Source organism: Carassius carassius, chromosome 6 (genome assembly GCF_963082965.1).
Source record: "Carassius carassius chromosome 6, fCarCar2.1, whole genome shotgun sequence".
NCBI classification, from domain to species: Eukaryota; Metazoa; Chordata; class Actinopteri; order Cypriniformes; family Cyprinidae; genus Carassius; species Carassius carassius.
The window spans coordinates 28,514,563-28,802,920 of record NC_081760.1 but is presented as its reverse complement, the minus strand read 5'-3'; the positions used below and the strand labels follow the sequence as shown (position 1 = coordinate 28,802,920).

Sequence of the window (288,358 nt, the reverse complement as noted above, 5' to 3'; positions counted from 1 at the left end):
GACAGGCTCCAGAAAGAGGCCCCAGAGACAGCTTACACTGCAGTGTCTCTGTCTGCTGCACTGATCAGAGAGTAGCTCAACTGTAAGAGACTATCTGCACCCAGATCTGAGACACCTCCATATAAAAATACACAGAAGATAGGGTGTCATATTTAACAGACATAGAATGTTTCTGAATTTGCCGTTTAGCCTGATAATGCACCAACATGTTCAACACTATGGAGAAATTTCAGTTTCATTTTGCAATTTCAGGCAACTGTGGGAAGATTATTACCCCTAAGGTTTCCTTTTCTTTTTTTTATTCATTTCAAATTATTTGTTTAGAAAAGCCCATTCATGAAAATATTCCAAATGTATTTTTTTTTAATACATAAGATTAATAACAAATAAAAAACATCTCTCCTCAATGATTTAAGCTATCATTCATGCCCATATACCTCATTGTTACAGTCCTTAAAGGAGTGTTCACACCACTTTTCGTTCAGTTGACTTCCATTTATATGCATGCAAATGCAGGAAATAGGACATGAAAGATCGGGCAAATTTTGTTGCGTTCCATAGTTCAAGTTTGATTAATTCTGAATTGAGAATTTGTATATGTGACCAATAAAAGATCAGTACATCACGGTGTGGCCTCTTAGCTGAATTAAAAGAATGCAAACTAAAGTGGAGAAGATGGTAAAGATGTGTAAAAATCTGTAAAGATGTGTAAAAATCAGTTTGTGTTGGAAAAGAAAGGAAAGGTTTTTAATTAGCCTTTCAGATTTTTGTATTCATTATGTTGTTGTGAGATTCACCAAGTTGTAATTTCATATAAAACAGCAGCGGCTGAGGGCATGTCACTAACAAAGCAAATATCACTGATTGGCCAGTTTTCTTGGTCTGAACATGAATTGTTATTATTATTATTGTGAAACAATGGCTGAACCATTTATAATAAACACTGCAATATTCCATTAAAAAAAAAAAAAAAAAAAAAAATTACACAGACTCCGAAAGTCTGAATCATGTCTAAATCGTATCTAAACCTGATCATTAAGACACAGAGCCACACACATCAGGTGAACATGCAGATACATTTAAAGAGTTAAATTGAAGTGCACCAGCTACCCACTTCTGCTTGTCATTTCACATCAGACCCACCTGCCCCTTTCCAGTAGTCTCTTCAATTCACATCGCTGCTGTGCCTTTAGCAACGGTTGAGATGCTTTAAGGGCCCTTTAATAGTCAGCAATAATTGCAGCATGTCAACTTGCTTCAGGGAACGAACTAAATAAATAAGATGAAGAAATAAAAGCTTGTGTACTTGCTGCAGAACAGGCGGTCAGAGGCAGTGTGTTTTTTAATGAATATAGACCGAATGCTGAAATATTAATTTAGTGTGAGGTGGAATGGTCTCTGCTAAATGGTTGTGTTCGAACTTTGGAGGCTTAACCTCTCTCTCAAGCTTCTCAGTTCTTGAGGCACTGCAGCCTCACTGTCAGGTCATCAAACCTGAGGACAACAACGTATCATAAGAAACAGACAGTGAACTCTCACTTTGCGGCTGTTTGGAATAGCATATCACAATACTATTTCTGTAATATATGCTGTGGTATATTGTGTTTTTTATAGTGTTTCTGTTTCATTTTTTATAATATTTTAATCATATTAATTTATTTAACCACCCATCAATTCAGTCTCCAAACTGTCTGTCCAGTGTAGGGTCACAGGTTCTATGCTGGAGCCTATCCCAGAGTTTCGGGCCATAGGCAGTGTCAGTGAAACACCCTGGAGTGTTTCCCGTACAACGATGTAACTCGCCGATTAACCACCATAGTACGATGTACTGTTATGGATATTAATTAGCCACTACTTTTTCCCATACATGGTCGCATCTCCGGCGTTTGAACCACAATGGTTCAACAATATAGGGCCATTGTTAAAGACATCACATTGGTTTCCTTGGACATTTATGCACATTCGCACTCTTCAAAAACGGCGCTTATTGAGAACAAGCTAAAATACATATATTTAAATATGTACTGTGTATATATATATATATATATATATATATATATATATATATATATGGAATATGTAGATTTTATTGCATGTTAGCTTGCTTATTGTGCCTAAGAGCATAATTTAAGTTCACATGTCTTACTAACAAGTAACTATGCTTCTAACTACAGGTGGAGAGCTGTAGTTAGGAGTTTGCAACATTTGCGAATGTTTGTTTGAACTATGGTTCCAGAACACAGAAACAGAATTGTTGAAGTATAATTTTTGTAATCATGATTATAAAAAAAAAATAAAGAATAAATAATGAAAAGTTAACTAATTAAATCTGGTATTAATTTAAAAAGTGTTATTTAAAATGCAGTGTCATTTGTATGGCTAAAAGTAGCCTGAGTAACATTTGGATATTTTTTGCATAACATTTACACATGGCTGGGAGCAGGTGCAAATTTTTTTCATACTAGCTAACATTTGGAAAATACAAACACTGAAAATTTACATCGGAACAGATTCATGAACAATTTGCACAAAATTCGTTCTGCTTAGCTTATGTTTCATGATTCAAACATAAAGTTACTAAATGTAGCATACTATAGTTAAATATGCATAACATGGTTTTACATACAATTACAAAATAGTAAGCAGTATCCAGTGTGTTGGCTCACAGCAGCAAGGTCATTGGCTTGAGTCCTGGCTGAGCTAAGTGGTCTTTCTGTAACTCTCAGAAAAACAGATACAAAAGATATCTAGGAGCCTTGTTGGTGTGAGGAGCTCTATGTGCAGCATGTAGGAAGGTGTAGCTAACAGAGTAGGCTGATGTTTGGTATGTATAAGATTCTAGGTTGTTTGTGTTTGAATGTTTGGGATTTCAAAAAAGTGGTTGTTGCAAGTGTAGCCCTTTAACAACAACAACAGAAGAATAAAAGAGAGATTTACCGTGGAAGCTTGAGGCTTTTAGCAATGCATAATTCATCGCAATCAGTTGACCAAAATCTACAATAGAGATTATAGATATCCCACTGTGTTTCAGTGCTAACTATAAAGCCATAACCACTCACTCTCTCTCCTGCTCTGTGGGTCTAAATCATTAATGTTCTCCATTACGGGCTGCACACAATGGACACGTCCTCAAACACCTTCAGACACACAAACAGACACCACCGGATACTGATGGGTGGAAACCACAACTTCCAGCCAAATGAAAGTGTGGGGAGAAGTGGATATATGTGGTTCGTTATGTGTGTGTGTGTGTGTGTGTGTGTGTGTGTGTGTGTGTGTGTGTGTGTGTTTGTGTGCGTGAGAGAGAGAGAGAGAGAGAGAGGAATGCAGAGAAGGCAAACTCAGAGGACAATATGATGGGCTCAGTGAAGACTCAAATGTATCAATAAATGTATTTATTGTAATTAAAAAGAATTCATTTATGTGTGCACATCATTTTGGGCCATTAACATGCTAACATGGTAATAAAACGCTATTGAAATCAAATGCGAGTGGTATGCAGAGTTGCTGCTCATGCAGAGTGTTCAAAATCATTCACTTATGAGACCTCGTGATAGTTAGGATGCCTATGTAGGTAGTGAGGTAGCTTGCTAAGTTTTGGTACTCAAGAATGTAAATGTACATACGTAAGCTTCACAGATGAATATAAAATGGCTTTTAAAAAACTCAGTCCAGATCCAGACTGACTCACCTGAAGTAGAAAGGCACATTCTGTTCATGTGTCCTTGAATGAATTTCTCCAGCCTCAGTTAACATTTCTGCAGCTGCCCAACTGTTGAATATTGAATCTTTGAATAATGTGTAGCAGTCTATATATATTTTACTGTGTGTTAAACTAAGGATTTTACATACATGACAAGAAAGATTATTTTGGGTGAGGGCAGGTATTTATTCGATATGAATCAATATGAACTTTACATGCATATATGTGTGTGAGTGCTTTTCTCAAGTCAAGTCACCATTATTTCTATAGCATTTAATACATATTGTTTAAAAGCAGCTCTACAGTAAAGTTGCTCTAAAAACACAATAATTATTCAGCTCAAATCAGTTCAGTGTTGGTTCATTTCAGTTCAGCACCAGTGTAAAATTCCACGAAATCATCATCTTGTTCATGTGTGTTTAGATCTGCAAAAAAGGGAGAATATTTGTGTGTGTTTGAGACTCACTGATTGCGTGAGCATATTAGTGTCTGTGCCATCAGTGGGCTTTCATGGAGGAGCGTTTGTGTTGCATTTTGCATGACTTGAGGGCTTCCTGCTTTGGCCTGTCTGTTCAGCTCTTGTCAGCACTGCACTCAGTGGAACAGTCCTGGATTGCTGCATTCTCTTCCACACAAATGTGTGTGCGAGAGCAAAAGACTCTTCCTCGCCACAGACCGATCGAATGACGTTCAGGAGGTCTTAACACAAATGTGTTCATTAGTGCACAGGTTCATCCTGGACAAACTACTTACCACTTACTAATTATAACTGGAACCGCGCTGTCAAAATGTATATGTGCAACTTCTCATGAAATCACTTCTATTAGTATCTATGAGAGAGTGCATGAAATACTAAATAACTCCATATTCACGTGTGTGTGTGTGTGTATGTTAGAGCACTTAATGCACTTTTAATGAGGCTGCCTTCAGTCCCCGAGGCGAAATGGTGGCTTGCCCCATCTCTGCATCTGACAGGGTGCAGAGTGAGCTATGAATTATTGCTTATTAAAAGAACTAATTACTCTCCTCGCCTCTCTGCAACATTTATTGGACATAGGTGCAATTTAGGTTTCACCGATGGAGATATAAATATATACAGGAATAAAAGTAGAAGAGAGAATGGAGATGACTAAAAACAATTTACTTGGCTTCACAGGCAACATAGAGAAAAACAAAAACAGAAGTCAGGTAGTATGACAAAAACCTAGCGCCAATAATAACAGAAATGCACAGAGGAGATAGTGTTACTAAAAGAATTGATTCAATGAGTGGAGTATCTATGTACAATAACAACAAAGCAAACAAAATTCACTTAAAAAAAAAAATTCTCAGGAATGCCTCAACCAGTACATACCTTGTAAATCGTTGTGTCTAGTAAATTGAGCTGCGAGTTTGGCAGTGTACTGGATAAATATTGGATGTGCCGCTCTAATTGAGCATTTCGTGTAGAGTTGCCGCTGTGGCTCTTGGGGCCTCTGGGATGGGAAAGGCTCGTTTTTGAAGCGTTGTGCAGCATTTCACCTTAAGGAGCCCACAAGGCCGTTTTTAGCTCCCTACACTGTAAAAGCTTTCAAACCTCCGACCCGCCTCTGCTACATGATCAATATTGCAGATGCCAAACGCATGAATGTCTGTGAATGCGTTTATTGGGGGCAATCTTGAGGAGTGTTTGAGTGTGTGCAACGTCTCCAGTGGGCTGGCCCCTAAATGTGCGTCTTTCGCCTCACAAATATGAGTGAATATTTTCGCACAAACCTAGCTGTGGTAGCTTTATTTGCTTTTTCAAACAGTTGCTCCATAGTGCCCGATTAGGTGTTTGCATTGGCTGGAATGAAAGTTGTCAAACATATTATATTTTTGGACGTTAATATAGTAGCTTCACTGAAATAGTTGCTGTCCATAATTTGCTTTATTCTAAATGGGTCTTTTCCTCAGACAAACTCATTTAATATACAGACGAACACCCCTTCACTCAATTAATCATGCACATTTCAAGTGTGTTCACCATGGCTGTCTCTTTATATCAGCCATATTTAATGCTTTTAATAGAGGAGGTGAGCATTCTGTCAGGGATTTTTCTTGCTGTGACTGATACGGTGTATGTAGAAAGCACAGCGGTAGTTACTCATCCCATGGAAATGTCTCTTCATCTAGAAACTGCTTAGTGAGGGAATTCTATTTTTGAGGGTACAAACAAGTATGAAAAATCCTAACCCTAAAAAAAAAAAAAAAAACGTTTACAGTGATTTGATTTTCACTGTAGCTGATATCCTATGTACTCCTTAAATTTGCTCACAGGATCTTACAGTGCATCAGGTACGTTCTGTAAATAGTTTAAATATTATAACCTAAAAAAAGAGCAGTGGATTTCATGTAATGACTGACGAGTGTCCGTGTGTTATGTGTGTGTATTGGCATGGTGTTGAGATGTGTGTGTGCCTCTAAAGGCTGTGATATGACAGGGGTTAGATGCTGATAAGGTCATTACAAACCCCCTTCTTTAGTTTTCTTTCAGCACCTGGAGAACCGGCTCTCTGTGAAAAAACACTGATCACAGAAATACCTGACATAGAGACTCCAGTAAAGAGGTTTGTGAGTGATTTCTGATTAAGTTCTGTTAACAACATGGCCAACCTGACTTGGAAATATCAACTTGAACTTTATCCATTGTAATCTTTAATCTTTTATGTTATACCTTTTTTTATTTAACTCTGAATACCTAAATTAAGGGTCAAATAATAATATTGTTTTCTATTTATTTGGGAAAACTCCGTCTGCATATCATTTTATTCTATTCGAGTAAATGCCTCAGCAAACAACAGACACACTGACATAGCAAGCAGCATATTTGAAAATAGAAATGAGCTCTCCACAAGTTCTGACAACTTCTAAGTTATGTGTCAGCACTTAGGAATAACTAAATCCATTAAAGTATATCTAAATGGGGATAAGAAGGAAGGACTAATCTAGTCAAAATCACTGTGGACCACGCCAGCGATTACCCAGGAATTTCTCTATTGGAAGTGTTGAGGGACGACACCAATATTCATGTTATCGGCCTTTTGTGTACACCGGACACTGCGAGAGAGCTGAAAAGACACTCAAGCTGGGCTGTGTTTTCCCAGAGCAGAAATTACACCAATCTCTATAGACACGGTTGACAGATAAAACCATCTTTGCTTTGAAAAAATTATGTATTTCATTATAACATTACAAATGAAAACTGAAAGACAGATTTATAAATACCTTCATGAATTGTATTAACTCAAAAACACCCTGAAGATTTAAATTAATTCAAAATGGAAAGCGGAAAAAATCAAAGCAAAGAAAAATTGCTATGTACCTCCACAAATCTGTGTTGAATGCCCTTTTGCAGGGCACCGATTGAAACTAAATATATTCCCAAAGCAAATGGATCATAGATTATGGATTGCATGGTGATGGACATTCTCCGACTCCTCCGCTTTATAACAGCAATAGATTTCAGATGAGGATCAACACTTTGAAACCCAATCGACGGCCCGGGGGCTGAGCTCTGCTATAGAGGGAAGTGAGTGAAACCGAGTGGGAGATGTTGGGAAAGAAAAAAGGATTGAGGTCATCTGTAAGATTTACAAATTGTATGTGTGATCAAAGTGTTAAGCATGAATGGAAAAAATGAGTGGGGGTCTAGACAGACAAGGTGTGGACCCCAAATGTTATTCATTAGGATTTCCTTTTCCTCCCATTTCTCTCGTTCTCTTTTTTTGTGTGTGCTTTCTGCTCTTCTTCGTGCCAATCTGTGACTGATTTGAGCATCTGGTGCTGGAGCACTCAGTCGCCAGGGGGAAACGGGATCCTGACGGGGCTGAGTGGGACTGAAAAAGCCTGGAGCAGAGAGAAAGCGACCGGCCCTTTCACATTAGTTTAAACTGACACCTCTGCTCACCTCAACGGAGGCGGCACTGAAACTCATACCACTGCCAACCGGATTCACAAACCTGGTTGTGCGTGACTCTGGTCGGGAAGACCGCTGCTATGGTTTCCTACGGGCGATTTAACATCAGGTTTAAAAAAAAAAAACAATCACATCGGTGTATTCCTGGGTTTAATATTGCAGCAGGTTGAAGAGCTAAAATTTCATTTAGTATGAAATAGGTTTACCATGAGCTTGGACTCAAAGGCCAAATATGTCAAAAACTAGCGTAGGAGGATTAACGAGAAGGGCTTTCAAACTGTAAAACTGATGTATTTTTTTAATAAAGCTGTGACTGAAGCTTCTAAAATGCCAAATATAAAAGCTAGAGTTGATTTGGAAGGAACAACATGAGTGGATATTTTTTCTAAAAACTATTGTTGTCCACATAAAAAAATGGGTCCAATCAACCATTTTTGGATGAACAATAAAACGCTTTGAGACTTTTCAGCGTAATATAAATCGAAATGTCTTACAAAGAGAAATATTTCCTTTCACCTTCAGTCGGGTCAGAGGTTGCAGCCATGATATCTCCACCTTCACACCCCTTAAATGAATATGAAACACCAAATTGACCATAGCTAACCCCTGAAAGTGCTCCTTGGACCTACAATTCCGATCTTCAAAGCTGACAAACTTCCTGTGCTTGGCCCCCTGGTTGTGACCACCCCAAGGTGAGGGGAGGGGGGCAGCGAATTGTTCAAGAGAGAAGCAGTGGAGGAAGGGGAACATTTTGGCCTGCAGTAACTATTAGCCCTAATTGCTGGATGGGTGAAGGCCTTTGAAGGCACAGTATTTGTCCCAGGGCCTTTAATGCTGATGAATGCAAAGGTTTCTTTGAGTTGTCATTGGCAATTGAGTTGGAATCAATATTTACAAAACAGATACACTACTCCGGATGTAGAGCTGGACATTAAAGTGTTTAAATATGTGGAGGCAGAACATATGAGTAATTGCAATGAAGTTGACACTACCTTTTTTTTTACATGCTTTCATGTATGTGTGATGAAGTAAGTTTAAATACATTAGTGTTTGAGGCATTTGAAAAGTTTATGAGAATCTGAATCTGCAACTTGGCTGTGAAAGTAAGCAATACAATTTCTGATCACTCTCAACAACCTCATACATTAGACAGACCCGCAGTCATTAGATTTATGGTTACCTTTAAAAGGCACTGGGTTAATTCGTCCCAAATTAAACAAATTAGGCATAGGAAGAAACAGCCTCCCATGAACTGTTCTGCTTTTAATCTTAACGGTCTGAAATTGATTGAAGCTGATAAATTTGTGATTGGTTATGATTGATTAGGTCGCAGCCAGGAAAAGAAAGGGCTGGCGTCAAATTCACATTTCATGGAAAACCAGGCACCCTGCATCCATCCATTATCATCCCTCCATTCTCCAGAGAGGCAGGAGGGACAAGAATAGAAATGAAAGTCAACAGCAGTGTTTAACATCCATCGAAACAGATGCCTCTTTATTAGGACTTGATTCAAAGCCAAAATGGCCACCAGTTGCTGGAGGCAGTGCATTATGGGATGAGGACAGAGGGCAGGTACTGTGTGGGGTGATTAAGGCACTGAATAAGCAGCATAATAACTCGGAGAGGTTCCCAGCACTTGCACAGTCAAAACAGAAACATGTGGGCTAATGTTAGGGTTTCAAACCCCTGGCCATATCGCTGACACTACAGAGCTCAAGGTAGGCACGGTGCTAAATTATAAACATGTTGCCGGGAATTCCCTTGGGATGTCACGGAAACTGTGGATAGTCTTAATCACTGTGTTTAAAGCCATAACAACAAGACAGAATCTGACTCCAGAGGAATCTGTTTGAAGCATATGCTGGTACATTTACACTTAATGAAACAATGATACAGTCCAGTAATACCAGTAATTATGACTATGTTTTCACGCGCCCTCATAATGTGATTATAACGAGATTTAGGCCATATTTTGATTAAACTGTACATGTAAACACAAAACTTCAATCAAACTGATGTGTTTAAGCTCATAATAATAGTAACCATAATCATATTAAAATATGTAGCATATGCCACATTTTAATCATAATAACAGGCATGTAATAAACACTTTAATCACTGACCAAAGTACACATGCTCAGACATACACGGATGAGGTGTGTTTTTCATACAACTTGAACTCTGTGACATACGGAAGTTTTCCCTCCTCTCCAAATCACTGAACTTTATCAACACAACTCACTGGCATCAGTCTCTGCTCCTTATTTTCAGAGAGAGCGAAGAACACATTGGCAGCCTCGGTTGCAGCGGCATTGCTATCACATTTCGGTGTTCATCACGGCTCTGAATAAATATCCAATGCATCCGTGGTTTGTATTTAATGTAAGAAGATTAAAACAGTTGTCAGTAACACTCCTACTTTACATTATGTCGGATCATCATTTGTTCATTGCATTGGAGTATGAATATAATTGAGTAAAAAAGAGCCAAACTTCTAAGTGAAAAATCCCCAAAATTGAAATTGCAAGTTAACAGGAGTGAATAGTTTTGCTTGTGTCACTGTCATTGTCACTCCTATTTAGGAGTGAATTTTCTGACAACCACAGCTGCTAGTTTTTACTGTACATTTAACAGGACAGTTTTACAATGCATCTTAGAACCAAATAGCCATTAAAAAAACCCAGCAGCTATCCCTCTCTCCACCTCAGTGTCTGCCTACAGCTCCCTCGCCCCACAGAGACACATGCAGCATTTCTAGCAGACACTTGGTGTGAGTTACGCCATGAATAAACTCACTAAATAAAAAATCATCCCAATCTGATCCACTTTCACTCACTAAACCTTTTCATCCAATCTGGGTTGCCATGGGGATGACCAATTGCATATTGTATGCATGCCTGAGCTTGGGCAAGCTCAGAGCGCAACACAGAAATATGTTCTACTCAAAGTGCTAATTTTACATATTTAATGCCAGACGCAGCCGTTTCCACATGAGAGGGAGATGGAGAACAAGAGAAAGAGAGAATAAAAGACTGATCGTGTTTGAGTGTCAAAGTACTCATCTTATCATTCTATTGCAGCACTTTGTGTCTTTTTTTGTCACTTATGGCACTCCATTTTTAGCCTCTTCCATTCCTAGAAAATTATATTTATTTTGACTTGTGCCATTTAAGAAGCATAACCACTGAGACTTAAGGAGCAAGAAAGCAATTCAGCTGAAATGGATCCAATCACATCCACTACAAAACTTCAAATGGTAACTTGAAATAAACACAGAAATGAACTTCAGCATATTTTGATGAACTATACTGCTTCGGCTTTCATGGTTGATTAGGGTGATTAGTGGATTTAACAATGTTATTTTAGGGGAGGTAAAGTGAGATTGGGGTTAAAGAGATGAGTGTAATGAGGTAGAGGATGGAGGGGCCGGTCCCAGTTCTCACTGCATGGAGTTTGGGAGGTAAAGAGCCAGTTAATGTGTGTTACTATCTCTATTCCAGCTGGGGCCTGACTCTCTCTTTCCCTCTTTCTGCATCTGTACCTTATTCATACACACACACACATTTGTTTTCACAGTAATGGTGGAGAATTTCCATTGACTTCTACATTTTTTTTTTTTACATTTTATAGCCAGTAATATTTTCTATCCTCATCCCTAAATTTAACCCTCACAGTAACACTTACTGCATTTTCATTAAAAGGGAACAGTTAACCCCACAAAAATTCAATTGTCATAATTCAATAATTGAAAATTTTCTATCCTTCCTAGACTAAATCTGACCCACACATGTACAGACAAACACACTAAGCCGGCATTTACACAACACCGTTTTCAACTATTAACGTGAAACTTTTTATGCTTTTTTTGGAAGTTAATTTAGATGACAACAGAGTTTTTTGAAATTGTACTTGAAAATGCAAACTACTGAAAACATGTTTTAAAGTTCGAGATTTAAAAAATATTATACAAATATCATCTCTGTGTAAACTACAAAACACAAATTTGTAAAAAAAAACACGTGACATTATGTGGAAAGTAGTGTTTCTTTACAAATGACATCTCCAACTACTGTCCTGGTAAGCATAATACAGTGACTTACAGTAAGTCATTTTTGCAGATCTGTGTGAATGGGAAGCATCTGTACATTAAAAAAAGTGAAGGAAATCTTTTCTGTTTTTATCTCTTCATTGACATGTAAACATACCCTGTGTGCTTATCTCTTCAGAAAATGTGTTAGTTTCAGAAAAGTTAATGCATTTGTGGTAAAAGCCAAAAACATAATTGTGTGTGTTCAGCCTAATGTAAAAAACAGCATGTGTTTCTACACTCATGCTCTGACAGTATGGATGTGTCCAGATGCACAGATGGTGCACTGCCTTACCCCTGTGTGTTCATGTGGCCGTGCAGCCATCTACTTGTTCCTAAAAGTATGCCAACTTCAGGCCCACAGCCATACGGTTACACTAAAGTATTCCATTACAGAAACCCTCTGAGTTGTAGTAATTATATGCTTGAATATGCACAATGGAGTCTGACTGGCTGATTATTGAGCTCTTTGTTTTCTATATCAAAAGCACTGGAGCTAAAAAGCTTTGGTATAAAACTAAATCAACATCTCTTTCCTGGAAGTACATATGTGCAACCAGGCTAATTCAAAGCGGCTAATGGTGATAAAAGTAACAGGACATTAAAAGTACCAAGCCTGAGTTAAGCATTCCCAAAATGTTCCCAGTGTTAACTCTCATAAGAACATTGCATTTATACTCTTTCTCAACCAAAACCCACCTAAATAGCGTTATTTTAATGGTTTAAAATAATTTGCTCTCTCCTCACCTTTGGAAAGGTTTGCACTTGTTTAAATCTTCCTCTTTTCTCCATTTCAAAGCTGAGTATGGTGACTTTACACCACATGAATTTCAACTTCAAAGTAATTAGCTCACTATGTACTAGCAGAAGATCATCTGGAGATTTTCTGCTAGCTTACGGGTCACATGCAGGGGATTGGAGGAGTTAAAGTCTTAAAGGCACTGGAATATGCTTTACATGCTCTAAGTTCTGCGTGTGATTTGATATTTTTATTCAATGTCTGCATAGTGGGCAGTAAAGAGATAGAATGTATAATAGTTATATATAATATATATATATATATAATATATATAAGTATAATAAACATTGTTTACAGAGTAATGCTGATTTTACAACACTTACACTTTGTGTATTGCTCATATGTGAAGGCATCTAGGTATAAGTAATAGCATTATTTTCACAAATAATACAAGTATTGCCAATATCTTTATTAAATAAAAAGTTGTTGCGATTTCTAGAGATTCTAGAGAATTTTATGACTTATCAAATTATTGGTAATATTATGATAATCTACTAGCTAACATTAAATGTCACATTTAGCATGGTCATTAATTACTGGAGTGAAAAAACTCCAGATGATGTTTTTTTTTTCAGGACCTCTGGGAAGCACTTCTGAGTGCTTTGAGTGACTGATTATTTGTGTAAGCCAATATTTCGAACATTTCTGCTTGTGCTTGAAGTATAAAGAGAAATAATTCACCGTACAGCCAAGTGTAACATTATCAGAAAGAAGGGGCAGGTCTTGGTTGTGGATTGTATATTGAAATCAAAATAAATGCAAGCTTGTAGTCGACTGGAGGGATGGTTTTAGCAGACTACATTTTTGGAGAAGTCTGACATATGTCAGCAGAGGGTAATTTTCATATTCACCTGAAGATCCAGTTATGCCATTTTGATTAAACATTACAAGGTCACATTAGAAGAAAAAAAGAAAAAAAAAGAAACATACATGGATGAACTCTTCGCAATAAGATCTATGACATGCATTTACAAAACAGAGGCTGACTTTAACATCCAAAAGAGCAGCTTGAGGAAATACTTTACACTCTTCACACAGAGCAGAGCAATCAGGCAGACAGATGTTTGACAGCTGAGTGTCTTGGAGCTCAGAGAGGCGCTTGCTACATGGATAGAAGGACTGTTTCTGGAACTCAAAGTGATGCACACAGACAGAAAACGACAAAAGAGGGAACAAAGCCTGTATACTGCAGCTTGATTTATCAGTTAAGTCAACTATATAACAGTCAGAGCAAGAAACAGAGAGAATGAGAAGCTTGCAAAGTGAAGAGGTGACACAGAATAGAATTAAAAAAAACAACGGTTACACAGTCATAGTGTCATGTGACTTTTCTTAGGCCATCATACTGATTTCCATTTGGGTAAGTTGTTTACCAACAGACAACCAATCATAAACTGTCCCAGCCTTCGCCTACAGAAACTTTCACTCTCACCAACTTTCAGCATCAACCACCTTTCAACTTCTATACATTGTAAATCTATATAAAGAAAAAAATGCACAAAAAGTAATATCTGAGTAGTATGTAGATACTGAGTAATATGTGGCAACAAAATTGCCTGTTTTCAATATTATCACAATTCTTGCAGGCCAGAGAAAGAACAAACATGCATATGGGATATTAATCTTAGTGGAGTGAAAGATTGTCATGGGTTGGTTCAGTTAAAGTTAACACATTCCTTAAGGCTCAGCCCCGTTACTAACATGAAGTATTATATATATTTAAGGTAACAGAATCCTGCTGAAGACCTAGCTGAGAATCTTCTCTAGTCTGACCTGAATGGATACCATTGTGCACACCTAAAAGAATCAATCAGATAACTGATTTGCTCTATTGTTCACTGATGCATAGACAATGGCCTCATGAAGAAACGGCAGTCTGTCGCTTGACTTTAATATCCTAAAACCATCTTATTTGTTGAAAAATAAATCATACAGTAATTCAACTTAATGACTAAATAGCCGGTAAGCCTCTCAATCAATAGTTCTTTTGATGGGCTAGTTTGAACATTAGACATACGATGACAACTAAATCCAGAATCATAATCCTTGCTGACAGGAAAATAAAAATCCTCCAACATAACAATACTTTCAGGCAGCTATTTTACAAACCTGCTGCCTCCAACCGTCTTTATTTCTTTATTTCTTATTCTCTGGGCCGAAGCACTTAAAAAGTGAGTGTGCAGTAATGGATGGACTAGTTCCTGTGAGTTATGTAAGATAAATATGTGCAGTGGAGAGATGCAGGAACACTACATGCCTGAGGGCAGTATCTAATTGAATTGCATTTACTTCACTTGTCCAGGCGTATGCCTGAGATACACAAATTCACACACACAAACTCAGGGGAAAAAATGAACTGTTTTAACCAAATGGTGCAGTTATATGAGGATGAAATGAATGCAATGGAGAAGGGAAGATAGGAGGAAAGAAAGAAGGCAGAGAGAAAAATAAATAGAGGCTTCACACAAATGCTGCCGCTTTATAAGACCAATGACAGAGAAATGCCACAGAGGATTGAGTCCTGCTCCTGCAATGGCCTTTTGGGAAATAGCCATGCTTCATCTGTAAAGACTGAGGTCATATGACATTTACACTCAAGAGACATACAAACAGCATTTCTCATTCCCATCCAGCTATCCATGAAATCTGTTTTGGAGCAAAGATTAGAGCACAACCAGTTAAAGAATGTAAATGACAAAATAAAAAATAAATAAAAATAAAATCTAAAAAGTCTGTATAATAATTAGATTTAGGAATAATAAATCATGTATTGTCAGCATTTCAACTGCATTTCAAAAATATTTGTCGTCTCAGCAGCTTGAGTTAGGTTTTACATGTGTTTCTCTGGCCTTTGGGCATCTAAACCATTAAGCTATTCAGAAGAGTTAATGCACCTAGAATGAGTCACTGAATTTCCTTACAAACTGTTCATCTGAGTTAACCTGACAAATGCACTTTGTGGTGGGGAACAAAAGATGATACAAGAACACAGAGCACTCATTTTACTTAATAATATCGCAAATTAAATCGAATTTAAAAATAAATAAATAAAACTAAATAAAATAAAACAAGAATTGCATTTTCTTTAAATCTAGTAAGCCAGGTGGATTTTACATAAGCATTTCACAAGAGTGTCAAATGTAGCAAACAAACTAAATATCAAAGTGTGGCCACTTTGTCATGTGATAACCATTCAATATACTAAAATTTACAACATGTTACAAACAGAACAGTGTATACCACTTAAAATAGTAATAACATCATATATTACTTATTGGGACGAATGAGGTAAAAGCACAAGAAGTGCAATCAGTCAGCCAATAAATCTTTAAAACAGCTTACAACAGAATAATTCTGTGTCTGGTTGAACTGAACTTATAACGCTTTACTTGGGAAAATATCATCAGTGCCTCAGTTAAATAATCCCATAACAAAAGAAAAGGAGAAATTCCAGGAACTTATTTTTTTTTTCTCTTTAAACCAACCAAATCTAGAGGACTGCAGACTGTTAAAAAGAAATCATAACAAACACAGGAAAAAAGAAGGGGAAATCTAAACAAACACTGCTGGTTGAAACTACGACTATGAAAAGCCTTAAGCTGTCAGATTACTTTAGGGGTCAGAGCTTTAACTACGCATGCTTTGTGTTGAATGACCTGTGAACGTTATGCCTCTACAGCCAAAATCAAATAAAACAATACCCACATTTCTGAGAAATCTGAGAAATTTCACTAAGCACTTTTGATGGCCATTGTGATTTAAGGATGGATAACCACCAATGTGTTTTTGACTAAATTGACTTGCACACACACACACACACACACACACACACACACAGACACATTAACACACCACCCAAAACCATCACAAGCACCTCTTGCTCTCTTTTGTGTTGTAGACAGTAACATAACAAAGCTTTGGCATAACTAAACCTGTCTCTGTTAAGCCTCAGGAGGTTTGAACAATACAAGACCACAGTGTGTGTGGTCAGAACCATGCTGTTCTATTTCTATTCGTCGTTGTGTCTAAACACACATCTGTGCAAGTGACCGTTTGCATGTACAGGAGCTTGTATGTGTTTTTGTACTCAAGCTTTACAACACAATTTTAATAATGTAATAATGTTATTAAAAGAGAATTTAACACTTTGAGTTCATTAATTCATGCTAAGTAAATTCGGATGACCATATGCCAAATGTTTTCCAGAGAGTGTCCTGGACTATGTTTCTCAAAAGTATTGTGAGCTAAGCTGATCGAAGAGATCATTAGTTGGCAATGGGTATATAATATACTTTGACTCACGATGCTTTTGGGAAATGCAGCCGTGGTTTTTGGTCCAATCACGTAGTGATTATTTTAGCTAACTCACTGCTTGGTCAAGCGCTGCTCCTTTATGAAGAACATTGCCTGGATGAGACTGTTGCCACCAATTCTCAAAAGAGACACTAGGTGCGTTTACATGGACACTGAATTTATTCTGATTGACGAATCCGAACGTAGTGTTTATATGAACCATAAATAAAGTGATCGGGTTGATGTGCGCGTTTACTTGTCACAAGCTTCTGATCAGATTTACTCTTTTGATATGCGCACACTGCATGAATAGAGTTTCCTGCTGCTGTTTTAAAAAGCACACATTATATTTATTTACTTCAGGTCCTAATTATGCGACGACCAGCACATAAACTGGTGTGCTGCTTAACTTTAAGGTTACTTAAAAAAAGTAAAAAGTAGTAAAAGTGCCTCTTCCCACACTCAAAACTAGTCGTCTGTTGATGAGAGTCTTAAACGAGGACTGGTGGGACGTGGTCGTGTTCCACTTCACATACAATGAGTGGAAGGGGAGATTTATAATGGCAGGACATTTATTTATGACACTTTATTCACCAGGAAGAACAGTTCAACGCGTCATACGTCATTACGCTATTTCTACGTCACTGCGCATGCGCAGTACTTTCCAGTTTCAGTTTTCAATCCAATGAAGTGTTTACATGTCCTCTCACTCGGATTACAAAAGGGATAAACCACCCTTTACAATCCGATCGAAATTTTAGTCGGATCGAGCCAATTCAATCCGATTGATGTGTTTACATGTGACATTTTTATTCTGATTGTGCTTCTAGTCCTATTACGATCGGATTAGAAGGGTCCATGTAAACGCAGCTGCTGTTATCGATTTCAGACAAGTCACATACCATTCATGTTATATTAAAGAAATACTATTTGTATGTACTGTTTTAAAGGACCAGAACATGGTGTGGATCCATAAATCAGATCCATAGATAAGCTATGATATTGAGTCCCCGGCCGCCTCCACTCAATCACACCAGCTTGGACCTGCTCCACTTTCACATAGTTAACTGAAGAAGTAAATGCTAGGCAATGGCAAGTGGCAATACTGGATAAATGGTTATCGGAGAGTGACTCGGTGAGTGAATTTATTAAAATTATTGCCTAGAAAGCATGCAAAATCCATCACAATCGTAAAGGAACACTCCACTTTTTTTGAAAATAGGCTCATTTTCCAACTCCCCTAGAGTTAAACAGTTGAGTTTAACCGTTTTGAAATCCATTCAGCCGATCTTCGGGTCTGGCGGTATCCCTTTAGCTGTATATATCTTTAGCTCATAGATCATTGAATCTGATTAGACCATTAGCAGCACGCTCAAAAATGACCAAAGAGTTTCAATATTTTTGCTATTTTAACTTGACTCTTCTGTAGTTACATTGTGTACTAAGACAGACAGAAAATGAAAAGTTGCGATTTTCTAGGCCGATATGACTAGGAACTACTCTTATTCTGGCGTAAGAATCAATGAACTTTGCTGCTGTACCATGGGTGCTGCAGGCGCAGTGATATACGCAGCGCCTGTAAATAGTTCCCAGCTAACTTCCAACAGTATCCTATTTTCCTATTTGCGTAATATCACTGCACCTGCTGCACCCATGGTACAGCAGCAAAGTTCCTTGATTATTACAACAGAATGAGAGTATAGTTCCTAGTCATATCTTCCTAGAAAATCTTAGTCTTAGTACACAATGTAACTACAGAAGAGTCAAGTTTTAAATAGGAAAAATATCGAAACTCTTTGGTAATTTTTGAGCGAGATGCTAATGGCCTAATCAGATTCAAATATCTATGCTAAGCTAAGCTAAAAGTGCTACCGCCAGACCCAGAGATCAGCTGAATTAATTGGAAGACAGTAAAACTCAACTGTTTAACTGTAGGGGAGTTGGAAAATGAGCTTATTTTCAAAAAAAAGTGGAGTGTTCCTTTAAGTTCCATTACAATTAATGAAGCCCTACAATGCACAATTAAAGTCTTGCTTACATCTCATCTACACTTTGTTTGTTATATTGAAAGGGTTCCTGAATCGTGAGCATGCAGAACTGAGCACTGAAACAGTTGTGAGTGGATTCTAACTTAAAAACAGTGCTCAACGCTGCAAAAACAAGATAATAATAAAACGAAAAGATAATAATAATATGAAAAGGCCTGCCCACGCAAATTGATGGGACTGGTTACATGGAAACAGGAGCTGTTTTAAACTGCATGAGACTGTCTTTGTACACTGCGGTTTATCAAGATATATACTGTATGCTCAGCAGTGGTGTTGACTGATGAATTTGCCTTTGAATAATGAATATTAAAAACACCAGACAAAAATGGAAACAACTTGAAAAAATAGATTTTCAATACAAGGGGTCTTTAATATTTGACTGGAATTAAGACAAGGTTGTGAGGGATATAAGTTAAAGTCCTTTCACTCGGCTGCCATCTTTGAAACGCCTCTCAGGCGTTGCAAGTACATACTCTTTGAATGGGAAAACATTCATTTCTCCAAAGCTGCTTGCCAACCATACAATTTAATTTCACATTTTAATTCACCAATGAAATTTTACAACAACTGTCTCATAAATTTTGTTTCTTATGCTCAAATAGTGTTAAAAAATCCTATTTTTCAGGCTAGACTAGCCAATTCATGTGTGCCGTCCTAAGCATGTGTCTCCTATTCATAATATGAGTGCATCATTGTAAAGCCTATTTACAGTCAGTGTGAATTTGTGCACGTCCGTGTATCTTGCTTCTACTGACCACTGTGTATTAGCTCTGCAGTATAGCTAGACCTTCAGTGACGCTGAGAGAGGGGACCAGAGAGAGACAGAGAATGCCCCTGTAATTACTACCACTGAGCAGCAGGACTCAATTGAAAACGACACCGTACCTTTATTACAAAATCAAGTGCTGTTTTTGTAAATTATGCTGGTTTGGCTGAACACAATGAATCAGACCCATTGAGACTTAAATCATTCACAAAGTGCAAAGGGCTCACCTTCTGCAAACTCTGCCCTGAACAATGGCCACTTTTCTTTTCTTTTCATTTTCTCCTTTTACACAGGGTGGGTAAAGAGTTTTCGGACATTGAACAAACCACATATGAGTGACTGGAGTTGAGAATGCTAGTGTGATGTGAGGAATTCGGGCTCAGATCCAGACTTTTCAACATTTGCTTGTACGGAGAATAGTGTCCTTGCAGGATTATAATGAAAAAGAAAATAGTTTACATATAATTGTTTAATTATATATACAGTAAAGACCAAAAGTTTGGACACACCTTCTCATTCAAAGAGTTTTCTTTATGTTCATGACTATGAAAATTGTAGAGTCACACTGAAGCCATCAAAACTATGAATTAACAAAAAAGTGTGAAACAACTGAAAATATGTCATATTCTAGGTTCTTCAAAGTAGCCACCTTTTGCTTTGATTACTGCTTTGCACACTCTTGGCATTCTCTTGATGAGCTTCAAGAGGTAGTCACCTGAAATGGTCTTCCAACAGTCTTGAAGGAGTTCCCCGAGAGATGCTTAGCACTTGTTGGCCCTTTTGCCTTCAGTCTGCGGTCCAGCTCACCCCTAAACCATCTCGATTGGGTTCAGGTCCGGTGACTGTGGAGGCCAGGTCATCTGGCGCAGCACCCCATCACTCTCCTTCTTGATCAAATAGCCCTTGATGCCTTCAGTGTGACTCTACAATTTTCATAGTCATGAAAATAAAGAAAACTCTTTGAATGAGAAGGTGTGTCCAAACTTTTGGTCTGTACTGTATATATATATATATATATATATATATCCAAAACTCACATATCTATTAGATTTAATGAACATTTTTAAGGGTAACAAATCAAAAACAAAAATGACAATGTCAAAGCCGGCTTGCTTGTGAGATATTGCTTTTTTCTGTCTTGTTATATTAATAAAACATGCTATGGTTACATGATAATATTGTCAATGTATGTCTGAAATATTCTTCATGTTTATTGTCATCAGTATAGATGTCTACAAAGACAGCGCTTGTGTAAGATATTATACAACTTTTTTTTGTACATGTTAGTGATTTCAAGTATGTACTACATATTGCATGACTGGCCTGTAATTCAAAAAACCCCACTGAGCTGCAGTGAGGTCTGACTTTCTACCTGTGAGCAAACAGATATTAATTCAACATGGCAGCCGTGGGATGGCCTCTGCAACTTTCTCAGCCTCCACGAGTAATTGGTGACCCCTGAACTCTGGCTCACATGGGGAGCAGTGTTTGTGTGTGTGTGTGTGTTTGTGTGTAAGAGAGAGAGAGAGAGAGAGAGATTTTGAGCTCTTTGTATAACTGTCATTCACAGCTTTTTCATTAGCAGACATAAGCAATTTAACTCTTCTATGATATCAGTAAAGTAACCATATTTCAATAAACTTACAACCCCCCCCCCCCCCACACACACACACACACACACACAGACTTACTGCTCACTCTTTTCAACAAATCAGCAGTGAAATGAGGTGCTTAAACCTCAGAAAATGTTATGTGTAAAACTCAGAAGTTCATACATTCATTCATATAGAAGCCATTTTCTTTTCTCTTTACTTAATATGAGGTTTGCATTTTTGAGCAGCCTGTTAGCAAAACCTGGAACATGTCTAAATAGAAATTAAAACTTTGAATTTACTAAAAGTTTTATTAAAACTTTAATAATAATTGTTTTAAATATAATTAACCCCAAAAATTACCCCCAATTAGTTATATTATTAATATTAATCAATTAATATTATTAATATTTAATAACTTATTTTTTGCCTGTACTGTTTAGAAACTCATGGCATCTAAATTATTATTATTTTTCTTTCTCTGAAAAAAAATGATCAGTTTCATGGTTTGTTATAAGCTGATATATGGAAAGCTAGGCTAACTCAGTTACACATTGGTCTGGTTATAGTTTTATTCTGTCATGTAATAATACAATCACGCATACAGGGCTCAGTAACTTTCATAAAGCAAACAATAGTACATATCACAAGTGACTGATTTTAGAGTACCACAGTTGTTTTCTCTTAGGTGCACCAACTACTGAGTTCAGCAGAGAGTGAATGACAGGAACAGTGCCATTGTCTGTCAGACTTTAGCATAAGCAAGTTAGAGCTGATCTGTCTGAGCTGCTTATAGCGCACTACACTCTCACTGTCACTTTATGCTGTTCAAATCAATTTGTCTCCACTGATGTAAAATAATTGAAAAGCAAACAAATTATCTCTGCCACATTGAGCACACCTCACCGCCAGAAAAGAGAGAAAGAAGAAAGCAAGAGATCTCTTTTACATGGATGCATAGGCCTAAACCACGCTGACATGCTCCAACTGAAACTGCATTTTTTTATGTACCGTGCCTCCAATTATGGGGAGATCAATCTAAAGTTGGAGAAAATGTGAAAGAGAAAAAATAATTTACATAAAAAAAAAAAGATTTGTAAAAATAGAAAGTACATTAAAAAGCAACAGATATATGTACTAAATCTTGACCAGCATGTGGAACTGAGAATCTTGTAAGACCAAATGTTCCAACACACACACACACACACATATATATATATATTAATTCCATCAACATGTGTTTGGAGGTTGTGAAGTGATGCAGTCATATTACAGGCCATTAGAGACTTTCTTTACAAAGCCACTGGGACAGACACCTGCTCAGCTGTAAAGAACACTACTGCTGCAACTACAGTTGTACTTCACGACTGACTTCTTAGTAGTAAAATAACAGTAACACAGTGACTGATGGAATCTGTGATATATATATATATTTATATATATACTGTACATGTACATGACATATATGTCCAAAAATTTATTACAAATACATAAACATATTTGTATGGGCTAGATACAAATGTTAACATATGAAATTGTTCCAATAGGTTTCATATCTTTTTACTTCATATAAAAATATATTTTATATATAGAATATATATATAAATATATTACATTTGTGGTTTGTACTATTTAGTCTGGTATATCTGGTATTTATTATATTGGATACCTTGTTTTGTAGATATTTGTATCAGCATCAGCCATTTAACCATTTAACTTTTAAAATCCTACTTTTCTAAGTTCTTACTTTTAAACTTGCAATATTTCCAACGTTTAAGGAAACCATTTTACAGCAATCAAAAAACATTCAACTCAAACCAAATATGTACTTGTGCTGGCCATTAAAGTTATAGAGAACTGCTATTTAACATTATACAGGCTTTGTTGCCATCTAGTGGTTCGAAAAAAGAAGCATCCTAACTGCATAAAGCATTCAGGCCAACATTTGCATAACACTACATTTGCAAGTAGAAAAAAATTAAAAAAAAAAATAAATAAATAAAACCTTCTGAATACTACAACGAAAAAAAAACCCTGAATACTACAACAGAAACTTATGAATGAAACTTATTTAGTATAGACTTTTTAGTGTTTGTAATAGTGTTCTATGATTTGCACAATTTTAAAATGTACTCACCACTATCACAGCATGATTTTTCATTATTGGGTGAACTATCCCTTTAAAAAAAAATTTATCTCATTGCTCACATTAGGAATTCCAGTTCTAATGGACAGTGAATGAAATGTATTTTAAAAATCAGAAATTGCTCAGAGGTTTATTCCTTTATTTATCTTGCACACCTGATGTTCAGTCCTCGTTTGAAGGACAATAAGGGAAAGATAAATAACTTAATTAAAAAAGTTAAATTACCACTTTAACCACAGCCTTAAGGTCATGTACTGAACATCCCTAATGTGCCAGAAAAAGATTAATATACAAACATGGCCTTATAACAGACTGTAAAACCACAGCAATGCAACAATTTACTATGCAATGCCATCCGTCCCATTTCTAGCTGCCAAAACTTATGAGAAGCTGCTTATAGCTGCAGTTGGGAAATTTGATCTAGTGCAGAATAGAAAATTATAGAGAAAAAAGCAAATCTGACCCCCCCCCCCCCCGTAAAGGTGAATTTTGTTACTATTTTATTACATTTTGTAAATGTTTTTGAAAGAAGTCATTTATGCTCATCAAAGCTATGTTTATTTGATACACTTACTTGATACTGTTTTTTTAAATATATTTTATATATATATATTTTAATATATTTTAAATATTTATTCTTGTGCTGGCAAAGCTGAATTTGTGGCATCATTACTGATCCTTCCATAATCACTCTAATATGCTGGTTTGGGGCTAAAGAAACATTATTATCAATATTAAAAACAGTTTTTGCTGTATAATATTTTTGTTGAAACCATGATTCACTAACATTCAGATATCTGGGGTAAGGTTTTAAAAAAGGAGAGAGAAAAATATACTTTTATTCAGCAAGGACACATTACAATGATGCAGTCTTGGTGAACAGGGACTTTAGAAAAAGAAAAAAAAACACACCTCATTCCAGACTTTTGACTGGTAGTGTATAGAATGCAATAGCAGTAAAGCCTTCACTATATCCAGTGGTTGGCCGATACTGTTACCATCATGTTGACTATCATCAAGTAAGGCTTGGGTGCCAAAAGTTAGTTACCAGGTTGCCCTCCAATGGTGTTTGAAGGTTCCCTAGTTCTGCAGGAGCCAGGTAGGTGCAGATATACCTAACTGGCTGAAATAAGCCCACCACCAGGGCTTCTCAGTCCTCTCCTCCCCATTCTCTCCCAGTTCTCTCCGGCTGTTCTGTTCAAACTGATTAAATGGGTCAAACCGCTCATAGTTGTCCAGCTCAGGGATGTTAAAGTAGTCCAGAGAGGGTTCTCGTGGGACCTTCTTCAACACAAAGTCCACCCGTCTCACCTGTATGTTCCTTGGCAGGTTAATGCGTTTAGATGCTTTAGAGTAGCCGGAAGCAGCTACACTCACAATGTGGACACCTGGATTCAACAATCTCCAGTAATCACCATCCTCAGCTATAGAGAGAGACAGAGGCTACAGCAACACTCATTTACATTTGCATTACTCATTTCAGGTTGATGCAAAAAAAATTGAAAATAAAGTGCATTATGACTTTATTATGAATAGTTACCTGTAGTGATGTCATGTCGCATCCCTTTAACAGATATTGTGGCTCCTTTAATGCCATTTCCATGCTCATCCTTCACAATGCCCTTTATACCTCTGTGGACCTGCAAGTCATTTGACAACCCAGAGTAAAAGGTGATGATAATTACCTCATCTGTTACCAAAGTAGTCTTTTAAAATAATTATTTCACTCAAATATAGGTAGTAGTGTGTGCATCAGGTGCAATGTTCATTTAGTTAAATTGTTAGGTCCTGTAAAAAACTTTGCAAAAAAAAAAATAAAAAGGTGAGGAAAGTGATACAAATATGAAAAAAATAAGGTCATTTCAAGGCATAATAACATTTAACCAGCTAAATAAACCCAAGACACCCTGTGGGAAGTGGGTGATAATGTAACTAATAGATATAACCATACTGCCCTAGTTGATTGATTACTTTAGGAGTTGCAAACATATTTTGTATTACAAGTTTTCGGAAATCATAAAATATGTACTGATTTGCATAAACTTAGCTGAATACTGGATAAAGCCAGGCTCCAAATTATTGTTTCTTTTTGTAGAATTATATCCCTTTTTATCACTCCATTGATCAGAATATGCTGTCAACAGCCAGAAAAGAAAATAATAATTCACCATGTTTTTAAGAATAAAATGTTAAGATAATATATCAACAAACCCATTTGTAAAAACATTTTGAGACTGTAATTGTAATTGGAACTGTACAGTATTTTAAATCGACAAACAACTAGATGCAGTTTATCAAATAACTGTTGCAATGTATGCTTAGCTCAATTTATGCTTATGACCCAATAGAAATATGAACTCACAGACTCCATAAAGCTGAGCAGTGCCTCCTTATTCCTGAGCCACTCAGGATAGAGCTCCTCCTCAGAGGGGAATTTATCACAGCCCAACTCCACAGTGATCTCATAACAGTTACTGTGCAGGTAGTTAAAGTCAGACATCCCTGATACAATAACAGACATGGGAAATACAAAGTGATATGTATAGACAACAAAAGATGCCAAAATAACCTAAAAGATTTTAATTGGGCATCAAACACAGCATGATCATCTAAATGTCTTCCTTGATGAAGAATTGTGTTTACCTCCAGCAAAACTATACCACTGTGCTCCATTGGTTATCCCTCCTTTACTGGCAAATGAGGCTCCGCATCTCTCTGTGTCATTGTTGGACATAGTGGGATGGGCATCTGCATAAGTCCTAGCCAACTGCCTAAAAATCTAAACACAGCAATGACTTGCAAAATAAAGAAAGTGTAAATGAAGTATGTGCAGGTGCTTTGCCTTCAACATTCATTTGCTCACTTGTTCATCTGGTGTGGGTGAGTACATCCTTTCTTCTTGGGGTTGTCTAGAGAGGTCAAAAGGGTATGAGATGACCAGTTCTCCTCCATGAAGACTGGCAGATATAACAAAAGGATAGGATCTTATCCACTTCATTACAGCATAGGTCTCTGGTGCAACTACCTGGGATACAAAAAAGTGTGAGCATGTAATTATGTGGAATAAATGTACATAAAAGTTTTTGAGAAGATGAAGAAGTTTCTCTATGCTTTCCTCTAAAACATACTGTATTTGATTTGTCATTCTAGAGTTGTTATTTTTCAGTGTATTTTTTGTTGTACAGCTGTGTGTTCGATAGAAATGGCTGTGCATTATACTACTACCTTGTTTATCCAGTAGGACTCAGGGATTGGGATGTGGCCACTACGGAAATGTCTGAAGCGACGGCGGTTGTAGAAGATGGAGGTGAGGTCAGGGAAGTTGCGGTTCAGATCGAGATTCTGTGCATTGGCCCGACCGCTGGTCCAGCCATTGTACTCATGACCCTAAATGTTACAAAGCTCATCAGTCAAAAACCATGAGCAAATTTTAACAGGGTTTCAAAAAGAGTAACTAAATATTTAAAGGGATAGTTCACCCAAACATGAACAACACGTGGGTGAGTAAATGATGACAGAACCTTCACTTTGAGTGTACTATCCTTTTAAGAACATACAGAACATACTTTTTTTAAGTTACTTGTAAAACATTTGCTACACATCAAACTAAATTACTAATTAACAAGTTAAACACATTGGATGGATCAGAAAGTCGAAATGAAGTCAGAAATTAAGAAAGAATATTAAAAAGAGGGCAAGTGTTAAAAGACTATATATAGTAAATGAAAATAAACAAAAAGAGAGAAAACATCAGAAGTGTTAAAAGAATGGACCATAACAGTTTTATCCTTTTAGTTAACATTCAGTTCATTTTTATGTTCTGTATATTCTGTAATTAATTATAAAAATATAAATGATTATTTTAATTTTATGAATTAAATAAAGTGTCTAAAAACTGCTTCCAACACAACACTTTCCGCCTGTTTCACAGACAAGGCTTAAGCCTAGTCCCAGACTAAAATGTAATTCTGAGCTGTTTCAACTAAAATGAACTTGCACTGACTGATCTTAAAACATATCAGTTCCTTTGTTTTGTCTCAAGATGCACACTAGTAAGGTTTTTTTCTAAGGCATTTTAATAAAAATTACTTAAATGTCCTAATTGATCTATGGCCTAATCCTGGCTCAGTCTAAATCCTGTCTGTGAAGCTGGGCCTTTACATTTTTAAATATAGTGGTGGTCAGTATAATTTTGAGAATACTCAGATTAATCTACCATTAGTTTTGCAAGCGAATGTTAAAATACTGCTAACAACTGTGACAGAGAAAATGCAGACAATTGTCTATTAGAGTGGTTAGTCAAGGCTTCCCTCTACCAGTTGTCTTTTTCAGTTCATAGCTGAATCACTGGACTAATTGTACCTTTTTTATGCTTGTTTTGTTATGGTTTTGATTTCATAGGCAGTATAAAAACTGTGCCAAATATGAAACTCAGTTGTTCCACTACAGCAAAGGCTGTGGTTGCCCTGACATGGAGTTCATCCGAGGTCTGATCTGTTCTGGAAGACACTCTCTGGTGCAGGGAGCTTGGTATGGTCAGTCAGCCGACAAACAGACAGGCAGACAGACTCAGACAACAAAATATTTACTTCCTGGTGGATGTTTTTCAGGGTCGTTCCTATGGGCTACCTCAGAAGCGGCAATCTCATAGCCGTCTGGATTCATGGAGGGTAGGATATGGATGCGTGTGGTGTTGATGATACTCAGAATTTGCTCATTCCCCCGCAGATACTCAGAACACAGATACTGAGCCAGGTAAATCAGCAGCTGCCGGCCAAGAACCTCGTTTCCATGCATGTTCCCAATTAATTTGATCTCTGGCTCCACTAGAGGGCAGTGAAGAGACAAATGGAAAAAGGAATACAATCAGTGCTTAATTTGGAATAGAATAATACAATAGTACTCTCACTGTTGTATAAGGCAGAAATAGCAAGAGATACTAGTATGGCATTGCAAAATTATCTGGTAAGAAGGGGTTTGACTGGATAAATAGGTATTTTTCAAGAAAAAAAAGGGAGTATTAAATGCACACTATTGTATTATAATAATAATTATATTAATAGTATTATAATAATATTGTGAAATATTATTACGATTTAAAATATTTCTATGGTAATATATTTTAAAATGTAATTTATTTCTGACAAAGCTGCATTGCTGAATAAGCAGCCATTACTTTCATCTTTAGTGTCACGTCATGGTCCTTTAGAAATCAGTCTAATATTCTGATTTGCTTTTCAAGAAACATTTCCTAGTATTATAAATGTTGAAAACAGTAGTGACGCTTAATGTTTTTGAGTAAACATGATACATTTCAGTATTCTTTGATAAACAGAAAGTTCAAAAGGCATTTCTTTGAAATAAAAATAACTAGCGACTATATAAATGCCTTTACTTTCACTTATGATCAATTTAATGCATCATTGCTGGATAAAAGTAATAATTTATTTAATAAAAAAAAATCATACTGACCCCAAACTTTGTATAACGATAGTGGACCTCATACTCACATAGGTCATGTTGTCCAGGGTTATCAGAGAATTCAATAACCAGTAAGTCTTTTCCTTCCACACTGCGCCCGATGCTGTATGTTTGTGAGATATGGGGGCATTTTGCTGCTGTCTTCTTCAGGATGCTGAACATCTGCGAGTTGGTGTGGTAAGTGAACCGAAGGATAGTGAAAATTCCACCATCAGATATGTTGGCAAAGGCCACTTCCTGCTTTTCTGGGGGAAGAAAATGATGTGAAAATGTTATAGATTTTAAATGTCATATACCCCTTATCCTTGAAAATAATAAAACATCATGAATTTATAAACCTATTTAATATCACAACTGTCAGGATGACCTCAATTTACGTGATTTTTACATGACTTTCATTAAATAAACAAATAATAAGTATGTAATAAATAATCATTAAATAAAGTATTAATTAAGCATTTAAGCCTATTAGTTAATAATTTATCTTACCTCTAGTTTTACTGTGATTTCCTCACAACTCTTACCTCTTAACTCTGACAGTGGGTCATAACAGCCCTCCTCACTGCCAACAAAGAATCGGTCGCAGTCCAGAAAGTAAGGCCATGCCATTTGGATGGCCTCAAAGGCATGAATACAGCTCTTTTTAACCATCTCACATGAGCTATGGCACGGCTTCATTATTCTGTTATCTTGACAACGGGGAGCCAACACTGAGCAGCCCAATAGACGGATGTCTGGAGAACACTCTCCATTCAGCAGCGCGTGGATCACGCTCAAGAGCAGGTACTCTGCACCCATCTCTAAATCCTGCCGAGAACGATGGCCCACAATGTTGGGGAATGTGGTGTGGCTATAGGGCACATCCTGACAGTAACCAAGCACCATCTCCATACACTGCGCTAGCCACGGGAGAGAAAGAAATTCATTTAGAAAGAATGTCTCACAGTAAGGTCTAGCAGTGTTTAAATTAAATATGGAAACTTTAAGAGTCAAAGTTTATATCAATATTTCTGTCTGCTCCCAGTTCTTGGACTGGAACATTTTGTGAAATGTCATCCGCAGTGGAATGTTTTGATACTACATTTTGAAGGGAGGGCCTAATGTATCAAGTTTATATAATATTTTAAAGTTTCAAGAAAGAATGCCACCTATTCAGCCTGTTAGTAATAAATACAGTTCATCGTATGTTACACTTATAATGAGTACAGTATTGCTTTTTTTTTTTTTTTTTTGACAGAATAGTTCAATAGTTCATAGAAAATTTTAACCCAAAATGTAGATGAGTTTGTTGCTTCATAAAAACAGATTTAGAGAAATTTAGCTTTACTTGCTCACCAGTGGATCCTCTGCAGTGAATGGGTGCCGTCAGAATGAGAGTCCAAGGAGCTGATAAAACAGCTTTTACACTGGAGGAAACATTATTATGAATATGAATATGGACTATATATTTTGTCCAGAAGTGACAGTTCAGAATCCCTTAATGATGTACAGTATTTCTTTCTTACAAGCATGTAGCCTTTTGCTTCACATTGCTTCACACTGGTGGACTGGACAATTGTGGATTGTAGATTATTCTGATGGGAGTCTGGACTCATTCTGACAGTTCCCACTCACTGCAGAGGATCCAACAGTGAGCAATTGATGTAATGATAAATCTCTCTGTTCTCAAACTGTTCCAATGAAGAAACAAACTCATGTACATCTCAGCCTGATGGTGAATGTTCCTTTTTGAGTAAACTGTTCCTTTAATATATCACATTAATAATTTGGCCCTTTTAAACTAATTATAGACTGTACCTTTGCATATGCTTTCTCAAATCTTTCACTAGTTACGCCTAAGGTCTTCGAGAATATATCATGCCTTTCTCTTTCTACAGTGATGTATAGACAAGTCCCATCTTGCAGTGGTGTTTGGTATTCAAAGTAACTTTCTCCCCCGTACCTTACAGGTTAGAGCTGTGAAACACTAGATGTCTTTGCACTCTAAATTTTAGAAAACCATGCAAGAAGATATAACAATTATGTATATGTAACTTTATAGTCAGTAATCTGACCCAGTATGCATAATAGAATAAAATGAAATACTTACGACTCTCTTCTGCAGGTGTTCTGCATCTTCCTAAAAAACAGTTATACACAGAGGCTGTTACATCAGCTGAAGTCTGGTGTCTGAAGGCTAGATGGCAGTAGAGTACACAGTGGAAAGAAAGACGTCGTTCTGCGCGAATATTGCGTGACAATTTCAAGCCATTGCACAATTGGTGCGTGCATTTGTAATCAAGCAAAACATTATTTGACCTATGAGCATTTATATTGCTAATCAATATAACCCGTTATATAACCAATCAGTTGCCTAGATTACATTTCTGGGCATTCAACCAACCAGCTTCATGATATGCATCTTTTAAACAGTGTTTTAAAGTATACTGGGAACTTTTTCCCCCTTCATAAAGTAAACCATTTTAAAACACTGATATTAATATGATTGTTGCAGTAAGTAATAATAATAACAACAATACTAATTTCTAGTTCTAGTCCCAGTTTAGGCTTACCTACTGATCGAAATTTTAGTAGCTAATTTAATTTGAAGCATTTTAAAGCATATTTAAAAATGTATTTATGATCGTTAAAAATACATTCAAAAGAGCGTTCAAATTTTAAGACTAAGTAATTTGGATATATTGTAAACGTCTCCTGTTTTCTCCAAATAAAATTTCATGGGTTACCTATAGCCTACTAAAGTTGGTGCAACACTAATGAATGTATAACGTTACCTATTGCTGCTTCTCCTGGAGAACATCTTCTTGGGACGCTCAAGCATGTCGCCAGTGCGCTTAAAAGTATTAAAACCGTGAGCATTTTGCTGTCCATAAACTGAATGATGTGGCAGTCGGTAGGACTTACAAAGATCATCTTCCGAAAAGTCCCGCTACCCCCATCGCTTAAGGGAGAGGCTGCCTGCACGAGCAGCGCTGCCAAGTGATCAAATTACAGCAAAAAGTTTCTCCGCGTTAGGCTGCAGCTTTTGTGCTGTTTCTGGGACACAAAGTCATTCTGTAATTACAGACCTTTAGGCAAGCCTGACTTCACGTTTACCCCCTTTGTTTTAAAGGCATATTTCAAAACCACTGGTTTTTCTTGTTGTTGTTGTTGTTGATTTGTTTTGTTTTTCTTGGTGTGTTGTTTCTGTGTAGTTGCCTGCATTGTTTTCAGAAAGGCAGGTGTCCACCTGGCTATATAAAGCCCTACTCTTCACTGTTTAAGACCAAACTGTAATGCATGAGACATTAACACAATAAAATATGCAAAAAAAGCACTAAGTTATTTAAGAATCCAATCATTATTCTCTAGAGCTGTTATAAAGTAAAAACAAGTAGAATTGGAGAACAAAAGTTGTTACTTTTGTTTTCATTTGAACATATTTTCTTGTTAGCACATATTATAGGTCAAAGAGCACAGGGGTCAAAGCACATTGCCTACATTGTGGATGGAGAATGTACTATTTATACACCTGCACATTTTTTATGGCTTTTTTCTTTATGGAATTTCAAACATACACTGTAAAATCTATGAACTTAATGTGTTAAATTAGATTGTAAAAATGACTAACTCAAGCTATTTGACTGCAGTTTGATGAGGTCAACAGATGAAGATAATACTGAATCAAGCAGAAACTGAATTTTTAAACTAGGGCTAAATTTCACCTTTTAGCATTACAAATTAACACTGGAGCAGCTTTAAGTTTTAATGACCTTGCGGCCCAGCCAAAAGCTGCATGCACTCGGCAGAATAAAGTTCTGAATATTTAATTATTTAATTACATGAGAGATGTAGGTTTTTCTACATGCTATTTAATGTACTATTATGGTTTGTGTGTGTGTGTGTGTGTGTGTGCGTGCGTGCGTGCGTGCGTGTGTGTGTGTGTGTGTGTGTGTGTGTGTGTGTGTGTGTGTGTGTGTGTGTGTGTGTGTGTGTGTGTGTGTGTGTGTGTGTGTGTGTTTGTGTGCAGAAAGTTTTCTGTGAGGGGTAGGTTTAGGGGTAGGGTTCGTGGAAGTGTCCCCTCAATAAAAATTGCATTCTGGCGGAACCTAGATGCGACCAAAAGGGCACTTTAGCAATGAATCAGTCTAAATTATTTACAACAAAACTAAATGTTATGGGTTAAATCAGGTAGAAATAGCTCTTTGTGCAGGTCATCACTTTTTACAATGATAAATACCTATACAAATCTTACTCTTCTACTATAATTTTTTTCAGAATATACATTATAATACACATTACAATACTATGTTGTCAATAAAGATTCATACATTTATAACAGAGTGTGCAAAACTTCATGGCGATCCAGTGATTGGCAAACGTTTTGACCTACCAAGGTTATAACAGACAGAAATGACACATTATGTAATAATAATGCCATTATTTCAGAAATTATAGGCAGTTCGGTGTGCCATTTAGCCACTGATTAACCAAACCACTTCTGAGCACATATTTCTGAAGGTGTCAGTTGTCAGCCTTTTTCACCTGCTCTAGTGACAGTTATCCTCCGTCAGCTTGTTAACCCTTTGTGAGTAGCATTCATTCTCCATGCCTGAGGGACTGCTGTTACCAGAAAGTCTGTATAAGTTCCGTCCCAAAATCCTGTTGCAAACTCCAAAAAGGACCTTCTTATATTGTCGGCGTAAGAGGGAGTAGACAAAAGGGTCAGAGGCAGCTTTGCTGTACACTAAGCACTTGCTTATGATCCCCCAATAATGGTCGATTTTTACTGAAGAAGACAGTTCAGTCAGTCTAGGGGAAAAGAATGATCTATATTATTATAGAAACATTTAATATGGCATTGTGTTGATTCATGGCCATGTTGTAAACAAATTATTATAAATTAGTGTTTTCTAGCACACAGTGTATAGTCAAATTAATACAGAAGTTTATTTAATAATCAAATTACATAATAGGGCCTACTTGCAACAAACTGTTATTAAATATTATTCTTAATAATCTTATTATTATTTTACAGGGCAGTAACAGTGTAAAGGTTTAATATCTTTATCATATTCCTTACTTTAAGGCAGTGATCCTCAGATCTGGCTTGCGAGATCCACTTTCCCTAATCAATGTTTTATCAGTGTCTTCAGGATCATTTAAAAAATAACAAATACGTTTGTTTGATTAGGGTTGGAGCTAAACATTGTAGGAAAGTGGATCCCGCAAGCCAGGTTTTCAAAAATAGCCCACTTTCAAAATATTCACTGAAGTAGAAAATGTGACAACTAGCCCCAGTCTCCCTTGCACCGTTATACATAATTATGAACACTAACTATTGCGATTGAATTACAATAATATCTGTTTCCATAGACACAAATCATCTCATATGTAAAAGATGATTTACAAAATGTGTATTATTATCTCTCAGAGAAATATTCACTTGAGTCAAAAAAATAAAATAAAAAGAAAATGTGACAACTGTACTACTGTAGACATAAACTGATTATTGCCATGGGAGAACACATACTTGTAAAAAAAAAAAAAAAAAATGTATAGCCTGAATGCACTGTAAGTCGCTTTGGATAAAAGTGTCTGTTAAATGAATAAATGTAAATGTAAATGTTAGTAGTATCTGTTCTCGCAGATACTATATAATATCAGAAGTATGTGCTAAATTTGTATAATATTTATAATAATTATTCTATTGTTTGTATTATTTTAAGCTATCCATTCCACTTAAATGAATTGTTATAATGTAATACCGTGTTATGACATAGGGGGCGAAGCACAGGACGAACGACCCGATGAATATGCCGATTTTCTTGGTGGCCCTCTGTCTCCTTTTCTTCTGCTCCAGTAAGCACCGTTGTTTCACACTAAAAAGTTACAAAGAACAAGTCACGAATACACATGCTTATAATATGTCAAATAAAACACTGTCATTTTTAATACATAATGTTTTAAATGTACCTTGGGTGAATGTCGACAAGTAGTAAAAGCGTCTGCACCGTTATAACATCTATCCTCTTACAATGAAAGCGCGCAACTTGTAGCACTTTCAGGTAGGTAAAGCATAGGATGAAAAGCGAGAGGACGAAAGTACATGAGTGGAACACTGCAGTGAACACCGTGAAATAAACACGGCTCTCAGCATCTTTTCTCAGGTGCAAGGTGCAAGAAGCGTACGCGGGGCTGTAATCGACCCAGGACAGCAGCAGACTGGTGAGCGAGAATGCGAGCGAGTGAAGCCAAGCATAGCTGACCATTAGTGCGGCATTCTTGAGTCTCATTTTGCTGGAATAAGTCAAAGGAAAAACAACTGCTATCCAGCGGTCTATGCTGAGAGCTGCCATGCTCAACATTGTGTTGGTAGTCAAGAAAGTGTCCATAAAACTCACTGTATAGCAAAAGTGGTCGCCAAAAGGCTTTTGGTGTTTTACGACCCCAAGTAGGGTGGAAGGCATGTTGAGAACAGTGATGAGGATGTTGCAGAATGAAAGGTTCATGATGAAGATCCCCGGCACCTGTGAACGAACTTGTGCGCTGCAGGTGAAACATAGTAACACTAGCAAGTTCGCCACGAGCGACACCACTGCAATTACAACGATGAGCGACTCTAGAAATATGTCCAACAAGTTCATGTTCCTGTCCAATGTCAATAGCAGCTGATTTGTTTTGAGTTTTTGTCCGTTGTCTCATCTCGGGTCCTCGGTGGCTCATCTTTGCTGCTATCCATTGTACTTTGGTAAAAATGAACGCCGTTAAGTATCGGTCATTGTCTAGGAGTGCTGTCCATTGTGCTGGAAAGACCTTTAACTGACTTGATTATCATCACATCATCACCTTTAATTGATCTGAATCCCGTCGTCCGCACATACGGAGTTAAAACTGTAATCTTTGTATGAATTTAAATTAGTCACCGTAATACAACACGGTCGACAGTAGAAGGTGAAGTGAGAGCGCGCTGTCGGTGCGCGCGCTCATGCGTTTTAGAATTCTCTGAGCGCTCCCGGCTCACGTGTAGCCAGTTTATTGCATGTGACGTTTGCTTGACAAACTGCATTTTGGCCAGTGGGAGAGATTGTTGATAGAAGATATGAGTTCTTTACGCCGAAGGAAGTTGCAAAGCTCTGCTCAAAAGTAAACGAATTAATGGTATACAGTTGCGCTCTGACATATTTAAAAAATAAGTATAGCTTACTCCCGAAGCTCGATTATATATACAGTCGTGGCCAAAAGTTTTGAGAATTACATAAATATTAGTTTTCAAAAAGTTTGCTGCTAAACTGCTTTTAGATCTTTGTTTCAGTTGTTTCTGTGATGTACTGAAATATAATTACAAGCACTTCATACGTTTCAAAGGCTTTTATCGACAATTACATGACATTTATGCAAAGAGTCAGTATTTGCAGTGTTGGCCCTTCTTTTTCAGGACCTCTGCAATTCGACTGGGCATGCTCTCAATCAACTTCTGGGCCAAATCCTGACTGATAGCAACCCATTCTTTCATAATCACTTCTTGGAGTTTGTCAGAATTAGTGGGTTTTTGTTTGTCCACTAGCCTCTTGAGGATTGACCACAAGTTCTCAATGGGATTAAGATCTGGGGAGTTTCCAGGCCATGGACCCAAAATTTCAACATTCTGGTCCCCGAGGCACTTAGTTATCACTTTTGCCTTATGGCACGGTGCTCCATCGTGCTGGAAAATGCATTGTTCTTCACAAAACTGTTGTTGGATTCTTGGAAGAAGTTGCTGTTGGGAGGGTGTTTTGGTACCATTCTTTATTCATGGCTGTGTTTTTGGGCAGAATTATGAGTGAGCCCATTCCCTTGGATGAGAAGCAACTCCACACATGAATGGTGTCAGGATGCTTTACTGTTGGCATGACACAGGACTGATGGTAGCTCTCACCTTTTCTTCACCGGACAAGCCTTTTTCCATATGCCCCAAACAATCGGAAAGGGGCTTCATCGGAGAATATTACTTTGCCCCAGTCCTCAGCAGTCCATTCACTATACTTTCTGCAGAAGATCAATCTGTCCCTGATGTTTTTTTTGGAGAGAAGTGGCTTCTTTGCTGCCCTTCTTGACACCAGGCCATCTTCCAGAAGTCTTGGCCTCACTGTGCGCGCAGATGCGCTCACACCTGCCTGCTGCCATTCCTGAGCAAGCTCTGCACTGGTGGCACTCCGATCCCACAGCTGAATCCTCTTTAGGAGATGATCCTGGCGCTTGCTTGACTTTCTTGGACGCCCTGAAGCCTTCTTTACAATAATTGAACCTCTTTCCTTGAAGTTCTTGATGATCCTATAAATTGTTGATTTAGGTGCAATCTTAGTAGCCACAATATCCTTGCCTGTGAAGCCATTTTTATGCAACGCAATGATGGCTGCACGCGTTTCTTTGCAGGTCACCATGGTTAACAATGGAAGAACAATGATTTCAAGCATCACCCTCCTTTTAACATGTCAAGTCTGCCATTCTAACCCAATCAGCCTGACATAATGATCTCCAGCCTTGTGCTCGTCAACATTTTCACCTGAGTTAACAAGACGATTACTGAAATGATCTCAGCAGGACCTTTAATGACAGCAATGAAATGCAGTGGAAAGGTTTTTTGGGGATTAAGTTAATTTTCATGGCAAAGAAGGACTATGCAATTCATCTGATCACTCTTCATAACATTCTGGAGTATATGCAAATTGCTATTATAAAAACTTAAGCAGCAACTTTTCCAATTTCCAATATTTATGTAATTCTCAAAACTTTTGGCCACGACTGTACACAATAGCGAGAGTTAAAGCATCACAAGTAATGGACACGACTCCAGTCCAACAACTGTGTGTTTGTAAACAAAATAAATAAATATTCTTTAAAGTGGAATAACTTTTACTTCGCTTCTGGCCAAAATACAAGTCTATATTCCATAATAACGCTTCCTCCAGTGAAAAAGTCCATCCCCTGTTGTCCTTCCCCATAAAAATTCACCAATATATTTGTGGTGCTTGATATGTGCACATTTCTCTCCTCATTCAGATGGGAAGCAACGGGTTTAAACTAAAAAAGTTTTACAATTGATTTGTTTATTACAAACACGCAGCTTTTCACTTCACACGATGTTAGTTGATCTGTTTGAGTCTTTTGGATTATTGTGATGTTTTTATCTGCTATTTGAACTCTCATTCTGACGGCACCCATTCACTCCAGAGGATCCATTGGTGAACAAGTGATGTAATGCTACATTTCTTTTAATCTATTCCTATGAAGAAACAAACTCATCTACATCTTGGATGGCCTGAAGGTGAGTACATTTTCAGAAAACTTTTAATTTTGGGGTTAACTATTAATTTTAAGAGTCTGGAACCTAATAAAAAATAAATAAAGAATTATAAGAAAGGAAATAAACAGCTAAAGGTACTGATCATTGAACGATTGAGAGAATTGCATAGCCTCTCAGGACTGAGTAAATAGTACATTAAAGACTTTTTTTGATATAGGTACACAACATTTTGCATTTCCTTCTGCGTTTCTTTCTTTCTTGGTAGAACAAATGAAACACGTGTTTATTTTACATGGACATGCAAACACAGACACACACACACACACACAAGCACGCACGACTGCGCTCAGCAGGTAAAGTCAGGGCTATTTTTTCATCATCCCCATGGCAACTTGTAAAGTTATTTTTGACTCTTTTTCCAATCTTTTTCTTCTTCTTCTTTAATCATCAAGTACAATTTTTTAAACACATCTGCCATTGTAGTACTTTACAATGGGATTAAAGATGGCTCTTAAGAATTTTCTTTCTTCTAGAAAAATGTTTACTGAAGAATAACTCATTGAATACTGAGAAAAAAACAGTGAATACTCTACTTAGGTAAACTACAAATCACGTGAACAAAAACTGCTGTTTGCAGATGACTTTTGCTAAATACATCCAAAGCTTGGTTAAATTATCTGTATTACATAAGATAAATTCTGTCTGTTTTCTTCTGTTAACATAACTTCTGTAATCTCTTCATTTAAATTTAGATTTTTTTTTAACACATAAGGTTAAAACACTTTCCAAATATATTATGTTGTGACAGAATACAACTGAAAATGTCTCTTTTGTGATTAAATTGGTGGGAAAAAAACCCCCAAATAAAACAGATTACAGCACTATGTCCAGAAACTCTGACAACGCTTAAAGTGATAATAGGTGTAATGCTCTCATTATATGTTCATCTATTAGCTCTGATCATAGCTATTTTACAGTACGTTGATGGAAACCCTCATTTGAGTGCAGAGGAAGTGTCCTGTGGTAAAGAAGGAAACCTTTTTGGTCACATGTTCAGACTCTGGGAGGATGTTACGCAACAAAGTGCTGATGCCAGAGCCACTTAAGATGTCAACAGTCAGGGCATACCTTGGTCTTTTTTTCCCTCTCTATTTCCATATGTATAAAGAGAGAGAGAGATTACATAACAGGACGTCTAGAAGTCAGAGTGAGGTTGTTTATTTTGTAGAGGTGTACTGCAGTGTACACTGTGAGCCAGGAAACTGAATCACATCCACATGGACACCTCTAGCAATTTTTTTTCACGCACAAATAAAGTAGGCTGCAATAAACATGTTTTTTATACATACCGTATTTGTTTTTCTGTCATTCTGGAGAATCAATACTGGAGACTTACAATACTGTTTTTATACCAAAATAATGATATTTTCTATCCCCTGCTCTAACATTTCTGCATTTACATTAAGAAATATATAGTGTTTAACAAGCCATTTTCCCCATGACAACTGATGGCTGGTTCCCACAGTTGTGATTTCAGCTTTTACCATCCTTGTGGGAATAGTAATTTAAGAAAAAGTGACACACACACACACACACACACACACAAACCTACATTTGGTCTAATCCAGGATCTCATCTGATGCTATATTTATGTCTTTATCAAATTAAGCGGCTTAATAAAATGTCATAGAATCAACAGACTGTTTGCAGTATCCAACCAAAGTAAACCATGACTTCCAATATTACACCCCAAATGTATCAAAGGTACGATGAGGAGGACACTAATTATGTTTGAATTTACTGTAAACAGACTTTCATTTACTTTGTATATTAAAATCAAGTAATGTAAATATACATGAAACACATATAAGAACAAGAATAGAAGAGGAAAAGAAGACTGGTGGTTCTGCTTTTGCTTCAGTTATGTTAATAGGAGAAGACAGGTTGACCATCCACCCCCTTCAGCTTTCCTGCACCACAGGCACACACACAGCAGGCTGGCTAGCATTTGAAAAATATCAAACTCTTTTCATCCATTATAGATGTAAAATAATGTGCTTTCAGTTAAGATCAAAAGCCATAATGTTTTTTTTTAAGTACATTAAAGGATATTGTGTACTATGGTGGAGGACTGGTTCATTTAGTAATGTTGTAAATGGCCTGAATGTATATAAATATAGTAAATGAAATGGACAATGTAATGTGAATTTTGCAAACACATAAACTGAATCTCTGTGGAATGACTTTACTTTACACTCTAAAAATGAAGGTTTCAAAAAGGAGGATTTTAAATATACTGGATTTTCCTTATCGAATACTGAAATCTGAAAATGTAGGTACACAAACCACTTAAATACACACTTTTTCCTCTGCACTGCAGCCTTTAGTAAATAATTCACTAAAACTCCTGTCGCAGAGAGATCAGCTGAGTATAGAACTGGGCTCATTGCGTGCAGTTCTTGTTGTTCTTCTGTGAGATGTCACATGTGAAGGCATGTTTACTCAATCATATCAATGTGCAATTGTCTTTTAAATGTTAAATATTAATGGGAAGTATACTTTAACTCCATAATTCTCCGGAAGTTTAAGGGAAGGATGGGAAACTGTTTCCTCTTTCCCCATTAAAAGGGTTGCACCTGTATTATACATCGTTTTATATTTATTGGACACTCTAAAGAGCATCTTCCCCACCAGTACTATTATTACAACAAACCCAAAAATCTCACAACACCCAGAGAAAATATCAGGTCATAACATGTAAAGAAAGAGGTAATAAAAAAAAAATCCATAAATTATTCAAGAGACAACTTCTGTCACTAACTGTTAGTGTAAGCATCTCTATGTTGTACCGCATGTTTTTCTCAGGAAAACGGCTTTGTTTGCATTCTTTATCTTGCTTGCTACATAATATTGTGGGTGTGATTAACATCTTGTGTGACTATGGTGGCTGAAAACACATCCAGATGGTTTATGCCTGAAAGATGAGGCTGATCATCAGAGGGTAAGTTTGCAAGGATAATGTTGATGGAATAACATGACATAAGATTTAATAACACTAAGAGAAAGTGGACCCAGAGCCAGGCTAGCCTGGAGTGAACCCAAAGCCTGTTGTGAAATATGCTACTCCTACACAAAAATCCCATTAATTTTCCAGCTTCTCAAGCACTCTGGGGTTTGAAGGAGTTCACTGCTGTGGGTGATAGTTCCCGTTTAATTCCTTTGTTAGCAACTAGTTACACTTAAATGACTGGAATTTCAGTTTTGCAATGGGCATGTTTTCCCTTTTGATTTAATGGGCTTTCCACTTAGGTGTGTGTGTGTGTGTGTGTGTGTGTGTGTGTGTGTGTGTGTGTGTGTGTGTGTGTGTGTGTGTGTGTGTGTGTGTGTGTGTGTGTGTGTGTGTGTGTGTGTGTGTGTGTGTGTGTGTGTGTGTTGTCCTGGTATTGCCTATATTATAGAGACCAAATGTTCCCACAAGTATAGTAGGCTAATACCAGTAAATTTAGGACATTTTTTTTTTGGTCCCCATGAGGAAACAAGCTCATAAATCATGCATGATGAAGTTTTTGGAAAATCTAAAAATGCAGAAAGTTATGTGAGGTAGTGTTAGTGTAAGGGGATATAAAGTATAAAAAAACGTTATGCCTGAATGTCCCCATTAAACATGGAAACCCCAGCATTTTTTATTAGCTTAATTTCAGCATTTATTTCAGCATAATCCCAAACTTACAGTTACTTTAACAACTTTAATGTATACAACAGCAAATTCATTTTTATTTATTTGGACTCAATTTAATTTTTGTGACTAAGTCATTCTTACCCAGCCTGCAAACCATCTCTCCTTTTGTTTTTACCAATCACTAAGCTCAATTTTGCCTTATTTATAATGGAATTGTGTATACACAGTGTGCACATTGTAGCACACTGTGAACTAACATAAATTGTCAAAGGTTAATAAATGCTGTAAAATACTGAGCATTGATCATATTGATAACTAATGCATTAACTTATGTTAATTTTTTATTGTACCTCCATGAAATTAAAAATGTTTGATTTGAATTAATAAAACTAAAACTTATTGAAAATTATTAAATAAACCAATGATTTTCTATGTCATTATTTGTGATTTTACTTAATACATGCATTACTCATTCAATGTACACAGCCACACAAACTGCAGTGGTCTGACCGTGTCTAGCGCTCCACAGCAGCCTGATTGTGACAGGTGAGAGTGAACCAGTTGACAGGTAGTTCTTATCACCCACAAGCACCTGCTGTTCTGAGTGAGTGGGTCTGCTACCGCTGGAGTGACATAAATAAAAAACAAAGCAAGTGCTCACTTCCTCTTCCCATCTGCTAGCAGATCTGTAGAGCAAAATTAATTGTTTGAAAGACATTCACAGGACAAAAGAAGATATAAGAAAAACAGAAACAGAGAAAGATAGACAAAAGTATCTTCATAAAGAGCATTCAAGAGAAAATATGAAGGAAAAGTATGTGAGGAAAATTTTTATATGCTTTCAGGATAGCCCTTTAATCATGGTGAGTGCTAAGAGAAAATGTGTCTGCTATTTAAAATCTTCAAACAATGCCAGTTATCAGCCAGGAAAATAAAACACACCCTGTGCGCTCGGTCTCATCATCTCCATCATAATGGTTTTACATAATATGTGTTCAGATTAGCTTCAAAGGTGATTTACCATGGCTTAGATGCTCCATTTGTTATAGTGTTTTAGTGTGTGTCTCTGTGGAGCTGAGATTCAGTAAGTAATTGGCAGAGTATAATTGTGCAAAAGCACTCTCTGCTGTTCCCTCTCCCCTATCAGTCTGTGTGCAAACTCTCTAGCGAGGCGGGCTGCAGAAATGGCCACATATGCTTACTTCAGCCTCCAGAAATAGAGCTCTGAAGGAGTGAGTGATTAAAAGCCTGTTCCTCTGAGGTTATGAGGAAAATTCAACAGGGGACACAAACATATCCATATTGGGTCTTATTTAAAAACCATTTCAATACATTTTCAGTAAAATATGCACTTTTCATGAGGAAATCATGATTCAACATTATGTTAACAGCAAAATGTATTATAAATTACAATAAAATGTGAAACCAGAAATTTTAAACAATAGCACTATAATTTTCACAACAACAACAACAAAAAAAAACTGTTTTTAACATTGATAATAATAAAAAAATGTTTCTTGATTAAAATGCTTTCTGAAGGATCTTGTGACACTAAAGACCAGAGTAATGACTGCTGGGAATTCAGCTTTTACTGAATTTCTGATCAAATATGCAGCCTTCTTTCGATAGCATTTAAAATTCTTAACAACCCTTAAACATTTGAAATGTAAGTGTATATTATCATTTCACAAGTTCACACATACATATAATAAAGTAAAGATTAAGCATATTTGGCATGCTGTTTGAGAGGATGGCTCCAAACTCGAGTACCCCCAGTTTGAGATATAGGAATAGTATTAGTACAATCTGTATGTATAAAGTGCTTTACAAATAAATTAATAAATAAAAGAGTTAGAAGTGAGGTGATGGGGTGGTGGAGGGATGCTAGGAAACTGTCAAAGAACAGAGGGAAGTCTGCTGTGTATATATATACCTCTTATCTTGGTTATTGTGTTCATTACTGATTGTGCTCCACTCGTGTTAATTAGGTTAATGATCTGAACGTGCTCCTCCGGAAATTTGTTAATAAAACATCATAAATAGAATAAGCAAGTAAAGTATAGCTTTTTCTCTGAATAGCAATAAATACAAATAAAATTATAAAATAGCCTGTATATGCACAGCTGTCAAATGAGACAAAATTAGGTCCAGAACACAACTGTGTGTAGTGTGAAGGCCTAAAAAAAAGTTTATAATGTATTTCAACAGGTTTTGGGAATCTTTCTATGTGTGCTCAAGCAAGAGTAATACATGAGAAAGAGATCATGAGTGAGTAGAAGAGAGAAAGGTGAAAGCACTTTTAGACATGGTTTGAGTGTGTTTTATGTAAATACTGGCTTTGCACATACAGTACACCCTCTTTTAGAATAAGTCGGGAAATAGTGGGTAGTATTGACAAAAGAGGAAAAAAACATATCCAGGCCACACAAATGTGTATTTAAATATGTGTAATTCATTTTCGGACGTGTCATATAAAACCAATCAATATCCATATTCAATATTGCCATTTGGGAATCACCATAACCTAAACTCATAAATTAGTTGTAGTTTGTAGCCATTATCATCAATACTATAACTGCAAATGACATTCAGGCCTAAAGGAAGCATTAGTCAGCAGACCAACATATATTCAATATGAATCATACTTTTCTCTGAGATGTAGCTCATGGACACAAACACAAACTCAAGCACATACAGCTAAGCGCCTGCATATGATATACACCTTTACTTAATAAAATCATGAAATTACCATGTCGTTAGTCTCCCCATTTTGATGCTGCTAAGTGACAGCTGTAACTAATCTCTCATCTGCCAGTGCCAGAGATTAGAATGATTATCTGTTCTGATTTGTACAGATTATCTCTGATTCCACAGTTTCTTTTGTCTGGGTTTGACCCAATAAGATCCTGTGTTGTCCCCTCATGTGACCTTTACCACATAATCACTGTATGACTGACATGCATTACGCATAGCAAGTGTCACATCTTTAAAGTATATACTGTGAGACAACAAATTGTCATAGATTGCTTGTGGGCTTTTTGGGGTCAACTCAGGACTCATTGAAATGCAGTTGCCATGATGACTTTCTCTGACAGATGGGTCATTTACATATCACAGCCATGAACCCGGCAGATCGACCAAAAGATTCAGTGTTTCTACTCAGTGGTTTCTTTTAGCAAGTTTTAATAACAATAATTGACTGATCCCAGCCTTGGCCCAAATGATTTTAACTGGTCTTTTGGAGAGCATCAAAAGTAATGTAATTAAGTTGGCTTGAAAAAGCCATCTTACTGATATCCTGGGCGAGTTCCAAACAGAAGTGAGCATCCCTATGCCCCATTCCCTTTGAAGGGCAGTCTTTGAAGTGTGTTCTTTGAAGGGTGTAGGGCATGGGTCGGCAACCCACGGTTCCCCAGGCCGCATGCGGCTCTCACACTCCTCCGCAGTGGCTCCCTGTAGCATGGGCATAGAATATGCGGGAGACATGTTCCCCTGACTTTTAAAGAGGTCATATGATGTTGCCAGAAATAACATAATTTTTTTGTATTTGGTGTAATGAAACGTTTTTATGCAGTTTAAGGTAAAAAAAAACACACATTTTTTTCCATGTTCTGTACATTATTGTTTCCCGCCTATGCCCCACCTTTCTGAAATGCGCCAATTTTGACAAAGCTCATCATATGAAAAGCGAGTTGTGCTCTAATGGGCCAGCTATCCAGTGCGTTATGATCGGCCGAATGCCTCAAGCATGTGACGGAAATGTTACACCCCTTAACATACTGAGATGCATGTCCCAGTCAGAACACTGTGTTGCAATCTCTGCCTCCTCCTGCCCGCTTGTTAACAAAAAGAAATGCGTATGTGCAACGAAGTGGGCCTTTTGGGTTTCGGTAGTAAAAAAAAAAGGAGTGGAGGATTGCGGAAAATCAGTCTGTGTTGACGGTGAAAATGTAATACTGATGCAGTCTATGTTCCAGTCGAATGCTAGCAAGCAAAGAGACTTTTATGCTGTGAATGTGTACCAAAGCGAGTAATAAAGCCAGAGTTCATTGCTGCAAACCACCGACGCATCAGTGTTTTGTGCTTCGGCTCTGTTAGCCCGGATCACTAGACGCAAGTTACCTGTCACGAGCCAAGTTTTTCTATGTTGAGACCAGCTCGCCCCAAACTACGGTTTGGCGTGAAAGCTGTAAAGGTAACACTGGGGGCTTCGTCCGGGATCTAACAAGCAATAAGTATTTTAGAAATAAAGACAGACGTCGGACGTGAAATGACGGCGCTCGGGGCTAGAGCTAATGCTAGCGCTGGGACTACGAGGCTTGTTGAGATGGAAACCTCAAATGTAAGCACCAACCCATTTTTAACGGATATAAGAGACATTAATATGGACCCAGTTAATCACGGGGACAGCCGATACGCTGACAGCACTAATCCTTTCGCGGCTTGCATTGAACGAACGTTAGCCGCGGACGGCACGATTGTTTACGGCCGGAAGCCATCATTCAACCTAGCTTCGCCCCCCATACCACCGTCATCACGGTTGACAAATCTGTTCCTAATACCTGCGGAACCACAGAATAAAGCAGATGGTGAGTCCACATACTTTTTTCAGCAAACATGTGACTGTTCAAAACGTATGACATCCAGCTCAGCTGCAGCTCCACCATACAGTTTGAAAAATAGCCCCACTCCAACGTTTGCCCTTCGTGATGCTAACCAGCTAGCTAACCCATTCACCTCTATGAACTGTATGGCACAAAACCCATTTTCCCTGGCCCACGCATTGCTCTCCCAGTTCACTTCGACACCTTCTCCACCCTGCATGCCCCAGCCTGTGCAACGTAGTGGAGTAATAAGGTATGATGATAATGATGCCTCAAACCGTGATCAATACCAATATGGTCTGTGGAAAGGGCCAAGCCGGCACCACGGTTATCACACACAGAGCCAGACGTTGAAATAATGGACACTAGTGATGATGAGTATTATGGGCATAAAGAGAGAATTCCAATATTAAAGCCAGGAAATTTTGATGGAACGGGCTCCTGGAAAGACTTAATTCACCGGTTTGAAAGCTGTGCGAGGGCAAACCATTGGTCGGAAATGACAATGGCGGTACAACTGAGATTCAGCCTGATTGGTGCGGCTAGAGCTATCATCCATAAAAACCCCTGATCTGACCACTGGAGCTATCAGCGAATTGTGGCCGAAATAGAGACCGCCTACGGGCCGTGCTCCGACCATGCAGCGGCCATTGGCATTGAACTGAAACAGAGGGTTAGGAGGCAAAACGAAGCCTTACACTTATTAAGGGATGACATCTATGAGAAAGTCTCCATTGTGTATGCTGACCGTACAGAGCTGGAGCAGGACACCATCGGTGTGGAGGTCTTCACCAACACCCTGGCCGACGCCGAAGTGGTGCAAAAACTTCTGGAGAAGCAACCACGCACCCTATCCAGAGCATATGACATCGCACACAGCTACGAGACCACCAAGAGGGCCGCCAGAACGGTCACACAGTTCATGCAGCCTGGCCAACGCAGTCTCGTAAATCAGAGAGCCAGGGCCACCACAGTACGTGAGAATAATAGCAGCACAGCTTATGTGGAGCCAGTGGGGGTAGTTGTTTGGTCCATCGACTCGCCCGAGAGGGCTCCAAGATTTAATCAGCAGTGGCGCCAGAAGAGAGACACAAATTTCAAAATGCCTATGGGGGATGTTCAATGCCACAACTGCTCCGGTCTGGGGCATATACAGAGAAACTGCCCTTCCCCCCGTCGACCCAGACAGCAAGCCCGGACAGTCAATAAGAACACAGCTCCCGACACAGGTAAAGTGGTCACCTGTACTGCGAGTCAGGAAGACGACATTTGTGTTAAAATATTTATACATGAACTGAAAATGTGTGCTCTGCTTGACTCTGGTGCTCTGAGGAATGTGTTGCCCCTCCATGCCTTTAACTCCATTCCCACAGAATCCAGAACCCCAATAGAGCCATCTGTAGCACAGGTCCTGCAGGGAATCGGCCCCAGTGGTTTGGCAGTTCTGGGGGAAGTCAACCTACCAGTACAAGTTGGGAGCAGAGTTACCAATGTGAACTTTATTATTGCCGACACGACAGAGAACACAGAGGTTATCTTGGGGCACCCTTTCCTCCATCAGACAAGTGCACAGGTGGACTATGGTCGCTGTGAGATAACCCTCTTCAGCGAAAAGGTACCTCGTTTTAACCCAAGCCATCTGTCTCGGGTGCACATTGTCAAAGTGGATCGCACAACGGTGTTGGAGTCTGGGTGTGAGTATGTAGTGCCTGGCACCGCCCCCCCCCCCCCCTGCGCCATGCAACTGCGGGAGACCTGATGCTGAGCCCAATCAAGGGTTTCATAGAAAAGCACCGTGTTCTTGTGGCTCACATTGTCATACAGGCGCAGCGGTCAACCAATGTACCCATCAGAGTCTTCAACCCGGGTGCCTTACCTGTCACTTTGAAGAGAGGTGCTGTGGCTGGGATTCTACAGCCGGTCACGGAGTTGGGGAAGGTGGAGCCCCAGCCACCCTTGGCCCCCCCGGCCATTGAACATACTAACTCTGTGTGTGCTTCTATACATAGCCACCTGCAGGTCCTGTATAATAAGAGCTGTGGTAGTCTGTCCAAGGGTGACCAGGAGAGGTTGGCCCGCCTGCTACGGTCTTACAGTGACATCTTTTCCTGGCTGTACGGGACTTGTGCAGCATGATATCCTCAGCACCCCTGATCCGCCTGTGAAACAGCAACCATGCAGGATGGCTAGGGACAAACAAACTGCAGCAGACCAGCAGGTGCAGCAGAGCCTGGACACTGGTGTGGCCCAACCCAGCAACAGCAGCTGGGCTGCACCGATCATTATGGTCAGAATGAAGGACCAGACGTTGCGGTTATGTGTCGACTACAGGCCCCTAAATGAGAGAACCATAAAGGATGCTTATCCACTGCCCCGCATCCAGGACACCTTAGACACAGTGTCCACTGCCAGGTACTTCAGCATGCTGGATTTAACCTCAGGGTACTGGCAGGTGGGGATGACACCAAGAGCCCGAAAAGCTGCTGCCTTCTGCACCCACAAGGGCCTGTTTGAATGGAACGTGATGCCTTTTGGACTGTGCAACGCGCCAGCCACGTTCCAGAGGCTCATGGACCATGTCCTGGTGGGGCTGTAGTGGGAGACCTGTTTGGTCTACCTCTATGACATCATTGTCCTGGGGCGGGACAGAACTGAAATGTTGGAGCGACTGAGTCAAGTGTTCAGCAGACTACGCGCAGCCAACCAAAAACTTAAACCATCAAAGTGTGTCCTTTTCCGAGAGCAAGTGGCTTACTTGGGGCACATTGTCTCCGCCAAAGGTGTTGCCACCGACCCTCAAAAGATCCAAAAAGTGGCTGGCTGGCCTGCACCCCAAAACGTATCTGAAGTGAGTCAGTTCATCGCCCTGGCATCGTATTACCGACCCTTTGTTAAAGATTTCGCCTCCGTTGCCAAGCCCCTCCACGAACTGACCAAAAAGTATGCGCGCTTTAACTGAACAGACGAATGCCAGGAGGCATTTGAACAGCTGAAAAGCTGTCTGACATCTGGCTATCCCCTCAAAAGTGGCCAGTTGCTCCTTGACACAGATTCCAGTGACTGTGGAATTGGAGCAGTCCTCTCCCAAGTGCAAGAAGGTGAGAAGAGAGTACTTGCTTACGGGAGCAGGAGATTGTCAGCCACTGAGCAAAACTATTGCACCACCCGATGAGAACTTCTGGCAGCTGTTGAATTCACCTCTCATTTCCGGCAGTACCTGCTAGGGAGATCATTCATCATACGGACTGACCACAACAGCCTGCGCTGGTTGACTCGGATGAGGGAGCCTGAGGGCCAGCTTGCTCGCTGGCTGGAAAAACTGGCAGAGTACGACTTCCAGGTGATTTATCACCCAGGGAGACACCACCAAAATGCAGACGCGCTCTCCAGAACACCCTGCGGGACATCCGGCCCATGCACAATGCCAGAGCCTAGCCTTCATAACCAGTTTCAGCACAAAGGGATTCAGTGCAACCTGGCAGAGAGTCCAGCAGCAGAGGATGCTGGGAATACTCCTGCAGAGCAACCTCCAGTGGGGGTAGTGGTACCCGAAGGTAGCTGTGGAGGCAGTCCTGCAGTCAAGCCTAAGTATCTTCCAGTGGGGGTAGTGGATGCTGACAGTGACAATCAAGCTGGCTCTTCATGCCGCCCAGGTGTCTACAGGGTGAGCGAGCCAGCCCAAACCAAGCTGTTCAGTGGTTGGACCAGAGAGGAGCTAATCAGTGCCCAAGAATCTGACCCAGATATAGCACCAGTGAGGAAGTGGATGGACAAAGGGATGGGCAGGCCACCCTGGGTGGACATAGCATCCTACAGCCCTGCCACCAAAGCCTACTGGTCGCAGTGGAAAAGGCTCTACCAGAAAGACAGGGTTTTGTTAAGAAAGTTTTACTGTACGGATGGAAGGGTGTTTTATCCACAGATCCTGCTGCCTCAAGAGTACCGCATCTCAGTGACAGAACAATTGGATGATGGCCCAGTCGTTGGCCATTTTGGTCGAGAAAGGACCCTTGCACGTCTCAAGGCCCAGTACAACTGGTACAATATGAGAGATGACGTCACCCTGTGGTGCCACACTTGCACCAGCTGTCCTGCCCCAAGAAAACACCTCAAGCCACCATGGGCACAGTGCGAGTTGGTTCCCCCTTTAAAAGGATTGCAGTTGATTTGATGGGACCATTAAACTAAACTGAAAGGCACAACTGCTACATAATAGTGGTACAGGACTACTTTAGCAAATGGGTGGAAGCCTACCCTGTTCCCAATGAACAAGCAATGACAGTGGCTAAAAGATTGTTTCTGAGTGGGTGTGTAGGTATGGAGCTCCACAGTGCCTACATAGTGACCAAGGTACCAATATCGAGTCAGCTGTGTTCCAGGGAATGTGTGAGCTGCTGGGAATCGACAAGACACGGACCACGCCGTTTCGCCCACAGTCAGATGGCCAAGTGGAGCATTTCAATGCCACCCTGCAGAAAATCATAGCCACCACTGCAGAACGATGTCATTGGGACTGGGACATTATGACACCATATGCAGTCATGGCTTACCGCGCTACCAAACACAGTTCTACGGGCCTGACACCTAATATGATGTTGTTTGGACGGGAAATTACAGAGCCAGTGGATCTTGTTGCTGGACTGCCACCTGACCCAGACAAAACTACTACCCCTCCATATTATGTTGTACAGCTCAGGAAACGGCTCAAGCTATCGCACCAGTTGGCCCGGGAGGCACTGGGAAAATCTGTTGAGAGTGCTAAACGACAGTACAACAAAAACGTTTGCAGACTCCAACACAATGTCGGTGATGCAGTATATGATGCAGCTCTTGGTCAAAGGCACAAAGGGAGTACAGAATTAAGTGCGAAAGTTCCTGCCTTCCTACGAGGGCCCATACTTCGTCATTGGTGTACTGGACGATTTGGTCTACCGGATTAAAAGAGGCCAGAGGACAAAGATGAAAGTCGTTCATCACGACAAACTTAAAGCTTACCATTCCAGGACAACACTAGACAATGGCTGGGTCTTTAAGGAGGCTGAAATGTGGTCCCCAGTGGAGGCACCACCCCTGTTGTCAGACCCCAGCTCTCATGAAAAAAATATAAGCCCCCTTGACCTTTGGGGCGAATCACCAGAGACAGAGGACCCTGTGGTGGGTTCTCTTCCGACTCTTTTCTCCTTACCACCAACATCAGCAGTGTCTATGTTCCAATCGAATGCTAGCAAGCAAAGAGACTTTTATGCTGTGAATGTGTACCAAAGCGAGTAATAAAGCCCAAGTTCTTTGCTGCAACCCACCGACGCATCAGTGTTTTGTGCTTCGGCTCTGTTAGCCCGGATCACTAGACGCAAGTTACCTGTCACGAGCCAAGTTTTTCTATGTTGAGACCAGCTCGCCCCAAACTACGGTTCGGGGTGTGAAAGCTGTAAAGGTAACAACCGGCTCAACAAAACAAAAACATTGAAACCCATTACAAACGAGCCATTTGTTGCATACAGTTGGGACATAATTACGGAGTATAATGACTTATACTGTCTTTTTTATGATTTGCATTAAAACCATGTCTGCATTTGTAATCAGAGAAAGGACAAACAACAAGCGCTACTCTACACTAGTATTGTCACGATACCAAAATTATTGTTTCGATACCGATACCTAGTCAAGAATTGCAATTTCGATACTTTTTCGATAGGGAAAATACACTGTCAAATATCATTGCTGTGATTTTATTTTAGTACCGGGACAACATTCTAACAATATAACACACTAATAAATAAACGTGAACTGCAGATATATTAAACATTTGAACAAAATATGAAATATCAAAATATAAAAAATAAATTAGAGCAATGACATTCAAGGTAAAGAAAGAATAAATTTAGCAGCATTATCTCAGTTATCATAAGAAACATAAGAGTAATAAATTTATCTTGATTCTGAACTTTGAATAAAAATATGAACGGCGATTATATTAAACAATGTTTTGGAACTCAGAAGATTAAATGTCAAAAGAAAAATAATATCAATTTAAGCAATGGCATTCAAGTAAAAAAAAAAAAATAAATAAATAAAATTTAGCAGCAATATCTCAGATATTGTAACTTATTCTGTCAGTTGTGCAACCTTTTCTTTCAGAGGAGAAAACTCAGCCAGTGAGATTTTATTGAGCGTCATCTTTTTCTACCAGTCGTGGACCGGCGGCCACATTATCACTTGTGCTCGCACATGCAGCCTAGTGATGTGCGGGTCGGGTTTTTGTCCAACCCGCGGGTCCCGCTTTTATGAAATAGTTTGGCCCGCCCCAGCCCGCAAATAAAATAAAATTTATTTACCCACCCTGACCCGCGCATCGGGATATCACGGAAGATACGTTGCTACTTAGAGCTTCGTATTGTAACCTTATTAAAGAACCTTATAAAATATGAAAATATATATTCCAAATATTTAATATAGGCTATATGAAATTGCACTAGTGATGGTTCATCCGTGAACAAATCTTTTAGGTGAACGAATCGTTCTCGTCCAGGTAATCCACTGACTCATATTTCTCATTCACTGAAGTTCCTCCCTCCACAGCAGCGTGCAAGCACGCCGCTATTAGCAGCACATGCGCAGCTCATGAACAGCTCTGTGAACTGTTTCATCCTGTCAAAGAGTTACTCAAGATGTGACGGAGCATGTGATTTGTTGAAGGTAGTGAACCCATACGCCCTTCACTGAATGAGATCGAGAGATCTTCTCATTCGTGAACGAGTTGAATGACTGATACATCTCGTTTATGAACGGGGTCAGTGAGCCAAGCATGTGAATCTCAATCAGCAATCAGCAAATACAAAGCGCAGTTACAGGTGCTGTGCAGATAAGGAGAGACGCTCGTTTTCATATTTAGCATACAGAACATAACTCCATGTTTAATGCCCGATTAATGTGAATATTATACATGAACTGTCTGACAAAACAATTAAAATGTTAATTATGCAAGAAAACCTCGTGCTTTCTTCATCTGAACAACTTATTTAAACTATTTAATGCGATTATGCACACATTTTAGTTAAGCCAAATCAGTTTAGTAAAGCCACTAATGCAGCCATCTCGCTGTAGTGCTTTTTTGCTGCGTGCGTGAGGAGAAAAAACACAGACGTCCATAGGAAGGCACTGGAAGCATGCATTGCACACACCAACATGAAATACGTCTCTTACAAATCTGGAACGCAGTCATTCTTTGAAGTATCGATACTAATAAATTTAGGAATCGTGACGTTTTTAATTGCGAGAATCGCGATACTTTTGAAGTATCGGTGCACCCTGCAACACTACTCTACACTGCTCTGAATCATCAGTGGCAAATCCTTTATATATGAAAACGTACTTACAGACTGTGAGTCAGAAGCGCCGGCATTGTAGTCATTCTCTCCCAGGATCAGGAAACAGTGCTCCATAAAATGCACTGCACACATCTGTATATTTGGGTTGGACTGTTCCGGAAAAGTGTTGTAAATACAACTTAACCACTGATTTCTAGTTGTGTCCTCTTTTGGAAGGCCAAAAAAAGTATTTTTGCTTTCACAACAAAACAGCGTCTCCACAATATAGACTTTGCAACTTTAGGGATCTTATCTATTCACGAACAGATTGTAACACTTTAAAGGAAAGGAAAACCTGAAATTGCATCATATGATTCAATTTTTTTTTCAATTCAAGTTTATTTGTATAGCGCTTTTTACAATACAAATCGTTACAAAGCAACTTTACAGAAAATTATGTTTCTACAATATTTAGTAGTAGCTAGTAGTTTGTGCACGTTTGACAGGATTTTAGAAAAATAAAAATAATAATAATAATACAAGACGTAGTCAGCTAGATGATGAACTATCAATATTATTAATTAATAGTAATTATATGATGCAGTCACACATGTAGCAATAATTGTTAGTTCTGTTTGTTGATTCAAGGTTAGGATCATCTGGGGTCCTCTGAGGGTCAGCATCATCTCTTCTCAGGTGTTCTGGATCCAGACTGGAGCTTGTGTAAATCCTAGTTACCACGGGATGTAAATCCCGTGGCAAAACATAGAAACAAAATAGAGACATCATGACAACTTTAATAAAACCTAAACTCTTCCCCATGCAATGTTTTGGGCAAGTGTGTTCACGTAGACGTATTCAAGGGCCAGTGTGAATAAATCTAGAATTAAATTAAAAGAGACAAGATATTTATGTTTTATTTGTATCCTAAACGATGAGAACATTACGAAGCACTCAACACTCTCTTGCAGTGTCTGTTTCAATCATGCGCGAAGCTGGAGGGTGCTCTCCAGCAGAAAGTCCAAAACCGACTCTTAGAAGTAGTAATAACTTTTGATATGCAGGAAATCCCCAATATGGACAAAGGCATCCAGCCATTGCTGTAGCTAAGCTGAATAACAAGCATGAACCATAACTAATGAAACGTAAAGACAATAAACGATTGCGACAACATACTGTTTGTGTGTTTTTTGTCTTCTCCAGGTAATAAATAAAGTATATGATTGATACAGTGCAAACTGACATAGCATTTATAACCGTAGCTACAGAAGCCATATAAATATATATAATGTCCAGCACTGTTGCTATATCTTAGCCAATTAAAAGACATTAAAATATTGTCAGTTAGACAAATATACATGAATAATAATAATTATTTATTTTCATTATTCCAATTACATCCCCCCCCCCTTACTTCTGAAATGATTGCTACGCCACTGCACTGTAACATAACTGAATATAGAACTTTAGCTTTATGCTGTGTTATCTTGAGTTTAGGGATACGTTTTTTTTTTGTGGCTCCACGTGAATTTTATTCAGTGGAAAAGGGACCAAAATGGCACTTTTAATGTTAAGGTTGCAGACCTCTGGTGTATGGGCATTACTGTCTCCTATAAGCATTTGGAGCTCCCTGGATGAAGTAAATGACTGACCAAATGTTACCTTGACAACGGAATGCCTGCCTGCAGCATTCAACACTCCATCAGTTATTGCAAATAATTATTTATTATTATTATTTTATTCAAATATTGTCTAATTGTGTCTTACTTACAATAAAACTTTTTCAAACTAAACTTGCTTAAACTTGCTTACACTACCATCTTAAATCATTTTTTAATCACTAACGAAAAATATTTTGTATCACATTAAAATAGACAAATTTAATCAGCCTTTTCTACTCTTCTGCCTACCTACACTAACTCTAAATCAACCCTAACTTTGCTTTAAAAAGCATCGCAAGATCTCCTAAAAGAAGATCACATGATCACAAATGGAAATCACTTTTGTGAAGTGACCATTGCATGTTTCCTTCACTAACAGACTTCTGGAAGGGCCCTTCATTTCAATAGTTCACTTTCATTTGGACCGTTCCTATAAATGTTGTCCCCTTCCTGAAGTGCCCTTCAAGGGCACAAAAAAGCCTCTTGGAATTTGCTCCCTATTTAAACTGTTTAAAATTCGTCCATCTTCTATTCACCCTCAAAGCATCCTAGGTGCATGTGACTTTCTTCTTTCAGAATAACCCAATCGAGGTTATATGAAAAACTTTCCTTGCTCTTCCAAGCCTTTCAATGGGGGTAAGCGGGTGTTTGTTGTCAGCAGTTCAGAAGATGTGAAATAAAGTGTGCGCATTTGTAATAAAATGCCCCAAATGTAATAAACACTTTTTTTCTCATATCTGCTGACTGTGGGACGCAGAAGACGTGCAGGCAGAAGATGGACGATGTATGCGTCAGGCATGCACCTCTGGGAAATGTAGGAGCAAAGGAAACAAAGTGTCCTTACTTTATCAAAGGAAAACCAGTCTCCTCTTGGCTTATGATGGTTTTCTTTACAAATCCTCATTTTGTGCTTCTAACAGGCATTTTGTTTTATTCTCTCTCCACGCTCGTCACTAACCACGCAGCGCTGCCGAACTACAACATCTGCCTGCACATGCTAGAAACGTGCTAGCATCATACTAATCATGCTAGAATCATGTTAGTAACATGCTAGTGACTCGTAACCCATGAAGTCGGAAGACATGGCCTAGTGGTTAGAGAGTTTGACTCCTAACCCTAGGGTTGTTGGTTCGAGTCTCGGGCTGGCAATACCACGACTTGGGTGCCCTTGAGCAAGCCACCGAACCCCCAACTGCTCCCCGGGTGCTGCAGCATAAATGGCTGCCCACTACTCCGTGTGTGTATGTTCACTGCTGTGTGTGTGTGTGTGTGTGTGTGTGTGTGTGTGTGTGTGTGTGTGTGTGTGTGTGTGTGTGTGTGTGTGTGTGTGTGTGTGTGTGTGTGTGTGTGTGTGTGTGCGTGCATTTTGGATAGGTTAAATGCAGAGCATGAATTCTGAGTATAGGTCACGACAATTCACTTAACAACATGCGAGTAACTTGTTAATCATGCTAGTAACAGCCTAGCAACCACTCTGAGAACCCTAGCAACCACCCCAGGTAGACTAGAAACCACCTAGCAACAACACCATAGCAACCACCCAAGGTAGCCTAGCAACAACTCTGGGTACCCTAGCAACCACATAGCAACAACTAAGCAACCAAACCAGGTAGCCTAGCAACACCTTAGCAACTATCCCAGCGAGCACCCCAGCTACCCTAATAACCACATAGAAACACTCAATCAACCACCAATAATACCCTAGCAAATGCATAGCAACCTCTTAGCAACCACCTTAAATACCCTAGAAACCACATAGCAGCACCCTATAGCAACCAACCTGGGCACCCAAACAACTGCAAATCAACACCCTAGCAACCACTTAGCAATACTTTAGCCACTACCCCAGGTACCCTAGAAACACCCTAGCAACCACCTTGAGTACCCTAGCAACTACCCTAGAAGCCACCCCAGGTACTCGATTGATCTGTTTTTCTATGTCTGTTCTTTTGATAGCCTGTATTGCCTTCAAAACATTCAGACTTGAATCTTTAAAACTATTTTAAGCATTTCAAACTACACCAAATGGAAAACTTCAAGCTTTTAACATTTTTATAAACTTTCTGGCTAGGCTTTTTCAAACAAACTTGAAGTTTGTCTACAAACTTAACTCTCTAGCTCTATTTTGAGGTAGTTCATATCAAGCACTTAACATTTAATTATTATCCAAAAATCATCGTAATTGATTTGATCAATAAAGCAGATAACATGAGCATTAGCAGATAATCTGTCCTGGCGCAGTGACAGTGGTGCAGATGCGTGTGTGTCTGTGACCGGAGTTTAACCGCTTCTGTCTACTATGTGTTCCAGAGGTATAAATCCCCAGTGCTGTGCTTGCAGAAGGAAGGACGATCATACGTCCTCTTTTTCCTGAACATGTCCTGACAGGGATTTGCAAATTGCATTGTTTGTTGCTATTGTTTTCTTTTTGACGTGCTCTCTACAGTCATACATTAAATGTATGTGTATTCGCATTGCTTTGACAGCTCTCTGTAGATCCCACCTTGTCGCAAACCACAACTGATTACAGTTTTTTTCAATTGCTTACACGCAATTTTGAAAACAGAGTTCTTTTTGTCAAAATATAATCACAATTATACAAACACCACAATCAATTAGCAAAATTCCTAGATTGTTTGCAAAATGACACACTTCATTCAAAACATATACACATATTTGTGAAAATGCTATTTGTTTTCATTTAACCAACACAGTCATCAATGATCATACACTATTGCAGCGAGTTTCACACTGCTGTGATAAATAAAAAACACATTTGTAAAAAAAAAAAAAAAATTGATTTTTGGCCTGTATGTAAGAGATAATTTAGGTGACAAAAAATAGTGAGAAACTCACAACATTATTCATGATTTGTTTTGAGATATAAGGAGAATGTAGACAAATACTGTAGGCCTACTATAACCTTACCAAGCACTGCACAACACTTAATGCTGTAGACTGAATATTTCAAGTATTTATTTCAATACTTACAGTATTTCTTACCATAATCAGTTACAGTAAATCAACCAAGAATGATATCAATTACTGTAAACAAATAAAATCTATAGACAAATAAAAATTACTGCATGAATTACAGTACATACACTTTGACTCTGAAGAAAAGTAAGGTAAAAGTAAACAGAAATGAAAGAAAACTACTGTAAAAGCAACAAGAATACTGTAACTATCCGTCTCTCCGTCTGGCTGGATCAGGCCATAAGATTTCATCCACATCACAGGCTATGTCTTCATTGGCAAGGCACCTTTGGAAGAATCGCCTTGTGTGACGAATCCACCCCTGCACTGAAGCTGCTTCAATAAGATCACATGGCTGTTCCATGGCCTGAATGAGGGGCAAACGGTCATAAGGCCGCAGGTCATATACCTTCCACCGCCACGCTGAAAAAAATTATTCTATAGGATTCAGGAAGGGGGAGTATGGGGGAAGGTATAAAACTTAAAAATCAGAGTGATCATGGAACCAGTTCTGGACCAGAGCAGCCCGATGAAATGAGACATTGTCCCAAACGACAATGTACCGCATCTGGTCCACTTGGTGTAATGCTGTGACAATCTCATGCAATCGGTCAAGAAATGCAAGTATCAGATTTGCATTATAGGGTCCCAGATTTGCATGGTGGTGCAGGACCCCATTTTGTGTGATAGCAGCGCAAAGGGTGATGTTACCCCCTCGCTGCCCTGGCACATTGGTGATTGCCCTGTGCCCAATTACATTTCTTGTTTCATTCTTGTTTTTGCAAGGTTAAATCCAGCCTCATCCACATATATAAATTCATGTTGAATTTCAGCAGCATCCATTTGCAAGACTCTCTGAAACACATTAAAGAAAATAGGATGCTATTCAATATCTATAGCACAGTATTTTTTTTGTGACAGAACATTATGAGCAGTGCATGATACCACACCATAGTCAGATGAACAATGCATACCTCCACATACTCATTGCGCAGATGTTTCACTCTTTCTGAATTTCTGTCAAATGGTACCCGATACAGTTGCTTCATGTATTTTTGATTTTTCTTTAGGATTCGACCTAATGTTGACGGAGAGACTCGTTGGATGTTATTGAAAATATTGTCATCATTGATGTTGGCTTGGATTTCTCGTAGCCTGATACAATTATTGGCCAAAGTCATGTTCACAATGGCGGCCTCTTGTGCACGACTAAACATAGGGCCCCTTCCACCTTGGTGTCCTTGACCCTCAATCCTATGTAAAAAACAAAACAAAAAAAAGATAAATATATATATATATATATATATATATGTATACTGTGTGGTTAGCTTACCTGTTTTCTCGATGAAATGTCCGAATTACTGACGCAACAGTATTTCTGCTGAGATTTGGTTGAACTCTTTGTCCAGCTTCCATCAGTGTCAGTCCATGGTTAATCACATGGTCCATAACTGTTGCACGGATTTCTCGAGTCAAATTTGGTCCTCGTCTTCTTTGTTCAGGTTCTATCACCTCTTCAAGTCCTTCTCTACCTCTTCCTCTACCTAGGTGTCTTCCTCTACCTCCTTCTCCTCTTCCTCTACCTCCTTCTCCTCTTCCTCTACCTCCTTCTCCTCTTCCTCTACCTTCTTCTCCTCTTCCTCTACCTTCTTCTCCTCTACCTATGCCTCTTCCTCTACCTCCTTCTCCTCTTCCTCTGCCTTCTTCTCCTCTACCTATGCCTCTTCCTCTACCTCCTTCTCCTCTTCCTCTACCTCTACCTCTACCGCCTTCATCTCCTCTTTGAGCTCCCCCTCTCATTCTCACTCTTCTTCTTCTTCTAACTCCTTCTATTTTTGTTGAACACAGGTGAACTCACCTGCTGCCTTTTATAGCACACCTGAGTGCTGCGTTTTCAAATTAGCACATGTGTGCTTCCACACCTGGTAGATGTGTTTATCCAATTCATTCATTAGTGTGGTTATTGGCAATCCGGTGCTTTGTAATTACAAGGAAGTAACCTCACAATCCTTATCTGTGTCTAAGGTGTGAAAATGTGTGTAGAGTTTTACAAATCACTGTGTGTAATGTTTTGCAAAAAGGGTGAAGCAGACATTGTGTGTAATGTTGTGCAAATATGTGCAGGTGTTTTGCTCATTGGAGTAAAATTTTGCTAATTGTGTGGAAATTTTAATTTTAGTGTGTAAACAATCGTAAAAAACTGTAAGTACAGTACAATGCCTGCATGCTACTGGTCAAACTACTTTTCAATATGAAAACAATAGAAAACAAACAGCATCATCTAGTGGTCAGTCAACAGTACTGGCTTTAAAAAGATGAGAAAAATATTTATAGGTAGGCCTATTGGCAGCTTAAGTAGATCAGTCACAGCTGGAACCAAGCAGTGTTTATAGTAAAATGAAACATCTCACAAGGAATTTCATGTCAAAACATGCGATAACATCAAACAAGTGCACTCAAGCACTATACACAGTGCACTTACGAAAGACAGACATGTAAATATATGAATTCATCAGCATTTAAAACAATAAGATCAACAAGGGTCAAACTATCTGCTATATCTTGTTATACAGTAGCTACAGGTGCATATGGCATGAACTGGTTAGGTTTTCTTCTTATGGTCTGTTCCTCCAGAGGGTGCTCATACTGTACCTAGTATAGCCTCGCAAACCTAAACCTGACAGGTCTAGACAGAAAGTATCTGTCTGCCTTCATCACCTTAAGCTTTCTCTAATATTGTAGGAAATGGAGATGTCAAAGAACATAATTTTAACTTTTGCCAAGAAAGGTTGATGCCTTTTATTACAGAAAGATAACAGGAAAGAGTAGGAGGGAGGAGAAGTGTGTGGAATTAGGAAATTAGACGCTTGCTTTTTTTTTTTTTCCTCATAGGAGCACGAAGGTCTCGAGGTTTCAGACTGCTTTGTCACAGCTTTGGTTTTACTTGCTCCAAAATAAACTAGGACATGTACATGAGAAAGTGTTTTGGCAGACAAAAAGAATACTACAACTCATGATATTTAAGATCTTTCTCACTAACATACATACAGCCTGCAATAAATAGGGAAAATGTAAAAGCTAAATTATCAGGTTCAGTTATGTGCACTTCTGAAAAGAATATTGTTTTTTTTCTAATGTTAGTAATGCTAGAATATTTGTCAATGAATGTTGCATAAATGAGCTTTGCCACCTCTTGAACTAAATTTAGGCCAATCATTCTTGTTAATTACAAATCATTTGTAACATCATCTTGTTTACTAAATTAGGCTGCTGTTGTGACTGTTAGGTTCACTTATTTAGAATCTTATTTAAGGTCTCTAAAAATGTATATACATTTTAATCATTATTAATCATAGGGGTCAATTTCTTGAAATTGAGATTTATACATCATCTGAAAGCTGAATAAATAAGCTTTCCATTGATGCGTGGTTTTCTAGTAAAAATTTCAAGTTCACTTGAGAAGCAAAATTACTTATTATATTAAAAGAGTTGATTCCATTATTATATTATAAGAATATAAGTTGAATTTACTTTTTAAAATGGGCATAAATCTAACAAAATTTGTCTTAACATCATTCATAATTTTGATAAGTACATTTTATCTTGTTTAAACATTGTAAATGTAAAATGATAGTAAAAAAGATTGCCTTGCCACCTCCTGAAATGACAATCAGGCACCTAGCCATGTCTTTTCCTTGTCCTTTAATTTACAAACATCATCTTGCTCAGTGCTATTAAATTATTGCTGGGACTGATTACATGCACACAGTCTCACAGCCTATGTCAAAAAAAGTGCAAATATGTCGAAATGACTCTATAAACATAAACCAAAAAAAAAAGTCTTCTAACTAGTAAACAACAAACTGCGGAGGATACACAAATACTTTGCCTCTAAACAACCTCAGAACAGAGCAGAGAGGAGCTGGTGTGTGAGATAGAAGTGACCTATTTCCAGAAAATGGTTGCCTGTGAACTTGAACTTGATATGATTCATCCACTCAAGACCGGATTATGTATCCTGCCAAATAATGCAATTTATTAACATGGAGTGTTTGACATTTATCATCTTTTGAGGGTTGAACCAAATTGCTTTTTTACATAATTTTTCTCAATTAAAAAAAAAAAAAAATATATATATATATATATTATTAAATGTGTTTGAAATAGTGTCCATGTGAATCACGCACCCAACATTACTGTATATTTTTCTGCAACTGCTGCTAATATGTTTGGAGAAACAAAATCAACTGTGTTATAATTTGTTTGTGCTGTCCATTTCAATGAGATGTGTTTGTTTGCACAGATAAGTGTCACATTCCAGCACTGTGCCGATCACACCTACCTGTCTTCAGGACAGCGCTAGAGTCAACTAGCTTTGCAAGTTGATTTGGATTGTGCCTTGATGAAATAACACTACAGAATGTCTGAGATCACCTTAAAAGGAAAGTAGGTTACAACAGAACATGGTATCCAGCAACATTCTTCAAAATGTATTTTGAGAAACTATAAACTGTGAATTATTGGAAGCAGAGGAAGTTCTGGATTGCAGCAAGCTATTTCATGACAACTGTCTGTGAGGATTAAGGATAGTAATGAGAGAGAAAAAATTTCAAGGAAGTGAAGAATAAACTCATCCTCAACTAGTCCCACTAGGGGGTGTGGGGGGGGGGGTCTTGGGGGGTCTCAAAAAACGCCTTGACCCCCCATTTGACCCCCCCACCCTCTGGAGGGTTAACAAAAAAAAATATATATATCCGGGATAAAGATTCAAAAATGTTTCTCTTCAAACTACGTAGAACAATAATAAATAATTATTATTTCGACATTTATTATTACACTGAACCGAGAACCGTTTCTGTCGGACGCGTCCAATTCAATGACACTACGCATGTGTGATTCAGCGTGAAGCAGACCGACACACAGAGCGTCTGAACCGAACTGATTCTTTTGGTGAACTGATTCTGTGCTAATGTTATGAGCGCGGGTAAACCGAAGGCTTGAATGAAGGGCAATCATCGCCAATCACATTACATCGAGCGCAAAAGAACCGGTGAACCGTTTTTTTCAACTGCTTTTTTTTGCAACTTCCACCAAGGTGCTTGAGCACCTGCCCCTTTGCCCCTTAAATGCCCTTTTGTCAAAGCATAATTTCCTCTATTTTTTTAAATAACATGCCCTTTTGTGAATGTTTGCCCATGCCCGATCTTAATATTAATACAATTTATGAATAATTTAGCCGTAAATAAAATGACCCACATGATGACCTTTCACCTGACGATGATGACCTCATCCGAGCTGGACGATTCCTCACACCGCAAGCGCATTTTTTAATTTCTGAAAAGTGATTTTGATGTTTATTTACTTATTATTCTTTTACAAGAACGATATGTTATGTGAGAACATTCAGATATATTGCTCTGTGTAGCCTGTAGTGTAGAAGTAACACTAGCGTGCTGTTTGAGGGAGAAAAGTTTCACAGGCGTCGAAGGGTCTGGTCTTTTTCATGTTATTTGACTAAATATATTACAGTACTTATTTATTTTTTAACACGTAAAGTGCCTTAAAAATAATTATCACAACACTGGTAAGGCTTATTCAGATTTTCATCATGAATCAGTGTTTTTAGAGGATTTAGCTGAGTGAATGATTCAAATGACTCACTCACAGAGATTTTCACTTGTCATCATATACTGGCATAAACCTTGTGAGACTGACGTTGCTCTGGAATATGAATAAATTAATAAATATATATATATAAAAACATTTAGCTCTTTTTATTTATTCCTCTTCATGAATGGTACAGGACTGAATTAATGTCACAAAGTCTGGATTTCCTCTGCATGTTGCTGCTCCAGAATACAATGTGGGATACAAATAGTAAGTAAACTGATTGTGATGTGATCTTAAACATTTATTTGATTGCAATCATAAAAGTCCTTGTAAATTCTAAAACAGTGTCAGACACTTTAAATCAGCTTTGAAAAACAATTCCAGAGTCATTTATCAAAATACATATTCATTGTACAAATATTTTGCCTGCGTTCAAACTAATAAACAATATCAGCATTGGCTTTTCAAAATAAATGTATCATATAAATATATTTTATGTGCAAAAACATTCAGTAGCGTATGTATAAAGTGTATCAACAAATTGCCTATTTTTCATATTTCTAAATTATTACTGATATCTAAAGTCAGTCCAAGTCAGTCTTGAAAGAAAGGCACTGTAATACTGTGGTGTTGTACTGTAAAATAGCATAACAATTTTTTAATTTGTAAAAAACTATGTCACTGGTCATAAGTAGTTCAGTACATAATTGTTTTTTTCTTCCTAATTTTTCCTTTGAAGCCCAGATGCAAGGACATGTTAATTGTGCTCCTCTATCTTCACATTTTCATCCATCTGAAGAAACTCAGGCACACTTGTACCAGTCGGCTGTTTGTCCTTCATATCACACATCCGGGTTCCCATCTCTGACATTGTCACTGCATGAGGACATTAGGCTCAATGTTAAATAGTAGATCATCATGACCACGCCGAACTTCCAGAAGGAGGGGCAAGTCTTCCTGAATTGCCTCCTGTAATTCTCCAGTGTTGACCAAAGGATGGCCGTTTAGCTTCACTATGACATCACCTGTTTCGAGCCCACCTCTGTGAAAATGAACCAATGAAAGGAGAATAACGTATAACGTGATTGGTTTTGGATTAATCAGTTCAGAATGTTTTTGAACATACTGTATGGAACAGCATGATTAAAAATGTATGCTTAAAAGTCATTTAGAAAAGAATCTTAAATGGACTGAAGTTATTTTTTGGCTGACACATACTTCTGAGCTGGGGAGTCTGGGACAACTTCATGGACAAGAATTCCACTGCCGATATCTGGAAAGTCTGAATTATACCATTTTAACCCCTGGACTAGGCTGCGGAAAAGAAGAGAAACAAAAAACCTGAGATCTGAGGAAAAGAAAGCAGACACAGTTGACTACTTTTAGAAAGGTTACTGATTGAACCTTGATTAAGCTATGAAATCAGTCTATGTTAGCTTTATTTTGTAAATCCGACACTATTAAATGAGCAAAAAGCTTTGCTGTTGATACACAACATACTTCTCTGTTAAAGTGACCATTTTGATTCCAATAAACCTTTTCTTGGGGACTTTTAGATCTGGAAGAAAAACAATTCTTTTTTAGATATTTGTACAATTTCATGGTGCATTCAAGTTATATCAGAAAGATTGTATTTACAATGTACACAAATGCTATATACTGTGTATATATGTGTGTGTGTGTGTGTGTGTGTGTGTGTGATATTACTGTACAATTACAATAAAATAACGATACAGTTTACAGAACCTTACAATTAAAACATCTTGCACTATTTTCTGTAGTTTTTTATTTATTCTTTTATTTTTTATTGTTGTTCTTGCTCCAGCCAAAGTGATTTTAATGCATCTGATTTTGTTATTATGACTTCATTAAATACAAACTTCCCAGGAAGACTTGAACACACCATTAGATAACTGTAGTACTCTGGACTGAGTGTTATTCACAGACAATAGCTTAGCATGAACACTTGCATTGAACAAATAACTTGTCTTTTTTATTCGTTTAACATTGAAGCAGAGAGTTATATTGACAGCAGGTGACTGGGACATATTCATGCAAAGCAGTTCCACATTATGTTTGATAAACATTTAACAAACGTTAAACAGCCTTCTGGCAAAAACATATCCTCTTTACTTCCTCTCATGGTAATTTAATGCCATAACAGACCAGTTAAATGTTGATTCTGTTGTAGCTTGCATTTTTAATTTCATCAGGCTGGCAAGATGACTAGCGGCTAGCTAGCAAAGTGAAATTTGCTAGCAATCACCTCACCTGGGGCAGTCTTCATAGCTTGAGACTGTGTGAAGTTTGTCCTGACTACCCTTTGTTTGACTGAAATCAAAGTAAAGGACATCAAGGATGTAATAGATGGGGCTGTTTCACACATTTGTGTTTTGTAGCCAAGTTTTTTTAACTGGCAGGCCATCATTTAAGAGGTGGCACTCACAAAAATGAAATGAACGTCCATTGACCGTTTAGATTTCTGCATGCTTACATTTGTGTTGATGCATTAAAACTTTTGTGATTAGTGCATTAATTCTGTGCTTGATGCTTACCTTTCTGCTCTTTATCATTAGATTCATCAAGGAATTTACTGATTCGGTCTGACGGAATTGCAAAAGAGATCCCTGCTGTGACTTTTAGTGTGTTTATTCCGATCACCTCACCATCCTAACATAACAGAAATATTATGTAGAAAGCTAGTACTATAAAATGTATCTAACCAATGTCTAACTAGATGTAAATATTCCTTATTACTCACCAGATTAACAAGTGGACCTCCTGAGTTTCCATACTTCCCATTGTTGAAGAATAAAAAGGGGAAGAGAGAATCAAATTCAGCCCAAACAGTTTTTTTTTAAAGATCTAGTGTAGCCTGCAAACAGCATTCTCTTTTGTCTTACATTGATGATGGCGTCAGTCTGGATGTAATCCATGTCAGAGTCATGGATGCCGAGCTCTTTTCCATCTCTCAGTGTTGTGCTTACGATGCCTGTTGTGACTGTGTTCTGAAGAGCAAATGGACTGCCAATGGCAACCACAAACTCACCGGGCCTCAGGTCAGCAGACTGGCCCAGTGATAACACTGGCAACTTTTTCTGCAAGTGAAATAACACAAACAATTCATGCAAATAAAATCAACTGAAATATGATGCAATCAATCTGTTCACCACTGATGGACCTTTTTTCTTCATCAACGCTCCCTACAGGATGCAGGTTATGCATTTGGTCAAAAGAATCATTAAAAAACACTGAACAAAACAAGTAACTTGCTATATTTGGAATAACACTTATATATTATATGTCATATCTTTGAGATTTTTATATGGCATAAATTGTAAGAGTAGTATGGTAAAGTGCTTTTCCCAATTAAGCCACTGTTTTTATGAGGGAGTCATTAAATTAATAGTTGAATTACTACCATAAATAGTACAATACTCAATGTTTTTACATCAACAGCAAGATCTTTTAAAAATAGGACGTTGAAACAGTGTCAAAATATCAACCTTGATTTGATTTGCAAAATTTAACAGTGATTCCATGACGTTGATTCACTTCAACAACTGGGAAGGGGATATGAACTTCTGTTCATGGATTTTTAATTTATAGGTTTTGCTTGGCTCAAAACCACACCAGAAGTAGTAGGTCATTCGGGTTCTTTTTGCATACTCTATTATGAGTACTGTGAATTCAGACATACTTCCTTTGACACATACTGTTTTTCACCTGCTGTATAGTATGGACATTTGAAATTTTGAATGCTGCCCTTGTTTTTTTAGATTCCTGGTTTTCTTGTGTTTTTGTTTCATTTTAATAAATTGCTTGCATTGGATCCTATGCCTCTCTGCCACTGGGTTCACCAATGTGACGAGCACTACCTGAACAAACTGGACTGATTTCATTACTTGCAAAAACACATGGGCAGTCTGTCCAAAAGATCAGATTTGAAAAACGGTGCAGACTTAGAATTGGGTGCAGTGTGGAAAAAGTCTAAGGCTGCAGAGCAAAATATGGGGAAATGACATGAGCTGCTATAAACAGAAACAAAATATCTGCAAGCAATCCAGACTCTCTGACGTGGGAACATTCCTCAGGTTTATGTTTTGAAAGCAGTCCCTACTCTAAATATTTTTTTCTTTGATACTCTAAATCAAAAATGGGCTGCGGAAATGATCAGATCCATATGAATCAGGAAACAAAACAGCTCTTACAACACAGCACCTCTTAAATTCCCATACACAAATGTAGGTCAACGTGCAGCAGGCTACCATTACCAAGTCCAAGTATGTCTACATGAGGCGGATTGTGTGATATAAACCATCTGCCTCTGGAGTCATAAACATAGAAGTTAAGAGTCAAAGGTGTAGCCAATTTTGGATGATGTGTGCTGAGGTTTTATACTCTGTAAGTTTTTGAAAGATAAAGTCTGGACTATTGACTAATAGGCTTTGTGCCAGAAAACACTGTAAAGGAAAATAGGGTAACAGCAAGAAATTGTTGAAACGGTTGAAAATTTAGATTTGTCAGCCTCAAGGCCTTGTTCCACATTCACAGTATGATAAAAAATAATAAAAAATAAAAGAGACCAGGGAAACCATTTAAATTGTCTTGTTATTTTTAACATTCTTAAAAAGATTAAGTCATTAATGTTTGTGAAATGATTCTCACCTTCGGGTTAATTTTGATAGTGGCGATGTCAGATTTCTTGTCAATGTCTCTGATGGAGGCCTCGTATGTCTGGCCATCGTGTAGCTGCACTCGTAGACTTTGACGGCCGGTAACTGGTGCACTGCTAGCAACCACATGAGCATTGGTCACAATCAGACCGGACCGTGTCATTATGAATCCAGAACCACTTGACAAAGGTACATGACGGCCAAATAGTGGATGGCTGGAAAAAAACATTGAAAACAGTGGTTTTTGCATGACTAGGTGAACACTTCTTTTCTAGTAGTGCTTGGAAAAAAAATTATGCCAAAGCAACTGTTGGCCATCAGTGAGGTGAAATGAGTAGAATGCTACATTAAAACACATTTTCTTGCAAGTCTTCAATCAGTTGCCAAAATAACACATATATTTGGCCCTAAAAATAGTTATCACCAATATAATCATTACCAGGAAGACCAGAATTGTATTTACTTCAGGAAGAGCTCGACATGTACCACAGCCGGGGCAATCTTCTCCACCACATCAGCGATAAAGTTAAACTTGTATCTTGGGCTGTTCAGATGTGCAGGACCTATAGTAGCAGGAAGAACCATTCACGTCAATGATAGTACATGATATGCCAGATACTGGCATGTATTAGCAATACTTTACTGTTTTTGGTAAAAAGCCTATACATGTGTAAAAACAGTTATTTTAAGTTAGTTTTTCCCAATATTACTGGTCAAATAAATGCAGTCTTAATTGAACTTTTGACCAGTACTGTAACTATTAGAGGCTTCCACAGTACTGCTCAGAAATAATTGTTCTATTATGTTCATGTTACTCCCATAGAGCATATAACAAATAACAGATAAGAAATCCATTGTAATCATTTTGATCTCTGCTCATCTGTGGCTAGGTGTGTCACATTTATTACTTCCCTCGCATTCTGTGGGCTGGATGCAGATGGCATTCTGCCCAGATTGTTTCTTCTTTCCCAAAAGCTTTGGGAAGAATCTATAAACAGTGTTGCATATTTTGTTTTGCACTTCAATACAAAAGGACTAAAAGCTGTATTTAGATGATGTCTATGTTCTCTGACTCTGAGTTAAACTACAGCTGGCACTGGAATAGTACGAGGAACTAAGAGTCCACATCTCACTAAACATCCAAAGTCACACTGATGTTTCTGCCTTGTGCATATCTTAGCACTAAGTAATTGTCTCTAGGTGAAAGAAAAAAGTTGTTGTTATGTATAGAAAGTTCAGAGTAGAATCCTAAAATGCAATTGGAGACAGTGTGAAATTCCAAGAAGTCTCAATCAGACATCACACAGGAAGTGCAAACTAGTGCATGTCCTACAACTGACTCATGCTTCATTCAGATTGGCTGCTACTTTTAATTATTAGTTCCACTGCTCCGGGTGTGTGTTCACAGTGTGTGTGTGTGTGTGTGTGTGTGTGTGTGTGTGTGTGTGTGTGTGTGTGTGTGTGTGTGTGTGTGTGTGTGTGTGTGTGTTCACTGCTCTGTATGTGTGCACTTTGGATGGGTTAAATGCAGAGCACAAATCCTGAGTATGGATCACTATACTTGGCTGAATGTCACATCACTTTAGTTCAGATCCACCTTGCAGTAGTACATAGTACCTATATAATGAAATGTAATATACACCATAGGTAGCACTTTATTTTACAGTCCTGTTCCTCATACATAATATGTACATATTAATGTTATTACAATAACTAGGTAATAACTAGGTACTGACCTAACCCTAAACATAATCCATACCCCATTTAGTTACATTATATTAACAGTACTTTCTTAAGAACACTGTAAGTACATGTGTAAGTGCATGTACTGTAAAATAAAGTTCAATTTATGTTACCTGTAAGGTGTATAATATCTAGTGTATGATACATAATTTTCACATGGGCCTACATACATTCTCTGAGCAGATGAAGACACGTTTATAACATATATAAAATCCCCATGTGTGTGTAGGCTATATGTCAATAATGTAGCCTACATGATGATGATTACCAACCATATGTCAACAATAAACATTTTGTTTATATGTTATTAAAATGTCAAAATAAAACATATTAAAATAGCATACATGCAAAAAAAAGTGTTTGCTTTTATAATCAACATGTCAAACTTTTTAACAGGTTTTATGATAGATATACACATAACATACATGTCTAGAAATGTATTACGCACATAAAAAGGTAGTTGAAGTGATCAGTGACTGACCTGAGCTTAATGGTGCACATGGACCCTTATGCGTTTGGGATATTATGGGAAGCCCTCGCTGTTGCGCTTTATGCGCGGCTGCCCTCATCTTGCACAGATTGCCGTAGGTCTTTCCGTCGCTGCCACACACTCTGTGAGTTGTCTTACACTGGCAAACACCTTTGGAAAGTCGCTTGCCGGGTGGAAGTTTACATTCTAGCCCGTCGCCACACGGAGCATCGTCCTTCCGACCGCACGGCGCGCCCTCGCCCAGGCTGCACACCAGACAGCAGTTGCAGTTGTCGGGCACGTACCCGCTCGGGCAGCTCGGACTCGGACATTTATTCACATCACACTTAGATGGACATTTCGTCTTCGGTTCGGCCACGGCGAAGTCGTGCGCAAAGAGCACAGCTGCTGCAAACACGATTGCCTGCATGTTTCCGAGTTGAGAAATACAGTTCAGGTGCCCAGTTTGAGATGTGTCCATTGAGAGCTCCACACGCTGATGTAGGCTAATGATGCGTGTGCGTCTGATGTGAAAATTCCTAAGGTTAAAACTTGCTCTTCTTTGTGCTCTTTATGCTGTCATGTAGAAACTGTCTCCCTGATTCTCACACTCAGACAAGCGCTCGCTCCCTCCACTTCACTGCTTCTGAAGGCTAATTACACTCACACACTGCAAGGCATGAGAGAAGAGCTCTTCAATGAAGTCACTGCTCCACTGTCCAGTACAGATCAAGCACGTCAGATCAGAACATTATATACTGTAACACTCATTATTATAGGGGTTAATGTCATTTGTGTAGACTACAGTGAAAATGAAAAAGAAAAAAAGGCTTATTTTATCTTTACGTTGTCTCTACTCTAAGTTGTGTCAGTGTAAGTTGTGTTCAGCAGTGCATTGCTTGGTGAAATGGGTTCCTTGTTAGACTTCTAAAAAGGAATTAGGTCCCTATTATTGACTTTTGTTTCCTGCCCACTGTTCTTTTCCTTAATTAACCCTGGAGCTGTGTGAAGTACTTTTTTTATGATGGATGGATGCACTTTATTTTGCTTCAAAATCTCGACCACCATTCACTGCAATTATGAAGCTTGGAAGAGCCAGGACATATTATATATAGTTTTTCACTAAACCGCATTCTCTGAGCCAAATTCTTAATAACCTTAACCAATTTGTCAAATAAATCACTCTTTCTGCAAAACAAATGCCATGGGTGCATCCATCAATCTGAGAGGTGAAGAGCAAGACCAAGAACAGTCATTTCAGATGAAATCAGAGCTACTGTGATCATGTGAACATGTTCTAGTGAACACAGAGTTCAGCCTAATCAAAGTAGATTCTCTGTGGCCATCATAATACACAACTCACACTATTATAAGTTATGTATTATAAACTATTGTAGTGTAATCTATATGTTGTAATATTGTTACTGATCCACTGAATAAACCATTTATAATATCAACAAGGCAGCAAAAATCAAGGGAAAAATAGCCTACAAAGGGACACAAAAAGGAGAAAATACCCCACCCAGAGGAGAACATTAGCACTACAAATGTTTACTTTTTAGATGTGTTTGTGATATTTTGAATGCAGTGATTAATTTAGCAAGAGATGAGAGGCATTTTGCATTCTGTGTGTGCAATTCTTGGATTTGTGTGCACTAAGGGAAGTCGTGGCCTAATGGTTAGAGAGTTGGACTCCCAATCGAAAGGTTGTGAGTTCGAGTCCCGGGCAGGCAGGAATTGTGGGTGGGGGGAGTGCATATACAGTTCTCTCTCCACCCTCAATACCACGACTTAGGTGCCCTTGAGCAAGGCATTGAACCCCCAACTGCTCCCTGGGCGCCGCAGCATAAATGGCTGCCCACTGCTCCGGGTGTGTGTTCACACAGTGTGTGTGTGTGTTCACTGCTCTGTGTGTGTGCATTTTGGATGGGTTAAATGCAGAGCACAAATTCTGAGTATGGGTCACCATACTTGGCTGAATGTCACTTCACTTTAATATTTTGAAAATAAGAGGCAAAGTTTTGAATATGTGTAAGCAGTTGAAAAAAATAAATACCTTGTTAAAAGAATGAGTATACTGTATTAATTTGCAGTGAGATGAAACAGCTGAACACAACATAATGCACAAGATTATTTTTGCATAATAAACAAGGATGGCATAACTAGTAACATTTACTAGTTACAGTTTTTATTGTGATTGCTTTAACACATTTCTTCAAATAGTCTTTTTTTATACACAAATCCATAACTATTCACCCAATTCCCCAAACTTCCTATATTCAAGTCAAAATGAAGCTCTCCACTCAAACCAACTCAATCTTGCTGAAAAAACGAACTTTGCTCTCAAACATGACACACACTCACACACACACACTACACAGTCTTACACAATAATGAGTTGTTACACAATAAGCAAAATGAATCGCTTATTTGTGAATATATTTGTTAATTTACAACCTTATCCACTAAACTTGGTACATTTCAATGACACAGCAACATCTATGGTGTAAAAACAGATGAAAAAGAAAGTTCTGAGGAAACGAAAAATGTTCTGGCACATCTATTTTCTAATGCACTGCTTTATTGGAAGCATCAAAAAGAAGAAAGAAGAAAAAATGGCAGATTTTTCTTTTTGGTCAAAATCAAGCAGATTGTCAGATGCACTTAGACCATGATTGGTTGCTGAGAGTTTGGTTCCATTAACCAGGTGTTTACTGGAACAACCTGAAATATGATCATATTTGAGATCTTTATACTCTGCATCCACATTTTGCTTCTCTTCATACCTCGCCTTTCTTTTCTGCTTCCCAGTCATTCAAAAATTTGAGTAGAAAGTTGTAAAGAGAACAATAAAGACGAAAAAAAAAAGATTAGACAATTTTATTAATTTACTGAATCATACAAACACTTTGCTAGCTGTCAGGAAAACCCCAAAGAAACTGGAAATTAAATCAAATCTCAGTCTTGCTATTTGTTTCATTATAAGGCATTTTTTCATAAAGATACCGTAATGTTTGAAGTAACCTAGACCTTGTCTACCAAACCAAGACGGACATAGGACTATAAAAATCCACCCAAATTAAACTAGCATTCATACTATCACACATAGACACATGACCAAAGTACCTACTGCTATTTACTGTGCCTCTTTTAGTGGATATACTAAAATAACTCTCGTGTTTCATCCATTAGCAGATGCAGGCCCATTTCTTCTTGCTCTCTTGTGCTGTTACGACTCTTGCTGGGATATTGAAGCTCTCAGATCTGCACTGTAAGACACATTCGTTCACATTCTCCCTTCTCTGGCTCTTCAACCTCTGTGCCAATGTCACAAAGATGTGGTCCACCTGTTCCCCTTTGAGACCTTTTGCTGAAGTAAGATAAAAAGACATTCCGTGGGCTTCAGCCAAATGACGAGCCTGAGCGATTAACACAGAAGCAGTCGTCGAAGGGACCAGATCGGTCTTGTTGCAAACGAGGGCACGGGGTATATCCAGACCAAGAGAGTGCTGACGACACTCGTCCATCCACAAGGGAAGATTGCAGAAACTAGACGGGTTAGTGACATCAAAGACGAAGACAATTCCATGCACATTGCGATAGTAGTGCTGCACCATGCTTTTACGAAAACGCTCCTGACCTGCCGTGTCCCAGAGCTGTATCTGAGGTGAGACAGAAAAGGAAGAGATTTATATTTTTGTACTTGGAACTGAACTTGTGACCTTGCCATTGCTAGTGACATGCTTTACCATTTGAGCAATAGAAACAATAGAAACTGAAATTAAATCTCCATAGGGTTGATCTGACCTGAGGGCAGTGCTGGGTAGGTTACTTACAAATTATAGTCCGTTACCGATTCCAAATTATCTGACAAAAATTGTAGTTAGTAACGTAATCCATTACATTACACATTTTAGGTAATGTAATCGGACTCTTTTTGGATCACTTGCGACCGAATTCTCATTGATTCAAATAGAATAAAACTGCATCTTGATAAAAAAAAAATGCATAGAGAACGAAAATATTAACCCTCTGATGGTCTTCAATTCTGTCCACACTCGTGTTTTTTGGGGTCTCTGGCAATAACATTTAATTTTGTAACAAGATAATAGTTTTTTTTTTACAAATGTAATTTTACTCTGTTTGTTAATGTTTTTATTCAACATTTGTGCAGTTTTTGGAGGATTTATGATATCTTTTGAATTTCTATAAATCAATATTTATTTAAATAGGCTTTTTACAAAGAAACAGAATTTGATGTAAAATTCACTTTATAAAAGACCCTGATTTTTTAACTTTCATTCATGGGGATAACATGGATCCTTTTAAATGATTTAATGTAACATTTATACCCATTTTTTGGAAAATGCAGTTTTAAAATAAAAAAAAAATCACTTTAACCACTAGATGGCTATAGAGCTCCACTATATGCTATTTGACTACCTGAAAGATATATTTTCACAAGTTGGATTTAGTTGGATTCATATCTAAATATTATAAAATCACAATTATAACAAAAATAAAAGAATTTTTGTCAAAGTTTAGTATTTTTTTTACTATGCATTGTCAATGCATTGCAAATGTCAATGCATTGCAGGCAGTAAGCATGGTAAACCGCATGACTTCTGTAGACGGGGTTGGAGCAGGTTTGTGTGTGTGTGTGCATGCTAAATTGTTTTGTCTCATCCTGTCCTCTCTCTCTCACTCTCTCTCCCTCTTTGGTGGTTCTGCATTTTGCATGATTTTTTTGAAATAATTATAAGAGAGCAGTTGTTTTATATCCTCACAACTTGTGTGTGTGTGTGTGTGTGTGTACACATTGTCGGTGTCAGTGTCACCACTTTATATTTGTGTTGGTTCTGCATTTTGGATGATTTTATTTGACAAATGATAAGAGAACAGTTTTTATAGTCTCAAAAATCATTTGGGGTCAGAAAAGACTCCAGAAACCATCTGAGGGTTAATTGTTAAATTAAGAAAATGAACCATTAAACATTTAGTCAAGGTTTCATAAAATGGGGTTCATGCAGGAACTGCAGGGGGTTTGTGAGTTTAAATGAAAAGCTACTAATTAAATAATGGAAAATCCCAAATTCAAATAAATCTCTTTAAAATAACAATAAAAATAAAACATTTTGTTTCCCTCATGTCATGTAGTCATTTACCAACATCAGAAAACTGTGAGCATGCAAATGTGTTAATCATTTATGACCTTAAAGTTTGGGAAATCCCTGCATTACATGTAAATAAGAAATCATGTAAATCTGTGCATTTTAATGTGTTTGAAAGACCAAAGCCTTCCAAGGACATAGACTTACGAATAATATGTAATAAATAAAAAAGTAACTGTAACCAGATTATGATTAGCCTATTTTAAAATGTAATATAATTAAAGTAATTAAAAAAAAAAATCTGATTATGGAATCCAGACTATATGTAATTAGTCACTACTATTAGTATAATGAGGGTATTATAATGAAAATTAGTAAAAAAAAAATTATATACATTTAAATAAATACTGCAAATTAGTTGTGGACAAATCTGATTACTTCTTTATCACAACAGGAACATATATGCCAACAAATATTACGTAAGATGTTGACAGGAGACAGACTCATAAACAACACAGTGCTGCACTGACTTTGCAGAAGTAGAAAATCCCAATGTACTGCTCAAATATACACAACATCTTAAAATTAACATGACACGCTTAAATCACAAACCTAATTTGTTCTCAGACAAAGGCATGTGTATAGGCTACACAAAAGTAATGTAATGTGGTTATCTTTAAGGCAGTTGTTTAATGTTTGTGCCTAGGACTATTTCTCTTAAAGTAAAGTCCAATTCCTCATTTTGAAAAGATCTCTATAACATGGTGAAATCCCACTTTTTGCTCTTGTTCCTCTACGGGATTCACAAGCAATAAATCCATCTAACGTTACAACTTCAAAATTAAAGTAACGTTAGTAGACATTTAAGTCGGTTATTGTACTGACATCAGGGTCGTAAATCCAAATTATTCATTCAGTTTATGAGTCAACAATTCAAGAAGTACCGTTAACTAGCAATGTCTCTTTGAAACGACTCCAATTAATTCATTTAAACGATGTGTAAACCAATAGTAAGATAATTTGTGTTTTTAGGATTCACTTATGGGTTAAAAAGCCACTTAACCGTTACAAATAAAAGGTTCTGATAATGATTACGGCTTGATTAAAAACAGAAAATTACACTTCATTAACAGGTAGAACTCCTCTCCAAGCAAGTGATGTTGAACTTTTACAGCATGACGTAAAAAAACAAAAACCGCCGAATCGTCTTTTTCCTTTTAAACGCCTTTCGAAAGAACCGATTCTAATCGCGTTTTTTGCAACTATTTAAGTTCATTGCCTAAATTAGCTTTATGCATCCAAGCAAAACTTTGTAATAAGCTCACAAAATAAACGTGTTTCATCATAAAGCAAAATACCGCAAAACTTAGAAGTCTTACTTTGATTTTCTCGCCTTCGAACTCGAGAATTTTCTCACGAAAATCCACCCCGATCGTAGCCTCTGTTCTGCTGGGAAACTGTCCGGTACAGAAGCGGTGAGTCAGACAGGTCTTACCGACACCGGCATCTCCAATCACAATGATCTTACAGGTACGACGGCAGCGCACCGTGTTACCGGTCGATGAACCGGAGCTCTCTATGGACGAATCCATCTACCGTTCCAGTGGCGAATCAAACATGTGAAATGGATGTTAAAACGAGGCTGAAAGCTCGAGCACTCCTCACATGCCCATGACTGATGGTAAAATTAGAAGAACTTCCCCTTTAAATACGAAACTTTGGATTCGTTTTCAAAGCCCATCTTCACAAGGCGTCAAAGCAGGTAATTGAAGTAAACATCAACTCTCTCATTTTTACAATATATTGAAAAACAATTATTAATTTCAGTCATGAATTTATATATGCAATTATGCATACAATAAAAGGTGGTAAGAACAGTTTTTAAAAGGGAAGTCTGACATCCAGCTTGGACAGAAACAAAAACAGCCCACGGTTATTTCATATCCCTCTCAGTAGCTAGAATTAGTTTTCTAGTGTAAGATTTAAAAAAAATAAATAAATAAAAAATATAGAGGCTAATTATACTTATCCATGTTATCTACTATGCTTTGAAGACTCGATGCCAATGTGAAGGAACAGTGATGTGCATGGACTGGTGCCAAATGTGTGCGCTCACTGATTTTTTTATTACAAAAAATCTATCATACAACAAACTCTTCTTTGAACACTGTAACCCATCTGGATCAAACAGAGTAATAGAATGAAGTAAGATGAAGGAGAAAAGGGGGAAAGGTTTCTTCTGTCAGTTCCACAGACTGGATCACAGTTTACTGTTGTTTGTTGGATACAGCCTCCTCCACACATGCCGCTTCCCTGTTATGACATCACTTCCTGTCCATGTCCAGTCTTTCCCCTAAAGTACGTCCAATGATTCAGCTGCCTTTACACACCAACTCAAACCAGATCTTTTGCACGAGCCACATAACATTTTTAAGCTTTTATTTTTCATATAAATTACTCAATAAAACAGGGGGAAGATGGGTTCGAGTGCGCTTCTCTTGCCTGGTTTGTTGACTATGGGATTTGCTCTCGCCATTGCTTAAAGTTTGCATTCAGACATACTGTATTTCAAAATGGGATGCATGTTTGACTAGTTTTCAGTTAGAGAGTAGTCATCAGCAAAGTTAAAAAAGTAAAATGGGCATTTTATTCTCTCCTCCCACCCCAACACCCGCCCCTTCTTCCTCCACTCCAAAACACAGTCATTGTCTGTCAGTCCTAACTGCAATTTTTGGGGGCGTAGGAAGTTCCTCACAGAATCGCATTAGTCAACTGCAACCATCTCAGGTGTTTGACAGTGGTGGTGCCACATTGCCTCCAATTCCATCTCCTCCCTCAGTCCTTTATCCTCTTCAGATCTTCACATATCATTGGCCAGCTCCTCAGTTTCTGTGGAGACATCTCCATTGACCGCAATCTTCATGTTTTCCTCATAGCCTGGGGGCATGAAGGCCAGCGTATAGGGGTAGATCTTTTGACACTCTGCTCGGTATAACTCTGCGGTTTCCTTAGCCTCTCCAAGGCTGCCATCACGCAGGCTTTCCAAAACCTCTGTACAAATCTGCAAAAATTAAATAGTAATATATGTAATATACTAGGGTTTCCCAATTGGGGGTTTGTCAAGGAACTGCAGGGGGTTCTTGAGTTGATGTTAATTCATTAAACAATGCACAACTAAAATGGAATGATGCTACACAACTAATTGAAATTAAAATAAAATCATAGACATCATCTTCATCGACCTCATATCTCCACATTTCAAAATTTTATGCTATTGGTGCCTCATGTCTGTCTTTTAAAAGTATTAAAAAGAGCCTATGACTAAAGCTCATACCTCCACTGGATAATCAAATTTTCTACAAAATCTCAAAGCCCCACCCCACATCTACCTTGAACGAAATACCGTGCATGCACACAGTTTGGAGACAGCCTCTGCTCGTTCGCAATGCAAGGATAAATAAAGAACTGGTTGTTTAAATAATTACAGCATTTTGTCACTCAAGAAACACTGTCTATAAAGGCTATTGTTTTCTCTATTTAAGGAGCAGAGAAGTGTGTCTTGGGGCCATTTTCTACTAAAAACTGAAAATAGTGTTTCTTTATAAAGTGACGATATCAACTACTGGCCTGACATGCATACTATAACATATTTAGTGGATGCATGTGAACTGGGATCATTTTAACAAAGTTATCATATGTGTGTAATACTAAATTTACCTAATCATATATACAAGTAATACTACGTAATGCTTTCTTTTGTCAATTCAGTATTGTGAAGGAAATCACTCCGATATACAAAACTGTAAATTACAATACAATGTGGTTCAACTCAATCTATTTCCATTGTTTTACACTACTTACCTAAACATGTCCATTCTTATCACATTTTATACATTAACCAGCTAGTAAAATCCTCTTAAGGTCATGTAGCCCATTATGTACCTGAATATGTCTGTTGTCCAGTGATTCATCAAGTGCTACAGCCAGTTCCACGGCTTTCTTTTGTGTTGAAGGGTCTAAGTAGAACATCATTTTGGCAGCTGTAAAGGAAGAAAACAGGTGGAACTGAAAACTGAACACGAAAAATTAGCAGTTAAAAAAAAGCTGTGTGCCTATAAAGAGTTGCGTATGCACACCTGCTACTCGATGAGGGATGGAATTGAAGTGCTTGGTGAGGAAGGCCTGGTTGAAGTTCCTAGCATTACTTTCCCCAAACAGCCTGGAGATTTCCTGCTTGAGAACCATGCTGACCGATTCTGCAAGCTCTTTACTTTCGGACACTGTTAGCCAATCAACATGAACACATTACCAACCAAATTTGCAATTCAACCAATGCATGGAGGTGAACATGGTGTCAAAAGCAACAAATTAAGACATAACCGTGACTGATTGACCAAATGTAAAGAAAATACAACCAAATCAATAGCAAGAGGCACCCTGGGTACATTCACTCACCTCCTTTAAAGAAGCGCACTAGACACTGGTGAAGCCAAGGGTGGTCCGGGTCTATTGCATAGGCCCTCTTCACTGACTGCAGCATTAACAGGTACTTTTCTGTGAGGAAATTGAGGAACACTGAAATTATGCAGCTATTAGAAGTTGAGATGTAGCCACAGATAATTTGTTTCGTATTCTGACTAAGAGAAATGGATCATTTAAAAAAAGGAACTATTATTAGACTGTACAAATGGAGATGAGAATGGAGTTCAGAGATGTAAAGAATATACCTTTCCTAAAGTAGATCTCAAAGGCCAAGAGGTGTGTGTCTATCTTATTCTTCACCAGGTTTTTCAAGGGTGTCAGAAACTTTACAGCTTCATCTAATGGGTTCTCCACCTTAAAAATGAAAGAGAAACAAAAACTTTTTTGTCCAAGCACAAAGAACAGGCTTCGGATTTCTTCCAATTTCCCCTTGGTATTGCTACTAAAGAGATACATACCCTGGCCAGTTTCTCTGGTACAAGTTCCTCTTTAGGTCCACCGATCTCTTCGTCATCATCCTCTTTTTTCTTTTTCTGGTTCTTTAACTGTTTCTCTTTCTCCGCGTTCTTTTTTTCTTCCTCCAGCTGTGCTTTCTTCTGTGCTCTCCGTTGCTTGTTCCTTAACTTCTTCAGTTCTTTGTCAGTCAGGTTCCCTGTTTGGATAATCCAAGCAACATTAAGCACAATTATTTTTAAAGAAAACACGGTAAACACAAAGCTTACTTCAGTTTATGGAAGCCCGTTTCTGGCATGGAATAATAAAGGTAACTGCAACTTTTTTCCCCTCACAATCCTACAAGGATAGAAGTCAGAACTGTAGCAGAATCTGGCTTCCATATATTAATGGCATATTACCGGTATCAGCCTGTAGTTCCTTGCTGTCATCCGTAAGCGGGTTGTCATGCAGGTTGAGGTAGATTTGGATTGCGGTTTGTGAGGCTCTGAAGTAGAATGGGTGCATACGTAACACATCTTCCAGTTTAAGCAGGTCCACATAGGAACGCAGCGTCATCTTCCTCATACAATACGTATGGAAGTCAAACTGGTCATCTGTTATCTCTACAAAGTGCTGTAATGAACGAATGTGAGAGCGAATTAATCAGATGAAGAGGTAAAATCAGCACACAAATACCATGATATAATGGCAAAGCAAAAATGACTGACCCTTTCAATCTCATGGCATTTTTTGAGCGCTTCTCCATATTTCTTCATGGATTTATAAGCCAGAGCACATTCAGTCTGGAACCACATGCACTGCATCTCATTCAGATTCTCTACCGCGGACGCTCCCTCCTGAGAGAGAGAGAGAGAGAGAGAGAGAGAGAGAGAGAGAGGAACAGAGCAGTTACACACAAAACACCTGTGAGTAGAATATATACACCAATATAATCACACATTTCCCATACCCTTGTGAACTTGGCACACATTTCCTCAGCCTCCTTGATCAGACCTGCTTTAAGCAGGTACTTGGCGCATTTAGAGTTAATAAAACGATCTGCTGTGTCCAGGGCCTGAGCCTCGTCCATCCAACGAGCTGCCTCCCGGATGTTCCCAGCATGCTTGGTAAAGAAAAATACAAATGGGATATGACAATCAAATCACTGAACCCACCTTATTATTCTACATTTCTTTTAATTTGTCACACTGTTTGGTGAGACACAGTTGTTGCAATCATCGCTTCAATTAGCATACTGCAATTTGAATTAAAAGAATTACCAAAATGGTAATTGTATGCAATGTGTTTTGGACATCACCTTGTATATCTTGGCTTTAATGAGGAAGAGCTCTATCAGAGTGGGTGTGCTCTCAATGGCAGCATTGATGTATTCGAGAGCCATGGTGTGCTGGAAGATCTGATCATAGTGCTGAGCCAGGAAATACTGCACCCAGAGTAATGTAGTGGGCGGCTCTTCCTTGCCATCATCTACATGTAGACATCAAAAGAACCAATAAAGATACTACTAATGCACTAACACATCAGGTGGCTCACCAAAGTGTCACGTTTTTCATTATTTACATTTTTCAAAAATTGCAAAAATTATAATGTTTGTAAAAAAAAAAAAAAAAAAAGGTTTATGTATATGTGTGTGTGTGTGTGAGTGTGTGTGTGTGTGTGTGTGTGTATATATATATATATAAACCAATTTAATTGGTATCTACAAGTTTGGTTTCATATACACTTATTTATTAGAATAGAAAAAAAAGGGGCCAAAAATTATGATAAAATCAACTTTTTTCTTTTTTTTTGCAGGGCCAGTGTAAATATTGTTGGCAAACACACACACACACACACACACACATTAAAACAATTTACAATTTACTGACAGAAAAAGAAATGACATGGCCCTAATATTTCAAACCATAAAAAAGTAAATAAATGGAATAAAGAAAAAAGATCAACATACCATCTGGGCTGAACATTCGACAGCTCCGTAAGGACGTTTCAAAACCAACAACTAATTCTTCAATTATTGACACCTGCAATTGAAACAAAATGTGAAAAACACATCTGGACCTAAACCCCAGTTAGTATGTTCTGTATGCATTGATTATGTCCTCACCTTCTCTTTGTCCTGATAGAGAGATCGGAGTGTGGTGAAGACGGGAGGACAGCCCTTACTGAAGTTCATTCTTAAATATCTATCTAGACACTCCCGAAACCTACCTCCTGAACAACACAGAAACAATTTCATTCAAAAACGTACAACTTGCAGAAGAAGCTGATATATTATTAGGAAACACTGCCTACCAGACAGGAAGCTGAGTGGTAATCTGCGAGGTACCAGGCCTTTAGGGTATTTCTCCCAGGCCTCCTCATAGATTTTCAGCTTCTCTTCTGTACTTGCTGAAAAAAACAAAAAAAACATTTAACACCAGAATTGCTGTGTTTTGTAAAAATGTTACTAATGTGGGTATAAGACGAGAGATAAAAAGAAATAAAAACGCAAACAAATCATTTTCTTGTGTGGTTACCAGGCTTGAGGGCTTTTTCCAGGCCATGGTAATAAGACCAATTTTCAGGATTTCTCTCCTGTAGTCGCCTGTACACATCTGCCGCCTCCTCAAACCGTTCCAGACTCAACAGCAGTTCTCCTACACATCCACAACACGAGCAGAGAACATTAAAGTGAGAGAATGTTCCATAGGGCACCAGAAACAGGAAGTCAATCTGCTAGACAAGCAAAATGTGAATAGGAACAACTGCATGATGGACAAAATAATATAGAAGCAGAAGAAAAAAAAAAAAGTGGAAGATTAGAAAGAAAGAGGCGCACTGATGTACCTTTGGTTTCCTCCACGGCCAGTTTATCACAGATCTGTTTCTCGTAGGTGGTGAGATGCTCCAGAGCTTCTCTGAAGAGTCCCGCCTCCCTCAAGACCTGATTCTGATACAGCAGCAGCTCACTGTACTCGTAATCCACCTTGTCAGGGGACGTCTGAAAAATCAAACATTCATAAACCGCATAAAAAAAAAAATACAGGATGGATTTGTTTTGTGAACTAATCCCTCCGAAGCACTATATAACAGTTAGGAATCTTTTATTTATCCTGCCAACTTGTAGTTTCCAGTTGTGCTAGAAACCAATGAGAGGAAGTAAGCGTCTTATCTTAGACGCCACAACAAGTTTGCCATTGTGTTGCCCGTTGACCTGGAGTGGCAGGTTGACGTCTTCACAATACCTCATTAACCACTCCTGTGACCTCTGTCCCTGTTCTTTCAAATCTATTCCAAGCAAACAGGGATATAAAAAAATACAGGTACTTTGATACTAAGCTGGATATTTCTTGCATGCTCTAAGAAGAGTGTTTGTGTCTTGATACAATGCAGATGTGTGCATAAAATGCCCTCCACTTTCCTATGTAATAAACACAATAAGATAAAAAGTCTGTCTTTAATATTAGTGCAACATCAACATTATGAAAAAACTTAAAGGTCTTTAAAAAAACAGAAATTATAATAATTATATAAATGAGCATTTAGGTTAAAACACTTTTATTTGTTATTGTTAACTAAAAGAATTAAAAACTGCTGCATGATTGAAATGAAGCTGATATAAAATAAAACGTAAATATTAGATGAAAAACCAAAGTTAGAACTGTTGCTTTAAATTAAATTATAATTTATCGCTTTATAATAAAGCACTAAAATTACTAAAAACTAATTGAAACCAAATAGAAATAAAAAAAAAAAAAAAAAAAAAAATTATATATATATATATACACACACACACACACACACACACACACACACAAATTATATATACAAAAATAAAAGTTACAAATTTACATATGTGAGCAAATTATAATTAATCTGACTGGTACATACCATTGTTTCAATTTAATTTGCGTATGACTTTTCACAATCCATGCTGTTTCATAGCATATTACTATTATATTTAATGCATTAATTAGCATACTTGTTTTCACTATAAAAAATTAGGGTTTAAAATCGTGTTTTCACTGGTACTGTCATGAACTACTTACATTTTGTTATTGTGACCTCCCCACAAAACTGAGAACACAAATCTTGCTGTTTCTGCCTGTCATGTCTGCATTTACCTGTTGTGTTTTTCTAAACTCCTCAATGATTTTGGCAGCCATCTCATAGTCCTCCAAGAGGTGATACGCAATTGCGTAGCCAATCCATGACGCTCGCTGGGCTGGCCGCAACTGCAGCAGCTGATACCGCGTCTCCTATAAGAGTCAATGCAGTCAGAACAGTTAGGGTTTAAAAGGTTCAAGCTTTGTTTAGAATCACACTGACTCCAATAAAGAACTCTTTCTGAACCATACTGTACTGTTCAACAAATAAAATGAAAAATACTCATACACAGACTCACCCTGTAACCCTCCAGGTCTCTCATTTGGATCTGCAGGAGCGAGAGATCTCGAAGGATCTGCAAGTTGTCTTTGTCCCATTTCAGTGCGTTTCTGTAGCACTTAATAGCCTCGTCGTACTTCTTGTCAGACCTCTGGAGCAAACCGTACACGTGCCAGCCTGAAAACCTCACGTTAAGGACCGCAGAGACAGTACAGAGCTGATAACAGCACAATACTCTGTCCAGGACAATTACTACAATTTACAAGGCCAGAGATAATTTGATTTTATGGATGGTCGCCTATACTAGGGGGTACACGGAGTACGCCTGTCATGATAACAAATTTTGTTGGACAATAAATTGTCCAAGAAATGATCGCGTTTTAAACTATAATATTGTCGTTCTAAGACCAGTTTCAACTAATATAATGATAATGGCATAATAACGCAGGTACACCTTTTAAAAAAATCAAACTTTTATTTTATGGCAGATTCAGAGCAAGAAATACCAACATGTTGACTTTGTGTGGCTTAAAATTTATTAATTTTGTATGTTTGTATGTTATATTATTTTTATATGCCAGTTAGGGATGCTTGTATTGACAGTTTAACTGTTAACCGAAAGTAAACATTTTGAACGATGAAGGGGCCGTTCACATATCGCATGTTTTGGGTGCTCAAGTTCGTTATTTCAATGCGGTATGCACGCTCATAATGTAAGCGACATGGTACAATGCGCTCATTTTCTCCAGGCCTGTCTGCACCACATCTAGTTAAAAACATCTCAGCTTTTCAGAATGACGCAAGCATACCAGCTCATGTGAAAAGAACTAATTCAATCAGCTTACTTCGGGGTGAAATTCCCCGTGGTTTTTGAAAAAGGGGGTGCACCCAAACACTTTAGAGTTTTTTACTTTCTTCGTAAATAAATCTTGTAGCAGAGTTACAGCAAGGGTTTGTCGGTGGTGGAAATCCATTACTGAAATTTCCTTGTAACAGATATCGCAGCTGATGGATGCTTAGCAACGACAGACGCCTCAGGAGCGCAACTGCCCGAGCGTTTTGGAAAGAAGGAGAAAATGACGCGCCTAGCGTTTTCCACGCAATTTTTAGGCGTGACATGTGAATGGTCCCTGTGTGTGTGTTAACTCACTAGGCGCGTTAACACGCAACCACTCGCCTACAGACATATTTAGCTGAGCAAGCCAAATGAAGCGAGCAAAAAGAAGGCTACAATGTGGGACCATTTCGACAGAAAGGGTAACGAAGTCACTTGCAAAATATGCTACGTGGTATTAAAATAAAGAAGTAGTGCAAGTACAATGCAATATCACTTGAGACGCAAACATCCACAAGCAAATGAAAGGCACTTCCCAAAGCTGGTCACTCTAGCGAGACGTTATCTCCAGATAAAGGCCTAACACCACGACCCCTCAAAATGTAAAGATACCCATGCAAAATATATCTAGCTAAATCTATACGTTTCATTTATACTACGGGAAAGGCAGAATGCTAAAATAAATTAATAAGTAAAGTTGCATAAACAGTATGTTACAAATGTATATAATAGGCTTCTAAAGTATAGAGCTGACTTGGTGTGTCTTCTGTCTGCTCACATTAAATTCAAATAAACAAGCATTTTATAAAAATTCGGTAATGGTGTCTCACAAAGAAACAACCACTAAAAGAATGATGTAATTAATTATATGATATTCTTCTCTGTAAAACATTGGAAGCATTTGACTAGCAGCGAGGAAACACTGTCCTGTGTGTGTGGCTCTCTAAACAGTTGATGGTGTCACTGCACATCACAGTCAGACACAGGGCAGGAATCTAGGCTGGGGTCCATCATCCCCACCGGCCGCGACAGGCTTCACATTGAGACAAACACTGACATGCTAATTCTGCTGCTGCTGCTGTCAACATGAGGGAATAAACTCATACCAACTGCTCCAACACATGGACCGTTATCAGACTACTGTGTATAGATGCCAAACCAGAAGCTTTCAAATGTGTGTGTCGCTCTCTATATCCAAGGATACAGACGTGGCTCTTCAGGTCATTTCGGAGACCTCTGCGGACAAGTTCATAGGCTTCTTCTTTCTTCCCCAGGCAGTTCAGGGTCAGGCCTTTCATCGCCAGCGTCTCTGCAAAGATCATATCCTTCTTCTTACCCATCAACCCTTAGTAAGCTTACATGGGATAAGTAAACAAACCCCTACTACAACTTTTACTCAGGAATGTTTTATGTTGAAGACTATAAACTTTCAGCGGATAACTTTGTTTTTATGCAGTATTAATGTGCCAGACTGATATTTGGTTATTTTGAAAAGGTCAGTATCTGTTATAACAGCCTAACTGGTCATTCTGCCCAGTCGCTGATTTTGTCTTGTCAATGTAAATGGATATGGACATGTTTGAGTGAATATTGAATATGTTAATTTAAATTCATTTAGATTTGTGTCCATGTTATTCAGGTTCAATTGTATAGGCAGTGAAATCCGAGTGTACTTGTGTGTCAAGAACTCTTCCAGGTAGGGTTCTCTTACCTCCATGTTCTGAGAATTTAGGATTGGAGAGAATCTGTTTGCAGAATTTCAGTCCATTTCTGTACTGTTTGTGTTCATAACATCTCTGATGACATAAAGAGAGAATAATTACTTTAATTACTTTAAAATGAATACTTACAAAAAAAAGAAGAAAAAAAAACAGGACAGTGTTTTTAACTAAAACTGTTAAAATAAGTATCTTTAATTGAAATGAAGGTGAAAAAAACATCTTAAAAACTAGAAACGTATAGTACTGACAACTAACTGAAGTACTAAAATTAAAAAATAAAATATACATGAAGCTAAATTACAATAATAAAAAGAAAACAAACAGACAAACAAAAAGATTAATGCACATTCCTAAATATTATTAAATCAAAATGTAAAAAAAAAAAAAAAAAAAAAAAATCTTACATAAAAATACATAAAAGCTAATACAAAATACTAGGCTGGTATATAAAGTACTGTCATATAATACTATATAAATATAACTAAAATAACACAGAAAAAAAGGCAATGGATGCCTATACAGAAGAAAATACTTTTTTCATGCTTTTTATATTACATTATTCATTTTAACTTATGGCTAGTGCTTTCTAAAGACAATCCACGGCAGGCTAAACTTTATACACACACACACACACACACACAAAACCGCACTGTCCCCTGTGAACTCTGCAAATGATGGTAATTTGCTCTGAGAAGTTCTATTCGGAGCAGCTTCTGTTTCCTCTTGATCACACCAGCCTCTGCTCAGCCAGCAGATGGTGAGATCACTGACATAACATCCCTTCATTCAGTCAGTTCATCTGGAATCTGCTTTTCCACATTCAACACCGCAGCACTACTGAATCAGAGACTTCAAATCAGTTCAGGCAGGGCAGAGGCTTCGGAAACTATCACGACAGCAGCCCTTGCAGATTTTAACAATATATGATATGATTTCAGAAGCTGACAACTTTTTTTCAGTTAGTGGCTTAGCACAACAGAACAATGAATTCAAAATGTTAAAGTACACTACCTACTCCAGTTTCCTTTGGAACGGCAAACAATCTAGCTTCTCTTAACAGAAATATTATTTTAAGCTTGTGTTATATAGTTATTAGAAAGTCACACATTATGAGTCTTTGTGTGTAACCATGGTAACATAGTTTCTAAGACTCCAAACCAAACATTTGCATTTATATTTTACATGTACGTGTTTGGCAAATGCTTTTATCCAAAGCGACTTCAGGCCAATTCACGCTGCACTGACAGATACAGAAAACAGCAACAGACACGTGGCACGTCTCAGACGTCCGGTTACCAGTGGCCAGTGCTTGTTTTCACCAATCGTGCATGCGGAATCTGCATTTGTTGGGTCTTGGGATGTCTGAGAAGTTACACAATGTAATGTGGTGACTGCCGGTGCAGGGTGACTTGGCCTTAAAGTGCATTCAAGATATACATTGGCTACCACTACAAGTATAACTTTTCAAGTAGCTGCCAGGATCAAATTTGGGAATACAAGATAAGACAAGATACAAGCTAACAATGTACAACGATCTATAAAAGTTGACTAATAACATAGAAATAAGAAATCCACCTCATTGTAGTGACCCAAGTACTTTTTTTTTTTCAAATTGAGTCATTTATTTTGAGTTAATATAAATTACATAGCAGAAATGGTGATACATGTGTTATTTAGCAAGGTTAAATAGTCTGATATATAGACCAATATCAGCATCAGCCAGAAAAAACAACAACAAATAAACAAAAACAAAATAGTCGACCACGTGAATTTATGAAGACAATGTGATTAATCATACAGATCAGATATACTGTCTTGAGCATGAATGATTAAAAAAAAACTACTACTTCCGTATAGAACATTTTTGCAGTTTTGTATTTTGCTTTTTATATAAATGAACTAAGAGTGATTAAATGCTCTTCACAACATTTGTGCATCATAGTTTTTTTTGCAGACTTGTCTTGTTATAAGTTCAGTACAACATTGCATTGAATAGACTGCATATGCAAGTCTCATTACATCAAAGCCACAACACAAACACTAGAATCTATACTATAGCATGGCAAAGCTTAAAAGGTTTTTTTTTCTAAGAAAAAAGCTACAATCAATGCATATCAGTTCCACCAAATTAGCAATTAAATTAAGAAAAGAAAACTCTACATGCATCTACATGTATGAAATACAGTGATGCTTTAAATTCTTTTAAAATCAGACAGTATGTAAGTTCTGAAAGTTTTGGCTGAGTTTGTGGTTTGCAGGCCCATCATGCTGTCAGTGTCAACTCTCATGCTGTCTACCAACATATGTCCATCTCAAATTAGTGTCCACATCCAAATCTAACACATTTAAAGGTCTGCAATCAGAAATCCAATGCAAAGTCCTTCAGCAAAAATAATCTTAAGAAACATGGACAAAATAGGCAAAATGCAGCTAACACAATCACATTCATTTGTTTTAAGAGCCCAGGCTGTCAAAAGTCAGCAGTTTAAATTCTTACATATATAACAAGGAGTTTGACAGGGAACGAGGCGAGTATAAACTCGTCGAGTGTTTGTAGCTCTGAAGTTGAGCATCACTAAACTTCCAGGTTTTCCATCAGCAGAAATATTGCAAACATGTTCATCCCTTCCTATCATCTCAAACTACTCCGGAAAGCTCGCTAAATCAAAACTCGACTAAAATTCTAATTTTACAGAAATAGCCTAAGAATCTTTCATGAAGACAGTGGTTTGCTGGATGAACAGGCCAGAGACTGACTTGAGCCACTGATGTGCAACATTTAGCCTCACAGCAGAGCAGCTTGATCGTATAAACCTAGCGCTAATGGCGTTTAAAATCAAATAAACCAAGACTAATGTTACACCTCTCGTATGGTTTCATCCAACCACTGCCAGTCTCTTTCAAACAGCTTTGTGCCTGTATGTTAAGCTACATCAACACACTGACAGCTAGCAGCTAATAGGCTAAAAGCTAACCTCCATTTGACAGAAAGAGACTCTTTGGTTCTTCAGTTTTGCACGCACTAAACAGTGATGCATTAACGGCTCCCCCTCACACTCATGACGACAGCCCGCGGGATTTATTTGGAAGATGGATGTTGCTGCACTGAAGTATAAGCACTCACCAGGATCCTCTTGAACAGAGCGTTTTCTTTGGGAGGCAGAGTGACTGTCGGCATCCTTTACACTCTCTCTATTAGCACATGTGAAGCGACTGCGAGTGTGTGAGGCAGCGTCTAAACTGGATTTTTACACCCTTGTTTTCTGAGTCCTCGCTTGGCTCGATTTAGTGCCCGTCTCGGACTAACTAACCCAGCCCTCACGTGGTGACAGAGAAGCCCCCTTTGAGCCCAAAATGGCCGATGCAGCGCTTCTCCTCCGGGTCAAGCTGCTCTGCTGCGCGTCACGGACAGCAGGGGGCGCACTGTGTGTACGTCATACATTTACAATAGAGAAATATTTTCATTATATAATGAACCATACAAAATATAATCGGTTAAATTGTGTGTAAGCAATCATAAGAAAAGTAATAATTCAATAATTATAATAAATGCTAGATTATAATACAATAAAACACTGTGTGTCAGGGTAACAAACTTCAGCGTGCAGCCTGAAATCATAAAGATATATATATATATGTGTGTGTGTGTGTGTGTGTGTGTGTGTGTGTGTGTGTGTGTGTGTGTGTGTGTGTGTGTGTGCGTGCGTGTGTGTGTTTGTCTTTATACCCAACATACACTGTTAAGTCAGTTTTTAGGCTCATAACATATTAATTAAAAACAGAGTGCTAAATCAATGCAGTTCTTGCTTATGAAATGGGTGTGATAAAATCGAACTTTTAAAAAATATTTATATGTGATGCATAAGCGGATTTTATTTTGTGAAAACATACAGAAAAACATATAGAGTAATAAAACGATTTTTAAGTGGTCAGAGGAGCAAGTGAGAGTGTATAAAAGGTAGATAAAGATATACAAATTTGTATAAATAAATGGGACCTTTAGTTTGATAGGTGATGCGTGATAATAGGATTACTATTTCTACCAATATAGTAAAAGTAGTAGGTCAGTACGCGGTTCCGAATTCAGCAAATGCCTGGATAAATAATGAGGACTTTTATTTTGGCGTGATATGTGAAAGTGAATTTTATCATCCAGTGCAGTGGCAAAAATATATATATTTGCGTTAATAAATGAGACTTTTATTTTGACATCTGTTGCGGAAGTGTTTTTTTTATCGCAGAGGGGCGGTTGACAGTGGTATCCTGCGCTTCTGATAACACTAGCTATCGCTCTCATTCATAGCGGACTCTTCGCGCCGAAACACTACATGACAAACACATCCGCTTGAGCTACAGTTAACCGACATAGTGCAAATATTAATTCAGCTGGAAGGGGTGAGTGAACAAAGACTTTTTTTTTTAATAAACACTATAAACGTTGAACGTGGAGACAGCCATCATCATCGTCATCACCCAGCTAACGGTACCGCGGCTAGCCGAAGAGCCTTATTATACTGTAATGTATTGTTATAAATATTACCGCGTTCTCCGCATCGCAGAAATCATTGGACCCTAACGTTACCTGTGTGTACGTGCCTGCGCGTGCGCGTGCACGAGACAAATTACATACCGTCGTGTAAATAAAATAAGTAACATAAGGGTATTTAGTTTGTTTAATAAAATAACAAGTAACATTATTCCTGTTCTATAGGAAAGGTAACTTTAAATGTCTTCTGTTGTAGTCTGGCGCTATATAGAAAATAAAATTAACTTGACCTTCAAGGGAAGGGGGAAGGGGGTGGACTGTAAAAAATATCATTTAAAAAGTGAAATTGTATGACTATTTTAAGAGAACCAAAAACACCGCAGAGCTGGGGGCAGTTTTGATCAAAAGTAAAATATAGCATTTTTGTGTAGATTAAATTTTAGTTGTGTTTCTTCTGCTGGCATAATGTCTGCTCTTTTCTGTTTTGAGCTACTATCAATATTTAATAAAACATTAAGTAAAATATTGAAACCGTATCCTCTTCTGATGGCAGATGTGTCGATCAAATCTGGTTCATCGTGTCATCTTTTTCGCATATTTTTTGTTTGTAGATGAAGTCGCGGTGGAGCTGGACGTGTCTATTGTTACTCTGCTTCTCCATGGCAACATGGGCCCAGACAGAAGAGCTGGATGATGAAGAGGAGGCTCAAGTGGAAGATGGAGATGTGGACATCGAGGCAGACAGTGGAGAAAGCACCGAAGCAGACGCCAATGTGTCTTTTCAGGTAAGATACCATTCATCCAAAATATAAGAATTTGTTCAAATGGGCATTTCTCGTCCAAAATAATGAAATGTGTATCAGAAGCGTTCTCCATGATTAGTGTTCAAACTAATTAGCTTGGGCCGTGAGCTTCTTTGTGTTATATGTAAATATGCGTTATCTGACACGTCTAGGTAACATACAAGACCCCGGTTCCAACAGGAGAGGTGTACTTCACCGCAACGTTTGATGATGAATCTATGAGCAGGTTTGTAAAGCTTAATCAGATTTTCATTGCACAAATTCTTCTAATAATACACGTTTTAAAATGCTTTTCTGTAGGCAAACTGACCAAAAATATCAATAGCTGATTTTAAATTCTTCAGAATTTTGTCCAATCAACGAGGATTTAATGATTTAATGATTTTGGAAATATATTCTATTTTCTGCAGTTGGCAGGTGTCTAAAACAATGAAAGAGGATGCCGATGAAGATATTGCAAAATATGACGGTTAGTTTTCCAGAATGGTTTACATTTGTTATATATTTTTATGATTATCTTTTCTTTATTGATGTATATTTTATCCTTAACCAGACATCTAAAAACTGTTATCCTTAAAAATAAATTTTTTAAATTGTTCCTATATGTCACTCATGCCTTTAGGTAAATGGGAGGTTGAGTCCCTGAAGGAAAACAAGGTGCCTGGTGATTTGGGCTTGGTGCTGAAATCTCGTGCTAAGCACCATGCCATCTCGGCTCTGCTGAACAGACCGTTCGTATTTAAGGACAAGCCCCTTATTGTGCAGTAAGTGTGGGATTCTTAATTGCAATTTCTATGATATTTGAAAAATAAAGATTGTGCATTCTAACGAAATCCAATCTTTGCAGGTATGAGGTCAATTTTCAAAACGGAATTGACTGTGGCGGTGCTTACATCAAGCTACTGTCAGACTCAGAAGATTTAGACCTGGTATCTTCAATCGACTGCTTTATATGATCAGAACATATTTTTGAAAAAATAACATAAAATACAAAAAAAGAAAAAAAAAAGATTTTATAGAAATTGAAATAGTAAGATACTGGATTTGAAGAGCAATGGGATATAATTATATATATATATATATATATATATATATATAATATGCCATTGTAATGGAAATAAGTGATATATTTTAGGGGTGATGTGTGCGTCTTTTGACCCCTAGGATCAGTTTAATGACCGAACACCGTACAGTATCATGTTTGGGCCGGACAAATGTGGAGAGGACTACAAACTGCACTTCATCTTCAGACATAAAAACCCGCTTAATGGAGATGTGGAAGAAAAACATGCCAAACGACCAGATGTTGATCTGAAGAAGATCTACACCGATAAAAAGACTCATCTCTATACACTTGGTGTGTACACTCACTTATATTCCTATAATCCTATAGGGATATTATTATTATTATTATTATTATAGGAATTATTTCAAATAATTGAATAACTCCAATGTAAAAATTGGTAGTGAAATCATTTATTTTCCACCATATTACATTTGAAATGTGACCTCAATGCAAAGTCTTTTTTTATTGTTTATTTGAAAGCAATCTGATTTATATAATATTATTAGATGGTAAATTCTTAAATAATTCTTTATTTTTTTCTCAGTTTTAAATCCAGACAATAGCTATGAGATATTTATAGACCAGTCCAGTGTTAGCAGAGGAAGTCTGTTGACAGATGTCGTTCCTCCTGTGAACCCTGCAAAAGAGGTTGACGATCCCAAAGACTCCAAGCCAGAGGACTGGGATGAGAGAGCCAAAATCCCTGACCCAGAAGCAGTCAAACCTGACGACTGGTGAGGTCTACGAAAGAGCCGAAATGGAGAGAATGTTTTTGGCAATTTTTTGAGAGCTTGTGATTTTTTTAAATTTATTATTTTTTTATTTATTTACATGAACGTTTACTTGCCAATGTCGCTTCCATAAAACAGTTACAACTACTACCTTCATAGTTTGTATTTAATTTAACTAAAAGTCATGGTAGTCATATGAGAAAGGAGCCATGTGAATTTATGAAGTTGTCTTATCAAGAGAATAGCAGCTGTGGTATGTCAAGAGTCAAGACCAATTTAGTTTTTCTTTATCTACCAAGGGATGAGGATGCCCCAGCTAAGGTGCCTGATCCTGATGCAGTGAAGCCTGATGGTTGGTTGGATGATGAGCCAGAGTTTGTGTCTGAGCCCACTGCAGAAAAGCCTGATGACTGGTGAGAACTAAAGTGTTAGTAATAACGAGTAGTGGTCGGCCGATATTTGGCATTTGTTTTAAATATCGGCATCGGCCGATATGTTCTTCTGCTTGGCCGATGTGTTCGAGGCAGGACTTTTATTTTGACGGCGCTGAGAACAGCAGCGCCTGAACACACTGTGCTCTCATTGTCCCTCTTGTTCACTGTTGTCATTAACAGTTATGTCTAATTCGGATAGAACTTTGTCTAATAATCCGATAGAATGATTAAACAAAGGAATAAATGTATAAAATAAATTATAACGATTTTAACGCTTAAATTATTAGTAATAGAAAGGCAAACCTTATAATACTTTTATATCATTTGCCGTCAGCATTAAGCAAATATAAGATTATAAGATTCCCAGTGCACACAAACTTCCCAGAATACTGAGTGCCCTGTTGGTTACAGTGTTTACTTCCGTTTTAATTATATTTTTATGAAATATTTATGTATTTGTGAAAAATACTTTGTCATCCAAAGTATAAGTATGTTTATTTTACACATTTATTTTTTAATCCATTGTCAAATGATTTCATTTTTATTTTTATTAATTTAAAAAATAATAATTATATCGGCCCTCTGATTTCCAAGATATCGGCATCGGCTGTCAAAAACCCAATACTGGTCGAGTACTAATAACAAGGATTATTTTATTTGCCAGTTTAAATATTCATAGAAATATTTATTTTGTAAGTACAGTGAAATAATAATGTATGGATTCTTGAAGTATGTGTATGCAAAATTGACAAATCAAATCTCAGTATTTTCTGGGATTTTACTTATCGGGTTTAGTTCTGTCGTGGACAGTTGACTGACAAAGCTTTTTATATTATGTGTAGTGATCAGTTCACAGCAATGACGGAAACTTTTTCATTAAGGGCCAACATGTGCCACCTTAAAATGATTTCCAGGGGCATTGTTACCATTTTAAGGAATTGTTGTCATCCTTTTTTCTTTTTCATCAGTAAAAAAAAAAAAAAGTAAACAGGAAGAAAAAGAACAGTATGTAAATGAAAACAAATGAGAAAACATATCATTCTATTGGATCGGTGCATCAGTAAATACTGTAAATACCTGCTGCTGTCCTTAATGCTAATCAAACAACAAAACACAGCTTTGTTTAATCTATACAGAGAACATTATACAGTGTTATTTCACTTAATTATTACATTTGTGTATCTAAATACTACTGTTGTATATATCTACGCTTGTAATTTGTGTATTTGTTCTTATTTTTTTACTTAGTGTTCACTTGTCTTTAATCATATTTGATCTTTCTTAGTTGGGCTAGTAGTTTTTGCAGTGGTATCGAAGAGGTATCTTTTTTTTTTCTTGCTGATCCGAAAAACAATCTGATCTCGGACTCAAAAACTGTGAGTTTTGTGATCCGTTGAACCACTAGGGAAATTTGACAGATGTTGATAACAGTGGGGAAAATATTTATGTGATCCCCTGCTGATTTTGTCAGTTTTCCCACTAACAAAGAAATGAAGGGTCTGTAATTTTTATAGTAGGTTTATTTTAAACGGATAGAGAACCTTTGACTTGATTGGCCATCTCGATCATTTTGACATAGACATAGCTGTATTAGACCCCTGTGTCAGCTCATATGAGAAAGTCCGTTATCTTGGGTGCTGCAAATTTTGTACAATGCCAAATACATTATTATTAGGCAATTATTCCATGAACTATATCGTACACTTCAGCCTAGCCTCCCTTTCTCTGATAGAATTGGTAGACAGTCATCTGTATTACACTATGTAATACTTATGCTTTTATTTGAACTGCATTATTGCCCCTTTTATAGCACCTTGTAGGTAATATTCTCTTCACCCCCACCCCCTCAGGGATGAAGAAATGGATGGAGAATGGGAGGCTCCTCAGGTGCCAAATCCAGCATGTTCAGCCGCTCCTGGCTGTGGTGAATGGAAGCCGCCCATGATCAATAATCCTCAGTATAAGGGCAAATGGAAAGCTCCTCTCATAGATAACCCCAACTACCAGGTATTGACGTCTGGAAATGTTGCTAAAGCATCCATATTTTCTCTAGTACAAACAAATGTCACACGCAGCCTGTTTTTGCTGTAAACTGCCATTATTTTAACCAAATTTGAATTAATGAGTTGGATACACTGACCAAAGGTCTTAAAGTATCACAACAAAAAAAGGATATTCAACAACAAAAATTCAACTTTGTTTCTTTGTTTAAAGGGTGTGTGGAGTCCACGGAAGATTGCAAACCCTGAATACTTTGAGGATCTTCATCCGTTTAGGATGGAGTCCTTCAGAGCTGTGGGTCTGGAGCTGTGGTCTATGACTTCTGACATTTACTTTGACAATTTTATTATTACCTCGGAAAAGGAAGTGGCGGACCGCTGGGCTGCAGACAGCTGGGGACTCAAAAAACTGGTGGCTAGTGCCAATGAGGTATGCCTCTGCCTCTCACCCACGTTTTGCTCTGGCCATTATTGCTCATTGGGCTGTAGTCCGCGTGACATACTCAAACTGTCTCTTTCTGTCTTAGCCTGGAGTGTTGAGTCAGTTGGCACTGGCTGCAGAAGAGAGGCCCTGGCTGTGGGTGGTTTACATCCTTACTATTGGTTTGCCTATTGGACTGGCTGTGCTTTTCTGCTGGCCAAAGGTATGCCCTGACCCCACTGAGGGGATCCCATTCAATGCAGAATAAAACGCTTGATATAGCAGGCATGTGGTACAGCTATCTTTAGGCTGTCAGTATTTTGCTGTAAATAATATAGATGTGTGGGTACAGCGTAATAATTCATTACATGATCTGTTTTCATCACAACAGATAGATTCTGTCCTGTATAACTGTAATAATAAACCTTCCTATTCATCCGGAAGAAGGAGGCGGGAACCGGCGGACAATCAAAAACATTTTAATAACAAAATAAACACAAAACAGCGCACCAGCCCCTCACGGACGACTGGTGCGCATAAAATAAAAACCAAAACACAACTAAAAGCCCAGGCCTGGTCCTCTCTCGTCCTTCACTGTCGTCGCTCCAGTTTTATATCCTTCCATCTCCTCCATGGGCCTCGAGACCGGTGGGACGAACAGGTGTAGTTCATCTTCAATCACTCCCCCGGCCTCGCTCCCATGTCCCTCGGCCCCGCCCCACTCGTCACATACCCCCATCGCCCCTCGCAGGCCGGGGGGTACTCCCGAGACTGCGCTCTACTCCCCCCCCCCCCCTCCCTCCGGGGGGGCCGCTCCCGGGGACCTGCGGGAACCTGGGGTAGGACAGGCGAGGCGAGAGAAAAGGAGATGGAAGGAGGAGCGACAGAGACGAGAGAGGGGAGAGAGGAAAAAAAAAAAAAAAAAATTCCGGTTCCCAGACGCACCGCTGCTCGGCCCTCCACCAGCTGGGCGATCTCCTCCGCGGTGCCTGGCGGTGGCACTGGACGGCCCTCGGCGGACGGCACGACACTCCTCCGCCGCCCGGTGGACGGCGACGGCTCCTCCGGTTTTGGGCAGCCGGCAGGAGTCCCCCGTTCCCTGCTCCTCCCCGTTCCGGCGGATGGCAGCAGGCTCCGGCCACCTGGCGAACGGCGCCGACTCCTCCGCTCCCTCACGGACGGCAGCCGTCTCTCCACATCGTGGGCGGCCGGTAGCGAGCTCGCCCGTCCCCGGCAACTCGCTCCAGCCCACCGCCTCGAGCGTCCATGGCGGCACACTCCTCGCCAGCTCGTTGGCACCGCGGATTCACCACAGCGGCGAGGGATCTTCAGCAGCGCGTCCCTCCTTCTCCCGGGCTTCGGCACCACTGTAATAATAAACCTTCCTATTCATCCGGAAGAAGGAGGCGGGAACCGGCGGACAATCAAAAACATTTTAATAACAAAATAAACACAAAACAGCGCACCAGCCCCTCACGGACGACTGGTGCGCATAAAATAAAAACCAAAACACAACTAAAAGCCCAGGCCTGGTCCTCTCTCGTCCTTCACTGTCGTCGCTCCAGTTTTATATCCTTCCATCTCCTCCATGGGCCTCGAGACCGGTGGGACGAACAGGTGTAGTTCATCTTCAATCACTCCCCCGGCCTCGCTCCCATGTCCCTCGGCCCCGCCCCACTCGTCACAATAACCATAATCAAAGCGGATAACAAGAGAAGGAGAATAAAACAAACACACTGCCTACACACATACACAATTAACTGTACACATTTGCATTGCATTTTCATTTTCTGAGTATTCATTTAACAGACTCTTTTATTCAAAGTGACTTACAAATGAGGACAACACAAGTGATTCATCCTGAGGAGAACTGCTGAAACACATTGCACCAAAATTTGCTAGAACATACAGTGCACAGGCTAGCACAGAGACGTGGGTTTAATGCAGGGCTGGGCAACTTCATTCCTGGAGGGTCACTGTCCTGCAGAGTTTAGCTCCAGCCCTAGTCGAACACAGCTGCGTGTAGCTTTCTAATCTTGAAGGCATTGATTAGCTTGTTCTGGTGTGTTTGGTTAGGGTTGGAGCTACACACCGCAGGACAGTGGCCCTCCAGGACTGAAGTTGCCCAGCCCTGGTTTAAACAAATCCTAAGCTTTCTTAAAACCTTTGGTTTGGTTTCGCTTTTCATTTACTGCCTGGCAAGAGCTGGTACTTCCTGAACTGGAAATTGTCAAATTTTTTAAAGCAAGGCATTTTGTGTCACAGCTTTGGTTATTTTGTATGTTATTTTCAACAAAGGGATGAAATGCTGTATCGACCAATCAGCATCCAAGATGGAAATTATTCCGTTTTATAATAAGGCTTTAGAAAAGAGGTGCTGTGTTCATGGCTGTACCCACTATCGAGGTCCCAGAGGTCTGGAAATAATTTCCTAATAATAGCTGTGCTTTGGTTCTGCAAAGATATTGTACAAGGCCAAGATAACACAGAGCAGTATGACAGTGCTTGAATGCACGCATTACTGTTCATTTTTACAGAAACCAAGTGTAAATTCTAGCACACTGCTTTGGTCAAGATATGTGTAAGATATAACTAGGTAAATATTTAATATTTGATGCCTGTGTTATGGAAGAAGTTTTAAACAACCAACAGTAATATCGAGAGATGGAACAACACAACCAGCACAGTTTCAGCACATTAAGATTAAGATTAAACTGGTGTGCATATTGTGCATGAATCGAAATTAACGGAGGCCTTAAATTGAATGTGGTCAAATGTGTGGCTTTAAAAAAAGTGTGTTTAAAAGTGTGTTTTTGCCCTCCATACATCTTAAAATACACATATGTAGATCAGGGAAATCAACATTTTTTCCAGGGGCCATATGCCTCTGAACTCCTCAAGCAAGCTGTGTTTCAATATTTCTGAAACCCTGCGTATGGCCTTGACTGTGTCATACTCAACTGGTCATTCTGAGGATCCCGGCTCAAATGCAGTCTTTGTTGTGTTGTGTGTTTGCTGTGATGAGATCCTCACAAGCAGACCCCAGTACAGCTAGCTTTGTTTCTAAACACATAATACAGCTGATAAATCTGGTTTACCATGCTAACCCCATTTGATATAATACTGAAGATTAGGGTGTTTAGGATTAGCTTGCAAGTACAAAATCCTCTTAATGAGTATATTTATTATTGGTAGCAAAACAACAGACTCTCAACAATCTGCCCTGAAGCGTTCTACAGGTTTGTCACCAGATCTGAACAGGAGGGTGTCCTCCTGCTTCTTCAGTGTGAGAACTGTGCTGGTACCTGTGATGGTCAGGTGAACTTGGCCAGCTGCTTCTCGAATATCCTCAGCTCACACACTTGTATATGTATTGCAGAAATCAGATGATGACTATGTATACAAGAAAATCGATGAGCCCAAAGCCGAACCAGAGGAGGTAGCAGAAGAAGAAGAAGAAGAGGAGGAAGAAGAGGAGGCGGAGAAAGGGAAAGCTGAAGATGAAGCTAAAGCAGAGGAAGATGCTGAAGCTACTGGTTTGTAAAATGGTTTATCCTTGTTTGCTATTTAAGTACTTTTTTTTTTTACCAGTGTAGTTGTTAAACGTAATTTCCTTCTTTTGTGACTCCTTCAGGTAATGAGAATGGAGATGGGATGGACAAGGACATTGGAAAAGATGGTGGAGATACAGAGGATGAGGACGAGGCCAGTAAGCCAAATGACAGTCCCTCAGAGGATGAAGTAAGCAAATTCACATTGACTTTTAGTCTTCCGTAGCCAGTAGGGGTGTAACGGTACATATATTCATGCTAAACCTTTTCGGAATGGGTCTTTTGTTTCGGTACACATGTGTGAACAAACATAGTGTTGTTTTAACCACTGCACATGCAGAACTTAACACATTTTCAAACTCTTGAGTTTCCCCCCTATGATCTTATCCTGACAGCAAGTGAGTTTGCAGGCTTCAGTGAGTGAGTGCTAGCACACACTTGTGTTAAATAGATGGACAAGATTAGAAAGTGAATGCAATAATTAAATCTAAAAGTGTAAGCACTTCAAATCTCTTCCCCAATTACTACAGCACTAAAAACTGCAGTGTGGCACCAATATTGACAAGACCTTTTAAAGACTTAAACAAACGGTTTTATATTTAGAGTAGTTTTATTTATTTCTAATTTTATTATTATTATCCCAAGCCATTTCAGTTTTTCTGGATTCCATTTTTTTCTTTTCTTCTTTTTAGATTCTATTTTAATGGTCACATTGAATTTTTTTTAATAAATGGGGGTCTTTTAAAATGTTCTTCATACTTAATATTTAAATCAGTCTCTTTGCACTTAAATATTCACACACACTCGTCAATGATTTATTCATCCAAAATATACTACATTCTATGACATTCAGTGTTATACTGTAAATTCAGTAGTTATTAACGGATTTCAGAATTCTGTCAGTTTTTCACACCGTCTGTTCAAGCAACATGTTGAATCATCAGTCATAGTTTTTACGTGACATTTAGAAGTGTGTAAATCTGAAATCATTGATAACACATTTAGAAATAATTATGTAGTATTATGAATGTTCAGTGTTTGGTTCTATTTTAAAGAAACACTGTGTGATGATGCCATGTTTTTTTTTTTACTGTGTACTGGGTATCTAGATCCACTGATTGATGTTAGACTGACATTTTTGGGTCTTTGCAGATGAAGGACGCTGATGAAGGAATTCAGAGCACAGGAGAAGAACCCAAAGCTGTGAGAAAGAGAAGAATACGGAAGGACTGAAAATCCACATTTTCCCCACGTTTCCTCCTTCCCTTCTCCCATTTCTTTGCCTCTTTTTGCTGCATGCTTTCGGCATTATGCCCTTTAGCATGCAAAAATGGCAAACCTAGTTGCTCTCCTGAAGACGTCACCCTTCATCTGATTGAACCTTGCTTCCCCTCTTTCAGTCTTCCTCTTAGTTCTTGTCAGTTACCGTTGGGATTTAGATACAAAATTCAGGCCTGCTGAGTTTTAACTCCAAGTTTTTCCTAATATTTTTTTCTTTTTAGATTAGAATTCAAGGAGTAGTACTGGGCCAGCGTTTCCCCACTAGTAAGTCTGAAAACTATGAAGGGAAATGTACAATGGATATTTTAGAAAGATGATTTCGTTTGATCACCTCAACATTTCAGTTTAAGTTATTAAAAAGGGTTCAGTTCCTTTTGAGTTTTTAAGTTATGAGCTTTTTAACAAGATCAAATCGTATTTATTGTTTGATAAATGGTGCAGTTGAGTTTAGGTATAGGACTTTTTAATCTTGCATTCTACTGTCATAACCACTGTTAGCAGGCTCTGGAAAAGAGCTCCATCAAACCAGGAGCTGTCTTCACCAAACATCTAGGTCAGTGAAGTGCTAGGAATGCAAATCAGTATTGCTTTTTTGGCATCGAAGAAAGTCATTACGCACAGTCAGCGCTGATCTCAGCTCAGCGTCGTCACTGACACTCTTAACAGCAGATTAGGACACAAGCAGACTTACCACCATGTATGAAACCATTGAGCTTTGGAAGCAGACAGGTTGTTTTTCAAGTGATGAACAGTTTTGTCTTTCTGCTTTTTTTTAGGTTGTATGTTCAGCCTTACGAGGACAGCCTTTTGTTTACATGTTTGCAAAGTGTTCACTGCTCTTGGAAATAAATATTTACTATAAATTTCTGTGCTCCGTTGACATGACTTCACCAGGGCTTTCCAGTTTTTACTCATTTGTGCAAAGGCAAGGTATTTTATTAAAAGCATAATTGTAACAAAATAAAATGTGCACTTTTAGAACAGGCAGTGCTTTACATTAGGTGCTTGCAAACATAAATTACATGACTGAAAATTTTCATGAAGATAATATTAAACCGATTATGTAGTGTCGCTGCAGATGCTTCAGTGTCATGTCAATGATTCATAGTTAAGTGAAATTTCACATCAGCAAACTCTTGAGCAAAGAGCAGAGCATCGGTCCTCATAAATGCCGCTCAAGCAGACACTTTGGAGCAATCAGATCAATATCACTCTGCAGACTCAACCTCACTTCAGTCTTTGAAAGCAGTAAAAGCTTCATCCATTTTAAGTCCCTCAATCCAAAGGACATGGCCATGAAGTGTGAACTCTCCAGCACAATGCTGCGAGCAGGTTTCAATCTATTTATTCTGCTCAAAAGAAGTCGGGTTTGAGCACTAGTCAGACCTTTTAAGATAAATCCAAGTATGAAAGTGAGTAAATGTCATTCGGTGAGTCAGAGGCCTCTTATAATGTTACATACTGAGGAGCTACTTGGTTTAAACCAATGGGTCAGGAATTGCAGACTTTCTGCCCCAGCTGAGCAACTGTCATTGAGATAATTGCCAATAGAAAAAACACGTGCCAAGTGAGGGAGGACTAATTCAGGTTATCCATCCCTAGCTATTTTACATCATGCACTTAAGTTATGGCATGTCATGCATTTTCAAAGAAATACATCTGTGTTCAAGCTGTACTTGCTTTACATTGTAAATGTTAGTAGTCGAAATACAAAAAGGCTGAAATTTGGCATAAGTGTATTTTCAGAAAAAATCTTCCAAACCAGCTGTCTAGTATTTAAAAAGGTTGTCAAGCCAATGAGAGGGTCTGAGATTGGTTATGTACCTGCTAAATGAATTATACAGGAGTGGTATTACACCAGCTCTGTACTTATCTGATCACAAACCGCAACATGCATCCTTTTATATCTTGTAACACAGTTAGCTGACACAGAGAGACAGCAGCTCAGTCCATTTAAGTATTACCCAAACCATGCTGAGAGATGCATTAGTAAATTGTACAACAAAATAAAAAGAAAACAAACAGAGGCTTATATGTATGTGCAAGTAGTCTGAATGCTGGAAAGAGGAGATGTTGGAGTATGTAGAGGGGTGATCCACACGTTATTTTCGTTTGCTTTTGGTGTCAGTGGTCTGAAACACGCTGGAGGCGGACATGAGGTTCTCAATGTACTGCCCGAGAACCTGGTTCTCTGATTTGAGCTTAAGGTTCTCCTCCTTCACTGCGTCCACACGCGCAGAGAGATCTAATGGAAACAGACAAAACACATTAGAGTGCATCACTTAGCTTTTTCCGGCAGCCATTTAGAGTGCCTGAGTGGATCAGAGAAAAAACAGAAACATGAAGGGTTTTTATTGACTTACAAAACAAAACAGCAACAGTTAAACCACTAGGGCAAGGTGCAGGCAAAAAAAGATAATAATAATTGTACCTTCAAGTGTGTGCTGGAGCTCCAAGACTTGGTTTATGAGTCTCGTCTTCTCCTCTTGCTCGACTTGATTCTCCATATCTCCTGAAAAGACACACTAGACATCTGAAATTGCTCCAAAGCTATTTAAACTGAAGAAACACCGATTTTAACAACACAATATAAAAATATTACAAATTGTGGGTGATATTTACCATCAATCTCACAGTTCATGGTGCTGTACTGGTCCTCCGGTCTGAAGCGCTGGACTGTCGCTTCTCCGTCAGCTGTGAGAGATATTATCAATGTGATATCAAATAATACAAACATGTAATAATGTTATTGGAAATGTTAAAAAGTAATTCCTTGGTATTCGTTGAAGTAACGTTCAAACACAAATAACGTTACAGTACAAACTAAGTCGTTTGAAGAACCCAGCGCTTCAAGATACAACAGTTAGCTTTTGGCTAACACAACAAACCATCGCCTGTTATGAATAAATATAGTTCACAGACAACTGAGATCGCTGGCTTTTATATTTCATACTTAAAACATAATTATATTGCTATTAGTACTAGAGACATGACATAACTTTGGTTTTATGAAGTTTTAAATCATGCCCAGTCCAAATCATCAGTCTCCATTGGTTCTCATGCATTACAAAAGGCCGCTTTAGCCTGGCTGCTAAGACTTGTTAAAATAGCTTTAAATGACCCCGAAAATAAAATTCAGTTTACATAAACTTGGTAAATATGCAATTAGGAAATCAATACAAACTGATACGAAATAGTTAAACATAAAGTGATAGTGAAGAACTTAAGTATCTTAAGAAACACACACCAGCACACCGATAAATTCACACCACCCTACCGGATATAAGACTAAATCTCTCCGCGTTATTAAAGATGTTAAAAAATGATCAAGCCTCCAAAGATGATGTCAAGGTAATGATACAGACCATCCGTTACCTCGTCTCTTTCATTCACACACACTCAGTCACTACCGAGCAGCACCGACAGAGGGAGACAAAGCTCTCGAAAATTATGAAGCTGTGCACAAAGCATTACAGCATTCTGCTTACAGCACACTGCCCTTTTTATTTTATTTTGAAAATAATAGTATGTAAAACAGAATGCATTATGCAACATAATAAACATTACTCCTCATTAGAATATTTTTTATTAATTCATATCGGAGTATGCTACTTTGCTGTCACATGGCCATATTAAAAAATGTAAAAAATAAAATAAATGTAATAATGATTATAAATACCTTGGTAAAATGTGTGTAAAACGTGATATATTCCAGTATAACATTTCCTTCCTGTTCTACACAAGAAATAAAGTCATAGAGGTTTGGAAAATGTAAAAGGTGAGTAAATGATGACCAATTATTAATTCTTAGGTGAATTAAATGACAGATTAGAGAGGACTTCTGAAATATGCAGCCTTTGTTCTACATACATGTTGCTCTGGCAGTAGCTACATTCACACATGTGTCTCTGCAGTCCCTGCACACAAACACACACCTACTGCCTCTTATGTATGTTTCTGACATGTGTTGACACAATACCTCTCCATTCATTCCTGTATTTGGACAAGAAAACCACATGCTGCACAACACTGAAGCATTTAGATGCTAAAGTTATTGTGCCAACCTATACTTACCAGTTTAACCAAAGTTGGTTGTTTCAATCCGGAGCAGATTTTCTTTTTTATTCTGAAAGTATGGTTGATGTTATCGCATTGGACTAATATTGGATTCAATCTATCAGTTTGTTCTCTTCTTTCAATTATCACAGGTTTTGTATTGTTTTTTTGTTTAGTTTTTTCGAATGGATTGATCATAGGCTTTTTTTGATCTGAGTTTGATTTGATCTTTTTTTCAAACAAAAGCTGAGGTGCATAAACTCAGATCAATGAAGTCTATGACCAAACACTTCCAAAAAGCAAAACAAAACCTGTGCTAACTGAAAGAAAACAAGCTGACCAAAAGACTGAATCCAAGATTTGGTGTTAATATAGCATAATGACAGACAGACAGACATTTTAAACACCAAGGGTTTTCAGCATAGCACAAGGATTGCTTTATAGTTAACTATTTTAACCCTGAAAGTCTCTCATTCAGATTATAGCTGTCATCATAATCTGCACCAGTGTGATTTTATTCACATACATTTCCCAGTGAATACCGGACAAAGAAAACTGGTTTCAGATCAGCTTTAAAACAAGACAAGGCATGTCTTACCTGAATCATCAACTAGTGAAATGTTAGTAAAAGTCCCATCATCTTCATCCACGTCTCCCTCCATGACCGAGTGTGTTCGCAAATATGTATAAACAAGTTAAACTATCTAGTTAAAACCTTTGAAAATGTCCCCTTCTCTCTATCTAGCTCTCTCTCTCTTCCTGAAACACTGTGTAGTTTTTCTGGCCTTACCCTCTCAATTATTCACCATCCACCACAGTTACCAACCAGACCTGTGTGGTAACTCAGGTGACAAAGCTGGAGCAGACTTTAGGGCGACACCTGCTGAGAGATCCAAAGTTCACTCGTTCACTTTCTCAGATTACAGTGAGTCCCCCCCACCCCCACCCAACTCCACACACCTTTAACTTTCTCGCACCATCTGTCTCATTACATGTGTGCTACAGTGTGACACATTAACTAAAGGAAGCATCTGATGTCCTCACACAAACAAAGCCACATGGCAGTGCCTAACTACACCGACTTAATTGGTTTGCACTTTGATCAGTGTTGTGAAAAGCCAAGAGTTTTACTACAAGCTACAGAAAAGACTTGCCGTGATACATTGATTGGCACTCTAAATGTTTTCATTCTTGTTTCATTTTAAGCTGCAGGCATAAGAATGTTGATGGGCTAGTTTCTGATTCTAATAGACTTAAACTCAGACACCTGCTGCAAATACTTCTTATGGACAGGCTGCATACTATTTTTATTTATTTATTTTTTGCCCACAAAGATGAATCTTAATATTGTTATATTTATATTAGTATCTTCATGAAATGACAACAAAGCTAGCATGCATGGACTTCAAATGAAAGAAACTTGTGATTTTGTGGGGGTTTTAGAAGAATGGTTCAGTCAAAAATGAAGGCCATTCAATATGGAAAATAGTTTGTTTCTTCATCTGAATAGATTTGGAGAATTGTAGCTGTACATCACTTCCTCACCAATGGATCCTCTGCAGTGAATGGGTGCCGTCAGAATGAGAGTCCAAACAGCTGATTAAAACATCACAATAATCCACAAGTCATCCGTATGACTCCAGTCCATCAAATAATGTCTTTTGAAGGGTTGTGTTTGCTTGTTTCTTCTGGCTAAAATACAGGCCCTCCATACATTTATCTTGTCTGAATCAGGAAAGAAATATGCATGATCAAACAAAAACTGTCCAAAACAACTCTAGTTCTATCAGTTTGAACTCCTATTCTGACGGCACCCATTCACTACAGAGGATCCGCTGGTGAGTGTGTTTGAAGTGTTTGAATGATACATTTTTTCAAATCTGCATCTTGGATGGCCTGAGGATGACTACATTACAACAATTTGGAATAGATTTTTATGTTTAATGTGTACATTTTCTCTCGGTTCTCTTTAGAATGCTCCTAAGAAAGCAAAACACATCGGCTAATGGATTATATAATTACGATTTAAAATGTATACTTAACAAAAGCACTAGGCACTTTCTAAAATAGTTTAATACTAGTTTTAAATATTTTTTAAAATCAGATTAATGACCTGATTCCTGTGCAGAATCACATTATTCTTCTCCCAGTATGAGAATAATGAAGTCTGTCTGTTGCCAACAAAGCTTTGATAATCGTTTGACAAGTATGTGTGAAGTGCCTCCTGGTGGTTAAAGCCTGTCATAAATTAAATGAGGAATTGACAGAGTTTTCATCTTCTGTGTTGATCTCTAGCTGTGCTCATGAAACACAGATTTTATACTTGTCAGAATAAACATACTTATGCATCACAGCTAAATTTCTGCCTATTAAGTTAAATGTCTAAATAAATGTAAATGTAAATAATTCTATTAAATATTAGTTATATATATATATATGTGTGTGTGTGTGTGTGTGTGTGTGTGTGTGTGTGTGTGTGTGTGTGTGTGTGTAAAGGATTCATATTAGAAATATATATATTTTTTTATTATTAAAATGCTGCTATGATGGATTTGTTTAGCAACTTTAGCAATTTCTCATATCACAAGACATTGACTGATGGACTGGAGTTGCGTGGATGACTTGTGGATAATTACTGTGATGTTTTTTGTCAGCTTTTTGAACTCTCATTCTGACGGCACCCATTCACTGATTCATTGGTGAGCAAGTGATGATATTACTCCAAACCTGAAAAAAAAAACAGAAATTTCTCAAACTCATACATCTTGGATAATTTCAGTAAATATTCTGCAAATTTTTATTGTTGGCTGAACTAGTAAAATAAACATCTCTTCAGATGAAAAGTGAGTAAATGAAAAGAAGGAATAAATCAATTATATTGAGAGGATGATGAAGGTTGAGATGGTGAAGTTGAGATAAAGACAAAAAAAGAAAAATGGAAGGAAGGTACAAACCTATATTGACAGGAGAAAATAATTTGACAGATATAAAAAGGCACAGTAAGCAGCAGATTGAAGCATAAACACTAATTGAGATGTATAGGCAGTCTCTTTTTCTCTCTCTCATTCCTATTTGACTGCAAAGTTAACAGATGCCCACGGCTGGCAGTGGATCTCTTGATGCTTGTAAAGGAGGCTCGACCCATCTGCACTGTGCATAAGCACCAGCAACAATCAATCCTGTACAGACCCCAAACCAGCTTTGGGTTTAGGAACACCACAGAGCAATGAGAATTAATGTTATTTTTGACTGGTGCAAGAGCAGTAATTACCCATGTTACCAAACATGTGCTGCCAGGGGATCTCTCCCTGTACAGCCAGAATGGCTGTAATGTAATTGTAATGCTGTGAAAAATTTTAGATTTTTTTATATGGCAATGCAAAAAATATTAGGTAATATCGAGTAACTTACATTCATACATATTAAAACTATAAAGAACATACTTTTTTTAAGGGTTGCAATGTAAGTACACCTACTCAGAGAACATGGAATTTCGGGGTAGTCAGTCAAGTTTTGTAATATAAGGCTATTAAATAATACACTACAGTATAGTGCACATCTGTATGTGGTTTTGTTTTCTGTTTTTCACACCAATTCCACCTTCCACTTTCGTTCACTCTCTGAGCAGATCTTTCCTCTCTATCAATAGAAATCACATTGCCGGTGACCATACAAAGATAATATGCTAACATAGCATGTCCAGACCATAGGACACACCAGGGAGTGAAGGTGCCCCTGTGCCCATGTTTTGGTCAGTCAGGGGAAGAGGAGGTGGCACTGAACCTGGCTCCAGTGCTTTGAGGTGTGATATCCAGCCGAGGTTCAATCTGCCTGCACTGCAAAATGATACAACAGAACTAAACCCGAGACACAGAAGACATGCAATCACTTCCATTCTGTGTAGTGCATGAAATACCCTTAAAGACCTAACAAGAATTCAAGAAAGGAATCTCACATTTGTAATTGCTCTTGCTTTTTCATGCAATGATAAAGACACATATGCTGAAAAAAAAAAGTTTTATGTGAAAATTGCATCTTGTGTTTAAGGCCCATCACTTCATTTCCAGCATATACTGTATTGATTTGTTGTCTAAACGTGTTTACATGCTCATGTTGAGAGTATGATAAATACAGTAGGTACAGAAAAGAATCACCCACTTTAATAATCACAATTTGTTGCTTTGTAGCCTGAAATGAATACGGACAGTTTTTGTTTTATCCAGCTGTATTTACTCAGTGCAACTTTAACACCCAAGTGAAAGATATAACACCAACATTTCATAAAAAAAGAAAAAAGAAAGGGAAAAAAACAAAGAAAAAAAAACTGATTCACTGAGTTGTAAAAATAACTCAATATAGCTAATCACCTTCTCAATTTCACACAAAGCGCTTGACTTTCAACTGTAATTAGCTGTGCTAATTTTGACTAGCTAAACATGAAAAGAGGTTTCCTGGAGCATTTCAGTCCTTGGTAGTGCAACTGAAGCAAACAATCAACTATGGGTGGCAAGGCACAGTCAAAAGATCACCGGGATAAAGTTGTGGACAGGGACAAGTGAGGAGATGGATACAAAAAACAAAAGGCTTTATCATTGTCTAGAAGCACAGTGGAGTCTATTATTAAGAAGTGGAAGGTATTTGGTACAACACAGACCCTCCCTAGATCAGGACGTCGCTCCAAACTGGAGGAAACAGTCTGGAGGAAACTGGACAGAGAGGCCAAATAAGAGGCCTACAGCAACTCTGAAGTAGCTGCAGGAATTTATGACAAAAAGTGGTCATTGTGTGCATGTGACAACAATATCACAAATTCTACACAAATGTGGCTTGAATAGGAAAGTTTCAAGAAAAAAAACAGCTAAAGAAAGGCCATATGCAGTCATGACCTTGAAGATTGTGAGGCAGATGAGACAAAAATTTACTTATATTGCCTCAACACCAAACGATATCTCTGGTGGAAATTCAACACATCTCACCATCCAAATACCACCATTCCTGCAATAAAGCATGGAGCTGTTAATGTCCTGTTATGGGGTGGTTGAAGGAGAAAAAGGTGAATGTTCTTGCATGGCCTAGTCAGACCCACTTAAACCCCACTGAAAATCTGTGGAATGACTTGAAGACTGCAGTCCACAAACAACCACCATCAAATTGAACTGAACTTGAGCAGTTCTGCAAAGAAGAGTTGGCAAATATTGCAAAGTCTAGATGTGCAAAGTTAGTAGAGACAATCCCAATGGCTGTAATTAAAGTAAAACGTGGATCAACAAAAAAAACTTACACAAGGGGGTGATAATTTTTCCAACTCAGTGATTCTGTTTTTTATTTTATATCTTTCACTTTGATGTTATAAGTTGCACTTAGTAAATACAGCTGGATAAAAAATTTCAGGATGCAAAACAACAAAATTTGATTATTTTAAGGGGGGGGGGGGTTCTTTTCTATACCCTGTATATAAGTGTGTAAGAGAGAATTTGGGAGGGTTGGTCCTGGAGAGGCTTCAGGAAGGGGAGTGCAAGGCATTGTTGTGGTCATTGTCAAACTGTCATTGTGGTGGAATGCCAGGGCCATCGCTGCAGATCGCTCTCTATGACAATATCACGTTATCTTCCACCCGTAAATCCACATGCTTGTCGTGGTCATTCTTATTATCTGCATTTTGCACCTCCAAATACTCCTTCCAAAATATCAGCCATTACAGACTAAGCATCTTTTGCTAATAATAGAAAACCAATAATGTTTGAAGGACATAGCACAAAGGCACTAACAGGGAACCCCTTTGACATCAATCTGGATTTGCAGGGTAGATGATATGCCTTTATTATTGTAATGAAATAAAATCACCTTGTCTTCATCTAACTACCATGTTGGTTTTGTTGCACTTATGGACAAGAACAGTCTAAAGCAGTGGTTCTCAGACAGGGGGCCCCAAGATGACTTAAACTTAAAATAAATAAATAAATAAAAAAGACATGGGCTGGATATCGGGCTGGAATCAAGCCTGGATATGTAGATGATGGTGAATTTTAAAATGTGACTTCTAGACCTGGACATTTACAAAAATCTATAATTTTTTTCATAAACAATATACATTTTTCTGGATCTAAAATTTTGTGTCAGGTAAAATTTAGGAGTAACGTTTACTTATTGTTAAATCCTTATCTAGTAAATAAAAAAATTTGGGCCTTTGAATATTGCTATGGACATTAGGGGGCCTTGGAGTCAAAAAGGTTGAGAACCACAACTCTATAGACTGGATTTCAATCAGATTTTTTTCTATGATGATCTATTAAGGTCCTGTTGCATGACAACACAGGATTATCTTAAAAATATCTATGTATTTCATAATAATAATTAATAATAATTAACAGGTTTGAAGACTCAGTGGTCTCGCGCTTGCTGGTTAGACTCCTTAAAAAAACGCGGATGATTTCATTTTCCACTCAAGTCGAGTAAGGGGTGTGTGATATACAGCATCGTCTGCGATAATATGGTAAGTGATGTTGTAATGATGTGCAATCTGACGTTATCGAGTAAATTAGGCTATATCACCAAATCACACACAGAGTGCATGCATATTGATTTATTAGTCTATTAAAACTCAATATTCCAGGCAATATTCTTAATTGCAGACGCAAATATTCTTCTGTATGCTTTCTACATTTATATAATTTAATGTAGGCCTAGTAAACTTAATCTATATCACACAAAGAGTAGGTTAAGTTACCGTTGTTCTGCAGATGCATGAACACATTTAATAATCATTTTATACAAGTTCAGTAACACAGTAAGTGACTTACATTTTATACATAATGTTGCTTGTTTTTGCTCAATTTTGCTAACGATAGTTCCAAACAAAGATCATGGCACTATTTTGCGTCTCTGAGCAATGGACAGTGTTTACTTATTGAATGAATCAGCTTTTTGAACGAATCGGTTGAATAAAAGATTCAGTGATTCACTCATTAACACAGTCAAATGCGTTAAATGAATTGGTTGAATCAGCCGTTTAAATGAATTGGTTGAATCTAAATTAGGGCTGTGAATCTTTGGCAAGGCAGCGATTCGATTCGATTACAATTCATAGGTTTTTGATTCGATTCAAGAACGATTTTTGCAAATTTAGAACGATTCGATTCACAATTAAATTCGATTCGATTCGATTATAACGATTCGATTCTGCATTCTTTAAGTGCATTCACGGGATTATTTAAATGCTTCTACTAAATTCTTTAAATGTTTAGTCAGGGGGCAAATTACAGTAGCATTTATGGTTAGAGAACCATAGGTTAGAAAAAAAAAAAAAAACTTTTGTCCATTGTTAAATGCTAGTTAAATGATGCGACATGGCATATGTAAAAATGTATGTAAGCCAAGTTTTTAAAAAAGAGCTGTAAGAGTATTATGTATAAGCTAACATTTTGTCACACCAGGGGCGTAGCCATAATTTCAGAAGTGACAGAAATGTCAAATACAATCATTTTATGTATGTAGCCTATATAATAATAATAATAATAGTAATAAAAAAATTTTTTTACAAGGAATTATCATCTTTTTAATTACTTTTAATTAGCTGTAATAAATCAAATACACTGCTGGACAATAATCAATCATTTGTAATCGATATTTTTTTCCTAATGGCAATTTTATGATTGTTTTATATACTAGGCTACATTTAATTAGCAATTATTTAAATTTTTTGCACAGAATAAGGTAGAAAATATACTTTATAGTTTCTGTACTGTAATAAATGTCAATTAGCACTGCATCATTCATAAATTGTTTGTGGTTTTTTTTTAGTTTCATCAGTTCATTCTGCTTTTATTCAGTTTAGCTGCAGATATAGCCTGGCACGTCTATGAGAGCGAGATCGCTTCTCTTTCAGTGTGAAAACGTCTTCATCTCTATTTAACTTTTCCTCTCCATCAGCGAATGATTCTGAGAGAAAACGCGCCAGATGTCTGTTTGCTAATGAAACAAACGCTACTTTCATGCATCTGATTATCAGATAAATCTCGCGCTCTTATTTCAAGGTCGTTGTTAATGCTGTGGTTAATTTTAAGAGTTTCCTTCGTATATTCGGTTCATCCGCATTGTTTAAAAACATTTATCATTCAATGGATCTGTGCGTATGATTTAGACCAGGGATAGGCAACTCCAGTCCTGGAGGGCCACTATCCTGCAGAGTTTAGCTCCAACCCTAATTAAACACATCTGAACAAGGCAATCAGTGTTTTCGGTATTACTAGATAGATAAAGGCAGGTGAGTTTTTATGAGGGCTGAAGCAAAACTCTGCAGGATAGTGGCCCTCCAGGACCGGAGTTGCCTATCCCTGATTTAGACACTTACATTTCTGCTCCGTCCATGCAATAAACACAGCTGTAGACGGCTCCGGTAACTCCGTCGGTAAGATGCAGAGAGCCATTGACAAACTACAGAAAAATAAAATTACTTCACGTTAGCATTACTGGCCACGAGTCCTATAGATCATACGTCAGCTGCGTCAGAGACGAACAGAGCGCGAGCGCAATCTGTGACAGTCTGCCTTTGATACTGTGAAACATGATTTTTTATTTGATGTACTAGATTTTTTTGGTTTTGGTCAATATTTTAAAAGGGCAATACAAACTTTATATAGTGACTGCAATAGCTCAGTTAAACTTCCTTGGGGAACTACTCGTAGATTTAGCATCTCCCGGGGCATAAAACAAGGAGATCCAGCGGCTACGTTCCTATTTCTTCTGGTCATGCAAACAATGGCTCTATATATACATAATGATTCTTTTCAAGGCATCAAAATTATGGAAAAAGAAATTAAATGCTGTCAGCTTGCTGATGATACAGCTATTTTTTTTTAAAGATATATCACAGGTAAAAAAGGTTATATATTGTCTCAATATCTTTTCCAAAGCTTCAGGTTTATCTTTAAATGTAAAAAAATGTATTTTTTTTCCACTTAAAGAGAATGATACTCATTTAACCGAATTCGAAGGTATTCCAATTAGGGAGAAAGCATGGGCGGATCTACAGGGGGGCAAGGGGGGGCAGGTGCCCCCCCCCCCCCCCCCCCACTCTAGAGCCTTGCCCCCCAGCTGCCCCCCTAACTTTAATGATCCAAAAACTGTACTTACAAAAACAACCCACCACTATGTCCAATACATTTACCAAAAGTGAACATTTTAATTTTAAATGTATTATTCGCCCTTCCCCCCTGCCCCTCAAATACTTAGTTACGTCCCTGATTCAAACGTGCAGAGCGGCGTTCGCTCAGTCTGGCTCATACACACAGCGAGTTTGCTTCGGTGCGGTGGCCCTGCAACCAGAGACTGAGCTGCCCCGGACAGATCCTCTGAAGGTGAAGTGAGTTTCCCCAGGTGTAGTTTAAACACACGTTTAACTTAAAGTTACATTTGTAATGAATGTATTGTATGCTAAAGACGATTCAGCATCAGCAAAAACAGCGAGTCTTTTACGTTAGGCAAAATCAGCGGTCAAATCGCTCCCTCGTGATTTGTAAGAGCACTCTTCTCTTTGATTAGCCTGATTTTGATTTTAGTAAACACAAGAACAGCTTAATAAAAAATATAAAATATTGAGGGGCAGCGCTAGGGCTGGGCTAATGGGGCTTAAGCCCCGAAAGTTTTTAGTAAAGCCCCGAATATTTTGTTAACTTGTCTTTCTCACAGAGCAAAACAATTCATCAGAAAAACAAATGTGAATAAGATTACAGCGGCCGCGATTAACTAATCATGAACAGTGCATATTACATTTTTATTTATATTTTTCCCTTTGCATTAAAGGTACTTTTGACGTGCTTTTGCAACGTTGAGCATTGTAGCCAATCACAGACATGTCTGTTGATCACATCGGCCAATCAGAGGCGTTTAAATGAGTCGCTGTGCTGAAGATGTGTTCTCTTACGAGAGCTCTCTCGTACAAAAAGTCTCTTTTCACGAAATACTGAAGCTCTTTTCACGAAATACTGAAGCAAAAAATTATCCTTAATTTTGGATTTTTGTAAAGCGCATTTGCAGCAGTACACAGCCATAGGCGAGACGGCTCGCTCGCTCGCTCATTGGCTTGTTCTGCGGCAACTTCACAGCCTATCGAGCGCAGGCTGATGCAACATCAGACCAATAAGGGCGCTTCGCGCCCTTCTTGCCACTTCCCGCCGAAACGGGTGTGGCCCAACCTATAAAAGGAGCTCGAAAAGGCTGACTCACCTGATTTTTCATCTCTTCAGCGAAGCTCACGCATCGCTGGATCACAAGGAAGCAAGCGCCGTCTGGAAGAGCATATCAGCAGGACGAGCCATCCTGAAGCCGCTGGCACCGCCGCCTTCCACTGCCGTTCCTGCTGCGCTATCCGGCGCCCATATCCTTTATAATCCTTGTTCTGTGATATTCTGTGTGTGTGTTCGCCCTGCGACGCACATTCACAAAAGAGCTGCGTCTTTTTAAAGATGCCTTCGTGCGGTTCGTGCAGAACCCCGCTCAGCGAAGGAGATCGTCATGTCATCTGCGTCTCCTGTCTGGGTGAAGACCATGCAGCGCTCGCGCTCGCTGATGGCGGATGTCCTCATTGCGAGTTGATGCCTATGGTGACTCTGAGGACTCGCCTGGCATCCTTCTCGAAGCCTGCATCATCCGCTGCGCCGCAGCGCCGTAAGAAGCGCCGCTCGCAGCACCTACCAGAACCGCCTCCAGCTCGGCCGAGCTCGCCGGTTCCCTCCGCTTCGCCGGTCTCCCCTGCATCGCTTCCCGATGCTCAGCGTCCGCTGCTTGCCGACGCGTCATCGGAGGAAGTGGATTTCAGGCCCGCGTCGGAGGAAGAAGACACGTGCTCTCTGCTTGCTTCGGGCAGTGAGGGTTGGGCGAGCTCCGTGGATCTCGCGCCCGCTGCTCAGAGGCCCAGCAGACGGGGGGATATCGATAAGGAGCTGATGCGTGTACTCTCGTTGTGGTCTGCACCAGCGCCCCCTTCACGTTCCCGGCTGGATGGTAGCTATCTTCCGGATGAGCGCTCTTCCTCAAGCTCAAAACACGCCCCTTTTCTTCCTGAGCTTCACGAAGAAGTGGCGAAGGCTTGGGACGCTCCATTCTCGGCGAGAATCCGCTCATCTGTTTCGTCAGCATTCTCCACACTGGACGGTGCTAAGAACAGAGGCTATCTGTCACTTCCACCGGTGGAACAGGCTATAGCAGCGCACCTTTGCCCGCCCTCTGCTGGACGGCGGACTAAGGCGTCGTTGCCATCCAAAGCCTGCCGCATGACGTCATCGCTGCTCGCACGGATATTCTCTGCTGCTGGGCAGGCTGCGTCTGCGTTACACACCATGGTGACGCTACAGATTTTCCAGGGCGATCTTCTCCGCAAGCTGGATGAGATGGGACCTGAAGCGATCTGTCTCGCGGATCTGAGGAGTGCTTCGGATCTCTCCCTCCGCGCTACTAAGTCCGCTGCACAGGCCATGGGACGGGTTATGGCTTCCGCTACGGTGGCTGAGAGGCATTTGTGGCTGACGCTTTCTGACATCAAGGAGTCTGAGCGCGCTGCGTTTCTTGACGCTCCGCTAACTCCTGCCGGCCTCTTTGGATCTTCCGTCAACGAGTTTGTGGAGAGATTTGCCGAGGACCAGAAAGCTTCACAGGCGTTCAAGCACTTCTTGCCGAAGCGCTCCAGTTCTGCAGCTAGCCGCTCTAGACCGGCCCCACAGAGCTCTCAGTCACGCCCACCGCCTCCTGCTGCGCCATCACGACAGCGTCAGCAACGCAGCTCGGGACCCCGTTCTCACTCTTCGAGCCGTCGCCCCGTGCCGCGGGAGCCGCGGCAGAGGATTGCGGTGAAGCCAGAAGCCCCGAAAGCATCCTAGCACTGCTGGGAAAGCGCCGGTGTTCGAGTTCCGCTGCGGCCGAGCTCTCACCCAAGCGCGCCGCTGTTGCAGTTCCAAGAGTTGCGACTGCCTCAGTGTCTTCTGCAATGCGCAAGCCTGCACGAGTGCCCGCTTGCCTGCACACAAAAGCCGTTATCACGGCTACCCAGATGTTTCACAAAAACAGTGTTTTTTCTGGTGTTCCGGCCACGGCCGATGGTGCTATAAATGTTGTGACGATGCCCACTCCTCAGTGCCCATCTCCACATGTAAGCACAGCCCTACACACAGGGCCTGCGCTCATAATGTCGACTCAAGTCGGTCGCGCACACTACATAGTAAACGTGCCCACCCCTCAGTGCCCACAATTACTATGTCACACGCGTCATGTGGTTTCTGTAAAAACGAAACTCGTGCACGCTCGTCCGGCCACGGCCGATGGTGCTTTAAATGCAGTGACGATGCCCACTACCCAGTGCCCATCCCCGCATGTAAGCACAGCCCTGCACACAGGGCTGGCGCACATAAGATCGACACAGATCGGTCGAGCGCGCCGCATAGTAAACGTGCCCACTTCCCAGTGCCCACATACACTATGTCACTTACGGCGCGGGGCTTCTGTAAAAACGAGGCCCGTGCACGTACATTCTGCACAGGCAGACGGCGAGTTGGAAGTGGTAAAAGTGCACACATGCAGCCCACGGTTACTCGCAGATATATTGAGTCACACGGGACCCGCTCAGCCTCCCTCCAGTCGGTTAAGCGCCGGAACGGGGTCGAGGATGAGCGATCTGCCCGCTGTGATCAGCGCGCTCCCCGCCTCAGATGCGCAGCACACTCGAGCGCCGCCGTTGCCCAGTCAACAGAGCGCGTGTCACATCCAGCCCTTAGCCATTCATGCAGATGCATGGTCAGCACTTCCAGGGGTTTCGGATTGGGTGCTAGGCATTATAAAGAGAGGCTACTCGCTACAGTTTTCTCGACGCCCACCGCGCTTCTCAGCGCGCGTCGAAACTACGGTCAAAACAGAAGTAGCACACATACTTCGGGCCGAAATATCAAAACTGTTGAGCAAAGGGGCTGTAGAGCCTGTGTCTCAAGCTCAAAGCGAGGGGGGGCTGTACAGCAGATACTTTCTGGTGCCCAAGAGAGACGGGGGTCTCAGGCCCATACTGGATCTAAGACAGCTGAACAAGGCATTGATGAAACGCAGTTTCAAAATGCTCACGACTAGGAAGCTCCTCGCGCAGATTCGCGGAGGGGACTGGTTCATGTCAATAGATCTGAAGGACGCGTATTTTCAAATACAGATAGCGTCAAACCACAGGCGGTTTTTGAGATTCGCCTTCGAGGGCCAGGCATACCAGTTTGCAGTCCTGCCATTCGGCTTGTCCGTAGCTCCTCGTACGTTTAAGAGGTGCATGGATGCAGCGCTCGCTCCTCTCAGACTCCGAGGCATACGAGTGCTGAATTATTTGGACGACTGGCTGGTTCTGGCCCAATCACGAGCGGAGCTCGTGGACCACAGGGCCGTTTTACTCGATCACCTCGAGAAGCTCGGCCTCAGTGTCAATTGGGCGAAGAGTTCGCTGAACCCCAGTCAGACGATCCTGTTTCTGGGTATAGTTCTGAACTCGTGTTCCATGACGGCGCGACTGTCACCACAGCGCACGATGGGCATTCAGCGCGCAGCGAGTTCTTTCCGCTGCGGCGCGACTGTGTCGCTCAAACACTGTCAAAAGATGCTGGGTCTCATGGCCTCAGCATCTCCGGTTCTGCGGCTGGGCCTGCTCCGCATGCGCCCCCTGCAGTTCTGGCTGAAGGCTCGGGTGCCGCGCAGAGCGTGGGCGTCTGGCCGGCTGCATTTCAAGGTCGATCAGAGCTGTGTTGCGGCTCTAGCACCTTGGACAGCGAACGGCTGGTACCGATCAGGTGTAAGCCTGGGGACTTCCCCGAGTGTGAAAATGGTGTCGACAGACGCCTCCACTTCGGGATGGGGAGCGCTGCTCGAAGGCAGACCGTTCTTTGGCCTATGGTCAGAACGGGAAAAGCTCCATCATATCAACTGCCTGGAAATGCTGGCAGTGGAGAACGCGCTGACGCGCTTTTGTCCCCATATCAAGGATCACCACGTCGTAGTCCGTTCGGACAACATGTCCGTGGTGTCCTACATAAATCGCCAGGGCGGTCTCGGGTCCCGAAACCTGTACAGGCTGACGGAACGCCTCCTGATTTGGGCTCAACGCAACGTGCGCTCGCTGAGAGCAGTGCATGTGCCTGGACTGCAGAATCTGGGTCCAGACAGGCTGTCCAGAGGCAATGTCCCTACGGGCGAATGGTCTCTACACCCGCAAACAGTTCGGCTGTTGTGGGAGAAATTTGGCATGGCGGAGGTGGACCTCTTTGCGTCCCACGAAAACGCTCACTGCCCCGCGTTCTTTTCCAAGAACGAAAGCGCGCTGTCACGGAAATGGCCGTGCTGCCCGCTTTATGCGTTCCCTCCCGTCTCCCTCCTTCCGCAGGTGATAGAACGGGTGAGAGAAACGAGATGTTCAATACTGCTTGTGGCACCTCTTTGGAAGAACCAACCATGGTTCCCAGATTTGATGCAATTAGCAGATGTCGCCCCATGGCCGGTACCGTTGAGGAGAGATCTCCTCTCGCAGGCCAGGGGCTCGATTTGGCACCCTCAACCGGAGTTGTGGTCCCTCCATGTATGGGCACTCAACGGTTACCCGCTGATCTCGCAGTGGGAGTGCTAAATACCATCACTCAGGCTAGAGCTCCGTCGACACGACGTGTGTATGCCTCGAAGTGGTCGGTGTTCTCCAGCTGGTGCACAGCTCGAGGTTATTCACCCCTTAGTTGTGAGGTGACGGAGGTCCTCTCCTTCCTACAGGAGCTGTTGGATAAGGGCAGAGCCCCATCCACGCTCAAAGTTTATGTGCCGGCCATCGCGGCGTTTTCTGAAACGGCGTCCGGTCAGTCAATAGGAAGGAACGATTTAGTCATCCGGTTCCTCAGAGGAGCTAGGAGGCTGAATCCTCCCAGACCTCCGTCAGTCCCTATGTGGGACCTCGCGGCGGTTTTGGAGGCCTTGAAGGGTCCCCCTTTTGAGCCTACCCAATCGGTTAGCCTTCAGCATCTGTCGTTCAAGACAGTATTCTTGTTGGCTCTCGCTTCTGTGAAGCGTGTGGGTGATTTGCACGCGCTCTCGGTGAGCCAGTCGTGCTTGGAGTTTGGGCCCAATGACTCAAGGGTCATACTCAAACCTAGGCACGGTTATGTGCCGAAATCCCTCAACACACCGTTTCGGGCTCAGGTTATTGCCCTGTCTGCCCTGTCGGTGTCAGGGGAGGATGGAGACTCGAGTCTTCTTTGCCCTGTCAGGGTTTTAAGAGCTTATGTGTCTCGCTCTGCTGCCTTTCGGCAGACGGAGCAGCTATTTGTCTCGTTCGGTGGACGTTCCAAAGGAATGGCTGTTTCGAGACAGACTCTATCCAGATGGATAGTTGACGCCATAGCGTTAGCTTACACTTCCAGGGGCCTTCAGTGCCCGTTGGGCGTCAGAGCACACTCCACAAGAGGCGTCGCCTCGTCGTGGGCGTGGTCTACTGGGATCTCCTTGCAGGATATATGTATGGCGGCGGGTTGGGCCTCGCCGTCTACATTTATCAGGTTCTATAACCTGGAGGTTCCCGCCTTGCAAGCAAGGCTGCTGTCGGTATAGAAGAATCAGGGCCCTGAGGGGAATTCTGAATTCATGAGCGCTATGCGCTGCCGACTGTTATATGGGCAGTATTGCGTAAGACCCGCATTGCCACATTGGTCAGGCCTTGCCTCGGCTGTGTGATGTCATATTGCCGCATCTACGGATGCTGCTAGATATGGGACGGAGGGCTTTCCCCCTTTTCTGTCCCGGACTCTCTGTGAGTCCCTCAGGTGACTGTGCACTGTAAATCCTGGGCGTTGCTTCAGGTTTATTGGTGTGTGATCCCTGCGCGCACGGCGTTTTACATCGGGTTCCCGTAGCGTCTTAGCTAAGACGCAGTACGAGAGAGCTCTCTTAAGAGAACGTACTCGGTTACTAAACGTAACCTCGGTTCTCTCTAGAAGAGCGAACGAGTACTGCGTTCTCTGCCGTGCGTACGATTCACTCTGGTTCGCTTCGGCGATGAAATAAATCAGGTGAGTCAGCCTTTTCGAGCTCCTTTTATAGGTTGGGCCACACCCGTTTCGGCGGGAAGTGGCAAGAAGGGCGCGAAGCGCCCTTATTGGTCTGATGTTGCATCAGCCTGCGCTCGATAGGCTGTGCAGTTGCCGCAGAACAAGCCAATGAGCGAGCGAGCCGTCTCGCCTATGGCTGTGTACTGCTGCAAATGCGCTTTACAAAAATACAAAATTAAGGATAATTTTTTGCTTCAGTATTTCGTGAAAAGAGACTTTTCCCGTAGCGTCTTAGCTAAGACGCAGTACTCGTTCTCTCTTCTAGAGAGAACCGAGGTTACGTTTAGTAACCGAGTACGTTTTGCGCGAGCTCACCGAGTTCACGTTCGCAAACCTGTCATTATTATTGGCAATAAACTTAAGATGCAGATAAGAGATTCACTTGATATTATTATTGATGCTGCTCTGATGCACTACATTACGCAACGCTCTGTTTGTTGTTAGGAAGACTAAAAGTTCAGCAGTCTAGCTCATCAATGTCAAAATTATTAAATAAGTTAACAAATGCCTGGTAAGATGTAAGTAGATAATTTAATATTTGACTGTTTTACAATAGAAAAGTTCACCTTTTTTTATTTATTTATTAAATTTTGCCTTTTTGAATTGAAAATATGCTATAATTTCCTTGATTCATTTATGTAAATTAAAAATAAAATATTAGTTGCAAATAGTTACAATTATTTCACTAATACAACAAGCCTTTCTTTTTCTTTATTCCCTTAAAATGTTTTAATAATTAATTAATTACTTTAAATAAAAATACCCAATTTTAGTTTGGGCTGTTACGTTACAACACACAATACAGTGCCAGTTAGGAGATCGATCATTTGATTAGCTAAGCCTAAGCAGTCCTATTAAATCCAATTCCTCTCAGATATCACAGCAATGAAACCAGGTTACAACTGGGGAAATAAGAAATACAATAGAATTAAGTAGTCTAAACATAACTGGTGTGTGTGTTGTGAATTAAAAAACGTTGTAGTGTGTAAGGGCATGATTAAACAATAACTACTGTAGTTTAAAAGTGTATTTGTGTTTTTTTTAAAGCAATTCATATATAGGGATTCCATGTACCCCTGCCACCCTGCCAAGACCTCTTGCCACCCCTTTGCCCCCCCATGCAAAATTTTCTAGATCCGCCACTGGGAGCAAGTTACATATCTTGGTATCAATGTATGTAAAAATCAATCGGACAGAGTGCAATCCAATTTCCAACCCCTTATGGGAAAAATTAAAAAGAAATTTGATATGTGGCTCATGAGGGATTTGTCACTCAAAGGTAGAGTTCTTTTGTCCAAAACTGAGGGGTTGTCTCGTTTAGTCTATCCTGCAAAAGTATTAGATGTACCAAAATCTTTTTAAAAAAAAATTGATTCCACTTTATTTAACTTCATATGGAAAAACAAGTCACACTATTTAAATAAAAATATTTTATGTAATAGTTTGAATGTGCTTGATTTTGGTACTTCTAATACAATTTTCAAGTTGAATTGGATAAAAAATTATATTAAGAATACAGACAAACTATGGTACATAATTCCTAATCTTATTTTTGAAAAAGTTGGTGGTATAGAGTTCCTTTTAAAATGTGACTTTGAGGTTAACAAGCTCCCAATACAGCTATCCAATTTTCATAGACAGGCTCTTTTATGTTGGCTTCTTATATACAAACACAACTTTTCCCCCCACAAACAGTTAATTTGGAATAATAAAACAGTTAAATATAAGAATAAATCAATCTTCAATGACAATTGGGTTAAAAATTATATTCTAATGGTCTCACAACTGATAAATAAAGAGGGCTACTTATTTACATATACTGAATTTTTAAAGACATTTGGGATTCCAATATCTCCACGAGAATATAGCATTGTTTTTGATGCAATACCAGCAGGTTTTTTAAGACTTTTGCGAGGTAGTAGTGAACCTTTTAGGCAATCAATGTTTAAAAAACAGGTTTTGCTAAATGGTGTTGATATTAAAGATAGGAAATGTAATAATACATTTTTCAGATGCCTAATTCATTGCCCTGCAACACCTCGAAATAAATACTTTTGGAATGACCATTTTGAAAATATTAATTGGAGATTGATTTGGACTAATAATAACAAATATTGTATCAATAATAAAGTTTATGAAATATACTTTAAAATTATACATAAAATATATCCAACAAACCAGTTCCTAAAAAGATATAAAAATGACCTTCCTGAATCTTGTGCATTTTGCAAAAAGGATACTGAAACTATTTTGCATCTTTTCATTGAATGTATCTATGTTAAATTATTTTGGATTGATGTGGAATTTTTATTTAATAGGTTAAGTAGATTTAAAATTCACATAGAGAAAAGAGATGTTATTTTTTATTATGACAAAAAGGATATAGAAAAGAGTTACATTTTTATGTTAAATCTTATTATATTACTTGGTAAGTTCTATATACACAAATGTAAATGGTCTGAAAGGATACCCAACATCTTCCATTTTAAGGCTGACATGAAGATTTACTTTGAAACATTGCAAGGACTTTCCAACCGAAAAGCAACCAGAACTATGGACATCTACAAAGATTTAAACTCCTCCTCTGTATTTTGATAATACAAGTAGGCTATACCTCTTTCTGTTTCTATTTTGTTTTATTTTTTTTCCTTTCTTTTAAGTAATACATAATGAGTATTATATGTGAGTGTGAAATATTTGTTTATATTGTATTATTACATGTACAATGTTGGAAATAATAATAATAAAAAAAAAAAAAAAAAATCCTGTGACAGTCTAAACGCCCCATTCGCGCCGTGAGACCTCAAAACGCGCGTAAACGCGCCTTTGCATTGACTTAACATTGAAATCATTCGCGCCAGACGCTCTATTCGCGTTTGGTGTGAACACATCATCAGGTGGTTAACAGTGGAGCATGTGAAGTACAGATAAGAGGCACGATTCACGAACACTCTTCAAGGTCTCCATTAATTTGTGCATGTAGTAATTTAATGTGTATACATTTTGAAAGCATTGAATCGCTATAGAAATCGCGATTCATTCGATTCTTAGTATTTTGAATCGATTACTGTCCAAGATCGGCGATTCACGATTCAAAAATCATGTTTCAAGATCGATGCATATGAATCGACAGGGTTTGTAGTCGATGCATCGAGAAAACGAGTGAATCGTTACACCCCTAATCTAAATGACTCACTCATTTACATTCACTTGCTGTCACCTACTGGCGGTTTTAATTTCACATATCAAATTTTTTTTCTTCATGTTTTAAATTATTTCAAATTTCAGTATTCAACGTTTTATGCTAAAAACAAAACTTTAGGCCTTTTTATACATCTGTATCTGCAGTTTAAATGAATCAATATCCCATCTGAGATACATAAACTGTGTAAATACATGCTATTTCAGATGCAGATTCCAGAAATGTTTTCTAATGTTGGAATGAAAGACACTAAGGAAGTACCGGAAGAAGTGCTTCTTATTCTTATATAAAAATATAAAATGGAAAAAATAGTTAAAACTGAACACAATCTTGCTACTCAAGCTGTGTATGAACATATTTATTATATTTATATTTACACAATGCTTAAGTACGTTTAAGACTTAAAAAGTACTCTTTGTATTGAGTACAATAAATATCACATACTTTAAGACTTTTACTTAAGTAATATCCTAAACTGTGTCTTTAACTTCTACCAAAGTCTTTTTCTGGTAAGATATCTGTACTTTAACTTGAGTATGACTTCCAGGTACTTTATACACCACTGCCTAAAACCAAAAAGGTCTAGACTACTCTTATGATCTTATGTAATAAATGGTCTTTATTGAGCTTCAATCGACTTGTCCTTGCAAAAATTCAGCCCAGTATATGATTCACAGTTCTTCCAAAAGATGTCAGAGGCTTGAGTTATTTCAGAGCAGATTTGAGGTTCCTCTTACCAACAACATTTCAGCTATAGACTTGATGTGAAATATTGTATTTAAAAAGATGTATAAGAAGTAATCCTTAGTAAATGTGAACATGTCTTCTTTAAGTGGGAGAATATAATCTGATCTCTCTCTCTCTGTGTGTGTGTGTGTCCTGACTGCAACTTTTCATGTCCTCAAATGATCAGCTATTTACCATGGATTTCACTGTTTAACACTGTTCAGTACTAGTGCAGTCTTTCTTCTGTGTGTTTATGTGTGTTTGAATACTAAAAAAAAATGTACACAGATATAAATATCAATTTTTTTTTTTTGTCTCTTAATGGGACAAAAATAGATTTGTGCATAGATTATGCATGAACATATTTGAGAGTACATGAATAGGTGTTTTTTACCCGTCTATCTTTGTAATTCATTTTACTAATGGAATTGGCTTTAAAATATTTAACAGATCTCAGCTGGTCTAAGTATGTGTGTGATGATGCATGTGGGTTCAGTTACAGTTTTCGATCATGGGTTAGATCTGTGGATTTCCTTCAGTTTGAGTGATCATAGAATACATGGGTTACTTTTAGTAATGATTTTGAAGCTATCTTCTGCTGTCATAAGCATACACATCTGATGCATTGTTAGGAAGCACCTGATTCCAACTTACCTTCCAGTGACTCCATTTCGTATTTTTAAAAAGACCTTTAAGCTTTTGTAAAGTGCTACAGTGTTATATCATGAGTTTCAGATAGTGGCCTTTCTTCCAGTCCTTCCCTTTTGTCACTGAATTTGTCCGGTCAACATAATTTTGTTTGTCTAACAAAACAACCTCTGTATTTTCAGTGTATGAATACAGTGTTCTTTACTGTCATATTTTAAAAGTATTAGTCACACATTCTTCTTTTGTGAATTTTTTATAAACAATCTGTTAAAACTATTAAAACAATTAAAACCATTCACCAGTGTCATGGTTGTAATTAGTTGAAGTGATATTCAGTTAATATTTGATACTTGAATGGACATATTTTGTTTCATGATTTCACCCCACTAAAAAATATTTTGACATTTTAATTATTACAAGTTGTGACACCCTAGTAGCGTGGACCCAAATGATTAAATTTCACAGTTTTTACAAATATTGATGTGCTTACTGCATTCATCAACAATAAATGATGACTTTTTATTATTAGATCATGTTTTTTAAACAGTTTTTAAAGGAATAATTTCCCCCAAAATGAAAATCTGCTCAAAATGTACTCACCCTTAGGCCATCAAACATTTGAACTTGAAGCCATTGTTTCTGCCAAAATATCCATAATAGAGTCCATAATCCATAATAACGCTTCCTCCGGTGAAAAAGTCCCGGTTGTCCTCCCACATGAAACCCACTGACATATTTGTTTAGAACTGTTTTGGACTGATTTTTTTTTTGCATGTAAATGGCGCCTGATCTGTGCATATTTCTCCCCTGATTCATATTAAGCAGCTTTTTAACTAGAGTAGTCAATATTATGGATAGAGGACTCTGGATATTTTAGCCGGAAACAACACTCTAAAAGTTAAAAATGTCTTAATGCTGATTTTGTTAATTAAAAACACACAGCATTTTACTTCAAGACATTCACTGATGGACTGGAGTCATGTGGATTGCTTGTGGATTATTCTGATGTTTTCATCAGCAGTTTGGACTCTCATTCTGATGGCACCCATTCACTGCAGAGGATCCATTGGTGAGAAAGTAATGTTAAATTTATCCAGATCTGCTGTGACGAAAAAACAAACTCATCTACATCTTGTATGGCCTGAGGAGGGAGGCTACATTTTTAGCAAAATTGTATTTTGGGGTAAACTATTCCTTTAATTTACATATTTTGCTGGAAATATACAAAGCTCGTATTAGCTTGATCTCCTGAGATCAACATTTTTGGAACGTTTATCACCAGACATTAATTCAGTGCTCATCTGTTCATTTATTAAGAATTCAGGCTGTGTTTTACTGAAATATGCTTAGTCATTGGGTAGCCCAAAGCCAGTCCAGGAGTCCAAGTCTCAGCACGACTAGTCAAATGTGAAAAACAGTAATCTAGGCTCTAGGAGCAGGTAAACAAACAATGAGGTCATGTTCTTATTTTACACTGTTTGGTACGTGTTGCCCACGTATGTCTACATCTGATTCCATCGACTCCGATAAACAGAGCGGTTACATGTCAGTAAGAAAACACTTGGTTCACCGTAACAATGCTAATTGGCCAACCAAACTGCTATTAGTGGTTTGGACAGTCATTACTGTAATCGCAACCATGACTGGGGCATATACATGAAAACAAAGTTTTTTTTTTTAAATGAGGTTTTCTTCCTCCATTAAAGAAAAAAGATCACCAAAGAAATGAATATCTATAAAAAAGTAAAAGGAAACATTTTACAGAAAGTACTGTCACACTTTTCCATGCTATTATTATAAATAGGGTTTAAACTGATGCAAATGTGTCATAAAAGCATGCTTAACAGTCTTAATAAAAGGGATAAATAAAATCATGAATTATACAGTTAGTATACAGTAAGCAGCCAGCAGTTGTTTTAATTATTATTTTTTTTTTTGGTAATCTAAACTTGTTATGACTGTTCTATCGCAGAATTTTAAACAAACATTAAAAGCATATAGGAGTTCGCACCATACTGTATGCCAATTAAATTTGCATGTGGACAGTTGAATCTTGGGAGCTGTTCCATGCATCTCATTTTCTTTAATTAGTAAGATTAGCACAACCACGCCTGAGTTCTTTTGTCAAGATGACAAAAGATGCATAAATCTGCTCTTTTGGGAAAAAGGAATGTCTTTGTTTGAGTGTTCTGGGGAAAAGGTTGTCTTTCCAGTGGAATCAAACCATGGAAAATACACTTGACAGATCTCAGAGCTCAGTCTCATGTGAGCTGTCTCTGTTATGTTGTTGCCATTTATGCTGTATACCTTCTCTTTCCTGCTGTACAAGATGACAACTGCACGAGAACTGCAAGTAAGGAAGCGCTCTAGCAGTAATATAGTTCCTTCTCCATATCTGCTTCAGATATAGCAGTATTGTAAGGCACTATATTTGTAAAATATAGTGCATAGTGCATAAAATGCATATGCAACATGTATTATGTCAATCATATAATATGCAATATGTCTTTACTTCACTGTAAACATGCTTTAGCTGTGACAAAAGTGACAGTGTAAAACAAATTTACTGTAACACCAGCTGCAGGAAAATATATATAATACACTGATTCTGTTGGTAACACTTATTTTCATGGTTGACTCATGTCTGTAAGAAGATATGGTTTTATGCTAATTTTAGACTTAAAATGGTCATATTTTTATTCAGATGTGTACCAGACAATATACTCTGCATTTTTGTTTTATTTGAAATCTTGAATGCTCCTTTACATTTAAATGTTTTAGCTTTTATTTGTTTGTTTGTTTGCTTGCACTTTATTTATGATAACATAATGAAAAAAATAATAGTTATTAATATAATAATATTGGTGTTATAAGATGAATATATTGGATATATTAAATGAATATATTAAAAACAAAGCATTTATTTATTTATTTGCACTTTATGGCAGATTTACAGTTTGGTATATAATTATGGTGGTGTTACAACATAAATGAATGAATGAAGCCACAGCATTTATTTATTTGTTTGTTTGCACAGTTTAGGATATAATTACAATGGGGTTACAAAACAATTACAGATTGCACCTTGTAAATGTAAAATGCACTCATTGTATCTTTGAGGATTTTGAGACTTTTGAGAAGTGTCATGATTTAAGGCGGGTTGGAAGGCGGAGCAGACAGAGTGAAGTCCTGACTGTGGAGAAATTAGGACACGCACACACCTCCCTCCCTCTGTACATTAAGAAAATTCATGTTGGATGCGTGACACACTGCATACTGCCAGTTCACCTGCCAAGGCTTTTCTTCTCTCTTTCTTCTTGTAATTTGTCTCTGCAGTTTTCTCCCCTGTGCACATTCCTTTCCCTTTTGTCCTCCAACCTCTTGTCCTAAAAACTCTCATTAATTCTTCTTCTTGGGAGATCAGATCCTTTTTTTGAATACCAAGGGAATGAGTCAGAGATCCCCCTCACTCCTAACACACACAAACACACACACACACACACACACACACACACAAATGTCAGTTACTACACACAGGAAGTCAGGTATCCAGAACGGAGCCGCCTGCAAAAAGCACACACACACACACACCACCTACTCAGTGGAGTCATGTATTTATATTTACGTACCCTCTTGACACACTGTTTTGCTGTACCCTTTTCCTTACCACTATGTAAACATATTCCAAAATGAAAACTCAAACAAACATAAACTAGTACTGTTATTCTCGTGGATTATAAAAAGTAAGAGAGCAAGGCTGTAAAATAAATTACTAAAATGATTCCCGTACACCCCCTCTTGTGTGTTATCCCTTCTGTCTCTTCATGGACAGTCAATCCTACATTTCACTGCTTGTTGTATGTCTTATAACTTGTACGTGACACATAAAATCTTGAATCTTATCAGCACTCTAATGGATGGGTGACCACATTAAATATTTGCAATGCTTCACAACATCACAGAAAATGTTGCCCATATGACCCGCTCTTTTTCTGATTCTGTGTCCATCCCATTTTCTCACGATGTACACTTTACTGAAAGATGATTCAGTGATGATACTATATCAGTATTTTTCTTAATTTTGTTTCTTTCTTTTTTTTCTTTTTTTTTTTTTTTTTTTTTTACAATATATTGACATTTTCTAATGTTTATGCTTAAAACAAGAAAATATATTGAGGTAATAAGTCAAAACAATATTTTAATTTAAATTTAAATTCCTTCTTAGTTTAACGTCTCTAATATTAAGGATTTTGAAATATTTATGAATTGAAGTGTCAGAAGAACAGCATTTATTTGATATATTTTTTATTGAATTTTTTTGTAACATTATAAACGTCTTTACTGTCACTTTTGATCAGTGAAATACCTCCTTGCTGCAAAAAAGTATAAAAAATTTTTTTTAGAAAAAAAAAAACACCTTACTGACCCCGATATTTTGAACAAAAGTGTATGTAATTGAAGTAATCAAAGTCAAAGATATTTACAGAGATTCAAAAAGATGGAAGTAGATTAGGAGTAAAAATAGTAGATGAACCCGAGTGTTGTGGGAAAAGAAACACTTAGGGGTCACACTTTTTTTATAGCATTCTTCATAAAGTTTACAACTGGAAATCCATTAGAGATTGTAAACAACAACAACAACAGTATCATTGCACTGTGCTTTTCTTGTGTTGCCTCCAGTGTTTCTACATATTCAAAAAATATTACTGGTGATCAAACAGCTCTGTTTCAACAATTGCATATAACTCTGTGTTACTGTGTAAATGTTACATAACAAAAGTAGATGTAGATTGAATTGTTGAATTGTTTGCACGTGACACAAGTAACAACCTGCTTTTTAATTACAAACTTTAGAGAAAAAGCATGTTTAAAGAAGTTATGCTCTGTGTCTATTAATAAGTGCAACGCATGGTGTAAAGATAAGGTGAACTGTTTGACACAAGTAAAAGATTTAGAACGAAAACAAACTTGTAACACAGACACTAAAAGGGCAGTTCCACTAGTGTCAGTATCAACCATTCCAGAAAGTACAGAGAGTCCCAAACCTGGGTGGATGTGTTATATATATTCCTAGAATTTTGTAAGTAATATCCTGACCGTTTTTTTTTTTCTTCCAAGAATTGCGCCGTGAGGCAATTTAGAAATTTACACCAAAAGCACTTTGCTCACTCGTTTCCTTGATGGACACAAGAGGCAAATAAACATCTGGGGCATCCCATATATTATTTTTCACAAACAAGAATCTTCATATAAACTCTGTACAAACCGTTCCTTTGATTTAATTTCCGGTGCACTTTCCTTTAATGCAGTACCAAAACAAACAAAAAAAGAAGTTCTGACATGTGTTGTTTTATTTGTGAATCTGATAAGACAAATAAGATTGAGACCATATAATTAAATTGTGATCACATATTCATAATTACATAGATATTACTAAATAAATAAATAATTGCATCACTGTTCAGCCAATTCAAATATTCAGTAAACATCCTCAGGTCATTGTTCTCATCTAAGACTGAGTTTTTAAAACAGATGAAAAGATCTAGCACACCTGCTAGTTTGATCAAAGATAATTACAAAAAATTAAAAGAGTCTGTCTGGCACACTTTATTATATACAATTAAAACAGGAGAAAGGCTGATCTTGATGGGCCAGAGAAACAGGTCCAGAATAGTCCCAGCAAAACATAGGGTGTTCTCAAACTTTTGGCCTTGACTATATCTGTGTATATGTGCTAGAGAGAGAGAGAGAGAGAGAGAGAGAGAGAGAGAGTGAGTGAGTGCGTGAGAGAGAGAGAGAGAGAGAGAGAGAGTGTGAGTGAGTGAGTGAGTGAGTGAGTGCATGCGTGTGAGAGAGAGAGAGAGAGAGAGAGAGAATGAATGTGATTGCAATTCGTTACAGCCACACTCAGCAAACCAGACTGGGCAGCAGCACTTTTTCACAATTACTCACACCCTCTCATACACACACACACCTACAAAACTGGCCAGCCTAATCATCATTTACTTACTGTACTTCAGGGCCTCACCTGATTCTGTTACTTTCCTCTGTCACTTTTTAACATTCAACATTGATGGTTTTCTACAGAACTGCAAAGAAGCTTTCTATAAGAACCTATGACACATGACAAAAATGAGTAATACATGTGTAATGCAAAACAGTTATGTAGCTTATATTATTTGTTTGTTTGTTTTTGTTATTTTCCTTTCCTAAACAATATAAATGCTTAAAAAACTTGTTTGCTGATACAGGAAATGTGTTTGTGCTAGTTTCCACTAGCTTTCATAGTTATTTTTAAAAGTATTGCCCTTGCTCTTGTGGCTTGTGTGCAGAAGACAATACACACATCTTAACCCAGAACACAGAAACCAATACACTGATGAGCAGAACCTGCAATATGACTTTTAAACTCCAAAGAACCACTAGCTCCTGAACCTAAACCAATAGAAGAACCTTAGTTCCTTAGTTATTCTTTTTTATAATAATTATTATTATTAATTTATTATACATTTATTTAAATCAAAACAAATCATGCAGGCTTTTGTTCATTATTATTAAAGATACAAATATTTTACTTTTCTATTAAATTTTGTTTGAAATTATTTTTGAATTTATGTTGTATTTTTGTAAACTTATTTTTCTATTTAATTTTGGTATGTATATATTGTGTAACAATGTTACCCCGTGAAACCTCACAGTCCGATAGTGCTTTGTACTCTCATGAACTCTTGAGTATCAGATGCAGTTCCCCAATCCACCGGTAAAGCATTACACAGCTCTATCGTTCACCTCTTCTGAAGTCAATATTGACTCCGCGCCCAGCGCACTAGATTCCGCGCCGTGTTTTGCGCGGAGCTGACGTGCTGCTCGCAGGCTGGTGGCTGCTCTTCGCTCGGCTGTTGTCCTGATATCACTCCGCTAGCATGGAGGAGGGGAGCGCTTGATTATTGTGATGGTGGCAGCTGCTGTACACATTGGCGACTGTAGGATTTCCTCTCCAGCCATCGGGACTTTAAGAAACTGCACACCTTATACGCGCTCGGGGAGGGTTTCGCCGGCCAAACTAATGAAATGCAAGTTCACGAAACAACTCCGGAGCCTGTTCGCAGCAGACGGCAAAACTTTTTTCAAAAGGACAACACAATAAAACGACGGGCTCGCAGCAGCGGTGCTTATGCGTGATGGTTGCGAGTAACATCCGGATGTTTGATGGAGCTCCAGTAGAGGCGAGAGAGTAACAGACCCGGTCGCCTCTCTCGCTCCTCCACGGTCCCGCACTGTTGTCTATTGAATGGTTGACACGGCGATCCTCCCGGAGGAGGGATTTACACTCATTTAGACGCTTCTTTCTCCCCAATTGCACTGCATTCGCCTCCCTGGCGAAGCGGACTTCTGCCCCGCTTTGGAGAGGGGAGAGAGTGTGTCAGGGGGGCTTGACAAAGTTCTTCCCGAATCACAGATGATGGGGGATTTTGCTAGCCCCGCTGCCGTACCGACCGGCGGTGGCATTTGCATTAATAACAGTAACGTGAACTTAAACTCTGCCATTAATGCAACCAACAGCAACACCGGCGGTAACCTGGGCATACCGAAGCACAGCACAGTGGTTGAGCGGCTGCGGCAGCGGATCGAGGGCTGCCGACGGCACCACGTCAACTGCGAGAGCCGATACCACCAAGCGCACGCCGAGCAGCTGGAGCTGGACCGCAGGGAGACGCTGAGTCTGTACCAGCGGAGTTTAGAGCAGCGGGCCAAGAAATCCAGCAACAGCAAGCAGCAGAGCAAGCAACAAGAGCCCGACTCGACCGCGAGCACCGAGCAGAGGAGCAGCACTCTGATCGCGGTGAGTTCAGCTCTCCTTACAGTGCGTGAGACTGTTCTTTTACAGGACTCCACGGCGTTTGGAGGGAACACAATGCGGTTTGTTTGGGTTGCAGTGCGAACTTTCGCACGGCGTCTGCGTTTCTACACTTGTCGGAACTGAAAACTCTAAATTGGTGCAGTCATAATAATAACAACACATAACTTCAGCACGATTTGCGGACTATTCATAGTCATACGTGGAAGTGTATGGGAGCTTCAAGTAACTTTTAGAGACGTTTAGCTACTTCGCAGTCTGTTTAAAGTTATGTAGTAGTTGATGGTGTCATTCGATCTCCTCCTACTTACTACTTGTAGTTCTGGCGTGTTACATGTTTAGATAACTTTATGGGAGGTGAAAAACTAAATCAGTTAGCTTTTTAAAGTATTCGTTTTTTTACTGTTCGATGTGGACTGGCTTAAAAGGTACTTTAACGTTACTAGTTTCAGTTTCTTTTTAGGCGCGCTGTTTGAAATGATGTAGTCTGTTTTGTTTTTATTGGCGAGGACACATTTAACTCTCTTTGGATGTATAACGTTGCCAATGCAATGCAACTCTTTAGGGGGGAGTCTATAGATATAATTTAATGAAAAGTATAGGATGGGTACGCTGGGGAAACAAATCCACTTGCAGGCATGATCTTTTATCAGTATGCTGGGATCAGTCTCAGACTCTCGCTTCAGACGCCACCACAGAGTGTTAAAAATCAGTCACTTGAATCTGGACCTATTGCGGAGGAGCGTCGTGTCTTTGGCTTTTGTGTCAAGGCGGTGAAATCCTCTTTGAAATGCTAAGTGACTTTTGTTTTCTGAGGGTGATATAGATATAGGTAGTTGTCAAAGCGTTAATGGCCGGTGTCGTCGACCTCCCTCTGTGCGCTGTAGGCATTACTTTGAGCAGGTATACAGGCACCAAATGCTATTGCGATTTAAAGAGACCACAGGCTCACTGCTTCCCTGTCTTTTCTCCACATGCGCACCGTGCTGCAGCTAGGTGGCTGTATCAAGTCGAGTTAGGGTCTTATGCCCCCACACAGTGGCATTATCTAAACCCAACGAGCTGCCTTGGTAGACAGCTTTTATCTAAGGAAATTGCTACAGGCGCATGCTTGCTCTCTACGTAAAGTCCAGCACGTTAACTGGATAAATAACAATGTAAAAAGCCTTTAAAGGGGTCATATTATGCTATTTAAAATTTCCTTTCTTTTTGGAGCGTTACAAGCTCTCGGTGCATAAAGAAGATATTAAAGTTGCAAAGACTAAAGTCTCAAATCCAAAGAGCTATAAAAGTCAAGACTCGTCCACACCCCCCTAAAAAGGCTAGTTCTAACACACCCCCACATCTCTACCTCACTATGTGGGAAGATTTGCATAACGCCACCCAGATGTTAATGCAAAGAAGGCGTACCTTTTATTCTCGTTGTAGAATTGTAGTTGCCGCCATGTCGTATAGACGCTGTGTGTTTTACTGTGAAAGCAAAACTACTTTGTTTGGCCTTCCAAAAGATGACGATATCCGCTTCGTCATGCCTGGAGTTGATCCGTGCTGGTCACTGAGGAAATATATCAACATTGCACTGTGGCTTTTACCGTGGGTGAAGCGGAGTCCAGCCCGGGGTCGTCATATGAGGTTGCGCAAGCCCAATGGATGCTCCTTCGTAGAATCCGGCTCACTCTAGGCCTCCGGCCTCCATCCACTCAAGGCCGCGGTGTGTGACGCTGTTTTGTTGAGAAAGTGAAACTACTTTGTTTGGCCTTCCAAAAGAGGACACACTAGAAATCATGTTTATAATGGGTTTTATGTTTATGTCTCGTCGCTCTGGCTGGACAGGGCATCACAGTATTTTAAGGGGTGTAAAATTTCTGTCACTCACTTGAGGTATTCGGCCAATCACGATGCACTGGTAGCTGATAGCTGATAGCTGTCCAATCAGAGCACACCTCGCTTTTCAGACCGACCAGCCTTGCAAAAATCTACGCGTTTCAGAAGGAGGGGCATAGAGGAGAAACAATGATGTACAGTATGTAGAAAATGTGTTTTTTGAACCTTAAACCGCATAAACACATTTCATTACACCAAATACGCCAAATAATGTTCTTTTTAAATAAATAAATAAAAAAAGATATTTATGCATTTAGCAGATGCTTTTATCCGAAGCGACTTACCATGCATTCAGGCTAACATTTTTTACCCAACATGTGTTCCCTGGGAGTCGAACCCACAACCTTGTGCTGTTAACACAATGCTCTACCACTTGAGCCGCAGGAACACAGCATCATATGACCCCTTTAATATTAATTGTTTTGAAATGATGCCTAATTTATACAGATGGATATTGTTATATTAATCTACACTCTTTAATTGCTGATACCTGTACATTTTTAAAGGTGTTAGTTTCATATTTTGTACAACCCGAATTCCGGAAAAGTTGGGACGTTTTTTAAATTTTAATAAAATGAAAACTAAAAGACTTTCAAATCACATGAGCCAATATTTTATTCACAATAGAACATAGATAACATAGCAAATGTTTAAACTGAGAAAGTTTACAATTTTATGCACAAAATGAGCTAATTTCAATTTTGATTTCTGCTATAGGTCTCAAAATAGTTGGGACGGGGCATGTTTACCATGGTGTAGCATCTCCTTTTCTTTTCAAAACAGTTTGAAGACATCTGGGCATTGAGGCTATGAGTTGCTGGAGTTTTGCTGTTGGAATTTGGTCCCATTCTTGCCTTATATAGATTTCCAGCTGCTGAAGAGTTCGTGGTCGTCTTTGACGTATTTTTCGTTTAATGATGCGCTAAATGTTCTCTATAGGTGAAAGATCTGGACTGCAGGTAGGCCAGGTTAGCACCCGGACTCTTCTACGACGAAGCCATGCTGTTGTTATAGCTGCAGTATGTGGTTTTGCATTGTCCTGCTGAAATAAACAAGGCCATTCCCTGAAATAGACGTTGTTTGGAGGGAAGCATATGTTGCTCTAAAACCTTTATATACCTTTCAGCATTCACAGAGCCTTCCAAAACATGCAAGCTGCCCATACCGTATGCACTTATGCACCCCCATACCATCAGAGATGCTGGCTTTTGAACTGAACGCTGATAACATGCTGGAAGGTCTCCCTCCTCTTTAGCCCGGAGGACACGGCGTCCGTGATTTCCAACAAGAATGTCAAATTTGGACTCGTCTGACCATAAAACACTATTCCACTTTGAAATAGTCCATTTTAAATGAGCCTTGGCCCACAGGACACGACGGCGCTTCTGGACCATGTTCACATATGGCTTCCTTTTTGCATGATAGAGCTTTAGTTGGCATCTGCTGATGGCACGGCGGATTGTGTTTACCAACAGTGGTTTCTGAAAGTATTCCTGGGCCCATTTAGTAATGTCATTGACACAATCATGCCGATGAGTGATGCAGTGTCGTCTGAGAGCCCGAAGACCACGGGCATCCAATAAAGGTCTCCGGCCTTGTCCCTTACGCACAGAGATTTCTCCAGTTTCTCTGAATCTTTTGATGATGTTATGCACTATAGATGATGAGATTTGCAAAGCCTTTGCAATTTGACATTGTGGAACATTGTTTTTAAAGTTTTCCACAATTTTTTTACGCAGTCTTTCACAGATTGGAGAGCCTCTGCCCATCTTTACTTCTGAGAGACTCTGCTTCTCTAATACAAAGCTTTTATAGCTAATCATGTTACAGACCTGATATCAATTAACTTAATTAATCACTAAATGTTCTCCCAGCTGAATCTTTTCAAAACTGCTTGCTTTTTTAGCCATTTGTTGCCCCCGTGCAAACTTTTTGGAGACCTGTAGCAGGCATTAAATTTTAAATGAGCTAATTAAGTGGATAAAAGTGTAAACTTTCTCAGTTTAAACATTTGCTACGTTATCTATGTTCGATTTGTGAATAAAATATTGGCTCATGTGATTTGAAATTCCTTTAGTTTTCATTTTATTAAAATTTAAGAAACGTCCCAACTTTTCCGGAATTCGGGTTGTACATGCATTATGAAACATGTATTCAGTTTATGTATTCATTTGAGTGCAAGTCTTTGTGAGTCATGTGTGTCATGGCAGTACAGTTTGAAACCAGTGTAAGGTGATGACATTTTATCTTAACCCTTAGTGATAAAAGGAGGGGACAATCTTACAGTCTTCAGCCAAGGTTCAGGACTCCAATATTATCTCTTTGAGACCTCGTTTACATCTGTTATTGAGATCTGTTTTGGGTGATCAAATCCTAGGCAGTGTTGTTTTCACCTGGTTCTAACATGCATAAGTTAAATGTCAGTAATTTTAAGTATTTAAAATCGAATTAGCTTTATTTTATTTCAGTTCTGCTTTTAGTGATTTTTAGTTTTTCAACTTTACATTTATTTTATTTCTGTTAGTTGCCAAATTTGTAACGTTTGAACGAATAGTTTTAGTTAACAATAACAACACTGGCCTGTTACTGTAGGGTCCAAATTAAATTGAGCCGGTATTTTGAAACCTGTATTTAGTGCTATTCCACTTCTAACCCATCATCTGAAATGGATTTTAATACCACGTATGAACAAGGCCTTTGTAGATTTTATAAAAACAAACAGCAGCACCGGGAATCTACAGGATGAATCGCTTCATGTTGGCTCATGGACATTTGAGACTTCATGTCTTTCTCTGAAAGTGTAGTTTTCAGCTCAAACTCACCTCTGAACCAAGTTGCAGTTCTTAAAGTTAACAATACTTCTCTTCAAGTGTGTTTCATGCATCTGTGTGCACATTTTATCAGTCCCGAAGTCACATCCAGCAGTCGTGTGTGTATTCTCTAGCTAAAGCGGTGCTTGCGGTATCACATTGTTTTGCCGTGTCTGGGACGAGTGCCCAAGATCTAAATTTAACTCCTGAGTTGGCAGGGTTACATGAGGTTTGTGACGTCAGACACTCCAAGAGCATATTGCCACTGTGTAACTTTCTTGCCTTCTGTATGTGTTTGCCAGGAGGCCTACAAGACTGGTAGCGCAGGTATAAATGTGTGTGATCCGTCTCACTGTGTGTGTCTTCATGTAAGCATTTCAGTGGTCAGAAAAGCTGCAGTCATTTATACAAATAATTTATTTTCCTGTAGGGGTTGTTTGTCTGGAACGTAGGATACCTGAAAATTTTGCAGTTCTAGTTTCTGTTAGTGTAACGTATTACCTTTTCCCCCACAACTTTATTTGTTTATTTTTTTGTTGTTGGTGGTGGGTGGGTGGAATGATTTAACCCAATGAATTAATCTGCCTTAAAGGGATAGTTCACCCAGAAATGAAAATTCTCTCATCATTTACTCACCTAAAGTAGTTTAAAACCTTTAGTAGTTTCATTTTTTTCCCTGTTGAACACAAAAGAAGATGTTTGGAATGTTGGAAACCAAAAAGTTTCTGGTGTCTACTGCCATGGTTTGGGGAAAAAAAACATACTGTAGAAGTCAATGGAGACCAGAAACTGGCAACTACTTGGGAAGGGCAAGATAATGAGTGAAATTCAATTTCTTTCTCACACACAGCTAACATCAGAAAATTTGGAATGTAGTGCACAAGTTGTATGAACTACATTTTCTTGTACATTTTAAAACCTGGCAGCCCAGTACCAAGGTGAAGTATTCATTACTAACTAGCAATCTGTACCTGCTGTTTGTTAAATGAATGATAAACAGAAACTAACCCAAGAGTGCTAGATAGGGAAGTAATGTTACTGGAGTCCGTTACCAGAATCCTCGCACCTTTTGTCTGTGTCAGAATAGGGAGGAGAAAATATGTACAGCCTCAAGTCTTAAATTACACAATTTACAGTTTTACTTTTCTCAATACCTTACAGGTACATCTTTATAGTGTTTTATATGTTATCTTATTGTTATTTCTGTCGTATGATAGTATTTTGTATTTCTATTTTTTTAATTTTATTTTTAATTTTTTTTTGTAGTTTTAGTTATTGTTTAGTGCTATGTTTTGTCAAGCTAAACATAGCAATATTTTTTTATTCACATTTTAGTCATTTTTAGTAAAATATAACATTTTTAATTAATTATTATTTTTTTTTTACTTCACCTAAATGAACGAAAACACTTTTTTAAATAGTTTTTGATTTAGTTATTAAAAACAATGAGTATTTTCCTGCTAACAATGTTGTACTACTGCTCTGACCTCCCTTAATCACACTTCATGCTCTCTGCAGTGTTATGGTTGCAGTACACACTTTCATGCTGGTATGCATGTACACATGTCCACTGGAATGTAGGACAAGGTGTACGTCAACACTGCGGCACATAGTCCATGTAGTTAAATCAATGTGTGTGATATCTAGGGATGGGTGTTTTCTGCAAATATCACATTCGAATGTTTGAGCTCACAAAAAACGAATATTCGAATATTCGTTTATTTAAATTAAGTTTAATGAGACAGACGTTATTTTTCAGCAACATTTATTGTTTCCGTCATTTTTGAACAAGCTTACACACAATAAGCTTGAACATTACACATCGTGTTTTGTAGCTGAAAATCTTTAACAATGCGTGTAAAACAAACAAAAGTACAGATTAAAAGCAAAAAAAAAAGAAAAAACGTAAGGCAGCCTGCAGCAATTAGTCTATTGTACAGAATGTAGCTTACACTTAACTTTGAAACTTTGAAATAGAGGTCGACCGATATATCGGGCCGATATTTGTCATTTTTTAATATATCGGCCGATATCCGTGTTCAGTAGCGCCGATTTAAAGTCAGGCATGTCGGCGGGCAGCCCCGTGTTGTTGGTGCAGTGGAAAGTGCTGCTGCTGCATGTGAAGCACCCCAAGCCAAAACTTTTGGAAGATTCAACAACAGTCCTGGGAGATAAAGGTAGTCAGAGAATTTCACTCTGTAAATGGAGTGGAGAAGTTGGCAGCTCTTACAAACACTGCAGCGTGATTGAGGGCTACGTTACTCCGTCGCTCACAGACAGCAGCGTGCTCGGAGAGACAGCTGTCCTGGAGCTGCCCAGAACAGTGAATGACATTTGTTCGGAAGCATGGTTTGATGCAGACAATAACCAGTTTTCCATCCAACTCATTTGTATTTAGGGATGTCAATATTCAATAACTTCCATGATCGATCGTCGTTTAAATTAACGATCAATTAATAACCTTAATGCTGCAAAATGCGTCTGCAGCGGTATTATTATTATGTGCAAAAGCCACATGGAAAAAAAGCTTTCTCACCCGAATTAAAGGGGTTTTAGTCTGAATAAAATGCTAGTAGCAGGACTGTAAAATGAATAGATGTAATTATGATCATTTGCAGGGGCGTAGATTACGCGGGGGACACGGGGGACGTCCCCCCCCCACTTTTATCATCACGGAACTTCGTCCCCCGCATTTTTTCGGACAAGTGTATTCGTATAGAGGTTTTCAAGAGCTGGTGTGAATAAATATAGATTTAAACTTGAAAAATACTACTTGATAAATGCTCTAAAACTTTTATGTAAATGATTGACATATATATATATATATATATATATATATATATATATATATATATATATATATATATATATTACCTGTTTTATATATTTAATACTTGGTCAGTTTATTGATTTGTTTGGTTAACTTTGGATACATGTTTTATTTTAATACCGTGCAGTGCACAAAATTAAGATTCGAGAGATGGTTCAAGTCAGTGCTGAATAAATCATGATAAGTTTAGAAATGTTGTGCATCCACTTATTATTAGTGTTTCATTTTGGCATGCAAATGAAGTGGAAAACTTCAAGATATCGGCCCTAAAAATCGGCAGCACATATCGGCCATCGGCTGACCCTGACCTCTAAGCATCGGCATTGGCTATAGAAAAACCCGTATCGGTCGATCTCTACTTTGAAACTGTCAGCAAATCTTTTTCACTTTTTTTTTCTATTGTTTTTCATGTTCTTTTTTAGAAACACGGGCATGTAAACATGATCGGGGGAAATTCGGCTCCTTAGTCTGTTAACAATAAGGCCGGCCGCAGAGAAAACACGCTCTGACGGCACAGACGTTGGCGGGACTCACAAATAATGGCGTGCTAAGCGAATAAGTTTTGTGAAGCGCTTCGTGTTTTCGTTTCACCACTAAATGGGATCCTCATCTGGTGGAATACATGGCTCCAGCAAGAACTGTTCCCACTCGTCTCGGCTGGACTCTCTGTAATCATCACTGAAGAACTGTCTCAGCCTTTTCCAACGAGTGGGCATTGCATCCTCTTCATCGTTGGTGACGGCGACTGCATCCGCACCACTCGCATCAAGGAAAATGTTCTGATAATGTTCAAAAAAGTTTTTTTTTTCTTACTTCTCTCAATTTTTCATCGAGAAACCTGAGATGTTTGTGCCAAGGGTCTAGGGCGGATGCAAGAAGAGGAGTTTTCACTGCATTCTCCAAGTTAGCGGTGTTTATTCGTTGCATGAGAGATGCCGCAAGAATGTTCTTGAAGTCGGTCACTTTCTGTGATTCTCCACGGCATATTTGAAGTACTGTAGAGGACCGCAGTTCTTATTCATTCATTAATTATTTTTTGCTTGCATACATCTTCAAATATGCCGTGGATAATCACAGAAAGTGACCGAATTAGGTTTTATTGTGGACTTTTTAAAAAAAATTTATGGCAAGCAAAAATATGTCGAAATTCGAATATCATTTTTATTTATCGAATAATTAGAGCAGAACGAATATTCGAATGTTCGACTGTCCGTTCACACCCCTAGTGAGATCTCGACACCACCTCTTACACACACACCACAAAACATTTTTAAAAGAAGAAGATATCCAATATGGTTGTCTTTGGGCATTTTTTATATTGAGGTTCATTGGATCCATATTCTGCTGTGCATTTACACACAAACATATGCACCTGCAGTATGACCACACGCATGGACTCAGTGTCAGGAAACCCGCTGCTTTCTCAGAGAGAACCGAAACAAAGTCCATCTCAGCTTTACAGAGCACGAGACCTGTTTGTGCTCACAAATAGTCATCGTCCTATAGAATAATCAAGTTGCTGGACATTATTAGTGAATATTTAGCATTACTATTGTTAATTCTTAGACCAGTGAAATGTTGTTTCATCATTCCTGCTGTTCACAAGTATATTATCACCCTTTAAACTGTGAAATGATCCAGTGAAGTCCCCATGCTTCATTCTTACACCAGGTGATTTCATGCCTTGTTGTGGTTTGCGTGACACTTGTACAGTACCATGGCCAACAGATGTAATCTATCCATTAGTCAAAACTCTCCAGGCGCAAAGGTTTGATAACATTTCAAGTAGTGATGCACCGAAATGAAAATTCTGCGCCGAAACCGAAAATTTAGGATGCACTTGGCCGAAAACCGAAACTGAAGCCGAAAATGGCTTCTTTTAAAAACTTATGGATTTAATGGATCTGAATTGAAAAATCACAATATAATAATCAAACTTTTATTAACAGTTACATAACAAAACATAAAATATTTTTTACAATAAATATAAATAATAATTATTATTCAAGTTTTATGCTCCATCAAATAAAATAGTTTTTTAAAAATTGTGCAAAAAAATCCACAATTTTGGAGATTTTTGCAGAACAAATGTTACATATTGCAACTTTGGTGTCCTCTCATATAGGGCTGTCACTTTTGTGAAAAAAAAAATCCTGTTCGATTTTTGAGACATAGGCAAAGTGTTCATTGAATCGTTAGTAAATTGCCTATATTTTGCGTTGATCCGTTTTTCAACGCCAAATATAGGCAAATCCACCGACAACTAAACAGGCATTAGGGCGAACGTAAAGAGGGTGCTTGAGACGCGCACAAGTCAGCAATGTGGACTGCCATAACATCAATGAAAAACATTACTGAAGGCTACATTGATATTATGCACTAATAGGCTCTGTGTGTGTGTGTGTGTGTGTGTCAGAACCTGCAGTTGCTGTGTGACGCGCGTTCGCTGCGAGCGTATAGTGACGAGCTGGACGCGCTCCGAGAGAAGGCCGTTAAAATCGATTCCCTGTTTTCATTTTCGAAACTTGTGTTGGTTGGTCCGATCGATTGTGCAGCTTTTGTGACAAGCTTTTTTTGATTGTGACAGCCCTTTGACATGCTTAATCTTTGATAGGCAGACGCGTGATAACAGCTCGACCATGAGTGAAACCTAAGCGCTTGCGCACGGATGGGAGGGGCGGGTGACATTCATTTTCGGTTTACGTTTTCGGCTGTTTTTTTTATTTCGGCCTGAAACCGATAATGCCATTTCGGTCGAAAATTTTCGGCGGCCGAAATTTCGGTGCACCCCTAATTTCAAGAAAGGCTGATAAAGGTATGCATGATTTATTTAGCCAAAAGCACAACCAATATGTTGTGCAAGAAGTAGGCCAATGCCTATTTTTTGTTTTTGGGTCAGTGCTGGCCATTTTAAAATGAACATCTGAAACTTTTCTGCATTAATGTTTCTGTGCACTTAATTTTTTCTGCTCCTGATATTGTATTTTTAGTAGGGATGGGCGTTTTCCGCAAATATCACATTCAAATATTTGAGCTCACAAAATAAGGCTACAGTACACTTAACTTTGAAACTTTTAAACTGTCAAATCATAGCTGTATATGGATTGCCATTTTGAAATAAATTTAGTAGCAGAGCTACTGAAAGCGATTTTTCCTTTTGCTGAAATTTCTGCCTCTTCATGGAGAGAGCAGGTCATGGTTGCTTGGCAATGGCAGACGCCTCAGGAGCGCTTCTACCCGCGGCCACTTTGGAAAGCAGGAGAAAGCTGCGCGCCTAGCGTTTTCCACGCGTTTTTAGGGGCGATATGTGAATGGCCCCTTATTCATTCATTAATTATTTTTTGCTTGCATACATCTTCAAATATGACGTGGAGAATCACAGAAAGTGACCAAATTAGGTTTTATTGTGAACTTTTTTTTTCTCTCGAAATTCGAATATCATTTTTATTTATCGAATAATTAGAGCATAATGAATGATCGACTATCCGTGCACACCACTAATTTTTAGGTCTCAATAAGTGTCATGAGATCCACACCCTCATGGCCTACTAAGCAGAATACTCTCTGAAATATGTAGTGATATTATTTGGGAGGGAAAGCTGTGTCTTAATAGCTAAATAAATATGCCATTAACAATTTCTGGCCATTTTGCATCTATTTTTTTCTCTTTGAAGCAGTTTGAGCTAGGCTTTATCCAATTTGTAGAGCTTGCACTTAACCCATGCTTTGTCTTTGCACTTAGATACTTAATAGACAAGCTATGACACACTCTACACTTACATTTGTGTTGAAACATTTACATTTGTAGAAAGTTCAGAAGTGTCTGTCAAAATGTAACATAAGCACTGCAAAACTGAATTATGACTTATTACAAATTAAGAAACTCTATGTATCTAATACATGACACAGGACTAATATAGTTTATTTTTTTTTTATTTATTTATTTTTTTTTTTGCATCAAACAACAGCACTGATTCATCCTCACCTTATGAACATCTAATAAACATGCTAAAACAAATTGGTAATGTTCATTCTTACATAATATCATTAAAACATTATGTAATGCTTATCAGATCAGTAGTTCAGAAGTCTGAATTTGTGAACATAATTTTCCTTAAAAGGTTAGATGCATTACAGGGTTTTCAGGTGGGATTTTGTGTAAGTTTTGATCAGGTGTCAGAAATCTCTTGCACTAGTGCACCCAAAGTAATTCTTCACAGTAGCAACACCCTGGTGTTTTTTCAGCACTAATGTTAGACATAATGATGTTACTTCCCGATATTGTGACTTCTGTACAGTGCATTGACAGCAGCTGCTATAGGATTCTAATACTTTTTATATACACTGGCAGTTCAAACTTGATCTTAGCACTTTTGTAGTTACATGCTATGCCAGTGTCCTTACACATTGTTTAAAATCCCGTCTGGATTAGACAGCAGAAGTGTTAATATGTGTCTGTGAAAGTTGTGAGAGAGAACTCACTGGCTCTCCATTTATTTAATTATTTCGTGATCTTTGGACGTTAGAGAGAGAAAGAAATGGAGAAAAAAACGAGAGATGGAGTACATACAAAAGTCCATTATGTTTTACCCGTTCCAATATGATCAGTTCCTACATAATTGCATTGGTCACCGATCATCTCGGCGCTTCAGATGTAAACACTGATCCAGAAACAGTGAAGTCTCCTATAAAGCTTGTTCTAGGAAAACAAGTGATTCATGACTCACTCGATCATCTTCTCACCATCTCTATTAAGCATCTCATGTGACCATCTTCTTTCATGTTGGATCTTTGAGTACCGATGACACATCTTCTGTTCTGAGTGTCCATTCTTTGAGCATCTTATATAAGGTCAAGTGACATTGGAAATTTCTTTTTCATTGTAATAGACAAGTGAAGCAAAGGCCGAAAAAGAGACTACTTGTTCCAAGACCTGGATAGAAGTACAGTTTGTTCAGACTATTGCTATTTAGAAATTCTGATACACCTTTCTGCAAAAGAGACATTATTTTACCCATAAGTGAAGTCTAATAGTCACTCTTCGAAGGGAAAAGAAAGCCCAAAAATCTTCGGATCATCTTATCAGGGTTGTGTGTGTTTGTTTGAAGACAAACTATACAAACCGCTTCATTATTGATTAGGAGGATGCCTGGAAGTCAGTCTCTGCCTCTGCCTTTCTTTTATACCATATGAGAGAGCCGGTTAAATATAGATGAGTGTCATCAGACACACACATACACTCATGCAGCTCCTCCATGCCATGGTTTCCCACTGCTTTGGCCTTGAGTCACACAAAAATGGTGCACAGACATTACATACACATGTTCAAGGCACACCAACGGTCCTCGTCCTCATTGTCTGTGGAGCTGACCGGGGCCAAATACTCATCAAGAGTCATCATATGAATGACCAGATTGTGTGGAACACAACCATGATCTTTCACTCAGTCGCTACCTCATTTGCATTAAAGGAACCACCTTTTTATGTAGGATTTATGTCGAAACATTTTTCACTTATCAATTGCTAGTAAACTTCACATGATTATAAAGAAACAGCATGTAACATTGAATTAAAGATTTACATTTTGAAGTGGAAAGACTGAAAGTGCTGTTTTTAAGCAATAAACAGTTGAACACGCTTCTCACCCATAAAAAGGCTTGTGTACTTTTTATGAACACGTCTAAATGCACCACATACTAATCCATGTCCAGTCTGTACGCACACAGTACTGTTGTCATAATCCCAATGTTGGAATCCTGTCTTGTCATTCAAAAGCCACCTTATAACACCCGTGCTGTGACGCCTTCACACATTTTATCCATGTTGATTTTAAAAAGTGAGGTGGAGATTGAGAACAACCACATAGTGTATTCTTTACTTTTCTGTGCCTTGTAAGTTTCCTAAAGGCCGTGCCATTGGACTAGTTTTATGATCAAAGAAGTCTCTTATGCTCATCAAGGCTGCATATTGCAATATGAAATAAATGTTGTCTATTTCAGAATGTTTTACAATGTAATTTATTCCTGTGATGCCGAAGCTGAATTTCCAGCAGCCATTACTCCAGTCTTCAGTGTCGCATGATTCTTAATTTCTTATCATCAATGTTGAAAACAGTTGTTCTGCTTAATATATTTGTGAATAAATATAATATATTTGTGAATTAATATAATATGAAACTGTGATTTATGTTCATTAGTGTCACTTTTGATTCGTTTAATGCATCCATGATGAAGAAAAAATTAATTACTTTCAAGAAAATAAATACATTTTATATAGCCTCCATGTAAACTGCAGGTTAATGTAAGAACCATTCCCACTTTAATTCAGCATGAACTATGCAGGGCAAGTATAGCAGCATCAACCCTCAAAATGAACTTTAGCGCTGATAGGATTATCTGTCATTGGTGATCTGCACAGAGTGAGCTTAGTCCTTGTCCTAGCATTTCACTTCTGCATAGACCAGATCAACAAGCTTTTACACGCTAGACACACACACACACACACACACACACTCAAATGAAGCAACCTTATACTTGAACTTTTTTGTAACATGTGACTAGAAGCTTTAAACTATTAAGGTATCATCTATTAGTGACTGTCTTTCAGTATTCATATAATTTGAAACGCATAATTTGTATGTTCTGTTACAAAATGGACATTTGTTGTTTCTTAACGCATTTCCTTCCTCTTGGGCCTCTTCCTCATTTTAGCGAACTTCAACCTGAATCAGAAACAAAGTACAATAGGTCTATATGCACCATTACAGTAAATTTCACATGGCAGCTTGCAATTTTGCAACAGTACAAAAAGCATGATTACATAAATTCAAACAGGGGCTTAATAGAATAATTTTTTTTGTAGTAACAGTACAAACAAATAGCTGAATCTAAATTGAATTGAATTGAATTGAATAAATAAAAGGACCATTTGACCTGGTTTATGGAAATTATTAAAACTTACCAACTCTAATGCCTTTGTCATATGTTACAACTGTCATGGATGATAAATCGAAAGTCATCACAAGTCTAATAAACACAGATGCACACAGACAGATCAGCATGAGGGGTGTACGTTTTTGGAACATACTTTTAAAAGATTTGTTTCCAGAAATGTAATGGACCATTGATTGACTCCTTGCCCCTGTGTTCTCTGGAATAATTGTAGATGTACGTGTGCTCACAAATGCTATTTTTACTAGGGATGGGCGTTTTCTGCAAATATCACATTCGAATATTTGAGCTCACAAAAAAATGAATATTCGAATATTCGTTTATTTAAATTAAGTTTAATGAGACAGACGTTATTTTTCAGCAACATTTATTGTTTCCGTCATTTTGAACAAGCTTACACACAATAAGCTTGAACATTACACATCGTGTTTTGTAGCTGAAAACCTTTGACAATGCATGCAAACAAACAAAAGTACAGATTAAAAGCAAAAAAAAAAAGTAAAAAAGAAAAAAGTGAACAAAGAAAAAACGTAAAGCCTGCAGCAATTAGGCTATTGTAGAACGTAGTTAAGAAATACGGGCATGTAAACATGATCTGGGGAAAGTCGGCTCCTTAGTCTGTTAACAATAAGGCCGGCCGCAGAGAAAACGCACTCTGACGGCTAAGACGTTGTCGGGACTCACAAATAACGGTGTGCTAAGCGAATAAGTTTTGTGAAGCGCTTCGTGTTTTCGGGGCCATTCACATATCGCGTCTTTTGCGTGCTCAAGTTCGTTATCTCCAATGTAGGCGCGAGGTCTGCTTGCTCATAATGGAAGCGACGCGGTCGCGTGAAAGTAAAAGTAAAGTGAAAGTAAAGGCATTTAAAATGATACAAAGAATTTCTATTTCAGTTAAATGTTGCTCTTTAAATCTTTTCTGTTCCTCAGACAATCCTGATAAAAACAGTTTCCAAAGAAATATTAAGCAGCACAACTGTTTTGCGCAGATATATTTCTCAGATCAACTTAATGATTTCTGAAGGATCATGTGACACTCAAGATTGGAGTAATGGCTGCTGAAAATTCAGCTTTGCAATCATAGGAATAAATTACCTTTTAAAATACTTTATATTCAAATAGAAAAGTTGATTTTAAGGGGTTATATTTTCCCATGGTATACAAAATATTAATGGAATTCTTGGATGACCTACTTCATCTGCAGCATACAAAAGAGCACATTCCTAGTCAAGCTCTCTCGATCAGGTTTATAACTTCCTTGTTTAAGCAGAGTGGTTCAGAAAACAACCAGATAACAAATGCTAAAAGGGAAACCTCTTCAAAAGTTTCCCTTATTTTACAGATTTTCAGTGTCCTTTATACTTTGTGTTTTGCACCAATTACGTAGACCTTCTAAACTTTTATTGACCTGCTATGACATCCTCAACAGAAGTAGCATTATAAACTCCTCTTTATTCTTAGAGCAAACTGTAATAAGTGTCCCGTGGGCTATGTCGTCTTGAGTCTTTGCATGTGGTTTTGACCCCTAATGATGCAGGTTATGCAGCACTTGCGTTGCCGAGCTGAAGGCTTGCTCTTCAGGGAATGAAGCTGCTTTCCAAGTACGCAGAAATGAGAAACGTGAAACTGAGCACTCACACTCATGCATATTTCAAAACAGACGCTCCCTGAGAGAGAGAGCGAGTGAGAGAGAGAGAGAGACTACTACACTCCTCCCTCTTTCTCTCACGTTGCCAGGTTACAGTTGAGTGCACATGTACATGTGTATAAACATGAAAACATAACTTTTTTTTAAACAGTTTATCTATTTTTTTTTTAAATGTGGAACTGATACGAAATACTGTTATTTAACACATGTGCTTTTGTAATCTTGATTGATGTAGTTTTTTGTCTTAAAACTGAAGTGCATCATTCCTGCCCCAGGAGTGTCAATGTATGAAATTGCAAAATGTAAATATTTCAAACAGGTTATTTTGAACACTCACACCATCTTCCATTGGTTGGTCTAGCAGATAAGTCCTGCCCCAAACTCACACTTGATTGAGCCACGGTTGCTGTGTTGGGACAAACAGTGTAATCAAAAAGAGTAATGCTTCGGAATTTACAGCAAAAACTGACAGCTGTGGTTGCCATGTTTCAAGTAATACAGGATGGCGTATTGGTGCTTGTATATTTTAGAACTTTTAAGCATATTTATTTCATTAAGTGATATAATGTTAATAAACCCATCTACCTGAACTACCAAAAATACTTATTGGGCCCTATTTTAACGATCTGAAACGCAAAGCGCGAAAGCGCAAGTAACTTTGTGGGCGGGTCTCGGAGCTGTTGCTATTTTCCCGGCGGGATAAATGGCTCTTGCGCCCGGCGCAAATCTAAAATGGGTTGGTCTAAAGTAGCTTCATTATTCATAGGTGTGGTTTGGGCGTAATGTGAAATAAACCAATCAGAGCGTCATCCAACATTCCCTTTAAAAGCAGGTGCGCAAGTTCCATTATGGAGTCGATTTTTTTTTTCCTGGTTCTTGACGAACAAACCAATTTGTCAGATGTCCTTATATACATATATGTCTTGCCACTATTGGGCAAACAGGTCTGATCCTTAATTACTACAATTAGCCTGAATAATTTGTAAGCTAGATTTATGCACATCTTCGTGGCACACCACAATGATTTCCGTCATCTCATGTGTTAATCTTTTTTTTATTGTAACAATTTATGATTTGCAAAAATAACTGTTGCATCTGTGTAGATTACATGAGCAAAGTGTATGCGCGTTGTGCACGCTATACATTATGGTCAAGCATGCGCCCTTAAAATAGCATAATGAACAACGCGCAATGCGCCACTGACTTTAGACTAGTTTTTTTCTGGTCAGTGGCGCAATTGTTTAATGGAACAGCAAAATAGCACCAGGGATTGTTTGCGCCGGAACACGTCTCCTTTTTTGCGCTGAACCGCCCAGGGAGCACAAGTTCATTCACTAGTTTAGCGACGTGCTTCTGTGGAGGGAAAAGCGCGCTTTGCGCGGGTGCAAAATAAGAATGACACATGCGTCGGTGTACAAAGTCAATTGCGCTGGGTGCAAGATAGGGCCCATTGTCTTAAAATGTATTATTATGGTGGTTGCCAGTACAGGTACACTCTTAAAAATAAGGCTTCCAAAAAGTTTTTGGTTCCCCAAATAACCTTTCATTGAATTGCTATACGGATAAATACTACTGTCCATAAACCATGACCAATACTCATATATGATGCTGCAAGGTCTTGCACACAAAGACAAAACCACCAGAGTGATAAAAATGACACTAAAACATCCACAAACTAAAATGAAATTTAGACACAAAACACTTGTAAATTTCTGATAAAAAATGTAAAAGAAACAGTTTTAATTCTAAATTATATGGTACTTCATAGTTTTTACTTACAAAACCTATAAATGTTGCATTATTTTACAGTAAAAATACATGTTTGACCATTTACAATTTTTCATTGCATATGGCACAATATTGTTTTTACTTTTTAAGTTTTGTAAAAATTACAAAATTACAAGCGCTGCTGACCGCATACATATACTGTATACACACTGCAAACACCTGAGGCACCGCTACAATTAATGAGCTCTATGAACAATGCATGGCAAAAACTGGACACGGAATTTTTTTTTTATTTTTGGCCATAAGTCTATAAATTTTGTTGCATCTTTAATATAGTGATAATTTTGACTTATGTCTGTTCTAGAGACATTACAACTTTTTGATAAAGCTCTAATTGGTTTTCTTTTGGAAATATGTTTCAAATTAATCCTGAATGCATTTATGACTGTAAAAGCATATCGCTGTGTGTCACAATCGCAAAATTGATCAAAGAAATCGCGATAGGTTTTTTTTTTGTCCATATCGCACAGCCCTAGTTCATTCAATAAATACAATTTACAATCTAGCTTCTGAGTACTAAGTTATTAACCCAACAATAGCGGGGTCAGTTAATTTTTTTGCAGTGGGCCGCACAAACATATGTGTTTGGTGATGTGGGCCACGAGTTGAAAAAGGTTGGGAACCACTGGTCTAGCTTATCAGGTGTTCATTGTTAGTCTTTCTCTTTCTCCCTCGTTTTCTCTTTCCATCTCTGGGAGTTGTCATGGTGACAGTGATGCAGACAGCCGGGAACAGCCTGGCTGTCATCTCGGATCTGTCAGTGTGTGTTTGTGTGTTTGCACGAAAAGACTAGACTGTGCTCATTTTACAGAGAAAATTATGTAATGTTCTCTTTTAAAACAGAGAGAGGGAGAGAGGGAGCGCTAGCGGCTTTTTTCTGAATCTCTTACTCATAATTATAAAGCAAGTGGCCTCTTATACAGTCATTTGTATCATTAGGATCTGGCCTGTGTTGTTTGTGATTATCTGTCAGGTATCGTGTTGCTACATATATAAATAACATTTTTTAATGTAACATTTGCTTAAAATTCTAAAATATTTCACATATGTAGATTAATTTAATGTGTTGATTTATTTGAACTATTTGAACTTGCCTCCTGTGACATGATATTTAGCTTGTGTTTATTTAAGCCTAACTGTGACCTCTTGCCTTGCCTAGACACTCTCTTACTCTCTCACTCTCTCTTAGGTCTGAAATGTGAGTTAGGGGTGGGGAGTAGGCAGAGAGCCCCTGTGACGTGTGTGTGTGTGTGTGTGTGTGTGTGTGTGTGTGTGTGTGTGTGTGTAGGAGGGGGTGTGCTATTGGATAACACTGTCTAAAAATACTTGGCTAATCTGCAAACATAACTAAAAATACATCCTCTACTAGCTTGCTCTCACGTGTGCAATGAGGGCGGGCCATCCTAAAGGAAAGGGTGGGGGGGCAGGAAATAGTCAGTGAGAGTAGAAATGGAGAGAACTGTTCATTTGTTCTCTTTTTTTGTCAAAGACATATTTACGCATCTTTATTTGTTCTGTGGAGTTTATCTTTTTTTTTTAATGTATAAGCATTCAGTTTGTGTGTTTGAAGTTAATAAATAGTTAATTAATAGTTTATTAATAGTAATATTTAGTAGTACTTTTTTTTGAAAGTGGCGTCAAGGGGGTTGACAAAGGCATGTGTTTAGTTATGTAGATGACACAATGTTTGCACGGGGCCAGTGAGTTTTTTTTTTTTTATCAATTAGTTGATAGTTTTCAGGGCTGGATCAGAAAATTTGAATATTTGTTCAGTGGGTTTGCATTCGATTTTCAATTTTGAGATTCAAATAATCGTTATAAACTAAAACCATGCATCCCCCGTGAAACGGTTTTCATTCGCGCTTGAATATAGCCACTTTTTTGCTATCGGGCCGAACGATTCCAAGGACCGTCAGGTACGGTTACAGTTGTATTTCCAGGTTAGCTTGGTTTAGCGTGGCATGATTATAAACCATTCTCTGCCCGGAATTCTCGGCATGGTTAGACAACTGTGCTTAGCTGTGTTGATAGAGTGCATGTGCGTGACGTCGCCACTTTGTTGTCTGTTGATCAAACAGCTAAGTAAACTACGCTACATTCAATATAAAAAAGAAAAAAAAATGTCTGAGACAGTTTGGTCTGTGGAGGAAACATTTGTACTTATCGATATTATATCGTCGTTGCCTTCTGTTTATTTTATATTTCATGTAGAGTTGTGCCTTTTTTTCTGTTATTGAAAGGTAAATCCCAAAGAGTCCCAAATACAGAAATATCTGATCCTCGTCCATTTTGCTGTTTATATTACACCTGCATAACAAAGGTAACTACTGACGCATTTGTATTGCATTCCAAAGAGCTCCATTATAAGCATCACAGTAGAAAATTAAACCGTATCCGTGCTGACTGGCCTAGATTGGCACAGAAAAGCGGCTTATGAATTGCCCATGAGTGAACGTTGTGATTCAGTTCATCTGGAAGAGAAGACAAAAATGCCGAAGACCTCAGCTGTGTGGGAGCACTTTAAATTGAGTGAGGACAAGACAAAGTCAGTGTGTTAGATATGCAAATTGAAACTGGCCAACCACAACAGCACATCAAGTTTGAAAAATCACCTGAGTTCTGTATGTAGTAATATATTGTTGGTATAAAAAAAAAAAAAACGAGCTGCTTTGTGTTAATCAGTAATTTTACACATGATAAAATACTTGTGAATACAGCAGCCATAAAAAAAAAAAGACGTAAAGTAGCCCAACCTAATAATAATCTGTCTATATTAAAAGAATTGGTCTTAAAGCTCCCATGACATGACATTTTCACTTTCTGAGGTTTTTTAACATAAATATGAGTTCCCCTAGCCTGTATATTGTCCCCAAGTTTCTAGAAATTGTAATCGGTGTAAATCGAGATTTTGCTATCTTTCTCTGCCTTTAAAAAAATGGAAGCTCAATCGGGCTGATCTTGAATCTCCTCCTTGTGACGTTATAAGGAGAAATGTTACCTCCCCTTTCTCTGCTTTGCCCGCCCAAATATTTACATATAATTCAGTCGCAATGTCAGCACAGGCGTTACAAACAGACGTTTATGATATGGATCCGACAGCACCGCGTGCCTGATCTGTGATGAGTGATTTCTGATGTGTAGCTAATTATTCAAGTTCACACAGACTTTTTCTAAATCGTTTAATACTGTTTATGCATCAGTGAATCAAGCCAGTGACTAAACGATCAACTTCACGTTGTTTCGCTTAGTAGCATGAAACAAATCTGTTATTTAAATTGTGATTTATCTACAGAGACCGATCAAAGAACGCTCCCTTTTTTTTCGGAGCTGTCACACATCGCGAGTATATCTGCACACTTGCCTAAACTGCCGTTACAATGAATGACGCTGTTATGCTGCACAACAAAGCTCTTACTGTATTCATGTGTTTGCTGTTAGTTGTGGTGAAAGCATTTTGTGAGCGAAAACGTGTTGCAATAATGACGAGATCACTGCATTCACGCGATAAACAGACTCTGTCTACTCAATGCTCATCACTGCAGCCTTTCATGTGATGTGAAAAGATCGAAAAAATAATTATATAATCAACACTTCCACGATTCTTTAATCTCGACAGCTGTAATAGTAAAACAATATATATATATATATATATATATATATATATACAACCCGAATTCCGGAAAAGTTGGGACGTTTTTTAAATTTTAATAAAATGAAAACTAAAGGAATTTCAAATCACATGAGCCAATATTTTATTCACAATAGAACATAGATAACGTAGCAAATGTTTAAACTGAGAAATTTTAAACTTTTATCCACTTAATTTCTTAATACATTTAAAATTTAATGCCTGCTACAGGTCTCAAAAAAGTTGGCACGGGGGCAACAAATGGCTAAAAAAGCAAGCAGTTTTGAAAAGGTTCAGCTGGGAGAACATCTAGCGATTAATTAAGTTAATTGATATCAGGTCTGTAACATGATTAGCTATAAAAGCTTTGTCTTAGAGAAGCAGAGTCTCTCAGAAGTAAAGATGGGCAGAGGCTCTCCAATCTGTGAAAGACTGCGTAAAAAAATTGTGGAAAACTTTAAAAACAATGTTCCTCAACGTCAGATTGCAAAGGCTTTTCAAATCTCATCATCTACAGTGCATAACATCATCAAAAGATTCAGAGAAACTGGAGAAATCTCTGTGCGTAAGGGACAAGGCCGGAGACCTTTATTGGATGCCCGTGGTCTTCGGGCTCTCAGACGACACTGCATCACTCATCGGCATGATTTTGTCAATGACATTACTAAATGGGCCCAGGAATACTTTCAGAAACCACTGTTGGTAAACACAATCCGCCGTGCCATCAGCAGATGCCAACTAAAGCTCTATCATGCAAAAAGGAAGTCATATGTGAACATGGTCCAGAAGCGCCATCGTGTCCTGTGGGCCAAGGCTCATTTAAAATGGACTATTTCAAAGTGGAATAGTGTTTTATGGTCAGACGAGTCCAAATTTGACATTCTTGTTGGAAATCACGGACGCCATGTCCTCCGGGCTAAAGAGGAGGGAGACCTTCCAGCATGTTATCAGTGTTCAGTTCAAAAGCCAGCATCTCTGATGGTATGGGGGTTCATAAGTGCATACGGTATGGGCAGCTTGCATGTTTTGGAAGGCTCTGTGAATGCTGAAAGGTATATAAAGGTTTTAGAGCAACATATGCTTCCCTCCAAACAACGTCTATTTCAGGGAATGGCCTTGTTTATTTCAGCAGGACAATGCAAAACCACATACTGCAGCTATAACAACAGCATGGCTTCGTCGTAGAAGAGTCCGGGTGCTAACCTGGCCTGCCTGCAGTCCAGATCTTTCACCTATAGAGAACATTTGGCGCATCATTAAACGAAAAATACGTCAAAGACAACCACGAACTCTTCAGCAGCTGGAAATCTATATAAGGCAAGAATGGGACCAAATTCCAACAGCAAAACTCCAGCAACTCATAGCCTCAATGCCCAGACGTCTTCAAACTGTTTTGAAAAGAAAAGGAGATGCTACACCATGGTAAACATGCCCCGTCCCAACTATTTTGAGACCTGTAGCAGAAATCAAAATTGAAATGAGCTCATTTTGTGCATAAAATTGTAAACTTTCTCAGTTTAAACATTTGCTATGTTATCTATGTTCTATTGTGAATAAAATATTGGCTCATGTGATTTGAAAGTCTTTTAGTTTTCATTTTATTAAAATTTAAAAAACGTCCCAACTTTTCCGGAATTCGGGTTGTATATGTGTATATATATATATATATATATTTGAGAGGGATTCCACATGTAATATGCATTTCGTATGCAAAGATGTCTGCCAATCACAACAGTTGTCGTTTAGTCTGAGTCTCACAGCAGACACGCCCCTTCAAACAGAGCATTCAAGCCAGAGGGCTAATGTCAGGATATAAAAATGCTTTTTATTTCAAAATTTTAAATGTAAAAATCATACTAACAATATAAGTACGCCTAAGGAAACATTAAAAAAGCATTTAAAAAAAAAGGAAATAATCCATGTCATGGGACCTTTAACAGACCTATGTGTTTGTCCGTTCTCGGAACATATAAGCCCTACCTGCGTGAGGCCCACCACTTCTCGTGCTCTTTAGTTTATTAAAAGTTTATTCATTCTAAACATGTCGTGTGTCCATATTGCACCAAAGTGCAACACTGCATTCCATTGGGTCCAAAGCAGCACACCAGCTCAAAAAATGGTATTCGGACCAGCCCTAATAGTTTTGCTGTGAATATGAGGATAGCAATTTGATCTCATGGAAAGAGAATGCAGTTGCAGTTTTTTTGAGCTTGCGAAAATTCCTTATTAATTCTTCATTAAGCTCAAGGTTTGCTTGTAGCTTTGGATAAGTACAAGAGAGTAATAGGCAAAAAGGGAGAATAGAGATGTGGCCCAACCTATAAAAGGAGCTCGAAAAGCCTGACTCACCTGATTTATTTCATCGCCAAAGCGAACCAGAGTGAATCGTACGCACGGCAGAGAACGCAGTACTCGTTCGCTCTTCTAGAGAGAACCGAGGTTACGTTTAGTAACCGAGTACGTTCTCTTACGAGAGCTCTCTCGTACTGTGTCTTAGCTAAGACGCTACGGGAACCCGATGTAAAACGCCGTGCGCGCAGGGATCACACACCAATAAACCTGAAGCAACGCCCAGGATTTACAGTGCACAGTCACCTGAGGGACTCACAGAGAGTCCGGGACAGAAAAGGGGGAAAGCCCTCCGTCCCATATCTAGCAGCATCCGTAGATGCGGCAATATGACATCACACAGGCGAGGCAAGGCCTGACCAATGTAGCAATGCGGGTCTTACGCAATACTGCCCATATAACAGTCGGCAGCGCATAGCGCTCATGAATTCAGAATTCCCCTCAGGGCCCTGATTCTTCTATACCGACAGCAGCCTTGCTTGCAAGGCGGGAACCTCCAGGTTATAGAACCTGATAAATGTAGACGGCGAGGCCCAACCCGCCGCCATACATATATCCTGCAAGGAGATCCCAGTAGACCACGCCCACGACGAGGCGACGCCTCTTGTGGAGTGTGCTCTGACGCCCAACTGGCACTGAAGGCCCCTGGAAGCGTAAGCTAACGCTATGGCGTCAACTATCCATCTGGATAGAGTCTGTCTCGAAACAGCCATTCCTTTGGAACGTCCACCGAACAAGACAAATAGCTGCTCCGTCTGCCGAAAGGCAGCAGAGCGAGACACATAAGCTCTTAAAACCCTGACAGGGCAAAGAAGACTCGAGTCTCCATCCTCCCCTGACACCGGCAGGGCAGACAGGGCAATAACCTGAGCCCGAAACGGTGTGTTGAGGGATTTCGGCACATAACCGTGCCTAGGTTTGAGTATGACCCTTGAGTCATTGGGCCCAAACTCCAAGCACGACTGGCTCACCGAGAGCGCGTGCAAATCACCCACACGCTTCACAGAAGCGAGAGCCAACAAGAATACTGTCTTGAACGACAGATGCTGAAGGCTAACCGATTGGATAGGCTCAAAAGGGGGACCCTTCAAGGCCTCCAATACCGCCGCGAGGTCCCACATAGGGACTGACGGAGGTCTGGGAGGATTCAGCCTCCTAGCTCCTCTGAGGAACCGGATGACTAAATCGTTCCTTCCTATTGACTGACCGGACGCCGTTTCAGAAAACGCCGCGATGGCCGCCACATAAACTTTGAGCGTGGATGGGGCTCTGCCCTTATCCAACAGCTCCTGTAGGAAGGAGAGGACCTCCGTCACCTCACAACTAAGGGGTGAATAACCTCGAGCTGTGCACCAGCTGGAGAACACCGACCACTTCGAGGCATACAGACGTTGTGTCGACGGAGCTCTAACCTGAGTGATGGTATTTAGCACTCCCACTGCGAGATCAGCGGGTAACCGTTGAGTGCCCATACATGGAGGGACCACAACTCCGGTTGAGGGTGCCAAATCGAGCCCCTGGCCTGCGAGAGGAGATCTCTCCTCAACGGTACCGGCCATGGGGCGACATCTGCTAATTGCATCAAATCTGGGAACCATGGTTGGTTCTTCCAAAGAGGTGCCACAAGCAGTATTGAACATCTCGTTTCTCTCACCCGTTCTATCACCTGCGGAAGGAGGGAGACGGGAGGGAACGCATAAAGCGGGCAGCACGGCCATTTCCGTGACAGCGCGCTTTTGTTCTTGGAAAAGAACGCGGGGCAGTGAGCGTTTTCGTGGGACGCAAAGAGGTCCACCTCCGCCATGCCAAATCTCTCCCACAACAGCCGAACTGTTTGCGGGTGTAGAGACCATTCGCCCGTAGGGACATTGCCTCTGGACAGCCTGTCTGGACCCAGATTCTGCAGTCCAGGCACATGCACTGCTCTCAGCGAGCGCACGTTGCGTTGAGCCCAAATCAGGAGGCGTTCCGTCAGCCTGTACAGGTTTCGGGACCCGAGACCGCCCTGGTGATTTATGTAGGACACCACGGACATGTTGTCCGACCGGACTACGACGTGGTGATCCTTGATATGGGGACAAAAGCGCGTCAGCGTGTTCTCCACTGCCAGCATTTCCAGGCAGTTGATATGATGGAGCTTTTCCCGTTCTGACCATAGGCCAAAGGACGGTCTGCCTTCGAGCAGCGCTCCCCATCCCGAAGTGGAGGCATCTGTCGACACCATTTTCACACTCGGGGAAGTCCCCAGGCTTACACCTGATCGGTACCAGCCGTTCGCTGTCCAAGGTGCTAGAGCCACAACACAGCTCTGATCGACCTTGAAATGCAGCCGGCCAGACGCCCACGCTCTGCGCGGCACCCGAGCCTTCAGCCAGAACTGCAGGGGGCGCATGCGGAGCAGGCCCAGCCGCAGAACCGGAGATGCTGAGGCCATGAGACCCAGCATCCTTTGACAGTGTTTGAGCGACACAGTCGCGCCGCAGCGGAAAGAACTCGCTGCGCGCTGAACGCCCATCGTGCGCTGTGGTGACAGTCGCGCCGTCATGGAACACGAGTTCAGAACTATACCCAGAAACAGGATCGTCTGACTGGGGTTCAGCGAACTCTTCGCCCAATTGACACTGAGGCCGAGCTTCTCGAGGTGATCGAGTAAAACGGCCCTGTGGTCCACGAGCTCCGCTCGTGATTGGGCCAGAACCAGCCAGTCGTCCAAATAATTCAGCACTCGTATGCCTCTGAGTCTGAGAGGAGCGAGCGCTGCATCCATGCACCTCGTAAACGTACGAGGAGCTACGGACAAGCCGAATGGCAGGACTGCAAACTGGTATGCCTGGCCCTCGAAGGCGAATCTCAAAAACCGCCTGTGGTTTGACGCTATCTGTATTTGAAAATACGCGTCCTTCAGATCTATTGACATGAACCAGTCCCCTCCGCGAATCTGCGCGAGGAGCTTCCTGGTCGTGAGCATTTTGAAACTGCGTTTCATCAATGCCTTGTTCAGCTGTCTTAGATCCAGTATGGGCCTGAGACCCCCGTCTCTCTTGGGCACCAGAAAGTATCTGCTGTACAGCCCCCCCTCGCTTTGAGCTTGAGACACAGGCTCTACAGCCCCTTTGCTCAACAGTTTTGATATTTCGGCCCGAAGTATGTGTGCTACTTCTGTTTTGACCGTAGTTTCGACGCGCGCTGAGAAGCGCGGTGGGCGTCGAGAAAACTGTAGCGAGTAGCCTCTCTTTATAATGCCTAGCACCCAATCCGAAACCCCTGGAAGCGCTGACCATGCATCTGCATGAATGGCTAAGGGCTGGATGTGACACGCGCTCTGTTGACTGGGCAACGGCGGCGCTCGAGTGTGCTGCGCATCTGAGGCGGGGAGCGCGCTGATCACAGCGGGCAGATCGCTCATCCTCGACCCCGTTCCGGCGCTTAACCGACTGGAGGGAGGCTGAGCGGGTCCCGTGGGACTCAATATATCTGCGAGTAACCGTGGGCTGCATGTGTGCACTTTTACCACTTCCAACTCGCCGTCTGCCTGTGCAGAATGTACGTGCACGGGCCTCGTTTTTACAGAAGCCCCGCGCCGTAAGTGACATAGTGTATGTGGGCACTGGGAAGTGGGCACGTTTACTATGCGGCGCGCTCGACCGATCTGTGTCGATCTTATGTGCTTACATGCGGGGATGGGCACTGGGTAGTGGGCATTGTCACTGCATTTAAAGCACCATCGGCCGTGGCCGGACGAGCGTGCACGGGTTTCGTTTTTACAGAAACCACATGACGCGTGTGACATAGTAATTGTGGGCACTGAGGGGTGGGCACGTTTACTATGTAGTGTGCGCGACCGACTTGAGTCGACATTATGAGCGCAGGCCCTGTGTGTAGGGCTGTGCTTACATGTGGAGATGGGCACTGAGGAGTGGGCATCGTCACAACATTTATAGCACCATCGTCCGTGGCCGGAACACCAGAAAAAACACTGTTTTTATTGAAACATCTGGGTAGCCGTGATAACGGCTTTTGTGTGCAGGCAAGCGGGCACTCGTGCAGGCTTGCGCATTGCAGAAGACACTGAGGCAGTCGCAACTCTTGGAACTGCAACAGCGGCGCGCTTGGGTGAGAGCTCGGCCGCAGCGGAACTCGAACACCGGCGCTTTCCCAGCAGTGCTAGGATGCTTTCAGGGCTTCTGGCTTCACCGCAATCCTCTGCCGCGGCTCCCGCGGCGCGGGGCGACGGCTCGAAGAGCGAGAACGGGGTCCCGAGCTGCGTTGCTGACGCTGTCGTGATGGCGCAGCAGGAGGCGGTGGGCGTGACTGAGAGCTCTGTGGGGCCGGTCTAGAGTGGCTAGCTGCAGAACTGGAGCGCTTCAGCAAGAAGTGCTTGAACGCCTGTGAAGCTTTCTGGTCCTCGGCGAATCTCTCCACAAACTCGTTGACGGAAGATCCAAAGAGGCCGGCAGGAGTTAGCGGAGCGTCAAGAAACGCAGCGCGCTCAGACTCCTTGATGTCAGCCACAAATGCCTCTCAGCCACCGTAGCGGAAGCCATAACCAGTCCCATGGCCTGTGCAGCGGACTTAGTAGCGCGGAGGGAGAGATCCGAAGCACTCCTCAGATCCGCGAGACAGGTCGCTTCAGGTCCCATCTCATCCAGCTAGCGGAGAAGATCGCCCTGGAAATCTGTAGCGTCGCCATGGTGTGTAACGCAGACGCAGCTTGCCCAGCAGCAGAGAATATCCATGCGAGCAAGGATGACATCATGCGGCAGGCTTTGGATGGCAACGCCGCCTTAGTCCGCCGTCCAGCAGAGGGCGGGCAAAGGTGCGCTGCTATAGCCTGTTCCACCGGCGGAAGTGACAGGTAGCCTCTGTTCTTAGCACCGTCCAGTGTGGAGAATGCTGACGAAACAGATGAGCGGATTCTCGCCGAGAATGGAGCGTCCCAAGCCTTCGCCACTTCTTCGTGAAGCTCAGGAAGAAAAGGGGCGTGTTTTGAGCTTGAGGAAGAGCGCTCATCCGGAAGATAGCTACCATCCAGCCGGGAACGTGAAGGGGGCGCTGGTGCAGACCACTCGAGGCCGAGGCTCGCCGCGGCCAACGAGAGTACACGCATCAGCTCCTTATCGATATCCCCCCGTCTGCTGGGCCTCTGAGCAGCGGGCGCGAGATCCACGGAGCTCGCCCAACCCTCACTGCCCGAAGCAAGCAGAGAGCACGTGTCTTCTTCCTCCGATGCGGGCCTGAGATCCACTTCCTCCGATGACGCGTCGGCAAGCAGCGGACGCTGAGCATCGGGAAGCGATGCAGGGGAGACCGGCGAAGCGGAGGGAACCGGCGAGCTCGGCCGAGCTGGAGGCGGTTCTGGTAGGCGCTGCGAGCGGCGCTTCTTACGGCGCTGTGGCGCAGCGGATGATGCAGGCTTCGAGAAGGATGCCAGGCGAGTCCTCAGAGTCACCATAGGCATCAACTCGCAATGAGGACATCCGCCATCAGCGAGCGCGAGCGCTGCATGGTCTTCACCCAGACAGGAGACGCAGATGACATGACGATCTCCTTCGCTGAGCGGGGTTCTGCACGAGCCGCACGAAGGCATCTTTAAAAAGACGCAGCTCTTTTGTGAATGTGCGTCGCAGGGCGAACACACACACAGAATATCACAGAACAAGGATTATAAAGGATATGGGCGCCGGATAGCGCAGCAGGAACGGCAGTGGAAGGCGGCGGTGCCAGCGGCTTCAGGATGGCTCGTCCTGCTGATATGCTCTTCCAGACGGCGCTTGCTTCCTCGTGATCCAGCGATGCGTGAGCTTCGCTGAAGAGATGAAAAATCAGGTGAGTCAGCCTTTTCGAGCTCCTTTTATAGGTTGGGCCACACCCGTTTCGGCGGGAAGTGGCAAGAAGGGCGCGAAGCGCCCTTATTGGTCTGATGTTGCATCAGTCTGCGCTCGATAGGCTGTGCAGTTGCCGCAGAACAAGCCAATGAGCGAGCGAGCCGTCTCGCCTATGGCTGTGTACTGCTGCAAATGCGCTTTACAAAAATACAAAATTAAGGATAATTTTTTGCTTCAGTATTTCGTGAAAAGAGACTTTTCCCGTAGCGTCTTAGCTAAGACGCAGTACGAGAGAGCTCTCGTAAGAGAACAAGTCTAGACATTTGTCTATTTGTATTGGTTCAAGGTTATTGTGGCATGCACACTTCAGTGGAAAATAAAAAGTTCCAATTACATTTAGTATTTTACTTGTTTGTTTGGTTCTTTCTTGTTTCGTGCTGTTTGTGCAGTTATCTATTGTGAAGTGTGGGCGAGAAGACATTGTTGCACTTTTTATGAGTTTTGTGCTTATACCATCTCTTCTAATTACTGCGACACCATTAAACCCAGAGCAGGAGGCTGAAGTGAGCGACAGAAAGTGGCTCCAGGGAAACATACCTCTGTGTTTTGCTTGTATTGATCTTGAACTGTGGTCAAGAGCTATTTAGGTGCTGTCTCCAACAGTATTTGCAGACTTCTGCACAAATACTGGATGTGTTCACCATTTAAACTGGGAACTGTGTGATTTAGACAGCAAGGTGAGCCAGAAAACTAATGGGGCAGGATAAATGGCAGAAAGACTAACATTTTGATTTATTTATTCTTTTAAATGTCTGGCCTCCCAGAGAAGAGTATATTCCTGATCATATGCACAAGTTAAAATGCACAAAACAAACCTGCTGAGTTTTATGCTTTTATAAAGTGGTGGTAACAGGACTGTGATAACCAGTGTTGTTATTGTTAAAGTAAAGGTGAGGTAAGTGATCCCTGGTAGCTATTTCAAATCACCAAATTAAGTTTTTGTAGAATGACCACTAAGTCATATTTGAATGTCTTCTTGGCAGCCAATCTCACAGTAATGCTTTCATGTCTCTCGTATCACTCTGTGGTGTCTTTCTTCTAACATGATATCATTATTTCACTCAAATTAATATTGTCAATATGTCAATTTACCTGCAGATTTGATATGTAGCCATGTAATTATAATATACCCTGGTAAGGTTTATTTTACGCTAATTACGGTCTAACTACACTATCCCTTACTTGGATTAACTGTAGTTGATATTGTAGGTTTATTATGACATAATATACATATGTGAGCATTATAATGGCTTCAAACATGAGTAGGGCTGTAACAAACGATTATTTTGATGATCAATTTATTTATTGATTTATTTTTTTCTGATTAATTGGTAAATCTATTAGTTATTTTTAAACATTGAATCTGTTTATCATTTTCTGATTAGTCAGTTAATCCTTACCAATAACTTAAGTTGACCTTTCCATATATACATCTACACACACACACACACACACACACACACACACGCACACACACATTTACATATGTGTGTGTGTGTGTATATATATATATATATATATATATATATATATATATATATATATATATATATATATATATATATATATATATATATATATATACACTGTAAAAAAAAAATCCCGTAAAAAAACGGTAAAATTCCGGCAGCTGGGGTGCCGGAAAAATACCGTTAAATAATGAGCACATTAAGTAACGGTAATTTTCCGTAATTCAAAAATACAGTTTTTTGCTGTAATTTTACATGAGATTTTCAGTATTTTCTTCAGCTTTTAATGTTTAATAAGATGTTTTACATAAATATTGTGGAAAGTTGAGAAAAAAAAACTTTAAATTATCATAAAGTTTGAACACTTTAACTTCAAATAATCAGCCATGCGAAAATGTGTTTTAATAATTTATTGACCTAGCTGCAAGAATATACCAATAGTTTGTTCAGAACTGCAATTTACTAATATTCTTTGTTCAAAACTGCAACACTATAGCTACCAGTATAAAGATTTTAGTACAGCTGCAACAATATTCCAATAATTTGTCCATAACTGCAATAGTATAGAAAATATAATTACAAACGATCATAACTGCAACAATATTCCAGTAAAAAAAATAAGCCCAAAGGATTAAATTACTGTATTTCACAACTGCAACAACATACCAATTCAGTTTGTTCATAACTGCAACAGTATATAAAAAAAAATATATATATATATATATATATATATATATATATATATATATATCATAACTGCAACAACACACAATAAAAGAATTGTTAAAAACTGCAACAATATAGCAGTTTGGTAAACAAACAAAAATTAATAATTAAAATTGTCCTTAAAACTGAACCACCTGTGAACAGATTAATTTATCTTGACAACAGATAATGCATGAAAAAAAAATATTCAACCATGAAATCAAATAATCAGCAAGTATTTTAAGTCTGTGACACTGTCAAGAATTTCTGCCAGGCAATGTAGGAAGATCTGACACTCAAAGTTTTACTCCATCCTTTCATAGTCCGCAATCTTGTTAATCAGTGAAAGAACCTTTGGTCTGACTGACGATTTCTTTCTCGATGTGGTCTTATCCACTTCCGGTCGCTTCTCTGGGTTCATCTTAAAAAGGCATCTGTTGAATGAAAAAAAAAATCCTTAGTAATAAAACATGGACTGTAACATATGCTGTGAATATATTTAAAATAAAAGCAGAACAATAAGAACTTGTAAAGGGCATGCTTGTGGTGGATGTTTGCTATAAAGAAGTATGTGAGAGGTTGTTGTTTGTGAGGCAGACTGAGAAGGTTGTGACAATGTAAGAGAGTGTGTTGTGTGAGGATGAGAGTGTGAGGATGCATGTAGGGCTGCACGATTATTCACATGCGGTTGTAAGATGCGTTTGCAGATGAATCGCATTCGATTATGAACAGGATATTGTGTAGCTTGTCAGTGAACTACAGCTCTGTGTATTAAATGTTGCTCGATTTGAAAACAGGTGGATATTTACTACTAATCACAGGACCGGCTTTACTGACGAGACACGCCTGAAAAACGCATGTGATTAATCATGCAGCCTTAGAAGCGTGTGTGAGGATTGCGCGTGAGAGTGCGTTAGTGTGTGTGAGGATGCATGTGTGACTGTCTATGTGAGAGTGTGCTTGTGAGAGAGAATGTATATGTGAGAGTGTGTGAGTGTAAGGATGCATTTTTAAGAGTATGTGAAAGTGTGTAACTGTGTGTGTGAAGATGCGTGTAAGAGTGTGTGTGTGTGTGTGTGTGTGGATGCATGTGTAACTGTCTATGTTAGAGTATGTGGATGTTTGTATTAGAATGTGTGTGTGTGTGAGAATGCGTGTGTGAGAATGTGTATGTGAGATTGTGTGAGTGTAAGGATGCATTTGTAAGAGTTTGTGAAAGTGTGTAACTGTGTGTGTGTGTGTGTGTGTGGATGCATGTGTAACTGTCTGTTAGAGTATGTGGATGTTTGTATTAGAATGTGTGTGTGTGTGTGTGAGAATGCGTGTGTGAGAATGTGTATGTGAGATTGTGTGTGTAAGGATGCATTTGTAAGAGTATGTGAAAGTGTGTAACTGTGTGTGTGTGTGTGTGAGAATGTGTATGTGAGAGTGTGTGAGTGTAAGAATGCATTTGTAAGAGTATGTCAAAGTGTGTAACTGTGTGTGTGAAGGTGTGTGTGTGTGTGTGTGCGAGGATGCATTTCTGAGTATGTGTATGTGAGTGTGTGAGTTTGAGGATGTGTGTGTGACAGTGTGTATATGAGAGAGTGTGAGGATGCATGTTTGACTGTGAGTGTGTGTGTGAGAATGCATGTGAGTCAGAGAATGTGTATGTGATAGTGTGTGAGTTTGAGGATGCTTTTGTGAGTCTGTCTATGTGAGTGTGAGGATGTGTGTGTGACTGCATGTATGTGAGTGTCTGTGTGTGTGAGAGTGTGTGAGTATGCATGTGTGACTGTGTGTGAGTGCGTGTGTGACTGTGTGTGAGAGTGTGTGTTAGAGTGAGTGTATGTAAGGATGCGTAAGTCAGTGTGTGTTGAAAAGTGAGTGACTGTGTGAGTGTGAAACGTGTGAGAGTGAGTTTATGAGTGTGTGTTTTTACCTTTGCACAATCTCTTGCGTTTCTCCTTGGTTTCCTGGGTATGAAATGTTCAAGCAGTAGTATGAAGCAAACATCAGCTTCAGAGCGTCGTAGAAGATGGTGATGTGGCCGTTAACTATGATTTGGTCAACAGAAAACAAAGTTCTCTGCAGTCTTCCTGTTGTCATGCATAAGAAAAAGAAGAGATCAGTTACACTGTGATAAACTTACTGCAAATATTAAATTGTTTTCCTTTAAATATATTCAAACATACCACACACAATTATTTTTCTGACAGCTAGTAAATTGACATGAAAAGGTCCCTGCCTGTGACACAGAAGATAACTGCTGATGCTGACTTTTAAATGCATCGTAATTTCTGAACCGTAAGTGCAAGCTGCTAGCAACAAACCAATAGGTAGTGTGCCTCATTTCTGTGTAGCCCTTGATGTTGTGAATTGTGAGTTTTCAAAGAAACACCATAACTATTACAAGTGTAATCTGTGAACATCTTTGCATTGTGCAACTCACCCTTTCATGTTGACATTGGTTTTAGCCACTCACAGAACTTATCTGTAAGGAGAAAAAAAAAACATATGTGAAATTTTAGGAAATCTACAAAAATACAAAGAAATATACTGATATTTAATATACCTGTTCACCCCATCAGTGAGTATCAATAATCCCTATAAGCTTCAATAACAGTCTTTAATTATAGAAGGGTGATTTAAACTGTCAAGAAACAGAAGTTGTGAATTTTTTTTCCCTAGGCTAGATTACAAGATTACAAGGTTATATGAATTCTCAGATGACACACTGCAGACATTGTTTTTTCATTCACAATTTTAACTGGTCAATGGTTTTAGTCACCAGCTTTTTTTAAATACTTTTAATATTTTTAATATTTGCTTAACCAATAGACAGATATAAAGGGTAACCAACATATATAATTTATAAAAAAGTGATTAAATACTGACTGTAACGATATTTCAGACCATCAGTGAGACTATGTCTGGAATTAAAAGAGTAAAACATGCAGACAAAATAAAGTAGTTAAGTGAACTTCATTATACAAGCGTAATAACCAGTGCTTGAAGAGGGATAACGGTTAAGTGCCCGGCGAACATAACGTTTCAAATTGCGCGTCACTTTAAGCGCTGGTCCTAATGAATCTTTTTCTAAATTCAGAATTTTCATCCAATCTCGCCTCGAAAAATATGATTTTTTTTAGCTTTTAGACGACGCCTACGATTATGTATATCAAAACCGATTAAAAACACTGCATTATGCGTCGAAGTTCGGTAAAGTTGGCAACATATCTACATATTCGAACTTAACGTTAACTTACCTTCGCTAACTGTTAAATTCATGAGTTCTTAAACCACAAATGATAATAATATTCAATAACAGCATCGTAGACAACCAGCCAACGACATTCCTTAAAGTCAGCCTGTTTTTCCCTCAGGGACAAAATAACATTAGAAGTAAGCCACACTTAACGACCAACGGCACTGGTCAGCGCCGAAGTTTGAAACACTGGTTTAACGATTCAAAAAGGTAAACATTCTAAATGCTGGAACTCAAATATAGTAGAAATAACATATAGTAATGACCAGAATTAGAAAACATGAACTTTACCTGCTTTTTTCGCCTCAAATCGAAGATCGACAGTGAAACTGAAGGTCGAGTGATTCCTTCTGCGCGCGCTGCAGCCCCACTGCGTGCTTGGAGGAGAATGTATCCTTGCGCTAGGGCGGGAATTCCTTCAGTTCGAATATTTAAAATGTTTTTTTTTTGTAATTTAAATATCAGCATATTATTATAGTATTATATCACATTATGAAACGGTACTATGAGAATAAATGCGTAATAAAACACCAAACTGAGCAGAACTATTTTGACAAGCGGAAGAAGAGGAAGATATCAGTTGACAGTACTATGGAAATACGATTCTTTTGCTCGAATTGATTCTTTCGGGAAGGATGTTTCAACAAACCGGTTCAAAAACCGATTCACCTGCTCTTTTATGCAAACACGCAATGTAGGCAACATATACATATTATATCAATAATAATAATAATAAAAATAATAATAAGGAACGTGAACTTTTGTACAGTTGTTATTTATATTTTTAATCTGTTAAAAAATATGGCATTATATTATTAATGCCACACACACACACACACACACACACACACACACACATACATACTGCACATAAACATACATATAGCGCACTGTTTTTGGTGTGTTATGTGAAATAAATCTTCAAAAATATTTTTGTGGCGTTATGCACATTGACATGTTTTTCATGTGATTTTACATAGGATATGTAAATATACAGTCTATTTCTGTAATTTTACAATTTTAAACTGTATTTCAAAATTACGTGAAAAAAACTAAAATAAAACAGTAAAATTCCGTAAAATTCCGTTTTTTTACAGTGTATATATATATATATATATATATATATATATATATATATATACAGTACTGTGCAAAAGTCATAGGCTATTAGTATTTTCTCCTAAAAAAAATGGTTATAAGCCAGTTATTTCTATATTTTGCTTTAGTGGGCCAGCAGGAAATATCAGTTTATATTTCCAAACTCTCCTTTTGCCATAAATTGTAATAATCCAGTGATGTTTTTGTATGCACAAGGAATCTGACAACAGCCAGTGCTCCACACAGAGATCTGACCTCACCATCATCCAGTCTGTCTGGAATTACTTGAAACAGAAAAAAACAAACAAAAAAAAACCCTGAGACAGACTAAATTCTGAAGAACGGTGACAACGTCTTCAAGACACTTGAAAAACCTTCCTACAAAGCTATCTGAAAAGCTATGTGCAAATATACTTAGGACAAGCTTTTAAACGCAAAGAGTGGCCTCATGAATTACTGATTTGATTTAGTTGATTGAAGTTAATTATTAAATAACATTTTTTAAAACATCCTCACTTTATAGTATTTTTACACAAGTGCCTAAAACTTTTCACAGTACTGTAGCTTTGCAGGTACATTTCTTCAAGTGTCTTGGAGACATTGTCATGGTTCTTCTGGATGTAGTCTTAGTTTTTTCTGTTTTTATTTTAGTTTTTGAAGTAATTCCAGACAGACTGGATGATGGTGAGGTCAGATCTCGGTGTGGAGCACTGGCTGTTGTCAGACTCCTTGTGCATAGAAAAATCTTACTGGATTCTTACAATTAATGGCAAAATAAATGCTTGGAAATGATATTCCCTACTGACTGATAATCCCTACTTACAGACTAAAGCAAAAGATAGAAATAAATGTCTTAAAACCAGTTTATGTCTATGAAAATTCAAATGGCCTAAGACTTTTACACAGTACTGAATATATATATTGAATATTGTTTGAATAAATATCTGTAACCCATAGACCATAGATATGTAAGCGCAGATGAGATGCCTCATTAGCGACTGGGCCGCTATATGTAAGCGGTCTGCCATTTTGGAAGGGTCAACTTGATGTCATTCACCATAATAATTAATGAATATTGAAAGATGCCACAATCGCACATATCTATGGCTCCGCCCCCTTTGTCTCTCGCATTCTCACCTGTGACATTGATTATTATGGCGAGTTATGTCAAATTGACCGTTGCAAGATGGTGGACACGTCTTCATCAAAAGAGGCATCTACCTATAAATATCTATAAACAAAACCAGGAAGTTTTATCAGCATTCATAGTTCATTAAAAAAACTAGTCCTATTGAGGCACCTGTTTATCCATCATGTACTTTAAAGAACCAACAATGACTATGGAATGATATTGCGGACATTATTCAAAAGGCATTGCAAATTGTATTTGCAATTGCGTTTTCAATTTGTGGACACATTAAAATGTGACATAATCCAAACGCAAATGCAAATCGCGCATTACCGTTTTCATTTTCGATTAAGTGAACGCACAGTGTCTGCCAAATTTAAAATGGAAATGCAAAGTCCGTTTGCAATTGTGTTTTCCATATCTTACGAGCTATGAGCCTGTCATATTTAAATAGCAATATTAATTACCACATTTGCCTTTTCACTCTCTCTGCACTGTGCATGTAAACTGCCAAAACTCAAATGGAATCGCAATACCTTTTGCATTTGAATTTCCAACGTCTACACGGAAACCTGTCAATCAAGTGACAGGGGTGGGGCCATTTTATTGGGCGTGTTTGCATTGGGAAGTGAAGATCGTACTAAAATGTACCATGTTTTTACTAGGGTAAATATAAGTTAACGATAGTGTTTATAATTAAGCCACAGTAGCCACAAATGTACAGTTGTCTGAGACGTTATGAAATGTTCTTTAATATCATGAACCATAAAATGTAGTCAGTGTTCTGCTATTGTTTATTTTCATAATAGGTAAACACAGGCCACATGTTAAGATGGTCACAGATCTGGTGCTGATTCAGTGTAGCTTGGTAGTTCAGTGGTTAGTGACTGTCATCTCTAATGGCATACCGTCTTTTAGCGCGTGTTCGAAACCCGGGCCAACACAGACTTTCTTTATTTTTTTTGTTTATCCTACTAACTTCAGCCGCCAAACAGGCGATCATACAGTGAGGAAAATTGCAGTAGTCAAGGCGAGCTGACATGTTATCAAGTACGCTGCTGTTTGCAGAATTATCGGACCTGCATCCTCGCAGACATCACACTCCCGAGTCGAATGCACAAAGTCTGAACTACTGAGGATGCAAGTCCGAAATCAGCGGCTGAAGTTAGTAGGATAAACAAAAAAATAAAGAACGTCTGTGTTGGCCCGGGTTTCGAACACGCGCTAAAAGATGGTATGCCGTTAGAGATGACAGTCACTAACCACTCAGCTACCAAGCTACACTGAATCAGCACCAGATCTGTGACCGTCTTAACTTGTGGCCTGTGTTTACCTATTATGAAAATAAACAATAGCAGAACACTGACTACATTTTATGGTTCATGATATTAAAGAACATTTCATAACGTCTCAGACAACTGTACATTTGTGGCTACTGTGGCTCAATTATAAACACTATCGTTAACTCATATTTACCCTAGTAAAAACATGGTACATTTTAGTACGATCGTCACTTCCCAATGCAAACACGCCCAATAAAATGGCCCCACCCCTGTCACTTGATTGACAGGTTTCCATGTAGACGTTGGAAATTCAAATGCAAAAGGTATTGCGATTCCATTTGAGTTTTGGCAGTTTACATGCACAGTGCAGAGAGAGTGAAAAGGCAAATGTGGTAATTAATATTGCTATTTAAATATGACAGGCTCATAGCTCATAAGATATGGAAAACACAATTGCAAACGGACTTTGCATTTCCATTTTAAATTTGGCAGACACTGTGCGTTCACTTAATCGAAAATGAAAACGGTAATGCGCGATTTGCATTTGCGTTTGGATTATGTCACATTTTATGCGTCCACAAATTGAAAATGCAATTGCAAATACAATTTGCAATGCCTTTTGAATAATGTCTGCAATATCATTCCATAAATGACTTCAAATGCTTTGTAACTGTGAATACGCTATAGACAGTTGGTTTGAACCTCGCAGCTCACATCCAGAGCAGCTCTACGGATAAATGCAAATGCAAATTATACAGTTTATATGGTTCCACGTTATATGACTTGTCAGAGAACTAGGTGTCCTGTGCGGTTCTTTCATCCAGTGTGAATGGGTGATTTGTCAAAAACAAAAGGCTGTATGAACGCAACCGTCTTTAGCATACTGGCCATTAGCATCTGCTCCAGTTAGTCTTTTTTTTGGTATTACAGAGTATTAAAGATAACCTTAAACATTGCGATGCATTCCATGCAAATCGACTTATTTTTGTAATAAACATAATTGATTTAGTCGATGCATTTTCTGCCCTAGTTCAGTGTGCAAACTGTAAAAACGTATAATGATTTTAATGATAAAATACTGTAAAATGCTACAGTAAAAACGTATTTATTGGTTAATTCCCTAATTATATACAGTGAAAAACTGTTATAAACATTTCAAGAAATTGTATGGTAGAATACAGTTTTTGAAGTGAGAAAACATTGTATAATTTACAGTATGGCTGGACAATATATCGAACGATATGATCATGTGCATCTTGGATGTCATGGGAGTGAGTAAATTATCAGGAAATTTTAATTTGAAAGTGAACTACTCCTTTAATGATGAAATGTCAACAAAGAATGCCTGTTTACTCAACCGCATCTCCTCTCATTCTGTAGATGCTTTTATATCAATGAAAGGAAAAGGCAGAGGCCGTACAGCATGCACTAATCAGCTGTTTGTTTGTATGTCATGTGCTTGTTGTTGTGTTCCGATATTTGCCAAATACCCAAGAGAACAATCAAAAACCAAAAACTTCATTCAGCACTACACTGCTATATCTCTCCTAAATCTTTCTCCAGACTAAATCCACACACTTTTTAGTCTCCATTTTAATCAAGCTGCCTTTCTTTTTCAGCATCTGACAGACGTAGCTCAAATAATCACCCCAGTACGTTTATAACAAAGGTATAGGTTTCAAAATGCCAGCTTTTTTGTCTTGTTTAACAGTAATGTTCTAACGACGAATGATATTTTCTGTGCTGAAGCGAGAGGAAAAGAGCCATCTGATTATCAGCAGCTCAGACAAGATGAGGAGACTCAAGGGCAGTTCAGTTCACCGTTCTTCTTGGGATTCAGTCTTTAATGGTGCTTTGCTTTAGTGGTCTCGTAAGGCCTAAAAAAAAAAAAAGTTTGGTTCCGGTTGGTTGTCAGTTGAGGTCATTGGTCGGTAGGGATTTATTATTTTATTTATTTATTTATTTATTCTCCAGTGGCAGTTTTACACACACACACACACACACACACACGCGCGCGCTGATTTTAAATGTGTGTACCGGTACTTTTACGACAGTGATTCTGTATTCCCGTTTAAAGTCTGTTGTTGCCATAGACACGCAAAACGCACACACACACACACACACACGCACAAAAAGCCTTCGCGGGAGTTTGACAGGCGATCTCATAGTAGATTAACATGGAGGATTTGAACTTGAAAAACGGAGTGTACAGACATCTTTTTGTAGTCAAACAACATTCATTGTTATGTTCATTTATGTGGTTTATTTGATTTTGATGCTATAAATTAACTAGAAGCAAGAGACGATCAGTTAGTTTTAACTGATGATCTAACTTACAGCGATCTGTTCGACACATTCAAGAGCCACAAAACGGTATTTATTGTTTACATTTCTTTAAAAAATGACCACATTTGAAAGGTGAAATAACCAAATGAGACTTTGTTTCATATTAAAAGTAAGCTGGTAATGTTAATGTCCTGTCTGTCAGCATGTTGTCAGTGCCCTCTCTGTTCCGCGATATATTGTTTACTCCCCCCTCCCCCCGTGTTTCTCTTAATGTTACGATTTCCAAACCTTAAGTTATAGCTCACTTTAGGAATTGACAGTTAAAGGGTTTTGATGCAATACTTAATGGTTTTTAACGGATTACTTAAGTGTAAAACAGCATTTAAAGGAAACTGTAATTTAATTAACGATGTGTGAAAGACCGTTCTTCCCCAGTCTCATAAAATAAATTTGGGTCGCACATAAATTGACAGGGTCGGTCGGAAACCGGAACCAAACAAATTTTTTTTTTAGGCCTAAGCACAAAAACCCTATTTTACCCAAACAGGTGTTATCAAAGGATCATCAGCACTTGCTACCTTAAATATATGTGTAACTGAACAAAACAGTCATGGAAGTTATTGAAAGTCAAGATAAACTGATTTGGAAAAATACAACCCTTTTCACATTTGTTTGGACTAAAATGTCAATGTATTGCTGACATAATTAAGTAACAAGAAAAAATAACAGAGCCAGGACTCCACATTTTCTTTTTCTGCCCATCTTTTGTAGGCAGTAAGATTGCAGCAATGTACTTAAAGGATGTTTTTCCATTTTCTCCAGGAGGTTCTAAATTGTAGTATTCCTTTCATGAAGATATTGCCTTTTTATTTCACTGTATGAAGTTTTATAGTAAACCACCTGTGAAACTGTGCTGACCCCGTGTAAGAAACTTTACTCCATCGACTCCTGATGGATAAGCTTATACAATACACAACCCCCCAGCAGATCTGAGTTTGATCAAAGTCAATCACAAAGGATGATGAATGTGGAATTCTGGTTAATTTAAGCTTGGGCCAAATAATCTCACTCAGGATGTGCAGTGCAAGACTTCTCATTTCAAGAACGTTGATATGAACGGTTGATAAGTAAGGAATGTTAAATCTTTACTTGTGTCTATATTTATAGGGATGTTTTATTTTGTTGAAGTTTTGAACATTAAATGGGGTGTTAAGGGGGAACAGAATTGGGAAACGAGGCAAGCCAGGCTCTAACTCACATTGTGCATATGACTGCTCAAGCACATGCACATCATCTTTGTGTAGAGTTTCTTTCATTTGTGATTGTTTAGCTTAATTTTTAATGTTATTAAACAATCCAGAACTTTAATGTGCAACAATTGTGGAACAAATGTGACCCTGGACCACAAAACCAGTCTTAAGTATCAATTTTTATTACGATAGTAGAGTATTCGGCCTATATACTACTATTTTTAAAAATCTGGAATTTTGAGGGTGCAAAAAATCTAAATATTAAGAAAATCACCTTTAAAATTGTCCAAATGAAGTTCTTAGCAATGCTTATTACTAATCAAATATGAAGTTTTGATACATTTATGGTTGTAAATTTAAATGATCTTTACTGAATGATTTTTGGTATAAAAGAAAAAATCTATAATTTTGACCCATACAATGTATTTTTGGCTATTGCTACAGATAGCCATCTGCAACTTAAGACTTAATAAATTTCCATTTTTCATGTTTTCTTATGATGCTTAATTTCACTATTTGTTTTCGTGAATAGTTTATGATTTTAATATTGGTGTGTTTCTGTTTTCAATAGATGGGGTATTTGTATCATTTGTCAATTAATGTGTACTTATCAACTGATGATGGAGACAGACACTCGGGGCATACAGAGAGACATATACTAAAGAGGAAGGACACTGACAGTGACTTTTGATATGAAGTGTGTACATCCATTCTGAACAGTGTGAGTGTAAGTGTGTGAGAGGTCAGGGTATGGCTTGACAGTTGCTGTTTTGTGTGTATGTATTAGCAGTTATATAATGGCAGCAGTGAGCTCGCACCCACAGACAGTAAGAAGATTACACTGCATGTGCCTGAGACACAGGTCCACTGCTGCAAAACCCCTACACCAACACACTTCAACTCTTAGTCTATGCAGTCTTAACTCTTGTGTACTGATGCGACAAATCTCTCTCTCTCTCTCTCTCTCTCTCTCTCTCTCTCTCTCTCTCTCTCTCGGACTGCCACTAACACACATGCACACACACACACAAAGTCTGCGTTTATGTAACTCACAATCCGAGGGATCGGTTTCATTTCTCTCATCTTCTCACCTTTGCAAGGCTTTCAACCCAACAAAACATTCTCTCTAGTCTTGATCTCAAATATTTGGCTTTTCCCCGTCTCTCCCCCCGCTTTCTCCCTCTGTCTTGTTTGTTCTATACGTTTGCAGTATTATTGAACATAGCCTGGCAAACCTTCTTGTGTTGAGTGCTACTACATGCTGATTTTCAGGGCACCTGTAAAGTAAACACACAACAGTACATTACAAATAATATGCCAAACATGCTGGATGACACAGTTTTTTTTGTGCATTTTATATCTGGTGGTTCTAAGGCTAATATTTTTTTGTGGTACAAATGAGGAATGTGATGCAGTGGTTGCCACAACAGTTTTTAAAAATATGAACTTAAAAGTGGTGTAATAATGAATTTTACGCTAATTAATTTGGATATGCTAATGCTTATGAACACAGAGTATGTGACAAGTTTGTACTTGACCATCCTTAGTGAAGTACAGTATGTATTTGTATATGTAGAGCGTATCAGAGTCAGTTGACTGAAAATTCAAAAACCTGAATAACAATGTAAAATAATGAAAAAATATAGGCCTATTATCTCAAGTAAATTCAAGATTCAAGCTTCTTTTAATTCAAATAATAATTACAAGGGGTCCATGTTGAATAATGCAATAGATCAGTGAGTCTGGAGCAGAAGGATTGTGTTAGTGGCCACTAATGGTCTAATGGTAAAGTTGTGTAAGGGCATCACTCCTTCTTTTGTGGTTGTGCGGGTGGGATATCCTTTCTGTCTTTTCGTGTATTAGTTGATTGCTGTGGAGTTTAAGCTTATATACAGTATGTGTGTATTTTACAGTACTTTTATCTAGGGATGCACCGAATATTCGGCCACCGAAAATTTTCGGCCGAAAATGGCCAAAAAGTGCATTTTCGGCCGAAACACTTTTATAACCGAAACAACACGGCCGAAATGTTATGATGACGCAAACAGAAACCGCGACCTGCACGTGCACCTGCATAGCGCAGACCACGAGCTCCCCGCGTCATTCACTTCACACCAGTGGGTCTTAATAGAGAACATTCTCTCTATTCTTATTCCTTTATTCGCAGCACTAAAGCGTCTCCTAACAAAGAGATTGAGACGGACCACGAAGTGAAAACAAAGAAAAGTACAGTCTTATAGAGTCTGTTAGCACACGTCTCACTGAGATCTTTTCGGATCCTCCGCACTTCATCGCGAATGTGCTTGATCCGCGTTATAAAGACCATTACTTGGACGCGGAAATATGGCAGAGCACACGAGAAATGCTCCAGGCCGCGCTGGATGCGGAGAACCCGCGTGGAGACGGAGAAGCGCCAAGCGCAGGAGACTGAGATCAGAGCGCAAAAAAAAAAGACTCGTCTCTGCATATATAATACACACACATATACATATACATGCATAATATCAGATTGTAGCCATATTTCTGCTAGATTTTTTGCTAGATTTCTGCTTTAATTTGATAAAAATGTTTATTTATGCCCTGGCCCTATTTAAATACACTCCCTCAAATATTTCTCAAATGTCAGGCAGATGACAAGCTCAACTGCTCAACAGCTAGATGGTTATCTGTCTGAAGTCCCCATCCCCAGAAGTGATAACAGTCTTGCCTACTGGAGAAGTAATGCACTTTCTAGTACTACAGAGAAAAATTTCAAATGCTCTTCACCTAAATGCACTTTTTATGAGAGAACAGTTAATTTTAAAACCTTTCTGCAGGCCAGTAGGCCTGTACATTATTATTTAATATACAGATGAGTGGGATTAAATTTTAGTTTGAATTTTATTTTATACTGTGCATTGTTGCAATGTGCTTAATAAATATTTGCATAATTTGTAATTATGCATTTTTATGTTTTTTTATAATTTATGTAATTGTAATTATCTTTGAAACTTTAATATTAATTTATGCAATTGCAATGTTTTAATTTTAGTAAAGTTAGTACACGGTCATAGCAATAAATGCAATGGTACTAATAATTGGGATAATTTCTTTCGGTGTTTCGGTTTCGGTTTTCGGCCTTGGTTTTCTCTTTTTCGGTTTTCGGTTTCGGCCAAGAATTTTCATTTCGGTGCATCCCTACTTTTATCTTCTCAGTACTTTTATCTTATTACATTTATCTTTTATGTAATGATAGTTTGTAAAAAAAAAAAAAAATTGCTCTGATTTTATGTGTCTATTCCAAAACAAAATCTTTAACCCTACAGTGAGTGAATAAAGAATGTAATAAATAATTAGGTTCCTTACAGTAATCATGATTCTTTTCTTTTTTTCCCATGTTTTTCCTGGCACTCTCCTGCTCTGATTCTTTATGGGTACAGGTAAGAGTTATTTTGGTTTTACATGTTTATTTGAAAGATCTTTTAATTCCATGTTATTTTAGTGAGGATTGATTTCCAGCGTTGTGAGACAGTGACATAATGCTGCTGTTTGTTACGATTGCCTTTAATCAGCTTGCACCGTGAACTACTGTGAAATTATTACTTTTCTTCAGCAAGCATGCATTAAATTGATCAAAAGTGACAGTAAAGACATTTATATTGTTCCTGGATAAAAAAAAGTATCACTGTCCACTATCACTTTCACAAAAAATATTATTTATAATAACCAAATCAGCATATTAGAATGATTTCTGAAGGATTTTGTGGTAATCTAAATTGCAATAATATTTATCCATATTGCTGTTTTACTTTATTTTAAATGCGGCTTTGGTGGGAATTATTGCAAAAACATAAAAAATCTTATCAACCCCAAACTTTTCAACCATATGTATAAAACTTCAAATGCATTTCTGATTAATATAGGCAAACTGAGGAGGTTGAAGGGAAGTTTTGAGTTCAAAGTGGAATGTTATTGTGCCGTATAGGTGCTCTTGAGTTGTTGTTGTTTTTCCTGTATATTTTTTGGACGTTTTTTAGGTGTTTAAGTAAATTTCACGGAGAATAGTTAGGTGGAAATATATAATCACAGTTAAATATAAGCTCTCTGTGTTGTTATTTTTGTCACTGTTTGTTACGGTTACAGTTGTTCAAAATACATTGCATTGTATTTTGAAACTAAACTGTTACAATATGGCATTTTTGCTTTATTTTGGTTCACTTGCACAAGGCATAAACCAATTGTAAACCAGTTCTCGATGTTGTTTTCTGTTAGTGTAGGTTTCAGATGCATGTTATACTATCTGAGAGTTTTTTATGCATGAGTATGTAGAGCTTGGCATGATGAAGATGATGATAACAGTGATCCTTTTATACGATCACAAACACTGATATCACTTCTCGCCTTTACTATGTTCTATGTGACTTCTTATTCTTGGTGTGTTTGAGGTTTAACATTTATTTGTTTGTGTGAGTTTAAGGGTTGTCATGGAACTAATAATGGGTTTCCTGGGATCTTTTATCTACAAATAAACCAGAAAACCAGAATCATTTTGATGTAGTTTGATTTGTGTCACTTCATTGGCTTAGCTACTGTACATACAGTATGCTATGCATTATACACCAGTAGCACGATAGTTATCAAGTGGTGTTCTGGGATGGAAAATTGTCTGAATTCATGAATATTGACAAACCTGTTGAATGGCTCCAAGGTGAGAAATCAAGAAGTGCTAGGTTGATCAATGCTTCAAAGGAAATATTTCCCTCTGTATTGACCCCCAGTGGTGGCGTTGATGCATGGTTTGACTGCATCTTTGTGAAATAAAGAGAAGTCCAGTATTTTAGCTCTGCCAACAGTCTATTACCTCAGTTTTGTAAAAGTAAATAATCATATAATTCCAACAGACTGGCAGAAATCACTTACAGCGGAGGTTAACGGTGCAACTAGGGCTGGCCATATGGCCAAGAAAATTCAGAATATAATTTTTCATATTACCTGATATTGATAATTATCATGATACATTTAAAATCTTTATTTCTTTTAAGTTTAAAGGCAGATTTTTGCTCCTTAGTAAAAATTGTAGAAACCAGATTAATTGTGGTTTTAAACTACTCTTTATGGTCAAAGCATGTCAAACATTTCACGTTTTTGAATTCTTTATGCTTTTCTAGTATTTTTTTTCCTTAACAAAATAAACATCTTACTGGTAATAGAAAATGAATTCCTTAGTTTCTGCATGTTTCTAATGAGTGATATTGTTTAAATCATGAAACCGGTTTGTATTGCCTGACTTTGATAGGTATCTTCAGCACAGTTTGCAGTGTAGGCATTAATAATAAAATTAGTAATATAATTTTTTTGTCTCTTAGAAATGCACAGTTGACAGTAGCTTGAGTTGACAGTAGTAGCAACCTGAGTTAGAATGCTTATATTAGACATTTGGGTTGAAAGTCTGAAATTTGTAAAAATATGTTTTGAAATGGGACAAGTTCTGTTATTTTCCTGTTGTTTAAGTTGTTTTCTGTAAACTTCTTGACACATGGTCCTCTCTTTTTAGCTCTTTCTCTGTTGCCTCACTCAAGCCCCTTTCACACTGCACGTACGACCCGGCATATTGCCGGAACATTGCCGGGTCGCCTTCTGTGTGAAAGCAACCACGTCCCGGGATTGATTCCGGCATTGAACCCGGGTCGGGGACCTAGTAACATTGCCGGGTTCAACCCGGGACGAGCGCTGTGTGAACAAAAGGCAGATCTAATGCCGTGTCGAAGTGATGACGCAAGTTATCGCGTGACTCTATTGCCGGCTGTTTTGAAGGAAGATCAACGTTCGCAAAATATGTGCAAACTGTAATGAAGCAGAGATCAGTTTGTTCCTCACTTTCCGCACTGACACCGAGATCGTTTGCTTGCTTCAGTGAAAGTATAACGTGCCTAATGTTTTCGACTCGTACATTACACGTCACGCCCTGATGTCACGTGTCGTTACGGGATCTTTACTGGTTGTGTGTGAAAGCACGCACATATCCCGGGTAATCACTGGCAGTGTGAAAGTGCAAAATCTAACGACCCGGGAACAATTGCCGGAACACTTTACCCGTGTATTTGCCGGAATGGCAGTGTGAAAGGGGCTTCACTCACACACGCTCTCTCGCTCTCCCTCTCTCTCTCTCGCTCTCTCACTCTGTCTCTCTCACACACACACACACACACACATGCACTGAGCCCAATGCAGCCACAGGAATGTGTGTGGAGGAAGAACTGGCAGGAGAACTGCCATGAACTTGTTTCATCCAGTACTCTCTCAATCTCTCTCGCCCTCTCCTGTGCTCTCTCTCTCCCCATTAATATTTTTTCTCAAAATTGATCTGTTTATTTTTTCCAATTCTCTCATATGGAATAGACACAATAAAGGGGGAGATGATCAATTTGTAAAAAAAAAATTAGTTGTTGTTTTTTTTTTTTTCTTTGGTTACATTTTTTGTGTGTGTTTTTCTCTCTTTAATTCTATTTTGTGTTCTTTTTCCGAGCAAACATACAAGACAGAATGTTGTTTGCACATTTAATGACGCACAGTCTAGTTTTCTGCCTTTTGGTGCACACTTTACACTAAACTGATTGACTAAACAAATAATTTTCCTCTCTGACAGTGATTTCTATCTTTCTCCTGTACTAGGAGCTGTAATTAACCTACTCAGTACCTACATGAAAACAGCTCCCTGGGAGCTTAACCAAGATATCTACCAAGTGAACTGATTTGTCTTCAAGAGGCTTTGTCATATAGCCTTTACTATCCACCCCCCCCCCCCCCACCATGTCTTTTCCTGTCTTTCGAAGACAAAGGACATGTGAATGACAGGGAGTAAGAGGAAGCCGGCAGACCCCCAGGGAGCAACTACGTGGTCGGGGGCGGTGGGTTATGAGGTGTTTGCTGTGCTTTGTGTGCGTGTAACCCCAGCCATCCTCAGCCCCAGTGTTTCGCTTTAGAAGTGTGGATGGGAGGTGTTAGCGCTCAACAACGGAAGGCGTCAGAAAGAGTGTGCGCATTTGTGCCTGCGTCTCTCTCTAAGTAGCCCTTCTCCTTTCTAATGGCACACCTCATTGATGCAGCTTCTGTAATCAAACTCACTCCTGCCTTGTCTCTTCAAACTGAAGATTTCATTGGCTGATAGTGTTGTCTGTCCTGTTTGGCAGCTGGCAGTATTTTTGTATGGACAATGCCCCGTGTGGTGACATGGTTACTGAATGCCCTCAGACAGCTTCTCCAAATGCCGAGCGGAGCAGAGAGATATGAGAGTTATTTTTCCTGGCATAAAGGATGGTTTGGTGAACCTGCGTGTATGTGAGTGTGTTTGTTTGTTAAAATCACACATACCTTATAGCATTTCTGGAAGTGTGTGTGCGGTGTGTATTTGTATGTTCAGGAGCGATGGCAAAAACTGTGTGCTGTCACTTTAAGAGAGTCTGTGGAGACCAGGAAGTCAAAGAGGCACATCAGCATCTGATTGGCTGCAGGAAACATCCAGGGAATGTGCAGTTGTGCTCTGTGTGTGTGTCTCAGTGTTTGTGAAGGGCTGGAACATCTCTGCTGATGGGTGCGTTAAGAGCCCAAAGCCAGATGGGCTGTAGTCTGTCATCTCGCCACATCGGAACAATCAATTTTACACGCACACACACACACACACACACACACACACACACACACACACACACACACACACACACACACACACACACACACACACACACACACACACACACACACACACACACACAGAGAGAGAGAGAGACAGACAGACACCTCCATTCTGCAGTAAACACACATGTGAAACGCTTCTCAACCAGAGCCGGTGTGCAAAAGTCTTTGACGCTCTCCTAATCATTAATGCATCAAATTGACCGCTTGTCACAGTAGATCCAGATGTGTTTGGGTGTGTGTGTGTCTACCCCCAGCCAAGACCTACCAGCCCCCATCATGATTAAACACTTCAGGGTGAGAAAGAGAGCACATGAAAAGGACGGATGGGAGTGTGTTAGAGGAGAGAGATTGTAAAGCAGGATGTGAGATGGAAGAGCGAGTGTGACATAGAAAAGAGAGAGAGAGAGCAGGAGAAGAGGACAATCTCTGCATTCACCTGCCGGTTTGGGAACACAAACTTCCAGTTCTCTTGCTAATTATGTGATTATATTCTTTATAAATACATTTGACATAATTTCCATTTAAAAAAATTTTGGATTTAAGATTAAATTTTACCCCTAAAAAAATGTTCTATGAGAGAGGAAAAAAAAACCAAATATCTAAATATTCTATAATTATATTAACATTGTAGCATGTATGATATTGCTGTGCTTTTAATTTGTGTGTGTATATATATATATATATATATATATATATATATATATATATATATATATATATATATATATATATATATATTGTCTTTTGTATTATACAATACTTTGCAATATTATAAATAAGAATATATTTTATTTTATTTCAACTTGTCCCAAAAAGGATTTAGTTTTTTTAAGATGAATATGATCTGAACGTGTGTCGTGAGAATCATCGTTGTATATTTACAACGCTTTTGCTGCTGTCAACTGTCTTTTGTGTCTGTGTGAACACATATGCAGCCTTTCTGATGTGTCACAGTCGTGGTCGTGGTTAATATTGTAAGACCTCACGCTGCAGTCAGAGCCATCTGACATGCTTTCCCCTCCTTTCCTCTGTTACTATCTCCCACACACACACACACACACACACACACACACACACACACTTCTGCTAGATCATTTATTGTTCAAACCCACAGTATTAATCACTGTTGCCAGTCTGCTAATTACATCAAACAATCAGCAAATGAGCAAATGATCATTCATGCTAATCAATGGGATAGCAGAGAGGGTGACCTTTCGTCATACATAATTGATCCTAACGTTTTCGTCGACGACTCATCTTAAAAATCCCTTAAATTCTCCTCTTCTCTTTAGACGACCTCTTTGTTTCTGCTAAGGGACTGTTACGATGAGCGATAATAAGTACCCCTTTAAGGGTCCCGACTGTAATGCCCACCCCCTTAAAGAGGACCAGCCCTCCGATGTAGAAGCGTGCCAATTACACCATGTCAATCAAAGTGGTCGCCATGGTTATGGATACAACGGCAGTTGTAAGAAGGTGAGCATGCATTTTACACTGGGAGAGAGAGAGCTCATGAATAAGTGATGGAGGAGTGCGCATAGGAGGATGGAAAGATTGCATGCAACAGCGGAGGGAAAGACAGATGGGTTGATGAGGTGAGAGTGAAACAGAGAGGAATAGTTTAGGAGCAGAGAGTTTGGAGAGGAAGATGATTGGCTCACAGGAAATGGGTGGTTTTCAGAGCGTGTGTGTGTGTGCATGTGGAGAGAAAGAGTGAACACAGGCTTGAGTGCACAAGTGAGTAAACAGCCCTTACAGCTTTGGAACAAAGCCCACACACACACACACACACTTCTCTCGGTGCGGCCAGGCTCTGTGACGTGTGGCGGGCTTGATGCCCGGAGGCGCTCTGAGGGAGAGAGGAAAATGTGAGGGAACAGACACACAAAGCTGAAGGAAACATGGAAGAGGACAGGCTTCAGACAACAGCTTCACTCCTTTTGTTGCCTTCACGCTCTCTTTCTTTTCAGACTGGCTCTGTCTAAAAGCTTTTTTCATAACTGAAATATTACGTGCTGGAAGCGGTTTCTGTTGGTCACTGGACTGAGACCGGTAGTGTTTCTCATATGTAATTTGAATGTTAGAGGGTTAAAATTGTCCTCGGATCATTCTGAGATGTGATTTAGCATTATATTCTGTTAATAAGTACAGTGGGATGGTTATACAAACATTTTTTACTCATCATTATGTTGTTCCAAACCTGTATGAAAGGTGATCATGGATTTTGGAGAATGTGCTGATTGCTCTTTTCCATGCCATTACATTGAATATGGAGCTTAGAAGCTTCACACACACACACACACGTTTGTTTTTGTGAAAAGTGGGGAGATCCCATAGGCGTAATGGTTTTAACTGTATATTATATGGCCCTTCACCAACCCTACACCTAACCCTAAGCCTCACAGGAAACTTTGTGCATTTTTACTTTCTCAAAAAAAAAAAAAAACACTCGTTCTGTATGGTTTATAAGCGTTTTGAAAAATGGGGACATGGGTTATGTCCTCATAAGTCACCCTATCCTTGTAATACCTGTGTCATACCAGTGTCATTATACAGAGTTGTGTCCTGATATTTCACAAAAACAAGAGCACACACACACACACACACACACACACACACACACACACAAGACAAGTGATAGCTTTGTGTGATGAGCACTCCAAATCTTCCCCTCCTGTGAGCTGTCAAAGGGATAGTTATCCCAAAAATGAAAGATGTGTCATTATTTATACAACCTCATTGTCATGACTTTATCATTCCTGCTTTGGTACATAAACTATGTTTCTCTCTCTTTTTTTTACCATCAAAGTCAATGGTCATCAAAACTGTTTGGTTACCAACAACTTCAAAATGTCTTCATCCTTTGAGTGGTTTGTTGAACTACTTTAATCAGATCATTGAATCAGAGAGTTAAACATGAGAACTGGATCAGTCCACTTCACAATTCTGACATTGTTGTTACTCTTATGCACTTCAAGTATAACTAAAGCAGATATCAGTGAACTGATAGTTGTAGCAGGAAATTAACATGATTGAACACCGGAAAGTATGTAGAAAGAAACAGAACAACTTAACTGAAATGTATTGTCTTGTAATCACTTTGATTTTTAAAAATGAATTTGATTTTTAAGCAATATTTACACTGAAGCTAGCAGGCGTCTATGGTAAGGGGCATGACATTTCCTGACCTGGCGCCGAGTGGAGCCAATCACGACACACACTGGCCCAGCTGACCAATCACAGCACTTTTCGTATTTTGGAAGGCAGGCCTTTATTTGATAAAGGAACTATTTGAGCCGTTCATGCCAGACTGGGTAGAGAGGTGTTGTAATAATGTAAATATGTGAGAAAAAAAATTGTTTTTTGAACAACCTAGTATGAGAGCCTGTTCTAGTACACCCCCAAAACAAAAAAGAGCATAATAGGACCCCTTTAAAGCAACAACAAAAATTATTTTACACCGCATCACTGAATGCTGGAACAGACACGACACCCAATCCTTTTCCTGTCTCAGGGGCAATCTGGACATGCTGTTTCCTGTCCAAACCAGTCTTGCTCCTGACACACTCTGAGCGGGAGGGTGCGTGTGTGTGGCTGGGTGTGTTTTAAGCAACATGACGATTGTGACGTTGGACAGTCATTGCAGTGAGCCATCTCACGCACACAGCATCCACACACTCCTCCAGTAAACAAGACCATGTACACACGTCCTTTTCCGTTCTGTGACAGTCATATTTAAAAGAGAAAATACAGTCATGTTGTGTGTGTGTGTGTTTCGCTGGCACTAACCACACATTAGCAGATGTGTTTGGTAGGAAGTCATTTATATGTTAATGTTGTCATTTTCCATCGTAATACATTCGCTCAAGCCTGCCATTACTCCTTTACCCAACCAAATGTGACTTCAGAGCCGTCGCCAGGCATTGTGGGAAAGCAGGGAGCGGGCTACCACCTGAGTAAAGTCCCTGTCATCCGTCCAGACTGGAGGTGTGTGTTTGTGTGTACCTCTGGAATTGAGTTTTTTGTACTAGTTGAGGTGGATTTATTTTCGGACGTCATGATAGGTTGTTGATCAGAGCCCATGGGGGACTATTTGTCATTATCAGACATGGTGGAGCTGTGTGTGTGTGTGTGTGCGCTGATGCCACAACTCCACAGCAACAATTTGCATTGGTTTAAAAGGGAGAAAAATCATTATTTTTCTGGCTTCCCTCTCCTCCCCCTCTCTCAGGGCTCAGGTGTACTTGCTTGTGTGGAGATCGTTGTGATTCAGCCGCTCGGATGAGAATGTTCTTTTCCTTATGTGTCTGGGAGGAATTTGCTGCAACCCTCCAGTGTTTTTGTTTTATGTTTTGCTCATCCAGACCTTTTACACTCTTCAGCAAGATGTGGAGAGGCTTTTCAGAACTCTGTAAAATATCTGTGAGCTTTTACACATTTGGGGCTGATGAGTTGATCCTGGTCATGGTGGATGGCGGTGGTTGGGGCTTCCTTCAGGGATTCAAGGCAAAATATTAATGGGTCGCCTCACCATAACGGTGATTTGTTCAGATTACAGACTGTGGTATATTAGGAGCTTCCACAAACAGACACGCACACTCAGGAGTGTAAATGAATACTATCACACTGACGTAAGGAAGAGTTCTTCCAAGATATTAAAAGAAACTCTCCTCTTCTTTCTCTCTTCTGCTCTGAGCATCATTCGATATTTTGCTGCCCGGCTTTTAGTGGCATTTATCTCTCATTTGCACTTCTATCTGAACAACACGGTTCTCTCTCTCTCTCAAAGTCTCTCTTATTCAGCATATTCAGTTGCAGACTAATTACTTTGTTCTATTTGTGGCATAGTTGATGAATAGTAGTACTGTTAGTTGTTGCGCTTCACTCGCAGTGTTTGTTTGCTAATGTTCTTCAGTTGTACATTGTTTAGGTTTTAACACCTGCTAAATGAATAAATGTATATTTTAGTTGCCATTGTACACTTAAAAAAATAATTAAGTAAAGTCTTCTTGTAATTTACAATGATAAAAATGTATATTGACGTTCCCAGAATTCAAGCTCACGCTTGTTCCTTTTTCCTATCGCTTGCATACATTAGGGTTTTATATGACATCTTATGTTGAAAAAATTGTTTATTGTATTATTTTAGTGTTGTGTGTTACTATGATGGTGTTTTGTGTTTATGTGCATGAGACGGTGCACATTCTATAGTCTAGCATTTACCTCAGCTTGTGATGAACTTTTTTTCATGTGGCTTCCTCATTACCACCGATGTTATTATGGTGGTTGTCAGTGTACTAAAGTATGCTAATGTACAAACCAGAGTTTAGTAGCAGCTTTTGGTTGTGCTAATTCAGCACTGTACCTGTAGACAGTACACAGTTAGTGTACTTTTATGGATTCCATGTAGATTACTCTATATAATGTATATAAACTTTATAGCCTGCTTTTATTATTGAAATCATGCATGGAAAATGTTCTTGCTCTATGGCTTTGATGTCGGCTGTATTTGTGCCACTTTTAGTCATTTTAGACTGTTCTAGGAAGATACAGGCCTTTGTAGTTTTTAAAGGTGAATGTTATTTTACTATCATGCCGAGAAAAGTTGTCAGGAGTTATAAAAGCTAAGAATCATGTGGCTCAAAAGAGTTACTTCTGCATTTAACAATGACCTCATGAATGAACTGACATTAGCTGAATTAACAGATACAGGTGTTTTGATCACCCTGGGTCCATTCATAAAGGTTGTGTGCTCTCTTTTCTCTCCATCAGTGTGTGTAAACAGTAGCTGGGACCGCCTCTGTGATTAGATTAGCTTCTCTTAGCGCTTCCTAATTGGTCCAACAAACAGAGAGGCTGTCTGGGATATAGCTTCATCCTTTTATCTCCCTCGTACAAACACACACACACACACACACACACACACACACACAAATGAGTCACCAGTACGTAGCCTTTCCTCCGCTTTGTTCATTTCATTTGATCACTTTCTGTCTCACTTTCAGTAGAAAGTTCATGTTAATCAGGAGGTTATTTTTGCACATGGATGCTCTCAAAAGATGTTTTGAACTTTCATTAGGATGTTTATTTTACTGTAGCTTTCATTGTCTGTGGTGTAGCCATGCAAGGTATTGTAATAAAAAAATAGAGTGGTGGAATCAAGCGTCTTTTTAACTTCATGCATTTGGTCCATAAGTCATGATGTAGTGAAGAAACCAAAGCTCCTAGCACATAGTAAGCAGATCATCTGCACATTTATGTTTGATGCACCGTAGTTCACTGTTTTCCTGCTGCTTCTGACTAACAGATTCACACAGAGAGTGACATGACTAAGTGCTATGAATCACTGACAAATAGGGCTGGGACAACGCGTCGAGGTCATCAATGACGTCGACGCAAAAAATACGTCGACGCAAAATATGCGCATCGATTCGTCGACCTGTTTTTATTTCTCTAAAAAACGTTTGCAAAACGTTTACCTTATGTGCGCTGAATATACGCGATGGCCGGATCAACATTCTGTCCAACGTTATATAACCAATCCAGGGGTTTTTCTGCATTGATCTTTTTTTTTGGCGGCTGTCAAAGCCTTATTTGATCGGTGAGTGACAGTGACAGAGCCCGTACGAGAGAGAGCCCAGGCTGCGCGCGCACTCACAGTCTTCAAACAACACGAGCGCTTCTTGCTCTCTCCCTCCCTTGTGCATATTAATCAAAATCATTAAACACGATAGAAAAAGGGCGAAACACCAAAGTTTCACGCGCAGTTTCACTCACAGTCTTCAAACTACACGAGCGCTCTCTCTCTCTCTTCCCCCACCCCTCTCCCCTCGTGAATATTAACCAAAATCATTAGACACGATAGAAAAAGGGCGGAACGCCAAAGTTTCACGTGGAGCATTCTGAGATTTTTTTTTTCTCCATGACAGGCTGCTGGCTCCCACTGTAAAATTTTTTTTTTTTTTGGAAAAGCACTCTCTGTATTAGCTTAAAGCCCTAAAGTTTACATTGGTTGCTGTATTCTTTCAATTGCTCTAAACAAGTATTTTGGGTGACCTTTTTTATTGAATGCTAGACATCAAGTTGTTGTTATTTTCATCTGAAAGAAGAAATTTTTTTCAGTAAGCTAGGCCCTATGTGTTCAGTAAGCTTGTTTCAGTAAGCTATGTGTTTTCAAGGCTTCAAGGTTTTATTGAATGCTATCTCTATACAAGTGCAAAGTAATGCATTCTTAGTCAGTCTTTTATTTTGTAATTTTAAGAGCAATAAACATATATTGCAATGTTAAGGAATTCATGTTTTTTTCATTCAGATATGTAAATCAACATGTATAAATTGTTAGTAGTCAATTAATGGGGAGATAATCGAAATCGAATCGGTCTGAAAAATTAATCGTTAGATTAATCGATGCATCAAAAAAATAATGGCTAGATTAATCGTTTAAAAAAATAATCGTTTATCCCAGCCCTACTGACAAAACTTGCAAGCGGTGTTTTTTTTTTCTTTTTCAAACTAAAACGGTTCATAACAAAGTAACATGAGATTTCATGAGCATCTGAGAACAGTTCACATACCTGAACAAAAGCAAAATCAATAGTTTTAAAAAATGTGGGGTAAAAACAAATTTGTAAAGGTTCATAGGGATGCATAGTTTTGTTGCATTTACAACTGCTCTTTTATATGACTGTTTTGATGTTAAAATACTTTCTCCTATCCCATCTTAAAGGGACAGTCCATCCAAAAAAGAAAGATCTGTCATCATCATTTGTATTTGCCCTAATTTCGTTCCAAACCTGTATGACTGACTTTGTTCTGTGGAACCTGAAAAAGATATTTTGCTGAATGTTGGTAACCAAACAGTTTATGTTCCTATTGAGTTCCTGGTAGAGTATATATGTATGTGTATGTATGTCTGTGTCTATCATAGACTGTATAAAAACCTGAACGTAGTCTGAAGAGTTTTTCTGAAGCTCAAAGTGTGTGGAGCAGACTGCCACCATCTTGACAGCGCGTCACCGCATGTCACTCCCGGATCATCGAAAATGGGCAAAAAGGCAAGAGCTGGTTGCTGAAGCCACACCCACCTAGCTCGATGGCAGTGTCAGAAGTGGCAATCCACCTGTCACTCAAGTGGCCACACCCTTAATTATGCAGAACTTTAAAGTTAAAAAAAATTAAAACGGATAAGTTATAACACCCCCCCCCCCCCCCCCAGCCACGGTTGTTACGAAGGACAAATTAGCTATATAGACCAAAACCATTTTTTGTACCAGGTTGTAAGCATGTTTTTTTTTCAGCTGCAAAGTTGGGCATTTTAACATGAGGGGTCCCTTTTGGAGCCAGCCTCCAGCGGCCAGTTGATGAATTGCAGTTTTAGTCTCCTGCTTGTTGGTTTCATGTGAGAGAGCGGGAGGTGCCACTTGGTGTATATAGATATGTATATGTTTGTTTGTGTGTGTGTGTGTGTATATATATATATATATATATGTATGTATGTATGTATGTATGTATGTATATGTATGTATGTATATGTATGTATGTATGTATGTATGTATGTATGTATGTATATATATATATATATGTATGTATATGTATATATGTATGTATATGTATATATATATATATATATATATGCATATGTATATATATATGTGTATGTATATGTATATGTATGTATATGTATATATATATATATATATGTATATGTATATACATATACATATACATAAATACATAAATTTACACTGGTTTTATTTAAATGAAACTGTAAAATGCTTGTGAAGTGACTCAGAACAGTTCTGGTGATGTTGTTTATGCATTTATGCCCTCATTAAGAGGGCAGATGCTCAAATTGGCGTCATGCGCTTCAGTCTATGTAGTAAACAAACCTATTCATTCATTTACACAGAGACGCGTAGAAGAAGCAGGATTCATATTTCAACCAACTTTTGCCGCTTAACATATACAGACAGGGGCGAGGCAACATAAGGGCCAGGGTGGCACTGGCTCACTCAAACTGACGGCTGGCCCACCCAAACAGAACAGACAAAAAAAAAAAAAAGAAATGTGGGAAAGCGGAAAAAAATCATGCATATGTGACATACTAAACACTTAAACACGTACATGAAGTTTCATAAAAAAAATAACTACTGTAGAGCGAAAACCTTTTCATATAATTGCCTTACTGCAACAGCCAATCAATAAGCTTAGTACTGTTTAGCCAATCGCGTATTGTTGGGGGGTGGGAAGATGAGTTTACGTCTGCTAGTGAAGTAAACTTTTAACACGCATGACACAAGACGAGCATCTCGAAACAGACATCTTTAATTAAATATATATATATATAAAACAAGAACATAACCTGAAACATCAACATCAACCTGGGCTAATCGTCGAGATAAGCAACATACCAGCTGATTTATCCACACTTTATGAACCACCTGCTCTGCCTTATTTACGGAGTAATATTGCATTTACGCCAGTTTTCGCGAAAAATAAACTGCAAGTCTAGTCTTTTGCTGCTAAGTGGTACACAAAGTTTTGACGTGTCCCCCACACTTTTAATATCATGGAAATTCGTCCCCCGCACATTTTCAGAAGGCGATATGAACATCACGGAGAGCTAAGCTCTCCTGCAATGTGTGTTTCATTCATACTCGAAGCTGGAGCGCGCTCTCGCGCTGAAAGTCATAACAGGAAACTCCTAATATGGACAACAGCGTCCAGCTATCGCTTTATGAAAACAGTTGTTTTCACAGAAAAACAGACACTTTTGGAAACACGAAGACATTTAACATACGACTGCAACAATATATGGTTTTTCAACTCATCTCCAGCAGGTGATAAAGTATATGAACAATGCAGTGCTAATTGACATAGCATTTATTACAGTATAGAAACTATTATAACTTATGTGAAAAAAGTGTTTGTAGTATATAAAAAAAATCATTATTATTTGTTATTGTCCAGTAGTTATAGATTTCTAAGCCAATTATCAATGTGCATATCCACTACCTGTCAAGTCTCTTCTGTTCACCAAGCCTGTATTTATTTGATCAAAAGTACAGCTAAACAGTAAAATTGTGAAATATTTTTACTAGACTATTTAAAAAAAACTGTTTTCTATTTGAATATATTTCAAAATGTAATTTATTGAGATTTCAAAGCTGATTTATTTTACCATCATTACTCCAGTCACACGATCCTTCAGAAATAATTCTGATATTCTGATTTGCTACTCAAAAAAATAAAATAATAATAATGATAATGTTGAAAACAGCTGGGTAGATTTTTTTTTCAGGTTTCTTTGATGAATAGAAAGTTCAGAAGAACGGCATTTATCTGAAATATAATAATTTTGTAAAATGATGTCTTTATGATCACATTTGATCAATTTAAAGAATCCTTCCTAAATAATAGTATTCATTTCTATAATTTCTTTTCCATAAAATATAAATTATGCTGACTCTAAGATTTTGAATGATACACTGTATAATGTTGCAAAGTCTTTTTATTTCACATAAATGCTGATCTTTGGATCCTTCTATTCATCAAAGTACACTGAAAAAAATGTACTCAAACTGTTTTAAATATTGGTAATCAGCATATTAGAATGATTTGATTTCTGAAGGATGTGACACAGAAAACTGGAGTAATGATGCTGAAAATTCACCTTTGATCACAGGAAAAATGGTAAAATATATTCGAATAGAAAAGTTATTTTAAATAGTAAAAATATTTCACAATATTACCTTTTTTTTAGATGTACTTTGGATCAAATAAATGCAGGCTTGGTGAGCAGATGAGACTGCTATAAAAACATTAAAAATCTTACTCTTCAAAAACTGTTTACTGGTAGGCTATATAGATTACAGAAATGTTATATTGTAATGTTTTATATATATATGTAATTTCTGTCCCCCTCACGTTTGAAAAGATGGTTACGCCCCTGAATGTAAGCAACATCTGATCGCTCTCAAAGTATAATGCTGTCAGAAATTTGGCCTTGGCACAGTAAGTTAGTGAACCAGGTTATTCCAGTTTAAAATGAAAACAAATTACTGAACACTGATGTCTTGCTACAGTGGTCATATAGCAGTACAATATCTATATTTGTCTTCCTTGTAGCTGCTTGTAAATGTATTTTGTTGTATATTCATGAATTTGTTGGCTAACAATCAATCACATTTAACTTATCTGAACTGTATAGTGATTTTATCCTATATTGTAAAATTTGTGTAATTTGAGAGTAGTCATTCAGGTCCACCCTATTCCACCAAGGTCCACTCAGTTTAAAATTTCTGACCTCGCCACTGTATACAGATACTGGTCCATATGGAGATTTGATTTGATTAATTAATGCTAACTTGCACAAATTCCATTACTGTCCATATTAAAATGTAAGTTTCATTTTCATGACTGGATTTTTAGATTCCTTCCGCGTTTTCTGCTTCGCGGAAATCATAGCGCTGTATGCGTCAAGAACCGGGTTGACCGGGTACTCGGTACCACCAGTACTTAAAGAAACTTGGTACCGTGACATTTTAATTTTTTTATTACCAACTTGGTACCGAAGTACCGGGTCTTTTGACAACACTAGTAGGGAAAATACAGTTAGCGCACTGTTCAGTACCACGGTTTTTTTAGCTTGGTTCTGGTGGCTTGGCTTGGTTTTTTTGCGATTTAAAAAGTAATTTTTTAAAGCAAATCTACAAAAAAAAAACCACTCCTGTACACTGGAGAAAAACATGGATTATCATGTGTCTACTTCAATTTTCTGTTAAGCGAAGTATTATTATTCCTATTTTTACCCAAAATAGGATGGATTGGGCATTATTTAGCGCTATAAACACATGTAATGTCTGATTCATTTGTACTGGAAGCCAAAGGGCACCGTCATGCAGAAACTCCACACATGCGTCACAGAAGTAATAGAACTTATGATGCACCAGAAATCCCTAGTATAAACAAAGGCATCCAGCCATCACTGTGAATGAATAAAAAGATGAAACATTTTAAATGGTGAAACATGAAGACCGTAAACACTTGATTGTGACAGTGTATAGTTTATCTGTTCTTTAAAGCATCTCGTTTTTTTTTTTTCATAATTAAGTATATTTATAATCCACTGCTAATCAACATATTTTATGTCTGATTCTGTGACGTGAAGTCACATCAGATCACAAAAGGCAGCATTTGACTGATGTTGTGGAGTAAAACATGTCATAATGTTCTCTTTTGACACCAGGTTTAGAAACGCTTCTCATTGCAAGTCATCACAACGGAGGTTTCGCTTTAGGCATTTTAATTTAAGCACGTTTAATGTAGCTAGCTAATGGTTGGCTACCTGCTGATATCAGAGCAAGTGTAACAGCTGCATTCATGCGCTTCTTGGATGCTTTCAATTCCCAAGTTGTGCTGAATATATAAACGGCAGGGACACTAAAGTTACTATAAAGATGTTATGGATTTGTATTAACAGAGCTTTTCAACTTGAGTTCACGTGAATTTTCTCAGTCAGGAAATAATTTTTCAGATAGTTCTGACACCACATGAATGCAATATAATTTAGCTAGCGAATCACGTGCGGTGAAGATCCTTCTTGCACTCGTATCGGAGCACAAGAGGGCGTTCTGATTCAGTCTGGTACATAACGGTCATAACGGTTTCAGTACCCAACCCTAGATAAAAAGTTGCTATTACCTTCGTAAGTTTTTTATTTTTTGTCCCGTGGCGGAAACAAGCTTCCTTAGACATTTTTTATAGATTTTTATCTGTTATTTAGCAGCCCTATTCTTTTCCATCTTTTCTCTTCTTGCAGCATGTCAGTAGAAAATACTTAGTTGCTCAATAATATTTAAATTGCCCTCTGCCTGAGAACCTACACTGGGGCCAATTACAAGAGAGCAGCTCCACGTGTCTGCACTCTCTCTCTCTCTCTCTCACACACACACATACACAGTCTGGCTCTCTTGAAAACCTTTGTTCATAGAGTACTGAATAACACAGCACACCCTCTGTTGCTCCTCATGCCATAACACACACACACACACACACACACACACACACACACACACACGCACACACACACACACACACTCACAAAGTGAGGCCAGTGGGACAGTTATTGCCTCGCCAGTGCGCCATCAGGGATACTCATATCGGTGATGTGCTTTGTTTCCATGGTAGCCTCTCTGTCTCTCCTCCAGCCAAACCCCCACCACCCTGAAAAAAGCTGCTTTGTGGAAGAAGAAATCAAGAAAAAGTGGGACAGTTTAAAAGAAAAAAAGTAGGTATAGTGAAAAATATGTAAGTGATGCTTTATAGCACCAAAGTATGCATCTCTTTTCAAGAATGTCTGTGTTTTTCAGACTGCCATACACACACACACACACACACACACACACACACACACACACACACTGAATCATGCACAGGTGCACACTCTCATCTATTTATTCACACACACTCCAGACTTAATACTGAACACACACTCCCATTTGAAGTCAGCAGCAGGTGTTTTACTCATTATTGAATATGAAAAGATATTCATGGTGTGTCCACTTGAATGGGTTTTTGTGTATTTTTGAGAATATATTATGAGGTTACTGTCTGTACTTCTGGTTTTCTTTGAAAGCATCTGGAAAAAACAAACTCCTTCCTGTTCTTCTCTGAAATGTTTTATTGTTGTCCTCTGCTTTGTCTTTCTGTAAGGATGGTTGTATAACATGTGCAAACATTAAGGATTTACAATTACCCCCCTGCCCCCCACCAGGTCTTTCTTGCCCTGCCACAAAAAAATTGACAGTTTTACAATGCATTTTTATGTTTGCTAATATATTAATCATTTATATATTTCATTTAATGTTAAGTTTACAAAAAAGGCTTTTACCAGTCACAGTAGTAGCGCAAATATATAATATGTTATTATAATATGTTTTTCATTTAATATTAGGTTTCTGTACAACATAATTTGGTGTTCATTTGCAATTAAGCCTTGATTTTAACTTTTGCTGGACAGTGATGGTCTCCGAGAATCTCTCCATGATAATGCAGCATTGGCCCCATAGGGTAGATCCCAGTCTGTCAACTGACCTGAAACACATTCACACCGGCTCTAGGCCAGCAGTCCATCTTTATTGTTCTGCTCTGTATAAACATATAACAAATAATTTTTCTCAATATATACAGAGATGTTTATGGAGACATATAGGGACTACATGTATAACAGAGAAAGACATTGTACACATGCACAGAGACACACACGCTCTAGTATCAAAGCACCTCCTGGCGGGGACAATGCAGCCGTGGAGACCAGACCATCTGGCTGGCGAGCTGAGGAGGACACCCTCCTTTCTTTCTATCCCCCTTTGCCCCTGGCCTAAATGGCACCAAGTCAAAGCCACCCTGTCCCACCCTGAGAGGGCAAACCCAGACACCACTTTTAAATAAGCCCCATCTGCAGTTTAATAAAGCCAACTTTAAGATGATAGTTAAAAGTGAGGTGGACTTCAGTCAAAAGACTTTATGATGGTTGTGAAAAGACATCTCTGTATGACAGGTAGACTATAGGGAGTTGAGAATAAGAAGACTTTGTGATGTCTTCCACAGGCATAGTGTTTTAAAGGTGGAGCAAACATTGTTTTTCTTTTCAATTAATTAACACAGTGGCGCATTACATGAAAGTAATTTGGATACATTTTCTTTTTTATTTCATGTTGACCTACTTTAGTTCATCTTTGAAACATAAATGAAGATATTTTTAATGAAATATGAGAGGTTTCTGTACCTCAATCGAAAGTCTGGGTAACGTATTAATGTTTAACAAATCCATATGAATCTAGCAGTTTAATCGAAGTCTTGTGTAGAGGTAAGGTTGATGATCAGATTTAGTTAGTAGTTTTATTGATATACAAACACACACACACACACACACACACACATACAAAGCAAATCAAACCATTTGATTCAGACACCTCTATAAGATTGTTTTATCTTAAGTTTTGGTTAAAGCGCACCTTTGTAATGAATTTAATAATTTTTGTTATAAAATAACAATTCAGGTTAGCTCAACTATTGAATCAACTACTATACAACTTGTCAGTTTGTGTGTCTCCTAAAAACTGAACCCATGACCTTGATGCTGCTACTGCTGGCCTTTACCAGCAACTACGCAGAAATGTGCTTGCTTGCTTACCTGTGTAGCCATGATAGTAGCAGTGTCAGAGATGATCCTTGTCTTAATATTGTCTGTTATAGTCCTGTGTGTTTTAATAAATGCTGTGATGCACATATCCAGAGCACATGACCTTCAATAATGGCCATATTTAGACAAGACCTTAAAAAAAACTACAAAGATAGCAATCCTGTTTGAATCAGTACTTTAAATGACATGTATGCTCTATTAATAATTGTAACAGAGATGTCATTTAAACAGCTAATCCTTTCCAAATAGATTTAGTATGTAAAGGCTTAAGTATCAGAGCTCATTTTTGGTTTTTAAAATAACTTGATCCTCTTTTTGCTCTTAATGCATTTCTGCATCAACAATATTGGCTTACTGTCATTTCTTTCCCCCCTTTTCCATTCCTATCACTTTTTTTACTCCTCTGTGTCTCTCTCTCTCACCCTCTTCTCCTTGTTTTATTACTTTCCTCCTGCTTTGAGCCTGATCTCAGTGAGAGGGGAGAGATGGAGAGAGAAAGGGAGGTGGTGGAGAGAGGAAAAGGACAGGCAAATGGCTGGATTGATTTACAGAGGACTAAGGACAGCAGGCGCAAGCCCCTCCTCTCCTCCCTTCCTTTCTTCCTCCGCCTATCCACATTCTCTCTCTCTCTCTCTCTCTCTCTTTCTCACTCACTATGGTATGGCTCCAAGAACAGGAAGCAGTGGAACACTAAAAATAGAGAAAGAGAGACAGACGGCGAAAAGAGCATTTGGAGAGAGGGAGGGATGGTGAAAGTAGGGATGGAAAGATATAAGCAGAAAAATACTTTGCATAAACATATGGGTAATTGGTAAGAATGAGGGAGGGACAGAAAATAATGTAATAAAGTGGTCAACAAGATAACTGTAAAGCAAGTTTTCATTTCCTGCTGACATATGATGAAGGTAAACGACATGAGGGGGCGACAGAGAAATAAAGAGAGGTCTGTCGCCCTCCTCCCATCACTGGCGCCAAGTCCAAAGCCAAATATTCCTCGAGTAAGACCTTCTTTTGAATAAGTACTTACTTTGCGACTATTACAAAAGTATGTTCTATGTAGTATGAATGTGTGTAGTGTGAATTTAATCTCGACGTATTACATTTGTCATGTTGTCACTGTCATGTGACCTACCCGCGTCAGTTGAATCGATTCACTGACGTTCACAACCCCTCTCTGGAGGCATTATTATGGCGTTATTTTACTGACAAAGCAGTTGGTCATCAGAGTACTTTTTACCTGCTGTTTTATGAATACTGTGAATTTGGACATACTGGTCTTTTCACATTGCCTACTATTCATACTCTTTCTATACAGTAGATGAATGTTTATTTGAATGGAGACACTGCTAAATTTGGACTCAGAATGGCTGCAAATTCTAAAAAGTGCCATTTGGGCCGGGTATTTTGTGTGGAGTTTAAACTGTAGCATCAATGCTAATTATTCATAAGGCACTAACAATTCCATTAGCATATAGCTATAGAGACCACTCAGACATGCTTATACGCAAACACATACTTCCTGAATTCAAATTTGTCAGGTGTCTGAAATTAGGTGTTTTTCTGCTATAATCCCATAGTTGAGTGAGTAGTGCTTGGCTAGTGTGGATGAGTGCATCATGAATAGCTTCTTCTCAATCATTAACATCGTTTACACATGGCACCTGAGGGTGTTTTGGCTAAACTAAGGAAAATCCACACGTTACCTTTTTATTTCCTTGATCCACTGTTGGCTGTCAGTAAAAAGCTGAAGGTTGAAACTTAAGCAATATCAATGTCTAATGTTTTTTTTTTTTGTCTTCAGGAATGTTGAGTTATCATGTTGTGTGAGATTATCTTTGATTTATCCAGTCAATAAAAGTGTTTTGAAATCTGCACTCAGTGGATTATGTTTCTCTACCCATCGGATCGTAAAATGTCATGTGGCAGATGTAGAACTGATCCAGGTAAAAAAGTATAATATGAAATTCAATGAATGGCTTTAACATGTTTAAAAACCCCTTTACAGTATTTGTTCCGTTCAAATGAACAGCAGGTATTTCTTATTGTTCTTAATTTTGAGATTAGCCTTTGGTTAGCACAGGGTCTCCCAACGCTGTTCCTAGATGTACACAAACACAACACTTTTTCAAACTCTTCCTAATTGAATACACCTGATTCAACTCATCTCGTTAGTAGAGAATCCAAAACCCCAAAAATGAATTGGATGGATAAAGGAGACATCCAAAATGTGTACTGTTGGTGTACCTCCAGGAACAAGGTTGGGAAACTCTGGGTTAGCAAGCTAACAGCATAGTCTGCCAGCGTAGTATATTGCTAAAAGCTTAAGAATACCATTTTTAGCTAGTGTTTGATCAGACATTGAGGCTTTGTGTGGATGTTTTTCTGTGGATGTTGTTCAAGCCTTTAGTTTGATGTGAATGGCAACAAAGTTGTGATACAAGCACTTTTTTTGACAAACATTTTTTTTTTTAACTTTTCACTGATTTTTAAAAAAAAAAAATTATGTTTTGTCTGCTGAATGAAAGTTGCACAAGGAATCAACTTTCAATAATCTGCATTTGTCTGTATATCTGCACATGTATTGTGTGTGTGTGTGTGTGTGTGTGTGTGTGTATATATATATATAGAACAACAACAACAACACCCGGACTCTGTTTTAATCATTCTTGGGGACTTTAATAAAGCCAATCTCTCCCGTGAACTGCCAAAATACAGACAGCATGTTACCTGTCCCACCAGAGACAGTAATATACTGGATCACTGTTACACCACAATAAAGGATGCATATCACTCTGTTCCACGAGCCGCTTTGGGACGTTCTGATCACTGCCTGGTTCATCTCATACCGACCTACAAGCAGAAACTTAAATCTGCTAAACCTGTAGTAAAGACTGTGAAGAGATGGACCAGCGAAACAGAGCAGGATTTACAATCTTGTTTTGACATCACAGACTGGAGCGTTTTTGAAGCTGCTACCACCGATCTGGACGAACTCACAGAGACTGTAACATCCTATATTAGTTTCTGTGAGGATATATGCATTCCTACCAGGACTTATTTAACATTCAACAATGATAAGCCATGGTTTACAGTAAAACTCAGACACCTTCGTCAGGCCAAAGAGGATGCCTACAGAAATGGGGACAGGGTCTTGTACAATCAGGCCAGGAACACACTGAACAAAGAGATTAGAGCGGCTAAAAAGACCTACGCTAAAAAGTTGGAAGACCAGTTTACTTCCAACGATTCTACTTCAGTTTGGAGAGGACTGAGAGCCATCACAAACTACAAGACACCATCCCCTTGCACTGAGGCTAATCAACGACTTGCTAACGACCTGAATGAGTTTTATTGTAGATTTGAAACCCCCAACACCCACTCTGACCATCTCCCTACACAACCATTAACACCTCCTGCAATCCCCCTCTCCATACCTCCTGCTCTTCAAATCTGTGTAGATGATGTGCGCCAGGTCTTCAAGAAAAACAAAAGAAGAAAAGCACCAGGCCCAGATGGCGTTACACCAGCCTGCCTGAAAATCTGTGCTGACCAGCTGGCCCCCATCTTTTCACAGATCTTCAACAGATCTCTGGAGTTGTGTGAAGTGCCTTCCTGCTTCAAACGCTCCACCATAATCCCCATTCCAAAGAAACCCAAGATAACAGGACTTAACGACTACAGACCTGTGGCTCTAACGTCTGTCGTCATGAAGTCGTTTGAAAAACTGGTTCTGGCTTATCTGAAGGACATCACTGGACCCTTACTGGACCCCCTGCAGTTTGCGTACCGAGCAAACAGGTCCGTGGATGATGCAATCAACATGGCATTGCACTTCATCCTGCAACATCTGGACAAAACAGGGACTTATGTGAGGATCCTGTTTGTGGACTTTAGTTCGGCTTTCAACACCATCATCCCAACAACCCTCCAGACCAAACTGACCCAGCTCTCTGTTCCTAGCTCTATCTGTCAGTGGATCACCAGCTTTCTGACAGATAGGCAACAGTTAGTGAGACTGGGGAAATTCATGTCAAACAGCTGCTCCACCAACACTGGTGCCCCTCAGGGATGTGTTCTCTCCCCTCTGCTCTTCTCCCTGTACACCAACGACTGCACCTCTAAAGACCCCTCTGTCAAGCTCCTGAAGTTTGCAGACGACACTACAGTCATCGGCCTCATCCAGGACGGTGACGAGTCTGCTTACAGACAGGAGGTTGAGCAGCTGGCTGTCTGGTGCAGTCTTAACAACCTGGAGCTGAACACGCTCAAAACAGTGGAGATGACTGTGGACTTTAGGAGAAACCCCCCTGCACTTTCCCCACTCACCATCATGAACAGCACTGTGGCTGCAGTGGAGTCATTCAGATTCCTGGGAACCACCATCTCTCAGGACCTGAAGTGGGACAATCACATTGGCTCCATTGTGAAAAAAGCCCAACAAAGGTTGTACTTCCTTCGCCAGCTGAGGAAGTTTAACCTGCCACAGGAGCTGCTGAAACAGTTCTACTCAGCCGTCATTGAGTCAGTTCTGTGTACTTCAATTACTGACTGGTTTGGTTCAGCTACAAAATCAGATATCAGAAGACTACAGAGAACTGTTCGGACTGCTGAAAGGATTATTGGTGCTCCTCTGCCCACCCTCCAAGAACTGTACACATCCAGAGTGAGGAAAAGGACTCAGAAAATCACTCTGGATCCCTCACATCCAAGTCACCCCATCTTTGAACTTTTGCCATCTGGCCGGCGCCTCAGAGCCGCAAATACAAGAACAGCAAGGCACAAGAATAGTTTCTTCCCCCAGGCAATCTACCTCATGAACAGTTAAATGTTTCCCACTTAAACTTATGCTTATGCAAAAATGTGCAATATCCTTATATTTATTTGTTACCCCTCCATCCTAGAACATTCCTGCATCTCACTCAATCCTATTCCATTATCATCTATAGCACAATTGTTTATACACTTATTTATTTGCCAATTTGTAATTCTCCTGTAAATTTTTTTTTTTTTTTTTTTGTCTGTGTGTTGTTGTCTCTGTTTACTGGAAGCTTATGTCACTAAAACAAATTCCTTGTATGCGCAAGCATACTTGGCAATAAAGCTCTTTCTGATTCTGATTCTGATATATGAGACATACTTAACAAGTCAAACTAGTTACCATCAAACTAGGGTTGGGTATCGAGAACCCGTCCCATTTCAGAACCGGTTCCAAATTTCCCATAAGCAGGTTTTTGATAAGACATGCACATTTCGATTCCACTTAACGATTCCCACGTTTGCATTTTAATTAGATTTTCAATAATTTAAGCACAAGAAGGGAATGAACTTGCACACTGTTTTGTGTGCCATGAGCACAGAAGAACCGCACTGCATCCAAAATTGCATACTTCCCTTCTCTGAACAGTATATGAGACGAATTTGAATTCATAGTTTTCGGATAACTGTAGGCAAAAAGTACCCAGATGTAGGGCTGCACGATTAATCGAATGCGATTTATCATGTGCATCTTGTCAGTAAAGCCGGTTCTGTAATCAGTAGTAAAACTCCATCACCTCAGCTGCTCAGATGGAGCAGCATTTACTACACAGAGCCGGAGATCACTGACAAGTTACGGAAAGAAATCGTGGACGATATAATCATACGATTATAAAATCATTCGCAATAATGACAGTTGTTTGCGTAGCTTCTCAGTGAACTACAGCTCTATGTAGTAAATGCTGTTCCATCTGAAAGCATGTGAAAATACCACATTGAATAACATGTTTTTGCTCAACTCACTTCATAACGTCAGTCGAGTGTTTGAAATAAATCCTTCTGTGAGAGGATGTGGCTTCTTACACAGAATAAGGCACGCAATATTTCATAGTATTCTAAACAGTGATAAATAGTCTATGTTGATTAGCATTGCATTATTATATACTTTATTATAATGAAAATTATAAGACAAACTCAGATAAACCATATATTGTCATAGTCATGTGTTTATAAGTCATGTTATATCAATAAAAGGAGTTAAATCTTCTGTTTATTCAGCTACAGTGACCGGCATTTCCTGGGTTTCTTTTTTGAGGCTTATTTGGACTTTCTGCATGAGAGCGCCCTCTGAAGAGTGTTAACTTTGATAAAGAATATCTCGTTGGGTTTGAGACTTTAGTCTTTGCAACTTTACAGATCTTCTACATGCCCCAAGAGCTTGTAACACTCAAAGATAATGGAAAAATAGAAATCGCATCATATGAACCCTTTATAACCATATAGGCAAATGTTCCTCTTGTAGGTCTAAGTGTTCTGTAGGCTGCTGATATTTGCTCATGTTATTCACCTGCAAGAAAATACTTTGTAAAAAGAAAGAATAAATATGTTTGAGACATTTTTATCAGATTTTTTTATCTTATTGGAAACAAAACTAGGAATCGATAAGAATCGGAATGCATAAAATTCAAATGATACCCAAGCCTATGTCAAACCTATGAATGCATGACTCGAAGTTAAGAATGTGCCAAATGAAGTCAGTGGGAGGAGCTTAGCCTGAAGAGCGTGTGAGTAATGTACAGATGATTATGAGCAGTTTATTGTGACAAGCTGCTCTTTGTCTTCCTTCCCTCATTCTCCATGCTTCCTGTTCTCTCCCTTCCGTTTCTCGACTGTCTCTTTCTCTCTCTCTCTCTCTCTCTCTCTCTCTCTCTCTCTCTCTCTCTGGTTGAGGTGCAGTAATTGTCTCTGCTGGCAGGGTTGCTGAAGGCTTTATTGGATTGGAGTAGGATTTCAGGGACTGTGTTTAACATGCACCCAGGCGCTACAGTGCACACACACTCACACACACACACACATTCACTCAGCCAGTGTTTAAACAGGGTGCTATTAACAGTGAGGGAGGGAGACGTCGAGTGAGAGAGAGCGAGTATTTAGCAGCATTTAGGAGGAAGGCGGTGTTGCTCAACGAGCGGAAGCCTCGTGTGCTGACTCTCCATGCCCCCTCTTTCTCCTCTCTCCTTTCTTCTGTTTCTGCTCTCTCCTGTCCTCCCCCTCCTGTCTTCCTTCTCTCTATCGCTCTCTCTTCTTCATCTCCCTCATTAATATCTTATTATATTAGTGTTAGCCAGTGGGTGCTCCTTCCATCTTCACACATACTGCCACCAGAAAAACACTGTACTGGGCTGAGAGTTATTTATAAACCTCTGTATCCCCCAGACAGGAACTCACGAGGGAGAGAGTGAGGTAGAACAGATAGAAAGAGAGAAAGGAGGGGTGAGGTAATACATTTTTTCCAGCTAACCACAACATTCCAAAATTTCTCTACAACTTGATTCAAGCGTGAACAACATGTATTGATGATCAACAGCTTGCAACAAGCTAAAAATGACTAATTTGGTTTTAATACAGATGTGTGTGTGTTGTGTGCATTTAATTACGCACAGTCCTGCTCATATGTTTATATATCCATTGCATAATCTGTCAGATGTTTAGCAATTTAAAACAAATAAGAGTGGTCATAAAAACTGCATTTTTTTAGTATTGCCCCGAGGAACATATGTACTTCTAAACAAGAATATATGTGTCTGTGAAATAAGTATATTATTCTTGTTTAGCAGTACGTACACTTGGTTCTTAAAGGGATAGATCACGTAAAAATTAACCATTTTTTTGCTCCTATTTGAGCAAGGTTTTCCAAACGTTAATGACTTTTAATTGTGTGTCTGTGTGTGTAACACAAAAGGAGAAATTTTAAATAATGTGCTGGTCACTCTTTTCCTGGCTTTATGTGGACTGGAGCTTTAAAATGTCAAAAATGACAACTACTGTTCAAGTCTTCTGAAGTAATACAATAGCTTTGTATTACCAAAATTTGGTTAGTGAATTGAACGGGAGAGTTGAATCAGTCCAATTCTTTATTGAATCATTCAGACCAGTTTTATAATCTGGATGAGCCTTTTATCGCAGATCTAACTCAGAGTAATTCGTTGACTATTTCAGGCATCCTCTCTCTCTCTCTCTCTCTCTCTCTCTCTCTCTCTCTCTCTCTCTCTCTCTCTCTCTCTCTCTCTCTCTCTTAAAATTAATATTAAAAACACTGAGCAGCTTTTCTAGCCAGGACAATCCAGGGTCTAGTACACAGTCACAAAGAGTAGAAGCTCAAGGATCAACAGGCAATATTAAGAACCTTGGGTATGTAAACTCCTGAACAGGATAATTTCATTTACAATTTTGTTTTAACCGAATATATGTAAATTTATGCAATGCAAATAGCTTCCTGGGGATTGTAATAAATAAAAAATAAAATGCCAATTTTATGAATGTATTAATTTATTCTGCAAAAGTGTAAACTTGTGAGTAACTGTCTGTATCATAGGATGTTTCTTTCACTTCTAAAATTAAAGGGTCATGCACTCATGCACTCATACACACATACACAAACCACATTTTTCAGTACTCTGTACAGTATTTACTATAGAGAGGGTGTGTGTAAGTGCCTGTTTTGTGTGTTTAGCTGTGTTATCTGTTGTGTGTCAAAGGTCGGTCTGCCTTTATTGCACTATGCATATTCAAGAGCTTATTTAATGATGTGAATTAAACACATACACACACATCCACTTAGACACACTCAACACATGCATGCATTTCATGGCCATCTTTTGTTGTCTAATTGTACATATCTCATTGTCTGTGTCTATGTTTAGTTCATAGAATTGGAATCCATTGTCTTAATAAAAAAAGCACCTTTTTCAGTGAGTGTAATTTTTAAATGTTTTTGAAAGAAACATTTTAAGCTCACCAAGGGTTCATTTATTTAGTCAAAAATAAAAATTAAAGTTATATTGAAAAATATCAAGATTTTGAATGATTTTTTTAATATATTATTTAAAATATAATTTATTCCTGTAATGGCAAAATTGAATTTTCAGCATCATTACTTCTGTCTTCAGTGTCCCAGAATACAGCAGAAATCATTCTAATAGGCTGCTTCTCAAGAAACATTTCTTATTATCATAGTTTTTGAAAACCAGTTGTGGTGCTTCATATTTTTGAGGATTTTTTTTTTCAGGTTTCTTTGATGAAAAGAAATCTCAAAAGAACTGTATTAAGTTGAAATAACAATTTAAGTTACAATTCTGAACTATTTAGTTGCTGAATAAAAGTATTAATTTATCATTTAAAAAAATTTTAACTGACCCCACATTTTTGAACAGTGTTGTATCAGTCAGTAATATTGGATATTTAATTGAGCATGATTATTTTCGTCTATCTAGATTGCCTTATGCTGGATTTTATTAATAAATACCACCTCTTCTTTTTGTCCTAAGCTTCTGCAACAAGCATCAGGACATTGTCATTAATTTGTCACACTTTGTAGCGCCACCCACAGTAAAATTGTATTGGTCCAGACATTTTTTCTTCACATTGTACAGTACAATGTCAAACATAATCTGATTGGTTGTGATTATGCCATGCTGCACAACAATTTTTGCAGTCTATTTGGACCGACAAATGGCTTGTCGCTGAGACAATTTAGCCTTTTCTTACCTAGAAATGAGACATATCTTTGCTCATTTGCTCGGTGCACCCTGTAATAAATGCATGGTCATGTGTCAAGGTGAAATAATCAAGGTTGTTTTTTTTAGTTTTTTTTATGTTGTCCTTTTACAACACTGTCACAAGAGAAAGTCAGTAATGCAGGGTAAGTACTGCATACATTAACAAAGCAGAGTGCACAGATAATGATACCTAAAGAAAGGAGGATGCAATAGATGAGAGGAAAAAAAAGCATTGGGTTATTATAGAAGGGAAGAGAGTAAAGAAAACATAAGGGAGGGAGACCACTAGAGAGAAAGAGCGAGAGAGATTATTGGCAGAAGTGTCCAGTGCACTCAGCCCTGGAGCTGGGAGGAGGGGCTTCAGGATCACGAGGTTGCTATAACAACTGCACCTTGGTGGTTCTCTCCCCCCATCTCTCTCTCTCTCTCTCTCTCTCTCTCTCTCTCTAGTCACATGAAAGCATTACCGTCTGTCTGAAGAGCTCTTCTGTCTTTCCCTCCCTCCCTCTTGTATTTCTCTCCCTCCCTTTATCTGTGTGCTCTCCCACATGGTGACTGTGAAGAGAGCAGGAGAGGGAGTGTGTTTGCGTGAGCTACTGAACACTTTAATAGGCAGTGAAATTGAGAAAAACAAACATCAGCCCCCACGTAATCCCCCCCCCCCCCTGCTACACACACACGCGCAAACTTTCTCTCTCTTCCTGTCTCTACCTCTACTTCGTGTTTTCTTAACCCTGTCATGCTAGTTAAGCCTTGGGGGAGGTTTTCTCGCCGTTCTTATCCTATTACGGCGGTTTTGGGCCAAATGCTGCAGGCTAGATGGGTCTCTGTCTGCAGCTTATGGCGTCGCTAGTTAGGCCATCCGTACCGTACTACACTGCTCGACCCCAAACGTCAGTGAAGATGTCTGCTAGTGGGGGTTGGTGCTCAACATACCTAATTACACCTCAGTTAGCGTGCAGAGTCTTTGCAGGAAGAAGATCATTGTTGATGTCATTCATGTGCCATTCTGATAGGATTCATCACGCACGGACCAATAGTGTGCTGGAGTGGAGCGAGAAAATGCTTAGTGGGGTCATCAACAAATTTATTTATTAAAGTCATTGAGAGGATACATTCTTACCACGGAATATGTTTTTCAGTACTATTTTTAGTGGTCATTATGGGAAAAGAATTTAGAATGGAGTGACACAATAACCATAAAAACCACCTATAGTGAATAATAATATAACATTGATAATAAAAATGATTATATATTACATATACTTATTTCTTTTATATTATTACTAGGTTTTATTCAAATGGGTGCAAGAAAATACAATTTATGATGACAAAAACAACCATAAAAAACGTATATGTTAGTTGTAATATTAATATTTAATTAATATTTCATTTAATTAATAATGACAATATTATATAAAGAGATTCCTATTTCATTTGTATACAAATATAATATATTTATTTTTATTTGTATGTATTATTATACATTGATTTGCCACTGGTGTCATTTAAAACAAGTGCATGACACCCCAATCTACTGTGCTTTACAAGTGAAGGCGAATAACTTTGGTTACCTGTTCATATAGGCTTCGTAAATATTAGTGTACGAATGCAGCCGGTTTTGTGTGAGCCACATTGCTCTCGATTTCTGCCTTGATTTCTTTCTCTCTCTCTCTGTGTGTCTCTCTCCTCATCACTCACTCTCTCCATGTGAGTGACAGTCATCTTAATCGTCTTTATGGCATGATAAACTGCACGAATATTGACAGCCGTCATGACAACGGTTTCCTTGACAACCCCCTGAGCTGTTGCACACGACAGAGGTGTAATAATGAAAGATGCAACCCCACGCAGACCTACGGTTATCATGAATACGAGGGTCATATTTGAGCTTGCTACAGTGTAGCTTCAAGTACATGCTGCACAACTAATGTCTGTTAAGCATAGCCAGATGGTGTAAAAGTCTTAGAGAAGAAGTGGACCACTACAGAGCGTGCTTTGTACATGTATGCATATCTCATTTTATCATGCTTATCTCCTTCTTTTACATAAAGCTAGACATCTCACGATGATCTCACGGTTCTTCTGGTCATGTAGGGAGAGACAGACTGAGAGAAAGAGATAGAAGGAGGGAGGGGGACTAGACGTATTGCCTCGGAGAAGAGCTGGAGAGAAGATCCATGAATCTTGTTGTTTCGCATGTTTCAGTAGAGTGGTGTGTGTGTGTGTGTGTGTGTGTGTGAGAGAGAGAGAGAGAGAGAGAGAGAGATTTCTAACATGCACGCACACACAGACACACACTGAAGTCCACTGGGATAAGCATAAGGTGGGTGGGATCCTGCTGTTGTGTATGGGGAGAATTTTTTGCTAATGTTCTTCCAGTTTATCTACATCTCTGGATTTACGCACACATTTCACTTCTGTAATTAACACACCGTTAAATGTGTTCACTGTGAGAGTCATTAGCACAAGAAGAAAGATGTGGAGAGATGATGGGATATGCTTTTCACCTTCCTTTCTATCCTCACCTCTGAGGAGGCATCTATCACTCTTTCCCCCGTTAATATTTGCTGCTGTTCATTCTCCACCGCACTGCCTTGCAGTGTGAGAGGGAAGGGACCCTCTGCAAAGTGGCACAACTGAATGTTAAAAGAAAGATTTGTGGACTAACTGGAGGAAAACTTTAATTTAGACTGATTGCAGTTCTCTCATTTGTTGTTTATTGTGCCAATATGTAATGCTATTTAAGGCAATAATGACATTTTTAAGGTTTGTCTCCCATCCCTAACCTCTGTTGGCATGTACATGTGTGTTACTGTCTAGCATGCTTGTGTTGAGCAGCTTAGACACAGCTTAATGGCTGAGACAAATTAAGCAGAAGAGCATTGTGGGATAAAAGTGTGCCTATGTGTGAACTCTGAAATTCGTTTTGTTTTGCAACAGATTATCTCTCTCTTCTCTCTCTCTCTCTCTCTTTGTTATTGTGAAGTGATAGCTGTTGCTTGTAACCTTTTCCCTCTTATCAGAAATTGTCCGTGCAGTGAGAATTAATATTTTTGTCTATGTGTGCAGTGTACATATTACAAAACGAATGAGCCAGTGGGTTGAATGACTAGCTCACTATGAGGCCTTGCAAAATTAAGCTGGCTAAAGGTCGGGACACACCAAGCCCCAACAGTTTGCTGACGGCAAGCAACGGTCGGGCTAGTTTGTTTGGTGTTTTCCACTCGTCGGGCTCATGTCAGTTTGCCCGATTCAACATGTTGAATCTACGGTGGGGCCGTCGGTGAGAGTAAGAACTCTGATTGGATGTTCAGTTTGGTGAACGAATCCGTGCCGAGAATTAAAGTGAAAGTGATGAAAACAAGCATGCAAATGAAGGTGGTACAGACCGAAGACTGTTTAAAATGTTATGTGATCTTTCCCAATCATTCTAATATGCAAATGTATTCATAACAAAATGAGCCACTTAAAATTATTAAAGTAATCAACGTTACTGATATTCAAAATGGTATGCAAGCACCACTTTGTTTACGTTTAGTGTATCTGAGTTTATCTCGTATATCTTTGTTTACGGTTTCTCCTTTTGAATGACAAATATATATTATAAATATGTGCTGTTATGGACAGATAGTTCCTCTTACGCATGCACAGAACGCACATGTTAGTTTGCCGTCGGCTGTAGTCTGTGCGGTGTGTTAGAGCACAGCATTTTGGTGCGACGCTCCCGACGCAAGACGATAACACGTTGGCTTTCCTCACCGGTAGTTCTTTGAAGTCGACTTGGTGTGTCCCGGCCTTAAGAGTTTACAAGAACCTGATCTGACAGTCAGATAGAAAGTGTCTTTGAGTTTAAAATAGAGTTTTTAAAAATGTAACTTTTACCAAGCTCCTGGATGTGCACACATATCAAGAGAATATTATATATAATATTATTATTATTATTATTGTACACGTAACCACAATGACATTGATCATTAGCACACAAGTTTTGCTATTGTGAAGTGTTTTGATAGCGAAAATATATTACTTATGTACATTTTGTCATTCTGGACTAGAAACCACTCTGACGTGCTTCTGCTCTGAAATGTAAATACTTATTTGAATAAAACCATGTCTGACTATTTATAGACTAAGAAACTGCTTCACTGGACAACAATGTTCTGAAAGTGTGTTGTTGTTGTTCATATGTTTTTATATGGACCTGAAGAGACCCTTCTAACCATTGTTCTCTCTTTTAATTTCTCTCAGCTCCAGGAGACAGTGAAGAGGAAATTAGACAGTGCCCGGTCTCCTTTAAACGGTGACCAAAATGGTCTCAGTGATGGGAGTTACTCTCCCACTACAAAGAGACTCCGTAAGGAAGGATGCACTGGAATGGACACTATTGGTAGCCTCCCACCCATTTCCCCACTTCATCCGATGGACATCAAACCCAACTTGCCCTTGGGCAATAACAGTGCCTCCTCAAACAATGGAACCGGCAACGGCAATGCTGGTACAAACCATATTACTGGACGACCTGAGGATTTAGGCAAAAATGGTGGAATGCCTGATATTAAACTGAATGGTTCATTGGAGTTGGAAGATGGCTTCAGCCTACTAAAGGACATGAAACAAGAGCCTTTGGACGATGGTGGTGGAATCGATTCCTCGGAAACGTCACTTTCAAATCAGAACAAGCTATTCTCTGACATTAATCTGAATGACCAGGAATGGCAGGAACTTATTGATGAGCTGGCTAACACAGTGCCTGAGGATGACATGCACGACCTCTTCAACGAGGACTTTGAGGAGAAAAAGGAGGTGAGTGACTTCACACGGGCCACAACGGAACAAACCCAGCTTGCACAAGACCCAGCACCTAACTCTGTCACTACCGCACCCAACAGTATGCCGCAGAGTGGACAGATGCCCATGGGGTCACCTCAGGTGAGACCATCTTCCTCTGGTCCCCCATTTGCAACTGCTGCCAATGGGACACCACCCCAACAACCCTTGCAGCAGTCACCAGCAGTTGGAATGCCATCAGGATCACCCGCTAACTGCGTGGCTCGTTCTCCACAAACGCCCACCCAAGCGCAGACCCAGACCTCAAGGCCCGGGAATGGATACATGATGAACGCAGGTCCTGCTGTTGGCCCCATGGCATCAACTCCAGTAACAGGAGGTGGTCCTGGATCAGGGGGAACAGGTGGAGGTGTACCAGCCCCGCCCACCTCTGAACTTTCACCGGCTGAGCAGCTGAAGCAAATGGCTGCCCAGCAGCAGCAACGTGCCAAACTTATCCAACAAAAACACCAACAGCAGTCCCAGGCAGCAAACTGGTCGCCTGCAGCAGCACCAACAAGCCCATACAGTGGACCCTTTAACCCAGACAAACCAAATAGCCCCATGATGTATACGCAGACTTTTAATGCTAGCAACACAATGGGGCCAAAAACACCAAGCATTAACAACTACCTCCCACAGAACCACATGAACATGCTCAACCAGCAACAGCAGCAGCAGCAATCTAATAACTTGGCTGCCCAAAACAACCTCAATAAGCAGCTCTCTTATAGCAACACCAAGCCGCTGACTCATTTCAGTGGAGTAGACCACATGAGTCAGCGAATAACACCGCCCATGGCCAATCAACCCAAAAACCCGATGATGCCCTACTTGCAGGGCACCGCAGGGCAAGGGGGTGGGCCACCACAAGCTCCAGGTCCAATGCCCAACCAGTCAGCCCATTTAAGTGAAGAACAGAAGAGGATGATGATGATGAATAAAAAAATGCTGAGTCAAGGGATGCCATATGGCTCAATACAGCAGCATGTACAGGTAAGATCCCTGATTTTATTCATGCTATGTTATGGAGAGCTAAATATCAATATTTGAATGGAAATCGGATGTTTATAAGCTAATCTTTGAGTTTTTTGTGTTCAGATGGTTGTTGTTACAGCGAGGTGTCCGCTTTAGAGTTTCTTGGTGTACTATATCTTTGTTAGTCTGTGCTTGGGACAAAGACAATGGTGTATTTATTATCTGTGTGTATTTTCTATACAGTCATTGATTGAGACTGCTGCACCGTTGTTATATATTTCTGAATTTTTTATTTAGGTTTTTTTTTTTTTATCATTCTATTATTTTGGTGTAATGTACTTCAGATAAAACCACCTCAAAACATCAGGATTGTGATTGGATGCTTTAATATGCCAATTAGACTTTATAAGATATAAGATGCTACATTTTTGCAACTTTAGACAACATTCTCGCTATGTAAGACTAAAAGCTAATTCTTAATCATGCATTTAAAGCTTCAGCATTGGGCAGTTTGCCTAGAAACAACCTATAAGAGTCCAACCGATAAGTCCTCACTAGTGTTGCACGGTGCACCGATACTTCAAAAGTATCGCGATTCTCGGAAATTAAAAACGTCACGATTCCTAAATTTATTAGTATCGATACTTCAAAGAATGACTGCGTTCCACATTAGTAAGAGACGTATTTCATTTTGGAGTGTGCAACGCACGCTTCCAGTGCCTCCCTATGGACATCTGTGTGTTTTCTCCTCACGCAAGCAGCAAGAAAGAGCGAGAAAGCAGCGAGATGGCTGCATTAGTGGCTTTACTAAACTGATTTGGCTTTACTAAAATGTGTGCAAAATTGCATTAAATAGTTTAAATAAGTTGTTTAATTGTTTGGTCAAACAGTTCATATATAATATTCACATTATAATGGGCATTAAATGTGGACTTGTGTTCTGTATGCTAATTATGAAAATGAGCGTATCTGCACAGCACCTATAACTGCGCTTTGTATCTGCTGATTGCTGATCGAGATTAACATGCTTGGCTCACGGACCCTGTATACTCATTCATTTCGTTCATAAACGAGATGTATCAGTTCATTCAGCTCGTTCACTACGGAAAGCCAAGTGGACCAGAAAACGCGTGCTTTTTAACGCCGTATTAATTTTAAAACGCCGTTTTCATAACGCCACCAGGCGTTAAATAAGCGCCGTTACGCGATAAGTTAACGCTAGACGCCACCACGCGTTAAAATAACGCCACACGCCGACAGACGTTAAGTTAACGCAACACGCCACTTAAGATGCAGATTTATTTACTCATGGACACACATCTCATGGCTATAAGGACTCTATGGCAAGTCAGAGCATCCAGTTTGCAAGAGCGCGAAGATGGCAAGGATAGCCCTTACAATTATACATATAGCTTTTGTCTCATAAAGTTATCACCCCAGGCACAAATGAGTGCAAATTTGGAAATGATTTTATTCAACAGTTAAATTAATAAGAAAGTAATATTATTATTTTATTATTATATTATATTTTGAGTAGGCTTTCATTTCAATTTAATAAATAGTTGGTGATAGTTTCATAAAAATAGAAATTCTGTTTATTTACATTTACTCAACCCAATGATTCAGATCCAGCTTCTGTAACACCTAGGGGTGTAACGGTAGGTGTATTCGTACTGGACTGTTTCGGTAGAGGGCATTCGGTACGGTGCACGTGTGTACCGAATGACGGAATGCAATATTTTGTGCGCGGTACATTTTTGTGTTTCCAAACGAACATATTAAGTGGCAGAAGTCTCCGTGTTCAGCGCAAATCCCGCCCTGCAGCTGATTCAGGCCGGTGACACACTGGATGCGTGGCGAAAGCGTCTCAGCTGCGTGGCGTGTCCGTTTTTAATTCGGCTCCCATGTTAACAGGTTAGAGCTTGCAGACTGCCTGCGTGAGACGCGCATCTCGAGCCGCGCGGAAAACGCGTGCATGCTAGAAATAGAACCGACGCCTATTTTTTACGCGACACGCAAGCGTTTCCAGGCAAAATAGAATAGGAAAACATGTTTATATGTCATTTTGTACACAAATACATATTAATTCATGACACTTTGATGTTTGAAAGTCTATAGGTTGACATAAATTCAGATATAAATGTAATTTAAAAAATAAATTAATAATCATCGATTTTCAAATATTGCACCTGTCAAACATAGTCTATTTTGCCGTCAATACTGTTGACGGTGTCGTTTATCAGCAGGCTTTATATTTATGCTCAACATGAAGTATAGATATTGTTGTCATGAAGACAAGAGCCTGTCACCTACAGCAGCATGCACAGCACGGTTCTGGTGAAGCAGGCCTACAAGCTGGGATTGGTAGTGCTGCACTGTAATCATAGTTATTTATTTATATTTTTCATTATATCTTATTATATGATATTGGTTTGAGACTGAGAGTATTTTATTTAGTGGAGAACTTAGTGGAGTATTTTATTTCTTATTCTTTTTTTATTTTATATATATTTTATTAAAAAGTATTTTTTAAAAAAGTGTATAGTAATAAACAACCTGCAGTTTAATGTTTGCATTTCTTCCCCTTACTGTACCGAAAATGAACCGAACCGTGACTTTAAAACCGAGGTACGTACCGAACCGTGATTTTACACCCCTAGTAACACCTGATTTATTTTACAATAAAGCAATTACAAATATAGATATAGGGAATATAGTTATCGAATGACACAAATAAGTCAAAATTTGGAAATTATTACAATGGTTAAATAAATAAGAAAATTTATGGCAAGTCCTGACCTTTTGGATGTATTTAATTATAAATACCTTTGTAATCTATAATAACAGTACATTTATTCATTCTTGAATATTAATAATAATATAGGTACCTGTAATTTTGGCCAAATTATATATACTTTGTTTGTGAATTTGCACATGCTATAATGTAAGCATCATTAAAGACCCCTTTGTGTTTAATAAAAAAATTAAAAAAATTAAAAAAGATTGATTAGTGAAATGAAAGAATGATTTAATAAAAAATGAGATTGATTATTAATTTTCTCTCATTGGCCTGATTAGCTTTGCCCTCAAAACCTTTCTTATTTAGCGGTACAGTATTGCATGATTTGAACATAATACACTTTGCATAAACGTTTGCAATTAGTTTTTTAAAAGGTAACGTTACAGTATCAAGGCCTCTATACTTACATTTTCTTTTTAGATTTTTTTTGTGTTTAGGAACATAAATAAATTAATAGGGCAATATTTGATTTATTTATCTTTTTTACCTTTTTGATCCCATTTTCCATCTCATTTTTATTAAATTAGTAAAATACAATCCAGAGGTATAAGTTACCAGTCAAATGAAATCAGCATCAACATTTCAGCTTTGCAAGGCACAGAACTCTGCTGTTGCATTAAGGATTATACAGACTTTTTGAGAAAACTTAGAGGTGGCATTAATCTATTTCATAAGAACCATGTAATGAAATTAATGTTTAACATTTAAAGTTTTGAAAATGGAAATATTAAACGATTTAAATGACTCATTTATACTTTCAAATGAAACTGAAACCGACAGTAGGTGGCAGCATGTCACTGCCTTATCAATGAATCATTTATTTAATCGATTCGTTCATTCATTTAAGAACAAAGCAAATGACTCTTTATGAGTTTTTTTTTTTATGAGCACAAGTGATACTGTGGCCGCCGGTCCACGACTGGTAGAAAAAGATGACACTCACTAAAGATGACGCTCATTAAAGCTCACTGGCTGAGTTTTCTCCTCTGAAAGAAAAGGTTGCAAACTGACAGAATAAGTTACAATATCTGAGATATTGCTGCTAAATTTTCTTTTCTTTTTTTTTCTTTTTTCTTTCGCAATTCTTGACTAGGTATCGGTATCGAAACAATAATTTTGGTATCGTGACAACACTAGTCCTCACCCATAACTCTGGATTTTATGTCTGTTTTGCAGTGGGACAGTAATGGTTCCTGTTGCCCTGAGCAACAGCTAGCTCTTGGAATAGGAAATTGACACTCTGTAATATATTTATGCGTATGCGCCAACCTCCGATGTCCCTGTGGCCACCAAAATCCCTTTCCATCATCCTATCATTGGAATAAAGAGCAAATGGCAACACTAAAAGAAGAGAGAAGCTTTTCTTTCAGTGTCAGGAATTGATAGGATTTTCAAATTACTTTGACAGGATTTTCAAATTCATTACTGTTCACTTAAATGTCACTGCCATTTGCTCAATGGTTGTAACCACTGGCCTCCAGTCCACAAATAAAGAGTGAAATATGTTACTATTTCTTGCATAATTATCTAACACAGCTTTCTTAGTTAGACTATGGTTTACATGAAAAAGTCAGCCAAGAGTGCTAGAATGCCTTTTGTAATTGGAAGGGTGCTGGTGGTGGTCTCAGTTACTGAAGAGGTCTCGAGTCTGCTAGCTTCTGAACTGTAAATTATTCTCATTTATGGTGACATCCTTAGCCCCTCCCAGGCTCCCTCTCTCTCATTTTTTCTATTTTATCCATCTGTTCATTGGGTTCTGTAGCTCTTGCTCTGAGATTAGATATTCCGCCACCCCTTCTCCTCTTTTTTTCTTCTTCTCCTGCAGCTCCCATGTCCCCCCTCCCTTCCCTCTTTCCCTCGTTCTCTCTCCTCAGAAGCAATAAAGGGGTAGATTTATGATGGTTGGTTCTTTTGCAGCCAAAGGAAAATGCAGCAGAGAAGCGAAACAAGGTAGAGAGAAAGAAAAAGAGAGAAATAAAGAAACCAGAATGAAGGTAGACCCTACGTAAAAGATGGTGTGAATTATGGAAAAGGTGTAAAAGAAATCAGACTAAATGAGATAAAGGTATTATGAAAGAGAATAGATGGACACTATGAAAAAGAGAAATAAGCTCATTTGTAATTTCCCTTCTGCTAAATATGCTATTGATGTTATAATCCGCAGTCTTGCATTTTCTTAGTTTAATCAATATGGGAGCACCAAAGTCAGCTTTTTCGATTTTAATGCACTTTGCTCTATGTACTTGACCTCACATAAATGCTGGTTTCATTTCTTTGAATGTAGTAGATAAAATCATGACAGACATTTGCTAATTTTTCACATCATGTTTTCTCAGCTTTTTAAGACCAGTCAGACTGGTGTGTTCATCGCTAATGCTAATTTTTGTTTTGCCTGAGGTCTACATATCAGAATTACTTCTTTGCTTCCTTTTAGAGCAGCATCATCTTCCGTTCTTGTAGTTATTAGTGGCAAATGTTTTTATGCACAAATTAGAACAATAATCAACCTGCAGTGAAGTAGCTAGCAAACTATTTAAGATTTGTGTCAGCAAACAAAACAAAAGGTGCTAGCTTAGCTCAGACATTACATTAAGGCAATTTGAATGCGATGCTAATGCTTCTCTCTCATAATATGTCATTTACATAATTTTTATCTCCCTTTTTCCCATAGAGAACATGTGCAGTGTTACATGTGCAGTTTTCTGCTATGGAAAATCAATAACAAATCACAGCACATGCATTTTGTAAATTAGTAGCTCCATTGTTTGCAACGAAACCAGAAGGTGGCTTCTGGCTTCACACAATAGTGGTATGTCTATAATAACAAATTGAAAATCTGGTATTTAAAATAAAGTTTTATTTATATATATATATATATATATATATATATATATATATATAATTTTTTATTTTTTTCATTTTTATTTTTAGCTCAGTTTATGATGCTGAAAGATTACATTAGAAAAAGTTTTTTTCACTAGTTTTCTCAGACTTTTTAATCACACTGTATTACATTAACAAAAATGAATAGAAAACAAGGAGGATGTAATCGTTTTCAATATATTATCAAATATCTGGCTGCTTGTTTCAGAGCTCACTACCACTGTTATATCTTGATACTCTGTGTGCACAGGCTTTCATTTGGATTGGAATGGCAAGTTTTTGATTGGATAATACATTTGAATTAAACATCTTATTGGATCTTTCATCTAGACAATAGGCAGACCATGAGGTTATTGATTAAAGAGTGGTAGATTCTGTTGGTGGACAGTCTTGGGATGGGGTGGAATAGCAATTAGCAATATTTGTGGTTGCTTATAAAAGTGAAGACATTGGATAAAAAGCTTTCTCACAATGGCTTCCTTGAACACACATAGAGGTCAGAACGCATCTCGTTGTTTAGTTTTCTTTTTCTCATTTTCTTTTTTTATACACAGGTGGCTAAATGGATGAGTTTACATAATCTTATTAGTGTGCGATTATGAAACTTTGGCACGGTCCTTATAAGCTTGTTAGTCAGGCTTTGATTGTCACTCCATGCCATTTTGCATATCGCTGTGACGGCTGTAATTTATTTGTGGGTGATCAAAGGGAAAGAAGGGGAAGCGATATGGTGGGCTTTGTTTGTTTGTTTGTGTATGTGTGTGTTTGTGTTTGAGTGTGTACTAGGGCTAATGTCAATGAAAAGCTTGTGTGTGAACTAATAGATGCTTAGGGGCTTCGAATATTAACAGTGGGGTTGCCTAATGGGCAGTCAGCCTCTCAAGTAGTCTGGTGTGACAAAATGTATGTTTTTATGTTTCAAAAGAAACTATAAATGGTACCTGGCAGAGCAAACAAATCTGTCAAAACTATCTGTCATCGTTTAGTTACTGGATGTATGCTTACTAGGCGGTTGGTGTTGTGGGTGGTTGTCAGGGCATTACTAAGCCATTTTTACAGTGTAAAAATCTAACCTCTAAGAGGTTTTTTAAGCACATTGCTAGCGTGTTGTGGGAAACTGCTAGGACTTTGGTGGTAGGTGGTTGCTAGGGTGTTTGGAATGGTTACCAGGGTGTTACTATGAGATTTCTAAGTGTTCGGAGTAGTTTTTAACGCATTTCTTGGGTGTTGTGGGTGGTTACCAATATATTGCAATCACCTAGCATGCATTACTTTGTGTTTTCTAAGGTGTTGTAAGTGGTTTAGGCACGTTGCTAGGTGGTTGGTTATTGTAGGTGGGGCGTTATGATGTAGTTTCTAAAGGTGCCATCACATCTACTATTTTTCACAGAATATTCTTGGACAAGATCCATTATTTGGATAAAAATGTGAGGGCAAGTGATTTCTCAACTCAGATTTTGAAACAGAAGTTTAAACTGGGTCAAGATAATTTGCCAAGTTATCCAATAGAAAGCTGCTTGGTTTGAAATTGGCATCTGTGTGAACAGTGCTTCATACATCACAAAATTATTGACAGTAGGCAATGGACCTTTTTTGTCTGCAAAATTGCACAGCCTCTTATTGTAAAAAAAAAAAAAGAGATTTGTTTATTGAAAGGTAATCATTTACCAAAAGTTTTTTAAACTATGGTAACTTTTTAATGTTGTGTATAAGACTGTATAAATGGTCCTGAGATAAGGCCTTGTCTCTCCTGCAGTGTTTATCTAGTGGTATTTTTTTTGCTCGTTTATACACCAAGCCAAAATCGAGCCGAGATCGTTCGCTTGCTTCAGTGAAAGTATAACGTGCCTAATGTTTTCGACTCGTACATTACACGTCACGCCCTGATGTCACGTGTCGTGAAAAGTGCAAAATCTAGCGACCCGGGAACAATTGCCGGAACACTTTACCCGTGTATTTGCCGGAATGGCAGTGTGAAAGGGGCTTAAGTTTCTTCAAATCCAGAAGCCTAAGAATGGGCAATAGTGATTTTTGCCTTAGCAAGCCCTACTAAGAAAGACACTGTTTTGTTCCTTATTCCATATTGACAAAGAACGGCAATACCAATCTTTTGAGGTAAAAGTGAATTCATATGACTAGCTTACCTTGAGTTCTGCCTGTACTGCGGTCATCTTTCATGTGCCACGGAAGCACAATGTTGTGGAATAAATCTCAAACAGTGGGGAAATTCAGAGTTTCAGAGAAATTCATAATTCAGAGACATCATAAAAAGACCACCCTACTGCTCTTGTCCTCACCCCTTTCCCCCCCTCTCTTTATTCACAGGAAGGAGAGGTATTGCTTTCCTTCAAACCCCCCTCCTCGTCCGACACTCTCTCCCAAACACACACACACATGCGTGCACACATCAGGGATTGAGCCGAGCCGCTCTCAGATCCTGAAGGATTGAGGACGGGAGGAAAGAGCGGTGGGGGCTGAAGCGCACCGCACTTGTTGTATCCTTGACAACACAGACACCAGACATAACCACAGCCGACCGTCGCTGTGCCGCCTAAACGAAGGCATTTGTGTGCACTTGTGTGCGTCAACAAGCAAAGAGGGCAGATACAGCAATGGAGCATTGTTTTAGCAACTAGTTGTATAGAGAGTTTGTAAACGCAGACACACACACACACACACAATTCCCAGTTGTGCCAATATTTTCTCCACTTGATATCCCATAGTGATGTATGTTTATCTATTGCATATTCACAGGGGGCCTATAGTCAACATCTCTACACTGAACTATATTGACACAGCCATGAATGAGCTACAGAAAGAGCGTCAGTATAGATAGCGGCTGTCTATAGACTAAAGCTTAAGGCTGAGTAGAATAAGTATGAGTCTCACTTATACACTCAAGTTGATGTTAAAAATGTCTGCAGCTAATAATATACCACCTTTTGTTGATTTGTTGTTAATGCTTATATTTTACACATTTAACCTGTAATTCATAGATGTAAAATTCTGAATGGCTTGTGTGGTACATGTACATTTTTACTGGAAATAAAGTTATATTCACAGAGAACATAATCATACAGTGTGCTTTTTGCAGTACTTAACAACATGTTACATGGCCATCCAGCAACTAGTCAGTTTGTGAGTATCATTATTGAATCGTAATAATTTTTTGTTTGTTTAGTTTAAATATCTTTTAGTGGTGTATTATTTTATATATATATATTATGAAGTTTATTTATTTATATGTTTGTTTATAGTTGTATAAAACTAGTTTATATGTAGTTATTTTTTTTGTATATCTATTTTATTTATATATTAATTGTATTTATAGTTTTAATCTTTTTAGTGGTACATTCTGCATTTTAAGTTTATTTATAATTTAGACTTTTTTTTAGTTTAATTAATTATTTTATATTCTGTATATTTTAAGTTAATATATAGCTTGTATCTTTGTAGTGGTGTGTGTATATGTGTATATATATATATATATATATATATATATATATATATATATATATATATATATATATATATATATACACAACCCGAATTCCGGAAAAGTTGGGACGTTTTTAAAATTTTAATAAAATGAAAACTAAAAGACTTTCAAATCACATGAGCCAATATTTTATTCACAATAGAACATAGATAACATAGCAAATGTTTAAACTGAGAAAGTTTACAATTTTATGCACAAAATGAGCTCATTTCTATTTTGATTTCTGCTACAGGTCTCAAAATAGTTGGGACGGGGCATGTTTACCATGGTGTAGCATCACCTTTTCTTTTCAAAACAGTTTGAAGACGTCTGGGCATTGAGGCTATGAGTTGCTTGAGTTTTGCTGTTGGAATTTTGGTTCCATTCTTGCCTTATATAGATTTCCAGCTGCTGAAGAGTTCGTGGTCGTCTTTGACGTATTTTTCGTTTAATGATGCGCCAAATGTTCTCTATAGGTGAAAGATCTGGACTGCAGGCAGGCCAGGTTAGCACCCGGACTCTTCTACGACGAAGCCATGCTGTTGTTATAGCTGCAGTATGTGGTTTTGCATTGTCCTGCTGAAATAAACAAGGCCTTCCCTGAAATAGACGTTGTTTGGAGGGAAGCATATGTTGCTCTAAAACCTTTATATACCTTTCAGCATTCACAGAGCCTTCCAAAACATGCAAGCTGCCCATACCGTATGCACTTATGCACCCCCATACCATCAGAGATGCTGGCTTTTGAACTGAACGCTGATAACATGCTGGAAGGTCTCCCTCCTCTTTAGCCCGGAGGACACGGCGTCCGTGATTTCCAACAAGAATGTCAAATTTGGACTCGTCTGACCATAAAACACTATTCCACTTTGAAATAGTCCATTTTAAATGAGCCTTGGCCCACAGGACACGACAGCGCTTCTGGACCATGTTCACATATGGCTTCCTTTTTGCGTGATAGAGCTTTAGTTGGCATCTGCTGATGGCACAGCGGATTGTGTTTACCAACAGTGGTTTCTGAAAGTATTCCTGGGCCCATTTAGTAATGTCATTGACACAATCATGCCGATGAGTGATGCAGTGTCGTCTGAGAGCCCGAAGACCACGGGCATCCAATAAAGGTCTCCGGCCTTGTCCCTTACGCACAGAGATTTCTCCAGTTTCTCTGAATCTTTTGATGTTATGCACTATAGATGATGAGATTTGCAAGGCCTTTGCAATTTGACGTTGAGGAACATTGTTTTTAAAGTTTTCCACAATTTTTTTACGCAGTCTTTCACAGATTGGAGAGCCTCTGCCCATCTTTACTTCTGAGAGACTCTGCTTCTCTAAGACAAAGCTTTTATAGCTAATCATGTTACAGACCTGATATCAATTAACTTAATTAATCACTAGATGTTCTCCCAGCTGAATCTTTTCAAAACTGCTTGCTTTTTTAGCCATTTGTTGCCCCCGTGCCAACTTTTTTGAGACCTGTAGCAGGCATTAAATTTTAAATGAGCTAATTAAGTGGATAAAAGTGTAAAATTTCTCAGTTTAAACATTTGCTACGTTATCTATGTTCTATTGTGAATAAAATATTGGCTCATGTGATGTGAAATTCCTTTAGTTTTCATTTTATTAAAATTTAAAAAACGTCCCAACTTTTCCGGAATTCGGGTTGTATATATATATATATATGTATGTATGTATGTATGTGTGTATATATATATATATATATATATATATATATATATATATATATCTAATATACATATAAGTCTATTCATTTATTGGCTCTTTTTAGAGTTGTTGTAATATTCACAAAATAGTCACCAAGTAAATTCATCCCGTTTAAACCACCATTATTAAAGCCATACACATGCAGACAGACATTGCTGGATGTCTCACTGTATGATTCTCATGTTTGATGCTGCTCCATCTATACATACAGTCGGTTCTGATTTGAAGCCCCATCCACATTCAGATCAAAATTGTGGGAGATCGTTGATCTTTATAGGGAAAACGAGTGTGAAATATGGCACCTAGACCAAAAGCAGTATCATGTGATATGATTTCCAACTGCAGTGCCTACAGAGACCTGTTACACCATGAGTGTTGCAGTGCAGTGAGGGTGAATCTAACAAAAACCTTTAAGAAATGCATATGTAATATTCCACTGCAAAATCAAAAGGACAAAAATGCTTAATTAATATATGGATTCAAGCATTTGTTTAATATACCACCTATTTGCCACAAAATTAGTGTCACAATGCAGAAATTTTATAGGTCCTAAAAAAGTTGACTTAGTTGTCAACATGCAGTTTCTTTTTCGGTTTTAATTTTGGGTCGAAACAAGTCCCAGTCATAGTTTTTTTTGAGATTCACTCATGGCAACTGTAGCTACATGCTGGTTTTATTGCACTGCAATACCTGTGCGCACTGACTGTAGTGTGTGTGTGTGTGTGTGTGTGTGTGTGTGTGTTTGTGTGTGAGCGCTGCCACTGCTGCACTCTTCTCTTTGTCCGCGCGCTAACACTGACAGATGGAGAGACCACATGGATCATGGCAGCGGAGAGGGAGAGGGAGAGGAAGGGAGGTGATAGAGAGCAGAGGAGATGGAAAGAGGATGGTGGTCATGGGGGGCTAGTGCACAGGCCAGGAGGAGGTGTGTGTGTGCTGGGGCATATGGTGCCTAGGAAAAAGCAGCCTGCAGTGGGTGTCTGCCTGCCTGTGTGTGTTAGCATTATATTTTATATATATATATATATATATGTATATATGTGTGTGTTTGTGTGTGTGTGTGTGTGTGGTTGTGTTTGAGTGTTGTAGCTATAATAATGTAGGCTATAAAACAGTCTGGATATTAATAAGATTCACATTTATTTGAGTGTGTGCTTGGATGACAGAGCTCTGTTTAGTATGCAGGGACCAGGATGCTGTTGCTGCCAGTGTGCTATGAAGCCAACACTGGCCTGTAGCACAGAATAAGAATGATGCCTCTCTCTCTTCCTCTACCCCCTCCTCTCACTTCCTCCAGTGAGGATACCTCACCAGTAAGAGAGAGAGAGAAACTTTGGCCGCCTCAGCCACTGTGTTGCCATAGATACCACGGCTCATAGCGATTTACTTCCGAAATCAATGGCAGACTTGAGATGGGAAGGTGGGAGTTTTGTGTGTGAAGAGGTTGCACATGTGTGTTTTGTGTATGTGTGCATGGAAATGTTTGACACCTGTCAACATGCGAGGATTGTTATTTAGTTTTTAGTGTGCTTAATGCTGCTGTGAGATTGCAGTGGGTAGTATTTTTCTGTACCGTCCTCGTCACCCTCAAAACATGTAGACACTATTAAACAAGCACTAGAATTGGCTTGCTACCCATATTTTGGCTTTGTTATAATTCAATGTCTATATTGATATTAAACATGAAAATTAGGCTGCGTTTTACTCACCCCCGAGGAATCCTAGGTGTATATGACTTTCTTCTTTCAGACGAATCCAGTTAGTTATATTAAAAATTGCCTTTGATCTTTCAAGCTCTATCATTGCAGTCAATGGGTGTTACATTCCTTCAGTCCAAAAGAAGTGAAATAAAAAGCGCCCTTCCATAAAAAAAAAGTGTCTCACGGGGCTCCAGTGGGTGAACAAAGGCCTCCTGTATATCCATATCCATATTTAAAACATAATAATCACTTTAATCAGCCTTAAAATATCTTAAGTTGTTTTTCTTGTCATATTACATTTCAAATCTTGTTGCTACACCTGCCTTAACTGCCAGAACGTTGTTTTGTACAGCGGTGGATTGGTCATCTGGCAAATGCCAGAGGGCCCAGACCATTTTGTTTGATGTGGGCCAGTCAGAATTTTTCTTAACGCATATAAATAAAATAGTTTTTATGGGCCAACAGTGCATAGGCTTGCACGATTTCTATATGTTTATAATATTAATACTGTTAATAATAAATAAATGTTAAGCATTTAGCCCAGTCAGTGATGATCAGTCACCTGGTCCCGAGATGGGCCGACCGAATCGTTCAGTAAAAAAAAAAATCAAGCACAAGCACATCATCAGAGACATACCAACACAAGCTAGTTTACTTACTTAAAATACTAGCGCTGTGAGGAAGAATGCTACAGTAGGCCTAGCAGAGACAGGGAGATGTGTGGTAGAGGTAGGAAAACCTTTCCTCTGTCTGACAGTGACAACAAAGAACAACAAACTGTAGTGAATGACAGTAACAGCAGACAAATGGCATAAACGGAGAGCACACAGACTCTGCAGCATCCTCAGATTCTTTTTCTTTGTTTTTACTGTTTGTAAATTTGTTATAAATGTGTGCTCTTTAAAAAGTAGTAAGCATTGTTTTCCAGACACATACATTAACTGTTTAAATATCTGTTACATATATGGTACTGCTTATATTATTTCACCATCTGTGCACATATGTAAGTAGTAAATGTGCTGTGTCAGTGTGGCTACACTATTTTGTCCGAGTCCGTCCCTGGTTTTGTACCTTTTCCCCTGCCACTAATATTGTGTAACCCATAAATGTTACAGTTGGGTGCATGCTAACGTAGAAATAAAGCGCTCGAGGAGGGTCTTAATCAAAAGAGGAGTTTACTGAACACACATTAACTAACATCAGGATACAACATCACATAACTACATCAACTCACATCATTAGGTTAACTTAATCACGGACGAAGAAGAACTAAACAGACAGGGTATTTAAGCACACAGGAGGTAATGAGGGAACTGGAGACAGGTGGGGATCAATCAATTAACAAAACAAGAACAGGAAGACCAAATAAGGAAGCAGAAGTCCATGAACGTAACAGTTAACCCCCCCCACCCCCGGAACAGTGCGTCCTCGCACCGCAAGAGGAATACCAGCGGAAGGAGGGTGGGGGTTCTGGAGGTGGGTGTGGGGCAGGCAAGGGGCAGGCGAAGAGGGAGCAAGGAGCTGGGAACCAGGACGGAGTGGATGGAGGGAGGAGCCCGGAGCAGGAGGAGCCAGATGGTGCTCCAGAGACCAGCCAGGATGGAGATCCACGGTGGAGTCGACGGCGGGAGGAGCCATGGTGGAGAAGGAGCCAACGACACCAGGGGGCCGACAGACAAAGACTGCATCGGTGGGTGAGGAGCCCAAGATGGAGCAGCGCAGCCGCAGAGCCAGGGTGAAGCCGAGGATCCGGAGGGCCAAGGCGGAGCAGAAGGCTCAGCCGACCAAGGTGGAGGCGGGGCCTTGGAAGACCACTGCAGAGCCGGAGTGACTGAGGATGGAGGTGGAACCAGAGGGAAGGAGGAGCCTGACAGAGCCGGAGGGATGGCGTGACGAGGTGAAGCCAGAGGAATGGAGTCCCGAGGCGGCGGATGGCTGATGACTGTCCAAGGTGGAGCCGGAGGGACGAGGGAGCCCGGTGAAGCAGGTGGGATGCTAGGCCAAGGTGGAGACGAGGGAGCTAAGAGCCAAGGCAGAGCCGCTGGGTCGAAGGACAGAGAAAGAGTCCAGGGCTCGGAGGCTGGAGGCGGAGACAGGGAATCCACACGCCAAGGCAGAGCTGGAGACTGGAAGTCCTGCGGTGAGCCATCGCGCCCAGATGGCGCAGACTGAGGGTGAGCTGCGGGACTGACTGGCACCAGCAGAGATGAGGTCGAGGAACTGGCTGGTCTAGGAGGAGATAAGAAAGCAAGGATGGGAGGAAATACAGGAGGATCAGGACTGGACAGAGCCAGCAGAGAGAAAGGAGATATGGAGCTGGATTGAACCAGTGGAAGTGGAGCAGGAGAACTGGCAGGTCTAGGAGGAGGTGGGAGAGGGAGGCTGGGAGGGAATACAGGAGATTCAGGGCTGGACGGAACCAGCGGAGACACAGGAGATTCAGGGCTGGACGGAACCAGCGGAGACACAGGAGATTCAGGGCTGGGCGGAACCAGCGGAGAAACAGGAAATTCAGGGCTGGGCGGAACCAGCGGAGAAACAGAAAATTCAGGGCTGGGCGGAACCAGTGGAAATGGAGCAGAGGAACTGACTGGAGGAGGTGGGATGGGGAGACTGAGAGGGTATACAGGAAGATCAGGGCTGGACGGAACCAGCGGAGAAACAGGAAATTTAGGGCTGGATGGAACCATTGTAGAAACAGGGGATTCAGGAATTACCTCCATAAACCAGTCCATAAGGTCCATAAATTGCTCCATACAACTTTCAGAAACTGAATACAGCTCACCCTCAGTCGTAGAAGTGTGGGCAGGGCTTTCCTCCACGCCCTCGATCTCCACTAAAACTCCCACGATGCACGGTGTTGCTGGCTCACACACCTGGTCAGTCGCGCTTTCGAGGTCCTGCTCCCTGTCGGTGAAATGCTCGGGCTCTGCGGCTGCAGTGGGCTCTGGCTCCGTGCGGCGTGATGGCGGCTGGCTGGGTGTCTGGGTCGGGAGTGGGGCTTGAGATATCCTATTCGGCGGTGCAGTTGGTCCATGAAGATCCATTTTTCTCCAGCACCCACTCCACGAAAGCTGCAAAATCCTCTCGGGAACCGTTCGCTGGTGGGCGTGCCTTACTCACTCGCTCAGGCCGGTGTAGTAGAAACTAGAGAGTGAGCGGTCGGGGAAGTGGGTAAGGCATGCCAGATCTAGAAAGTCCCTGGTATGGTCCTCCAGCGAACGGTCCAGTTGCTCCCGGCATAGGAGTCAGACTGCTGGAATCGTCATTCCGGGAGAGGGAGGAAAACAAAAACCAAAAAGAAAGAGAAACGCCGCTAACTAAACTGTTTGGGTCCGTGATTCTGTTACAGTTGGGTGTGTGCTAACGTAGAAATAAAGCGCTCGAGGAGGGTCTTAATCAAAAGAGGAGTTTACTGAACACACATGAACTAACATCAGGTTAAAACATCATATAACTACATCAACTCACATCATTAGGTTAACTTAATCACGGACGAAGAAGAACTAAGCAAACAGGGTATTTAAGCACAAAGGAGGTAATGAGGGAACTAGAGACAGGTGGGGATCAATCAATTATCAAAACAAGAACAGGAAGACCAAATAAGGAAACAGAAGTCCATGAACGTAACAATAAACACCCACACACTCATTTGTTCTATAAAGTTCTACAGTGATAAAATATTTTTGATGATCCATTTTCAAATCGGAATTTAGCATTGCTCTAATTCGATCAAAAGAAAGCCAATATGATTTTTTTATCTGTTGGCTTTTGCATTGTTGCAGAAAATAAGCTCTGTGGCTAATAAAAGTTTATGACTCCTACATGTTTTGCTCCATTAAGTTGGAAAGTTTGAGTTACAATAGCAAAAACACAAATATATATACAAACAAGACTACAAAATCAAACTAGTGAGTAGATAAGTTTGCTGGCATGATGATGCCTAATGTCCGGGACAACCTCTGTAGTCCCATTTAGCCACTTGTTGAAACATAATAATTATTATAAGTAAGGTATAACTGGTGTATGACATATAATAAAACATAAAAATATATTGAGCTTGTTGTAACCACAGACCTATTTCAGGTATTTAATAAAAAAAAACACTGAAATCAGAATGATGTAACCAGAAATGCTCAAATGCTTACTGATTTCTAGATTTTAGGACTTTTTTTCTGCAGCACTTTCCAATGACTCCTATTGATTTATACTAAGCCAATGATGTTTTTGATCACTTGACCCTAAATCAAACCCTTGTAGGAAAAATTCTGCGTTTTTACATTTAGTTTTAAGCTTTTTTACATTTCATTACACTCACACAAGCTAGTTATATCAAAGAACTAACAAGAGCTTAGTGACTATCCTCATTCCTCAGGCTTTATCGCTTGTTGTATTCCCAACACCATTGAAGGAGAGAAACAGGAAGATAAAGAGTGAGGAACACCTGGGTCTCACACCCCCACATACACAAAAAAAGAAAGACAGCTGTCTTTTTCCATATGGCAAAGTAATGGATATGACACTTGAATTGCACGCACACACACACACACAAACAGTATCAACACAAGCTGCTCCGCTCTCTTCTGAAAGACCTTCACTATTTCATGCCTGAATCCAAATTGAACTGCAATACTGCAGACTCACGTATGCGGTTTCCACACAGTGACACGTTGAGTTCATTTTAATAGTGGAGCTTTAAAGCCGAACTTTTGTCACTGTTGTGTCAGCTTCCTCTGCTTCCAAACAGAAATATGTATTGTGGAATTATACATATGCCAGTCGAACAGTCGTGTCATTATTTTATATTTAGTGTAATAACGGCACCTCATCCTGCCGACGCAGACTCTTATCTTTCCCAAGGAGCCTCCAAACTGTCATATCCCGAAAGGAAGACGGTGGGAGGGTGGGTGAATTGTCTTAAAGGAGGCAGCTCTCAAAACACTCGCTGACTTGAGAGAGTGACAAGGAAGGAGAGCGAGCGAGTTAAGGAGCTTTGAGAAGGATTAGGTGCAGAATTTAACTTTTTTGTAGCCAAAGATGCCTTCTCAGAGCAATACGCCTTGAACGCTGAAACATGGTTAATCCCTTCTTAAAAGAGCATAATCCAACAACCCTGCTACCTGATCCACACTGCAAAGAGACTGAGAGCTGTGCTGCTCCACTTTACCTGAACCAACACGCACTCGATTGAAAAACACGCAGGAGTTTGAACCGTCAGCTGAAACACTCGTTTACTTCCGACACAGAACGTACTTACAGGGTGTGTAAGAGCTGCTACCGATAGAAAGTGTGCCAAGGATAGCATTTTTAAGGAGGAATGCAAAAAAGACTGAGTACTGAGTACTAAGTACTGTACAGTCATGGCCAAAAGTTTTGAGAATTACATAAATATTCGTTTTCCCTTCGTTTTCCCTTCTTTTTCAGGACCTCTGCAATTCGACTGGGCATGCTCTCAATCAACTTCTGGGCCAAATCCTGACTGATAGCAACCCATTCTTTTATTATCACTTCTTGGAGTTTGTCAGAATTAGTGGGTTTTTGTTTGTCCACCCGCCTCTTGAGGATTGACCACAAGTTCTCAATGGGATTAAGATCTGGGGAGTTTCCAGGCCATGGACCCAAAATTTCAACATTCTGGTCCCCGAGCCACTTAGTTATCACTTTTGCCTTATGGCACGGTGCTCCATCGTGCTGGAAAATGCATTGTTCTTCACCAAACTGTTGTTGGATTCTTGGAAGAAGTTGCTGTTGGAGGGTGTTTTGGTACCATTCTTTATTCATGGCTGTGTTTTTGGCCAGAATTGTGAGCGAGCCCACTCCCTTGGATGAGAAGCAACCCCACACATGAATGGTGTCAGGATGCTTTACTGTTGGCATGACACAGGACTGATGGTAGCGCTCACCTTTTCTTCTCCGGACAAGCCTTTTTCCAGATGCCCCAAACAATCGGAAAGGGGCTTCATCGGAGAATATGACTTTGCCCCAGTCCTCAGCAGTCCATTCACTATACTTTCTGCAGAAGATCAATCTGTCCCTGATGTTTTTTTTTTGAGAGAAGTGGCTTCTTTGCTGCCCTTCTTGACACCAGGCCATCTTCCAAAAGTCTTCGCCTCACTGTGCGTGCAGATGCGCTCACACCTGCCTGCTGCCATTCCTGAGCAAGCTCTGCACTGGTGGCACTCCGATCCTGCAGCTGAATCCTCTTTAGGAGACGATCCTGGCGCTTGCTGGACTTTCTTGGACGCCCTGAAGCCTTCTTTACAAGAAATGAACCTCTTTCCTTGAAGTTCTTAATGATCCTATAAATTGTTGATTTAGGTGCAATCTTAGTAGCCACAATATCCTTGCCTGTGAAGCCATTTTTATGCAACGCAATGATGGCTGCACGCGTTTCTTTGCAGGTCACCATGGTTAACAATGGAAGAACAATGATTTCAAGCATCACCCTCCTTTTAACATGTCAAGTCTGCCATTCTAACCCAATCAGCCTGACATAATGATCTCCAGCCTTGTGCTCGTCAACATTTTCACCTAAGTTAACAAGACGATTACTGAAATGATCTCAGCAGGACCTTTAATGACAGCAATGAAATGCAGTGGAAAGGTTTTTTTGGGATTAAGTTAATTTTCATGGCAAAGAAGGACTATGCAATTCATCTGATCACTCTTCATAACATTCTTGAGTATATGCAAATTGCTATTATAAAAACTTAAGCAGCAACTTTTCCAATTTCCAATATTTATGTAATTCTCAAAACTTTTGGCCACGACTGTACAGTTTACACTGCACACTGAAAAAAAGTGTAAAAACTATTTTCACTCAGAACTTGTAAGTAAATCTAAAACAGTTACAAAGATATGGCAAGTAACAATGATTTAATTTCTCTTTTGAACCATTTTTTTAACCTTTTTACCATTTTGCAACCCTTAAACACACAAAAACACACATTTGTTCTATAGAGCACTGCAGAGACGGCATATTTTTGTAGAACAAGCTGAAAGTTCCCTAAATGAAAAAACAATAGGATTTTTCCACTGGCTTTTGGATTATTGCAGAAAAGAAGGTTTGTGATTCTTGTGAAGTTTGATTCTTACATGATTTGTTCATGATGAAAAATTTTACTTAAATGATCACAAGCCAACACTTAATGCGATCTCCAAAAGTAAAGCTGAAGTTAGCCTATAGCACTGTGTGCTGCATACTAATGTATACTCTGCATTTTTTTTATACACTTTTTTGTTAAAATATCTCAACTTTTGTGAGTCTGGGATCTAAGAAAGTAAAAAATAGTCAAACATCATGTTATATCAGCAGTGTGGTCTGTGAATCATTGACTTACTGGGCAGCTGCCTTCAGGTTTGAATACAGTCTAGGTCAATCTTGTTGACAGACAGATCTAGTGTATTTCCGGGTTGAAAGTAAAGCATGTGTGTGACATTGATATGTATCTGTGATTTAAAACTCTGAACGTCTTCGGCAGTACTCACATAGCAAGAGTTCCAACAGATAAAATCTGTCAACACTAAGAGTCAACGATGCTTAGAGACTGTTTGTTCAGTCTTTGTGTTTTGACTGGCAGTTGTTGTATTTATTTGTACAGCATGCTACTGTTCTCTTTACTGTAGCTACTAATGTTTTTAGGATGGCAATGTTTTTAGAATGAAGACAGAGTAATGGCTGCTGAAAATGTATTAAAAATGAAAAAAGTTATTTTAAATTGTAGTTTGATTTATTCATTTATTAATTTATAATAATGCAACCTTGGTGAGCATAAGTCTTTTCCCCCCAGTGTATTTATATATATTAAATATGTTTATTATATTGTATTATGTTATTTATATATTATATGATTTATTTTATATATATATTATATGATTTATTTTATATATGTATTGCACAGAAAAGTATAAAATGAGAGTGATTTAATATATTTTAAACATTTAAAGGGTGAAATGCAACATAAAACAGTGTTGTTTTCTGACACCAGGTTCAATATTTTAATTTGCACATTGTTTTTCGCACTCTGTATTGTTGGAAAGAACTCTCGCAGTTAGAACTGCAAGTATCAGGAAATCTACGGTTTCTGTATCCTTTATCGTTTTAGTTTTTCTCTCTATTTATGTGAATTTTCCTTTCATTGTTGCTCTCATTCTTTCTTTCTGTTTGCAACCTGAGGAGCACTGCACACTGTGTTTCCCACCCACTCTCCACTGCCTGTGGACTCGCAGTGAGAGAGCGAGCTGCGTGTGTTATTTGGGAGGAGTGGCTGCTTTAGCTCTCCTCTCTCATTACAGGACACTGGGAATGCTGCAGCGACCACACTCCAGCAGCTTTCGCTCACTTTTTGGACATGAAACAAATACTTTCTGCTCCTACGCAAGTGTTTGCAGACTCTTCAGGGCTCCTTCCTGTACCTTGCTTTTTCTCCTCTAAAAACCTTTGTTACGTTCCTGGGTCTTGATGCAGTACTGCATTGATAAGATTGATGGCATATTGGGCGATGCCAGCTAGTTCCCCTGACCCACATTAGCTTTTCCCCCACTACCCCTTTCATCCCGTTACCATGGGTTACTCGATACTAGTGCTGGCATCACAATTGTTAGTCCATTTTATCACATTTATGGACAGTTTGATTGAAGCCAGCTTTCCTATCAGGCACTGCAGCAGTCACCTATCAGAGAGGACCCATTGTCCCCCAGGCGTTGATAAGGATTCCTCAGGCTGACGATGTGAAGTTTGGCGCTTTATCTGTTGGCCGCACTATGTTTGTATAAACGAATGAAACATAATGGAAGGGTCGGACTGACGCTTTGAGAGTATACTCAGCATGAGCTTTCTGCTACTGCAGGTGTGGGCATTTGGATCTTATTGTTTTATGTAGGTACATTACTTAGTATCAGTCAGTTTTGTGACATGGTTAGGGGATCATTCTCATGTTTTACATTGGCGGCAACATATAATTGGACTGAAAGATATAAATAACTGCTTTATAAGGAATATTGGGGTCTTGATTTTTATTTTTATTTCCAAATATTTTTAATCTTAACTAGGGGATTTCAAAATTTACTGACCTAGAAAACCACCACTAAAATATCAGACACCTTTGGTTTTCTTGGTATAACTTTCAAAAATAACCAACATCAAGGCTGACATATGAAATGAGGTAGTGTTTATGGACGATTGAGCAGTTAGCTGACACTTGCAAAGCCTGTAATCGCTTTCCTATGCACGCTGTTTTTTTTTTGTTTCACTTTCGCTTTCTTTATACCAATTCCGACTTCTGCGCAGTGCCACTGTCATGATGCCATGGTAAGCGCACATAAGAGCATGCTCTCTCTGCCGGAACTGTCTTGCAGCACTTCGTCTTTGCAAAGTCCTTGTTACAACATTGTATAGATGACATTGTCTCATTTGATGTTCATATGTGTCTTGCGTTTGTAACTGATAACAGAAAAAGAAGTAAAATAATAACAAATGCACTACGAAAAATTGCCATGATTAGCCTGTTTTCGAACTTCCTACTTGAGAATTTCTGTCCGATGAATGGATGACCTTAGCACACGTGTGCTTTTGTTTACAATTTCTGGTTCACTTGCAAAAAGGGCAGTGTGAAAGCGAACCGCACAAAAATAAAATAAAAAAAATCAACATTGTTTTTTGTCTGGACCAAAGCAAGTGAACTAGAAGATTTTACACCCTAAATCTTACTGGCCCAAAGCTTTTGAATGGTAATGTATTTATTGAATATTGTGTATTTTGTGTATTATCAATATTTTGCAATCATTGTAATTGTCATTGGTTAATGGCGTAATTCACTTTTGTCTTTTCCAGTTTTCAAATACTTTTTATAATTCATTTACTGGGATCATTTGATTGTTTGGTCCATTTCTTAGAAGTCTTATTTTTTTTTATCCATTTAAGAAAATTAATATAAAAATATTTCCATGACCAAGGCTGCAAAAGTTGAGCATTCACTCTTGTGTCTTTATTTGTCTGCATCTGTGGCTTTTTCTGCCTGGCTGTGCTGTCATATAATATCATTATTTCCCAAGCTGCCTCACTTTTACCTACACACACCACACACACACACGTAAACACACACACACATACACCACACGCTCTCACCTCGTAGCCAGTGGAGCTCAACGAAGCCAGAGATAATTCACTTTGCACACTAACTTTCAATTTAGTCCCTGCTCCTTCCATCTCCCTCCTGCGAAACTTGCTGCTCTGCCTATCACAGTCCCAAGGCGGAATGGAATCATTCACTTACTGTGTGTGTGTGTGTGTGTGTGCGCGCTCTTGTTTTTGTGACATATCAGGACACAACTCTGTATAATGACACAGGTATGACACAGGTATTACAAGGAGAGGGTGACTTATGAGGACATAACCCATGTCCCCATTTTTCAAAATGCTTATAAACCATACAGAATGAGGTTTTTTTTTTTTTTTTTTTTTTGAGAAAATAAAAATGCACAAAGTTTCCTGTGAGGGTTAGGGTTAGGTGTAAGGTTGGTGTAGGGCGATAGAATGTATAGTTTGTACAGTATAAAAACCATTACGCCTATGGGATGAACCCACTTTACACAAAAACAAACGTGTGTGTGTGTGTGTGTGTGTGTGTGTGGACTTCTCGTCGACATTGTGGCATGTTATGGCAAAGCCTCAGCACTCTGGCCTAGTTACCAAAGATGAGAGCGTTCCTCAAACGCACCCAATTTCACTCCTCCCTACCACCATTTTCTTCCTCTCCCCCCTCGTTCACTTTTCTTTCTCTCAACATGAATTGGCTTTTATCTGATAAATAGATTACTCTATTATGCCCTATTGAATAAATTCATTAGTGGTAATGAATCATTTCTGCCCATTTCCATTGAAAACATAGGGAGTGAAAGATGATGATACTGCAGGTACAGCCTGGGTGTGGGAGTTGGAGGGTTGAGCTGGGAGATCTATTTCCTTGTGTGTGTGTGTGTGTGTGTGTGCAGATGAAGAATAGAACATATCAATACTAAGGAAAATAAGGACTCTCTTTTTCTCTCTCGGTCTCAGTTTCCTCCACTCCACTTTTAAGAATAGAATACCAAGGACCCACAAATAGGATGATCTCCTTTTGAGGGACTTGATTCACATGTGAAGGCTATATAGTTTTTTCTAGACAAATCTATTTATTGTGTGTAGAAAATGGTGAGCATTACTATTATAAAACATTGTTATCAGAATTAAATGAATGACTTAAATTTGTACTTGAGCTATATATATATATATATATATATATATATATATATATTTATTTTTTTTTTTTTACTGCAGAAAGCACTTTTTAGGTTATTTTTGACCTTTTTTTTGTGTGACCATATCAATCACAGTGACAATCCCAATTTATATAATATGCTGATATCTGTCTTTTATTAATATAACTTCTTCTGATGTGGTAATATATTGTGTATTTTTATTTATCCTTTAATTAGCAACTAGCGATTAGCCTTATTTTTAAATGAGCATTTAGCAATGCAGTGCATGGCATGGCATTATCACACATTTTCAGGTGTGTAGTAACACGGTTATCTTTCTGTAATTCATCCATGCATTAAACTTATTATCTCATTGTAAAAAATACGCCATGAAAAGTACTAAAACTGTCAGTGTAATGAATTAGCCAAATTATTTTGCACTTCACTGTGTTTTGTGTTGCCAGATAAGAGAGGAAAACAGTGATATTTTCAACCCCCATCCTCTTGTCTAGTCATTTATCAGAAACCACTGCCGCCCACTGCACTGATGGTTTCATTTCAGCAGCGCTCACAAACACAGACAGACACAAAAATAGCATAACCCTGGGTCTTTCCCTCCATCATCAACAGCAGTAACAAGTCTCTTTAGCCTGTAATGAAATAGCCCCGTTTTGCCTCACTCCACCTTCCAGACCCCCACCGCCCCCTCCAGACCAGCCCATGGCCACGCTGCCCCCTCTCGACACCTCTTCCCAGGGCTGATGGAGCTCTTTGTTTGCCTGTGTGTGTGGTGGGCTGGAGCAGAACGATAAGGAAAGCAAAGGGGAGCGAGATAGCTCTCCAAAGGGGAGCGACAACACAGAGAGGTAAAGAAAGTGAAGGAAGAGAGAGTGAAAGGAAGAGATGGGACAGTGGTGTTATGTGATGAGTGAGATGCACGCTGGGGGAATGTCAAGATGCCGGACTTGACCCGTATGGGTTTGTTACGCCACATTGAGAGGTAGGGAGGGAAAAAGGAGAAGAGACAATCTGAATACCAATTCCAGGTCCGGAATCCACCCTCCTTTAAATCTCAGCAGCGTTCACGGATCCTTGGATAGCTTTGAGTAATGTGATAAATTCACAAGCGAAATGCTAAGTGGTGCAGCGTGTACAGAGGCAGTGTTGGGAAGTTACTTTGAAATTACAGGACGAGTAACTTGAACCAAGTTACAGTTATACAGTTCAATTACAGTAAGGCTACAGATTTTTAAAAAGACTTTAGCTACACTACAAGCTAGTAACAAAAAGTAGCTAAATAGTTTTAAACATATCATAATATTTTGTCACAGATTAATACTCCCATTTACTCCGGTAGCAAAAATGTGTTTGTTTGTTTGATTGATTGTCAAAATACATAATATATTTAATTAAAATACACTTAAGTTAATAGATTATATTAGGTTACATTTTATTTTGATGCACCCTTGTTACAGTGTAATTATAGACTTAAATTAAAGGGTTAGTAATAGTGTTTGGTTTAGGGTTTGTTGCGTGTAATTATGCAAAATGTAGTACATTAAAAACATGTTACGTCTAATAGATTAGATTAGATTTCAAAAACACTTAGGTTATGATGCTATGGTGACGGTTCAAAACTGAGACTAGAAAACATCATAAAAACCAAAGTTTAAAACTAAAGTATTTAACTGTTCTAATATTAATATTGTATAAAAATTTAACTGATGGGTTTAAATAATCTAAACTAACCACTTCATTAACATTCATCAGACATACTTTGTATGAGTTAACAATTTGAATATTTATGTGACCCTGTTGGATTTTTACTTTGATAATCGATTCGTTTATTTTGCTAATCGATTAGTTGGCCAATTATTTTTTCAATTAATCGGATTAAAAAGAGCACACAATTTTCTTTATTTTCATTTTATAGACAAAAACAAACTACTCCACATTCTGCCCAATGTCCTTCTAACAAATGTGCCAACTGAATGCTAAGAAACCATACAGTGTTTAGCAATTTATTAGACCACCTTTCATAATAGAGAAAACACAAATATTTTAGGAATCTGTCAAAAAGAAAAAAGTATAAATCTAAAAATGTTATTGTCATTTATTGGGCAAATAACAAACTGAAACAACTAAATAATACTTATTCACATAATCACAAAAACCGCATACCCGCGGTTATTCACAATATGATAACCGCTTGCATGCTTGCTGACATTATGTACTTTTTTTGACTAATTGGATATCTGGATTAAAATCTCTTGACTATTTTTTCTGCCTTTCTTTCATAGATAACAGCAATAATAATATTATAGCATTAGAAATAGCCTACTATTGTTACTAAAGAGCTTACACATATTGGAGGACTAACCAATACAGAAAGCTAAAAAATTATTTTGGTAATTACCAATACTGTTAGTTAAGAGCAGCAGTGGCACAAACCTCACAAAAATTGGTTAAAAACCTTACATAAATTTGTTTTAATAAATTTATTAATCACTTTAGGCAATATAGTTTACGCTGAGTAGAGTCTCCCTCTCTACTGTGTTCCGTCTGTTCCATCTGCGGCGCTCTTTCAGTAAAGATTTCAACTTAACGCAGACTGTCAGGACGGGCCTTTATGCAAAAATGGAAAGGCTTGCATGAATTTGTGACATTTACAGATAAGGATATGACCGTTAACTGAAAGTTTTTTGTGCTGAGGATACACACACACGTATATGTCAAAGCGACTGACAAGGCAAGCCAATGCATCAGCTTAATCAAGATTCAAGCCTAAAATAAAGATTTCTCATGTTTTTTGGCAGCCTGGATCACGTACTTTTACTGCAGGGACTCATTCGGTTTCCTCCGCTATTTTTAAATGAATTTTTTGTCCGTAGAAATGCCTTATTCAGTGCTATAATATGATGCGACCAGCTGAAGTTGGACATGCACTGTGGGCAGAACAGATTAACCGATTTTCATTATCGATAATTATTGAATTTATCAATTAGTTGTTGCAGCCCTAAAAAAGACAACATTTATGAATATAGTGGATGTTTTTCACACCAGACACCTTGTAGGAACTAATTAATGTATAAAAAAAAACCTTGTTTGGTTAGATTAAACCTTGTTTGGTTTGATTAGAGAGCGATTAACAGTGTTACAGATTGTAAATGTGTGAGAGAATGAATGTCTAATCCAGTGACGGTCTCTGTTTTGGGTTCAATGCAGAGTGGACTAGGCTTGAAATTGTCCTTCCACATTGCTAAGCCCTGCCTATGAACTGGGATGTACGTGTGCATGTGTGTGGGTCCCTGTAAGCTGGTGGGAGGGCTAAATCAGGAGAGTCAGGGGATGAGTACTGCATTCATGGAAGAGAGGCCACACTTCCTAGAGTGCTGTGGGTCCAGATCAATAGAGCGAAACAATACAGCTTCCTGTCATAGTGTAACTGATTCTGTATTGTTTATTTTATTTCTTATTATATTTTATAATTTTTGCTATTTTAAATTAGTTTATTTTAAATGTTCATTTACATTCGGAATGTTAGGGAATATTTGCAAGAATGAACTTCATTGCCAGATTTTTTCACTATGATGTTTCCCCTCAGTATGACGTAAAATCTGCGCTATATGTGCTGACATATCCAAAGTCAGATTTATTGTAAGCACATTGAATCCCCATTTTAGCCTGTCCTCAAGGCGTTCTTTTATTTATTTTTGCTGCTCATATGTCATCTGCCATGTTCTGTCAACCCTGATCTTTTTTTCCTCACCAATTTTAACAAGAGACCATTTTAAACCCCATTTTTCTCAATTACTCACTTGGGATTTGCAGCTTGCCATGAGGAATGCCATCTTTGTGTCCGCTCCAGTGGTAAGGATTCTAAAATAGGAGGCACAGAGGACATGCAGGAATTCTGAACCGGATCTCATTTGGGAACGTCATGGCCTGCGGACCCGGGAGGAGGACCCTGCTGCGAAGAGGGCCATTTATCACTGGTACGACCAGCTTCGGTTTCACTGTCAAGGGGAGGGAATTTGCTGACGCTCTTAGCGAACCTAACGGCCACTGTCTGTGGTGTGTGATTGAGGCCCCAACTGCCTTCCGCTACAGTTTAATTTGTTTCAACCATAAACACCTTCACCTCCACATCCTCATTAGCATCCCTAGCCCTTACTGGTTGTTTTATAGTCTGCACTATTGAGACATTGGTCATGATGTGATCATTTATTTGTTTTTGTCCGCTTTAACCTTGACAAGGAGAACTGCGAGATGGTGTGTGTTTGCGTTTGTCTTTGTGAGGCGAGACCTTGCTTTGTCGGGGCTGTTAAAGGCAATCTTGGGAACTCTGGTCATAAATCAGAGTGGATGAAAGGGAAGGAGACTCTATTGCTTCATCGACACCATTAGAGTTAAGATTGGATATGGAAACGTCGGGCTGCTTCGCACCTGACCGTGGGTGGCAAATGGGAACACATTGGCCAAGACAAGATGGTTTGTCCTAAATGATATTGCAATAAGCAATATTTTAATGGACTATTTCCTTCTCTAATTTCAGCTTTGCAAAATTAAAGCATTCATATATGAAAAGGCAGTTAAACAAGTTTTAACCTCTTTACGGTCAAATTGTGTGATTTTGACTTAATTTATGTAAGATGCACAGCCTTCAGTATCTGTTACATGTAGTTTGTAATAGTAAATTAGTGCCCACATGCTTTTATTATCCACTGTTAACGAAACCAACAAGCTATGAGGTGAATCATAACATTACAAACTTTACTTTTACAAACATTTATTTGAAGCAAAAAGGTATTTGATAATTGGACGACAAGACAAAGGTACAAGACTGTGAACTATAATCAAATGAAGCATTGTGAATGACAATCTTTTAAGTTGTTTATTGTATCTATAGAAACCATACTTAAAGTTTATTGCAAAATATGCATATACTATATATATATATATATATATATATATATATATACATACACACACACTCACTGGCCACTTTATTAGGTACACCTTACTAGTACTGGGTTGGACCCCCTTTTGCCTTCAAAACTGCCTTAATTCTTTGTGGCATAGATTCAACAAGGTGTTGGAAACATCATTGGAAACACCATATTGACATGAAAGCATCACGCAGTTGCTGCAGATTTGTCGGCTGCCCATCCATGATGCAAATCTCCCATTCCACCACATCTCAAAGGTGCTCTATTGGGTGGAGATCTGGTGACTGTGGAGGCCATTTGAGTAAAGTGAACTCATTGTCATGTTCAAGAAACCAGTCTGAGATGATTCGATCTTTGTGACATGGTGCATTATCTTGCTGGAAGTAGCCATCAGAAGATGGGTACACTGTAGTCATAAAGGGATGGACATGGTCAGCAACAAAAGGCTATGGCATTTAAAAGATGCTCAATTGGTGCTAAGGGGCCCAAAGTGTGCCAAGAAAATATCCCCCACACCATTACACCACCACCACCAGCCTGAACCGTTGAGACAAGGCAGGATAGATCCATCCTTTCATGTTCTTTACACCAAATTTTGACCCTACCATCTGAATGTCACAGCAGAGATCGAGACTCATCAGACCAGGCAACCTTTTCCAATCTTCTATTGTCCAATTTTAGTGAGCCTGTGTGAATTGTAGCCTCCGTTTCCTGTTCTTAGCTGACAGGAGTGGCACCTGGTGTGGTCTTCTGCTGCTGTAGCCCATCTGCTTCAGGGTTTTGACGTGTTGTGTTCAAAAATGGTATTCTGCATTCCTTGGTTTTAACAAGTGGTTATTTGAGTTACTGTTGCCTTTCTATCATCTCTAACCAGTCTGCCCATTCTCCTCCTCTGACCTCTGAGATCAACAAGTCATTTTCTTCCACACAACTGCCGCTGACTGGATATTTTCTCTTTTTTGGACCAATCTGAAAAACCCTAGAGATGGTTGTGCATGAAAATCCCAATAGATCAGCAGTTTCTGAAATACTCAGACCAGCCCGTCTGGCATCAACAACCATTCCACATTCAAAGTCACTTATATCCCCTTTCTTCCTCATTCTGATACTTGGCTTGAACTTCAGCAAGTAGTTTTCATCAAATCTAGATGCCTAAATGCATTGAGTTGCTGCCATGTGATTAGCTGATTATCAATTTGTGTTACCAAGCATTTGAATGGGTGTACCTAATAAAGTGGCTGGTAGTGTATATATACATACAAATATTTTAAAATGTTGACAGTATTGCGAGACTGATGTGATTACACTGTTTGCTGTGCTTCATGGGAGTGGAGTTCCCTGCATGCTATTTTGATATGATGTACTTTTAAAATTTGTGCAGCATCATGGGTTGTAATTATTTTTTTCTCACAGATTAAACTGTTAAACTAGATCATTATAAAACTAAGTTGAAATAATGTGAACAGATGGCTTCAACAAAAGCTTATACCATCGATTAACAACCTCAGAGCTCACTATAGGTCTGTCTTTAAATGTTTATGTTATCATCATAAAAAATAAATAAAAATTTCTTAGTGGTGAATATGAATTAAGTTTTTACTTCTGGAACCCAACTATTGCACTCTATAAACTGAAGTGGACATCTTGATCAGAGGCCAAGAGCCGTTTACACTGTTCACTCCATGAACAAACCATCACCAAAAAATATGTGTATCACAGGAGACTTTTAAGCTAATCTAGGCCTTTTCAGTACTTCATTTTTACCACAGTGATACCTTTATCCAATAGCTTTAAACCACAACCATAGTCTTGACTTCCTCCACCAATACCCAATCTCCATATTTGATTGGAAATATGATGATTACGTACTTGGCCTCTCCACCAAAGCCGCTTCAGACCTGTTATCTTCTCAAGTGCATTAAGTTTATCGGGTAAAGAAGAAAATCAAATCAAGTCACGTGCTGTTCTTCATCTGAATAAACGCACGGAGGTTATGGAGCTGCATTCCAGCAGTAAGAAGGAAATGTGAGGATCAGCACTCCCTCAAAGCTCGGCCCTTGTGCTGGCTCTGCCTCAGGAATGCCTGGCATTCTCTCAGCCCCTCTGATGTCTAGTGTTTGTCGAGGAGAGAACATCAGTGAGGGAAGGTGGTTTTAGGTCTATGACTAGAGCAGGACAAATGAAAACAATTTACTTATTCAGGCTGTGTGAGAGACTATGGTGAAATGTAAGAGAATCCACAGAGGTGGGGTTCTGGGGTTCATATTAACTTAGGGACAGTTTGTAGTTGGGATATTGCTTTATTTGGTAATCAGTTTATCAGATAGATAGTTCAAGAGATAGTTCACCCAGAAATGGAAATTGTCATCATTTAATCACCTTCGTATCATTCCAAAACTGCATAACTTTCTTTCTTTGGAACATAGAGTTTTGGAATGACATGAAGCTGAGTAAATGATGACAATGTAATTTTTTAGGTGAATTATCCCTTTAAGCTCAACCCTTTTAGCTTTTTGTAAAATCTCTTTAACCAAAACCAGTTCCTCATGACATCATCATCTAGGAAGTGGCATTATTTTGGTGAGAAAAACAGCTCAAACATCAGCCAGCAGAGATTATGATTTCTGTGATGTTTTGCGTTATTAAACTTGTCTTGGTCGGTCTTATTCCTCAGTCCATTCTGTTTGATGACATTATGATCATATCAACATTTTACTTAATGGTTAAAAATCTTTAAGAAATTAACCATAGAGTTATGCCCTCATGTAAACTTAATCTCAGTACCTCAATGAGAAATTCCTAACTTGATTGTTGTGCGTTTCCATCTTATTTGACATGATTTCTTGCAATTGTGTACTGTAAATCTTTTTAAATAAAGTTAAGGGCCTGATCTTGTATCATTATAATGTAGATATTAATACAGAATAGAAGTCTGACATACCCTTTTATATAAATATGTCCTTAAATTACAAAACAAGCATGAAAGTATTTCAAATGTTGTAGTGCATTGCCGTGCATAACAGAAATGAACCCAACCCAAAATATTATGTCCAAAATGGCCTGGATTCATCTCTCCTTTGTTATCTCGATTCTTAGTTTGAATGTATTTTTTCCTCTACTCTCTGGCTAGGCTCACTTTAGTCTTGTTTATCTTTCTCTCACTTTTTCAAGGCTATTTACTCTTTCTCTCTTGGCCTCACTATATTCCATCCCTTGTTCATTGCCCCTCCTTTTTTGCTAGTCTTTTCTTACTCTCTTCTTTTTTTTAGTGTGTGGTGGTAAAAGATCTGTCTTGTTCTAGGGAAAAGGTCTTCCAATCTTCTCCCCCTCCCTTCTCTCTTGTCCCTCCTTCACTCTTTCTCTTCCTCCCTAATGGTTGCTCTTTCCAGCTCTTGCTCCTATCAGCATCAGTGTGATAATGTTACGTCAGATGCTAATCTGGCAGTAGAGACTCACCCCCCCCCCCTCTCTCGATTCATGATCAGCCTCTACCTTCCTCATGCCCTCTGCATGTTTTCTGTGCCTTATCTCTGTTGTTTTCAGCTTGTTGCATGGTTTTATTTCCCACCATCTTTTTCACCAATTTGTTCAGTTCTGTTATTGAGTGTTTATGGGAAATGTTTCTGACATTGTGGTCTGCTCACTTATCATGCTGATCATTGTGGATTGTTTTAGTGAATTTGGTATAATAATATATTTGGAGTGACCCACCCATCAGAGAATTTCATACAGTATGTTGAATGACATCACTGAAACTCACACAGATTTTTTCTCTCTGGAGATCCAAGAACACACACAGCCTGCATGTTATAAAAGTCATGTGGAAATACACAGTCCTTAGAAGGTCTCTTTAATTCAGTGTGCTGTAGCTGATTTGGAAAGTGTTTGATATGTATGTTTGCTCCTATATTACTATTTGAGGCATTTGACCTTGGCGTGGGAATCACCTCTGTAGATGAGGGTGCTTGACGCTAGTAATAGGACACTTAAGACATTGAAATCATTTAAGACACAATTTACAGGGATCACATGGTCAAAATTATTGATTTTTTCACTCTTTCTATTTGTTTTTCTCGGCCAATTTTGTGTGTGTTTTTGTGTGCTCATTTAAACTTTTGTTTCCCTTGATTTTTTTTTGAACAATTAAAAATAATAAAATAATAATAATAATTATGCTCACCAAAGCTACATTTATTGAATAAAGTAAAAAGAGTAATATTTTGAAATATTGTTAAAATTTTAACTGTTTTTATTTTAATAGATTTTAAAATATAATTATTTTTTTTTTGCAATCTGCAAAATCTGCAAAATAATCAAAAATAACCTGAAAATGACTAAATTTAAATGAAATCTAAAAGTCTTTACTTTTGATTTAATGTTTGCTTGCTGAATAAAATTAGTAATTTCTTAAAAAAAAAATACATAAAACATTTTCTTTGACATTGAAACATTTTCTTCTTTAGCAGATCTCAAAATCACTATACATCTAAATTGGCATTTTAAAACATTCTAATGCATTTTTTGTCAGTACATTATAAAATTATAATAATAATATCAACCATTTATCAGTTATCAACCATAACCTCAAATAATTAACAGCTAATATGTCATGACCAGATATTTAATATTATTGCATCTCAGTTTTTACATTTACATTTACATTTAGTGATTTAGCAGACACTTTTTATCCAAAGCGACAATAGAAGCAATCAAAAGCAAAAAAGAGCAATAAACAAAAAGAATAGAGAATGCTAGTGTTAGATTTTTTTTTTAATAGAAAGAAAACAAGTAGTTAGAATAGAAATAGGATAGAGAGTGCAAGTGTTAGATGGTCAGGGTTTTTAAATGAGTATAAAGAAAACTATCAGATAAAATAGAACTAGAATAGAGTGCTAGTGTTAGAGTGTGTAGATGAAAGAAATGTGTTTTTAGCCGTTACTTGAGGATGGAAACAGCTATTTTATTAGGCATTTTTGTTTATAATTATAATCTCTTGCTTTAAATGAAACATTATAAGAGTTGACCTGCCCTCTGTTGTTTTGAAAGTGCTTTATGGTCGTCCTAATGAAGCATGGGGGGAGGAAAGCTTAAATCTGACAAGTCAGCAAACCTTCTCTTTTCCTGCTGACCTGTGCTCCTAGCTGTCTCTCCCTCTCTCTTTCTCTCTCTCATGTGTTCTCCGCACAACTTCCTGTCTTTCTTTCTGATGCCTGCCATTAAGTTAGATGGATTTGCTCGTCAGTAGGGATGGGACGATAACCGGTTTTATTGATAACCGTGATAAAATGTGCTGAAGGTTAGTAATATCGTTTAAAAATGAATTATCATTAAAACCGTGTTTGATTATCGCGGTTTTAATAACTCACTATTAAATCATGTCCAGCCAGCAACAGTCTGACGCAAGCGCAGCGCACAATGTTTTTTTGTTTTTTTTCGAGAAGGAATGGCGAAAGTCAGTGACTTTTCTATGCTTTTCTATGCTTCTACACTTTTCATTGTAAGGAAGGAAATGCCACAGAATTTAATCTTTCTTTAAATTAAGTGCATAGAGATGCTTGTTTTATTAGTTGTTTGTTGATTATTAAATATAAAACTTGCTGAAATGTTTTCAGTGTGAGCATCAACTATTTTTGAACACTTTCATCTCGTTTCAACAAAACGTGATAATATTGATAATCGTGATAATTTTAGTCACTATAATCGTGATATTAAATTTTCATACCGTCCCATCCCTACTCGTCAGTCTCAGGGTGTGATTGGTCAGAGTGGCCCATCTTCATCTCATCTCTCTTTGCTGCTTTGCTCTTGAGTGTTTGATTATGTGTCTTCTAGGGATGCACCGAATATTCGGCCACCGAAAATTTTCGGCCGAAAATGGCCAAAAAGTGCATTTTCGGTTTTCGGCCGAAACACTTTTATAACCGAAACAACACGGCCGAAATGTTATGATGACGCAAACAGAAACCGCGACCTGCACGTGCACCTGCATAGCGCAGACCACGAGCTCCCCGCGTCATTCACTTCACACCAGTGGGTCTTAATAGAGAACATTCTCTCTATTCTTATTCCTTTATTCGCAGCACTAAAGCGTCTCCTAACAAAGAGATTGAGACGGACCACGAAGTGAAAACAAAGAAAAGTACAGTCTTATAGAGTCTGTTAGCACACGTCTCACTGAGATCTTTTCGGATCCTCCGCACTTCATCGCGAATGTGCTTGATCCGCGTTATAAAGACCATTACTTGGACGCGGAAATATGGCAGAGCACACGAGAAATGCTCCAGGCCGCGCTGGATGCGGAGAACCCGCGTGGAGACGGAGAAGCGCCAAGCGCAGGAGACTGAGATCAGAGCGCAAAAAAAAAAAGACTCGTCTCTGCATATATAATACACACACATATACATATACATGCATAATATCAGATTGTAGCCATATTTCTGCTAGATTTTTTGCTAGATTTCTGCTTTAATTTGATAAAAATGTTTATTTATGCCCTGGCCCTATTTAAATACACTCTCTCAAATATTTCTCAAATGTCAGGCAGATGACAAGCTCAACTGCTCAACAGCTAGATGGTTATCTGTCTGAAGTCCCCATCCCCAGAAGTGATAACAGTCTTGCCTACTGGAGAAGTAATGCACTTTCTAGTACTACAGAGAAAAATTTCAAATGCTCTTCACCTAAATGCACTTTTTATGAGAGAACAGTTAATTTTAAAACCTTTCTGCAGGCCAGTAGGCCTGTACATTATTATTTAATATACAGATGAGTGGGATTAAATTTTAGTTTGAATTTTATTTTATACTGTGCATTGTTGCAATGTGCTTAATAAATATTTGCATAATTTGTAATTATGCATTTTTATGTTTTTTTATAATTTATGTAATTGTAATTATCTTTGAAACTTTAATATTAATTTATGCAATTGCAATGTTTTAATTTTAGTAAAGTTAGTACACGGTCATAGCAATAAATGCAATGGTACTAATAATTGGGATAATTTCTTTCGGTGTTTCGGTTTTCGGCCTTGGTTTTCTCTTTTTCGGTTTTCGGTTTCGGCCAAGAATTTTCATTTCGGTGCATCCCTAGTGTCTTCCCTTTCTTCCCACATATCACCCTCGGATTGGAATAGCACAAATGGTTCCTGCTGAACTGGCAGAAAAAGCTCTTACCTTATCTTGTCTCTCCCTTTTCCGTCTCTTGCAAGTAAAACGTCAGGCTGCTTACTGTACACTACTAGCTGCAAAGCAAAATTACTTGGTGAGTTCAGGTGCATCAGCTAGACTTGTGGACATTTGTCACATTTTCTGGGCTAATTTTACAGGAACATCTGCGGATTTAATTTAAACATGGAAAAATGTAGTAAGACTCTGACAATAACTTATATCTGTATATCATCAATAATTCCCAAACTTGGGTATATTTGCAACATCTCTGGGCAGCTATTTCGGGCATCTAAGACCAAGTCGTATCTAAATGAATGGGGAAATCCTTAAATCTCAAAAACTGCCTGCTGAAATCACAATTAAAAGATATATTTCACATCGGCAATAAAATCTTAAATGAACTGCCCCATGAATGTTGTTCCTTATGCTTAAATAGCGTTAAAAAAGCTTATTTTTCAGGCTAGACCTGCCAATGCGCATGTGCAGTCATAAACGCGAGTCTCAGGTTTCTGTGGGAACCAGAGCTTCAAACGGCAGCTGCAGTGACACAATGATTTATCAATCAGTGATTGGCTATTTTAATTAGCATATTTCGCCATATTGCACATTGCAGTTTCTCCCATTCATAAATGATAGAAGTGAGCCATCTTTGTAAATCTATAGTCTTTGTAATCACCTAAAGTAACAATAAAAGTGAAACGGAAATACTAATGCAGAATGGCAACGATAAATTAGATTTAGTAAACATGAAAATGACACATTATACCCTCTTCTGGTGTTTCTGTGCATTTCATTAAGTGCATGTTATTCCAAACTGAGATGAAACTTCCATCTCATCGACTGACTACTTTTCAGGATCCAGCTAATTTCCAGCAGATAAAAACTGCTTGCCGTTTTGTCTCATTGAATATGAATTGGGATGTGCCATTGTTTTTTCTCTTTCTTTATTTTTACTTTAAATGTTAGTTTTATATACATTTATTCGTGTCTCTGTACATTGAGGAGTATGTGTTATTTGTAACCAACTTAGTTTTGAGTAGCCATCAGAAATATTATTATGTTTTTGTGGCATCTTTTTTGACAACTTGAAGAAGGTTTGAACTTTGAAGAGGTCCCCTTGAGCAAGGCACCGAACCCCAACTGCTCCCTGGGCGCTGCAGCAAAAAATGGCTGCCCACTGCTCCGGGTGTATGTTCACGATATGTGTGTGTTCACTGCTGTGTGTGGGTTAAATGCAGAGCACTAATTCAGAGTATTGATCACCATACAGTACTTGGCCACGTCACTTTCACTTGTCACTTTCACACTTACTCAAAATAGGCCTTCAAAATCATTAATATCATGTTTATCTGATTCTTAAGGGCATAACTTAGTGTTTATCACTTGCATTTCTTAAATCTCTGTCTCACTCTTTTCTTTCTCTTAACTCTTTCAATCTCTGGGCAAACTGCAAGAAAGTATTCTTCTGGAATGTCACATTGAACTATATTTAGCGTCTTGTTTCCATTCCCCCTTTTCCGTTTCTTTCCTTTTCTTTTTTAGTAGAAGAGACAAAAATAGTGATGGTCATGTCTTCAGACTCACCTGGGAATTCATGCACAACTCTGTGTGTGTGTTTTTCCTAAATGACTTTAATTATATTTAGCCTGGTACAGCAAATTGTTCTCTGATTCTAAGTATGTAACTCATTTCTTGGATGTAGTTGTTCATCCCATTAGACATCCACTATCACACAGGAGATTTTCTGCTTGTTTAACTTGACAGGTTCAGGCTTGAACATGCATTAACCTTAGTTTGAACCAATCATATTTGTGCTCCTTTGACAGCTTTTTAGCTTTTCAAGAGTGAAAAGTGGCCATCTTCTTCTCATGTTACATGTCTTCTCATTGCCTGTTTTATTAACCTAAATGTCTTAAACTGGCCTTGTGTAACATTTTATGTAGTTAAAACTGTGACTTAGTTGAGAAAAAGTTGATTAGTTGTTTTGGAGGAGAGATAGAGGAATGGTTCAGAACAATGGACTTGTCGAGTAGCTGTCCAAAAACTGACTAGTTAATCCTAATGTTTGTAATATTTAATATTATATAGTGGGATGAACTTAGTGGAAACTTCTCAGAGCGAGTTGGACTGTTATAACAATGTGCTTTATCATGCTAACATTAGCTGATAAGTCTGTTAGCTTGCTTTCTGTATTTATCCAAAAAGTTTGAGAGTCAGGTTATGTCTTTTTATTTTAATATACTTTTATTCTTCAAGGATTCATGAAATTTATCAAAAGTGACAGTAAGACCAACTTAATGAGGATTCTTTAAAACTGACTAGTCAACTAATCATTTAGACAACCCACAACTAGTTTATTTTGGAAGTATTTCAATGCATCCCAGGAAGGGATGGTTCCAAACATTGTGAACACTCTCTGAACTCCCACCCAGCTTAGCGTGCTTCATTGGGAGAGATTGACAAATCATATCAAAGCAGTTTCGATTCTGCAACTGAGTGCAGAGTTGCTGCAAATTGGCCAATACATAGGCTACGGCTTCAGGTGTTTATTGAAATAGAGGAAAGCAGTTGGTCTTTTTCATGACCATTAGATATTGAAAAAGCCTGAGTCAGTTTTACTACTGAAAGTAAAAGCTTAATTTCACTACAGGTGGTATTTCATGTGTGTATGATTGCTCACATGCCTTTAGTATCTGTGTGAATGAGAGGATTTTCAATGCTGTGTATACCAAACTGAACAGTTGCCAAGTGACAAATGTGAGTAAAATTGACTTAGGTGAGTAAATAAAACTTGCTAATGAGCTACTAGACATCTGTTAAAGGGGTCTCATGATGTTGCTAAAAAGTACATTATTTTGCGTATTTGGTGTAATGCAATGTGTTTATGGGGTTTAAGGTTCAAAAAACACATTAACATGAAACATGAAAAGCGTTGATTTTTACAAAGCTCATCTCTGAAAAGCAAGGTGTGCAATGATTGTCCAGCTATCCAGTGTGTTGTGATTGGCTGAATACCTCAAGCGGAAATGTTACCCCCCTTACCATACTCTGATGCCTTGTCCCAGACAAAAACAATAAAAACCATTACAAACGAGTCATTTGTGGGGACATAATTACTGATTATAATGACTAATATACAGTTTTTTTGCGTATCGCACTGCGTAAACATAAAACCATGTCTGCGTTTGTGATCGCAGAAGTGACAAACAACGAACGCTACTCTACACTGCTCAAAACTCGAGTTTGAATCTTCAATGGGAAAATTCTTTAAATATGAAAACGTACTTACAGACTGCGAGTCAAAAGTGCCAAACTGTCTTTGCAAAATTGGAATTGCCCCACTGTAAAGAAACAGCCTTTATGCACAGCCTTTCCAGGTTCAGGAATCACAAATAGTCAATTACTCCTCCTTTCTTTGCATGAACATTTGGGCGGTCTTATCCAAATCTTCCCACATCATAACGTAGACATGTGGGGAGTGTTTAAACATGGCATTTTAGGAGGGCGTGGATGAGTCTTAGCTTTTATAAGGAATATATCTTTGGGTTTGAGACTTTAGTCTTTGCAACTTTAGGGATCTTATCTATGCACAAACAGCTTGTAACTCTCCAAAGAGAAAGGAAAACTTGAAACTGCATCATATGACCCCTTTAACTTGGAGGGAAACTGTGTAACATGGTCAACATCCAAGTAATATTGTAATAACTTTCATCTTAACACTTGCTGATGTGCAGATCTCAAATCAAAGGCACAGATATGTGGGAAATTGTTCGTAATGAGCCATTAAATGAAAATGTAAGGAAAATGTTGTATTGTGTTTTTGTTTTGGGTTGTGTTTCATAGAGATGGATACTGGCTCATCGCGTATATGTTGCTGTGAGTGACCTTGACCTGTACTTTGTCACAAATATCTAAGGGGAAAAAAACTGCAAAATAATTTTTCTGTCAATAAACAAGAAGTATATTAAAAATTAGGGCCGAATAAAAGAAACATTTTTGAACAGTGTGGCAGAAAGTTAATTTTAAGGCTGTGTATATGTTTACTATACTGACTGTATAAAATGGTCCACTATATAAAATAAAATTTCCTTTCTACTGAACTTACACTACTTTTATTTGTATCCATCTCTCTCTCTCTCTCTCTCTCTCTCTCTCTCTGTTTCTCTCTCAGACCTAAATCCCAGTGATATTTAAGGGTCTTAACCTGTGTCTTTCATCCCTCCATTGTGGAGCGTGTGTGAGATCTAGTGTTAGCCCCCGTCGCTATGTGCTCTGCTAGCTAATGTAGACAGGCACGCTCTGAGCGTGTGCAAAAGCTCATGACCCTCTCCACAAAGACAGACTGCAAATGAGCCTCTCTTTCTCTCTAATATCTAGATCTTTGTCTCTCCGCTAGTGTCAGCATTCCCTCCTTCCCTTGCTCTCTTTTCTCACTCTGTCACACAGTCTCTCTTTCGTTCACTCCCTCACTCTGTCTCTTTATCTAAGTAATTACCACTCCCCTCCGACATCTCTGCCGCTGCCATATTCTTATTCCTTTCTTTCTCTTTCTCTCTCTCTCTCTCTCTTGCACGGTGTTTCTCCCTTTTTAGCAGCCAGAAAGGAAATCAATATAGACATGACCCTCTCAGGAGCCACATCATCACCTTTGGGTGTGGTAGTTGTCATGACGACAAACGCACTGTAAGGCCCCCTAATGGCAAATCAAAGGCACTTTGATTATTTTCAATATACTAATTATTTACTGGAGTACTTATATATACTAATAAGAAAATAATACTTTTTTTAGTCATATGCTAGGGTATGTTTATGTTATGTTTATCAGTGTGCATGTTTGTTTGTGTGTCTGTGTGTGTGTGTGTGTGTGTGTGTGTGTGTGTGTGTGTGTGTGTGTGTGTGTACAACACAGTTTTTATGTTCATGCTAACCTACACTACTTACAGTAGTTTGTCCACAAGGAGGCAACATAGAATCCCACTGTTGTTTCAAAGTAGAGGATACAGAACAAGAACAAACTACTGAAGACGGCAAAAAAACAATAGACACCTGCATTGATGAGTGCTTGTTTTGGGGGATTAATTGACACTTAACTCTGCTTTAAACCAGTATGAATATGTAATTGTCACACATACATTTTGGGGGGAAAAAGTGCAAACACTGGACAAGGATTAGTTTGTTCTAATGGAGTATACTTTGAAAGGTTGAAACCCAAGTATATGTTGAGCCTAAAATCAACAGCAAGTGTATTAGCAATCCAGACAATGCAAAGTTGTTGTTTTTTTTAATGTGTGTTTACAGTAGTTCTAGTTTTAAACCAACAGGTTTATATGGCAACATTCATTTAAGAAAAACTTGTTTATTTCTCTTTGTTCATTTCTCATTATGAAGTCACGAAGCACATTGTGTCAGGCTGCTGTTCTTTTCCTCTCCCATTATTTCATGACAGGAGGGGAGATGCTCACTTAGCAGCTCTCTCTCAGTCTCATTCTCTGGAGGTAATTAGTGAATCAGCCAGTAATTAGTTTGCTTCATGTCTGGTAATTCCCTCTCGTTGCCCACAATGACACTCCCAGCCGTCAACAGTCAACACTGTCATGCTGTAGAAAAAAAAAAGACACCTCGTCTCTTCTTCTCTGCCTTTCCCTCTCCTTGTCGAACGAGTATGTGTCAAAGTCTCGCCCACGAACGGCTCTTTTGAGGTGGTGTTGTGTGTGTGTTCTTAAACACGTTAACCTATCCTCTCAATTTCCCCTCTGCACTCTGTAAGTGTGCTGAATTGTTTACCTCCCTTTTTCTCTCCCTCCCTTTTTCCTCTCCACCGCTCTGTCTCCCTCTCTTTAGCATCGGAAGTCCCCCGAGGCCGTGCATTCTTCAATCCTTCCCCCACCCATCTCTCACTGTAGACGTGTGTAGTGCCCTCCGCATTAACATACAAGATGCATATGTATACATGTGCGTTTAGATGCTCCGCTCTCAGATACTTAAACGATTGCACCGTGTCTCGAGGATGAGGCCTTTTTCTTAAAGATTTCATTGCGTGCATACGTGCGTGTGTGTTATCTGATGAGGTCTGTCTCCGGGGTGGCTGTGGTGCTGTTAGAGAGTGACTTGCTGATAAAAGGCCCGCAAGAGAGGGAGGAAAAGAGAGGGGGAGGAGGCTTCTTTCACTGGACACATAAATCAAGGCCCCTTGTAATTGCTGCTCAGGAGAAAAAGTGCCTGGGAGAGGGTGGTTGTGAAACCCAACACTAAAGCCACGATAGCGCATGCTCACACACATCACAAGGCCATCATATTTCAAATGTGATTTGAAACAATATGTCTCCTTTCTGAAAACATAGTGCCTATATAAACATCTAAGGCAGCTTCTGAAATGTCACTAGTGAGTTGATTCCAATGGAGTTGCATGTTGCTAAGCTAACCGCCTGACACACAGATAAGCATAAAAATGCAAAGGACATGCATATGTGGTGTGAAATAATCTGTTTTTTTATTATTGTTACATGTAGTTAATTTATCTTGCTTTGAATGAACATTGTGGGATTGCCTTTTGTGCTGTGGTTCAGGGCTGTCTTAGATTTGGGCTAAAACAAGCTTTCTTCAAAAGTAATAAAACAAGGAATCTAGGGATAGTGCACCCAAAAATGAAAATTATCATTTACTCAACCTCATTTCATTCCAAACCTGTATGCCTTTCTTCTGTTGAAAACGAGAATATATTTAGAAAAATGTTGGTAACCAGATATTTTTTTTATTTGGTTACCATTGACTTAAATGTATGGTAAACAAATAAAACAGAAAAAGAAAACACAGAAACAGAAAAAGAAAACACAGAAAATGTCTTGTATGTTTCACAGAATAAAGTACATGATATGGGTTTAGAACGACATGAGGCTGAGTAAATGATTACAGAATTTTCATTGCTTGCATTTCTATGATACCTTAAAATACTCTGTAGGTATGCAGCTGGCTAGGATTTGGAACAAAGCTCACATGTACTATTGACACACTCTGCTTCCTTCATTCCACACGCACACACACAATTTATCAGAGCCTGAGCTTGCCTCCCTGTGTGGGAATGTTGGACTATAAAGAAAGGAGATCTGAGGCTGTGATTGGTCGTTTTATCTCCCCTCTTGAGAGAAGAGCCATGATTGGTTCACTCATCCCTGGAAAGTGAGACAGTAAAAGATGACAATTAATCTGTCACAGACACACTTAAAAACCCTTCACCAATCAAACACCATTTCAACAGCTTAAAACATTTTCCTACGCTCTTTCTCTCTCTCATTCTTTCACTCGGATAATAAAGTTCATCATAATTTCTGCGTCTGCTGAGCCTTGAATAATTGGTCATGATCGCTTTCAACAAGGCACAGCTGCGAGAAACAAAGGAGAGATAAGAGGAGAAAGAATGAGAGAAGATTTTGAAACGGACACTCGCAAGCTCCTGTTGAGACATTCAACTCTGAATTCGGTTGTGTTTTAAGGGTAAATCTGAATATATTGTGACACATGCAGGTCGCACATACGCATGCAAATCTGCATACTTCTCCTGCGCTTTCTTTGCTAGTGTTGGAGAAAACTTGTGAAATGGTGAAGACATGTTGCATTATTGTTCATATATGAAAACATAAATGACCCAAAATATTTAATAATGATGTAGTAAATGCATAGAACTTTATGAATGTCTGGAATTCAGAATCGTATGTTGTGTGGGCCTCTTCATGGCATCCATTAAAAAAGCAGAAAAGAATAGCTTATTGCTCCAAATACAGCATTTTATCCTCCATAAAGAAAAAAAGGAGAGTGGTGGACAGGAAGAGTGAGCGTAACAGCGAGGACGCATGAGGACGCTGTGCTGCTGTTGTCTTTCCTTTCTCATCCTTACAGCAGATTACATCATTTTCTCGTCTTACCTCTACCTGCAGATCCACACAGAGCAAGTCCGTCTGTGTTTAATTGAGCCGTGTGTGCTCTGTGTTTATTTCTGAAACTTTGAGGCGAAGCTGATGAACAATGCACAATTTCACGCCACGGACTTGTCCAAACAAAAGAAAACAAGTAGCCTCATTCAGACACTGTATCTGTTGCATTTTAACGCCAGTCTTTCTCAAAGAGTGATCATTTAACTTAATTTCACGCTATTTTAAGTAACTGATCTGATTTTGTAGATGCGGTCACCCACTTTGGCTGCTGAAATGAACATAAACAGAAATGTGTGGTGTTAATGTCATCATTTGATGTTTCAGTCTGTTTACTGGAATTGTTTATTAGGGATTCATATGGACAAAGCGGAGTGCAGAGCTGCGGATGGATTTCTATCCATAATTCTCAATGAACTGGCGTTGAACCTATGCACGCACGCGCGAGTGTGTGTGCGTGTGTGTGTGTGTGCGTGCGTGCGTGCGTGTAATTGAGCTGTAGACAGAAATATGGCTTTACGGCCACCACTAATGGCTTCTGTGCAGAGGAATAGAGAGAGCGAGAAAGGGAATAAAGAAACTGGGAGAGATAACGCAACATGGGGAGGGGAGGGAGGCGGAGAGTTTGTGGAGTAGGGGATGGAAGAGTGGAAATGAGGGGGTGGGCTGCAGCACAGCCAGTCCTACCTCATAACAGGTGTGTTTTGGGGATTTTAACACACAAAAGAATGGCTACTTGGGCATTTCTTTGTTCTTTTTCATTGCACCAGTGGATATATGGATAATATGAAATATGATTTTGTTTGTGGTCAATTTGTGATGTGGATTTCTTGGTTTTGGCTGGTGATCCTGTGCCTGCCAGCTAGGCTCTCATTTGTTTATGCTCTCAGTTAGGTTTGACGTTATTGTTATTCAAGCAAATAATCTGATAAAGGAAGCAGCAACACCTGGTGGTTTCTGTAGACAGTGGCCACTCCACACTTTGTTGTAGTGTATTTTTATTTCATCAGTCTGTTTAAGCGATCATTCTAATAAGTAGTGCTGCTTGAGAGTAACAGTCACTAACCAATGCGATGGTCGCAAGTTCAGTTACCAGGTATATCATGAACTTGATAAAGCGCCAAGCTTTGTTTTGTATAAAAACATCATGCATAAATATAAGAGCAGTAGTTATAGGAAGTGTGTGAATATAAATATGCCACCACCCTGCTCTCTCACCCTGATTTCAGGCACTGAACATTAAAAAAATCTGTCAACCAGTTGAGAGCAGTTGAAACTTCCTCTCTTGAGTCTTAAGCCATATTGAGCCTGAACTTGCAGATGATCAGCCAAAGCTAAATTTATGCATAATCTTTGGTATTGCCAAAATTCTTTAACATTTGTCATAACTTGAGTTTATGTGCTTGTCTGTCAGTATTCAGCTCAGATTTGTTGAATTGGCTGGTCTCTATTACCACCACCCACACTCACAAATGCCCTCATGAGGGCCGTGTGTTGGCGCGTGGTGTATTATTAGAGGGGATGTTGTGAGCAAGCCCCTCAGATTAGTGTCTGATCTGGGCCAAGGCTCACTACTGGTAATCAATGTGTGTTTGTGTGTGTATGCATGAGATCAATGAAAGCAATCACTCTGAATCTCTGTATTGCACTTTGTATTGCTTTGTGCAAACTGCAGTGAGCTGTTTTCCTTAGCACATCCACCAATACCTTTAACAACTGCAGATGAGCTGAACTTTTAGAATTTGCCATCATCGGATAGTTTTGCCTGTTTGTTAAACCTATGGACAGAATTGTGTTTTATCCTTTTTACTACAACTTGATTACATGTCTAATCGGTGTTTATGTATTCTCAATTACGATTCTAACTCCTGTATAATTTCATTAAAGAAGAGAATTTTGTTTGCTGGATTTACAGTGGCAAATAAGACAATAATACAAAACTGGTTTACTCCTCACATGTGTGCAAAAACATTTTGGATTCATATACTCCTATAAATAATTACTTGTGATGTACAGCAGCATGAATGAACAAAGCAAAACCTAGTAGCATTGATGCATGGCAATGTTTTCCTTCCAAAATTTTGGATTATATAAAGGAATGAACATAAGTTTTTTTTCTTCTTTCAGATTGTAAAAATATTGATATGCCTGTTGCTCCCCCTTGCCTGTTTTGTTTGTTTGAATGGATGTTGTTTTGTTGAATCAAAAACAATCAAAAAAGTTGATCACAAAAAAAAAAAATGAAAATAAACTTTAAGGGTTACTCTACACTAAAATGAAAATTTTGTCATTAATCACTTTACCTCCATGTCAAGCCATAAATGCTTCGTTCGTCTTCGAAACACAATTTAAGATATTTTGTATGAAAACTGGGAGTCTTGTGACTGTCCCATTGACTGCCAAGTAAATTACACTGTTAAGGTCCAGAAAAGTATGAAAGACAAATAGTCCATCTGCCATCAGTGGTTCAACCGTAACGTTGTGAACGTTTTCTTTCACGTACAAAAAGTATTCACAAGACTCCCAGTTTTCATCTAAAATCTCAATGGTGTTTAGAAGATGAATAAAGCTTTTACAGGTTTGGAACGACATGGGGGTAAGTGATTAATGCCAAATATGCATTTTGGGGTGGAGTATCCCTTTAAAAGGTTAGTAAGTAATTGTAATTGAACCATTTGACATTTGCAGAGTGAAAGTTCTGTGGTGGTTTCAAAACATTGCCGTTTGATTGGGCTGTCCACCATGTCTGCTTCTGGCTAGACCAATGGCATGAGATTGGGGGCGGGGCTACTTGTTTGCTTAAACTTTGGCAGTAGGAATATCCTTGAAACCTGTCTGGAAACAAACTAACCCCCCCCCCCCCCCCTTACTTTTTTGGTTTTGCTAGAGCTATACAGAATACACACTACTACACCTTTCAGTAACATTTCCAAGTTCAGTAATCATTGTCAGTTTATAAACAATCTTATTATACAAAACACTCTTACTGTATTTGCACTGATCCTCCCATACAGTCATCAACAATCTTTTTGGTTAAACGTTTTGTTTCAAAGAACGATGACAAAGCACGAACAGTAGGCTCAACAGTGGTTCACACATGTGTGAACGAAAGAGAAAAGATGGATATGGAATCAGTAATGGAGAGAGGAAGAGAGGATGAAAGAGGGAGACTTAATTTACGCTGCTCTCGCTCAGTCTCTCTCTCTCTCTCAGCTGCTGCCCGCTGTCGTCCATCATGGCTCCTATGAGTACCATCTGCTCAACATTACAGCCACTGTTGCCTGGCTACCTGCTCTCTCTCTCTATCTCTCTGTCTCTTTTTCCTGTTTTTTTTCTCTCTCTTTCCCTCTCTTTGATGTTTTTCTGTCATTTGTGTCCTTTTCTCTCACCCCTCATCTCTTTCTCTCTCCATGCTCGGCTGAGGAGTCTTTGGCTCACACGCATTATCCGGCAGGAAGGAGACACATCTTTTACACCACTCATGATTAAGCCATCTGCAGAGAGAGCTGAAGGGAAAGGGGGGGATGAGGAGATCGTAATGAAAAAGAGTATGAAAGGCAGTGAGGGTGAAAGAGAAGAAAAAGGTAAAGGGAAATGTGGAGGAAGGAGGGAAAGATGGAGAACGGAATGGAGACATGGGCACAGAGGTGGAAGAAATAGAGATAGACGACTCAAAAAGGGAGTGAGAGAAAGAGAATGAAGGAGTTAGGAAGGGGGAAGATCAACACTGCCCCCCTCTGGCCTGTCCGGCGTTCACCACAGATATGTACGTGCTGATCATTGCAGGTTTGGGCAGCATGACTGGTTAACAGAAGAGATCCAGCTGTCTACACACAGATTTGCGTTCATTGACCGGTCGGGTCTAGATTTATCTGAACAGTCTCCTGTGGTGTGTGCATATTTGTGCTTAATTATTTATTCTGTTATAAGCCTTGTGGAGAGCTGGTTTAACATGATCGCTCCTAGTGAATGTGCTAGAGCACACTGAATGTGGCAAAATGCCTGAAAACATGGTTACTTGGTGTCTAAGTTTAGTTTTCTTGGAAGTCCATAACACATGGTCAGGGTCTCATGGCTCTTTGTTTTGGATTTTAGTTTATAATGTCTCAGACAGGCCACAATCTGTTTCCAGTGTAGTAAAAGTAATGTTATATTACCTTAACCACTATTCAGAATGGTATAAAGAGCTCCTATTATCTTTGGTGTTCCTTAAAATTTGTTTTGAGTTTTTATTTTTGTTCATTAGGAAACAAATTTTAATGAAAGTGTACCAAGTTATTCTTGGGAAAAATATTTATGAGAGTCTCGGTATGGAAAGGACATGTTCATTTACATTATTGATGTTAACATTGTTTTTACTGCAGTATTAAATTGAAATGTATTAACACGTGAAGTCTCTTATGCTCACAAAGGGTGCATTTATTTGATCAAAAATCAAAACTGTAATACTGTGAAATATTATTACAATTTTTTTATATATTTTTTCTATTATGTATTTTACAGTGTAATTTTTTACTGTGAATATTAAAGCCATTACTCCAGTCTTCAGTGTCACATGACCCCTCAGAAATCATGTTTCTTATCAGTATTTTTGTGGAAACCATGATGCATTTTTCAGGACTTTTAAAAGAACAGCAGTTACAGTATTTAAAATATAAATCTTTTGTGACATTACTCTAACATTCTTGTAACATTTACTGTAACTTTTGATCTGTTTAATGCATCCTTTCTGAACAACAGTATAAATAAATAAAAATCATTCTGACAATTGAACCTGAAAAAAATCAGTTAAGCAATTCGAACAGTATTATTTGTCTTAGCTGTCAATAATTTAATAGCTGAATAAATTAAATGAATCATCTGTTATTCAGAGAATTCTCTAATCAGGTCTCTTTTCTTGTGCTTTTAGGAAGGTGTGGTTGGTCTGCCGCGACAGGCTGGTGGAGTCCAGCCACCTCATGGAGGACCGGGGGGCGTGACCTCAGCAGGGCCTAACGGGGCAGGGCCCGGTGGTTATATGCCCAATCCACAGCAGCAACAGCAGGCAGCCATGATGAAGCAGATGATGGCTATGGAGCAGGAAAAGAGGGTCCAGCTTCATCTGATGGAGCAGCAGAAAGTACAGCTAATGAGAGAACAGAGACAACAGCAGCAGCAGCAGCATATGCTGGCAGAACAGGTGATATGCTGGGCTTTTGTTTATACTCATATTAAATGGTCACCTTTGTGAGTGTGCAGCTGCTGATCCTTTGTGGCTTCTGAGTTCAGCTTTCTTTTCAGTTGTTTGTGATTATTTGATATTCATGCAGTTTTCGGCTTTGCTTTGTTTCTTTTTCAAGTTACAACAGCAGCAGCATCTCCCCAGACAGATGAGTCAGGCACAGAGGAATCCATACCCGCTCCAGCAGTTTCAAGGCAAGACACACATACAAATACACAAAAAATATCCATGCCCAAACACTAACCACTTTGCCACTATATATAATGACCGCATTATTTTGTGGCCAAATGGCTTATGGTGTTAATATAAGCAATGTAAGGATCTGATATAAATAATAAATCTCATTTCCTCCTTTAAAACTATGGGAAAAGTGTATTTCTCTATTTCAAAATGAAAAGAAATCATTTTCTCATTGACACTTTAAAATAATGCCTGGCCACTTCAACACCCAGTGCATCTGCCAGCATTCCTAGTAAAGCAGTATAACACACATACATTCACCCAAACTCAAGTCTGCTGAAGTTACAATTTAATAAAATATTTCTTATCAGCAGTAAAATCTGACAACAATATCAGAAATGTAGCTTCATAAGATCAAAAAAGCAGTATTGTTCAGTCATGTGTGTTACGGCTGTTAATGCAGAAAATGTAAAGCTTAAATTTTATTGAGCTTTATAGCAAATTTTTTGTCTGATGCTTGTCAACATTATTTTAACATGTAATACGTATGTGTGTGTTTATTGAAGCTCTAAGGTTTCGAACATGGAATTATTAATTTGATGCACAGACATCTGGAGATTTCAGTGTGCAGTGTATGTCATCATATACAATTGACAGTGATTCGCTAAGCTTTTGAGAGTGTGTCCTTATGCCATTTGACTTAAATTGAAACAAGCCTTTGATGTACTGGAAAACTAATGAGAACATCAGATGTCAGTTAATATTATTTAATTGTAAATTATTTTAGGCACGTCCCAGGAGATGGCAGCAAGGAACCAGGCACTGCAGAACATGCGCAACGCTCGACTTCTACAGCAGCAGCAACAACAGAACCCTGGGATACTGCAGATGACACCCGTCCAAAATTCGGGCGCCATGCCTTCACAGGGTGACATGAGCATCGCATATGGAGGCCAGGCAGGTACACAGACCGGGATCTACCAAGGTATGAAACCAAATATGGGCCAGATGCTCCAGCAGCAACAGCAGCACCATCCCAACCAGCCCGGCATGGTGATGGCACAGAGACAAGGGGGCGCCGGCGGGCAAGGGATGGTCGGCGGAGGCGCTGGAGGCGGGTATGGGCAGGGAATGCTAATGAACCCTTCCCTCCCGCAGCAGCAAATAAAATCAGCCAGTGTTGCCCCTGGTGGGCAGCCGATGGCCAATGTTCAGAGACTGCAAAGCATGATGGGAGGTGGAGGCCAGACGTGGCCACAGCAGCAGCAGCAAAACATGCAGGCCATGGGCGGAAGGACTTCGAACGACATTGTGGCCTTTAACAGTAACCCTGCATATGCCATGCAAGGTGGCCAGGCTCCTAGAATGGCCAAGCAACATTTCGCACAAGCGATGGGCGGACAGACTATGGTGGACCCGCGTTCGATAAACCCAGCTGCAATGGGTGGGCCGATGATGCCGCACATGGCAGGGCAACCAAGGACCAACCAGCCGCGGGGTATGGTGATGCCAGGCATGAACCAGGGTGTGCCCAACATGGCTGCTTTCGGACAGGGCCCTGCTCAGGGCATGCCGGGAACATTGGGAGGGGGTGGGCCGTACCTGCCAGGGGGTCAGCCTCCGGGCTACCAGAGGACGTCCAGTCAGGACCTGGCATACGGTTACAGCAGCCAATCAGGGGCTGGGCCCGGGGTTTCGTTCGGCTTGTCAGATGGGACAGATTTAGATTCAACGGAAGGTTGGATGGATGAGTTTTTTCCCAGCCAATAGCCTACGGGATTTTTTAACAGGACAGTTTTATGAATAAAATGTGATTCGTTTTCTTCTTCTTTTTTTTTTTTTTATACTTGGTCGACAAATCTAAGAAATATATTACATGTTGTGTATTACATGTGTGTGCTGTCAAAATATTTAAACCAATTCCTCTCTGTTTGGGTTGCTTCTCATGTAAGGATCCGGTGTTCTGTGTGGTGTTTTTTTTTTTTTTTTTTTTTTTGAAGAAATAACCATTTTGGGTTTGATCCAGTTCTGATTTTTTTTTTTTTTTTTTTACTCTTATATCCTTTCTGCTGGATTAAGGGCAAGAGGCACTGAAAACCTGCAAAATGACATTGGCAAAGATTTTATGGATGTTTTTATGTTTTGTTTTTTAGTTCACCCTTATTCTGACATCCTGTTCACGTATGAAAGAGTGTGTGAAAATTTGAGGTGGGCCTTTGTCTACATTGGATCCCTTTTCCCAAAACCAAACAGTTCACCCACACCTCTTTCTTCTCTTACATATCTTCTCTCTCTCCCTTTTTCGTTGCTCTTGACACATGTTCATCCTCTGCATTTGCTCTGCTTTGTGCTTGTGTGTGTGTGTGTGTGTGTGTGTTTGCACTATGAGCATCACAACAAAACACATCCGAGTCTGTCTGCTCTCACTGCATGCAAGATGGATGCTCTACTGTCGCTAGGCGACCGGTGTCAGTAGAAGAGTGAAGCCATGTGTGTGTTTGTTAATATTGCTTGAAGAGATTTGGCAGCTACAAACTTCTCCCTCCCCTCCCTAAAACTGTGAGAAAATATTTTCTTCAGTCACAGTGGCAGCTAGAAAGGAAACTATGACATGAACTCATCAAGTTTCAAAGTATAATTTATGATGCGATTTTGACTGCACACAGACATTTAATCTGAGGCAAATTCAGCATTTTAATTCATACATCTAGAATTTTAAATGCTTCCCAACATTCTTTTTTTTTTCTTTACCTGAACATTATTGCTTGTGATCACTGGTTGAAGATATTTAAATAAAAAATATTAATAAATACACCGTACATACTGTATTTCCGCTCATGGGTCATACCACTTTTCGTCTTTTATTTTACTCTTCAAATGACAATATTTATTAGTTTCCGTAATGTTTAATTTCAATCATTGCACCACTTCCAGCTCTTGAACACATGCACGGACACTCTTTTTACCTGCTACACAATGGCTGACAGAGGAAAGACAAGCACATCAAGACTCCATCAAGCCAACTGAATTTGTTAATAAAGGCCTTTTCTATTTATTGGGCATATAAATCAATTTATGACCCATTTCTAGCTACTTGAGTTCATTGTTGTGCATTTGTCAAATAATTTTAAATGAAGTCTCAGAGAGGTATCCTACCAGCCAGACTTTAGTTTTCTGTTGTTTACCATGAGATGCCACACAAATAAGAACATCTATCTTCTCTGCTCTGTTGTGTGTTGTTGCGGTATTATGGTATTATAGTCATGGTGTTTCTGTAATCAAACTCTAGCTTTATTGTTTCCGCTCTCTGAAGAATGAACATGAATGTAACATTGTGACTGACTTGCCTTTTTTTTTTTTTTTTCATTTTTGTCTTAATGGGAGATTGAACGCCGTCACATCTGTAATGTTTCACAGTGTTATATTGTTGCTCTGTCAAGAGGATTGCAGATGGACAGGGTAAAGTCTACGTCCTTCTGCCGTCTCTTCAAATAACTCACTCAACATCCTGGGACCAAGATTAACATGTTTTTGGTTTCTTCTTAAGTCATCAAGCTTATCTTTTTCTTCTTTTTATTTCGTACTGGTGCTGACATATGTGTGATGGGAAAATATATATATATATATCAGATACAGTTATTTGTAAATATGTTTTTACAATTTTAAATACATCAGAGGATACGTCTCTACACACTGTAAAGATATTGCTGTTTAAAATAGAGAAGTATTTTTATTTCATCCTTTTTTCCACTTTTAAACTCATCTGACCTATACCATTGCACTTCAGATAATGTCTTACTACTAATTTGTAATGTAAACCTAATTTTTATTTGAAGGTTTTTTTTCTAGTTAAAAAATTTTACTCTATCTAAAGCAGTGCTTTTTTTCTTTGTCATGTACAGAGTTATGTAAATGGTAATGCCAGAGAGTTACAAAGATTTGTTTTTCAGAAAAAAATACATTAAAGAGATTGATTGTGCTTTAGAAATAAATGAAATGAAATGATTGATCATTAAAAAAAATTCTCATAAAAATTTGTCTCTGCAATTTATTTGATATTAGGAAAGTATTGCACAAGTTTAATCTGTTTATTAAGATATATGAGAAAGAAACTCCAGAAAACAGAAGATAGAACAACTAGTTGACTGGTTGAACTGTGTATGGGCCATAGTCGAGGTAGGTACATCCAAACAAATATGTCATGGTTCTCCAGCTGGCACTAGCAGGAGCTCCTTAATCTTTAGACATGTTGTTTTCACTGATGCTTCAGCAAAGGACACAGAATTAAAAAGTTCAGTTGAGGCCATGATAGAAAGCACAAAGTCAAAAGTGAGTTCCTGCAGAAAAAGATGATTTGTTCTTCAGGTAGGATCTGTTGTGTTGGAGATACTTGGTCTTAAGATGATTCTTTCTTCCCGCACTGCAGGTCACTTCCCTGCTGACAAACTCCATCTCAACACGTTGTCAACAGAATGTTTCGTTATCAAGATCACATGCTGTGTCTGAAATCGCTCACTCATTCACTATTCCCTATATAGTGTATGGCAGTTAAGTTCACTATATCAGGAATGAGTGAACAAATAAATAAGTGAACGGATTCGGACAGTGACGTATAGCCTACACTGCGCGTGAGACTTGTATGGAAGCATATGGGTATATGCAAAATGACAATGCAATATGTAAAATGACAATGCATTTCTGCATTTACATTTTCCAATACATTTGTGCAACGTTTGGTGCAAAATGAAAATTAAATAACATAATTTTCATTTGCCATTTCATATACCAGTTTTAATATGTAAAATGAAAACTAATTTTAACGCTTTATAAGTTGCAAAATTAAAATGAAAATGTATTACAGAAATGATTAGATATGTATAACATGTTCAAGCAAAAACTGTGGCAAAATTATCATTTAAATGCTATTTTTCTTAAATGCATTATCACTCACAGTCAAGACACTTACGATTGCATTTTCATTCAGTGTCCCGCAATGAATGTAGCAAAATTCAATGTGCACGTTGAAAATGCATTCCGACCCGATCACGTGTCCGCCCCCTCCTGCCATGTCAATCACTGCGTGAACAAGGCTGGGCTTGCAGAAGGCCAAGAGACTCAAATCTCAAGAAGAGGATTCAAGTGAGAGAACATGGACAAGACAGTTGGTCCGTGTACGTTTTGATCATTTCAGTTTATGGCTTTAATATTTCATTCGCACTGGTGGGCGGAGCTGAAACGCTGCTTTCATCTGATTGGTCGAATCGCTCCAGCATCAGCTTGGTCTTTTCATTCTTTCAGACAGAATAATAGTCAGTGCGAGTGAAGCACTGTAATGTCTGAAACCTATAAAGGTAAATCAGTAGCAAAACTCGAGAGGTTGAAGATCTGATTGTGAGAACTTGTCATATTAATATTTGTATTTGTAAGTTAAAATTTACACTCACAGCTCTTATGTGAAAAGTTGAATCTTTCAATTTGCACACACAGACAATGATCAAAACACACGTGTTTTGAATTGGAAGTTGTAGATTAATAGTTACAAATGTGTAGAATGACATTCACACAAAGAAAATGACATACACACATGTTTACGACATATTTACTTTTGCACTTTACTTCAGTTTCGCTGCACAACGTCAAGTCGGCACTTACAACCTCTCAGATCTGGAAGTACAAGTTCAAATCCTAGCGCTCTGACTTTTGCTACTCTTTTAGCGGTATTCTGTTGCAAAACTCACTTGTGCACTTGTATATGCAGATGTGAGAGAGCAGAGCTGGGGGCGGGGCTTTGGTGCGAATGAAGACATTTTATTTGTCGATGCCCGACCAATGAACAACGCCAACTGTTTTCACTGAATATCCTTAGCTTTGACAGGATTTTAAGACACTGCATTCATTTTGCCATTCAGGTATTATCTGGTAGACAAATAATGCAACATATTTTATATGTATATCCCACTGCATATCACTGTACCAGAGTTGCAATATAATGCTGTTTTTATTATTTTTATGTTTTGTAAAAATAATTGTAACATCTTCATTGGGTTAAATTCCTAATTTGCTTGTCAGTAATTAATCTTTTTAAATGCAACATTATTATTATTAATTTTTTAAAAATTAAAAACGAGTGTTTAATAATGTCTAAATGTACATTAAACAGCAAAACCTAAAAAATAAGCACTTATGACCAGAAATACTGTTTTGAGCGACTAGTAGAGCTAAATACATGTATTTATTAAACATCAACAAGGCCATCTAGTGTTTAAGCAATGGAATTGCATATGAATATTATCTTTCTGGCCACCAAATGCCTCTAATTTAAAGCGTGCCTCTTTGCACTGGAATTTAAACCTAAATAGTACAGTTATTGTAGTATAAATAATAACCATATTAGAAAATGTTATATTTCAAATGGTCATTCATGGATCATAATTATTGCGCATATTATTTAGTACCATGATCTCTTCAAATTAACTAAACAGGACTGAGTTAACATGTAGTACAGTTATTTTATTGGTTAAAAGTTACACTTAAATGTTTAGTCACTAGTGATGTGTCGTTCTTGAACGATTCGTTCATTTTGAACGAATCTTTAATGTGACTCGGGAAGAACGAATCGTCTCGGGGAGTGATTCGTTCAGTCGCGCATGCGCATTATTCTATAGGTTCTGTTCTAGTAGTAGTGATTCACCTGTCAGTCAATGCAGTCTTGAGCCGGAAAGAGAATTGATTAGTTCATAGTTCGGGTCTATCGGGTTTTTGACTCGTTCCTTAATCACGTGACAGCCCCATACGCTTACCCAATGCAGTCTGAGCCGGAAAGAGAATTGATTAGTTCATAGTTCGGGTCTATCGGGTTTTTGACTCGTTCCTTAATCACGTGACAGCCACATACGCTAAAACCAATGCAATATGAGCCGGAAAGAGAATTGATTAGTTCATCTCATGAGTCTTCGGGTCGAGTCATTCCTTAATCACGTGACAGCCCCATACGCTAAAACCATAGACAGTAAAAGAATGCAGTATTGAGCCGGAGAGAGAATGGATTAGTTCATCTTTTGGTTCTTCGGGTTGTTCGTTCTTTTGTCCCGTGATGTGACAACATTGGCTAGAGTAATTATTAAATCAGATTGTCTGTATAAACCATACTTTTGTAACATATGACACTTTATAAACATTAAAAAACACTGTGTACATACTTTTGAATTGTTGTTTATTGTTTATTTTTGTGCCAGAAAAGCTTTGTAACAAAGAGGACAACTATTCCAAAATAAATCAAAATAATAAAAAAGTAAATAATTAAAAATAAAATTAAAAGATAATAAAGCCACAGGGTCTAATAACCTTAACAAATGAACTTTAAAAGTACAATATAAAAAAAGAAAACCTAAATATTGCACAACAAGCTTTGCTTTTTTTCTATAATAATTTAAAATGAATACATTTTAAAATAAATAACACTTTTGTGCCAAAATAAAAACTTTATATCAAAGAGGATAACTATTCCCCAAATAATTTTAAACCATTTAAATAAAAATAAATGAAAATTAAGAGATACTAAAGCTACGGAGCCTTATAACAATAACAAATTACCTTTAAAATCACAACAACAACAAAAATATTGCACAACAAGCTGGTCTTTTTCTAAATAAATAAAAATAAATAAGCTTTAAAATAAATAACACACTGTGGCTATATTTTTAGGACTTGCTTTAAGGCATGTTTGCATTTAAAAAAAAACAATCTCCCTGACCTTGGATGGGCTGAGTCTGTTTCTTCTCTCTGAGATAATCTGCCCAGTTTTAGAAAAAATTCTTTCAGATGGCACAGATGTGGCCACAATGCAAAGTCTTGTCTTTGTGACTTCAGAAAGGCTCTTGTATACTGGTGAACATCTCCTCCACCAGGCCAGAGGGTCTGATGTGTAGGGTAAGAGTGGCCCTGCAAGGTAGGCCTGCACCTTTATAGCATCTGAGGTCTTAGAAGAGGTAGCAGAAGGCCTCAAGCTTGCTACCCTCTCGTCAAAGTCTTCCCAAAACATGGCCCCTGCACTGGCAGTCGCACCAGGATCTGAAGTATCCTCCTCACTCTGAGCTGGGTTAAAACTGTTAAAGCTGAAGTTATCATAACCTTAATGTTTTAAACTAACATTAATAATTCAAATTCAAAATGTTATTTGCTTTTAATGTATATGTCATTATGTCCTTTTTTGAGCAATCTTCTTATACATATATTACACCAATATGTCAAGTCTGCCTAGGAAAAGCAATTATTATCCCAGCAAACTTCAAACTTGGAGTAAAAATGAACAAACTAGTATAAATACTTTTTATTGTAAGCTTGAATTATTATATTATTATATAGCCTAGTGTTTATTTACCGATAGACAGTCAAAAAGACAAATTAATCAATATTTTATTTATAACAGGGTTTTATTTATTTATAAAATAATAACAAACCACAGATCCTCAACAAACAGTAACAAAAACACAGTGACAGAAATGTCAGAAATAGCGTATGGGTCTGTCACGTGATTAAGGAACGAGTCAAACTCGACCCGAGACCCGAAAGACTCATGAGACGAACTAATCAATTCTCTTTCCGGCTCAAGACTGCGTTAGTTTTGCGTATGGGTTTGTCACGTGAATAAGGAACGAGTCAAACTCGACCCGAGACCCGAAAGACTCATGAGATGAACTAATCAATTCTCTTTTCGGCTCAAGACTGCGTTAGTTTTGCGTATGGGGCTGTCACGTGATTAAGGACCGAGTCAAACTCGACCCGAGACCCGAAAGACTCATGAGACGAACTAATCAATTCTCTTTCCGGCTCAAGACTGCGTTAGTTTTGCGTATGGGGCTGTCACGTGATTAAGGAACGAGTCAAACTTGACCCGAAAGACTCATGAGATGAACTAATCAATTCTCTTCCCGGCTCAAGAATGCGTTAGTTTTGCGTATGTGGCTGTCACGTGATTAAGGAATGACTTAAACCCGAGGACTTCTTGTCAGATAAGAGGTGAGGTGAGCTAATCACAGACTGAAGACCCAGGTAAAGAATGAATTTTTTTTTCTGTATCTTATAGCATTTTAGTTTTGTATTGTTTTTAGTGTGATCAACGTTTGCGTAAGTAGGCTACTAGGTGTGTTGGGGAAGTAACACATAACATTTTCATTACATTTTGCTAAAATGAACGAAATGAACGAAATGACTCGAAAAAAGATTCGTTCATTTTGCTGAACGAGACTCAAAAGTCCGAGTCGGTAAAATGATCCGAACTTCCCATCACTATTAGTCACATTTAACTGCCAAGGAGGAGTATGAGAACATAATGCTGTTCCATTTTCCAGTATAAAATGCTATTGTAACGCATAGTCTTTCGTCAACGTAGTTATCCATGCATAATCAATGCACTTTATGTGTTACAAATTACTAAAAATCGCTGCAAATATAATGTAACTACTGTCTGTCCCATTTAATACATTTCAAGCATATTGACAAAACGGTTAGTTGTTTAGTACTATTGATAGCTCCATGAAACACGTGACCGCGTGGCGGTGAGATCAAAGCATGCTCTGGTACAGCGAGTTTACTCTGCAATATGCAGTGGGATATATACATAGAAAATATGTTGCATTATTTGTCTACTAGATAATACCTGAATGGCAAAATGAATGCAGTGTCTTAAAATCCTGTCAAAGCTAAGGATATTCAGTGAAAACAATTGGCGTTGTTCATTGGTCGGGCATCGACAAATAAAATGTCTTCATTCGCACCAAAGCCCCGCCCCCAGCTCTGCTCTCTCACATCTGCATATACAAGTGCACAAGTGAGTTTTGCAACAGAATACCGCTAAAAGAGTAGCAAAAGTCAGAGCGCTAGGATTTGAACTTGTACTTCCAGATCTGAGAGGTTGTAAGTGCCGACTTGACGTTGTGCAGCGAAACTGAAGTAAAGTGCAAAAGTAAATATGTCGTAAACATGTATGTCATTTTCTTTGTGTGAATGTCATTCTACACATTTGTAATTATTAATCTACATCTTCCAATTCAAAACACGGGTGTTTTGATCATTGTCTGTGTGTGCAAATTGAAAGATTCAGCTTTTCACATCAGAGCTGTGAGTGTAAATTTTTACTTACAAATACAAATATTAATATGACAAGTTCTCACATTCAGATCTTCAACCTCTCGAGTTTAGCTACTGATTTACCTCCATAATTTCCCTGTCAATTAGATGCAAATGTGCGCATTTTAACTAGTTGACGCCTAATTTGCATACAGAACGTCCCCAGTTATTGACTTACATCAAGAGTCTTTCCCCCTGAAATTTAGAAATCTAAATTGGTGAATTTAGAAGAAATCTACAGATGCAAACAGATGGAGGATACACTCTAAAAAATTTAGTAAATCTGAGTAACTGCATCTGGTACATTAATAAATAAAACTGAGTAGAAATAAGTTAACATTAAACTTTAAAAATAACAATATTTATAAATTAACTATTTAAGTAATTTAACTTTTTTTATTTCCTCGAAACCTTTATAAAATAGTATTCCATACCACCACAAATACATACATGACATTGGCTTTTATTGAATTTTTACTCAATTATTTTGGTAAGTTTAATTTTAAAGTGTTATGTATTCTGATAACACCAAAATAATTAAAACGATGTAGTGCCTTGTGCAAAAATAAACAAATTATTAGTAAAACACGCCCCTCTGTTTGATGCAGTTATTTAGGTTATTCTAAATAAGAAGAGTTCAGATGAAAAATCCTCTAAGTGCCATCTGAAATTTCCTTCAATAATGATAATTTTTATCAAGCTTGTATGTTTATGTTCACTTATTTCACATTACTGGCAATGAAAATTACCTATTAATTGTCATTTAAGTTAAATTACTGAACTTAAATACGAGCTTGAAAAAAAAAGCTCATAAGAAAATTTCAGATGGCACTTAGAGGCTTTTGCATCTGAACTCTTCATATATACTTGAAACTTGTAGCATAGAAAATGTTTTCAAAACATGCACATTGTGGAATGGTTTCCTTTGCTGCTCTATAAACCTAGTGAATACTAAGGAGACCATGGTTTCTGTGAACTGATTATTTTGTAGACATCTTTTGAAAATGAAACAATTGCATGAGTTTGAGGAAGATAAAATTAAAACTTGAAATTATTTCTTTTTAAAAGGAAGTCAGAGTTGCGTTAATATATATATATATATATATATATATATATATATATATATATATATATATATATATATATATATATATATATATATATATATATATATATATATATATATACTTTTTTGTAAAAAAAAAAAAAAAAAAAAAAACTAATTATGAGAGGTGCCCTTTATTTCACTTGAGCCCCTGCCCCTCAAAATGTCTGTGCACGTCCCTGCCGCTCACTGTTAATTAGCATAATATTTGAATCCGATGATGCTGGCCACATAATTCGTGCTGCTGAGACCTGCCAATTATTTCTAGGTTGTAGTATTGTATGAATATTGTCCCACTGATAAATACAGTGCAAATAGTTCTGTCTCTTTGGAAAAAAGTGAAGTGGAAATAAAAATCAATAATAGACTGAACAGTTCCATGTCTGTAACATTTACCGCTCTCATCTTTTAAGTCATAAGGCACTAGGTATGTGTGTGTGACATTAATAAATAATTGTAAAAATTAATATTGTTACATTTCTGAAATAAAAATAGTAAAATTAGCTCTATGCTGCTCAGTGCTCCTGTAGCCTACCCCAGAGCGCCCTCTCGCGGCTGTAGACGGTAATGTTTTCTCTTGGTTCTGAATAAATTATAGTCCAGTGCGACTTATATATGTTTTTTTCCTCGTCATGACGTATTTTTGGACTGATGCAACTTATACCGAAAAATATGGGTAACATTATTATTATTTATTATGAGAGTAATTGACACAGACAAGAACTTTAATGTTTCACCAAATTCAGCTCAGATCTTCAGACTTGTCTGACTCGTGTTGCTGTATAGATACGGTATCTAGTCATAGCTGGGGGCGTGGCCAGGGCAGAGTCGGCGTGGGGGAAAACACTGCGAACATCGTGTGTATCTGAATGACAAAAATGCACATATTGAGCACTCATTCCCAGAGACACGTAGAAACAATTGTAGTCTCTTTTAACTTTAATATTCATATACACTAGTCCATATCGATATTTGATTCATTTTACAGCCCTAATGTAGATGTATTCATTCAAACATAGCCAAATTCCGTGACACTAGGCTAAAGTTACATAGTTTAGCTTCAGGTAGAATGATAAGGCTAATTATTTATGCATGCCACTTTCTGAAACAACCTTCCACAGTTTTGATAACGTTAATAATGAACACGATGTTAATATAGCCTGCCTGTGATGAATGCCGACTGCACACATACACATGCTTAGTCTTGGGATTCCACAACTTCCCTTGATCATCCTCACAACTTATTGCTTGTAGCCATTTTGTCATCCTTTCCGGCTCTGTATGTTTATTAGGAAGGATGTAGAACTTCAATTCATAATTTGTTAGTTTATTGGAGGTACAGAAAACGACACAACAACTCTTCGGCGTGATTGTCCCGTGTATTTCAATTGGCGCCAAGGCAATGTTTTCCCCCACGGGCTAAATTCACATCACGTGACGGGGCGTTCTGGCCAGACTTACCTTCCCCAAAAATCCTATTTAATTTTATTTCATAAATTTAACTATATTTATTTCCACTTCACTGTTATCCAATGAGACAGAACTATTTGCACTGTTTTTATCAGTGGGACAATATTTATACAATACTATAACCTAGAAATAATTTAACGGGGTCTCTTGCAAGTCGCAGCAGCACGAATTATGTGGCCAGCATCATCGGATTCAAATATTATTCTAATTAACAGTGAGTGTAGTTTCAGACATTACAGTGCTTCACTCGCACTGACTATTATTTTGCCTGAAAGAATGAAAAGACCAAACTGGAGCGATTCGACCAATCAGATGAAAGGAGCGCTTCAGCGCCGCCCACAAGTGCGAATGAAATATTGACATAAACCGAAATGATCAAAACGTACACGGACCAACGGTCTTGTCCATGTTCTCTTACTTGAATCCTCTTCTTGAGATTTGAATCTCTGACCTTCTGCAAGCCCCCCCTTGTTCACGCAGTGATTGACATGGCGGGAGGGGGCAGACACGTGATCGGCTCAGAATGCATTTTCAATGTGCACATTGAATTTTTCTACATTCATTGCGGGACATTGAATGAAAATGCAATCGAAGTGTCTTGACTGTGAGTGTTAATGCATTTAAGAAAAATAGCATTTAAATGATAATTTTGCCACAGTTTTTACTTGAACATGTTATACATATCTTTATAAGAAATGACAATTTTAAATGAATTCTTAAGTTTTAACTTGTATTGTAGTTTATATCATAAACTAAATGGTGTTATGAGCATAATATGTACAGTGAGCACTTTGACCAGACAATGTCAGACTGTCAAGATAAGAGATGGAGCTAAAACATCTCTCTTGAATTTCATTAACTTTCATTTACAAAGATTGTTTATCACGTGATTGTAAGGATTTCAAAGCTTTTCATAAAACTGTGAACTGATTTATTTATATATATATATATATATATATATATATATATATATATATATATATATATATATATATATATATATATATATATATATACAGTACAGACCAAAAGTTTGGACACACCTCATTCAAAGAGTTTTCTTTATTTTCATGACTATGGAAATTGTAGAGTCACACTGAAGGCATCAAAACTGTGAATTAACACATGTGGAAATATATAGATAACAAAAAAGTGTGAAACAACTGAAAACATGTCATATTCTAGGTTCCTCAAAGTAGCCACCTTTTGCTTTGATTACTGCTTTGCACACTCTTGGCATTCTCTTGATGAGCTTCAAGAGGTAGTCACCTGAAATGGTTTTCACTTCACAGGTGTGCCCTGTCAGATTTAATAAGTGTGATTTCTTGCCTTATAAATGGGGTTGGGACCATCAGTTGTGTTGTGCGGAAGTGTATGTAGTCCTAATTTATTTAATATCATGATTAATGAGGTTTTTTCCAGAGGTTAATGCTAACCTTGGGAGTTCTTTATATGCAGATGATGGGGTAATATGGGTAAGGGGCCGTAATGCAGCATTTGTTGGAAAGAAGCTACAGGCAGCAGTCAGCACTGTTGAGAAATGGGGAAACAGGTGGGGTTTTCGGTTTTCTGTGGACAAGACTCAGGTTATTTGTTTCTCTAAGAAGCATATTAATCCTGCAATACAAGTTACTCTTTATGGGCAACCAGTTAAGCGGGTTGAAAATTTAAGGTTTTTAGGTGTGTGGATAGACCATTAGCTGACATTTGGAGATCATATACAGAAAAATATTACCAAATGCAAGAAGGCAGTCAATGTTATGAGATGTCTGGCAGGAAGTGGTTGGGGTGCTAGTATGAACTACCTTAAACATATTTATATTGCCTTAATTAGATCAACATGCATATGCATGCATTGCATTTAGTTCAGCTGCAAAATTTCACTTGCAAAAGCTTGACCTGGTCCAAGCACAAGCCCTCTGTCTATGTAGTGGTGTATTCAAGACCTCTTCAGTCCCAGCTCTCCAGGTGGAGGTTGGGGAGATGCCTTTATCTCGGAGACGTCTTCAGCTTGCCATGGTATATTGGGTAAAGTTGCAGGGGAATAAGCATGGTCATCCAAACCAACCTGTGTTGAACTCCTGTTGGGAACATGGAAGGAAGCAATTTAACAGTTTTGGATGGGTGGGAAACAGCCAAGCCCAGAAACTGGGACTAGTTAAATTTACTTACAGTTGTACAGTGCCATTCCCCGCTATTCCTCCATGGATATTTCCATTACCAGTTGTGGATCTTGAAATCGCAAAGATATCAAAACAATGCAAGGGATACGGTGGGATGAACGATCTGGTAAAACAATTTAGGTCTCAAATATATTAATAGTATTCAAATATTTACAGATGGCTCAAAAGATCCAAATACAGGAAAGACGGGAGCAGCAGTATATATACCACGTTTTCAGAAATCAATATTAAAAAGAACATCAGACCATTTAGCAGTTTACACTGTGGAACTTTTAGCTATTTTACTAGCACTCATGTGGATAGAAGATGTTGGGCCTAACCAATATATCATCTGTTCGGACTCAATGGCATCATTAATAAGTATTGCAAATTGCAAATCTGTTTGTAGGCCTGACTTGATTTATGGAATCTTCCATAGTCTGTATAGATTACAAAATCTTAATATTAGTGTGTTTTATGTGCGTCCCATCATCTCATGTAGAAATAGAGGTTAATGAAACTGTTGATAATATGGCTAAAAAGACACTTAAGTCAGACTTGCAATGGAAAGTTCCATTGGGTAAATCAGAAGTGGAAAGTCTCATTAAAACATAAATCAATAAGTTATGGCAAGGACAATGGCAACAGGAGACCAAAGGTCGGTTTTTATATAAAGTACTGAAGCAAGTGACAACAAGGAGACCGAGTGGTTGGAAGCGAAGAGGAGAAACTGTGATCACAAGACTAAGAATTGGACATGCAGGTCTCAATCATAATCTCAGTCGTTTAGGGAAACATGCAACAGGAATATACATAAATTGTGACAAAAGAGAGACTGTAGAACATGTATTGCTAGAGTGTGAAGCATACAGCACAGAGAGTACCATTCTCTTAGAAAAAGTCAAAGAATTAGGATATACACACTTGTCAATAGAGGGTTTATTTTCTTTTGCAAGAAAAAAAGCAGCTAAGTACAGGAAAACGAGTGGCCATCATTACTTTAAGAAATGAAGGTCAATCAGTCCGAAGAATTGGGAAAACTTTGAAAGTGTCCCCAAGTGCAGTCACAAAAACCATCAAGCACTACAAAGAAACTGGCTCACATGCGGACCGCCCCAGGAAAGGAAGACCAAGAGTCACCTCTGCTGTGGAGGATAAGTTCATTCGAGTCACCAGCCTCAGAAATCGCAGGTTAACAGCAGCTCAGATTAGAGACCAGGGCCCGGTTCCCCGATAACGTTCACTCTTAGCGCGCTAAGAAGACATCGAAAGAAATATCTTACCAAAGTTGTTGATGTTTCTAAGTGTGTTCCCCGAAGTGTCCCTTAGGAAGCTTCTTAGCACGCTGCCTCTTACGCCCGACGTTACAAGAGCGCTGTCCAAAGTCAGGGTGCTGAATTAGTTGGCATCGATTGCTCATGAATCGATTTTCCACTTCACATGAAGGTGCATTACAGCGTTAAGAAAGACAACACGTTCTATGCAAATGAAACATTCCTCAAATTATTACAGTAACATTTATTTTAACATAGTTTAAGTTATCAGTAGAATATAGACTATAAATTAAATTATTAAATGGTCAGTAATATGTTCACATGATATGTTGTGATGGTTAGACGAACCGGGTATCCCTCGCTAATCATCCACCCTCCTTATCCCGTTGTGGCACTTTTTGACATGGGTTTAACGACTTATGAAAATTATATAATACACTTTTATATTAATGGTAAGGTACTTTACAATCAGAATTGATTGGCAAGCAGCTGCAGTTACTTCTGTTTAATGCGGTATTGATTGCAATTGGTTTATGTTTTTAATAAAAAGCAACCTATCTAAAATGAACAGAGAGAGAGAGAGAGAGTTAGATACAAAATATGCTGAGGAAGCAACGTAAAAAAGGGCACCAAGCCTCTCGTCAGAGGAACTTGAAGTTTTGCTGACCAACAGGTCAGATATCACACCCTTATGGTCCACTATAACCTGCATGTTTATGGCCGCGTATCCCTTTCGCGATATGTACGCCTGATCAATCACTGATGGATTGGCGATAGGGATGAATGTGCCATCCACCAGGATGCAATCCCCGGCACGGCGCAGAAGGGTGTTGGAGACAGTGTGGACGCACCTCCACACCGAGGTCTTGGTTAGGCCGTAGCCCTCCCCCACGACCTCGATGAATCTCTCTGTAGCAAAAAAGAAAAAGAAAAAAAAAAAAAGTAGCGCTGGGCTTCAGGGCTTAAAGCAAAAGAAAAAAAAAAGTAGCGCTGGGCTTCAGGGCTTAAACCTTCAGGTCTGAGAAGGTCCAGCAGCTCCATAATGAGCTGTCTTGGGAGGCAAATTTTTTTTTAATATAGCCACGTCAGGCAAAATGTCAAAAGGGCTTAAGTTTTGCCGAATAAAAAAAATTGACATGGGCTAAACGGCTCCGCGTCCGGCTCCGTCTTTGATTCAATACAAGGACACGTTGGATCGCTGCTATAGTTGGTCGCTTACTGGACACCACCATGATTACCCATTTATAGATCTTAGCCATTTAGAGCCATATTGTTTGCCAGATTTTAATTATCAAAAAATTGATTGTCAATTCGCTTTAATTAGCCTACATTACGAAAAAGCCTAAGCTAATTACCACCTTATTAGTTCTGTAACCACATAAAGTCAACTTGATAAATAGGCCTGTATCCATTGCGAACATAATTTATTATGAGTCTTAAAAAATAACAGAAAATCATTGTTGAGCCACAAAATTGTCAACATACCATAGTTTGACTTGTACTTCGCTGCGCTGGTTTCTAAAGACTGCTGTATAGTAGCGTCATGAGCTCAAATAACGCTAAGAGAGAGCTACGAATGGTCCAGACCAACGTTACGAAAGTGTGACTTACAGAAGATATACTTAGCGTACGAACATGTCGGGAACCGTGCCATAAGGTTAAGAGAGAGGTTAAGGAATAGGTTAAGAACTACTTAGCGATAAGAACGTTTTGGGGAACCGGGCCCAGGTCAATGGCACACGGAGTTCTAGCAGCAGACACATCTCTAGAACAACTGTTAAGAGCAGATTGTGTGAATCAGGCCTACATGGTAGGACATCTGCTAGGAAACCACTGATAAAGAAAGGCAACAAGCAGAAGAGACTTGTTTGGGCTAAAGAACACAAGGAATGGACATTAGACCAGTGGAAATCTGTGCTTTGGTCTGATGAGTCCAAATTTGAGATCTTTGGTTCCAACCACTGTGTCTTTGTGCGTCTGGCATATCACATCTTCCTCTTCACAGTACCCCATAGATTTTCTGTGGGGTTAAGGTCAGGCGAGTTTGCTGACCAATTAAGAACAGGGATACCATGGTCCTTAAACCAGGTACTGGTAGCTTTGGCACTGTGTGCAGGTACCAAGTCCTGTTTGAAAATGAAATCTGCATCTCCATAAAGTTGGTCAGCAGCAGCAAGCATGAAGTCATCTAAAACTTCCTGGTATACAGCTGCGTTGACCTTGGACCTCAGATAACACAGTGGACCAACAGCAGCAGATGACATGGCACCCCAAACCATCACTGACTGTGGAAACTTTACACTGGACCTCAAGCAACGTGGATTGTGTGCCTCTCCTCTTTTCCTCCAGACTCTTGGACCCTTATTACCAAAGGAAATGCAAAATTTACTTTCATCTGAGAACATAACTTTGGACCAGTCAGCAGCAGTCCAGTCCTTTTTGTCTTGAGACAGTTCTGACGCTGTCTGTTGTTCAAAAGTGGCTTGACACAAGGAATGCAACAGCTGAAACCCATGTCTTGTATACATCTGTGTGTAGTGGTTCTTGAAGCACTGACTCTAGCTGTAGTCCACTCTTTGTGAATCTCCCCCACATTTTTGAATGGGTTTTGTTTCACAATCCTCTCCAGGGTGCGGTTATCCCTATTGCTTGTACACTTTTTTTTCTACCACATCTTTTCCTACCCTTCGCCTCTCTATTAATGTGCTTGGACACAGAGCTCTGTGAACAGCTAGCATCTTTTGCAATGACCTTTTGTGTCTTGCCCTCCTTGTGCAAAGTAAATTTATTTTATTAGGATAAACCCCTTGAGATGCATCATCTCATTTTCAAGGGGGTCCTAAAATACATCACAACCATCACAAAAGAACAGTAATAAAAATAAACAAAAATACAATTATACAAATTGGACAAAAATACAATTATACAAATTGAACAAACAAATACATACAGAACCTCAAACACACACAAAAAAAAAACACAATACTATTAACCGATATATACCACACTTTACAACCACTAGATCAAATTGGCAGAAAAAACATATAATAATAATGTAATAATTCACATTATGTCAATAATAATAATAACAATAATAATAATAATTCACATTATGTCAGCATCATACATTACAAGAGCAGTCAATCACAAAGTAAGAAGACAAGGTACGCTTAAACATCCCAAATGAAGTAATGGATCTAATATCAGAAGGTAAGTTATTCCAATCTATAGTGGCTTTAAACATAAAAGCTCTTTTGCCAACTTTCTTCTTGGCACGGGGGACAGAAAAATAAAACTGAACAGAGTGCCTCAAATGATAATTTGAAATAATAGGAACAAAATACTGTTTTAAATAAGATGGGTAATTGAAATGGATACATTTGAATATTAGTTGAAGCCAGTGCATTTGTCTTCTTATATTTAAAGAGGGCCAATTCAGAGCATTATACATTGTGCAATGATGCGTGAGAAAAGGGCATCCAAGGACAAATCTGCACAGTCTGTTGTAGGCTGTTTTGAGACGGGAAAGGTCTGATTTTACAGAGTTTTGGTAAACAACATCACAGTAGTCAAAAATCGGAAGTATAAGTTGAGAGGCGAGTTTCCTGCGCACACTATAAGTGAAGCAGTTACAAGATCGATATAAAACATTAATTCCATAATTGACTTTACGTAAGATATGAGCAATATGAATTTTGAAAGAAAGCTCAGAATCTAGCCATACACCAAGATATTTAAATTTATCAACTTGAGGCAGAGGAGTACGGTCAGAACAGGTTATTATACAAGAATTGGTTTCAGATTTGAGTTTTTGTCTGGTACCAAAAATCATGAGATATGTTTTAGTTTTGTTGAGCAATAATTTGTTATGCAAAAGCCAATCCTTTAAAATTTTGAAATCATGCTGAAGACACGCTTGAATTTGAGGAAGATCATGTTTAGATGTATATAAAACGGTGTCATCAGCATAGAGTAGAGCACAACAGTTATTAAGAATTGATGGTAAGTTATTAACGTAAATAGAAAAAAGGAGTGGTCCCAAAGTTGAGCCCTGGGGCACACCTCTTTGCTGAGTTAGCAAATTAGATTTATTTCCATGAAGGATAACACATTGTTTTCTATTATGGAGGTATGCACTAAACCACAATACAGCATTTTTAGACAGGCCAGTAGCATAGAGCTTATCTAGAAGAAGATAGTGATCAACAAGGTCAAAGGCTTTAGTCAAGTCAATAAATATAGCACCTGTAAGTTCCCCATTATCTGCAGCAGAAAAGACATCATTGGTGAATTTAAGAAGGGCAGTAGATGTAGAGTGGTTAGATCTAAAGCCAGATTGAAGTGGTGATAATATATTGTTTGCACTAAAAAGTGTGAGAGTTGATTATAAATTAGTTTTTCAAACACTTTAGCAATAGAACATATAATAGATATGGGTCTGTAATTGTTTAGATCTAGTACATCTCCTCCTTTGTGTATTGGAGTGATGCGAGCGCACTTCCAGATAGCTGGTAACTCACATGAAGACAAAGAGAGGTTGAATAAATCAGTAAGTGGATACAGAAGTACGTGGGATGCTAGTTTAATCAACTTATTATCTAAACCATCCAATCCAGCACCACTGTTCCCTTTTAGTTCATTTATGGCATTCTGCACTTCATCTGGTTGAATTTTCCTAAAATAAAAAGAACTGTGATTGGGCAAAGTATTATTTAAAAAGCCAGTACCCAGATCAGATTCGGTTATTAAGGTCGAACAGACGGAAGAGAAATGATGATTGAATGCTAAATAATGCTTTATTTAGCATTATTGGCATGCTTTATCCCTCTGCCTAAAAAGGCTAATAAGTTCAGGGTCAATCCAAGGGAGGTGTTTACCCTTTACCCGGACAGATTTCCAAGGAGCATGTTTATCCAAAACATCATAACTCGGTATAGAGAAAATCCCATGCGTCTTGAACATTAGGTATAAGTTGGTATCTGTCCCAATTTATAGCGATCAAATCATTAAAAAATAAATCTGAATTCAGTTTCTTACATTGTCTAATTTTGATAAGTCTTGGTGGTGATTTAGGTAATTTAATCTTCCAAACACAATATACTATCGAGTGATCACTAAAGCAATCAGACATAACACCTGCCTTTAAAAATCTATCTGGATGTGAAACAAGTATCCAGTTAAGCAGGGATTGAGAAGTAGGGGTGATACGAGTTGGTTCCTTAATTAATTGTGAGATATTTAAATTACTGAATAAATTTTTCACTTTATCAGATGATTTATCTAACCAGTTTTTATTGAAATCCCCAAGTAAAATAATTTCATTATTACAGGAAATGGAGTTAATAGTGGATATCAGATGATCAAAAGTTTCAGCTGGCGAAGAGGGTGGTCTGTATATGCTCCCGATAATTAAGCTTTTATTTTCATGAAAAATTATTTTAACAAAAACACATTCAAAGTGTAGAGGCTCAACTGTAGGTATGGTGAACTCCGATATGAGCTCAGAGGAAACATATATAGCCACACCCCCACCTCTCGAACTCCTATCAGATCTATATAGGATATAGTTTTGAAGATTAATTTCCGTATCTGATATATTACTATTAAGCCATGTTTCGGAAAGAGTAATTATGTTAGGTTTATGTAATGCAAACCATGCACGAAGTAGGTCAATTTTAGGGATAAGACTCCTAATATTTAAATGTACAATTTTTATTCCTTTAGCGTTACTCATAGAAAAAGCAAATTTTAGTATTATTACTACGGTCACTGCTGCTCAAACATAATTGTAAAAATAGTTGGATCCAAAAAAGTAATACATAATTAGAGAGGTTGCAAAATTCATTTGATACAATAAAACAAAAACACGAACACACATTACATAAACCCACATACAAAACTAAACACAGTAAAACATAACCCAAGCAAAGCCTTGCAACCCCAGACACCATGTTCCGGGGAATTTCTGTAAGTAAACAAAATTATGTTGGAAAAGACCATCTATTAGTCTCAAGACTCAGTCTGCATTAATATAAAATAATAGAAAGTGTAGCTCAAAGAGTAGGCTACTTCACAGGTAGCATTTAAAGTCAGTAAGGGAAAAGAAAAAGAAAAGCAAAAACAGTTAGTACGATGTAAACCATCAGAAGTAAACTAAAACTTCTGCAGTCGCGTTGTCCGTATTATGGAGAAAAAAAAAAAAAAAAAAACAGCCAGCTCAAGTATGCAACAGCTAGCTCAAGTATGCCTCACCTCATCAGGTAACTTATGGAGAAGTTAGATTGGACATAAAAGCAGCTTCAGCGTCTTTGTGGCAACTGAAACGCTGCTGTTTTCCATCGACAATAACACACAGCGTACAAAGATACCGGAGAAAGTACTTCATATTGAGATCACGGAGCTTACGTTTGACAGGATCAAAGTTCCGACGTCTCTTCGTCAGATCGGCACTGAAATCTGGATAGATAAAGATGCGATTCTCACTATATTCCACCGTCTTTTTCTCTCTAGCAAGGCGAAGGATTTTGACCTTATCCTGGAAGTTAAGCAGTGTGATCATAATTGACCTGGGACTGGCTCGATCGCTCTGTCGGACAGACAGAGTGCGGTGAGCCCTCTCAATGATCGGTGTCGTAGGGAAGTTACTTTGTCCCAGGAGTTGTATGATCAAATGAGACATAAAACCGACGATATCACCGCCTTCAGCGGTTTCATGCACTCCCACGAAACGAAGGTTGCAGCGACGGCTCCGGTTCTCCAAGTCATCAACTTTATCCAGCAGGTAAGAATTACTTTTCTCAAGTTGCTGAACCCGAGCCATAAACTCCTGTAGATTGTCCTCATTAGCTCCCACACGCTGCTCAAGTAAATTAACTTGTTCTCCCAAAGTGGTTAAAGAATCCTGAATGCTGCTCAGACTACTTTGTATGGGATCCACTTTAGCATCAAAGCGTGTCAGCATATCAGTCTTGATCTGTTGAATGGCGTCCCACAATGTTTGTAAAGAAATGTGGCGCTCCTCCATTGTGACATATAAAATGTCCCAAAATAAATTTCTTAACTGTGTAGAACAGCTTTGTTTAATGCTTAACTTGTTTAGATAGAAGTCAAATCAGGATGGATCAGCACATAGGATCACTTAAAAGGCTACTATATCATGGATAAACAGACTTGCTTGAGATACCTTCACTCACGCAGCAGCCATTTTGGAAGTGTCAATGGTCGTCTTTTGGACAACTGTCAAGTCAGCTGTCTTCCACATAATTGTGTCGCCTACATGACTAGACTGAGAGACCATTTAAAGGCCTTTGCAGGTGTTTTGAG

At 38.8% G+C, this 288,358-nt stretch overlaps 8 protein-coding genes across 11 annotated transcripts; 2 read left to right on the top strand and 6 right to left on the bottom strand.

Annotated features, from left to right (window-relative positions):
* Positions 1–24,364: 24,364 nt before the first annotated feature.
* Positions 24,365–32,094, bottom strand: LOC132142587 (carboxypeptidase Z-like). Of its 2 annotated transcripts, XM_059552560.1 has the most exons (11): positions 31,627–32,080; positions 30,945–30,971; positions 29,377–29,751; positions 28,882–29,097; positions 28,001–28,197; positions 26,597–26,758; positions 26,235–26,396; positions 26,015–26,150; positions 25,734–25,873; positions 24,912–25,011; positions 24,365–24,795 (listed from the first exon to the last, which is right to left on the bottom strand). In XM_059552560.1, the coding sequence occupies exons 1-11, from the start codon at positions 31,763–31,765 to the stop codon at positions 24,452–24,454; spliced, it is 1,998 nt and encodes a 665-aa protein (XP_059408543.1). In that variant the 5' UTR covers positions 31,766–32,080; the 3' UTR covers positions 24,365–24,451. The 2 variants fall into 2 exon arrangements, with proteins under 2 accessions (XP_059408543.1, XP_059408544.1); XM_059552561.1 differs by lacking the exons at positions 24,365–24,795; positions 24,912–25,011 and adding an exon at positions 25,085–25,505 and having other exon boundaries at positions 31,627–32,094.
* A 788-nt stretch (positions 32,095–32,882) lies between these two features.
* Positions 32,883–35,899, bottom strand: LOC132142588 (G-protein coupled receptor 26-like). Its single transcript, XM_059552562.1, has 3 exons — positions 34,808–35,899; positions 34,600–34,713; positions 32,883–33,643 (listed from the first exon to the last, which is right to left on the bottom strand). The coding sequence occupies exons 1-3, from the start codon at positions 35,476–35,478 to the stop codon at positions 33,382–33,384; spliced, it is 1,047 nt and encodes a 348-aa protein (XP_059408545.1). The 5' UTR covers positions 35,479–35,899; the 3' UTR covers positions 32,883–33,381.
* Positions 35,900–64,234: 28,335 nt separating this feature from the next.
* htra3a (HtrA serine peptidase 3a) lies at positions 64,235–71,507 on the bottom strand. Of its 2 annotated transcripts, XM_059552556.1 has the most exons (10): positions 70,855–71,507; positions 69,094–69,193; positions 68,623–68,845; positions 66,858–67,052; positions 66,716–66,748; positions 66,510–66,624; positions 66,226–66,285; positions 65,455–65,512; positions 65,173–65,268; positions 64,235–64,996 (listed from the first exon to the last, which is right to left on the bottom strand). In XM_059552556.1, the coding sequence occupies exons 1-10, from the start codon at positions 71,321–71,323 to the stop codon at positions 64,828–64,830; spliced, it is 1,518 nt and encodes a 505-aa protein (XP_059408539.1). In that variant the 5' UTR covers positions 71,324–71,507; the 3' UTR covers positions 64,235–64,827. The 2 variants fall into 2 exon arrangements, with proteins under 2 accessions (XP_059408539.1, XP_059408540.1); XM_059552557.1 differs by lacking the exon at positions 66,226–66,285.
* Positions 71,508–73,624: 2,117 nt separating this feature from the next.
* On the bottom strand, positions 73,625–77,643 carry LOC132142586 (ras-related protein Rab-33B-like). Its single transcript, XM_059552559.1, has 2 exons — positions 77,333–77,643; positions 73,625–74,504 (listed from the first exon to the last, which is right to left on the bottom strand). Exons 1-2 carry the CDS (start codon positions 77,543–77,545, stop codon positions 74,031–74,033), a joined length of 687 nt encoding a protein of 228 aa, XP_059408542.1. The 5' UTR covers positions 77,546–77,643; the 3' UTR covers positions 73,625–74,030.
* Positions 77,644–78,375: 732 nt separating this feature from the next.
* Positions 78,376–91,209, bottom strand: LOC132142584 (N-alpha-acetyltransferase 15, NatA auxiliary subunit). The gene is made up of 20 exons (XM_059552555.1): positions 90,937–91,209; positions 87,803–87,887; positions 87,296–87,400; positions 85,276–85,433; positions 84,995–85,129; positions 83,718–83,871; positions 83,408–83,527; positions 83,184–83,279; positions 82,996–83,102; positions 82,840–82,912; positions 82,189–82,358; positions 81,841–81,993; positions 81,599–81,727; positions 81,290–81,503; positions 80,894–81,087; positions 80,681–80,789; positions 80,409–80,507; positions 80,090–80,233; positions 79,896–79,993; positions 78,376–79,014 (listed from the first exon to the last, which is right to left on the bottom strand). Exons 1-20 carry the CDS (start codon positions 90,988–90,990, stop codon positions 78,814–78,816), a joined length of 2,598 nt encoding a protein of 865 aa, XP_059408538.1. The 5' UTR covers positions 90,991–91,209; the 3' UTR covers positions 78,376–78,813.
* Positions 91,210–92,036: 827 nt separating this feature from the next.
* On the top strand, positions 92,037–103,448 carry LOC132142582 (calnexin-like). The gene is made up of 15 exons (XM_059552552.1): positions 92,037–92,207; positions 92,910–93,083; positions 93,254–93,327; positions 93,512–93,570; positions 93,724–93,865; positions 93,949–94,030; positions 94,266–94,458; positions 94,712–94,901; positions 95,198–95,311; positions 97,183–97,339; positions 97,547–97,762; positions 97,860–97,976; positions 101,133–101,289; positions 101,388–101,494; positions 102,457–103,448. Exons 2-15 carry the CDS (start codon positions 92,910–92,912, stop codon positions 102,535–102,537), a joined length of 1,863 nt encoding a protein of 620 aa, XP_059408535.1. The 5' UTR covers positions 92,037–92,207; the 3' UTR covers positions 102,538–103,448.
* A 51-nt stretch (positions 103,449–103,499) lies between these two features.
* On the bottom strand, positions 103,500–107,454 carry scoca (short coiled-coil protein a). Of its 2 annotated transcripts, none has more exons than XM_059552553.1 (4): positions 107,240–107,454; positions 105,208–105,279; positions 105,017–105,097; positions 103,500–104,830 (listed from the first exon to the last, which is right to left on the bottom strand). In XM_059552553.1, exons 1-4 carry the CDS (start codon positions 107,301–107,303, stop codon positions 104,688–104,690), a joined length of 360 nt encoding a protein of 119 aa, XP_059408536.1. In that variant the 5' UTR covers positions 107,304–107,454; the 3' UTR covers positions 103,500–104,687. The 2 variants fall into 2 exon arrangements, with proteins under 2 accessions (XP_059408536.1, XP_059408537.1); XM_059552554.1 differs by lacking the exon at positions 107,240–107,454 and adding an exon at positions 105,863–105,985.
* Positions 107,455–133,815: 26,361 nt separating this feature from the next.
* maml3 (mastermind-like transcriptional coactivator 3) lies at positions 133,816–266,888 on the top strand. Its single transcript, XM_059552551.1, has 5 exons — positions 133,816–135,160; positions 214,078–215,652; positions 264,405–264,674; positions 264,835–264,910; positions 265,684–266,888. Exons 1-5 carry the CDS (start codon positions 134,777–134,779, stop codon positions 266,664–266,666), a joined length of 3,288 nt encoding a protein of 1,095 aa, XP_059408534.1. The 5' UTR covers positions 133,816–134,776; the 3' UTR covers positions 266,667–266,888.
* The last annotated feature ends 21,470 nt before the right edge of the window (positions 266,889–288,358 follow it).

Coding starts and splice junctions, on each gene's coding strand:
- LOC132142587 (XM_059552560.1), bottom strand. CDS start 31,765: ATGATCTTTGTAAGTCCTACCGACTGCCACATCATTCAGTTTATGGAC. Junction 25,874..26,014: donor GTGGTATAGTTTTGCTGGAG/GTAAACACAATT, acceptor TTATTGTATCAG/GGATGTCTGACTTTAACTAC. Junction 25,012..25,733: donor TGCTCAGCTTTATGGAGTCT/GTGAGTTCATAT, acceptor AATGACTTGCAG/GTCCACAGAGGTATAAAGGG.
- LOC132142588 (XM_059552562.1), bottom strand. CDS start 35,478: ATGAACTTGTTGGACATATTTCTAGAGTCGCTCATCGTTGTAATTGCA. Junction 34,714..34,807: donor CTTGTCGACATTCACCCAAG/GTACATTTAAAA, acceptor GTAACTTTTTAG/TGTGAAACAACGGTGCTTAC. Junction 33,644..34,599: donor GCCCCCTATGTCATAACACG/GTATTACATTAT, acceptor CTTTTCCCCTAG/ACTGACTGAACTGTCTTCTT.
- htra3a (XM_059552556.1), bottom strand. CDS start 71,323: ATGGACACATCTCAAACTGGGCACCTGAACTGTATTTCTCAACTCGGA. Junction 67,053..68,622: donor CTATCAAAATTAACCCGAAG/GTGAGAATCATT, acceptor TTTCACTTGCAG/AAAAAGTTGCCAGTGTTATC. Junction 66,286..66,509: donor TAATGATAAAGAGCAGAAAG/GTAAGCATCAAG, acceptor CTTTGATTTCAG/TCAAACAAAGGGTAGTCAGG.
- LOC132142586 (XM_059552559.1), bottom strand. CDS start 77,545: ATGGATTCGTCCATAGAGAGCTCCGGTTCATCGACCGGTAACACGGTG. Junction 74,505..77,332: donor TCGAAGGCGAGAAAATCAAA/GTAAGACTTCTA, acceptor GTCTCACCTCAG/ATACAGCTCTGGGACACGGC.
- LOC132142584 (XM_059552555.1), bottom strand. CDS start 90,990: ATGCCGACAGTCACTCTGCCTCCCAAAGAAAACGCTCTGTTCAAGAGG. Junction 85,434..87,295: donor TGACCTGAAGAGCCACGTCT/GTATCCTTGGAT, acceptor TGAGGTTTTCAG/GCTGGCACGTGTACGGTTTG. Junction 85,130..85,275: donor GAGACCTGGAGGGTTACAGG/GTGAGTCTGTGT, acceptor TGACTCTTATAG/GAGACGCGGTATCAGCTGCT.
- LOC132142582 (XM_059552552.1), top strand. CDS start 92,910: ATGAAGTCGCGGTGGAGCTGGACGTGTCTATTGTTACTCTGCTTCTCC. Junction 97,340..97,546: donor TAGATAACCCCAACTACCAG/GTATTGACGTCT, acceptor CTTTGTTTAAAG/GGTGTGTGGAGTCCACGGAA. Junction 97,763..97,859: donor TGGTGGCTAGTGCCAATGAG/GTATGCCTCTGC, acceptor TTTCTGTCTTAG/CCTGGAGTGTTGAGTCAGTT.
- scoca (XM_059552553.1), bottom strand. CDS start 107,303: ATGGAGGGAGACGTGGATGAAGATGATGGGACTTTTACTAACATTTCA. Junction 105,280..107,239: donor TTCACTAGTTGATGATTCAG/GTAAGACATGCC, acceptor TATCTCTCACAG/CTGACGGAGAAGCGACAGTC. Junction 105,098..105,207: donor CATGAACTGTGAGATTGATG/GTAAATATCACC, acceptor GTGTCTTTTCAG/GAGATATGGAGAATCAAGTC.
- maml3 (XM_059552551.1), top strand. CDS start 134,777: ATGATGGGGGATTTTGCTAGCCCCGCTGCCGTACCGACCGGCGGTGGC. Junction 215,653..264,404: donor CAATACAGCAGCATGTACAG/GTAAGATCCCTG, acceptor TTGTGCTTTTAG/GAAGGTGTGGTTGGTCTGCC. Junction 264,675..264,834: donor AGCATATGCTGGCAGAACAG/GTGATATGCTGG, acceptor TTCTTTTTCAAG/TTACAACAGCAGCAGCATCT.